The 288,358-nt window shown below is 47.6% G+C and overlaps 2 protein-coding genes and 1 long non-coding RNA gene across 7 annotated transcripts; 2 read left to right on the top strand and 1 right to left on the bottom strand.

The window, feature by feature from the left end:
* Positions 1–2,944: 2,944 nt before the first annotated feature.
* On the top strand, positions 2,945–65,364 carry LOC141094313 (gastrula zinc finger protein XlCGF66.1-like). Of its 5 annotated transcripts, none has more exons than XM_073580152.1 (9): positions 2,945–3,054; positions 32,804–32,953; positions 33,083–33,259; positions 33,343–33,466; positions 33,550–33,647; positions 33,846–33,936; positions 34,206–34,303; positions 34,502–34,592; positions 64,593–65,364. In XM_073580152.1, exons 1-9 carry the CDS (start codon positions 3,028–3,030, stop codon positions 65,162–65,164), a joined length of 1,428 nt encoding a protein of 475 aa, XP_073436253.1. In that variant the 5' UTR covers positions 2,945–3,027; the 3' UTR covers positions 65,165–65,364. The 5 variants fall into 5 exon arrangements, with proteins under 5 accessions (XP_073436253.1, XP_073436254.1, XP_073436250.1 ...); XM_073580149.1 differs by having other exon boundaries at positions 2,948–3,054; positions 64,590–65,364; XM_073580150.1 differs by lacking the exon at positions 2,945–3,054 and adding an exon at positions 11,659–11,714 and having other exon boundaries at positions 64,590–65,364.
* Positions 65,365–99,553: 34,189 nt separating this feature from the next.
* LOC141094386 (uncharacterized) lies at positions 99,554–103,534 on the top strand. Its single transcript, XR_012233055.1, has 2 exons — positions 99,554–99,679; positions 102,292–103,534. It is a non-coding gene; the product is annotated as an uncharacterized lncRNA (long non-coding RNA).
* A 20,579-nt stretch (positions 103,535–124,113) lies between these two features.
* LOC141093966 (uncharacterized) lies at positions 124,114–270,566 on the bottom strand. The gene is made up of 22 exons (XM_073579639.1): positions 270,375–270,566; positions 259,829–259,964; positions 259,520–259,699; positions 259,322–259,445; positions 259,154–259,251; positions 258,865–258,955; positions 257,036–258,098; positions 215,531–215,681; positions 215,222–215,401; positions 215,015–215,138; positions 214,834–214,931; positions 214,545–214,635; positions 205,673–206,916; positions 196,147–196,166; positions 195,867–195,998; positions 193,128–195,635; positions 190,431–193,044; positions 136,622–136,798; positions 136,415–136,538; positions 136,237–136,334; positions 130,637–130,727; positions 124,114–125,611 (listed from the first exon to the last, which is right to left on the bottom strand). The coding sequence occupies exons 1-22, from the start codon at positions 270,509–270,511 to the stop codon at positions 124,356–124,358; spliced, it is 10,737 nt and encodes a 3,578-aa protein (XP_073435740.1). The 5' UTR covers positions 270,512–270,566; the 3' UTR covers positions 124,114–124,355.
* Positions 270,567–288,358: the final 17,792 nt, after the last annotated feature.

Genomic DNA, 288,358 nt, shown 5'->3' with positions numbered 1-288,358 from the left:
TATTTCTGAAAGCAATGTATGTGGATTGGGCACAATGGGACTTTCTAATACAGTTGCTGCGTTAACAACCCGGAGATCTTGAACCATACAGTACTTTGGGGCTTCTCCTTTTAATGTCCTCTTCTTTACTGGAAACAAATGTGTGTTACAGAATTACATTTGACTAGTGCTCCATTTTCCAAGAGAGTTTTGATTTGAGTGCCCAAAGACTTCCTGGGCAGATTTGAGTGGGTATTGAGTCACCCTAGGAAGTTGAGCTCCTGGTTTAAGAGTGACTCATTCCGGAGGTACAGCAAGATGTCCAATATCTTCAGGGCCAGTAGACAATAGAGTGGATGGAACTTGTGACATCACTTCTGGCGGAACACTTGACACTGTGTTAGCAGCTTCGTCCATCATCATAAGCAGAGGTGCGGCTTGAAGTTGACACTCTTCGCTCGGATCGATCTGATCAGTGATCGTGAAGGTGAGACCATCTGATTAATAGGCGAAGGTCATTCTCAGTTTTTGGAGAAGGACTGCTCCCAGAAGGTTAGTAGGACAAGTGGGGGACACCACTAGATGCATAAACACATCTTCGTATGGTCCAACTTGTATTTTATGGGTGAGCTTGTTAGAAGTAGGCTTGCCATCCACTCCCACACATGTCACAGCTTCAGATGATATCAGATGGGGAAAAGGCAGGTCCTGTAGTCTGATAACACTTCTGGCTGTACCTGTATCCACAAGAAACGGTAAGTGTTTGCCTTGAACGTTGACAGTTACTTTGGCTATTGGACCAGACTTAGAAGTCAAAGTAGTGGACACGGGCTTGCCCTTGTCCTATCGGGTACTTAGATCCATCAAAGTAGCGGTGTGATTGACATCTGGATGCATCTGAGCTTGTGGTGGTCATCTTTAGTAATGGTCATTGTGACGAGGATAGTTGAATCTGTAATTATCCTCATTGTAGTTCCTGAATCTGCGTCCTGAAAGAGGGGCCCTACAATCCCATTGATGACCCGGGTTACCACAGTTGAAGCAGACATCTTTGGTACGAGATGATGGAACTTTCTGGTTTTGATGTTGCACATCAGTCCATAAAATATGGGTCTTTTTGTTTGAGGTTGTTGTAGATTTCTCAGGGAGTGTTTTTTCGAATCCGTCAGCTATCGTTAAAACATCCTTAGGATCCAATGTAGCATATTCAGGTCTGATTGCTTGAAATTGTTTCCTCAGGGCTTCCTGAAGGCCTTCAACAAAAGAGGAGACAAACAATATCCGTTGAACTTTTATTTGGTTACTGAAGCCAAGGTCATTAAACATTTGAGTTAGATGAGCATGATATCTCTCCACCGATTCCCCTGGTTCTTGTATGACATCCTTGAAAGATGTTGACTGATCAGCCAACTTATCCAAGGCCCATGTCTTAAGTTGTTGGCAGAATTCAACACCAGAGTCCCATGTGGTGTCAGCGGCAAGTGAGGCATCATTGAACGCGATTTCCATGACAGGCGAATATGCATCGCCTGCTTTAAGATTTGCTAGGAAAATTAGACCTTGTAACGTGGCTGAGTAATTCCTTTGGATGTGAAGCATGCTTCTGTAGAAAGGCATCGGCTGTTTTTCTGGATCTGGAAGTTGGTGCACTTCATACACACACGGCTGTGCTCTGTACACCTTGTACACAGGAGGTTCCGCTCTGTACAAAGGCGGCTCCGCTCCGTACACAGGTGACTCTGCTCCGTACACCTCATACACACACAACTCCGCTCCGTACACAGGTGACTCTGCTCCGTACACCTCGTACACACACAGCTCTGCTCCGTACACCTCATACACACACAACTCCGCTCCGTACACCTCGTACACACACGGCTCCGCTCCTTACACCTCGTACACACACGGCTCCGCTCCGTACACCTCGTACACACACGGCTCCGCTCCGTACACCTCGTACACACACGGCTCTGCTCCGTACACCTCGTACACACACGGCTCCGCTCCTTACACCTCGTACACACACGGCTCCGCTCCTTACATCTCGTACACACACGGCTCCGCTCCGTACACCTCGTACACACGCGGCTCCGCTCCGTACACCTCGTACACACACTGCTCCACTCCGTACACCTCGTACACACACGGCTCCGCTCCGTACACACACGGCTCCTCTCTGTACACCTCGTACACACACTGCTCCACTCCGTACACCTCGTACACACGCGGCTCCGCTCCGTACACCTCGCACACACGGCTCCGCTCCGTACACCTCGTACACACACGGCTCCGCTCCGTACACCTCGTACACACACTGCTCCACTCCGTACACCTCGTACACACGCGGCTCCGCTCCGTACACCTCGCACACACGGCTCCGCTCCGTACACCTCGTACACACACGGCTCCTCTCCGTACACCTCGTACACACACGGCTCCGCTCCCTACACCTCGTACACACGCGGCTCCGCTCCGTACACCTCGTACACACGCGGCTGCGCTCCGTACACCTCGTACACACGCGGCTCCGCTCCCTACACCTCGTACACACACGGCTCCTCTCCGTACACCTCGTACACACACGGCTCCGCTCCGTACACCTCGTACACACGCGGCTCCGCTCCGTACACCTCGTACACACGCGGCTGCGCTCCGTACACCTCGTACACACACGGCTCCGCTCCGTACACACACGGCTCCTCTCTGTACACCTTGTACACACACGGCTCCGCTCCTTACATCTCGTACACACACGGCTCCGCTCCGTACACACACGGCTCCTCTCTGTACACCTTGTACACACACGGCTCCGCTCCTTACATCTCGTACACACACAGCTCCGCTCCGTACACCTCGTACACACACGCGGCTCCGCTCCATCCACACTGTAAACCCCTCCTGACCCCACACATAAACTTCCCCTCATCCAGCACCATGACAACCAGCAAATCAGAGTGCTGCACACACTGAGGCCCCTGATCATGTGACCCCTGACTCCTCCCCTCCTGTGACCTCATCACAGGTCCTGTGCGCACAGAGCAGCCATATATGTGGAGTGTGGCTCTGCGGGTGGAGGTAGGTGCTGGAGGCTCCATTATTCTCTATGTGGAGTGCGGCTCTGCGGGTGGAGGTCGGTGCCGGAGGCTCCATTATTCTCTATGTGGAGTGCGGCTCTGCGGGTGGAGGTCGGTGCCGGAGGCTCCATTATTCTCTATGTGGAGTGCGGCTCTGCGGGTGGAGGTCGGTGCTGGAGGCTCCATTATTCTCTATGTGGAGTGCGGGTGGAGGTCGGTGCTGGAGGCTCCATTATTCTCTATGTGGAGTGCGGCTCTGCGGGTGGAGGTCGGTGCCGGAGGCTCCATTATTCTCTATGTGGAGTGCGGCTCTGCGGGTGGAGGTCGGTGCTGGAGGCTCCATTATTCTCTATGTGGAGTGCGGCTCTGCGGGTGGAGGTCGGTGCTGGAGGCTCCATTATTCTCTATGTGGAGTGCGGCTCTGCGGGTGGAGGTCGGTGCTGGAGGCTCCATTATTCTCTATGTGGAGTGCGGCTCTGCGGGTGGAGGTCGGTGCTGGAGGCTCCATTATTCTCTATGTGGAGTGCGGCTCTGCGGGTGGAGGTCGGTGCCGGAGGCTCCATTATTCTCTATGTGGAGTGCGGCTCTGCGGGTGGAGGTCAGTGCTGGAGGCTCCATTATTCTCTATGTGGAGTGCGGCTCTGCGGGTGGAGGTCGGTGCCGGAGGCTCCATTATTCTCTATGTGGAGTGCGGGTGGAGGTCGGTGCTGGAGGCTCCATTATTCTCTATGTGGAGTGTGGCTCTGCGGGTGGAGGTCGGTGCTGGAGGCTCCATTATTCTCTATGTGGAGTGCGGCTCTGCGGGTGGAGGTCGGTGCTGGAGGCTCCATTATTCTCTATGTGGAGTGCGGCTCTGCGGGTGGAGGTCGGTGCTGGAGGCTCCATTATTCTTTATGTGGAGTGCGGCTCTGCGGGTGGAGGTCGGTGCTGGAGGCTCCATTATTCTCTATGTGGAGTGCGGCTCTGCAGGTGGAGGTCGGTGCCGGAGGCTCCATTATTCTCTATGTGGAGTGCGGGTGGAGGTCGGTGCTGGAGGCTCCATTATTCTCTATGTGGAGTGCGGCTCTGCAGGTGGAGGTCGGTGCCGGAGGCTCCATTATTCTCTATGTGGAGTGCGGGTGGAGGTCGGTGCCGGAGGCTCCATTATTCTCTATGTGGAGTGCGGGTGGAGGTCGGTGCCGGAGGCTCCATTATTCTCTATGTGGAGTGCGGGTGGAGGTCGGTGTCGGAGGCTCCATTATTCTCTATGTGGAGTGCGGCTCTGCGGGTGGAGGTCGGTGCGGCTCTGCGGGTGGAGGTCGGTGCCGGAGGCTCCATTATTCTCTGTGGAGTGCGGCTCTGCGGGTGGAGGTCGGTGCCGGAGGCTCCATTATTCTTTATGTGGGGTGCGGCTCTGCGGGTGGAGGTAGGTGCCGGAGGCTCCATTATTCTCTATGTGGGGTGCGGCTCTGCGGGTGGAGGTCGGTGCTGGAGGCTCCATTATTCTCTATGTGGATTGCGGCTCTGCGGGTGGAGGTCGGTGCCGGAGGCTCCATTATTCTCTATGTGGAGTGCGGCTCTGCGGGTGGAGGTCGGTGCCGGAGGCTCCATTATTCTCTATGTGGAGTGCGGCTCTGCGGGTGGAGGTCGGTGCCGGAGGCTCCATTATTCTCTATGTGGAGTGCGGCTCTGCGGGTGGAGGTCGGTGCTGGAGGCTCCATTATTCTCTATGTGGAGTGCGGGTGGAGGTCGGTGCTGGAGGCTCCATTATTCTCTATGTGGAGTGCGGCTCTGCGGGTGGAGGTCGGTGCCGGAGGCTCCATTATTCTCTATGTGGAGTGCGGCTCTGCGGGTGGAGGTCGGTGCTGGAGGCTCCATTATTCTCTATGTGGAGTGCGGCTCTGCGGGTGGAGGTCGGTGCTGGAGGCTCCATTATTCTCTATGTGGAGTGCGGCTCTGCGGGTGGAGGTCGGTGCTGGAGGCTCCATTATTCTCTATGTGGAGTGCGGCTCTGCGGGTGGAGGTCGGTGCTGGAGGCTCCATTATTCTCTATGTGGAGTGCGGCTCTGCGGGTGGAGGTCGGTGCCGGAGGCTCCATTATTCTCTATGTGGAGTGCGGCTCTGCGGGTGGAGGTCAGTGCTGGAGGCTCCATTATTCTCTATGTGGAGTGCGGCTCTGCGGGTGGAGGTCGGTGCCGGAGGCTCCATTATTCTCTATGTGGAGTGCGGGTGGAGGTCGGTGCTGGAGGCTCCATTATTCTCTATGTGGAGTGTGGCTCTGCGGGTGGAGGTCGGTGCTGGAGGCTCCATTATTCTCTATGTGGAGTGCGGCTCTGCGGGTGGAGGTCGGTGCTGGAGGCTCCATTATTCTCTATGTGGAGTGCGGCTCTGCGGGTGGAGGTCGGTGCTGGAGGCTCCATTATTCTTTATGTGGAGTGCGGCTCTGCGGGTGGAGGTCGGTGCTGGAGGCTCCATTATTCTCTATGTGGAGTGCGGCTCTGCAGGTGGAGGTCGGTGCCGGAGGCTCCATTATTCTCTATGTGGAGTGCGGGTGGAGGTCGGTGCTGGAGGCTCCATTATTCTCTATGTGGAGTGCGGCTCTGCAGGTGGAGGTCGGTGCCGGAGGCTCCATTATTCTCTATGTGGAGTGCGGGTGGAGGTCGGTGCCGGAGGCTCCATTATTCTCTATGTGGAGTGCGGGTGGAGGTCGGTGCCGGAGGCTCCATTATTCTCTATGTGGAGTGCGGGTGGAGGTCGGTGTCGGAGGCTCCATTATTCTCTATGTGGAGTGCGGCTCTGCGGGTGGAGGTCGGTGCGGCTCTGCGGGTGGAGGTCGGTGCCGGAGGCTCCATTATTCTCTGTGGAGTGCGGCTCTGCGGGTGGAGGTCGGTGCCGGAGGCTCCATTATTCTTTATGTGGGGTGCGGCTCTGCGGGTGGAGGTAGGTGCCGGAGGCTCCATTATTCTCTATGTGGGGTGCGGCTCTGCGGGTGGAGGTCGGTGCTGGAGGCTCCATTATTCTCTATGTGGATTGCGGCTCTGCGGGTGGAGGTAGGTGCCGGAGGCTCCATTATTCTCTATGTGGAGTGTGGCTCTGCGGGTGGAGGTCGGTGCCGGAGGCTCCATTATTCTCTATGTGGAGTGCGGCTCTGCGGGTGGAGGTCGGTGCTGGAGGCTCCATTATTCTCTATGTGGAGTGCGGCTCTGTGGGTGGAGGTCGGTGCCGGAGGCTCCATTATTCTCTGTGGAGTGCGGCTCTGTGGGTGGAGGTCGGTGCCGGAGGCTCCATTATTCTCTATGTGGAGTGTGGCTCTGCGGGTGGAGATCGGTGCTGGAGGCTCCATTATTCTCTATGTGGAGTGCGGCTCTGCGGGTGGAGGTCGGTGCTGGAGGCTCCATTATTCTCTATGTGGAGTGCGGCTCTGTGGGTGGAGGTCGGTGCTGGAGGCTCCATTATTCTCTATGTGGAGTGCGGCTCTGTGGGTGGAGGTCGGTGCTGGAGGCTCCATTATTCTCTATGTGGAGTGCGGCTCTGTGGGTGGAGGTCGGTGCTGGAGGCTCCATTATTCTCTATGTGGAGTGCGGCTCTGCGGGTGGAGGTCGGTGCTGGAGGCTCCATTATTCTCTATGTGGAGTGCGGGTGGAGGTCGGTGCTGGAGGCTCCATTATTCTCTATGTGGAGTGCGGCTCTGCGGGTGGAGGTCGGTGCCGGAGGCTCCATTATTCTCTATGTGGAGTGCGGGTGGAGGTCGGTGCCGGAGGCTCCATTATTCTCTATGTGGAGTGCGGCTCTGCGGGTGGAGGTCGGTGCTGGAGGCTCCATTATTCTCTATGTGGGGTGCGGCTCTGCGGGTGGAGGTAGGTGCGGGAGGCTCCATTATTCTCTATGTGGAGTGCGGCTCTGCGGGTGGAGGTCGGTGCCGGAGGCTCCATTATTCTCTATGTGGGGTGCGGCTCTGCGGGTGGAGGTCGGTGCTGGAGGCTCCATTATTCTCTATGTGGAGTGCGGGTGGAGGTCGGTGCAGGACCCTCCATTATTCTCTATGTGGAGTGCGGGTGGAGGTCGGTGCTGGAGGCTCCATTATTCTCTATGAGGAGTGTGGCTCTGCGGGTGAAGGTAGGTGCGGGAGGCTCCATTATTCTCTATGTGGAGTGCGGCTCTGCGGGTGGAGGTCGGTGTCGGAGGCTCCATTATTCTCTATGTGGAGTGCGGCTCTGCGGGTGGAGGTCGGTGCCGGAGGCTCCATTATTCTCTCTGTGGAGTGCGGGTGGAGGTCGGTGCTGGAGGCTCCATTATTCTCTATGTGGAGTGTGGCTCTGCGGGTGGAGGTCGGTGCCGGAGGCTTCATTATTCTCTATGTGGAGTGCGGGTGGAGGTCGGTGCTGGAGGCTCCATTATTCTGTATGTGGAGTGCGGCTCTGCGGGTGGAGGTCGGTGCGGCTCTGCGGGTGGAGGTCGGTGCGGCTCTGCGGGTGGAGGTCGGTGCCGGAGGCTCCATTATTCTCTGTGGAGTGCGGCTCTGCGGGTGGAGGTCGGTGCCGGAGGCTCCATTATTCTTTATGTGGGGTGCGGCTCTGCGGGTGGAGGTAGGTGCCGGAGGCTCCATTATTCTCTATGTGGGGTGCGGCTCTGCGGGTGGAGGTCGGTGCTGGAGGCTCCATTATTCTCTATGTGGATTGCGGCTCTGCGGGTGGAGGTAGGTGCCGGAGGCTCCATTATTCTCTATGTGGAGTGTGGCTCTGCGGGTGGAGGTCGGTGCCGGAGGCTCCATTATTCTCTATGTGGAGTGCGGCTCTGCGGGTGGAGGTCGGTGCTGGAGGCTCCATTATTCTCTCTGTGGAGTGCGGCTCTGTGGGTGGAGGTCGGTGCCGGAGGCTTCATTATTCTCTATGTGGAGTGTGGCTCTGCGGGTGGAGGTCGGTGCTGGAGGCTCCATTATTCTCTATGTGGAGTGCGGCTCTGCGGGTGGAGGTCGGTGCTGGAGGCTCCATTATTCTCTATGTGGAGTGTGGCTCTGCGGGTGGAGGTCGGTGCCGGAGGCTCCATTATTCTCTATGTGGAGTGCGGGTGGAGGTCGGTGTCGGAGGCTCCATTATTCTCTATGTGGAGTGCGGCTCTGCGGGTGGAGGTCGGTGCGGCTCTGCGGGTGGAAGTCGGTGCCGGAGGCTCCATTATTCTCTGTGGAGTGCGGCTCTGCGGGTGGAGGTCGGTGCCGGAGGCTCCATTATTCTTTATGTGGGGTGCGGCTCTGCGGGTGGAGGTAGGTGCCGGAGGCTCCATTATTCTCTGTGGAGTGCGGCTCTGCGGGTGGAGGTCGGTGCTGGAGGCTCCATTATTCTCTATGTGGAGTGCGGCTCTGTGGGTGGAGGTCGGTGCCGGAGGCTCCATTATTCTCTGTGGAGTGCGGCTCTGTGGGTGGAGGTCGGTGCCGGAGGCTCCATTATTCTCTATGTGGAGTGTGGCTCTGCGGGTGGAGGTCGGTGCTGGAGGCTCCATTATTCTCTATGTGGAGTGCGGCTCTGCGGGTGGAGGTCGGTGCTGGAGGCTCCATTATTCTCTATGTGGAGTGTGGCTCTGTGGGTGGAGGTCGGTGCCGGAGGCTTCATTATTCTCTATGTGGAGTGTAGCTCTGCGGGTGGAAGTCGGTGCTGGAGGTTCCATTATTCTCTATGAGGAGTGCGGCTCTGCGGGTGGGGGTCGGTGCTGGAGGCTCCATTCTCTATGTGGAGTGTGGCTCTGCGGGTGGAGATCAGTGCTGGAGGCTCCATTATTCTCTATGGGGAGTGCGGCTCTGTGGGTGGAGGTCGGTGCTGGAGGCTCCATTATTCTCTATGTGGAGTGCGGCTCTGCGGGTGGAGGTCGGTGCTGGAGGCTCCATTATTCTCTATGTGGAGTGCGGGTGGAGGTCGGTGCTGGAGGCTCCATTATTCTCTATGTGGAGTGCGGCTCTGCGGGTGGAGGTCGGTGCCGGAGGCTCCATTATTCTCTATGTGGAGTGCGGGTGGAGGTCGGTGCCGGAGGCTCCATTATTCTCTATGTGGAGTGCGGCTCTGCGGGTGGAGGTCGGTGCTGGAGGCTCCATTATTCTCTATGTGGAGTGCGGGTGGAGGTCGGTGCAGGACCCTCCATTATTCTCTATGTGGAGTGCGGGTGGAGGTCGGTGCTGGAGGCTCCATTATTCTCTATGAGGAGTGTGGCTCTGCGGGTGGAGGTAGGTGCGGGAGGCTCCATTATTCTCTATGTGGAGTGCGGCTCTGCGGGTGGAGGTCGGTGTCGGAGGCTCCATTATTCTCTATGTGGAGTGCGGCTCTGCGGGTGGAGGTCGGTGCCGGAGGCTCCATTATTCTCTATGTGGAGTGCGGCTCTGCGGGTGGAGGTCGGTGCCGGAGGCTCCATTATTCTCTATGTGGAGTGTGGCTCAGCGGGTGGAGGTCAGTGCTGGAGGCTCCATTATTCTTTACGTGGAGTGCGGCTCTGCGGGTGGAGGTCGGTGCCGGAGGCTCCATTATTCTCTATGTGGAGTGCGGCTCTGCGGGTGGAGGTCGGTGCTGGAGGCTCCATTATTCTCTATGAGGAGTGTGGCTCTGCGGGTGGAGGTCGGTGCCGGAGGCTCCATTATTCTCTATGTGGTGTGGCTCTGCCGGTGGAGGTAGGTGCTGGAGGCTCCATTATTCTCTGTGGAGTGTGGCTCTGTGGGTGGAGGTCGGTGCTGGCGGCTCCATTATTCTCTATGTGGAGTGAGGCTCTGCGGATGGAGGTCGGTGCTGGAGGCTCCATTATTCTCTATGTGGAGTGCGGCTCTGCGGGTGGAGGTAGGTGCCGGAGGCTCCATTATTCTCTATGTGGAGTGCAGCTCTGCGGGTGGAGGTCGGTGCTGGAGGCTCCATTATTCTCTATGTGGAGTGCGGCTCTGCGGGTGGAGGTCGGTGCTGGAGGCTCCATTATTCTCTATGTGGAGTGCGGCTCTGCGGGTGGAGGTCGGTGCTGGAGGCTCCATTATTCTCTATGTGGGGTGCGGCTCTGCGGGTGGAGGTAGGTGCGGGAGGCTCCATTATTCTCTATGTGGAGTGCGGCTCTGCGGGTGGAGGTCGGTGCCGGAGGCTCCATTATTCTCTATGTGGGGTGCGGCTCTGCGGGTGGAGGTCGGTGCTGGAGGCTCCATTATTCTCTATGTGGAGTGCGGGTGGAGGTCGGTGCAGGACCCTCCATTATTCTCTATGTGGAGTGCGGGTGGAGGTCGGTGCTGGAGGCTCCATTATTCTCTATGAGGAGTGTGGCTCTGCGGGTGGAGGTAGGTGCGGGAGGCTCCATTATTCTCTATGTGGAGTGCGGCTCTGCGGGTGGAGGTCGGTGTCGGAGGCTCCATTATTCTCTATGTGGAGTGCGGCTCTGCGGGTGGAGGTCGGTGCCGGAGGCTCCATTATTCTCTCTGTGGAGTGCGGGTGGAGGTCGGTGCTGGAGGCTCCATTATTCTCTATGTGGAGTGTGGCTCTGTGGGTGGAGGTCGGTGCCGGAGGCTTCATTATTCTCTATGTGGAGTGCGGGTGGAGGTCGGTGCTGGAGGCTCCATTATTCTGTATGTGGAGTGCGGCTCTGCGGGTGGAGGTCGGTGCGGCTCTGCGGGTGGAGGTCGGTGCCGGAGGCTCCATTATTCTCTGTGGAGTGCGGCTCTGCGGGTGGAGGTCGGTGCCGGAGGCTCCATTATTCTTTATGTGGGGTGCGGCTCTGCGGGTGGAGGTAGGTGCCGGAGGCTCCATTATTCTCTATGTGGGGTGCGGCTCTGCGGGTGGAGGTCGGTGCTGGAGGCTCCATTATTCTCTATGTGGATTGCGGCTCTGCGGGTGGAGGTAGGTGCCGGAGGCTCCATTATTCTCTATGTGGAGTGTGGCTCTGCGGGTGGAGGTCGGTGCCGGAGGCTCCATTATTCTCTATGTGGAGTGCGGCTCTGCGGGTGGAGGTCGGTGCTGGAGGCTCCATTATTCTCTCTGTGGAGTGCGGCTCTGTGGGTGGAGGTCGGTGCCGGAGGCTTCATTATTCTCTATGTGGAGTGTGGCTCTGCGGGTGGAGGTCGGTGCTGGAGGCTCCATTATTCTCTATGTGGAGTGCGGCTCTGCGGGTGGAGGTCGGTGCTGGAGGCTCCATTATTCTCTATGTGGAGTGTGGCTCTGCGGGTGGAGGTCGGTGCCGGAGGCTCCATTATTCTCTATGTGGAGTGCGGGTGGAGGTCGGTGTCGGAGGCTCCATTATTCTCTATGTGGAGTGCGGCTCTGCGGGTGGAGGTCGGTGCGGCTCTGCGGGTGGAGGTCGGTGCCGGAGGCTCCATTATTCTCTGTGGAGTGCGGCTCTGCGGGTGGAGGTCGGTGCCGGAGGCTCCATTATTCTTTATGTGGGGTGCGGCTCTGCGGGTGGAGGTAGGTGCCGGAGGCTCCATTATTCTCTGTGGAGTGCGGCTCTGCGGGTGGAGGTCGGTGCTGGAGGCTCCATTATTCTCTATGTGGAGTGCGGCTCTGTGGGTGGAGGTCGGTGCCGGAGGCTCCATTATTCTCTGTGGAGTGCGGCTCTGTGGGTGGAGGTCGGTGCCGGAGGCTCCATTATTCTCTATGTGGAGTGTGGCTCTGCGGGTGGAGGTCGGTGCTGGAGGCTCCATTATTCTCTATGTGGAGTGCGGCTCTGCGGGTGGAGGTCGGTGCTGGAGGCTCCATTATTCTCTATGTGGAGTGTGGCTCTGTGGGTGGAGGTCGGTGCCGGAGGCTTCATTATTCTCTATGTGGAGTGTGGCTCTGCGGGTGGAAGTCGGTGCTGGAGGCTCCATTATTCTCTATGAGGAGTGCGGCTCTGCGGGTGGGGGTCGGTGCTGGAGGCTCCATTCTCTATGTGGAGTGTGGCTCTGCGGGTGGAGATCAGTGCTGGAGGCTCCATTATTCTCTATGTGGAGTGCGGCTCTGTGGGTGGAGGTCGGTGCTGGAGGCTCCATTATTCTCTATGTGGAGTGCGGCTCTGTGGGTGGAGGTCGGTGCTGGAGGCTCCATTATTCTCTATGTGGAGTGCGGCTCTGCGGGTGGAGGTCGGTGCTGGAGGCTCCATTATTCTCTATGTGGAGTGCGGGTGGAGGTCGGTGCTGGAGGCTCCATTATTCTCTATGTGGAGTGCGGCTCTGCGGGTGGAGGTCGGTGCCGGAGGCTCCATTATTCTCTATGTGGAGTGCGGGTGGAGGTCGGTGCCGGAGGCTCCATTATTCTCTATGTGGAGTGCGGCTCTGCGGGTGGAGGTCGGTGCTGGAGGTTCCATTATTCTCTATGTGGGGTGCGGCTCTGCGGGTGGAGGTAGGTGCGGGAGGCTCCATTATTCTCTATGTGGAGTGCGGCTCTGCGGGTGGAGGTCGGTGCCGGAGGCTCCATTATTCTCTATGTGGGGTGCGGCTCTGCGGGTGGAGGTCGGTGCTGGAGGCTCCATTATTCTCTATTTGGAGTGCGGGTGGAGGTCGGTGCAGGACCCTCCATTATTCTCTATGTGGAGTGCGGGTGGAGGTCGGTGCTGGAGGCTCCATTATTCTCTATGAGGAGTGTGGCTCTGCGGGTGGAGGTAGGTGCGGGAGGCTCCATTATTCTCTATGTGGAGTGCGGCTCTGCGGGTGGAGGTCGGTGTCGGAGGCTCCATTATTCTCTATGTGGAGTGCGGCTCTGCGGGTGGAGGTCGGTGCCGGAGGCTCCATTATTCTCTATGTGGAGTGCGGCTCTGCGGGTGGAGGTCGGTGCCGGAGGCTCCATTATTCTCTATGTGGAGTGTGGCTCAGCGGGTGGAGGTCAGTGCTGGAGGCTCCATTATTCTTTACGTGGAGTGCGGCTCTGCGGGTGGAGGTCGGTGCCGGAGGCTCCATTATTCTCTATGTGGAGTGCGGCTCTGCGGGTGGAGGTCGGTGCTGGAGGCTCCATTATTCTCTATGAGGAGTGTGGCTCTGCGGGTGGAGGTCGGTGCCGGAGGCTCCATTATTCTCTATGTGGTGTGGCTCTGCCGGTGGAGGTAGGTGCTGGAGGCTCCATTATTCTCTGTGGAGTGTGGCTCTGTGGGTGGAGGTCGGTGCTGGCGGCTCCATTATTCTCTATGTGGAGTGAGGCTCTGCGGATGGAGGTCGGTGCTGGAGGCTCCATTATTCTCTATGTGGAGTGCGGCTCTGCGGGTGGAGGTAGGTGCCGGAGGCTCCATTATTCTCTATGTGGAGTGCAGCTCTGCGGGTGGAGGTCGGTGCTGGAGGCTCCATTATTCTCTATGTGGAGTGCGGCTCTGCGGGTGGAGGTCGGTGCTGGAGGCTCCATTATTCTCTATGTGGAGTGCGGCTCTGCGGGTGGAGGTCGGTGCTGGAGGCTCCATTATTCTCTATGTGGAGTGTGGCTCTGCAGGTGGAGGTTGGTGCTGGAGGCTCCATTATTCTCTATGTGGAGTGCGGCTCTGCAGGTGGAGGTCAGTGCCGGAGGCCCCATTATTCTCTATGTGGAGTGCGGCTCTGCGGGTGGAGGTCGGTGCCGGAGGCTCCATTATTCTCTATGTGGAGTGCGGCTCTGCGGGTGGAGGTCTGTGCCGGAGGCTCCATTATTCTCTATGTGGAGTGCGGCTCTGCGGGTGGAGGTCGGTGCCGGAGGCCCCATTATTCTCTATGTGGAGTGCGGCTCTGCGGGTGGAGGTCGGTGCCGGAGGCTCCATTATTCTCTATGTGGAGTGCGGTGCCGGAGGCTCCATTATTCTCTATGTGGAGTGCGGCTCTGCGGGTGGAGGTCGGTGCTGGAGGCTCCATTATTCTCTATGTGGAGTGCTGCTCTGCGGGTGGAGGTCGGTGCTGGAGGCTCCATTATTCTCTATGTGGAGTGCGGCTCTGCGGGTGGAGGTCGGTGCCGGAGGCTCCATAATTCTCTATGTGGAGTGCGGCTCTGCGGGTGGAGGTCGGTGCCGGAGGCTCCATAATTCTCTATGTGGAGTGCGGCTCTGCGGGTGGAGGTCGGTGCAGCTCTGCGGGTGGAGGTCGGTGCCGGAGGCTCCATTATTCTCTCTGTGGAGTGCGGCTCTGCGGGTGGAGGTCGGTGCTGGAGGCTCCATTATTCTCTATGTGGAGTGCGGCTCTGCGGGTGGAGGTCGGTGCCGGAGGCTCCATTATTCTCTGTGGAGTGCGGCTCTGCGGGTGGAGGTCGGTGTCGGAGGCTCCATTATTCTCTATGTGGAGTGCGGCTCTGCGGGTGGAGGTCGGTGCGGCTCTGCGGGTGGAGGTCGGTGCCGGAGGCTCCATTATTCTCTCTGTGGAGTGCGGCTCTGCGGGTGGAGGTCGGTGCCGGAGGCTCCATTATTCTCTATGGAGTGCGGCTCTGTGGGTGGAGGTCGGTGCTGGAGGCTCCATTATTCTCTATGTGGAGTGCGGCTCTGCGGGTTGAGGTAGGTGCTGGAGGCTCCATTATTCTCTATGTGGAGTGTGGCTCTGCGGGTGGAGGTAGGTGCTGGAGGCTACATTATTCTCTATGTGGAGTGCGGCTCTGCGGGTTGAGGTAGGTGCTGGAGGCTCCATTATTCTCTATGTGGAGTGTGGCTCTGCGGGTGGAGGTAGGTGCTGGAGGCTCCATTATTCTCTATGTGGAGTGTGGCTCTGCGGGTGGAGGTAGGTGCTGGAGGCTACATTATTCTCTATGTGGAGTGCGGCTCTGCGGGTGGAGGTCGGTGCCGGAGGCTCCATTATTCTCTATGTGGAGTGCGGCTCTGCGGGTGGAGGTCGGTGCCGGAGGCTCCATTATTCTCTATGTCGAGTGCGGGTGTAGGTCGGTGCTGGAGGCTCCATTATTCTCTATGTGGAGTGCGGCTCTGCGGGTGGAGGTCGGTGCCGGAGGCTCCATTATTCTCTATGTGCAGTGCGGCTCTGCGGGTGGAGGTCAGTGCTGGAGGCTCCATTATTCTTTACGTGGAGTGTGGCTCTGCTGGTGGAGGTCGGTGCTGGAGGCTCCATTATTCTCTGTGGAGTGCGGCTCTGCGGGTGGAGGTCGGTGCCGGAGGCTCCTTTATTCTCTATGTGGAGTGCGGCTCTGCGGGTGGAGGTCGGTGCTGGAGGCTCCATTATTCTCTATGTGGAGTGCGGCTCTGCGGGTGGAGGTCGGTGCTGCAGGCTCCATTATTCTCTATGAGGAGTGTGGCTCTGCGGGTGGAGGTCGGTGCCGGAGGCTCCATTATTCTCTATGTGGTGTGGCTCTGCCGGTGGAGGTAGGTGCTGGAGGCTCCATTATTCTCTATGTGGAGTGTGGCTCTGTGGGTGGAGGTAGGTGCTGGAGGCTCCATTATTCTCTATGTGGAGTGTGGCTCTGTGGGTGGAGGTTGGTGCCGGAGGCTCCATTATTCTCTATGTGGAGTGCGGCTCTGCGGGTGGAGGTCGGTGCTGGAGGCTCCATTATTCTCTATGTGGAGTGCCGCTCTGCGGGTGGAGGTAGGTGCTGGAGGCTCCATTATTCTCTATGTGGAGTGCGGCTCTGCGGGTGGAGGTCGGTGCTGGAGGCTCCATTATTCTCTATGTGGAGTGCGGCTCTGCGGGTGGAGGTAGGTGCCGGAGGCTCCATTATTCTCTATGGAGTGCGGCTCTGTGGGTGGAGGTCGGTGCTGGAGGCTCCATTATTCTCTGTGGAGTGCGGCTCTGCGGGTGGAGGTAGGTGCTGGAGGCTCCATTATTCTCTATGTGGAGTGCGGCTCGGCGGGTGGAGGTAGGTGCTGGAGGCTCCATTATTCTCTATGAGGAGTGTGGCTCTGCGGGAGGAGGTAGGTGCGGGAGGCTCCATTATTCTCTATGTGGAGTGCGGCTCTGCGGGTGGAGGTCATTGCTGGAGGCTCCATTATTCTCTATGTGGAGTGTGGCTCTGCGGGTGGAGGTCGGTGCCGGAGGCTCCATTATTCTCTATGTGGAGTGCGGCTCTGCGGGTGGAGGTCGGTGCCGGAGGCTCCATTATTCTCTATGTGGTGTGTGGCTCTGTGGGTGGAGGTCGGTGCCGGAGGCCCCATTATTCTCTATGTGGAGTGCGGCTCTGCGGGTGGAGGTAGGTGCTGGAGGCTCCATTATTCTCTATGTGGAGTGTGGCTCTGCGGGTGGAGGTCGGTGCCGGAGGCTCCATTATTCTCTATGTGGAGTGCGGCTCTGCGGGGTGGAGGTCGGTGCCGGAGGCTCCATTATTCTCTATGTGGTGTGTGGCTCTGCGGGTGGTGGTCGGTGCCGGAGGCCCCATTATTCTCTATGTGGAGTGCGGCTCTGCAGGTGGAGGTCAGTGCTGGAGGCTCCATTATTCTCTATGTGGAGGGCGATTGTGTAGGTGGAGGTTGGTGCCGGAGGCTCCGTTAGGCCGGTATCACACATGCGAGGAATACGGCCGAGTCTCGCATGGGAATACCCGGCACTGCTGTCAGCACACGGGAGCAGAGCGTGCGGCTCCATTTATTTCTATGCAGCTGCACGCTCCGCTCCGGAGTGCTGGCGCCAGAGCTTGGTTTTAACCTGCGAGACTCGGCCGTATCTCGCTGTGTGTGTGATCCCGGCCTTATTCTCTATGTGGAGTGCGACTCTGCGGGTGGAGGCTCCACACCAGGACTGTAGCAGGTAAAGACCCCAATATCCACAGGTGTCCCTTCTAATTGGGGGGGAAACTATCACCTCTAATAATCCTCGGACAGTTCTGACAAACACGGTAAAGTGCCCCTTTATGGAGGTGACACTCTTTTTAGTCTCTTTAGCTTTTTTGTATCAGCTCTAATCCAATCGTGAGAGAGCGATTTACCATGAGGTGTCACATATTTTGGGGTTGTTATAAAATGTAATATTTAGGGGATTTTTGTGTTGCCTCAGATTTAGGGTCTGTGCACACTTTGCGGATTTACTCTTGTAAAAATCTGCACGGATTCTTCCTGACTTTGCAGAAAACACATTTGAAAATCTGCTCGTTTTTGATGCGGATTTTCATGCGGATTTGTATGCGTTTTTGTAAGCTAAATAAAGATCTATTTAGCAAAAAAAAAAATTGTGATGTCATTACCTTGTCCAGCCTTTTCTTCTCTTACATTCTACATTGAAGACCATAATATCATTACATACCATGTTCAAATATAATATCATTTTTTTCCTCTAACATTTGCAATACCACCATATCAGCATATAGTGCTCGCATACTGCCATAGTCTGATTGGACTACTACTCCCATCCGGCTATGTCTGCTACAGTGACAGCATGAGCCAATGATGGGACAGTGGTCCCATCATCTGGTGACTGTTAAATTGTGAAAAAAACAATAAATTCGCACTCACCAAACACCTAATACCCCGATGCCCTTGATCTCCTGTAGTAAAAATAATGAACTAACACAAATACTCCCTGGTCCGCTGTAGTCCCAAATAACGAGTGTCCCACGACGATCTCATGTGTAGAACAGTCTCATCGGGAGATGTGACCGCTCTACACGGCTTCGGTGATGCACTGCAGGAGGATACCAGCTGTCAGTGTATCACTGAGAGGTCACAGGAGTTTGTGCTCTCACTTTACTGCAGGACCACTGTGTAAGAATTTTCTCACGCAGCAGTGCTGCAGCTGACAGCATGAACTCTGGTGACCTCTGACGGCGGCACAGTGACTCAATGCGGAGGATACTGAGTCCTGTCAGTGTGTCAAGAGAGGGAGAAGAGGGTTGCATTGACAATCCAACATAATGGGCAGCACTTTGAGCACATTTTATAAGTGGTCGTAAACTTGAAATAACTCATGAAAGAATAAAGTTATGTTAAAACCAAGCACAACATTGTTTTTTCTTGTGAAATTCTCAATAAGTTTGATGTGTCACATGACCCTCTTCCCATTGGAAAAAATAAAGTTGGATCCAAAATGGCTGACTTCAAAATGGCCACCACGGTCACCACCCATCTTGAAAAGTCCCCCCCCTCATATACTAATGTGCCACAAACAGGAAGTTGATATCACCAACCGTTCCCATTTTATTTAGGTGTATCCATATAAATGGTCCTCCATGTAGTATAATGCACAGACCATGGCCCTCCATGTAGTATAATGCGTAGCTGATAGTCATGCTTGTAGTAGTATGGCCACGGGCACTGTGTACTGATTTAAAAAAAAAAAAAAAAAAAAATCCACGTAGCATCTTTTTCTGAATATGGTAGCTAACTTCAGCGTGCAAACGACGGGAGCACATGACATCAGTTCCATGAGCCCCTGGTCTCGTGCATGCCGACGTCAGTGCTGGTCTCTGAATGTCCGGTAGCGTGTATTGAAGCTCACGGATCCGATGTGCCATTGCGCTGCAATACACATCAGCTAAATGTGAGTCCGAGGACGCACATCCAGCTGAAGAAGGGGCTGGTGTTAGCGCGCCCATCACCTGCTGTGACCGTGTTCGTGATACCCCTCCAGTATAATGCTCCCACAGTACTGCCATCCCCGCACACTGTATAATGTTCCCACAGTCCCACCATACCCCATCATATAGTATAATGTTCCCCACAACCACCATCCATACACATACTGTCTCCACTTTCCTTCCATACCTCAATATACACTACCGTTCAAAAGTTTAGGGTCACTTAAAAATTTCCTTATTTTTGAAAGAAAAGCACAGTGTTTATCCAATGAAGCTAACATTAAATGATTCAGAAATACACTCTATACATTGTTAATGTGGTAAATGACTATTCTAGCTGCAAACGTCTGGTTTGTAATGCAATATCTTCATAAGTGTATAGAGGCCCATTTCCAGCAACCATCACTCCAGTGTTCTTATGGTACTTTGTGTTTGCTAACAATGTAAGAAGGATAATGGATGGTTAGAATGAAAACCCTTGTGCAAGTATGTTAGCACAGCTGAAAACAGTTTGGCTGATTAGAGAAGCTATAAACCTGACCTTCCTTTAAGGTAGTTAAGAATCTGGAGCATTACAATTGTTGGTTTCATTAAAGTCTCAAAATGGCCAGAAAAAAAAGAACTTTCATGTGAAACTCGACAGTCTAATAATAATAATAATAATAATCTTTATTTATATAGCGCCAACATATTCCGCAGCGCTTTACAGTTTAACAGTTTCAAAACACAAGTCATAAGTAACAACGTTAACAATACAATAATTAACCCCTTCATGACCCAGAATATTTTGACCTTAATGACCTGGCCATTTTTTGCAATTCTGACCAGTGTCCCTTTATGAGGTAATAACTCTGGAACGCTTCAACGCATCCTAGCGATTCTGAGATTGTTTTTTCGTGACATATTGGGCTTCATGTTAGTGGTAAATTTAGGTCGATAATTTTTGCATTTATTTGTGAAAAAATCAGAAATTTGGCGAAAATTTTGAAAATTTCGCAATTTTCAAATTTTGAATTTTTATTCTGTTAAACTAGAGAGTTATGTGACACAAAATAGTTACTAGATAACATTTCCCACATGTCTACTTGACATCAGCACAATTTTGGAAGCAAAATATTTTTTTGTTAGGAAGTTATAAGGGTTAAAAGTTGACCAGCGATTTCTCATTTTTACAACAAAATTTACAAAACCATTTTTTTTAGGGACCACCTCACATTTGAAGTCACTTTGAGGGGTCTATATGGCAGAAAATACCCAAAAGTGACACCATTCTAAAAACTGCACCCCTCAAGCTACTCAAAACCACATTCAAGAAGATTATTAACCCTTCAGGTGTTTCACAACAGCTAAGGCAATGTGGAAGGAAAAAATAGACATTTTAATTTTTCCAACACAAATTTCCTTTCAGCATCAATTTTTTCATTTTCACATGGGCAACAGGATAAAATGGATCCTAATATTTGTTGGGCAATTTCCCCTGAGTACACCGATACCTCATATGTGGTCATAAACCACTGTTTGGGCGGACGGCAGGGCTCAGAAGGGAAGGAGCACCATTTGACTTTTTGAATGGAAAATATGCTGGAATATTTAGCGCTTGCCATGTCGTGTTTGGAGAGTCGCTGTGTTACTAAACACTGGAGCTCCCCCACAAGTGACCCCATTTTGGAAACTAGACCCCCCAAGGAACTTATCTAGATGCATAGTGATCACTTTGAACCCCCAGGTGCTTCTCAAATTGATCTGTAAAAAAAAAAAAAAGTACTTTTTTTTCACAAAAATTATCTTTTAGCCTCAGTTTTTTCATTTTCACATGGGCAACAGGATAAAATGGATCCTAAAATTTGTTGGGCAATTTCTCCTGAGCACACCAATACCTCATATCTGGTCATAAACCACTGTTTGGGTGCACGGCAGGGCCCGGAAGGGAAGGAGCGCCATTTGACTTTTTGAATGGAAAATTAGCTCCAATCATTATCGGACACCATGTCGCGTTTGGAGAGCCCCTGTGTGCCTAAACATTGGAGCTCCCCCACAAGTGACACCATTTTGGTAACTAGAACCCTTAAGGAACTTATCTAGATGTGTAGTGAGCACTTTGAACCCCCAAGTGCCTCACAAAAGTTTATAACATAGAGCAGTGAAAATAAAAAATAATTTTTTTTTCCTCAAAAATGATTTTTTAGCACGCTATTTTTTATTTTCACAAGGGTAACAGATGAAATTGGACCACAAAAGTTGTTGTCCAGATTGTCCTGAGTACGCTGGTACCCCATATGTGGGGGGGGGCACTGTTTGGGTGCACGGCAGGGCGCAGAAGGGAATGAGCGCCATTTGACTTTTTGAAATGAAAATTAGCTCCAATCGTTAGCGGACACCATGTCGTGTTTGGAGATCCCCTGTGTGCCTAAACTTTGGAGCTCCCCCACAAATGACCCCATTTTGGAAACTAGACCCCCTAAGGAACTTATCTAGATGCATAGTGAGCACTTTGAATCCCCAGGTGATTCACAGAAGCTTATAATGCAGAGCAGTGAAAATAAAAAATCTTTTTTTTTCCTAAAAAAAAATTTTTTAGTCTGCAATTTTTTTATTTTCACAAGGGTACCAGGATAAATTGGACCCCAAAAGTTGTTTTCCAGTTTGTCCTGAGTACGCTGGTACCCCATATGTGGGGGGGGACCACTGTTTGGGCACACGTCGGGGCTCGGAAGGGAAGTAGTGACATTTTGAAATGCTGACTTTGATGGAATGGTCTGCGGGCGTCATGTTACATTTGCTGAGCCCCTGTGTGCCTAAACAGTAGAAACCCCCCACAAGGGACCCCATTTTGGAAACTAGACCCCCCAAGGAACTTATCTAGATGTGTGGTGAGCACCTTGAACCCCCAAGTGCTTCACAGAAGTTTATAACGCAGAGCCGTGAAAATAAAAAATCATTTTTTTTCCCTCAAAAAAAATGATTTTTAGCCAGCATTTTTTTTTTCACAAGGGTAACAGGAGAAATTGGACCCCAAAAGTTGTTGTCCAGTTTGTCCTGAGTACGCTGATACCCCATATGTGGGGGATGACCACTGTAAGGGCACACGTCAGGGCTCGGAAGGGAAGCAGTGACGTTTTGGTATGCTGACTTTGATGGAATGGTCTGCGGGCATCATGTTACATTTGCAGAGCCCTTGATGTTCCTAAACTGTGGAAACCCCCAACAAGTGACCCCATTTTGGAAACTAGACCCCATAAGGAACTTGCCTAGATGTGTGATGAGCACCTTGAACCCCGAAGTGCTTCACAGAAGATTGTAACGCAGAGCCATGAAAATAAAAAATCTTTTTTTTCCTCAAAAAATGAATTTTTAGCTCGCAATTTTTTATTTTCACAAGGGTAACAGGAGAAATTGGACCCCAAAAGTTGTTGTCCAGTTTGTCCTGAGTACGCTGGTACCCCATATGTGGGGGGAAACCACTGTTTGGGCACACGTTGGGTCTCAGCAGGGAAGTAGTGACATTTTGAAATGCTGACTTTGATGGTATGGTCTGCGGGCGTCATGTTACATTTGCTGAGACCCTGTGTGCCTAAACAGTAGAAAGCTCCCACAAGTGACCCCATTTTGGAAACTAGACCCCCCAGGGAACTTATCTAGATGTATGGTGAGCACCTTGAACCCCCAAGTGCTTCACAGAAGTTTATAACGCAGAGCCATGAAAATAAAAAATCATTTTTTTCCCTCAAAAAAAATGATTTTTAGCCCGCAATTTTTTTTTCACAAGGGTAACAGGATAAATTGGACCCCAAAAGTTGTTGTCCAGTTTGTCCTGAGTACGCTGATACCCCATATGTGTGGGGGAACCATTGTTTGGGCACACGTCAGGGCTCGGAATGGAAGTAGTGACGTTTTGAAATGCAGACTTTGATGGAATAGTCTGCAGTCGTCATTACGTTTGCAGAGCCCCTGATGTGCCTAAACAGTGGAAACCCCCCACAAGTGACCCCATTTTGGAAACTAGACCTTCCAAGGAACTTATGTAGATGTATGGTGAGCACTTTCAACCCCCAGAAGTTTGTAAAGCAGAGACATGAAAATGAAAAAAATAATTTTTTAGCCCCCAATTTTTTTATTTTCCCAAGGGTAACAGGAGAAATTAGACTCCAAAAGTTGTTGTGCAATTTTTCCTGAGTACGCTGATACCCCATATGTGGGGGTAAAACACTGTTTGGGCACACGTCGGGGCTTGGAAGGGAGTGAGCACCGTTTGACTTTTTGAACGCAAAATTGGCTGGAATCAAAGGTTGCACCATGTCGCGTTTGGAGACCCCCTGATGTGCCTAAACAGTGGAAACCCCACAATTCTAACTTCAACCCTAACCCCAACCCTAACCCTAATCCCAACCCTAACCCCAACACACCCCTAACCCCAACACTAACCATAACACTAACCACAAGCCTAACCCTAATTCTAACACTAACCCTAATTCTAACCCTAATTCTAACCCTAACCCTCTTTTCAACCCTAACCCTCTTTTCAACCCTAACCCTAATTCCAACCCTAACCCTCTTTCCAACCCTAACCCTAACCCTCTTTCCAACCCTAACCCTAACCCTCTTTCCAACCCTAACCCTGATGGAAAAATAAAAATAAAAATATTTTCTTTATTTTATTAGTTTTGCCTACCTATGGGGGTGATAATCGGGGGGTTCACTTACTTTTTATTTCATTTTGATCACTCTGAGAGTGATCAAAATGAAATAATGGAATCTGCAGCCGGCAGATTCGGGCGGGCACACTGCGCATGCGCCCGCCATTTTCCAAGATGGCGGCGCCCATGAACCGGACCCGCCGGACACCGGGAGCGACGGGGGGACTTGGAAGGTGCCGGGGGCGGTAAGAGTGGGTGAGGGGGGGATCGGAAGCTGGCGGGGAGTGAAGGGAATGGGAGGGGGGGCAGATGATGACAGCGGCGGCAGATCGCCGCTGTCATTCAGTGGCGGGTGGGCGATCGCCGGTGGGGGGGGTCAAATCGGTGTCTCCAGCCATGTCCGATGCTACTGCAGCATCGGCCATGGCTGGATTGTAATATTTCATCAATTTTCATTGATGAAATATTACTATCGCTCTGATTGGCTGTTTCACTTTTAACAGCCAATCAGAGCGATCGTAGCCACGTGGGGGCGAAGCCACGCCCCCTGTGGTGAATTACAAAGCCCCCTGTATCTGCGGGTCAGGTGACCTTTCCATGACCCCGGTCACCCGACCCGCAGGGGGGCTTTGAATTCATGACACAGGGTATGCGTCATAGGTCGGATTGGCACCGACTTTCATGACGCATACGCTGTGTCACAGGTCGGGAAGGGGTTAAAGCAAAATAAGACGACCCTGCTCGTGAGAGCTTACAATCTACAATGAGGTGAGGGAGATACAAAGTACAGGTGTGTATTTACAATGGTGGTCCAGCCATCTTGAGGGAGTGAGGGATGGATGGAGATAGTGAATGGGCTACAAATGCACACTTACACACATAGAATGACTTTGATTAGTGAACGTGATAGGCCACTCTGAACAAATGTGTTTTGAGGGAGTGACTGAAACTATGCAAATTGTGGATAGTCCTAATTTCTTTGGGTAGAGCATTCCAGAGGATTGGCGCAGAGCGGGAGAAGTCTTGGAGTCGGGAGTGGAAGGTACGGATTAGTGCAGAGGTTAGTCGAAAGTCTTTTGCAGAGCGTAGCGGACTGTTAAGCCGATAGACAGAAATGAGGGAGGAGATATAGGGGGGTGCTGCACTGTGGAGAGCTTTGTGGGTGAGAACAAGTACTTTGAATTGTTTCCTATGATGAATTGGCAACCAATGTAAGGACTGGCGAAGAGCGGACGTGTCCGAGTACCGATTAGCCAGATAGATGACCCTGGCTGCTGCATTAAGTATGGACTGGAGAGGGGATAGTCGAGTAACGGGGAGGCCGATTAATAGAGCGTTGCAGTAATCCAGGCGAGAGTGGATCAATGCTGCAATGAGGGTTTTTGTTGTTTCCATGGTGAGAAAAGGGCGGATTTTAGAGATGTTCTTTAGGTGTAAGTGGCAAGAGCGGGCAAAAGATTGTATATGGGATGTGAAGGAGATATTGGTGTCAAACATAACACCCAGACAGCGCGCCTGCTGCTGGGATGTTATTGTGGTGCCACCCACGGAAAGGGAAATGTCAGATTTAGGGAGGTTAGTAGACGGCGGGAGCAGAAGTTCAGTTTTGGAGAGGTTGAGTTTCAGATAGAGAGCAGACATGATGTTGGAGACTGTGGACAGACAGTCACTGGCGTTCTGTAGTACAGCGGGGGTAAGGTTGGGGAATGATGTATATAGTTGTGTGTCATCAGCATAAAGATGGTACTGAAAGCCAAATCTGCTGATGGTCTGTCCAATTGGGGCTATGTAGACAGAGAAGAGAAGGGGGCCAAGGACTGAGCCCTGAGGTACCCCGACAGCAAGAGGAAGAGGAGATGATGTGGAGCCAGAGAACAGAACACTGAAGGAGCGGTCAGAAAGATAGAAAGAGAACCAGGAGAGAGCAGTGTCCTTAATGCCTAGTGACTGGAGCCTAGAGAGTAAGAGGTGGTGGTCAACCGTGTCAAAAGCTGCAGATAGGTCGAGAAGAATGAGCAGAGAGTGGTCACCGTTACGTTTTGCTGTCAGAAGGTCATTGGTCACTTTGATGAGTGCGGTTTCAGTTGAATGTAGGGGGCAGAAGTCATACTGTGAAGGGTCTAGAAGGGAGTGGAGAGGTAACGGGTAAGGCGGGAGTAAACTAGGCACTCCAAAAGTTTAGAGATGTAGGGGAGATTGGAGACTGGTCTGTAGTTGTTTGTGCAGGATGGGTCGAGAGTGGGTTTCTTTAGTAATGGAAAATATGCAAATTGTCTCTTCAGAGAGGAAGAGAACTAGAACTCTAGTGCCACCTATTGGAAGTAGCAATCCTAAAAGCAATGTTGACCCTTTAACGAGCCTTGTTACATGACTTAGGATAAAAGCTAAGCCAGAATCTCAATTTGCAGACACTGTGTTTTGGAGTACTGCCCCTCGTCAGTGCAAAGTGTGAGATCTGGTTTGGCCGTGAGAGAGGCATCTGACCGATATCCAAGAAGTATCATTTCTCCTTGCGGAGAATGACATGCTAAGCATGTCAAGATGAGGAGACTTAAAGCCGCAATGCTCCTCTGGGAAATATGCTAATTATGCAAATTGTCTCCTCAGAGAGGAAGGGGACTAGTAATGGAGTAACGATGGCGTGTTTGAAGGAGGATTGGAAAATGCCCGAGGAGAGGGAGAGATTAAAGATTGCAGTTAGGTGAGTTGTGATGACTGGAGAGGGAGATTGGAGGAGATGTGAGGGAATGGGGTCGGTAGTGCATGTGGTCAGACGAGAGGAAGAGAGGATCTGGAGACTTCTTCTGTGATGGGATCAAATGTGGAAAGTGAGCCAGGGGAGATGCAGGAAGGGATGAGAGTCACAGCACTTGGCAGATGGGAGCAGATTTCCTGACAGATATTATCTATTTTTTCTGTAAAGTGGGAGGCTAGGTCATCAGCACAAATGTCTGTGATAGGGGCTTGTGCTTTCGGCCTGAGGAGGGAGTGAAAGGTGTCAAAAAGTTTCTTGGGCTTGTTGGCTAGTGAGGAGATCAGGGTGGTGAAGTAGGTCTTTTTGGTGAGGTGAATGGCAGCGTTATAGGTTCTTAACATAAATTTGAAGTGGATGAAGTCTTCTGGTGTGCGGGTTTTTCTCCATAGGCGTTCAGCACTCCTAGAGCATCGCTGGAGAAGTCGAGTTTGCGATGTGAGCCAGGGCTGTTTTACTTGGTGTTTGGAGGTTCTGAGGGTGAGGGGAGCTACTTGGTCAAGGGTGCTTCTAAGAGTGTCACTAAGGGATGAACAGCCAGATCATGACAGTAAAAAGAGGAGATTGGGAACAGTGATGAGTGTAGGGAGTCTGAAAGTGTCTGAGGGTTATTGGCTTGTAGATTTCTGACTGTGTGGTAGGTAGGAGTGAGCTGGGGTGGGCGAGGATTTGTGAGCGTGAAGGAGAGAATGTTGTGGTCAGAGAGTGGAAGCGGTGAGTTACTTAGGTGGGAGATTGAACAGAGCCGGACAAAGACCAGATCACGGGTGTTACCGTCCTTGTGTGTCTCAGAGGCTGAAAGCTGCGAGAGGCCTAGAGAGGTGGTTAGTGATAGAAGCTGGGATGCAGATGTGGAGGTAGGGCTTTTAATGGGGATGTTGAAGTCTCCCAGGATAAGAGTTGGTAGTCCTGAGGACATAAAGTGCAGCAGCCAGGCTGAAAAGTGGTCAAGGAAGTGGGTGGGTGAGCTTGGGGGCCGGTATATGACTGCTACTCTAAGGGAGAGGGGACGTAGGAGCCTGATGGTGTGGACCTCAAAAGAAGGGATTATGAGTGATGGAACTGGGGGAATGACCTGGAAAGTGCATTGTGGGGACAGGAGTATGCCAACTCCACCACCATTTCTGTTTGTGGGTCTCGAGGAATGAGAGAATTGTAAGCCACCAAAGGAAATGGCAGCAGGAGAGACAGTGTCAGAATCCTGAATCCAGGTTTCAGTGAGGGCCAACAGATTAAGAGAGTTGTTCAGAAAGTAGTTGTGCAGGAAAGGAAGCTTGTTACAAACAGGCCGTGGATTCCAGAGGGCACAATTAAAAGATGGAGATGAGGGAGTGCAAGTAATATTAATAAGATTATTATGGTTTCAATATGAGTAGGGTAGGGGTTGAGTTTGGGGGATGGTGGACCAGGGTTGGGGGAGATGTCCCCTGAAATCAGTAGGAGTAGAAAGATAAAGAGCAAATAGTTGTTGGAATTGTAAGTAGCTTTTTTTTCTGTGATGTGTTTGGGCAAGAGGGGCTGAGGTTTCTCAGGAAGGTGAGGAGTGCATGGGAGCTGTACATGGGAGAGGGAAGTATAGAGGGGTTGATGTGAATGAGTCGTGATAGGGTGGTGAATGTGGATGGCAAGGGAGCACAGGAGGATAGAAATAAAGCACATGGTTAAAACGGAAAGCAAAGTGTGTTACCTGACTCCTGCCCTGGATAACTGCCGCTTTCTTGATGCTTAGCTTATGGGATGCTTTGCTTATGGGATGCTTGCGTGCTGTACCCCACACTGCATCTGCACCCAACACTGCGTGCTTCCCCTTAGGAACTACTACATATATAGGCCACACTACAGGGTCAGGAAAGAGCGATTGTGGGAGCTGGTTTGGGATAATATGGCAGCTGGGGCCAGCACACCTGGGGTGGTTAGATGGTCAAAGGCACTAGACCAGGCTGCATCTATATGCTATAGCACCTTCAACCTGATGAGATCTAGAGAGGCCCCAGTCACGGATATTATTATTATGCATTTATATAGCGCCATTTATTCCATAGCGCTTTACATGTGAATGGGGAAATATGGATAAGTATAATAAACATTTTTAAGACAAGGGATACACAAGTACATAAGGAGAGGGGACCCTGCCTGTGAGGGCTCACAGTCTACAGGGATGGGTGAGGATACTGTAGGAGAGGATACAGCAGGTCGTGTGGTGGTTCAGTAGACCGAGGATCATTGCAGGCTGTAGGCTTGTTGGAACAGGTGGGTCTTCAGGTTCTTCTTGAAGGTTTCCAATGATGGTGAGAGTCTGATGTGTTGCGGCAGAGAGTTCCAGGGTATGGGGGAAGCATGGGAGAAGTCTTGTATGCGGTTGTGGGAGGAAGAGATAATGGGAGAGTAGAGAAGGAGATCTTGAGATGATCAAAGGTTGCGTGCGGGTAGGTACCTGAAGACCATGTCACAGATTTATGGAGGAGACAGGTTATGGATGGTTAGGGTTTTGAATTAGAGCCTCTGTGCAGTAGGAAGCCAGTGAAGGGCCTGGCATAGGGGGGAGGCTGGGGAATAGCGGGGAGACAGATGGATTAGTCGGGCAGCAGAGTGTAGGAAGGACTGGAGTGGTGCCAGTGTGCTAGAGGGGAGGCCAGAGAGTAGGAGGTTGCAGTTGTCGAGGATGGAGATGCCACAATAACACCGCGGCAGCAGGCGCGCTGTCTGGGTGTTATGTTTGACACCAATCTCTCCTTCACATCCCATATACAATCTTTTGCCCGCTCTTGCTGCTTACACCTAAAGAACATCTCTAGAATCCGCCCTTTTATCACCATGGAAACAACAAAAACCCTCACTGTAGCATTGATCCACTCCCGCCTGGATTACTGCAACGCTCTATTAATTGGCCTCCCCGTCACTCGACTGTCCCCTCTCCAGTCCATACTTAATGCAGCGGCCAGGTTCGTCCATCTGGCTAATCGGTACTCAGACGTGTCCGCTCTTCGTCACTCATTACACTGGCTGCCCATTCATTATAGGATCCAATTCAAAGTACTTGTTCTCACCCACAAAGCTCTCCACAGTGCGGCACCCCCTACATCTCCTCCCTCATTTCTGTCTATCTGCCTAGCCTATCGCTGTGCTCTGCAAACGACTTTCGACTAAACTCTGCACAAATCCGTACCTCCCACTCCAAGACTTCTCCCGTGCTGCTCCTATCCTCTGGAATGCTCTACCCCAAGAAATTAGGACTAACTACAATTTGCATAGTTTTAGGCGCTCCCTCAAAACACATTTGTTCAGAGCGGCCTATCACGTTCACTATTCAAAGTCATTCTATGTGTAAGTGTGCGTGTGTAGCCTATTCACTATCTCCATCCTTCTCTCCCTCAAGATGGCTGGACCTTCATTGTAAATACACACCTGTACTTTGTATCTCCCTCAACTCATTGTAGATTGTAAGCTCTCACGAGCAGGGTCGTCTTATTTCATCTTATTTTGCTTTAATTGTATTGTTAACGTTGTTACTTATGACTTGTGTTTTGAAACTGTTAAACTGTAAAGCGCTGCGGAATATGTTGGCGCTATATAAATAAAGATTATTATTATAAGAGCATGCACTAGTGTTTTTGTGGTTGAGGAATGAGCGGATCTGGGAAATATTTTTGAATTTGAGACGGCAGGAGGAGGCGAGGGCTTCGATATGTGGTTTGAAAGAGAGCGCAGAGTCGAGGAACACTCCGAGGCACCGAGCGTGCGGGACGGGGGATAGAGAGCAGACATTGATGGATAGGTCTGGTGGAGGGGTGGAGTGAGATGAGGGAAAGATGATAAATTCTGTTTTGTCCATGTTCAGTTTGAGAAAACGAGCAGAGAAGAAGGCTGAGCTAGCAGACAGACATTGTGGGATTTCAGTCAGTAAGGAGGTTGGGTCCAGATAGGTAGATCTGCGTGTCATCGGCGCAGAGGTGATACTGCAAACCTTGGGATTCTATGAGCTGTCCCAAGCCGAAGGTGTAGATGGAGAATAGTAGGGGTCCTAGGACAGAGCCTTGAGGAACACCGACAGACAGGGGGCGAGGTGAAGAGGTGTTGTGTGAGAGGGAGACACTAAATGATCAGTCTGTTAGGTATGATGAGATCCAGGTTAGGGCCAAGTCTGTGATGCCAAGAGATGACAGAGTCTGTAGCAGGAGAGAATGGTCTACGGTGTCGAAGGCAGAGGACAGATCCAGGAGAAGGACAGAGTAGTGTCGCTTGCTCTTGGCGGTTAGTAAGTCGTTAGTGACCTTAGTTAGGGCAGTTTCAGTTGAGTGATGCGTTCGGAAGCCAGATTGTAACCGGTCAAAGAGGGAACAGCAGGAGAGGTGGGAGGACAGTTCAAGATATACATGCTGTTCCAGTAGTTTTGAAGCGTAAGAGAGAAGAGATATCAGGCGATAGTTAGACACAGAGGATGGGTTAAGGGAGGGCTTTTTAAGGATGGGTATGATTGAGGGAAAGACACCATTTGTAAGTGAAAGGTTGAAGAGGTGTGTTAGTGATGGGATGAAGACTGTCGCCAAGTTAGGGATGAGGTGAGACGGGAGTGGGTCATGGGCACAAGTGGTGAGGTGTGATCTTGACAGAAGGGTGGAGAGCTGATCTTCTGTCATGGTGGAGAAGCTGGCTTTTGCAGAACAGGGCTCAGCGGCTATGAAGGGCATTGGGGGCTGCGGGCCAAAGTTTTGTCTGATTGTGTCGATCTGCTTAAAGAAGGAGGCAAAGTCTTCAGCAGAAATGAGAGGAGAGGGAGAAGGTGCTGTGGGACAGAGTAGAGAATTGAAAGTGTTGAAGAGCTGTTTAGGGTTGTGAGACAGGGAGGATATGAGAGATGCGAAGTAACTTTGTTTTGCGGCAGAGAGCGTGGACTTAAAGCAGTAAGTATTAAATACAGTGCAACAAATGAATTATACCAAAGCTTTAGCAGGCACATTAAAATATGTTGCAAAATGGTAAAGCAGCAGAAGACAGACAGCAAGCAGAAGTATGGACTTCTACCATTCAGGCTGCTTGCTAACAGTGAATGGAGTGAATCCATGCAGGGTGGATCAGTTGATTACCTTTTGGATATATTGCAGCAGAAATGACAGCCAACAGAGGTGGGGACTTGTATCATTCAGGCTGCTTGCTAACAGTGAATGGAGTGAATACATGCAGGGTGAATCAGTTGATCACCATTTGGATATATTCTTGTTCTTAGAAATCATGGCTATTCCATGTGAGAAATTGCCAAGAAACTGAAGATTTCTTACAACTGTGTGTACTACTCCCTTCAGAGGAGAGCACAAACAGGCTCTAACCAGAGTAGAAAGAGAAGTGGGAGGCCCTGCTGCACAACTGAGCAACAAGACAAGTACATTAGAGTCTGTAGTTTGAAAAATCAACTCCTCACTGGTCCTCAACTGGCAGCTTCATTAAATAGTACACGCAAAACGCCAGTGTCAACGTGTACAGTGAAGAGGCGTCTCCGGGATGCTGGCCTTCAGGGCAGAGTGGCAAAGAAAAAGCCATAATTGAGACTTGCTAATAAAAGGAAAAGATTAATATGGGCAAAAGAACAGACATTGGACTGGGGAAGATTGTAAAAAGTGTTCTGGACTGACAAATCCAAGTTTGAGGTGTTTGGATCACACAGAAGAACATTTGTAAGACGCAGAACAAATGAAAAGATGCTGGAAGAGTGCCTGACGCCATCTGTCTAGCATGGTGGAGGTAATGTGATGGTCTGGGGTTGCTTTGGTGCTGGTAAAGTGAGAGATTTGTACAAGGTAAAAGGGATTTTGAATAAGGAAGGTTATCACTCCATTTTGCAATGCCATGCCATACCCTGTGGACAGCGCTTGATTATGCAAGAACTATTTAGGGAAGAAGCAGGCAGCTGGTATTCTATCTGTAATGGAGTGGCCAGCGCAGTCACTAGATCTCAACCCCATTGAGCTGTTGTTGGAGCAGTTTCACCGTATGGTATGCAAAAAGTGCTCAACATGCCAAACCAACTTGTGGGAGGGGCTTCTGGAAGCATGGGGTGAAATTTCTCCAGATTACCTCAGCAAATTAACTGCTAGAATGCCAAAGGTCTGCAATGCTGGAATTGCTGCAAAGTGAGCATTCTTGGACGAAAGCAAAGTTTGAGGGAGAAAATTATTATTTCAAATATAAATCTTTTTTTTTTTTAACCTTGTCAATGTCTGGACGAGATTTTAAATTCATTTGGCAAGCCATTTGATTAATAAAAGTATGAGTTTTCATGGAAAACCCAAAATTGTCTGGGTGACCGCAAACTTTTGAACTGTAGTGTATAGCATGTTTCCACAGTAGCGCCATTCCCAGTTTTATTGTATAATGTGTTAACAACTCTATTTTATTTTTTTTTTTTTGTTTTTCATGTGATATATGGAAGCCTATAGGAAAATAGTAAAAAAAAAAACCTGTAAACGGAGACATTGGCATCAAATAACTCCTGTCTTGATGTTCTTACACAGAAGTTTGAGGCTTTTATAAAAGATTTTTTTGTGTGAATCAGACGTGAGATCTAACGTGATAGAAGATTCCAGTGCGGGGAAGACGGGAAACCTTCATATAGACGGCCGGTGGGGATGGAGGCAGTGACGGACTCTGGCCAAATGTGTTTCTAGAGCCGTAGTAGAAGATGAAGATGTCGTCCTCATCATGAAGTAGTTATTCCTCCTGTCACGTGTAATGAATATCTCCTGCAGTATTGCTAATGCCGATTCCAGTGTCGGTAAATGAGACGAGAATTAGCGTTATGGAAGATGAGTCTATGAGGAACGTATTCAGCTGCCGACTCCGAGGAGGAAACTGCTTGTTGTCTGTGGCCTAAATATATACTGTAGGTTTTATTAGTAGTTGTCAGGGAAGAAAACTAAATACTGTAAAATAATAAATCTCCTCATATGTTTCCCTTATTATCTCCAGTAATTGTATTATTACACAGGATTTTATGATGTTACATCGTCTCATCTTCTCATTCAGGTCTCTACAATATCGGATCCTCTCAGTGAAGATCTTCCACATAAGAGAATTTTCCTGATTTACCCATCAAGGATGGATATGGACAGAGACCAGAAGGCGGAGAGGATATTACACCTCACCCTAGAGATCCTCTTCCAGCTTACTGGAGAGGTGAGAGATCCTGATGACGTCACATTACATCATTCTTATCTATGGGAATAACAGATGGACAGAACTGGAGAGGTGAGGACTCTGGAAATGTCTGTAGTGAGATTTATTGATGTGTCTCTCCATAACCAGGATTACACAGTAGTGAAGAAGACCTCTAGTGAGCGCTGTCAGGACCCTGTGTCTGAGGGATGGGGAAGACCCCTGAGCCCAATCACAGGGCCTCCACCTCACCTGATCCATGAGGACATCAATGACCACAAGATCCTAGAACTCGCCTACAAGATGATTGAGCTGCTAACTGGAGAGGTGACACTGCTGGGAATGCTGGAACATTATACAGTAACATTATGAAGGGATTGGGGGTATGACCATATCATTGTATGTGTCAGGTTCCTATAAGGTGTCAGGATGTCGCTGTCTATTTCTCCATGGAGGAGTGGGAGTTTTTAGAAGGACACAAAGATCTGTACAAGGACATCATGATGGAGGTTCCCCAGCCCCTCACATCACCAGGTAATAGACAGGACTAAATACACACGGCCTATAATTATCTGTATGTAAAGAATGAATTCAGTCCCTGTATATGTTTCCTCCAGATCTATCCAGTAACAGGGCAACACCAGAGAGATGTCCCCGTCCTCTTCTTCCACAGGACTGTAAACAAGAATATCCCAATGTTCCTCAGGATCATCAGGTAGATGGAGAGAAGGTGTCATGAGATCTCCTCTATGATGTGTAGACGGCTGTGAAGGTCTTGTGCTCAGTCTTGTTTTATCCACCAGTATTATATGTTTTATACTTGTGTAATGAGAGCGGTGGAGATGGCAGGATTAGAGCTGATCATAGATGCGACTTCTCCATCTGTCTGTGACTTTTACAATATTTGTTTCAGGGTGAAGATCTGACCCATATTAATACTACAGAGACATATGTGAGGGGTGATGAGCGGTGTAAAGAGGAGATTCCTACATATGACTACCCAGGTGAGTAGTAACCACTAAATACAGAGAAGTCACATATTCTTCTCGGTCACTGGCTGTGGCTGCTTTATCGGTTGTGCAGTCCGGCCATATCACTTTACTGTGATTGCTGTTTTTCCTCCAGACCACATTCTCCTCCACCCAAAATTGTTCAAATGATTTTGGGCATTTAAAGCCCTTTTCTGTAGAACTTACAACCTGGAAGATTCACCTACCCCCTGGGTTATCTGTGTGTAAATAATGAATTCAGTCCCTGTATGTGTTTCCTCCAGATCTATCCGGTAAGAGGACAACACCAGAGAGATGTCCCCATCCTCTTCTTCCACAGGACTGTAAACAAGAAGATCCCAATGTTCCGCAGGATCATCAGGTAGATGGAGAGAAGGTGTCATGAGATCTCCCCTATGATGTGTAGACGGCTGTGAAGGTCTTGTGCTCAGTCTTGTTTTATCCACCAGTATTATATGTTTTATACTTGTGTAATGGGAGCGGTGGAGATGACAGGATTAGAGCTGATCATAGATGCGACTTCTCCATCTGTCTGTGACTTTTACAATATTTGTTTCAGGGTGAAGATCTGACCCATATTAATACTACAGAGACATATGTGAGGGGTGAGGAGCAGTGTAAAGAGGAGATTCCTACATATGACTACCCAGGTGAGTAGTAACCACTAAATGTAGAGGAGTCACAGATTCTTCTCAGTCACCGGCTGTGGCTGCTTTATCAGTGGTGTAGTCCAACCGTATCACAATCGTGTAATCACCATTTTGTCTCTAGAACACAACATGCTCCTCCACCCAAAACTATTCAAATTGTTTTGGGCATTGAAAACCCTTTTCTATAGAACTTTGGTGATTCACCTACCCCCTGGGATTAGAAGACACTAACTTTTCTCCTTCGCCTCATTGGGGGACACGGGACTGTGGGTGTATGCTACTGACGCCAGGAGGCTGACACTAAGTGAAAAAAAAAAAGGTAGCCCCTACTCCGCAGTATACGCCCTCACACTGGATCTAAGCAAACCAGTTCATGCTTAGTGTCCGTAGGAATACAAAAATGGTGGGGGGAACAAGAGGCGCAATAGTGCCCTATCACTAGTGACACTAGAAGTATGAGCGGTATAATACAGTTCCACTCACCTATTCCAGTTGTGTAACCCACAACTGGCTTGAGAGCATATCACAGAATCAGCTGCTGTCCGTAGGAGGCACACATGTCTGATTTTCTCTGACATTTTCCTTTCTTTTTTTCCCCTATTTTTACCACAAAGACGAGACAGGGGCGACGGACCCTATTGAAAGGGGCTGATCTCCCCAAACCAACAACAGGCGAGCACGTGGAGTGTCGCCTCCACGTATCCTCTCCTGCGACGTAAGGAAACTATGCCGGACTCAGCCCTGACCACCCTAAGGTATAGAAATCCTAGGTTGTACAGAGGCATGGGGAGAGTCCGTGCGGCCCCCACTGCTTCACCAATGCAAGACTGCGGTGATGGAAGGAGGCGGACGGTCCCTCTCCTCATCCCACATAGGGAAAGTTGGAGTTAGGGTGCCTGCACCGTCCTTTACACAAGCCCCCCCCCCTCTAACCTGGCAAAGCAGTTAGCTGAATTGCTACATGCATGCGTCAAGGAGCTGGGAGGGCTCCTGCCGAAGCGTTCCCTGGGCGGTCCAGCCAGCGAGGGCCCGGTATCCTCACCCTCAGTGCTGGGCAGCATCTACAAGCACTGGCGCACATCGGCGCATGATATACTCGGCATAACACCGCCTCTGTGTCTTACGGCCGACGCCGGAACTTTACTCCCCGACCTCGGACTGTGCTAGGCCACGGCCGGATGTCCTGCCCCAGTCGCGGTTACTTCCGAGCCTGCCCCCACTCGTGTCCTCGGGCCAGCGCCGGAACTGTAGTCCCCGGCTTTGGCCTGGGCTATTTCGCAGCCGGATGTCCCGCCCCAGGCACACTATTTCCGGCGGGCCCGCTCATACTGCGCTGCACGGCACTAATTTTGAAACCGCAGCAGCTACAGTTCCTTCTGCAGCCTTCCAGGACGCTAGGGGCACAGGACCGGGGTACATGCTCACCCCGTCTCTTGCAGCACCACCTCTTCTCAAAGGCTGCACTAACCCTTTTGAGGCGTCACTCTGCTTATAAACGCTCTGGCAGCTGTAGGTCATACCAGCTAGCAGGTCCAGCATGTCTAGAAGGAACAAGACACATACGACATTATTTGTCTCATGTACCTCCTGTCGGTCCGCCTTTCCGCAGGCACAGAACAAACAATTATGCGAAACCTGTGATTCCGAACGTGCCCAGGAGCCCTCTCCTGCGACCGAGCCCAGTGTACCAAGCCCCCCTGAATGGGCTCTGGCTCTGTCAATCTAAGACCTTGCTAACGAGAGCAGTCGAATCCCTTTAAAGATGGGGACAATGGCTCTCCTGTTTTGGAGGGATCCTCCACCTCTCAGGAGCCTCCGGCCTGCAGGGGCTGCTCTCACTCCAGGCAGACGCGGGGAAAACGAACCCACGTGGCATCTCCCGGCTTGTCCAGTGCCTCAGCATCCATAAGCTCTGCCTCTCATTCACCTTCTCCAGTGTACGATAGTGAGCAAAACTCTGATTACGATTCGGATGGGCCCCTCAATTTGGATACACCTGGTTACCAGGAGACAGTTGACAGCTTCATTGAGGCCATCAACCAAACCCTGGAGATTGATGATGAATCCACCTTGGCCTCAGGCCACAATGTGTCATTCAAATGGGCCAAACGGACGCATAGGGTATTTAGAACTCACCCAGAGTTTGAGGACATAGTGCAATGGCACAGGCAGCAGCCAGACAAATGTTTCTTTGAACAGAAGGTGCTCGAAGCAAGATGCCCGTTTGCTCCCGATCTCCGTAAAAAGTGGGCAGAATCCCCGACGGTAGATCCAATCGTGTCGCGCTTGGCTTCTAAAACCCTGTTATCCTTACTTAACGGTTGTCCTATTAAAGACCCCACTAAGCGTCTCATAAAGAGTCTGGCTTGTTCGGTCTTTGAAGCATCAGGATCAGCCCTGTGTCTTTCTTTTGCAGCAACTTGAGTAGCTAAGGCCATGGCTTCCTGGTCAGAGTCTTTAAATAGAGCCCTGCAGCGTAGGGACCTACCATCAGAGGTAGTTGAGGTTCCAAATCAAATCGCTTTGGCCAGAGATTATTTAATTAATGCATCCTTGGACCGGCCAACTGCGCGGCGCTTGCTGCCACGAATGCGATCTCCATTAGGAGAGCTCTGTGGTTGACATCATGGCAAGCAGATTCAACTTCAAAGAAATCTATAACCTCTTTGCCTTATCAGAGCGGCTGATTATTCGGTGAGAGATTAGATCAGCTCATCTGACACTACAGGAGGGAAAAGCAAACATTCCGTCACCAGCTGCAGGCACGTTTTCGGTTCTTTCGCAACCCCGGGTGGACAGCAGCGGCCAATTCCGCCAGTTAAGGGCGACCCACTCGGGACAAAGATCGTCCAGTCTCATACAGAGCCAATCCATTGGGGAAGATCCAATCCCACCAGCGCAAATCCAAGAGATCTAGGGCCCACAGATTTTCAGCCAAATGACTCGAGGCATCTTCAGGTTGACACCAGTAGGCTAGGCAGCCGTCTGCTCTGGTTCCACCATATCTGGCTCAGATGCATGGGTGAGAGAGCTGGTTTCTTCTGGGTACAAGATAGAATTGGCCTTATCCGTCCTATTCCAGCACAGGATCACGTCCAATATGTAGTTAAAGACTTTCATTCAGGGGGTCTCCCACATGGTACCTCCGTATAAAGCTCCTATAGACGCCTGGGACCTTAACCTGGTCCTAAGCGTTCTGCAGGAATCTGTTTGAACCACTACAGGATGTCTCATTGACATACCTTTCCTGGAAAGTTGTTTTTCATGTTGCTATAACGTCAATTAGGCGGGTCTCGGAACGGTGTAAACATCCCCCCCAAAAAAGAAATTCATTAAACGCTGGTTTTTGTTCATTCTGTGTCCCAAAAATCGGAATAAAAAGTGATTAAAAAAAAAAAAAGTCACGTGCCTGAAAATGGTACCAATAAAAAATGTCAACTCGTCCCACAAAAATAAGACCTCACATGACTCTGTGGGCCAAAATATGGAAAAATTATAGCTCTCAATATGTGGTGATGCATAAACTATTTTTACAATAAAAAAGCGTCTTTTAGCGTGTGACAGCAGCAAAACATAAAAAAAGCCATAAATAGTAAATCAACCCCCCCGTATCACCTCTTTAGTTAGGGAAAATAATACTTTTTTAATTTTATCTCTCCATTTTCCCATTAGGGTTAGGGCTGAGACTAGGGTTAGGGGTGTGTTGGGGTTAGGGTTGAAGTTAGAATTGTGGGGGATTCCACTGTTTGGGCACATCAGGGGCTCTCCAAACGTGACATGGCATCGGATCTGAATTCCAGACAATTTTGCATTGAAAAAATCAAACTGCGCTCCTTCCATTCTGAGCTCTGCCATGCGCCAAAACAGTGGTTTCCCCCCACATGTCAGGTATCAGCGTACTCAGGACAAATTGCACAATAACTTTTGCATCCAACTTCTCCTGTTACCCTTGGTAAAATAAAAAAAAAATTGGACCTGAAATAATTTTTTTGTGAAAAAAAGTTAAATGTTCATTTTTTTTTTTTTTTACATTCAAAAAATTCCTGTGAAGCACCTGAAGGGTTAATAAACTTCTAGAATGTGGTTTTGAGCACCTTGAGGGGTGCAGTTTTTAGAATGGTGTCACTTTTGGGTATTTTCTATCATATAGACCCCTCAAAGTGACTTCAAATGTGATGTGGTCCCTAAAAAAAAAATGGTGTTGTAAAAATGAGAAATCGCTGGTCAAATTTTAACCCTTATAACTTCCTAACCAAAATTGTGCTGATGTAAAGTAAACATGTGGGAAATATTATGAAGTTTTTTTTTGTGTGCCATTATCTCTGGGCATAAAAATTCAAAGTTGGAAAAATTGTGAAAATTTTCTCCAAATTTCCGTTTTTTTTTTTTTTTTTTTCCACAAATGCAAGATATATGAATGAAATTTTACCACTAACATGAAGTACAATATGTCATGAGAAAACAATGTCAGAATCACCGGGATCCATGGAAGCGTTCCAGAGTTATGACCTTATAAAGGGACAGTGGTCAGAATTGTAAAAATTGGCCCGGTCATTAACATGCAAACCACCCTTGGGGGTAAAGGGGTTAAAATAGTAAATGGCTTAAAAAAACTACAGTGATGACAAAGAATGACCAGAAAAAATGGCACCGCAAAAGAACATGGTAAAGAAAAATACATACATGATAGATTGCAGATCAGGAAATGAGTAAGTGGTTGGTATACTCATTTGTTGCATAGTAGTTATGTGAGGATAATGGTATATAACCTCGGAGCAGCCACTAACTAAAGTCCTGATTTATGTATGTCAAAGAGAAATCCAAACAGCCTTGCAAAAGTCATAAATGGAGATGCAATAACAAAAAATGACCTGGATAATGCGATGTCACAATCCTCAATGCACGTTTCGTCTGGCGTGCCTTCTTCTGGGAGAGTATTTAGGGTGTATAAAAAGAGAAAATCCCGCGTTCCCAATGTATTATTACCCCTTTATAAATCACTGTTGAGGCCACATCTAGAATATGAGCTCCAGTTTTGGGCTCCACATCTTAAAAAGGATATTCAGAAGTTAGTCAGTTCAAAGGCGGCAACTAGATTATTACAAGGGATGGAAGGCCCCTCCTATGAGGAGAGGTTGGAAAATTTGGGCTTGTTTAGCTTAGAAAAAAGACAACTCAGAGGAGATCTCATTTACATGTACCGTTGAAACCAGAAGTTTCCATACACTATGTACAAATACACATCTGCATGTTTTTCTTAATATCTGACATGAAATCAGAATAAACCTTTCCCATAATTATTAATATTTGACAAATGCCAGAATGAGAGAAAATGTTTTAAGGCATTTTTATTACTTACTGCAATGTCAAAAGTTTCCATGCATTTCATTAGTATTTGGTACCATGGCCCTTAAACTGAATGACTTGGGTAAATCGTTTGGGATCTTCTTCCACAAGCTTCTCACAATAGCTGGCCGGAATTTAGGCCCATTTCTCCTGACAAAACTGGTGTAACTGATCCAGGTTTGTAGGTCGCTTGCTCGCACTGCCCTTTTCAGCTTTACCCGTAAATTTTCAATAGGATTGAGATCAGGGCTTTGTGATGGCCGCTCCAAAAGTTGTCTTTGTTATCCTGAAGCCACTTTGTTACCATTTTGGCAGTATGCTTCAGGTTATTGTCCATTTGGAAGACCCATTTTCGCACAAGCTTTAACTTCTTGGCTGATGTCTTGAGATGTTGCTTCAGTATTGCCACATAATCTTCTTTTCTCATGATGCCATCTATTTTGTGAAGTGCGCCAGTCCCTCCTGCAGCAAAACAACCCCACAACATGATGCTGCCACCCCCTTCTTTCACAGTATGGATGGTGTTCTTAGGCTTCCAAGCTTCTCCCTTTTTCCTCCAAACGTAACGATGGTCATTATGCCCAAAAGGTTCAATTTTAGTTTCATCAGACCACAGGACATGTCTCCAAAATTAAGGTCTTTGTTCCTGAGTGCATTTGCAAACATTAATCTGGCTTTTTTATGTTTCTTTTGGAGTAATGGCTTCTTCCTGGCTGAGTGGCCTTTCAGCCCATGTTGATACAGTACTCGTTTCACTGTGGATATTGACACAATCTTACCAGCTTCCTCCATAATCTTCACAAGGTCTTTTTGCTTTTATCCTTGGGTTGATATGCACATGTCGGACCAAAGCACGTTCATCTCTGGGACACAGAACCCATCTCCTTCCTGAGCGGTATGATGGCTGGACATTCTCATCTTGTTTGTACTTACATATTTTTTGTACAGATGAATGAGGCACCTTCAGGTATCTTGAAATTGTACCCAAGGATGAGCCAGCCTTGTGCAAGTCCACAATTCTCTTCCTGATATCTTGGTTGATTTCTTTAGACTTTCCCATTATGCTACACAAAGAAGCAGTGTGTTTCAGTTGTGCATTAAAATACATCCACAGGTGTCTGTAATTAACTCAGATGTTGCCAAATAAACCTATCAGGAGCTTCCAAACACATGACCTCCATCATATGGGCAGTCTGGAATTATTTAAAGGCATAATAATCTTAGTGTATGTAAACTTTTGAGTTTGCAGTAAGTAATAAAAATGCCTTAAACATTCTCTCTCTCATTATTTTGGCATTTGGCAAATATTAATAACTACGGCAATCCTAATTGACCTAAAACGTTTATTCTGATTTCAGGTCAGATATTGAGAAAAACATGCATATTTATTTATTTTTACTCATTTATATAGCACCATTAATTCCACAGTGCTTTACAGACATTATTGGCACTGTCCCCAATGGAGCTCACAATCTAAATTCCCTATCAGTATGTCTTTGGAATGTGGGAGGAAACCGGAGAACCCGGAGGAAACCCATGCAAACACGGGGAGAACATACAAACTCCTTGCAGATGTTGTCCTTGGTGGGACTTGAACCCAGGATGCCAGCGCTGTAAGGCTGCAGTGCTAACCACTGAGTCACTGTGCCGTGCATGTGTTATTTTATATACAGGGTGGGCTATTTATATGGATACACCTAAATAAAATTGGAATGGTTGGTGATATCAACTTCCTGTCTGTGGCACATTAGTATATGGGAGGGGGAAAACTTCAAGATGGGTGGTGACCATGGCGGCCATTTTGAAGTCAGCCATTTTGGATCCAACTTTATTTCTCTAGTCACCTGCCATGGCAGCATAGGGAGGTTGCCTCTTTGCCCTGATGGGGGACAGGAAACAGAGAAGTTAAAAGGCCCTCCCATCTCCCACTTGCCAGTGGCTTTCCTGTTCCCCCGTGGGGCACGGAGAGGTCTCCGTGTGCTGTAGTGGCCGGCGACTGCAGTACATTCCTTTTGACAGGCAATGCCTGTATTGCCGGGCAGCTGTGGTCGTGTTCTGCCTCCTCCATGCTGCTCCCGTCGTCCCCTCTTGCAGCGCCCTTGGGACTCCTCCTGGCTCCGTGAGGGTAAAGCAGGCCAGGGATCCCAACCGGGGGCCGCCCGTAACTTCCCGGTCTTTATCGCCCTCCGCGGCGCGTTGCTCGGCTTCCCGGAAGTGACATCATTGGAACGTGCACGTCACTTCTGGGACTTGCGTTCCATGCTGGAACGCATCTGCACTTCCGGCCTGCTTGCTGGGGGCTGAGCGGCACGCGGTACACGCGGAGAGCGTTCTTGCCTGCACATGGACCAAGAGAGGGGGCCGGGGCTGGCTGCCATAAAACCTGCCTGAAGTCGCCACAGAGATAAGACTGATATCCTACCAGTATGGAAGGCACTTCATGCCCTGCATCTGCAGAGCCCAGCGCTACCCCTGCTACAGTAAGTTGTATGCTGGGAGGGGGTCCTTGGGAGGAATAGTCTTTAGGGGGTTCCTTCTGATACTACTCTCCCTCTCTTTTTAGGGAGACAAGTCTACCCCCAGAGCTACTAACAGAAATGTGCTATCTGTAACATAAAGCTACCCTCTCTATGAGACAAGAAGCTCTGCCAAACATGTATTGATAAAGTAGTTGGAGCAGAACAATCTTCCCTAATGGAAGAAATTCGCTCTCTGGTCAAACATGAGGTTCAGTCCTCCTTGGCAGCTTTTACTCCTCCACCCCACCACCTCCCTCTCCAGGGAAAAAGAGGAAAATACAAATTGAGGACTCAGTCTAAATCGGACCATTCCTGTCATGAACTCATTTTCTGCTCCACCAGCTGAGTTCCCCTTCCGTTCTCCCTCTGGTGGTGACAAGAGGTAGTGCGGTTGGTTTAAGTGGTAGTGATCTGCCACCTGATGAGGAAGATAACGATTGGATCTCTGGAGTATCAGACTGGATATAAGACAGCCGACGCCCTATCCGGGTGCTGGTGATTCAGTCTGCTTCTCAGGTCCTGGACTTCAGCTCTCTTCCAGTCTTCTCAAGTTAAGTTTGTTTTTTGCTATTGTTCACACTTGCGCTTGTTGGTCAATTCAGTTTTTTGTGTAATCAGCCTGCACCTGCTGGGGCTATACTGAAATTCCACTCCTATTAATCAGTATTTGCCAATCTGCTTTTTGTCCCTTATTAGATTGGCCTCTTTTTTGCTCTGTCTCAGAATATTTCAGAGTGCTGATATAGGTTTAGAAGTCTAGTGACTTCAGGGTTAATTTTGCTATCAGAAGTGTTGGACAATATTTTTGTAGGTTTTTTTGGCAGATTGCAGACAGTGTCTTTCCTTTTCTGTCCTTTTTAGTTAGCCGGGCCCCATCGTTTGCTCAGCCTATTTTCCTGCCTTTGTTTGTATTTTCATCTTGTTTCACCGTCAATACATGTGGGGGGCTGTCTTTCCTTTGGGGTCTGCTCTGGGGCAGTTAGTTTTCCTCTTTTCCTGCTTTAGGCTTGTGTAGTTCTCCGGTTGTGATGAGGCGTCTAGGACCAACGTAGGAACACTCCACGACTGCTGCTAGTTGTGCAGTTAAGATCAGGGATCTGCAATCTGCATAGTTACCAACTTCTCTGGTTTTCTGAGACTTAGCTTGTTTTTTTTTTTTCCTCCTCGGTTTCCCATTCATAACACATTCCTATGCATTATCCTTTGGTAAATGGGAAGAACCGGCATCACCTAAGGCCGCAGAAACAAGGAAATACCTTTTTTTTTCCCTTCACCCATGACAGCACCACATGAGAGAGGGATCCGCCCCGCCAGGACAGGAACCTACTGAAACATAAGGGGCGGCACCTCTCCCCCGCTTCAGTTGGGTTCCTGTCCTGGAAAGGAATCCCTCTGACAGCGGCGGTGCCTGTCAGGATGAAAGACCCAGGGCCGTCCCGGCGTGTAGAGTCCGCAGGGCTGTCTTACCTGCGATGCCGGCCGTCGGCAGCTGGTAGCGCAGTCCCTGGGTTTTTGCCTGATTCGGGCCCCGGGTTCGTGCGGGCACGTCCTGATAACCTCCCTTCGGAGGTTCCTCCACGTGCCGCCCTCCCCCTGCGCGCGCCCGTCCTTCGCCTGCATGCAGGGGAAGCCGGGGGCGGAGACCGGCGTCTGACGTCAGCGGCGCAGAGGATTCTGGGAGCGCGACCGCTGACGTCATCAGGACGCGACGGTCATGGCGCCGGGCGCGGCGCCGGCCAGGCGGCTGGCAGTCGCGGGGGGGAGGGGTAATGAGGGGCTCACTCACCGATAAAAGAGGGAGCAGAAGCGGCTGCAGGGGTGACAATGGCGTCTCAGGAGGATCGCTCACCGTCCCCATTGTCTCTGCCCCCATCGCAAGCTTCTGGTCGCAAGAGCCGCTCGAGCGGCAAAAGCAGCAGCCGTCCAAGTCACCGATCGAGGGATTCCTCGAGGTCAAAAGAGCGCAGAGCGCATGCTCCTTCGCAGCCTCAGAGCCCGGTACCGGTCTTTCCTGGGTGGTGAGTGATCTCCGTGAAAGTTAGACAACATTATAATAGGCCTTCCTATGTCTTTTTTTTTTTTTTTTTTTTTCTCTCCTTCCCTTTACTTAGAGAGGCAAAAAAGCTATAAGTAAAAAGAACAACAGAGAATGTGCAATATGCCGCAGCCCTTTAGCGAAAGATTGCCAAAAGGACTTATGTGTCAGCTGTATCCAGCGGACTATGGCTGAAGAGGTGCCGAGCCTGGCAACAAACCTCAGATCCATAATAAAATCTGAGGTACAGGGCTCGCTTAAAAAATTATTAAAAAAGAAGAGCAAGAGTAGGAAAGCCTCCCCGAGTTCCTCGTCAGGCTCCTCTTCTTCAGAGTATCAAGTGGAGCACAGGTCATCTTCATCCTCAGACAGTGATACGGGGGGCAGACCTTGCTTTCCAGTAGAAGATACGGACGCTCTCCTTAAAGCCATCAGGTCCACTATGGGCCTGCAGGAGGAGAAGATAGAGAGATCGCTGGAGGATGTAATGTTTGGCGGCCTGCAAGAAATGAAGAAGCGTACCTTTCCGGTCAATGACAAGGTTCAGGCCCTAATCGAGAGAGAGTGGAAGAAACCAGAGAGGTCAGGTAGCCTTCCCTCCTCTTCAAAGCGAAGATACCCCTTTGAGGCTAAGGACACGGACGTCTGGGACAAAGTCCCAAAGATTGACGCGGCAGTGTCTAGGTCTTCTAAGAAGTCGGCCCTGCCCCTGGAGGATTCAGGGGTTTTGAGAGACCCCTTGGATAAAAAAGCGGACTCATACCTAAGGCACACTTGGGAGGCAGCGGCAGGGGGTCTGAAACCAGCAATAGCCGGAACCTGTACAGCCCGGTCATTAATGGTCTGGTTGCAACAACTTGAAGAAAAATTAGTCTCCAAAGTACCAAGAGAAAAAATATTAGGAGAAATGTACCTGCTACACGGAGCTGCCGCCTTCTTGGCTGACACCTCTGCCGACTCAATGAGGTTAACGGCAAGAGCAGCGGGGCTATCGAACGCCGCAAGACGGGCGTTATGGCTCAAAGGCTGCCCTGGGGACATTCAATCTAAAGCAAAATTATGCTCGTTACCATGTGATGGGCAGTTCCTGTTTGGAAAAAACCTGGATGACATCCTGGAGAAAGCCGGTGATAAAAAGAAGGGCTTCCCCAGATTCATGGGTGATCAAAGAAGACCGCCCTTTCGGAGGGGAAGGTTCAATCGAGGCCGTCCCCCGGGAGAGCGAAAAAGGTGGGACGACAAGAGGAAAAAAGAACCAGGGTTCATGTTTGGGGGAACTTCCTCAACCGCCAAAAAATCCCCGCAATGACACCAGCCCTCCTGTGGGGGGAAGATTGAGGTTCTTTTCCCAAGAATGGGAGAAAATATCGGCCAACAATTGGATTCTGAACATTATAAAGAATGGCCTAAAAATCCCCTTCTTCCAGCATCCAAGAGCTTCATTTGTGGTAACCCCCATCAGGAAGGAACCAGGAGAGCAGTTAGCCATAGAGACAGAAATCTTAGGACTGTTGGAGAAACGAGTTCTGATAGAGGTCCCAAAAGATCAAGAGAGAAGGGGGTTCTATTCTCCCCTCTTCCTAATAAAAAAACCCGATCTTTCCTTCAGAACAATAATAAATCTCAGGCGCCTCAATCAATGGATCATGAACCAAACATTCAAAATGGAATCAGTGACTTCGGCCATAAAGCTGTTACACCACAACTGCTTCATGGCCGTAATAGATTTGAAGGATGCCTATTACCATATCCCGATGCACCAAGAATACCAGAAATACCTGAGGGTAGCCCTATACATCCAGGGCGACCTCAGGCATTTTCAATTTACAGCTCTTCCGTTCGGCATCTCCATAGCGCCAAGGATTTTTACAAAAGTAATAGCAGAGATGACAGCTTTCCTTCGAATCCACAATGTGATTATGGTGCCTTACTTGGACGATTTTCTGGTCATTGGCAATTCAGAACATCACTGCGCACATCAGGTAGACAAGATAACAGAGACCCTGCAAAAACTGGGTTGGATGGTAAACTTAAAAAAATCAAAACTTCAACCCCTAAGGAAACAAACATTTCTAGGTTTCGTCTTGGACTCCAACCGACAAGTTTGTCTCTTGCCAGAGAAAAAACTAGAGAAGGTGAGAGAAATGACTCTTACGGCAATACAGCATCCTCACATGACCCTAAGAAGGGCAATGTCCCTGTTGGGCACGCTAACAGCCTGTATCCCGGCGGTCAACTGGGCACAGTTTCATACCCGACAACTGCAGGTGGAAATCTTGTCAGCCCAGAAATGATTAAAAGGGTATTTAGAAGGGAAGCTGGAACTTTCCGAAAGGGGGAAAAACTCTCTCACTTGGTGGCTAGACGGCACAAATTTAGCAGGGGGGACTTTGTGGCACAGGCCCGTGTCCGATGTAATATTGACAGACGCAAGCTCCTCGGGATGGGGGGCACACCTGAGAGAACATATAGCCCAAGGGTCCTGGAGTCACATAGAGCAGAAGGCTTCCTCCAACTTAAGAGAGTTGAGAGCGATAAACAGAGCCCTAGATACATTCATTCCCATGTTACAGGGCCAAAACGTCCGAATTATGTCAGACAACAGGGTGGCAGTGGCGTATGTCAACCACCAGGGAGGGACAAGGTCAAACTCCCTAATGGACGAAGCCAAAAGAATCTTCCTCAAGGCAGAACAACATCTAACCTCCCTGAAGGCCCTACATATCAAAGGGACAGAAAATGTTCAAGCCGACTTTCTAAGCCGCAACAAGTTAAAACAGGGAGAGTGGGCCTTAAATCGGGTAATATTCCAGAGGATAGTACAGTTATGGGGGCAGCCGGTAATCGACCTCTTTGCCACCAAAAGCAACCGGCAAGTAAAGAGGTTCTGCTCATTGAACCCAGGGGAAAACCCGTGGGCAGTAGATGCTCTACAAATCCCGTGGTCGTTCAAACTGGGCTATGCCTTTCCCCCAGTAGCGTTAATCCCGGCAGTGATAAAAAAGATAAGAGATGAGCAAGCCAGAGTAATCCTCATAGCCCCGTTCTGGCCAAAAAGGCCGTGGTTTTCACTACTACAAATGATGTCTCTCTCGGACTCGTGGGTACTGCCAGAAATTCCAGATTTATTAGCTCAGGGGCCGATATTCCACAAACAAGTCAAGGGGCTCCATCTGACGGCGTGGAATTTGAGAGGGCACTTTTGAGAGATAAAGGGTTTTCCCCGGGATTGGTGACTACTCTAATGAAAAGTACAAAACCAATAACAACCAACATATATGGCAGGACGTGGAAGAAATTCCTACAATTCCTGGGAAAACCGTTAGGTCAAGAACCTCCAATCGAGTCCATCTTGGAGTTCTTGCAGGCAGGCCTAGAGCTAGGCCTGGCGGTAAATACCCTCAAAGTACAGGTTTCAGCGCTGGGGGCATTATACAATTGCAATATAGCGGCAAACAGATGGGTAGCCAGGTTTATAAAATCTTGCCACAGATCTAGGCCAATTTCCTTACCGAAAATAGCTCCATGGGATCTAAATCTGGTACTGGAATCCCTTACGAAGGAGCCATTTGAACCCATACAGCAGATTTCAACTAAAAATCTCACCCTAAAAACCATCATTCTTGTAGCTCTAACGTCGGCACGTAGGGTTAGTGACTTGCAGGCCCTTTCAGTCAACCCGCCATATACACAGATATACCAGGATAGGGTGGTTATGAGAACAGACCCTGCTTACTTGCCGAAAGTAGTAACTAACTTTCACCGAAACCAAGAAATTGTCCTCCCTTCCTTTTGCGAGAATCCGAAAAACCCAGGGGAGGAAAAGTTTCATAGCCTAGACGTTAAAAGAGCCTTAGTAGAGTATATGTCTATAACCAGCCAGTGGAGGAGGTCCCAGTCCCTATTTGTAGCCTTCCAGGGTGCTAGGAAAGGTTATGGAGTGTCAAAGGGGACTATTGCCCGATGGATTAGGGAGGCCATTAGTGTAGCCTATTCAGTTAGTGGCGTCCCGGTTTCTGACGGCATCAAGGCTCATTCCACCAGAGCCGTGGCGACCTCCTGGGCTGAGAAAGCAGAGGTATCAATAGAGCAAATTTGTAAGGCCGCTACCTGGGCCTCACCCTCAACTTTCTTTAGACACTATAGACTAAATCTATCCTCCTCGGCTGACTTGACCTTTGGTAGAAGGGTGCTGCAAGCGGTGGTCCCTCCATAAGGTGTTCGAAGTCTCCAGAATCTCTCATGTGGTGCTGTCATGGGTGAAGGGAAAACCACCGTGGTTACTTACCGGTAGCCGGTTTTTCCAGAACCCATGACAGCACCCGTATATTTCCCCCCCTTTTCACCGTTTGGGTGTGCACAATAGTCGGGTGTTTTTGTGTGATGTGGTGTTGGATAAATATGTAACTAACCGGGAAGTCCTCTCAAATGCTCTGTAATCCAACTGAAGCGGGGGAGAGGTGCCGCCCCTTATGTTTCAGTAGGTTCCTGTCCTGGCGGGGCGGATCCCTCTCTCATGTGGTGCTGTCATGGGTTCCGGAAAAACCGGCTACCGGTAAGTAACCATGGTGGTTTGTTTTTTTTTTCCCCTCTGATCATATAGAGGAGCTGGAGTCTGCTCTATGCAGCACTATGGGGTTGGAAGAGGAGTAAGTACCTCAGTCCATACAGAACCAAATGTTTGGTGGGCTGAAAACAGGGAAACGCATACGGTTTCCAGTACATGGTAATATCCTTGACATTATTTCACAGAAGTGGGAACTGCCAGAACTCTCTTGGTCCAATTAGAGAGAGTGCTCTTTGCCACCTTTTTCCCTTTATTCTGACTGGACTGATGGATAAACAGGTTCTGATCAATTCTCCAAGAGCTGGTTTGCTCTAAGTAATGTAAAGCGATGTGCTGGACGTCGATAGTGTGGAATTTCTCCTAATTTAGGTTTGCTGGATTTTGGGAAAAGAATGGGAGGACAATTTCTTGGGAACGGTGGAAATCAAAGACTACTTTCGGGAGGAAATGGGGCTACCAGGATAGTTAGGATTTGATCCTCTCAGATTTTCCGTAGAACTTTCGCTAGTATTGGAATTGGTGGGAACGCATAAGCTAAGCAAAAGTCCTATTTTTGGGCCAAGGCGTCAACTCCCCTGGAATTGGTAAAGTAGGCCTTGACCTGTGCGTTTTTTCATGACTCAAACAGATCTATCTCTGGTAGGCCCCACCTGTTTACCAGTATCTTGAAGCTTCGCCTGTTTAGGCTCCATTCCCCCGGCTGGATGTCCCACTCGTCAAGGTCTACATCAGTCTCCTGGGCAGAAAGAGCAGGTGCATCTGCCGAGCAGATCTGCAGGGCTGCGACATGGTCTTCGCTACATACTTTCCCCAAACACTAAAGATTGGACTTATTGTGCAATAGGGTTCTAGTCTTTGGCTGGAAAGCACTCCAGGCCGTTGTTCCACCGTAGCGCATGAGTTATTTACAAGTTTCTCTTTGTTTACAGCCATTGACACGTGAGGAGCGGATAGAAATTGTGTTGATGTCTGGTGAATGCAGTACCCTTGTCACTGCAGCAGATTTCAATGCAAGACACCCTACGCAAGAAAACTGGCACCATTCTCATTTTATTTAGGTGTCTCCATATAAATGGCCCACCCAAAAAAGTTTGCTTCATCACGGAATATAATGTTCTGTGTAAACTGAGGGTCCTGTTCCAATTTTTGTTTTGCCCATTCTGCAAATTCAGGGCACTGATCTGGGTCAACAACCATTCCCATTTTATTTAGGTGTATCCATAAAAATAGCCAACCCTGTAGTGTATGAATACTTCTGGTTTCAACTGTATAAATACATGTGTGGTCAGTACAAAACACTGGCACATGACTTATTCCTTCCAAAGACCATACTGAGGACTAGGGGGCACTCATTTCGGGTGGAAGAAAGGCGATTCAGGCAGTTAAACATTAAAGGGTTCTTTACAGTTAGAGCAGTCAGACTGTGCAATGCCGACCACAGGAGGTAGTAATGGCAGACACTATGACAACTTTAATACAAGTGCTAGATGATTTCCTCAGTACACATAACATTATGGGATCTAGATAATTTAGTGACCATTTACAATTGATGACCTAGGTCTTTTTTCAAACTATGTATTGATTAGCTGCTGTTTCTTGGCACAAGGTTAGAGGAGGCTGGGTTTTTATAAAGCTGGGAAATTTTGCATTTGTAATTTTTAAAATGTAAAAATTGACATTGATAGTACCCCCGCTTTGAGGGCTCCAGCGGTGAGCCTGCTTCAAAGCCGGGGACATGTCAGCTGTTTTGAATAGCTGAGATGTGTCTGCAATAGGCACAGGTGGAATCGGGATCTGCCTGTGCCTATTAACTAGTTAAATGCCGCTGTCAAACGCTGACAGCGGGCATTTAACCAGCGCCGCCGGGCCGGAAATACGCGACTCGCCGACCCCCCCCCGTCACGTGATCGGGGGTCAGCGATGCGTTGGCTTAACAGCCAGAGGTCTCAGAGACCTCTATGATTGTTGATGCCAGATTGCTATGAGCGCCACCTGGTGGTCGGCATTCATAGCGATGCTGCAATTCTGCTACATATAGGCGATCTGCTCATCGCCTATATGTAGCAGAGCCAATCAAGTTGTGGCAGCTAATTTTTTCCCATTGTCAGTGCACGACATGCTAAAACCAATGATGTCTTTCAAAAGTACAACTCATGCCGCAAAAAAATAAGCCCTCACATGGCCATATTAACGGAAAAATAAAAAAAGTTATGGCTCTGGGAAGAAGAGGAGCGAAAAACAAAAAAAGCTCTGGTCATTAAGGGGTTAAACTCATCTGTCAGAAAATTTTGCCCCTTACGATAGTTTAGATTGCTAAGAGCCACCGAGCACAATACTCTGATTCAGGGGTCCCCAACCTGTAGCTTGGCAGGCACATGCGGCTCGTCTGCCCGTAATGTGGGAATTGAAGCTGTCTGCCAGCTTGGTGTTTTAGTACCAGGTGGAGCAAACAGCTATTAAGAGTAGATCTCTAGATGATGACTGTTGTATGTAACCCTTCACACAAGAGCAGATCTGAATAGCGGTAAGATAGGAAACCTTGGCGCTTGGCATACTGCCTTGGTGTGATTTCAGTGAAAAAGCTTTGGCTGTAAATATACCAGTAGTAGGGGGCTCTGGGTGTCACTAGTGTGAGTTGGACCGGAGCTGAATGTGGCTTTAAAGGTCAGAAAGGTCTAACTACCCCACAGAGATTTCACCACTTGTTACTCATTCAATACTGATGAAGACTGATGAGTTTGCTCATTTCAGAAGATGTTCTTGTGCGTAGTCAGTTTTTTTTTTTTTTTTTACTACAGTATTTAGTGCCCAAAATACTCTGATTTAACCACTGCCCGCAGCCAGTTTTGTGTTCCTAACCAGGCCCCATTCTTCAAATTTGACTTGTGTGATAACTTTGAAATTCTTAACAAAGGAAACAAATGGACCTTAGAAATTATTTTCCAACTTCTCTTGTGTCTGACTATACCCTATATTTGGTTGTACACTACTGTCTGGGCACATGGCAGGGATAAGAAGGAAGGAGCGCCATTTGGCTATTTAAATACAGATCTTGCTGGAATGGCAGCTCAAAAGATGGCCACCACAAACAGTCTTGGCGCTATCCACTCTGTTTTCCAGATCCCAGGGGTTGTCTTGCTAATCACCCTTTAACCCCTCTATGTGAATCTGGACTTAAAAAGAGACCCCCCCCCCAGGCTTGAGCCACAGTGTTACCTGCTGTTCTGTGGAGTGATATGGCAAGAATAGTCAGGTAGCCAAGTCAGAACCAGGAGGGCCGAGAAAATAAAAAAATCACAAGACGCAAGGGTAGTCCGTAAACGGGTCGGGATCACAACAGGGAGCAAATACACTAGCCGGGAGCTAAGCATAGAGGACTGAACCACAAGAAATTAAGGCTGTATCTGGCAGCTTCCGGCAATATGCTTAAAGCTTTAGTAGGGTGTGGTGCTTTCTCATTGATTGAGGCAGGAAGCAGACTACTTCAGCTCTGCAGCACACACACTCCCATTCAGCCAGACTGGATGGTACTACTGGTCCCAGGCACCCTAATCTTAGTGGCTGGACAGAGCGTGCGCCACCCAGAGCTTCTGGTTTCAATGTCTCTTCCATCACCAGTGTCTCCTGCAGAATAAGGCCGTGCCTGGTGAAAGAAGCTGGCGTCGCAGGAGCAGATCCCAGAAGAGATGAGACAAAATGATAGAAAACTAAAGCAGTAGAAAACCTTATAAAATGACTCCATTTTGGAGATTATAACCCTCAATGAATTAAACTGTAGGAGTAGTGACTGTTTTGACTCCAAAGGTACTTTTCAGACATTTGTACGCAGTCAATGTTGGAGAGTTAAAACTGCAAATATTCCATTTACTTGCCCAACACATAGTGCCCAGATTGTGCTCCAGGAGACACACATGACATAAATTAAGTGGGTTCTTCTCATTATAGTAATGCCAAATACATGGATGCTAAATGTGGTTTGGGCACACTGCAAGACTCAGAAGCAAGGGGGAGATTTGACTTTGGAAGAGCAGATATTGCTGGACAGGTTTATGGAAGCCATGTTGCTCTTCAAGAACCTTTGAGCCACTAATAATGTGGAAACCTCTGTTCTTCCATTGACAGATGATGGACCTGAGTGGGTCACTTGGTTTTTGTGAGATGAGTAGAAGTTTTTATTGGTGGTATTTTCGCCTACATAACATTGTTTTGTGGCTTATAATTCCATATTTGGGAGGCAGAACGAAGAAATAGTTGAAAACCACGCTCTACTGGTTCATCCAATGAGGTTTTCTTTTCAAATAATATTTTATTAATTTTTAATTCATAAGGGAAAGAAGGGGTAACAAGGGGTAAGGGAAAGGAAATGAAATAAAAAAAATAGAGAACTCCACATTGATACAGAAATAGATACAATATACAGTCCAGACTTAATGCATAAAATAATACTGTTTCCAGAGTGAGAACAAGTTTACATAAAGATAGAATTCCAGACAGCCCATTTGAGATGGTATTTAGACAAGCCATTGTTATTGAGAGCAATTCTTTCCTCCATCTGGCTATGCAATCGTAAATTGTCAACAACGGTGGAAAAAGGTGGTGCATCAGGTTTCCTCCACCAAAGAGCTATTATGTTTTTAACCGTGATAAACAAGTGTAACAACACATACTTTATTGAAGCATCCACCTGTTCCATGTCCATTGATAACAGTACCATCTGGGGCGTAACAATAATGTTAACCGGTGATAGCTTTGCCACATGAGCTTTAACCTCTAACCATAACAATTTTAGCTTAGGACAAGTCCAAAAAATATGATAAAGGTTCCCTGGTAAATGGCAATCCCTCCAACATAAAGAAGAAGCATCCTGACGTATATGGGCTAATCTTGCTGGGGTATAGTACCATCTGACTAATAACTTGTAATAAGTTTCCATCAAGGCCATGGATGCAGTAGATCTATATGAGTGATCTATAGCATATTCCCATTGCTCTAGACTAAAAGTCATTCTTAAGTCCACCTCCCACCGTTCCATATAGGTATGTTTGGAGAAAGTAATGTCTCCATTGAGTCGAGAGTAAATGTTTCTAAGGGACCATTTAGTCCTAGAGTTAATGTTACCAAGCAAAGAGACTACGACATCTAGATTCAAAGACTTTTTGCGTAATAATTTATGGAGAATATCTTTTAAAATCTGATAAGACATAAACTCGTCAGAGGGTATATGAAACTTTACCTTTATCTCGGAAAATGAAATGACCTGAGAACCATCCCATATATCCCCTATTTTTGTTACTTTCCGATCAGACCAGACACTGGGCAGAGAGAATTGGCATATGTCAGCTAGCAATTTAAAAAGAAAATTTTTGAAGGAGGAAGTTCTATCTTTTTCTTTTTAATTTAGAGAATTTCATCCATATTCCTAAGATAGCATCCAGAATCGGGTGCGTATGATTTCTGTTCTTAGTCTCTAAAAGAAAACTAATGAAAGTATCCTGCAGAGGCTTATAATTATTACCTGCAAGCTCCAGATCTAACCACATAGGAGAAACCCCTTTTGTGAACCAATGCACACTATTTTTAACAAGAGTCGCCTGATAGTAAGCCTCAATGTTTGGCAACGCCAAACCTCCATGCTTCTTACCCCTATACAATATGTTATGAGAAACCCTAGGTTTCTTGTTTTTCCAAACAAACAATTTCACCAAAGTTTGTATTTTGTGCAAGAGCTTCGCATTAAATTTCAAAGGAATAGACCTGAATATATAGAGAATTTTGGGCAATATAATCGATTTTACAACTAGAACTCTGCCCATAAGTGTAAGATCTATGAGATCAAAGTGAAGAAAATCCCTAGATAAGGTATTTATAAGATTTTCAAAGTTAGCAGGGACAATGTGACTTAAAGTTTTGGTGATTTCAATACCAAGATATTTTAAACTTTTTGTTTCCAATTGGAACTTAGTCTGATCTAAAATCTGCTTGATATCACTTTTTGATAAATTGAAAGGGAAAACTTTAGATTTTTGCGTATTTATCTTGAAAAAGGAAATATTTGAGAAATGTCCCAAATCTTCCATTAAATTTACCACAGAATTGACAGGATTAGTTACTGAAACAAATAAATCATCAGCGAAAAGGCTCAATTTGTGTGAACGATTTTTAGTATGGAAACCTGAAATCGAAGGATTTGTTCTTATTTTTTCGGCTAATGGCTCTATAGCCAATGCAAAAAGAAGGGGAGACAGGGGACATCCCTGCCTAGTACCATTAGTAATGTTAAAGGATTTGGATAAATGATTGTTTATATAAATTTTGGGATTAGAATATAATGAAAGGGTGGAAGAGACAAATTTGTCGTCAAAGCCAAATTTAAACAGGACATTCTTGAGATACAACCAATTGATTCTATCGAATGCTTTCTCCGCATCTAATGTTGAAAAGAGAGAGGGAACATTAGTGGATTGGGCCAAATGAAATAGATTAAGAATGCGTCTGGTACCGTCAGACGCTTGCCTCCCAGTAATAAAACCCACCTGATCCTCTCTGATCAGGTGAGGCAAAATATGCTTAAGTCTTTCCGCTAAGATCTTTGAGTATATTTTTATGTCTCCATTGATCAGAGAAATAGGCCTATAATCCTTTACACACTCTGATTCTCCCTTCTCTTTAGGGATTAGTATTATAGTAGCCTCCAACATGTCTGCCGGAAATGAACCTAGATTCGCTACGTGATCGAATAAAATTTTTAACTGAGGAGAGAGAGTTTTAGAAAATATTTGATAGTATTCGTTAGCAAACCCGTCGGGACCAGGAGACTTCAACGATTTAAGTTTGTGAATGATATTATTGAGTTCTTCTATGGAAATGGGTTTATTTAATTGTTCCAAATCTAATTTATCTATTTGAGGAAGATTTAGGCCCGCTAAAAAGGAGTTGATTGCATTTTGATCTGAATCTGAATCCCCAAATTTTGCCCCCAACACCCCATCCCCACTACCCTAATCCACTCCCCTGCCACACTTCTTTTCTTGCTTTGGCAACACTAATTGTATTTTGGTCCTGCCAATAAAGCCAATTTGAATTTGAATCGTTGGATCTTTTTGTAAATTGTACAATATTTCAAAAAATGTAGCAAAGACATTCGCAATGTCCTGTGGATGCGAATGGAGACATCCTGTCGAACTTTTAATTCTATTTATTCTCCTGGTAAGTCTATCTCTTTTTAATTTTTTCATCATATAATGGGTAGGCTTATTTGCAGACGCATAATTAAATTTAGAAGCTCGTATGGCAGCATCATAGTCGGACATTAGTTGTGTTTTTAATTGTTGCCGTAATTCTAGAATTTCCATGTGAATATCATGCGATGGGATAGGTAACCTATTTTGCTGATCCTCCTTTGAGTTAATTAGGGATTTTAGATTCCTTATTTTGTCCCTTTTTTCTCGCTTAAACCGAGTGGACAACTGTATAATACAACCCCTACTGACCGCCTTGTGCGCTTTCCACAATATAAATGGGTCTGCATTTTCTGTAGCATTTTCTTTAAAATAATTATTCAATGACTCTTCTATGATGCCCCTATACTTTTGTGTTCTAAGAATCGTTAAATTGGTCTTCCATAAGAAAGTATTGTTGGACGGAGGGCCTAATGAAAACTTTGCCCTGATTGGCGAATGGTCTGAGAACGATTTATTCAAAATTTCAATGGATTTAAATTTAGATAATGAAAAAATATTAGCAAGAAATAGGTCTATTCTTGAAGAGGATTTGTGAACCGTAGAGTAATGAGAGTACTCTCTAGAAGAGGTATTGTGACACCGAAAAACATCATACAGTTCATTGGCAGAAATCCAGTTATCTAGGGATGGACATTTCAAACGAGCCTTGGATGATGAGTCCATACTAGTATTAGGCACTATATTAAAATCCCCCACCAGCAGCTACTCGCCCCGTTTAATCTTCTCAAGTTTTTTGATCAATTTATTGAAAAAGGGAAATTGTCGTGTATTTGGGGCATAAATATTAACAATCGTGAAAGGTTTGCCGTTAAGATTACAGATTAACCCCTTCCTGACATCAGACGTACTATCCCGTCCATGGGACCCGGGCCCCTATGCCCATGGACGGGATAGTACGTCTACCGCGATCAGCGGTGCCCACGTGGTGAGCGCCGCTGATCGCAGCCGGGTGTCAGCTGATTATCACAGCTGACACCCGGCACAATGTGTCAGGGGCGGTCACGGACCGCCCCCGACACGTTAACCCCTTGCACACCGCGATCAAACATGATCGCGGTGTACCGGGGGTTAAAGGGAAGCATCGGCAGGGAGGGGGCTCCCTCCGTGCTTCCCTGAGCCCCCCACGGCAACACAATGTGCAGCGCTGCTGCGGGGGACTCCTTTCCTGCAGGCCCCCGAATCCAAGATGGCGACGGGGGCCTGCAGGAAGCTGGCTTCCTCAGTACCTGCAAAGCACAGGCATGAGGAAGCCTTCTGCACTGCCTGTGACAGATCGCTGATCTGTCAGTGATCTGTGATGTGACAGATCAGCGATCTGTCACAGGACAGTGATGTCCCACCTGGGACTATTTAATAAAGTAAAAAAAAAAATAAAAAAGTGTTAAAATAAATTTTAAAAAATCGCCAAATAAATTAGAAAAAAAAAAAATATTCCCTCAAATAAATCCATTTTTTGGAAATAAAAAAAACAAAACAATAAAAGTACACATATTAGGTATCGCCGCGTCCGTAACGACCCGCCCTATAAAACTGTCCCATTAGTTAACCCCTTTAGCAAACCCCTTAAAAAATAAAAATAAAAAACAAAGCAAAAAATAATGATTTATTATCATACCGCCAAACAAAGAGTGTAATAACGCGCGATCAAAAAGACGCATATAAATATCCATGGTACCGCTGAAAACGTCATCTTGTCACCATACAGCATCATCAGCGAAAAAATAAAAAAGTTATAGCTCGCAGAATAAAGCGATGCAAAAATAATTTTTTATATAAAATAGTTTTCATTGCATAAAACCGACAAAACATAAAAAAAGACCTAAATGAGGTATCGCTGTAACCGTACTGACCCGAAGAATAAAACCGCTTTATCAATTTTATCGCACGCGGAGCGGTGTAAACGCACCCCCCAAAAGAAATTCATGAAACGCTGGTTTTTGTTCATTCTGCGTCCCAAAAATCGGAATAAAACGCGATAAAAAAAATGTCACGTGCCCGAAAATGATACCAATAAAAACGTCAACTTGTCCCGCAAAAAATAAGACCTCACATGACTCGGTGGGTCAAAATACGGAAAAATTATAGCTCTCAATATGTGGTGATGCAAAAACTATTTTTACAATAAAAAGCGTCTTTTAGCGTGCGACAGCTGCCAAACATAAAAACCGCCATAAATAGTAAATCAAACCCCCCGTTATCACCCCCTTAGTTAGGGAAAAATAATAAAATAAAAAAAATGTATTTATTTCCATTTTTCCGCTAGGGTTAGGGCTGAGATTAGGGTTAGGGGTGTGTTGGGGTTCGGGGTGGAGTTAGAATTGGGGGTTTCCACTGTTTGGGCACATCAGGGGCTCTCCAAATGCAACATGGCGTCTGATCTCAATTCCAGCCAATTCTGAGTTGAAAAAGTCAAATGGTGTTCCTTCCCTTCCAAGCTCTGCCATGCGCCCACATGTAGGGTATCAGCCTACTCAGGTCAAATTGCAAAACAATTTTTGGGGTCCAATTTCTCCTGTTACCCTTAGGAAAATAAAAAATTGGGGGGCAAAAATATCATTTTTGTGGAAAAAAAATGATTTTTTTATTTTCACGTCCGAGCGTTATAAACTTCTGTGAAGCACTTGGAGGTTCAAAGTGCTCACCACACATCTAGATAAGTTCCTTAGGGGGTCTAGTGTCCAAAATGGGGTCACTTGTGGGGAGTTTCAATAGTTTAGGTACATCAGGGGCTCTCCAAACGCACATGACACCCGCAGACCATTCCATCAGTCTGCATTCCAAAACGTCACTGCTTCCCTTCCGAGCCCCGACGTGTGTCCATACAGTAGTTTTCTCCCACATATGGGGTGTCAGCGTACTCATGACAAATTGGACAACAACTTTTGGGGTCCAATTTCTCCTGTTACCCTTGGGAAAATGAAAAAATTTTGGACTAATTGATCATGTTTGTGGAAAAAATACGATTTTTTTTATTTTCATGCCTGGGCATTATAAACTTCTGTGAAGCCTTTGGGGGTTGAAAGTGCTCACCTCACATCTAGATAAGTTCCTTAGGGGGTTTAGTTTTCAAAATGGGGTCATTTGTGGGGGGTTTCCACTGTTTAGGTACATTAGGGGCTCTCCAAACGCACATGACACCCGCAGACCATTCCATCAAAGTCTGCATTCCAAAACGTCACTTTTTCCCTTCCGAGCCCTGACGTGTGTCCATACAGTAGTTTTCTCCCACATATGGGGTGTCAGCGTACTCAGGACAAATTGGACAACAACTTTTGGGGTTCAATTTCTCCTGTTACCCTTGGGAAAATAAAAAAAATTGGGGACTAATTGATCATGTTTGTGGAAAAAATACGATTTTTTTATTTTCATGCCCTGGCATTATAAACTTCTGTGAAGCCTTTGGGGGTTCAAAGTTCTCACCACACATCTAGATAAGTTCCTTAGGGGGTCTAGTTTACAAAATGGTGTCATTTGTGGGGGGTTTCCACTGTTTAGGTACATCAGGGGTTTTCCAATCGCGACATGGTGTCCGATCTCAATTCCAGCCAAAAACGTCAAATGGCGCTGCTTCCCTTCCGAGCTCTGCCATGCGCCCAAATAGTGGTTTACCCCCACATGTGGGGTATCAGCGTACTCAGGACAAATTGCCCAATAACTTTTAGGGTCCTGTTACCATTGGAAAAATAAGAATTGAGGGTGAAAAGATCATTTTTGTGGAAAAAATGATTTTTTAATTGTACGTCTTTATGTTATAAACTTCTGTGAAGCCCTTGGAGGTTCAAAGTTCTCACCACACATCTAGATAAGTTCCTTGGGGGGTCTAGTTTCCAAAATGGGGTCACTTGTAGGGGGTTTCCACTGTTTAGGTACATCAGGGACTCTCCAAACGTGACATGGCGTCCGATCTGAATTCCAGCCAATTTTGCATTGAAAAAGTCAAACGGCGCTCCTTCCATTCTGAGCTCTGCCATGCGCAGAAACAGTCGTTCCCCCCCACATGTCAGGTATCAGCGTACTCAGGACAAATTGCACAATAACTTTTGCAGTCCAATTTCTCCTGTTACACTTGGTAAAATAAAAAAAATTGAACCTGAAGTATTTTTTTTGTGAAAAAAAGTTAGATGTTCATTTTTTTTTTTAAATATTCAAAAAAATTCCTGTGATGCACCTAAAGGGTTAATAAACTTCTTGAATGTGGTTTTGAGCACCTTAAGGGCTGCAGTTTTTAGAATGGTGTCACTTTGGGTATTTTCTATCATATAGACCTCTCAAAGTGGCTTCAAATGTGATGTGGTCCTAAAAATAAAATGGTGTTGTAAAAATGAGAAATCGCTGGTCAACTTTTAACCCTTATAACTTCCTAACAAAAAAAAATTTTGGTTCCAAAATTGTGCTGATGTAAAGTAAACATGTGGGAAATGTTAGCTATCAAGTTTTTTGTGTGCAGTATCTCTGAATTTTTATGCCCTGAAATCACAAAGTTGGAAAATTGCGAAATTTTCAAAATTTTCGCCAAATTTCCGTTTTTCTCACAAACGCAAGTTATTTGAATGAAATTTTACCACTAACATGAAGTACAATATGTCACGAGAAAACAATGTCAGAATCACCGGGATCCGTTGAAGCGTTCCAGAGTTATGACCTCATAAAGGGACAGTGGTCAGAATTGTAAAAATTGGCCCGGTCATGAATGTGCAAACCACCCTTGGGGGTGAAGGGGTTAATATATGGAATCTTCTTTCTGGGTCTATCTCTTCCTCAATCAATTGAAATGGGATTTTATTGCTAATAATAGTAATTACTCCCGCTTTCTTGTTCAATTTTAGTGACTTAAACATATTAATTTTTATGTTGAAAGGGAGGATGGTTATTTTTGGCCAGCTTCACTTCTTGCAAGCAAATTATGTCTGCCTGGTACATCCTGATGTCCTTCCATGTAATATACCTCTTATAGGGACTGTTAAGACCTCTAACGTTATATGAAAGGATGTTAATATCCATTAATACTCACTCCAGAAAGCAACTCTCTAAAAAGTCTGGAAATGTAAAGAAAGAACTAAACAGAAGAAACAAAAGAAAAAAGTAAATGCAACGAAACGGAGATCCCCTGGAGGAAACCACCTGTAGTGGCTATCTCCTGAAGTCGGGGGTAAAAAAAAAATGGCTAAGGTCCCACATGACCAACCACTGTTGAACCATGAAAATCAATAGCGCAGTAACAATAAGAGATAAAATGTCGAAAGAAGCCTCAATTGAACTGCAAAGAATCAGGTCAACCCTTTGTAGAAAGGCGAGAAATTCCCTCCCTTCCTCCACAGATAACAATGGAACATTCTTACCCTTGTGCCAGACTATGAGTTTGGTGGGAAACCCCCACCTGTAGACAATTTCCATGTCCCTCAACTTAGAGGTGATTTCCCTGAACGATTTTCTGGCATCTATTGTGTTTTTTGAAAAATCAGAATAGACTTTGATTCTGTCCAAAGGTGCCGGGAAAGTGTGCCTTTCTCTAGTATTTTAGAATTTTTTTCTTTTGTTTCAAAAAATAACAATCGTAAAATGGTGTCCCTAGGTTTGTCTGGTGAGATACCTTTCGGACGAGGAAGCCTGTGAATTCTATCTATTGTCAGTTGCTTGTCCGATAAAGAGGGGACAGCCTTTTTAAAGAGAGATTTAGCATAATCCGAAAGACCATCTTGTGAAACGTTCTCCAGGACCCCCTCTAAGTTTAAGAATGTTTCGACGGCTCCTATCTTCCAGGTCCGTCACTTTAGTTTTCAAATACTTAACTTCATCCCTCAAGTCTAAGTTCTGTTTAGTGAGAATTTCTGTCTTGTTTTCCAACTCTGAAATTTTACTTTCATTAACCTCGAACCTGTGAGTGAAATTGTCACTTATCTCCTGCAGAAGGGCTTTTTGCGATTCGAAACCCTGCACTATTGAGTCCTTTAATGCTTTACAAAAGTTAGCAAGAATCCCTTCAGATACCTGCTTATCTGATGTAAAAAAACCGCGATATCACAGAGCAACCTTTTTTTTTGGAGAGGCTTATTTGGACTGTCAGTAAAAGAGGAATCACCTGATGCACTATCTGAGTCTAAGGCAGAGGCATCTCTATTCTTGTCCCCCTCTCCTGATTTTTACGTTTGTTGCATAGAGACATATCCATTTTGTCTTCATGTATTTGATTTGCCGCCGCTTCAGCACCCCTATCCGTGGACCCATTAGATGTATGCGCAACATCATGAAACTCAGGAGACAAATCCCGCTGAGACACCTGTCCGCGTGACATTTTACCATGGCAGGCAGATGAGGATTTTACTGAAGATTTGTTTTTGTCATCTGTTTTATTCCTAATGGGAGATCTGGATTTAGTCGGACTACTTAAATTGGGTGAGTCATGAAACCGTCTGGATTTGGGAATATCCCAAGCGGTTTGATTTCTACGAGGTTGTCCCTTATATTTTATATTGCTTAACGCCATCTGAACAAAATATAATATGGAACAATCCCAACCCAGATCTCCGAAATCTATACAGAGAAAACCACAGTAGATTGATATCTCATAATCAGCAGCCGTCAGTTGGCTCTTTAGACACCCTGCAGATCACCTCACCCTTCGGCAATGTGATGACTTGAGATTTAAAACTAATGAATGTCCCTCAATCCAGCAGGACTATTATGTAAGAATGAGATAACCTCTCAAGCATTAAGCATTGAATGTTCACCCATGAATGAGTAAATTACAATATAAGTGTTAGTAGCAAACAGTATATCTTCAGTATTCTAAGGTAGCGTACTATACCCTATAGAATTAATAGTATATAAGACAGAAAATATGCTCCTCAAATATAAAAGTAAAACAGATAAATGAAAGTAATCCACTTTACCACGAAGGAACTATCTATAGTTCACTGGTATATCCTTTGATATAGTAAGGATTGTTAACCAAAACTTGAAACCAAGCTCCGTTGCTGTAGCTTGCAAGAGGCAGAGTTGTCCGCACCCCCGTCTGTAGAAGATTCTCTACCTTATAAAGTCAAAAGACAAGTAGGATCTTATGAAGCTTGAAAACAGTATCTGGTCCACTAATAAAAAAGAAGAAAAAAAAAAAATGTACACCTATAGTACTGCAGGAGCCAAAAAGAATGTGCAGTTATGTGCTGCCTGAAAAAGTAAGTACGTCTCAGAAAAAGAAATCCGCACACACAAATATTTCCTCTGCTAAGTTCCACACACTCGGCCCTGGAATAATGTATATAGCATAAATCAAGGCACCCTAGGATCCACCAAATGCACAGTCACCTTCTCCAAAATATAATAATTGGCAGCAGAACTGAACTATTATAGCAAAGAGATTAAAGCTGCTTTGCTGACCACAGCCCCAGCAGGGCTTTTATATTAGGTTAGAATAGCGTCTTTTGCTTCTCCCACTCACAGGAATGTCTTGTCACCTCTCCGCTGTAAGTCCTCGGTATCCTGTGGCATCGCCTGGTCCTCACCTCATCCAGCCGCTCTCTTCTCCGTCGGCTCTTCCTGCAGGATTAATGGACGCCCTGTAGTCTTCAGCAGCTTACCGATAACACCGCTCTGTTCTCCAGCCGCCTCTTATCTTTGTCTGTGCTCCAGCTATGATGTCGGCGCCTTCTTCCCGCCTTTTCTCCTCAGCCTGTCAGCCCTGCCTTCACCGCACAGCAATGGCGCCGCCTCACAGCTGTTTCCTGCGCTTGAATTACCTCAGCGCTGAGGCTCAGCTTCACTACAGTGACAGGCCTCACGGTCTTTACAGCTCCTCCAAGCGACGTTGTACAGTGATTCTTCCGTCCCTCCGACTTCAATAGAGAGCAGTCCCGGAGCAATATCGGCGGTGTAACAGTTAAGTGAAGGGACTCCTGGACTCTTTAGCAATTATGAATCAGCAGTTCCCGCCATTATGGCGGCCGCAGCCGTCGCTTGTCACAGACTAGTCGGACAGGGAAACTGAGGCACCAAATCTTGTGAAATGAGTAGAAATGAAGTCTTGGGAAGCCAATAATAGATTTTAGTAAGAAATATTAATAAAATAGCTGCTGTTAATTTGCGTTGTAGTCGCTTTTGTGGTTATTCATGCGGGAGCTCACAGCTCAGACTTCCATCATCGTCCTGAGCTCGGGCCACGCCCATCCTATGAGGTTTTCTATTTGTCTGTGAACTGTCATTTGTCTTGGTGAATAATTCATTATTTTAACATAACTTGCGATTTGTACTGACAGTTTGAGTAGAAATGTTCAAAAAAATTTTTTATTTTAGCAGGTGACTGTACCACGAGATCAGAGGGACAGCTGGCATCTTCAATTGTATCCTGTGGGATCTCAAGATCATCTGATTTAAAAATTGAAGTGAATGCCATTATACCAGACATACCATCATCCCTTCACAGCAAAGATCTGTCATCTGATCCTTTGAAACGGGTCCTGTCTTCTGATTCATTTTTGGCGACTAATCTTGTTAGTCACCAGAGAATTCATACAGGGGAGAAGCCATTTTCATGTTCAGAATGTGGGAAATGTTTTAATTGGAAAACAATGCTTGTTAGACACCAGAGCAGTCACAAAGGGAAAAAGCCTTTTTACTGTTCAGACTGTGGAAAATATTTTGCAAATCAATTATCTTTTGTTAACCACCAGAGAATCCACACAGGGGAGATGCCATTTTCCTGTTCAAAATGTGGGAAATGTTTTAACAGTAAATCGGCATGTGTTAGGCACCAGAGAATTCACACAGGGGAGAAGCCTTTTTACTGTTCAATATGTAGGACATATTTTAACCAGGAATGGAATCTTGTTCTGCATCAAAAAACTCACATAGGGGAGAAGTCTTTTTAATGTTTAGAATGTGGGAAATGTTTTAACCATAAAGCGCATTTTGATGTCCACCGGAGAACCCACACAGGGGAGAAGCCTTTTTCATGTTGGAAATCTGTTAACCAAAAATTGTGTCTTCTTAAAGCGAGCCTGTCATCAGGATTTTTCCAAGTTAGGTTTGTGCCGTTAAACTGATTAAAATGATACCTGGGTTGAAGAAAGCAGTCTTATGGTTGTTGTTTAATCTTTGTTTTCAGTTAATGAGATTCTTGTGCGTCGAGGCGGGACTGTGGACGGGTCTTTATTTGGTGCTCTCTGGCCTCATCTTCATTATTGTGGTTTAAATGACAGGTCACTGATCCATCAGTAAGTTATAATAAACTAGGCACTCAACTTAGAGATGAGTTTCAATGACTTTTTAATGCAGCCAAAATAAAATGTTTTGGCCACACACGGCCTTCATCAATTGCTACCAGGCTGAAAAGAAGGAAGTGGATTCATGCGAATCATTTGTGTGTTAATAGGACATGTATCCGCAATATGCAGACTGGAATCAAAAAGGTACTGACCGGTTAGAAGGGGACCCGGAGTTGAGGCTTATAGACGTGTCTGGCAGTGAAGCGGTATCCAACCGATTCCCACAAATCCACTTCATCAATTGCTACCAAGCTGACAAGAAGGAAGTGTATTTGTGGGAATCGTTTGTGCGTTAAGAAGGACACGTATCCTTGGAGTTGACAAGCGGTGGATACCGCTTCACTGCCAAACACGTCTAACTCTCATTAGTCCTGAAATATCTATATAGTGGCAGCAGGCAGGTCCCACCACCTGACAGAAACCTTGAGAGGCTGTGAAATAATTATATACTATGGAATGCTGATTAATTATAACTATAAGCTGTTTAATATAGACTGACTAAACATTTAGAGCTTCAAATAAATCAGTTATGCTGTCACCTAGTCAATGCATACCAACGCATTCATAGATCCTACCTTTGGAAGTTGTATTAAATCAAATTGAGGTAGCTGAAACAGGTACAATGGTCAGGCAGTACTTTTTTTTTTACACATTTTAGGCATACACAGATTATGCATCCCTGTATGAATTTAGCAGCAGCATAATGGAATTCCGGGGCTACCCAACTGGCTTTCACCTGACTTACCATTGAGTCCTTAGACTGATATGTCAGACCATGAGAAAGGGCACACAGAATGAAGAATGGTGCCTGTCAGGAGATAAGACATTCTTATTGTTCCAATTACACCTCCAGAACTTTCTGCATCTAATGGGACTGACATGCTGCCCTTCCACCATTAGCTTTGTACAGTATTCACACAAGCTGCAGCGTCCAACCCCCTCCCTCTTTTTCCCTGCTGGAATGAAACATAGCTGCAGTCTTCTCTGCCTGTGTGGGATTCCAGACCCCCCTCCCCTCTCTCTCCAGCTACACACGCTGGTGTAATGAGAGCTGCTGACCAGCTAAAACCTGCCATTGTTCAAAAGCACATGGTTCCTTTGTGTATCTCAGATCAAATATAATGGTGCAGGTTATTCCTAGAAGCAGGAAACTTATATTTCTGGAAACTGCAGGGTTAGAGCTATCCACAGGTGGGTTTTGAAGCTTTGGCGCCTATCCGGAGTCAAGAAAAATGTTCCCGCCATCCACTAGCCCTCAGGAAAGTTCATGTTTGGTATCGAAAGAACGTAATAAGAAAAATGATAGTCCTGCCATCACTCTGCGTGCCTCGCGGCCAGAGTTATGACACGGAGTTCTTAGTAACTTTTGAAAGGGGAGTACATTTCATAGCTTCACCCACCGGTAAGGTCACCCAGGGAAAAGGTATAAGGCTAGGAGGCTCATTCAGGCTATGGTTCAGACCTGGGGAGACAGCATATACCATCCCTGCTGTGGACTGAATCCTGGTCCTTGGGAGCTCCCCTTCCCCTCCTGGTGTGCCATTGACTAAGAACTGTAAGTTCATCTTTTAATCGCTTTTATTTTGTAATTGCCTGTATATATTGTAATTGTCTCATTTGTAGCATCTTTTTATATTTTGTAAACACTCCCCATCTTTTCTGGAGTAAAACTATAAAAATGTACTAGCTTTGTCTTCCTTGCTCTATAAAGTATTGCCATGTCCTCTGGACTAAATTTACACTACTGTTGAGTTGGCTCCTAACCCGATATTGATTATGTAGAACCAGGAGCTGGTGGCAGAAAAGTGTGTTCTGGGGTATTTGGGAGATTCTGGCAGGGACAGAACGGAGGTTTTACATGTGTATTTCCTGCCTGGAACTGGGGATATACATACCGCCCTCACTGCAGAGTGCCGAATAGCCAGTACACAGCAAGACAGCCTTTCTGGTGACTACTTATCCTAGTTGTTGTTCCCTGACAAACCTGAGGGTAAGGGGGCCACCAGAGAGCTGCAAGTTCCAAAACAGGAACTGAAGGTGGAAACATAAGTTGTGGTTGGTTATATGACCCACGACCACTAGTAAATAGTAATTTTGTGATGAACTGTGGGTAACTTCACACCCCCGGTTCATGACATATTGGTGGCAGCGGGGGTATCGTCAAATAGGATCTCTGATGTATTGGTGGCAGAACGGTGGAATAATAGAGCTTTAGTGATCTGGTTTGAGCAATCATTCCTCTCACTAAAGACTTGCACAGCCTTGCGAGGACCCTGCGCAAGAAGTTTTGGAGAATGAACTCTGTTTATTAGTGCTGAGACAATACTGTGTATAAAGCAGTTACCCCCTCCCTTTCTCTTGTTTTTTTCTGTCCTATCTTTTATTTGGCAACCATGGTTACGCTAGGAGAGGCCTGGTATAGGCAGCAGTCCAAGCACACTCTTAGTGCCCTTTTCACATTGAAGCAGATTAACCCCACGGGCAAAACCAAAGACCAAATGGTCACAGAACAGCAGCAGTTCTTTTTGTGGGTGGGGCGGTTGGGTGGGCCTGTGAAAATTTGCAGCACGTCACCATGGGGAGCTGTGTCGCTACAGGTCTCAAGGACACCGGGGCTGAACAAACACCCAACCTGATCTGGCAGCCCCTGAAGAGATTGTTCTGGGAAGAACCCTGACTGTCAGCGGGATTGGAGGCATCCGCTATCCCTTGCCGATGGCCCGGGTGTTTATAGGTTGGGGTGCTGGGAGCGGGGTGAAGAAAGTGGGGTTGTCTGAAAACGTGCCCACCGACGTTTTGTTGGGGACTGATTTGGGGAGGATGTTTGCGTATTATGTCCCTGACACACCTCCCCGATCTGACATTAAGGGTAATGCTAATGATGTGAATACGCATGCTTTACCTGACAGCGATTTACCTGATAATGCTTTATTTCGTAATGCTTATGTTTCTGAAGGCGCAGGAGTACTCAGCCACATCACGCTGCAGGGCAAGATGGCTGAGGAACCCCTAACAGGAGCAAGCGACAGTGTTAAGGGAAATGGGGAGAGGCGCGGGAACCATGAGGAAGGTGATGCTGTGTAACTGACCAGTGCCACAGATGAAGGTAACTGCCCCATATATAGCACTGCTCCTGAGGTAATGGGGTGGATGAGGAGGTAGTACCCATAGCAGCACCGGCTGATGGGTCTGTGGAAATCCCCGGGGAGACAGCCTACGTAGCTGCTGTCAACCGCAGTCAGAGAGCCCAGAATGTAGGTAACACCATGCCGCCTTGACCCAGTCAGAGGGATGCCTGAACCAGAGATGGACCCGAAGCAGGTCCCAGAGGGTTACCGTGAGGAAGGGACCCTGATGTCACTTCTGGCTGCCTCCAGCCAGGAGTTCCAGGCTGCTCTGCACTCAGATGCGGGCCTGGAGACCTTGACACCTCGCCGAGAAGCCCACATCTGTGACTTATAAGGAAAGGGTGTTCTGGGAACGAGGAGGTTGTACCTGGAGACAGTTCCAGGTAAATTCCAAAAGGAGTGAGGGAAAGTCAGCTGGTCTTCCCGTACCAATTTAGGGGTGAGTTGTTGCGGATTGCCCATGAGATTCCACTCGCTGGACGTGTCATGATCCAGGCTGGATCTGACAAGTTAAATGGACAAAGTGAACTTTTTTTCCTTTGGCTTGGTGCCAAAGTGGGTTGATTGCCCCCGGTGGCCATTAGAATTATTACACGTGGTGTCGTTCATTCTAAGTTGCCCCGGTGGTGGTGAGTGGTATCGCACCTTAGTTTTAGGGATAATGTGCATGCAATTACAAATCAGGTGTTAGGCTCTATAAAAGGGAGCCAGGTGGGTTCAATCACTGTTGGTGATATTGATTGTGTGTTAGTCATTCACAAGGAAGCCTGGGTGAATGAAGGAGCTGAACATGAGTCCTGCGCAGCCCAGCCAGAGGGGACGAGTGGCAGCTAGGTGGTCTGCAAGAAGGGCTGGCATGGCGTGGTGGAGTCACAGTTTATGGTATTGGCAGGAAGTGCTTGCATGGCTTGGTGGAGTGACTACTATGGAGAGAGTTGCACTCAGCATGCGGGACTTGGTTGCTGAGAGCTGGACTCAAGCATGCTTGACTTTTTGGGCAGGAACTGAACTCCTCTTTGGGACTCTGTTACTGGACAGCTGCAACTGGTGGTGGACTCTTCTCCAAGACTGCACTATGGTGAAGGATCCAGTTATGGTCATGGATCCGGGTGGAGAAGATGCACACAGGTGGTGGGCTCTGTTGCTAGGAGGGTACGCAACAGAGCAAAGCTAAGTGGTGTTTCCCCTGTTTTGTCATCTTTCCTCATTTGTGTTTTAGTGCAGTGGTGGGATTAGTTTCCGCATCGACCAATTCCCTAGTGAGGGTTTAGGTCAGGGCGAGCTAGGGTTTTTAGGTTCCTGTTGAGCGCCTGGTGCGGAACTGGCATTGCGAACGTTAGGAGTGCAAGGACACTGGCTCAGGGGAGCTAAGGAGGTCTCCACTTCCCTATTCCCTATTGCAGGACCCACCATTGTTAATGTTTCCCAGGTTCCCCCTTTATTTAAATTCACCTTACTGGAGGCGGGGTTTCCAGATTTACGTGTAATACCTAAATTCGCCTGTTGGAGGCGGCATATCCAGCTGCACGTCTTATTATTTAAATTCGCCCCACTGGAGACGGTGTATCCAGGGTCACGTGTGTCATATGGGTTCGCCCTGCGGTACTCGCTGCGTCCAGACACACGTGACCGTGACAGGATGCTTGCGGATCAGCAAAACTAAGGCCCAGCTGTCTCAACACCTCTGTTGGCCCAACTTGGGGACAGATGTAACAAACTACTTCAGTTCCTGTATCACCTGTCAAAGAATGGGGAAGTCAGGGCCTGTTCTCACGGCTCCCCTGATCTCTTTGCCAGTGATAGAGGAGCCTTTCCAAAGGATTGCTGTGGACATTGTGGGACCACTGGCCATCCCCAGCAGCTCTGGAAAGCAGTACTTCCTTACTGTGGTAGTGTTGTGAACTCATTTTCTTCTCCATCAGTTGAGTTCGTCCGTTATCCCTCTGGTGGTGACAGGAGGTAGTGAGGTTGGTTTAATTGGTAGTGATCTGCCACCTGATGAGGAGGATAACGATTGGATCTCTGGAGTATCAGACTATATAAGACAGCCGACGCCCTATCCTGGTGATTCAGTCTGCTTCTCAGTTCTTTGACTTCAGCTCTGTTCCAGTCTTCTCAAGCTAAGTTTGCTTTTGCTATTGTTCACACTTGCTCTTGTTGGTCAATTCAGTTTTTTGTGTTCAGCCAGCCCCTGCTGGGGTTGTGCTGAATTTCCACTCCTATTTATCTGTATTTGCCTTTTGGTCCCTTATTAGATTGGCCTCTTTTTGCTCTGTCTCAGAATATTTCAGATTGCTGATATAGTGGAAGAAGTCTAGTGACTTCAGTGTTAAGTTTGCTATCAGAAGTGTTGGACATTATTTTGGTAGGGTTTTTGGCAGATTGCAGACAGTGTCTTTCCTTTCCTGTCCTTTCTAGTTAGTCGGGCCACATCGTTTACTCAGCCTATTTTTCTGCCTTTGTGTTTTCATCTTGTTTCACCGTCAATACATCTGGGGGGCTGTCTTTCCTTTGGGGTCTGCTCTGGGGCAGTTAGTTTTCCTCTTTTCCTGCTTTAGGCTTATGTAGCTCTCCGGTTGTGATGAGGCATCTAGGATCATCGTAGGTACGCTCCACGACTGCTGCTAGTTGTGTGGTAAGATCAGGGATCTGCAATCTGCATAGTTACCAACCTCTCTGGTTTTCTGAGACTTAGCTTGTGTTGTTTTTTTCCTCCTCGGTGACCCATTCATAACAGAATCACCAGCCATACCGCACATTCTAGGGTACTCAAAAGCAGGAGAAAATTGTTTAAAAAGGAAAAAAAAGTCAGATTTTTTTAATTATATTTTTTACTCTTTTTCTCTGGGGCCGGAGGATTTTTTTTTTTTCCTCTCCTAATGGAGATTAAGCAACTGTCTGATCGTGTGGAGCAACTTGCTGCTGAAGTACAGGGAATTTCCACCTATCTCATTCAGACACATGCTGCTGAACCCTAGATTCCTACTCCTGATGTGTTTTCTGGAGATCGGTCTAAATTTCAGAATTTTAAGAATTGTAAATTATTTCTTGCCTTGAAGCCTAACTCATCGGGGAGCTCTGTGCAGCAGGTTAAAATTGTCATCTCCTTGCTGCGCTGCGATCCCCAGGATTGGGCTTTTTCTCTGACACCTGAAAATCCTATTCTGACTAATGTGGATGCATTTTTTTCTGGCCTTGGGGTTGTTGTATGATGAACCTAATGCCGTTGATCAAGCTGAGAGAACTCTGTTGGCATTAGACCTGGGTCAGGATCCTGCAGAGTTGTACTGTCAAATTCCGAAAGTGGGCGGTCCTTACTACATGGAATGATAGTGCATTGGCAGCTCTCTTTCGGAAGGGTTTATCAGAAACCGTAAAAGATACTATGGTGGGATTTCCTGTTCCCTCTGGTCTGGATAGCTGTCATTAGCCATTCAAGTTGATCGGCGTTTACGTGAAGGAAAAACTACATGGGAGGCGCTGCCACGTTTTGAACAAGCGTCTGAACCTATGCAATGTGATGGGGTTTTGTCTAGGGTGCAACGTCAGAAGTTTAAAAGGTGTAATAAGCTGTGTTTTTTTCTGTGGAGACGCCTCTCATACTATTTCTGTCTGCCCTAAACAAGAGAAACGTTTTGCACATGTATTTGCTGTGGGCCGTGTACAACCTAATTTCCTTTTGGCAATTACTCTGATCTGCTCCTTGTCCACATTTTCCACTAAGGCTTTTGTGGATTCAGGAGCAGCTCTGAATCTGATGGATTTGGACTTTGCTAAACGTTGTGGATTGTCCATGATGCCTCTGCAGACGCCTATTCCTTTGAGGGGTATTGATGCCACTCCTTTGGCGGAGAATAAACCTCAGTATTGGACCCAGGTGATAATGCGAGTTGCCCCAGACCACCAAGAAAATTGTAAATTTTTGGTGCTGCATAATTTGCATGATTCTATTGTTCTAGTTTTCCCCTGGTTGCAAACTCATAACCCAGTTTTGGATTGGAAATCTGTGTCTGTGGTGAGTTGGGGTTGTCAGTATGTTCTTAGGGATGCTCCGGTTTTCTCCACCTCTCCTCAGTCTCATGATATTCCTGATTATCTGGCTGATTTCTCTGATGTATTTATTGAGAGTAAGTCTGCGTCTTTGCCTCCTCATAGGAGGAGAGGGAAGAATAGGAAGCATTTAAGGAAACCAGGATGGATGAACACAGAACTTAAGCACATGCTAAAAAGGAAGAAAAAAATGTTTATAAAATGGAAAGAGGGAGGCATATCTAAAGAAGAATATAATGCTGTCTGCAGAACCTGCAGGGCACAAATCAGATTAGCTAAAGCTGAAAATGAACTGAGGCTTGCAAGAGATGTCAAAAGCAATAATAAAGGATTTTGGGGATATGTCAAAAGTAAAAGAAAAGTCAAAGATGCTATAGGATTTTTACAGGATGAAAATGATGAAATGGTAAGACAGGATGTTGAGAAGGCTGAACTTTTAAATTCCTATTTTGCATCTGTTTTCTCTCAGAAAGGAAATGCAACATCAACTGTTATTCACTGTCCTATTAAGGGAATAGAAGAATCCAGGATATCTATAAACAGAAAGATAGTGAGGAAACACTTAGCTAACCTAAATGAATTCAAGTCTCCAGGTCCAGATGAATTACACCCCAGAGTACTGAAGGAGATAGCAGAAGAAATTTTTGAACCCCTCTCCATAATCTTTGAAAATTCTTGGAGAACAGGAGAAGTGCCAGAAGACTGGAGAAGAGCAAATGTTGTTCCTATCTTCAAAAAGGGGAAGAAGGTGGACCCAGGCAACTATAGGCCAGTGAGTCTGACTTCTATACCAGGAAAGATCTTTGAACAAATTATTAAACAACATGTATGTCAATACCTGGATAAGAATGAAGTGATTAAACAGAGTCAGCATGGGTTTCTAACTAATAAGTCATGTCAGACTAACTTAATTTCCTTCTATGACGGTATCACTGATTGGGTGGATCAAGGAAATGCTGTAGATATAGTATATCTTGACTTCAGCAAAGCATTTGACAAAGTCTCTCATACAATCCTTATTGAAAAAATGACTAAGTATGGAATGGACAAGGCAACTGTTAGGTGGATTCATAACTGGCTTAGTGATCGGACCCAAAGAGTGGTCGTAAATGGCTGCACATCCAGTTGGAAGAATGTCTCAAGTGGGGTACCACAGGGCTCTGTCCTGGGCCCTGTATTGTTCAACATCTTTATCAACGATTTAGATGAAGGAATTGAGGGTAAACTGATTAAATTTGCTGATGACACAAAGCTAGGAGGGATAGCTAATACTAAAGAAGAGAGAGAGAGGATTCAAAAAGATTTAAATAAACTGGAGAAGTGGGCAGCAACTAACAGAATGGTTTTTAACAGGGAGAAATGCAAAGTACTACATCTGGGCAATAAAAATGAAAAAAGCATATATAGAATGGGAGGAATAGGGCTAAGTGACAGCACATGTGAAAAAGACTTGGGTATACTAATAGATCACAGACTGAATATGAGTCAACAGTGTGATGCAGCAGCAAAAAAGGCAAATGCAATTCTAGGATGTATTAACAGAAGCATACAGTCTAGATCACGTGAAGTCATTATTTCCCTCTACTCCTCTTTGGTCAGACCTCATCTGGAATATTGTGTCCAGTTTTGGGCACCACATTTTAAAAAAGACATCAACAAACTGGAGCAAGTTCAGAAAAGAGCGACCAGAATGGTGACCGGTCTGCAAACCCTGTCTTATGAGGAAAGGTTGCAGGATTTGGGAATGTTTAGTTTGCAAAAGAGAAGACTGAGAGGAGACTTAATAGCTGTCTACAAATATCTAAAGGGCTGTCACATTGTAGAAGGATCAACTTTATTCTCATTTGCACAAGGAAAGACTAGAAGCAATGGGATGAAACTGAATGGGAAGAGACACAGATTAGATATTAGAAAAAACTTTTTGACAGTTAGAGTGATCAATGAGTGGAACAGGCTGCCACGAGAAGTGGTGAGTTCTCCTTCAATGGAAGTCTTCAAACAGCGGCTGGACAGACATCTGACTGGGATGATTTAGCGAATCCTGCTTTGAGCAGGGGGTTGGACCAGATGGCCCAGGAGGTCCCTTCCAACTCTACGATTCTATGATTCTATGACTGTGCAATTGAGTTGATACCTGGGTGTAAATTTCCCAAGGGTCGGCTTTTCAACTTATCTGTACCCGAACATCATGCTATGCGATCCTACATTAAGGAGTCGTTGGAGAAGGGTCATATTAGACCATCCTCGTCATCTTTAGGCGCTGGGTTTTTTTTTTGTGGCCAAGAAAGATGGTTCATTAAGACCATGTATTGATTATCGTTCCCTTAACAAAATGACGGTTAAATATCAGTACCCGTTACCTCTGATGTCTGATTTACTCTCCATAGTTAAGAGTGCCTGATGGTTTACTAAGCTTGACCTCAGGGGGGCGTATAATCTTATTCGCATCATGCACGTGGGTGAATGGAAGACGGCGTTTAATACTCCGGAGGGACATTGAGTACCTGGTGATGCCTTTTGGGCTCACTAATGCCCCTTCTGTCTTCCAGTCCTTTATGAATGATATTTTCCGAGACTTTGTGGATAAATTTTTGATCATCTATCTGGATGATATTTTGATCTTTTCTAGTGATTGGGATTCCCATGTGGAACATGTCCGGACTGTGTTCCGGATTTTGAGGGAGAATTCCCTGTTTTGTTAAGGGATCGAAATGCCTCTTTGGTGTACAGAGGATTTCATTTTTGGAATTTATCTTATCTCCATGGACCTGGCCAAGGTACAGGCCATTTATGATTGGGTTCAGCCTACTTCTTTGAAGGCTCTCCAGAAGTTTTTGGGTTTTGCTAATTTCTATCGGAAATTTATAGGTAATTTTTCTAGTATTGTCAAACCACTGACTGATCTGACCAAGAAGGGAGCTAATGTGCTGAATTGGTCTCCTGAGGCTGTCTCAGCATTTCAGGAGCTTAAGCGGAGATTTACTTCAGCTCCAGTTTTACGGCAACCTGATGTCTCACTTCCATTTCAAGTGGATGTAGACGCGTCTGAGATTGGTGCAGGAGCTGTTTTGTCCCAAAGAGACCCTGTGACTTCTAAGATGAATCCCTGTGCCTTCTTTTCACGAAAGATTTCCCCTTCTGAACGCAACTATGACGTGGGGAATCGGGAATTGCTGGCCATGAAATGGGCATTTGATGAGTGGAGACATTGGTTGGAGGGAGCTAGACATCAATTTGTGGTCCTCACCGATCACAAGAATCTGATTTATCTGGAGTCGGCCAAACGCTTGAATCCTAGACAGGCTAGATGGTCCTTTGTTTTTCACGCGTTTTAATTTTGTGGTCTCTTTTCTTCCGGGCACTAAGAATGTTAAGGCGGACGCCCCTTCTAGGAATTTCTTTGCTGATTCCCTTAATGTGACCGAGCCTACTACTATCCTAGGTGAGGGGGTAGTTCTTTCTGCCATTTCGCCCAATTTGAGATGCGCCCTGGAGGAATTTCAGGAGGATAGGCCTGAGCGTTGCCCTATGGGAAGATTGTATGTTCCTGACCAGTGGAGAAAGAGAGTGATGTCTGAAGTCCATTGCTCCGCATTGGCTGGTCATCCAGGTATTTTTGGTACCAGAGATTTGGTGAGTCGGTCGTTTTGGTGGCCTGCCTTGTCTCGTGATGTCAGGAATTTTGTACAGTCCTGTGGAACTTGTTCTCGGTCTAAACCCTGTTCTCGTTCTAGTGGGTTGCTGATGCCCCTGCCAGTGCCCAAGAGGCCATGGACCCATATCTCAATGGATTTTATTTCTGATCTTCCTGTCTCTCAGAGAATGACTGTTATCTGGGTGATTTGTGATAGATTTTCGAAGATGGTCCATCTTGTACCACTCCCAAAGCTGCCATCTTCTGCTGAGTTGGTACCCTTGTTTTTACAACAGGTGGTTCGGTTACACGGGATTCCTGAGAACATTGTGTCCGATAGAGGGGTCCAGTTTGTTTCGAGATTCTGGAAAGCTTTTTGTTCCAATCTGGGAATTCAGTTATCCTTCTCCTCCGCATTTCATCCCCAGAGTAATGGGCAGACTGAGAGAACAAACCAGACCCTGGAGTCTTATTTAAGATGTTTTATATCTGCTGATCAAGATGATTGGTCTCATTTTTGCCCTTGGCCGAATTTGCGCTGAACAATAGAGCTAGTTCTGCCACTTTGATGTCACCCTTTTTCTGTAATTTTGGGTTTCATCCTCGATTCTCTTCAGGGCAAGTGGAATCTTCGTCCTGCCCAGGTGTGGACACTGTGGTTGTGAGAATGCAGCAGATATGGGACCAAGTGGTGGATAAGTTGTTACTCTCTCAGGAAAAGGCCCAGCGTTTTTCCAACCGGCATATGACCATTGGTCCCCGGTTTAAAGTGGGTGATATGGTTTGATTGTCGTCTAAGAATATTCCTATGAGGGTTGCATCTCCAAAATTTAAGCCAAGATTTATTGGACCTTATAAGATTTTGGAGATTCTTAATCCTGTTTCAGTTCGATTGGCTCTTCCAGTTACGTTCAAAATCCATAACGTATTTCACAAGTCACTGTTGAAGAGGTTTGTTGAGCCAGTAGTTCCTGTGGCGGCACCTCCTGACCCTGTATTGGTTAAAGGCAATGTGGAATATGAGGTAGAGAAAATATTGGATTCTCGTTTGGTTAGGCCGGTTTCACATTTGCGCTTTATAGCGCAGCGACGGCCTGCGCACGGCCGCCGCTAAGCCCCGCCCCCTGCCGTCTCCCTGCCCGCCCCATCCGGTCATCGCCGCCTACTAGCGCACATGGACGCTTGCGATCTGCGCATCCTATCTTTAGCATAGGGTGCGCAGATCGTGCGCTAGCAGGATTTTGCCGTGCGCTGCGCACTTTTGAAGGTACGCCATGCGCGCCGAAATACAACATGCTGCGTTCGGCGCACACGGGCGCACCTTCAAAAGTGCGCAGCGCACGGCAAAATCCTGCTAGCGCACGATCTGCGCACCCTATGCTAAAGATAGGGTGCGCAGATCGCAAGCGTCCATGTGCGCTAGTAGGCGGCGATGACCGGATGGGGCGGGCAGGGAGCCGGCAGGGTGCGGGGCTTAGCGGCGGCCGTGCGCAGGCCGTCGCTGCGCTATAAAGCGCAAATGTGAAACCGGCCTTAGACGGAGACTCCAGTATTTGGTCAAATGGAAGGGTTATGGCCAGGAGGATAATTCTTGGGTCTCTGCCTCTGATATTCATGCCAATAAATTGGTTCGTGCTTTTCACCAGGCCCATCCTTATCGGCCTGGTGGCATGGATGAGGGTTCGGTGACCCCTCCTCAAGGGGGGTACTGTTGTGAACTCCTTTTCTGCTCAACCAGTTGAAAGTTCTCCTTCCGTTCTCCCTCTGGTGCTGACAGGAGGTAGTGAGGTTGGTTTAATTGGTAGTGATCTGCCACCTGATGAGGAGGGTAACGATTGGATCTCTGGAGTATCAGACTGGATATAAGACAGCCGACGCCCTAACCTGGTGCTGGTGATTCAGTCTGCTTCTTAGGTCTTGAACTTCAGCTCTGTTCCAGTCTTCTCAAGTTAAGTTTGTTTTTGCCATTGTTCACACTTGCTCTTGTTGGTTAATTCAGTTTTTTGTGGTCAGCCAGCCCCTGCTGGGGTTGTGCTGAATTTCCACTCCTATTTATTTGTATTTGCCTTTTGATCCCTTATTAGATTGGCCTCTTTTTGTTCTGTCTCAGATTATTTCAGAGTGCTGATATAGTGGGAGAAGTCTAGTGACTTCAGGGTTAATTTTGCTATCAGAAGTGTTGGACATTATTTTGGTAGGGTTTTTGGCAGATTGCAGACAGTGTCTTTCCTTTCCTGTCCTTTCTACTTAGTCGGGCCCCATCGTTTGCTCAGCCTATTTTTCTGCCTTTGTTTGTGTTTTCATCTTGTTTCACCGTCAATACATCTGGGGGGCTGTCTTTCCTTTGGGGTCTGCTCTGCCCTGTATATACCCAGCACCTGTATATACATCACCACTAGCCCCAAGTCCCTGTATGTACAATACAGGGGCTTGGGGCCGGTGGTGGTGTATATACAGGTGCTGGGCTGTGTCTGGTGATGTATATACATCAGCCCCAGCACCTGTATACACATCAGTTATACTCACTTGATGCCTAATTCCACCAAAGCCCTCGTTCTCCTGTAATAAAACAAAAATAAAAAAATGACAGTATACCTCACCTGTCCATTGTTCTGTCATACGCCGTAATCCATGTTTGGGGGAGAAAGGCCTAGCAGACATCTTAATTGGGGTTTCCCCTTACCAAACTAAAAAATGTCAGTGGGGTCACAGCACATAGGCGCAGTCACAGAAGGCTGTATCTCCCAGATCTTAAAGGCAGGGAGAGGGACATGTATTGTAGCACTTACAAAGTCATTTTCCCCCATTGAACCACCTTAGTGTTCTCACCCACTACAATAACCCATTAATGGCCACCACAAAGTATGATACCAACCCATTTTTATCGGTCGTCCATGACAGCACCACCTGAGAGAGGGGATCCGCCCTTCAGGAACAGGAAACCTACAGATACAAAAGGGCGGTACCTCTCTCACGCATCAGTTGGTTTCCTGTTCCTAGAGGACGGGACTTCCTTCAGATCGTCCATCATGGAGTCGCCGAGGGATTCCCAGGCCAGCTGACCGACCCAGGTAGCGAGGGGGTCTCCTACCTCGGTCAAGCTCGGGTCCCTGGAAGCGCCACGGTGGGGCCGGGTAGGTCGACACGACGGTGGTAAGAGCAGGTGGAGCCAAGGGTCCAGTGGACAGCCGCCTCCATAATGCCGGCACCAGGAGGTATGTATGTCCCGGGGCCCTCCTGGTGCGCTCTTCCCATGGTCCGGTCTCTCTTCCCGTCCGGGCTGGCGGTGGCGCCCGGTCGGCGGGCGCAGGTCGGCGCGCGTGGGGGCTGTGGCCTTGCCTGAGCCGAGGGCGCCGTGCCGGTTCACTCTGTGCGCTCCCTGCAGGCCTCAGACGGGCGGCGGAAGTGACGCGGCGGAGGGAGCGGTGCCGGAGATGCCGAAACCGGAAGTCGGGTGCCGGCCGGCTTCCAGCGTGCGCCGCGTGTGCAAGGCGGTACTGGGCGGCGCGCGGTGCCCGGGGCGGGGGGGGATGACCGGAGCATGCGAGGGGGAGGTTGCGGGGGGTCCCGGGTGGGAGGTGCCACACCAGAACCCTGCTGACCCAGACAAGGAGGCCTTAAAAGGCAGGAGGTGACGCTGCTGGGGTGCTTCTGAAGGCCCAGCGATGGATACGACATAAGCCCCCATAGAGCAGCTGGACGAGGTGCAGGAGCACCCACAGAAACAGGCCACAGTGAAACCGCATGCGAGTGGCCAGCAGAAGAAACGGACGGGCGAACAAAGCCACAGAAGTTCCCCCAGGCTAAAGGACCCTCCTGCCTCCCTCCGTGATCCGGTACCTGCCTCATCTGCATGGTTAAAAGATCTCCGTGAATGTACCCTGATGCAGTGTTCCCTTGTTTTTTTCGCAGGGGAGGAAAGCTACGGGAAAACAGAAGCAGAAGGAATGTGCTCTCTGTAGTTGCCCCTTGCCGGACGGCCACCCTAAAAAGTTGTGTCAGCCATGCGTGAGACAAACGGTAGGGGTGGAAGGGGACGTTGGCCCAGGGGTAGATTGACAGGCCCTTACACTCTCCCCCGTCCATACAGGTAGCAGAAGAAACGCCGGACTTCACCACAAGCCTGAGGGAGATAATCAGGACAGAGATAAAGGCCCTATCTAAAAAGGATTCTTCTACGGGAAGAGAATTTAGTTTCTCAGGTTACACCGCCCTAAAGATCGATGACTCCTCAGATTCCCCGTCCTCCACTTCGTCTTCTTCGGAGGAAGACTCGAGTTGATTCTGCTTCCCCTTAGACCAGATGGATAAGCTAGTTAAAGCAATAAGGTCCACCATGGGGGTAGCAGACACAAAGCCGGAACTTTCAGCTCAGGACGTGATGTTCGGGGGTCTAGATCCCAGGAAGCGGAAGGCCTTTCCATTAAATGATAAGGTCCAGAGCCTAATAGATAGGGAATGGAAGAGACCTGAAAAAAGGGGCTCCTTACCTCCTGCCTTCAAGCGGAGGTACCCGTTTGATGACCCAGGGGTAAACAGATGGGATAAGGCCCCTAAGCTGGACGCGGCAGTAGCCAAAGCCTCCAAAAAATCCTCCATACCCTTCGACGACATGGCCTCCTTAAAAGACCCGCTAGATAAGAAAGCGGATTCTTTTTTGACGGGAACATGGGAGATGTCAGCAGGTGCTCTAAGACCAGCGATAGCTGCCACATGTATGGCCAGATCCATGATGGTCTGGCTAGACCAATTGCATTCCCAACTAAAGGACGGAGTCTCAAGAGCATCTATCCGGAAAACGCTGCCAATCATCCAAAGTGCGGCAGCTTTTTTGGCTGACGCTTCAGCGGACTCTGCGAGGATGGCAGCTAGAACTGCGAGTTTATCTAACGCAGCTCGAAGGGCCCTTTGGTTAAAATGCTGGCCGGGAGATATCCAGGCCAGATCGCGACTCTGCTCCATTCCATGTGAGGGTGAATATCTGTTTGGCCCCGTCTTGGATGAACTTTTAGAGAAAGCCGGGGATGATAAAAAGAAGTTCCCCAGTCTACCGAATCCTTCTTACAGACGTCCCTTTACCAGGAAAGGCTATTTCCGTAGAAGGCCGTCCAGAGATCAGGGCAGATGGGATGACAAAAGGAGAGGTACAGGTTTCATGTTCGGAGGAGGGGGGCACCAAGAAGGTCCAGCACGTGACACTAAAAAACCGCCCCAATGACTAGTTGCTCCGGTAGGGGGAGACTAGCTGCCTTCTACCCAGCCTGGTCCATGATTTCCAATAGTAAATGGATACTGGGGGTGATAGCTGCGGGTCTACGCCTAGAATTCGCCCAGGTTCCTCAAGATCGATTTAAGGTCACCCTGCTCAGGTCTTCCACATCAGAACAAGCTGCTCTGGAGGCCGAGGTGCAATATCTTTGCCGCAAGAGGGTCCTAACGGTGGTCCCAGAGGGAGAAACGGGGAAAGGGTTTTACTCCCCCCTGTTCCTGGTCCGTAAACCAGACGGGTCCTTTAGGACTATAATAAATCTTAAATCTCTCAACGAATTCCTGGTCATACGCCCGTCTAAGATGGAGCCAATTAAATCAACAATAAAATTGCTGTTTCAAAACTGTTTTATGGTGGTGTTAGATTTAAAGGACGCTTACTACCATATTCCCATTCATGCAGCTCATCAGCGGTTTCTCAGAGTGGCGGTTCAGCTGGATGGGTCAGTCCAACATTTCCAATATGCGGCCCTCCCCTTTGGGGTGGCAGTCGCTCCCCGTGTGTTTACCAAAGTAGTAGCGGAAGTTATGGCCCATCTACATGAATCAGACATTCTTGTGATCCCCTACTTAGATGACTTCCTGATCGTAGGGAAAACGGCAAAACATTGTTTGGAACAGCTACAAAGGGCAATGTCTGCCCTAGAGGGGTTAGGATGGCTGCTTAACATTAAAAAGTCTCGGTTACAGCCGGTGAGAGTCCAACAATTCTTGGGCCTGATCCTAGATTCTGAGAAGCAGGAATGCCGTCTGCCACCGGAGAAGCTTGTTCGCCTACACTATCAGGTCCTGAATGCTTGCAATAACCCCACCATGTCCCTCAGGAAAGCCATGTCCCTTCTGGGTTCCCTTTCGGCCTGTATCCCGGCGGTCCAGTGGGCCCAGTTTCATTCAAGAACACTACAGGGCGAGGTCTTAAGGCATCAAAGAATCCTTGAGGGTTACTTAGAGGGCCAGCTAACCTTGTCCTGAAACACAAGGGAGTCCCTAGAGTGGTGGCTAGACAAGGATAATTTATCCAAAGGTGTCCCCTGGGAGTATGACATCCCGCATAATCACCACGGATGCTAGCCCTACCGGTTGGGGGGCTCATATGGGGGAGATCCTAGTCCAGGGCCTATGGGAACATCATCAGATAGAAATGTCATCTAACCTGAAAGAGTTGACAGCAGTAGAGCAGGCAGCTAAGGAGCTACTTGTGTATCTACAGGGCCATCATGTGCGAGTGTTCTCCGAAAATCAGGTCACCGTGGCTGATATCAACCACCAAGGCGGGACTCGTTCCAAACCCCTGATGAATGTGGCAGAACGGTTGTTCCGGCTAGCAGAGCAGCATTTTCAATCTTTAACAGCTCTACATATAAAAGGGAAGGAAAATATCACAGCAGATTTCCTAAGCCGCAATACACTAAAACAAGGAGAATGGTCCCTAAGCACCTCCATCTTCGACCTGATTGTACAAAAATGGGGACAACTGGAGGTAGACCTCTTCGCTACCAGGGAAAACAGAAAATTAAAACAATTTTGCTCCCTAAATCCCAGAGAGAACCCCCTGGCGGTAGATGCCTTTCTGATAAAGTGGGACTTCAGACTAGCATACGCCTTCCCTCCCCTATCGCTACTACCCCTGGTGATGAAGAATATCAGGAGAGACAGAGCAAGGGTGATAGTTATCGCTCCATTTTGGCCCAGGAGGGCTTGGTTTTCTTGCCTCAGGACCATGTCGGTGTCCGACCCTTGGGTCCTTCCGGACATCCCGGATCTCCTATCCCAGGGCCCAGTGTTCCATCCTCAGGTGGCTGGCCTACATCTGACGGCGTGGAGTTTGAACGGACACTGCTGAGAGAAAAAGGCTTCCCCCCAGACCTGATTAACACCCTACTTAAAAGCAGAAAAGTCATCACTACCAAAATCTATGTCAGAATTTGGAAAAAATTCCTGCAGAACTCTGGAGTGGTCGCTGGCGGTTCGGCACCTGTAAACCAAATCTTAGAGTTTTTTCAGAAAGGTCTGGATATGGGGCTCTCCACTAGTACCCTTAAAGTACAAGTATCAGCCTTGGGGACCCTCTTTAGCTGCAACATCGCGGGTAATTACTGGATCAGTAGATTCATTAAGGCAGCAGGTAGATCCAGGCCAATAGCGAAAGATAGATTCATGCCGTGGGACTTGAACCAAGTCCTCACGGCTATGACAGAAGCCCCATTCGAACCTATCTCATCAGCCTCCATAAAAAACCTGTCCCTCAAAGTAGCCTTCCTGGTAGCTCTAACCTCAGCTCGTAGGGTAAGCGACATCCAGGCATTATCTAGACATCCTCCTTATATACAGTTCAAGGATGATAGGGTAATACTCAGACCTGATCCGGCGTATTTACCTAAGGTAGTTTCAAGCTTTCATAGGACACAGGAGATAGTCCTTCCATCTTTCCTCCCTAATCCAGCTAATGAGAAGGAAGAGAAACTTCACACCTTGGATGTTAGGAAATGCCTCATAGAATATCTGGCAGTTACCGATCCCTGGAAAAAAGATAATGCCCTGTTTGTCTCCCATCAAGGCCCTAGGAAAGGTTGTAGAGCATCAAAAAATACACTAGCCAGGTGGATTAGAGAAGCGATCTCAATAGCATACACCTCAAAAGGCAGGTCGCCACCCCGGAAGCTGAGGGCGCATTCCACCAGAGCCATGGCGACCTCGTGGGCCGAGAGAGCAGAAGTTTCCATTGACCAGATATGTAAGGCGGCTACTTGGTCCTCTCCGAGCACCTTTTATAGTCATTATAGGCTAGACTTGGGTGCCTCCACAGACCTCTCCTTTGGTATAAGGGTGCTGCAGGCTGTAGTCCCTCCCTAAATAGTTTTACTCTCTGTAATTCTCTCAGGTGGTGCTGTCATGGACGACCGATAAAGTCTTAGTTACTCACCGGTTAATGGTGTTTTTCGGAGTCCATGACAGCACCCGAATATTCCCTCCCTTTAGTTTGGGTGTGGACTTCTTCCTCTTGAATGTACACTGGTAAGGAATAGTTGTGTAAAAGTATTGTATATAAATTATACTATTAACCATTGTGGTCCTCTTGTGCTCTGTAATCCAACTGATGTGTGGCAGAGGTACCGCCCTTTTGTATCTGTAGGTTTCCTGTTCCTGAAGGGCGGATCCCCTCTCTCAGGTGGTGCTGTCATGGACTCCGAAAAACACCGTTAACCGGTGAGTAACTAAGACTTTCCCACAAGCATGATACCCTCACAGTTAATTCCTCAACAGTACCATCCACATACACACCATGATTCCCATTCAGTGCCCGCACCCAGTGATGTCCCTACCCATACACACACATTAAGATCTCAAGTGACCCCAACACTGTATGATAGCCCCTACACTGTTCCCCCAACACAGAATAATGGCACCCAAAGTAATCCCTTTCACATACAGTCTGGTGGTCCCTACAGCAAAAACCACAGTTTTATCACTCACAGTCCCCTTCCCACATAGATTTAATGACCCTGAAAGCACACACACCATATACCCACAAACTTATTAATAGCTGTAATAAAAAGGGCGTGCTGTTCTTAGATTTGGAGCTCAGACAAGGGGGAATGATTGCAGAGGATGCGGATGGTTCCCTGTTCACACACTGTTTTCAACCGTGCCTGCATCCACTCAGGATACAGATACAGTTGAAAGTTTGACGCCAGGGGTTGGATGGGTTGCTGGTTACAGGGCTCCCCTGACTCATGAGCCCCAGAGCAAATCACATGGTCTGACCCTATGACTGAAATATTAAGGGATAAGGACCTCTTAGGAATCAGTAACCAGGTTCAACGGATGCAAAATCTGTATGTCCTATAGCTTTCTACATGCCTTTCAGGTGTATTACCCGTTCTTTCCCAGCAGCATGAGTCAGTGCCCCAGTCTGAACTTATACCATTAAGGTATCACATGAGGCAATACTTAACCCCTAAGTGGCAGAGCCATTTTGCAGCTTAATGACCGGGGCAATTTTTTACAATTCTGACCACTGTCCCTTTATGAGGTTATAACTCTGGAACGCTTCCATGGATCCCGGTGATTCTGAGAATGTTTTTTGTGACATATTGCACGTCTGGTTAGTGGTAAAATTTCTTCAATATGACTTGTGTTTATTTATGGAAAAAAAAATGAAAATATGGCGAAAATTTTTAAAATTTTGCAATTGTCAAACTTTTAATTTTTATGCCCTTAAATCAGAGAGATACGTCACACAAAATACTTAATAAATAATACATTTCCCACATGTCTACTTTACATCAGCACAATTTTGGAAACAAATTTTTGTTGCTAGGAAGTTATAAGGGTTAAAAGTTGACCAGCGATTTCTCATTTTTACAACAGAATTTACAAAACCATTTCTTTTTTTTTTTTTTTTTGAAACATCATTTTTATTGATTTTGTAATGAAGTTGCTTATTACCAGTTATAAACGTTGCATTGAATTGTTACAAAGAACATATTAAACATGCTTACCACCTAAGCCTGAATAGAAGCAAAAAATAAACTTAACAAATATAAAATTATCAAACCCCCTTACGTCCACATTTTCATAGATCACATTGACTGAGATCAGACACCTTATCTCCAGCTCCACCTTATCCTCCATATAGCTCATATAACACATTTCAGTTTACCCAAATTACCACTCAACTCCTCTAATACACACCAATCCGAATCCACAAAGGCGCTCATTAAAGGGAATCTGTCACCCCTTTTTTGAGATATCATATAATGATATCATTCAATTGTGTGTCACATAAGGATTCTCTTACTACTTTTACTTCCCCCTGACCCCGCACCTTTCATGCATAAATATCTTTTTTATATCGGTTCAGATATATGTAAACTGCCACGGTCCGGTCCGATGGGCGGGGCTTATTCACCTGCTCCCCCCTTCCTGTCTTGCTCTACACAAGAAGAAATGCGTAGAGCAAGACAGGGAGGGGGGAGCAGTTGAATAAGCCCCGCCCAGCTGACCGGACTGCGGCGGTTTATATACATCTGAACCGATATAAAAAAGGTATTTATGCATGAAAGGTGCGGGGTCAGGGGGAAGTAAAAGTAGTAAGAGAATCCTTATGTGACACACAATTGAATGATATCATTATATCTCAAAAAAGGGGTGACAGGTTCCCTTTAAGTCCTGAATTTCTCTGGTGGTCAGTGACGTTTCTATAAACACTCTCCATTTTTTTTTTTTCTTAAATTTTATCTTTATTTCTTTCGGTTTCTCTTTTTTCCAAAAATAAGACTGATGTTAACCGCTTCCCGACCGCCCACAGTAGTTAAACGTCGGCGCTAGCTGGGCTTTGTGCAGTGCCGACGTTTGTCTACGGTGGGTGGTCTCGCAGCTCTCGGGACCCCCAGGAGGCTGCAAGTGCTGCGATTCCTGTACAGAGCCGTTTCTCTGACAGGTGACATCATCGGGACCTGATTAGATCAGGTCCTAATGGTGTTAACCCCTTGCTATCTTCTTTACAAGATAGCAGGAGGAGACCCCTGCTATTTTTACCTTTCAGACACCCCCCCCGCAGTCAGATCAGCGTTGCCTGGCAGCCGGAGGTCACGTGAAGTCCTCTGGCTCTGTCAGCTATGGTGGCTTGTTAGGCTCAGCCTGCAGCTGAGTCTAACAAGCGATCTCCCTCTGCAGCACTGACCGGTCCTCTTGCAATGCAATACATGTGTATTGCATTGTAAGAGACCAGTGATCTGACAAATGAAAATTGTAGTCTCATACAGGGACTAAGTAAAATAGTGTAAAAAAAAAAAAAAAAAAAAAGTTTAAAACTATTAAAAAAAAAAAATAAAAAATCACAAAATAAATAAAATATTAAAAATATTAAGCCAATAAATACATATATATATTTTTAAAAACAAAAAAAGTACACATATTTGGTATCGCCGTGTCCGGAAGGAGCCAACCTATAAAATGGTCACACTTGTTCATGCCTTCAGTGCACTTCATAAAAAGAAAAAAAAAAAAAAGGAGGAAAAACCTTTGCTTTTTCATCATGTCGCCACACAAAAAGTAGGATACGACGCGATCAAAAAGTCATATCAAAATAAAAATGGTAGCAATGAACACGTCATCTTGTCCTGCAATAAACAAGCCGCCATCCAGCTCCAACAGCGGAAAAATAAAAGTTATAGCTTTCAGAATAAAGCGATGCAAAAACAATTATTTTTTCTATAAAATTGCTTTTATTGTGCAAAAACAGCAAAACGTAAAAAGAAATATAAATGTGGTATCACTGCAATTGTACTGACCTGAAGAATAAAGCTGCCTTATTAATTTTACTACCCACAGAATGTCATTAAATAAAAAAAAAAATTTCCTGAATTCCTGGCGTTTGAGCATTCTGTCTCCCAAAAATCAGAATAGAAAGCAATCAAAAATTTTCATGTGCCCAAAAATGGTAACAATAAAAACGTCAGCTCATTCTGCAAAAAACAAGCCATCACATGACTCTGTGGGCCAAAATATGGAAAAAGTATAGTTCTCAAAATGTGGTGAGGCAAAAACTAGTTTTCGCAATAAAAAGCATTTTTTTAGTGTGTGACAGCTGCCAAACATAAAAACCCGGTATAAATCTCGTATCGCTGTAATCGCACCGACTCGAAAAATAAAGTCACCTAATCACTAATACTGCACAAGGAACGGCATAAAAAATAAAAAAACTACTTCTACACAGGCTATTGGTTTTTTCATTCTACCTCACCAAAGATTGCAGTAAGGCTTGGCGCACATTTATCCTGCGCTGAGCGCTTACGCCAAGGTTTCTGTGTAAATCTCTGATTAGGCACATCAGGGGCTCTCCAAACGCAACATGGCGTTCACTATCGATTCCAGCCAATTTTGCATTCCAAAAGTCAAATGCCGCTCCTTCCCTTTCAAGCCCTGCCATGCGCCCAAACAGTAGTATTCTCCCACATATGGGGTATCGGCATGCTCAGGAGAAATTGCAAAGCAAAATGTATGGAGCAATTTCTCCTGTTACCCTTGTGAAAGTAAAAAAAAAAAAGGTCTAAAGGAAAATTTTTGTGAAAGAAAAGGAAATGTTTCTTTTTTCCCCTCCACATTCCATTCATTCATGTGAAGCACCTGAAGGGTTAATAAACTTCTTGAATGTGGTTTTGAGTACCTTGAGGGGTGCAGTTTTTAGAATGGTGTCACTTTTGGGTATTTTCTGTCATATAGCCCCCCCAAACTCACTTCAAATGTGAGGTGGTCCCTAAAAAAAATGGTTTTGTAAATTTTGTTGTAAGAATGAGAAATCGCTGGTCAACTTTTAACCCTTATAACCTCCTAAAAAAAAAAAAAAAAAAAAAAAAAATTTTGGTTCCAAAATTGTGCTGATGTAATGTGAACATGTGGGAAATGTTACTTATTAAGTTTTTTGTGTGCCACATCTCGCTGATTTAAGGGCATAAAAATTCAAAGTTGGAAAATTGCAAAATTTTCTACATTTTCGCCAAATGTCCGTTTTTTTCACAAATAAACGCAAGTTATATGAAAGAAATGTTACCACTATCATGAAGTACAATATGTCGCGAGAAAACAATGTCAGAATCAGCAGGATCTGTTGAAGCGTTCTAGAGTTACGACCTCATAAAGTGACACTGGTCAGAATTGATAAAATTGGCACGGTCACGAAGGCAAAAACAGGCTCTGGTGTGAAAGGGTTAAACCATCCTTGATCTCTTTTATCCCTTGGAGTGTTTTAGCTAGCCAGTAGTGTTGAGCATTCCGATACCGCAAGTATCGGGTATCGGCCGATATTCACTGTATCGGAATTCCGATACTGAGTTCCGATACTTTTAGCATATCGAATACCGGAATCGGAAGTTCCCATAATGCTAGGAGCCAGTTTGATTTGATTCAGCCAATGACAATCCTCAGAAGTGTGGGCACATCCTGTTAGGCATGTAGGCATGTTAACTAATGGCATGGCTGTGACTGGCTGCTGAAATTATGTCATGATGCACTATAAAAGCCGCCGCCGCCATTTCGGGTTCACTCTGCTGTGAATTCAGTTAGGTACAGGCTGCTGTTCAAGACTGTGAGGGACAGTTAGAGATAGCGATTTTCACAATCATACTGTGCTTTACGCAGGCTACATAAACCACCACTGTAGCTTTCTTTTGCCTTGCACCAGTGTTCACAGCTGTCTGCAAGGTCTGTGTGAGTGCAGCTCACGCTGAGTAGTGTGTCCTGCAGCCATGTCTGGTTGTAGGCCACCAGCATGTGTCACTGCCTCATACATATTTTTCTTTTTTGCTGCTCATTTTTCATTCTCCTATTAGTGTGCATCCATCCATATTCGTTGGTTGCAAACACTATAGGAGTAGACAGCGGAGCCTCTCTGCAGCCTTTCAGTGCTAGTGCCCAGTTTGCTGCACTGTTCACGGCTGTCTGAGAGGTCTCTGTGTGTGAGTCCAGCTCACGCTGTAGTGTGTCCTACAGCTATGTCTGGTTGTAGGCTGCTCAGCGTGCGTCACTGCCTCACACATTTTTCTTTTATTGCAGCTCATTTTTCATTCTCCTATTAATGTACATCCATCCGGCTCCATCTACATTGGTTGGTTGCAAACACTATATAGGAGTAGATAGAGGAGCCTTTTTTCTGGCTTGTGCCCTTCAGCTGCAGCCAGATTAGTATTACCCTATTTTTTGGAGCCTCATCTTTTGCATTGTAGGTTACCTTCCTGCATTGTAATAGCTCCAAAAAGTTTGTGATACTATCGCTTTCAAATCTTTGGTCACCAAAATAAAGTTCACCAAACACTCCATTTGACAGTTGTGTAGGCCACATTAGCTCATATTAAAGTGTAGTCCACACACACACACTTTATAAAATTAGTGTTTCTTATACCTGTTAGCAGCTGTTCAGGAATAAGCACACTAAGCCCCCCTTTGTACTTTTCTGCCTATCTTTATCAGTCTACCAAGATGAAGAAGGCAGGGAGTAAGGCTCGTGGGCGTGGAGCTTCAGCAGGGAGAGGACGTGGGGATTCTGTGCCTGCTGCGGGCACCAGTGAGTAAGCATCCCCCAGTTTTAGCAGGCAACAGTCCTTTTATGTGCAGCTTTGTAGGACCTCGCTGTACCCCACTGCTGCGGGAGGAACAAATTGAAGCCGTTGTCAGATGGATGGCAGCTAACACATCGACTTCAATAACTTCCATGTCCTCTCAGAGCCAGAGCACTGAAGAGCAACCATCTGTCTCTTCACCACCTGCCAAAGTGCCCAGGCAGTCAGAGAGCCCTGGACAGGAGCCATCACAGTCTCTACTTCTGTTCTCTGAATCTGTTGGCTTAGAAAGAGGGGGCCAGCCAAGCAGCATTCAAGAATGTGAAGAGGGAGTATGCAGTGATGCACAACTTCTTTGTCCCTCTGAATCTGAAGAGGTGGGTGGGCCAGTGCCTATGGTCAGCACACCTCAGTAGGCATCAGATGATGACGAGACTCAGGTGCCACTTTCTGGTGCGTACGGTGCTGGCGAGACTACCCAGGAGAAGCAGGTGTTTGAAGAGGGGAGTGCAGATGATGAGGTCCTTGACCCATCATGGCGTGAGGAACAGGAACAGGCTCTGAATGCTGGCATTGTCAAACTACTGGCCCTTGAAATGCTCTCATTCAGGCTGGTGGAGACTGACACCTTCCGGAACTTCATGGCACTGGCAGTCCCACAATACACCGTGCCCAGCCGCTTTTATTTCAGCAGGCAAGTCGTCCCTGCCCTGCAAAAGCATGTGGAGGGAAAAATAAAACATGCGCTACTAAACGCCGTCAGTAGCAAGGTCCACCTGACCATCGATGAGTGGACCAGTAACCATGGACAGGGACGATACCGTTCCCTCACTGCCCATTGGGTCAATGTTGTGGAGCCGGGTACAAATCTGGAGAGTGGCGCTGTACGTGTTCTGCCAACTCCACGGATTGCAGGAATCCAGTCTGTACACATTGACTCCTCCTCCTACTCAAGTTCCTCAGAATCAGCGCTGCAGGAGCCTGTTCCGACCGATATGACCACAGCCGTGGCCAAACGTCAACAGGCCATACTGAAATTAATTTCTTTGGGGAATCGAAGCCACACAGCGCAGGAGCTCTGGCATGCCATCAAGCAGGAGAGCGACGTGTGGTTTCTGCCAGCGAATCTCCAGCCAGGCTTGGTAGTGTGTGACAATGGCCGAAATCTGGTGGCAGCTCTGGGCCTAGGCAACCTCACTCACATCCCATGTCTGGCACATGTGCTGAACTTGGTCGTGCAGAGCTTTCTGAGGGACTATCCGGATCTTGATGCACTGCTGCACAAGGTCCGCATAGAGTGCGCTCACTTGCAGCATTCCAGCACGGCAAGATCGCGCCTTGCAGCTCTGCAGCGCCGATTACGCCTTCCGGAACATCGCATCATATGTGACCTACCCACCAGGTAGAATTCAACGTTACATATGTTGGAGCGGTTGTGTGAGCAGCAGGCAGCAGTCATGGAGTACCAGCTGCATCAGGCGCAAACAAGTCGCACTGTGCGCCGGTCACACTTCAGCACCACTGAGTGGGCCTCTACGAAGGACATCTGCCTCGTTTTGCATGCCTTCGATGATTCCACGCGGATGGCGAGTGCAGATGATGCACTAGTCAGCATGACTGTCCCCCTTATCTGCCTGCTTCAAAAAACACTGCAAGCACTAAGGGAGAAGGTTTTGGAAGAGGTGGAGGTTGAGGAGTCCCAAATGCCATCTGCTTCTGGACAGTCAGCGCTACGTGGTTCCTCACAAAGGCCTAGGCAGGGGACACTTTGCGAGGAGGATGAGGAGGAGTCAATGGAGGAGAAAGACATCTCTCCAGAGGAGGGAGGTACACAATGTTCTAGTCAGTATGTACAGCGAGGGTGGGGTGATGCAGAGCAGGCAGAGATGACGCCTCAAGCAGGGGATAGCGTTTCTTTGGCAGCTGGGAGTCTGCAGCACATGGTTGATTTCATGCTGCAGTGCCTGAGAAACGACCGCCGCATCGCCCACATTCTCAACACAGCTGATTATTGAGTGTACACCCTCCTAGATCCTCGCTACCGGGACAACTTACAAAGCCTGATACCACCGTAGAATCGGGAGCGTAAAATGCGGGAGTACCAAGACACACTGGTGCAGTCCATCATGTTCTCCTTTCCACCCCAGAGCAGTGCTGCTAGTGCTTTACAAAGCAGCTCTGTGCGTCGAGGCAGTGGAGGAAGCTCTGCACAAAGAGGGAGCAGAGGCAGAGCCTCAGCACAAGGCAAGACCAGTATGGCCCAAATGTGGCAAAGTTTTGTGTGTCCGCCACAAATGTCTACACCATCACAGACGGCTCCAGTCAGCAGGAGGCAACGTTTCCATCAGATGGTGACAGACTTCATGTCTTGCCCTGTCAGTGTACTCCCAGACGGCTCTTCCCCCTTCAAGTTTTGGGTCTCTAAGCTGGATACATGGCCAGAGCTTAGCCAGTATGCATTGGAGGTGCTGGCTTGCCCTGCTGCCAGTGTATTATCGGAACGCGTCTTTAGTGCCGCAGGTGGTGTACTAACAGACCGTCGCACGCGACTATCCTCCGATAACGTTGACCGGCTTACTTTTCTGAAAATGAACAAGGCCTGGATCTCGCCAGAATTTGCCAGTCCTCTTCCAGAATAAATAATTGGTTGGCAACAGTATCCAGGTCTCCTGTTGCGTTCATGTTTCTACCACCTGAACTGTAATCCCTGGGCTTCAACACAGCCAGTTGTTGCTCAGAAGTGCCGTCTGCACAGAGAAAAACACTAGCTCCTGTGTTAGTGGGGTTCAGTAACGCCAGCTGCTCCCCTGCTGTGTGGACGGCAAAGTCTCCTGCTCCATCCACATTCAAACTACTACTGATTTTTAACAGTGTTCCACTTAGGCCTCTGGCTCCACTGTCTCTAGTATTTCCCCTGGCCTCCAACCCAGCCAGTTTCTGCTCAGAAGTGGCATCTGCACAATCCACACTTTTTCCTGTGTTACTGGGGCTCAGTCAAGTCAGTTGATCCCCTGATGTGTGTCCGGCAATGTCTCCTGCTCTGTCCACATTCCCATTACTAGTAAACTTGGGTTTACTGCTAATGATATGCAGATATCCTGACACTGCGAACTCCAGCGTATAACATCAGCCAGGTGCCAGTCAATTACAGGATTGTGATGGCGTAACCACGGCATTCCCAAAATAACCGCAGAAGATAAATTATCCATCACAAAAAAGGACATAAGCTCGGTATGTAATGCTCCCACAGACATAGCAATTTTGTCAGTAACAAATTTAACCCCCTCCTGAATAATGGATGTGCCATTAATAGCCGTGATTTTAATAGGGGCATTAAGTCTTAGTAGCGGTACACCCAGATTCCTAGCAGCCAAAGAATGCATAAAATTTCCTTCAGATCCACTATCCACATAAGCTTTTAAACCCAGAGATTTCTGACCAAATGAAATGGAGATAGGTAATAAAACTTTAGCTGCATCTGCGGGCAGTACCTGAGCCCCTGGGCAACCCTGGCCAGAGCTGTCCAGGGGCCGATGTCCCAGGAGTGTGGATCTCTGACGTTCAGCTTTCTCCCTGAAGTCTCTAGACTGCAGCATGTTTATGCAGGAAGATGAGAGTGATCCTCCAGACTGTGCACTGAAGCAAGTAACAGGTGTTCAGGCAAAAAATCAGCTCAACCAGGAGAAGGGAAAAAAAAAAGTTCAGGGAGACTGCTTTTGTATATGTAGGATATATACACAAGAAGAAGTTGTTTTTTTTTTTTTTGGGGGGCGGATATAATGTGATGTCCGTCCGCGGATCTGGACTGCAGTAGGGACAGCACCCCGAGAAACCCCGAGACCCTTAACCCCTATACAGGGATCTGGAATTGTAGCAAGGCCCAGGGGGTAGGGTGGCTGTCTGATGGAGCAGTACGCCAGAGCAGGACGGTCGCCAATAGGGAAGAAGGCGGGGAATCAAAAACATAGTCAGAAACCGGGAGAGCAGCGGAGGTACAGAAACGGCAGGCAGTGGCAGAGTCGACAGTCCAGGCCAAGGTAACAAAACGGGAGAGCGGCAAGGTACAAAAACGGCAGGCAGTAGCATAGTCGAATATCCAGGCCAAGGTCACAAACCGGGAGGGTGGCAAGGTACAAAATAGTCAGGCAGTAGAGGGGTCAGAAATCCAGGCTGAGGTCAGAGTCAAACAATAGCAAATCACACAGAGCATATAGGGGAACCAAGAATATATCCGGCGGCTTGCAAGACCCGTCCAAAGGTATTTGAGGGATCAGGTCATCCCTCACAGGCTCCCGGACTGATGATGTCATCAGGACCGCCCCCAGGACCAGGCCAGATGGTGATGCACCAACCCCTTCATGATTGATAGAGGAGTGGAGCCTGCGTCCATCAGATGTCTGCGCAGAAGCCCCTTCTCTGTCGCCATCACTCGGGGCGAACCACTACACCTCCCAGTGGCCGAGGCCGGGACAGCAGGCCCCGAGTCTGACGGCGACGTGACCGTCCGGCGCCTCCTAGTGGCCGAGGCCGGGAAAGCAGGCCCCGAGTCTGACGGCAACGTGACACAGAGAAGGTCAGGGGAAAAAAGAAGTAGAGTCTAGAAGCTGATGCACCAAAATGTGCAAAGTTATCAGACTTGTTCTCCCGCACAACTGTTCATGCCACACCTACAACAGCTAATATTCCTTAGACAGCGACAGAAGCCGAAATAACATCTGAATCGGTACCTGCATTTGACCCTTCTTCAAGTGATACTGAACCTGAGGTTGTTACATTAACTACTATTGTACCAGGAGATGCCTGTTCATCGCATACTCTGTCGGAGCCAGTCACATCTGTATCCAGTATTGTACCTGTGGCTTCGATTTCTCAATCTGTTCCACCATGTTCATCAGATAGTGCTTCTTTCAGTGTGGAAACCACCTCTGGAGAAAGCATCAACTATTTTGCACGCTCTTCATCTGCCCAACTGTCTTTATTTTTCAAAAATCACCCAAAACAAGATACCGAAGAAGATCCTAATTTCCAAAAAGTCTTCTTACGCAAAGATGGAACAAACCGAAGATGGCTGACATACAATACTAAAAACAAAATCATTTTGCACTGTCTCGCATTTTCAAAGCCTTCTACAACTGGTTCATTTATAAATGGGTTGAAAGATCGAAGGCACGTTTATTAAAGACTAGCTGAAGAGCCCGGCGCTGCCCGGGTATAGTAGCTAACTGTGGTTAGTTATAGCAAATTATAATTATCCTCCATCCCATAGTCCCGTGCCCATGTACCCATCATACATATCCACGATCCCATAGGCCCGTGCCCATATACCCATCATACATATCCTCCATCCCATAGTCGTGTGCATATACCCATCATACATATCCGCCATCCCAAAGTCCCGTGCCCATATACCCGTCATACATATTCTCCATCCATAGTCCAGTGCCCATATACCCATCACACATCCTCTATCCCATAGTCAACCATTATGACATCATAATGAGCGGCGGGGCTTGCAACCTATGATGACATCAGCGTTGCCATGGCAACCATTATGACATAATGAGGGGCGGGGCTTGATACACACACACTTTTTCCCAATTATGTAGATAGGGGCAAAATTGTTTGGTGAATTGGAAAGCGCGGGGTTAAAATTTCACCTCACAACATAGCCTAGGACGCTCTCGGGGTCCAGACGTGTGACTGTGCCAAATTTTGTGGCTGTAGCTGCGACGGTGCGGATGCCAATCCCGGACATACACACACATACATACACACACTTCAGCTTTATATATTAGATTAGAGGAACATGAGAAAAGTCTAAGTCTCAGAAGTTGTGCTGAAGCATATTTTCTACAGTCAAGCAGTGCAGATATTGGAAGACATCTTCTTCATAATCAAATGTCAATTCACCGAGAGCAAGTTCGAAAAAGAACACAAAGTACTTCATAGGATAATAGAAATAATAAAAGTGATTGGAAAATGTGGACTTAGCTACAGAGGGGACAAAGCTGAAGCAGCATATACGTTACAGGATGTGACTTTAGATCATGGGAATTTTTTGGAACTAATTCTACTGTTAAGCAAGTATGATGTTTGTGTCTGCAAGAACATGTAAGTGAATGCATTGCAAAAAGCCAACAGCAGCATTCCAAAGGTGCTAGAGGCAGAGGATCATTAATAACTTTACTGTCAAAAACACTGTGAATGGAATCCTTGATGCCATCAGGCAACTTATTCAAACTACTATTGAAGAAGTAAGGGACACTGGAATGTTCTCCATCCAGATTGACATCACAAGATATAACATCTCGACAACAGATGAGCGTTATAATCCGTTATGTCACTAACCAAATACATGAAAGGCTGCTTGCAGTAGTAGACTGCAAATTAACCACCGGCGACGCAATACACCAGCTTCTAATGAACGTTCTCACTCTATGCAACATAGCCGTGACAAAATGCATTGGCAATTCCACCGACGAGGTAGCTAATATGCAAGGGACTACAATGGCTTTTCAACTTGGTTAACAATGGTCTCTCCTGGCCAAATACATGTGTGGAGTTATTCGCATATCCTAAACCTAGTTTTGTCAGCGAGCACCAAGACAACTTTGCAAAGTGCATCATTTCTGCTTCTCAACGATGTAGCAACGTTCATTAAAGATTCGTATGTTCGAATGGCTTTGTGGGAGAATGTAAGCCAGGACCCACTCCATCGTAGGCTTTCAACAATAGCTGAAACACGTTGGTGGTCAAAAGATGTTGCTTTGAAAAAGGTTTTTGGATACTTTGACAAGCCAGATTCTGCTTTATATGTCAGTCTCATTGTCATACTTAGAATTTTCTATTCTTCAAGCAAGCATAACGCTGATGCTCGTGCTGCCAGCTTAGATACGAAACGATCATTACGGCCCAATTTTTTTTTTTTACGCATATTTGAACGCACCTCTCCATTATCGAAGTATTTGCAAACATCTGCCATGGATATTTTAACAGGCTATCGGATGGCGATGGACGTGCAGGAGAGTCTAAAAAGTTATGTTCGAGCATTTGATGAGGTCAAAGAAGCTGCAAATAATTTTGTAGAATGGGCAAATGACAAACTTCAAGAAAAATATGAAGAATTTAGCTTTGAAATTGAAAATTATTTGACCTGAAAAAAGAACTAGAAGAAAACGAATGGCAGGTGAAGTAGCCGAAGATGAGGTACATGCAAATGTAGAAATCACATACAAGGTGAAAGTCCATAATGTCATCTTGGATGTTGTCAAACAAAGCATGGAACAACGTTTAACCGTAAATGGGACAATATATGCAGACCTTGATCCGCGAAACTTTAATTCCATAAGAGAAAATGGATTAAATAGCCTTACTTTGGATGTGACAAGAAGACACTTTATTAAATTTGAAGAGTGGGCAACACCCGAGAATCTTTGCGGTAACCTGCACAGCATGGCTTAGCACTGGGAGAAATTGAAAAGATCGCCCTTAGAAGAATGTTAGAGTGGCAACAGACACAAGCCCAGAAGATGAGACCATTGACGACACAGAACTAGTGACTAAAAGCTGCTCATCATGCAAGAACTACAGCACTATAATCTACTTACACAATATAATTGGACAGGCATACAATTTTCTTCTAAGTCTCTCCATTACACAAGTTGCTTGCGAACGAAGCTTCTCTACATTAAAATTTATAAAAATAACCAGATTAAGAAACAGCATGAATCAGTCGCCTAGAACCTTTCATGTTAATGGCTACTGAAAAGGACATCCTGATGAAACTTGATGGAGATGATATTATTGACAAAGTGGCTGAAAAAAGTAACCTATTGTCAAGAAGCCTTAGGTAGATTTGAGCGACTTTGGTAGGATCGGGTTTCATGAAACAAAATTTGAGTCGGATGAAACTGGTCCGACTAGGGCAAAAAAAGTCGGAGTTTCGTCCAAAACCCGACCCCAATGCAAGTCAATGGGGAATAAAAGTCGGCATTGAGCGGATGACATTCACTGGGCACTGGACTATGGGATGGAGGATAACCATTATAATTTGTTATAACTAACCAGTTAGTTACTATGACCAGGCAACGCCGGGCTCTTCAGCTAGTATAATATAATATATGGTGGTGGAACAAATCTTTTTTTGGAACGCTACATTGCTAAAGGGCTTATCCCAAGAGGATTACGAGTGCAAGTATTTCCCTCATGGATAACGATGATTTTAAAAGCCAATGGGAAGAGACAGCTAATATATCCTCAAAAGGATTCATGCAGCTGCTCATTAAATCTAATGAGACAGCTATTAAGGATGTAGAAAATGAGATTGGAGGCATCTAGGAAATTTTAACTAAACAAATGACAGCTGAGGCCTTGGCAAAGTTGAATGATCAATTGGATGTTGACTTTCAGAAATGGGAGAAAGAGATCGTTCAGACCAAAAACAAAAAGTACCAAAGGGATTTAAATGATTATAAAGCCAACCATGTGTGTAGATGGTGCAGGATCCCTGAGAAAAAACAAAAGGGACAACATTTAAGAATAGATCTAATTCCTTTTCGTCCACTTCATCGGTGGATGATGACTATGATGGGAGCGAGTGGAGGTACGAAGTGGAGCGAGAGGTTTGCATTTACAAAATCAGCAAACGCCTCCAGGGGAAAAACTGGCAATAAGAGGAAAATGACTCCTCGTCAATCCTTGGAGAAGAAAAGTAAAAATAATTTAGAGGTAATAATTTGTCTTCACATGTTTTGTCTACAAGCCAATGTGAGGTTCTTAAATTGGGCCTAACTTTTGTTCCCAACAATAATTTAGATTTTTTCACTATAGTGAAAGATCTCTTTCTCTTTTCTAGAAAGTTGATTCTAAAAAAAACTTCACTCTAAGAATAACTCGGATATGGATCTTAATAGTAGGGCTGAGCAGGAGGCCTTACGGATTCTTGAAGAGTTGGCCAATGAAAATTTTGAAAGCCAAACAGGTAATTTTCCATCATCTATTTTGCCTAAGTCTACCACGTTCCCTCCCCTATCATTATGCCCTCAGGTAGAGATTTTTTGTAAACTGGTTATGCAAGATCGTAGAACTATTCCAGCAGAATAAATGACAACTTGACAGGGTCACAGAGAAGAGCCCTTATTGAACTGAGGTCATTTACTGATGTCGTTTTTAAACCTGCTGACAAGGGGGGGGGACTTGGTAGTATGGCCTATTAAAATGTACGAGCGTGAGTTATTCTCTCAGCTTAAAAACAAGGAAGCATATGAGACTTTATCTCATAATCCAATGTCATCATTTCAGAAAGAATTGTTTTTGATTTTGGATAAGGCACTTGCGCAAGGTGTGATCACCAAGAAAGTATTTGATGGCCTATTTATTCAATCTCCAGTGGTGCCAACACTATATTTACTTCCAAAGGTTCATAACGATCCGCTGGTACCTCCGGGGCGTCCTATTGTCTCTGACGTGGGAGGGTTGTGTGACACATTTGTAAATTTATTGAATTTTACCTGCACCCCCTTGGTGGAGACGCTTCCCTCCTACGTCAGAGACACTACCGACGTCCTCCGGAGGGTTGAAGGATTGACTTCGGAGCAGGATATGTGGCTGGTCACGGCTGACGCTGAATCTTTAAATACCTGTATTTCTCACCAGGATGGCCTGAGGGCAGCTGAATTCTATCTTGGCACAAGTAACCTGGATACCATTCTTCAATTGTTAATTTTGGAGTTATTGAGGTTCATTTTAACTCATTATAAAATGATACTCGCACTGTGAATCAATGGAGAATAAATATATATATTTACCTGTGGGATCAAGGCAATAAACTCATAAGCATTAGATGTTAGAAGATACTGAGTATTGATGGATCAGACTACAAAAAGACAAAGCAAAACATAAGTTCTAAATCTGAAAATGCAAAGTCATATCCAAAGAAAAAAAAAAAAAAAAAGTGTGAAGTGTCCGGGTTAGACTCTAGTGACTAAGAGCATGGTTGGTATTGAATTCTAATAGTTAATTAAAAACACCTACCATATAACTATGCAGACATAAATAAAAACAGAATTTATATGGTAGGAGTATCATTTTGTTTAAATTGTTTATTTTCACCCCTGGTGGTGTGGGGGTTTCTTACTCGCTGCTGAATCAAACCTGCACACTAGCGCCGTTGGTATATTATATATATTTCATTTTAACTCATAATTTCTTTACCTTTAAGGATCGTTTTTACCTTCAGAGGCGGGGCACCGCTATGGGCGCCGTCGTACCCTAACCTCTTTCTCGGATTTTGGGAGAGGGAGGTTTATGGGGACGGCGCGTGCGCCGGGACCCCGATGCAGGCATGGTACCGGTATATTGACGACCTTTTAATCATTTGGCAGGGATCCAGTGAGGACCTCTGCAATTTTATGAGTCATTTGAACTTTAATGATTACAACATCAAATTGACATATAAATTTGACAAGCGGAGGATGGATTTTTTAGATATCCAGGTTCTTGTGGGCACAGATGGGAGGGTACAAACTGACGTCTTCCGGAAGGAGAAGTCGGTGAATGCCTTCCTACATGCTACGTCTGCTCACACGCCATCCACGGTAAGGGCTGTCCCGACAGGCCAATTCTTGTGGATCAGACGTCTCTGTTCAACAGAGAGCAGCTTTGAGACGCAAGCGTCGGACCTGCGGGACAGATTTTATACCCGTGGATATAGTAAACGTTGTGTGAAAAAGGGCTACCTTCGAGCTAAGACGTCAAGCCGTGGCCAGCTCCTGTCTTGCTCACAAAGATCTAGAGGAGACTCCAATCAAATTTGGTTCATCTCTACCTATAATAATAGGTGGAATATGATTAGGGGTATCCTTAATAAACACTGGTCGATACTTAAAACAGAACCAATACTTGGCGAAGCTCTCCCTGCTAGACCACTAATGACTGCAAGGAGAAGCAGCAACCTGAGGGATATGTTGGTTAAGATCCACTATGTGGCCAGGCCCTCTTTTCCTTTTAATACTGGAAAACCTTGTCAGGGCTGCTTCCCTTGTGGGTCTTGCCTGGCGTGCCATAATGTGGTACGTGCTAAAGACTTTAGCACATCTGATGGCACTAGAACCTTTCAAATTAGGGAATATATTTCGTGTGGTAGCGATTTTGTGGTCTATTATGCAACATGTCCCTGCAAATTAATTTATGTGGGATTAACATCTAGGGAACAGCGCATTCGCGTGAGGAAACATGTTAGGGATAATAAGGCAGCCCTAACTGTGGTAGATGTTGCATCCTTAAAGACAATTCCCCGCCATTTCAGGCTGCGCCATGCCTGCAACGCTGATCTCCTCAAAATAAGGGGTATTGATCGATTACATGGTGGTATTATAGGGGGAGATCTGAAGCGCAGGTTGGCGCAGCTTGAATGTAAGTGGATTATAAGGCTCAATACCATGACTCCTTTGGGTCTTACCGAGAAATTGAGCTTTTCTTCATTTTTATTTTTTGGTGCTTGGCTCTCCTTTTTCAATATTGTTCGTCTGTTTCTGGGATCTTTTTTAATATTATTTTAATCATGTGTTTTTTGTGTTTTTATTCTTCTAATAGCGGATGTTATCACAGCATTAACCTGCACCTTTTGATTCTCCATATATGGCTATGGAGACATTGATGGATTTTGTGTCCTATGAATCCCTAAGAACTTGGGCTTATTAACCCTGTGGATGAACGACGCATGCATGCAATTAATCACGATATGGTTCCCCTGCTTTCTGACACCTATGGACGGTCTTCCCCTCAATTGAAGATCTGGGCCCTTTTATGATTGATATTCCATATGGATGTAAACATGCAACTTATAATACTTTTTTGATGTAATAAACTGTAATTGTTTATAAATAATGAAACCGTTTCAACTATATGCATATAATTGTATGTTACATGTATAATTATTGATTACTTTTTGTGCCCCTCTCTTGGCCCACAAACAAGATGGTGGTATGGGCTTATCCTCACTGCGGGTAGTGTGTGTCGACAGCCGTCCTGTAGTACGAGTCACTTTTTGGTATATGATGGATGGAATACTAATTCCTCCACTCACCGCCTCCTGACGCCGGATGTGACATCGCGCTCTGGATGTCCCGCCTCCACACACTCACAGGACGCGTTTTGTGATTTGTCTATCATACCGGACCAGTTGGTAGGGGATGTGATGTCGGGTCTTGGTCCCCGCCTCGTCTCATTGAGGTGAGACGTTGGAGGGTTACTTACTACATTGCACCTTATGGCGCCGGATATGACATCATATCATTATAATTATGCACGCCCCTATTTGTGGCCGCGGGCCACTAATCCATTGGATGGCTATAGCTTGAATGGAGTATTTAAAGATGGCGCAGTCAACACATGGTGCACTGCCCCCCGAGGAAGCCACAGCGAAACGCGCGTCGGGGCACCTGAGCTCGGGTTATACAACCATCATGGGTAAGCTCTGCCTTTAGGTGATCTTAGTGAACATTCATATCTTAACCCCGTAGTTCCTGGTTACTATTCGTGGACATAATATTGGGGATTTTCACATTTAATGTAATTTCATTGTGATTTGACCTTTCATATTTTACTTTTGGCATTGCTTCATGGACTATGTTTCATTATGGTATGATTGCTATTTATATGGCGTTGCACTATGCACTTTAATTATTTTCCTTAAAAATTAATGAACTGGTCCATTGTGATGGCGTTAACCTTGGCTTGTAAGGTTATATGGCTGCCCGCCTGTTCCTATATGTACTATATTTCTACTTAGTGTTTTTTTACTTGTACTATTTTTCAATAAAGACATTGCTTTTTACTTTTGTCTTGAATCACATTGATTAAGGTATTATTGGCTATTGGACTAAGATTAAGGCTCTCTAATAGTCCGTTTATGTATTAAATAGCATTTTCTGAGAGTATCCTTGAAATGAGGAATATGTATCCTATGATCCAATTCTCCCTATATACATTTATAATAACAGCCTGAACTCATCTCTGGTGTTGGCAACATTCAAAATTGGCAACATCGGCACTGGTTCTCCTGGGGCTTGCAACAAAATTTTATGTCACATGAGCCCTGCAACCAATCAGCAGCTGATAATGGGCAGATGAACGCTCACTTTCTTTGGATGTAATTGACATTCAGAGAGAGCAGCAGCAGTTCTCACTTCTTCTGGATATCAGATTTTACTCTAAAGCAAGTAAGTGGGAAGCAGCCCATTAGCAAGGCTCATGCTACATAATGTCATAGGATATATATGGAAAGAAAAATAGCGAACAAGGGGTCCAATACAAAATTTCAAATTTTATTGACAATAATTTATATTCAAGTATATCAGGATAGAAAAAAGGTGAAATGAGAGTCAATGACGATCACAGCAGGTACATGGGCAAAAAACAATAGCGCACACAAGGGTATATGGACATGGGAATGTGCATAGTTTTATAAATGTACAACACAAAATTTAAATATTCCACATACACCCATAATTCAAAAATTTACTAGTCACAGTATCCCAATAGAAGCCAGATAACACTGCCACAGGAGGTCCATATACCCTTGTGTGCGCTATTGTTTTTTGCCCATGTACCTGCTGTGATCATCATTGACTCTCATTTCACCTTTTTTCTATCCTGATATACTTGAATATAAATTGTCAATAAAATTTGAAATTTTGTATTGGACCCCTTGTTCGCTATTTTTCTTTCCCTATATATCCTATTAATTTTTTGTGATGGTCCCTTATGTCCATACATATATATACCCATTTTTGTAACACCATACATATGTGTATTTGTTTTACTACATATTAATGGGGTGGTTTTTCACGATAATATTATGGTCTATGTTTGCTGTGTTATGCACAGGTTTCTTTTATATCTTGGAGATGGACTTCAGAGCCAAAGACAAGGCCTGGCTTGGTCAAATTAATCAGGTACTTGGAACAGGTGGAAGTGAGTCTCAGCCGTTCGTGGATCAAAGACTTGATAGCCAGGCCCTAGAAATTGAAAGGCTATTATTGAAACGGACTAAAATATGGTGGAATCGGGCCTTTCTGGATAAGTACGTTTCCTCCAAAATGATTCCAAGAGGACTTAGAGTCCAGGTGACCCCGTCATTTCCCGTTGACGACAAGGACTTTATCAGCCGGTGGGAGGAGACATGTGGTAGTTGCTCTTCTTCTTTGATGCAGCTTTTGATTGAATATAATTCCAAGGCCATTGTGGATCTGGACAAATCCATAGATGAATTGGAAAACAATTTTAAATTAGCATGTCCAATTGATAAAATGGCAGGCTATGAGTCTAAATTTGAGAAGAATTTGGATGCATGTGTTAGTACAGTCATGGCCAAAAGTTTTGAGAATGACACAAATATTAATTTTTACAAAGTCTACTGCTTCATTTTTTCTAATGGCAATTTGCATATACTCCAGAATGTTATAAAGAGTGATCAACTTAACAGCAATTACTTGCAAAGTCAATATTTGCCTAGAAAATTAACTTTATCCCCCAAAACACATTTCAACATCATTGCAGCCCTGCCTTAAAAGGACCAGCTAACATTGTTTCAGGGATTGCTCCATTAACACAGGTGTGGGTGTTGATGAGGACAGGGCTGGAGATCAATCTGTCATGATTAAGTAAGAATGACACGACGGGACACTTTAAAAGGAGGCTGGTGCTTGGCATCATTGTTTCTCTTCTGTTAACCATGGTTATCTCTAAAGAAACACGTGCAGTCATCATTGCACTGCACAAAAATGGCCTAACAGGGAAGAGTATCGCAGCTAGAAAGATTGCACCTCAGTCAACAATCTATCGCATCATCAAGAACTTCAAGGAGAGAGGTTCCCTTGTTGCCAAAAAGGCTCCAGGGCGCCCAAGAAAGACCAGCAAGTGCCAGGACCGTCTCTTAAAAGTGTTTCAACTGCGGGATCGGGCTACCAGCAGTGCAGAGCTTGCTCAGGAATGGCAGCAGGCAGGTGTGAGTACATCTGCACGCACTGTGAGGCGGAGACTCTTGGAGCAAGGCCTGGTCTCAAGGAGGGCAGCAAAGAAGCCACTTCACTCCAGAAAAAACATCATGGACAGACAGATATTCTGCAAGAGGTACAGGGATTGGACTGCTGAGGACTGGGGTAAAGTCATTTTCTCTGATGAATCCCCTTTTCGATTGTTTGGGACATCTGGAAAACTGCTTATTCGGAGAAGACCAGGTGAGCGCTACCACCAGTCTTGTCTCATGCCAACTGTCAAGCATCCTGAAACCATTCATGTGTGGGGTTGCTTCTCAGCCAAGGGAATGGCCTCTCTCTCAGTCTTGCCTAAAAACACAGCCGTGAATAAAGAATGGTACCAGAATGTCCTCCAAGAGCAACTTCTCCCAACCGTCCAAGAGCAGTTTGGCGATCAACAATGCCTTTTTCAACATGATGGAGCACCTTGCCATAAAGCAAAGGTGATAACTAAATGGCTCAGGGAACAAAACATAGAGATTTTGGGACCATGGCCTGGAAACTCCCCAGATCTTAATCCCATTGAGAACTTGTGGTCAATTATCAAGAGACGGGTGGACAAACAAAAACCTTCAAATTCAGACAAAATAAAAGCATTGATTTTGCAAGAATGGACTGCTATCAGTCAGGATTTGATCCAGAAGTTGATTGAGAGCATGCCAGGGAGAATTGCTGAGGTCCTGAAGAAGGGTCCACACTGCAAATATTGACTTGCTGCATTAACTCATTCTAACTGTCAATATAACCTTTTGTTACTCATAATATGATTGCAATTATATTTCTGCATGTGATAAAAACATCTGACAAACACACATAAAAACCAGAGGGCAGCAGATCATGTGAAAATATAATATTTGTGTCATTCTCAAAACTTTTGGCCATGACTGTAAGATTCACAAAACACAATCTTCCAAGCTGCAGAGAGACAGCAAGGATTTTGCAAGTAAGAATGTGTATTTTTGGAGAAAACCTAATATCCATGCGACAAAATTACAGGAGGCACCTTCAATGAGTTCTCTTTCTTCGGTTAGTGACTCGTCTGATTGGTCTGCCTCACCAATGACGACAAGGTCTGGGCCTAGGCCCAAAAGAGTGAAGGATGTGAATTTTCACCCCTACAAGAGGATGCAATTTAAATCACCGGAGCGTAAGAAAAATAACCACAAGGTAATTAATTTGAGTTCCTATAAGCTAACTGACTCAGACTTGTCGTTATTGTATAAAGGTCTTACCTTTTCTCCTAAATCTAATTTTAATAGCTTTGTGGCAATTAAAGATTTACATCTGTTTGCCAGGTCTTTGATATTTAAAAAAACATTTTTTTGATCCTTACTTGCAAAGTTTATTTCCTACATAAGAGGAGCAACTAGCACTTCGAGACCTTGAGGACCTATCTGTAGAGCATGAATGTGAAGAGGGAGGTAAGATCCCCGCATCTATCCGAATTAAATCTAAGAAGTTTCCTCCACTTGCAACCTGCACGGCTGTTGATCTATTTGTGCAGGTGGTAACGAGGGATTTTGTGTCTATCCCAAAAGGATCTCAGTCGAGATGAACGAAAGAGGTTGGACGTCCTGAAGGGACTTCCTGATATCATTTTGAAGCCAGCGGACAAAGGGGGAAACGTTGTCATATGGCCATGGCCTAAATCCCTTTATGAACAGGAAGCTTTTAGGCAGTTGAATAATAAGGCTTGTTATAAGCGTTTGACATTCAATACCCTTTCCTCCTTTGTGGCACAGCTGACAAAAATCTTAAATTCAGCCGTACAAAATGGTACAATTACAAAAGATCTAGAATTGGCTTTACAGGTACAAGAACCTACTATTTCTACCCTTTACCTGTTACCCAAGGTACATAAGAACCTTGAGGCCCCTCCGGGACGTCCTATCATTTCAGGTACCGGTAATTTTTTGGAAAAAGTTAACAGTTGGATAGATTCTAAATTGCAGCCGTTAGTCGAAAGCCTACCCTCATTTATTTTAGATACAGGGGACTTTCTCAGACGAATTGATGACCTTCACATTGGCCAAGATATGATGCTGGTGACGGGTGACGTCGAATCCCTGTACACCAGCATCAGGCATTCAGATGGACTGGCTGCTACTAGATATTTCCTCAATATGTCTAATCTACCAGAAGAAATCAATTGCTTAATTCTTGAACTTCTTGAGTTCTCCCTGACGCACAACTTTTTCACTTTCATGGGGTCCTTCTACCTGCAGCTCCAGGGCACGGCTATGGGGGCATCTTTTGCCCCTGCGTATGCCAACCTGTTCCTGGGGCTGTGGGAGAGGGACCTCCCCCTGTCTGCTCAGTGTCTGTCGATGGACCGCATCCTCCTCTGGGTGCGGTACATCAACGACATTTTCCTGATCTAGCAGGGGAATTCTTCTCAGTTGTGTAGTTTCATGGCAGAGGTTAACTCTAATGATAAAAATATTTACATTACATATCAGCAGGATGTTGATAGGATTAGCTTTCTTGACGTCACAATTTGGAGGGATATGAATGATAATTTGCAAACTGGTATTTTTAGGAAAGAGACATCTTCAAATATGTTGTTGCATGCTACATCCGCCCATCCTAAAACAATGATAAATTCCATACCGGTGGGACAGTTCCTGCGGCTCCGCAGGATCTGTTCTACTGAAAGTGAGTTTGCTCTACAGTCCAAGTATCTCTCGGACAGATTCCGCCAGAGGGTACAGTGGGCGTGCGATAAAGAGAGCACTTAATCGTGCCAAACGGTCGACACGTCAGTCCTTCCTATTTAAGAAAAAGGAGGTTAAATCGGACAATAAAATAAGATTTATTACTAATTACCATGCACAATTTGCTCGTACGAAAGACTGCCTTAAACGTGCTTTGCCTATTCTTCAAACAGTTCCTGTCCTAAACCAGCTTCTCCCTCCAGTGCCTAGTATCACGATAAGGAGGTCAAGGAATCTTCGTGACCATCTTGTCCACAGTCATTACCAATCTGAATCGAAAACTACTTTTTTGGATGCTGGCCATCCTGGGTGTGGCTGTGCTCCTTGCGGCCGGTGTGTCGCCTGCCACAATGTTGATCGTACAAACGTGTTTTATAATTCTTCAGGCACAAGGACATATGACATTAGGAGTTACATCACTTGTACATCACGTTATGTGATATACTTTGCCGTATGTCCCTGCAATTTAATATATATTGGAATGACTACTCGCCAATTAAAAACACGTGTTCGTGAACACATATTGGGGATACAGGCGGCAGCCGGCGGCGGGGACCTGGCCACACTCAGGACATTACCAAGGCATTTCAAACTTAAACATAATTGTGATAGTTCACTTCTTCGAGTCAGAGGTATTGATATAATTAAACCTGGCATTAGAGGGGGTAACCTTACAAAAAGATTAGCACAATGCGAAACTCGCTGGATTTGGTCACTTGATACGGTCCAACCAAAAGGACTAAATGAGGCGATTAGCTTTGCTCCATTTCTCTAACCATCTTTAACGGCTTGAAAATGTTGACCCTTCATAGGTGCATGTGGATTGATTTTAATTTTCTTCTTTTGTTATTATTATTTTTAGACTCGTCCACTGATGGTTTTTGTGCTTTGTTCTATCAGGATTCTGGATACATTCTATAAAGAAATGCGGCCCTTTGGATCCTAGAGAGCAGATGAAGATTTTTACGTCTATTATAACAAGTTGTATGATATGCTATATGTCTTGATTATGTTTTGTTGTTATGTGCCTTTTAATGGGACATGTGATATATAGCTGCATCATTGTAATGATAATTATATCTGCTGTGACTAATATTTTGGTCTTTTTCCATTCTGTTTGGGTCCTTTGGGACTGATTATTTCATTTAGCATTTGTATTATGCTTTTTCTTTATATTTTGGCCACTGTACTTTGTATTTTATATTTTGTAATTTTCATTTTCCATGTTACTCATAAGCTTTTTCAGTCTTTCTATATACATTTTGCTGCAACTAATGTCTTGGTCTTTTTCATTATTTTGGGGATTTTGTTTGGGGCTTATCACTTTGCTTTTTATCGTTATTATGTTTATTAGATTTAGGCCTCTGTACTCCTCATTTATTCATTTCATATCTTATTCCCATTAAGCCTCTTTATATAAGGACTATTTTTCAAGTCTTGCATTCTCCCTGATTAGGTCCACAGAGCGTCTCATGCCCTCCCTGTACGCATGCGTGGCGCTGCTTCCTATGCGCTGGGCGGCTTTCGGCATCGGGTGTTGTCCGGTGGGCGGTCACTAACCAGTGATGCAGCCGGGCATGTGACGCCGACGCCGTTTGGCGTCGTGGTTGCCGCGGTTACGCATGCGTCACCTAAGGTGGATGTGATGTGCTCCGTGTTACTGGCTTCCCTCCTTCATGACGCCACTTCCTGGACGCCAGATGGCTGGTGTTGCTGGGGGGGGTGGCTGCAGGCCTGCGACACCATTGGTTGGGGCCTGTTGACGGCTGTCGTCAAAGGGGGTTGTCCGGTGGGCGGTTACTAACTAGTGACGCGGCCGGTCATGTGATGCTGACGCCGCTTGGCGTCGTGGTTGCTGCGGTTACGCATGCGTCACCAAAGGTGGATGTGACACGCTCCGTGATACTGGGTTTCCTCCTTCATGTACGCCACTTCCTGGACGCCTGATGGCTGTTGCTGGGGGAGTGGCTGCAGGCCTGTGATGCCACTGGTTGTGGCCTGTTGACGCTGATTTGCGTCTCTTTTGATCACGTCCACAGCTTACTTAGGGGTGGCGGTATATTCCCATGGTTTTGCAGGGGGCAGTGACCTGGTATAATAATAGAGTATGTGTGAAATCTTCTTTTATGTGAGCATGCGATTTTGTTTACTATGGCCACCCGGGATTATCTGGGTGAATGGATTAAATTTCTATGAGATTCAGGCTGATTGATTGTTGCAGATAACGATTTTCTCAGTAGTCTGTTTTTTACCTTTTGTATGGGTATGACATTTGATACGAATAGCTTTTGGGAATGTGTTGTCTCTTGATATCTCCATGACAACAGCGGCCATTTTATGGGAGGAAGTCAAAATATGTGATTCTATTGGTTTGCTTTATCATGTGTGCAGTTGCTACAATTCCATTGGTGGGCTTCTCTTTTAAATACTTCCTGTCTTTCACTCTCTATACCCCTTGATGAAGGCCATCTAGCCGAAACGTGCGTTGGGGAGGGCACACCTGGGTGGACTTATACTACATACCAGCCTAAAGGTAGTAATATGCAGTAATAATGTTTGTAATTAAATCTGGATTTAATACATACCACGAGTGGTGGCTGGTCCACCTCCTGTGGCAGTGTTATCTGGCTTCTATTGGGATACTGTGGCTGGTACATTTTTGAATTATGGGTGTATGTGGAATATTTAAATTTGGTGTTGTACATTTATAAAACTATGCACATTCCCATGTCCATATACCCTTGTGTGCGCTATTGTTTTTTGCCCATGTACCTGCTGTGATCATCATTGACTCTCATTTCACCTTTTTTCTATCCTGATATACTTGAATATAAATTGTCAATAAAATTTGAAATTTTGTATTGGACCCCTTGTTCGCTATTTTTCTTTCCCTATATATCCTATTAATTTTTTGCGATGGTCCCTTATGTCCATACATATATATACCCATTTTTGTAACACCATACGTATGTATATTTGTTTTACTACATATCAATGGGGTGGTTTTCCACGATAATATTATGGTACATAATGTCATGCAAGCCATGTTGTGAATTAATAACCTAAAATACCTCAGACAGCAGCAGCGGGAACTATTGATTGCAAAACACGCGTCAGGGTATGTGGCTTAGGTCCAGGCGGGACTGAACACATCTATGGGTAAATATTTCCCTTTTCATTTATACGATGTTTGAATTTATAATGGCTTAAAACACGGAGCACTATAGTGATGGTTACATTCAGTGTACTTTGTCTTATATAACTGTTGATGCACTATTTGGAAACTTACTATATTTAAAGGCAGATGCACTTAATATAGGGGTATACTTATATAAAGAGATTTTTTGTCTCCTCCCTCTTTTTCTCTCTGTTTTGCCATCATTAGATATATCCCCAGCCCTTGGCTGATGTTTACACTTTTGGATTGAGTGACATTTTTTACAACTATGTAACCCATGTAATATATTTACAATAAATTGAAAAATGATATTTTTTATGTAAAGGGTATTTTTTTATATTTAATAAAATTTTCAAAAAATTTTTATCCTTGGCATTTAAGGACAATATTTTTTTCCTTCTAAAATTAATTTGTACTGTTGAATTACTAGAACTTTAAAAAAAAAATTGTTATTATCATAACTTCTTGTTAAGTTAATTACACGTATTATGATGGAAAGTTCCAGCTACACTACTGAACTGTTATGTACATGTTATGTTTTCCAACACTTGTTTTTCCACAATCCTAATATAATTACAAATGGTAGCTTTGTGGTTGATTCAAGGAAGAGCAATCCAGCTTGATAGTACAGTAATATGAAGCAGAATTACCACACGCAAACCTGCAACCAAAAATGTGTTGTGAATTTATCCTGTGGGACCATACTTTAAGGCTATGTGCACACGTCTGGAATTCCCGCAGATTTTATGCGTTTTTGCTGCGTTTTTTCGCCGCAAAAATGCATAAAATAAGCAGCCCATTGTATTCAATGGCATTCCGCACATGCTGTGCTAATGCTGCGTATTTTTCCTCGGCAAAATAGCATCGCGGAAAAATATGCAGCTGGCTCATTCTTTGTGCGGAATCGCGGGAATTCCGCACACATAGGAATGCATTGTTCTGTATACATTCTGCATGTGGCTATGCCCACCATGCGCAAAGTAAGCGGAAAATGTGCGGACGGTACCCACGGTCTGGAGGAGGGGAGATTTAAAAGAATTAAAATAAAAAAAATGGTGATATTCTCACCTTCTGGCGTCCCGCGCAGCATCCCCAGGCCTCAGCGATGCTCCCGCCAAGTCCCGTTCCCAGTGATGCCTTGCAACAATGACCTGTGATGAAGTCGCGGTCTCGCGAGATGCTACGTATTGCAAGGCAATATGCAAGGCATTGCTGGGAACGGGAGTTGCCGGACGCTGCGTGGGATGCCGGAAGGTGATAAAAAAAATAATGGTGTTTTTAACTTTATATCTTTTTACTACTGATGCTGCATAGGCAGCCTCAATAGTAAAAAGTTGGTCACACTCGTCAAACACTATGTTTGACGAGTGTGACCAACCTGTCAATCAGTTTTACAAGTGATGCTACAGATCACTTGGAAAGTGCTAGCATTCTGCAAGCTAATTACGCTTGGAAAACGCTAGTTTATCACGGGAAATACGCGGGAATTACGCATGCGGAATTCTAGCGTATTTCCCGCGGCAGGGAGTTGCAGAATTCCCTGCGGAAATTTCCTCGGCAATTCTGCAACGTGTGCACATAGCCTAAAGACGTCTGTTTTACGGAAAATGTGTTTCTGTGGATCCTGTAGACTTCCCAGATATTTCTTATTTATCAAACTGTAGAGAAAAGGTTGTATTGAAAAGATCCCCTCCCATAAAAAAAAACAAAAAAAAAAAACCCTAAATTACAGGCGTACTGCTTTGATTGGTGTGCCAGGGCTGATTTTCAGTCCCAGTCCAGCCCTAGTTCTGGAGTATTTTGGAGATTCTGGCAGGGACGGAACGGATGTTTTACATGTGTATTTTCCCTTCCCCCATGACGGCACACATGAGAGAGGGGATCCGTTCGGTCAGGACAGGAACCATATTGAAATAAAAGGGCGGTACCTCTCCCTCGCTTCAGTTGGGTTTCCTGTCCTGACAGGGACCCATGCACTGAAGACGGCGGTCGCAATTTTTCATACCTGCCCACTCCCATGCCGGCATAGAACAGGTAGAGCCTGTTCACTGGGCTTTGGAGGTGGAAGCGCCGTCCATGCAGGTGTGGGTGCAACATGGCGGGGGTCCAGGGGCTCCTCCATGTCTACCGCCTGCCCTTCCCCCCCCCTCTGCTGGCGTCAAGGAGCTCCAGGAGGGGCGACCACTTCAGAGTCACGCGCGTTTGACGTCACGCGCAAGGCACGTTGGGGAGTGGGCATGAAGTTGGGGGCTGCGCCGGATCCAAGATGGCGGCGCCCATGAAGAAAACACCGGCCGGCAAATAACCATCCTGGCGGTGTGGCAGGAGGGGAGGGGCCATCGATGGGCACCTGAGGAGGCGGGGAGTGCAGTGGATCCCTCATAAAAGGATGACCACAGAAAACGCACTCGTGCCCAGAGCTTCACAATGGAAGTGAGGCAGGAAGAGCCACTGCAGCAGCAGCCTTTTGTGCAGGAGCTCTCACCAGATGCCTTGCCGAGCAGCCAGCATACGAGGAGTAGCCGCTCGAGTGGTAGGAACGGCAGTCGTCCTGACCGGCAATACCCTCCGATGTCCAGAAGTGACATCATACGTGCATCTGATCAGCCTCCGAAATCAGTACCCTTGATTGACAGCGGTGGGGAGCGATCTATGTGAATGTCACGCTTATGGTAACAGGGTCCATATTTCGGCTTGATCACTAGGGGTCGAGGATGTCTAGCGGCAAAACAAAGAATAGAGAATATGCCCTATGCAAAAACCCGCTGGCAGTTCAGTGGCAGAAAAAAATCTGTGCTGACTGTATCAATAAGACCATACGGGATGAGACCCCCGACTTTGTCACTAGCCTTAGGGCTATAATACAGGAGGAAGTAAAAGGCTCCTTAAAAAAAAAATGGGAAAGAGAAGACGCAAAGTGGATTCTGATTCCGAGGCCTCTCTAGTGCAGGAGGGTCGAGAAAAATCCCTGTCTCCCTCTGCCTCCTCCTTCTCTCCTCATTCCTCAGATTCCTCCTCGGACAGCAATATCGGGGGCCGACCATGTCTTCCAACTGAGGATGTAGAAAGACTGGTCAAAGCAGTCAGGTCTACAATGGGCCTTAAAGAGGGAAAAAACGCCTAGGTTATTAGAGGATGTTATGTTCGGAGGGTTGGAGGAGAAAAGGAAATGCACTTTCCCTGTCTTTAGTTGATAAAGAATGGAAAAAGCCAGAGAGGTCAAGTACCTTACCTTCTGCATCAAAGAGGAGGTACCTATTTGAGGAGAAAGACTCCGAAACTTGGGAAAAAAATCCCTAAAATTGATGGTGCCATGGCTAAGTCATAAAAAATAATTATCCCTACCATTAGAGGACTTGGGCGTGCTAAAGGACCCGCTCGATAAAAAAGCAGACACATCTGGGAAGCGTTGGCAGGGGGGTTAAAACCGGCAATAGGTGGCACATGTACCACCCGTGCCCTCATGGTCTGGCTACAGCAGATAGAAGGTCAGATAAGGGATAAAGTTCCAAGGGACAAATATGACACTATTCCATGGAGGAGCAGCAGCATTCTTAACAGATGCCTCGGCAGATTCTGCAAGATTAACAACCAGAGCGGCAGGCTTGTCCAATGCGGCAAGACGAGCCCTGTGGCATAAAGGGTGTCTGGGAGATTTGCCATCCAAACATAGACTGTGTTCCATCCCATGCGACGGTCAGTTCCTTTTAGGCAAAAAATTGGAGGAAATTTTGGAGCATGCAGGGGATAAAAAGAAGGGCTTTCCCCGGTTTCCTGGAGTCCAAAAAAACGTTCTTTTGGAGAAGATTTAATAGAGGTCGTCCCCCAGGGGACAGGAAAAATTGGGACATTAAGGAAAAAAGAGGAGCGGGATAAATGTTCAAAGGGCACTCTACTTCATCCAAAAAATCTACCCAATGACATCAGGTCGGAGGTAGGGGGAAGGCTGTCTCTCTTCCTCCCTGCCTGGGTAAGCATCTCCCCCAGTACATGGGTCTTAAACATAGTCAGAGACTGTTTAAAAATAAAAAATTCATCCGTCTACCAAGGCAAAATTTATAATAACACCCCAAATGAAGTCCCAGGAGGATCAACCGTCCCTATTGACATAGTGATAGGGACTAGTACAGAAACAAGTCCTACAGGAAGTCCCAACTCAGGAGGAAGGAAGAGGGTTTTACTCCCCTCTCTTTTTGATACAAAAACCAGATGGTTCTTGGAGAACCATAGTCAATCTAAAGAAGCTTAATCAGTGGGTAGACAATTGCTCCTTCAAGATGGAGTCAATCAATACGGCCATAAAGATTTTGTTCCACCACTGCCTCATGGCAGCAATAGACTTAAAAGATGCATATTACCACATCCCTATCCATCGGGAGTATCAGAAGTACCGGAGGGTAGCACTTTATGTCCAGGGACAGGTCAAACACTATCAGTACACAGCCCTTCCATTCGGCCTGTCTACGGCACCCAGGGTCTTCACCAAAGTGATGGCCGAAGTAATGTCATACCTTCGATCCTGGGATATAGTGATCGTCCCATAGCTGGACAACTTTCTTGTGGTAGGGAGATCGGAGGCCCACTGCTCTCAGCAAGTAAAAGATGTGACGTAAACTCTAATAGAGTTGGGATGGATAGTAAACATTCCCAAGTCAAGATTAATGCCAGTAAAAGTGCAATCCTTCCTAGGGTTAATACTGGACTCCGGCCAGAGAGCAAAGTGGTCAAGATAAGGGGCCTAGCTTGTACGGCAATACAACAGCCAGCAATGACACTGAGGAACGCAATGTCCCTACTAGGCTCATTAACATCATGTATACCGGCTGTAGGGTGGGCACAGTTCCACCTAAGACAGCTGCAGTGGGAAGTTCTGTCAGCACAGAGACAATTGAAAGGACGTTTAGAAGGAGAACTATATCTTTCCTTGACCATAAGGGATTCCCTAATCTGGTGGACTGTGGAGGAGCATCTGACAGCAGGTGTCCTGTGGCAAAAACCAGTCAAGGACATTATCACAACCGACGCAAGTGCTACAGGTTGGGGAGCACACCTGAGATCCCACTCAGTACAAGGAACCTGGTCCTCACTAGAGAGGAATCACGGGTCAAATGTGAAAGAACTATGGGCAGTACAAAAAGCCTTGAGACATTTTCTCCCCTTGCTTCGGGGCCGCCATACTCGAGTCATGTTGGACAATTGAGTAGTGGTAGCTTACATCAACCACCAGGGGGGAACAAGGTCCCGGGCCCTCATGGAGGTGTCAAATCTACTTTTCCAATTAGCAGAACAGCACCTATTATCCCTCACGGCACTACATATAAGGGGCGTAGAAAATATACAGGCAGACTTTCTGAGTCGCAGACACCCGAGACAGAGGGAATGGTCCTTAAACTCCCAGGTTTTTCAACAAATAGCACTAGCTCAGGGCAAACCAGAGATAGGTCTATTTGCCACCTCACACAACAGAAAAGTCAGAAAGTTCTGCTCCCTAAATCCAAAAGAACATCCATTTGCAGTAGATGCCCTACAAATACCCTGGAAGTTCTCACTGGCCTACACGTTCCCCCCTGATGACAAGGATTCCGATGGTTGTTCGGAAAATCAGGGAAGATCAGGCGAGAGTAATTCTCATAGCTCCGTTTTGGCCGAGGAGGCCACAGTTCTCTCTTCTGAGGCTCATGTCAGTTACAGATCCATGGATCTTACCAGAGGTTCCAGACCTGCTTACCCAGGGACCAGTGGTCCACTCTCAGTTGAAGGGCTTCCATCTGGCACCCTGGAAGTTGTGTGGGCGCTACTGAGTCACCAGGGATTCTCCCCAGGGTTAGTCTACACCTTGTTGAAGTGTAGGAAACCTATCACATCCAGAATCTACGGTAGGACGTGGAAAAAGTTACTAGACATGCTGGGGGGACCTTTAGGAGATGTTGCTCCGGTTGGACCTATCCTACAGTTTCTACAGGCGGGGCTGCAACTTGGGTTAGCAACTAGCATCCTCAAAGTCCAAGTGTCAGCTCTGGGGGCCCCATATAATTGCAACCTAGCGTCCAATAGGTGGGTGTCCCGGTACATAAAGTGCTATAGTAGATCTAGGTTGGTCATTATCCCCAAGATACCTCTCTGGGACCTGAATCTAGGCTTGGAGGGTTTAACAAGAGACCCCTTTGAGCCATTACAGGAGTTGTCACCAAAAATACTCACACTTAAAACAGTATTACTGGTATCCTTAACATCGGCCCATAGAGTGAGCGACCTACAGGCTCTATCTGTTTACCCTCCATATACTCAAATTTTTGATGACAGAGCAGTTCTAAGACCAGATCCGGCCTATCTCCCCCAAGGTAGTCCTTAAGTTCCGTAGGACTCTGGATATTACATTACCATCATTCTGCAATAATCCTAGGAACCTTGGGGAGCAAAAGTTCCACACGTTAGTCGTAAGGAGGGCCATACTACAATACATATCCGTGACTAGTCATTGGAGGAAAGATCAGTCCCCGTTTGTAGCCTTTCAGGGTAGTAGAAAAGAGTACTGGGTAGCCAAGAGTACCATTGCCAGATGGATCAGGGAGGCCATTATGTTATCCTACTCTGCGAGTGGCGCCCCGGTTCAGGAAGGCATCAAGGCTCACTCCACCAGAGCCGTGGCTACCTCCTGGGCAGAGAAGGCGGAGGCATCGATTGAGCAGATTTGTAAAGCCGCTACTTGGTCCTCACCTTCGATCTTTTTCAAGCACTACCAACTAGATCTACCGTATATACTCGAGTATAAGCCGACCCGAGTATAAGCCAACCCCCCTAATTTTGCCACAAAAAACTGGGAAAACTTATTGACTCGAGTATAAGCCTAGGGTGGGAAATGCTCCATAGATTATTCCCCCATATGCTGCCCCCATAAGAAGCTCCATAGATTATTCCCCCATATGCTTCCCCCATAAGAAGCTCCTTAGATTATTCCCCCTTATGCTGCCCCCATAAGAAGCTCCATAGATTATTCCCCCTTATGCTGCCCCCATAAGAAGCTCCTTAGATTATGCCCCCATATGCTGCCCCCATAAGAAATTCCATAGATGATTCCCCCATGTGCTGCCGCTGCTGCTGCATGTAAATATAAAAAAAAGACATACTCACCTCTCCGTCGCTGGGTGTCAGATTCTCACCTGTCCTGCGTCCATGGCTGCTCACCGCTATCTGCCACGTCATCGGTCAGTGACGTTCAGACTGCAGGGGGAGCGGCGCACACTAACCACGTCACCGCGCCCTCTGCTGTCTGAAGTCACTGACTGATGGCAGACAGCAGGAAGCAGCCATGGACGCAGGACAGGTGAGTATCGCTATACTTACCCGTCCTGATGCTGGCTCTTGAGCCCCCAGCTTCTCCGCGCTCTCTCTTCCTGCGTTCAGCGGTCACGTGATACCGCTCATTAAAACTCATGAATATGCGCATATTCATGAGTTTTAATGAGCAGCACATGACCGCTGAAGGCAGGAAGAGAGAGCACGGGGAGAAGCTGGGGGCTCAAGAGACAGCATCAGGACGGGTATGTATGACCTGACACCCCCGCTCCCCCTCTGACCCCCCGGTGTATATGACTCGAACATAAGCCGAGAGGGAGACTTTCAGCCCAAAAAATTGGGCTGAAAATCTCGGCTTATATTCGAGTATATACGGTATCTTCCTCTACTGACCTAACCTTTGGTAGAAGGGTGCTACAAGCGGTGATCCCTCCCTAAGGTGTTTTACTCTACAAAAATCTCTCATGTGTGCCGTCATGGGAGACGGGAAAACACCAAGGTTACTTACCGGTAGCCGCTTTTTCCGCAGCCCACGACGGCACCTGTATATTACCCCCCATTATCACTCCTTTGGCGTACGCTATAGTTTGGGTGCTTTTTTTTAGTTAGTATAATGTGGTGAGAGTTTTACCATGTGTACTAACCTGGGGGGGCTCTCTTGCTCTGTAAACCAACAGAAGCGAAGGAGAGGTACCGCCCTTTTATCTTCAGTAGGGTTCCTGTCCTGAACGGGCGGATCCCCTCACTCGTGTGTGCAGTCATGAGCTCCGGAAAAAATGGCTACCGTAAGTAACCTTGGTGTTTCAGGAGACTGCACCTGAGGGAATATTTCAATGATACAGAAGATTCAGAAAACACTCGGACAGAAGGAAAAGGGATCCTAACAACCATGAAGAGGTCAGATTGGACACCTCCACCTGGACGCAACCCTCATTTGGATGAATACATACTCATTCAGACTTTTGAAAAATCCATCATCATAGACACCAACAGGAGACAAGCATCCAACATCAGTGCCCAGGAGAGAAAGGCCATAGAGTCTCTGAAAACCAACAAAAAAATAATCATTAAACCTGCTGACCAGGGAGGTGCAATAGTCAAGATGACCACATCAGACTATATGAAGGAAGCAAACAAACAACTTATGGACACACGCTACTACAGAAAATTGGAGGCTACTATACGTTACTAACTGAAAATTTAATTGAATTGTTGCCTTTATATTATGGTGATATATTGCATGTTCTGATAATTTCCCCCCCCTCTTGTTTTAGTACACGTCCTTTACCACATTTTTATTTAGTTTTGACAAAGGTCCCTACCAGGACCGAAGACGTTTAACGAATTTGATGGATGCATAATAAAATGGAACTTTTTTCTCACATCAAATTGCTTTCTGAGTGACAAGTTTTTCTAATACTGTATGTCAAGACAGCTGTGGTGAAGTTGGAGAGTTCTGTGACCTGTGGCCTAAAACTGAAGATGCAGGTGGCGGACAAGTTCAAATGATGTTCATCATCATTATGGACAAGACAGTGAGCCAACTTTCAAAAGCTCAGCAAGACAGAGTGTACTTCTGACTAAGGAGAGGCTTTGAAATTCACACAGATCCGGCAGAGTGGTGTAGAGTCTTTAGTCAACTGAGCAGCAGAGTATAACAAAGTATGTAAAGGACTACAAGGCACGTCATTCAAGCCAAACAGCTACACTAGTGGAACTATCAACTGGATAACCTCCCTCGAGGATGAAAGTAGTTCTTTAAAATGTCATTGACCTGCTCTACAAAGTTAAGGACAACTTATAAAAATTTGGAGGAGAAATAGTCCGAATATCTGTACTGATTGGATAATCTGCTCAGTGGAACGCATAGCACAACTGTTCCAATGCCATAAATATAAGAAATGAGCTATCCCATTCACTCACTTTATTAGAGTGGCATGCAAGTGTAAGTCATAATAGATGCTCAAGAGAGGAAAGCAACAAAAGCCAAAGATTACGACTTTCAGTACTGATGCTTAGAAAAGTAGAAAAGATGTACTCTGGTACTATGGGCTAGAAAACCTTCTGGAGGAAACCCACCACCAAATTTTTTTTAGTGGCTGGAAAACACATTTCTACAATACAGTTGACATAGCACTCTTATGTGTGAAGAGTGCTATGTGGGCCTTTTTGTGGAGGTGGGAAGACCGGTGAATATTAATTTCTGATAGAGGTTCAGAGCTAGATTGCAATGTCTATTTTCCCATTATTGCCTCATTATAGTGAATGGATCCCTCAGGGGTTTCATTATGTCATTTGGAAAATTCGATGGAATCCCCAATGTAAGTGCTCAGAGTAGAGTACAGGATAAACGTGATCCAAAACGTTATATAACAACATTCCCAATAAAAACGTCAACTAAATCCACAAAAAAAAAAAACAAAAAAAAAAAAGGTCCCCACTCAGATCCGTCATTTGTTAACGAAAATATAGGGGTCTTCCATGTTATTGGTTACACAATGGTTCTGATAAAGCAAAATGGCTCCTCCCAAGAAAATCCAGCAGATTCTGCGCTCCCATATCCAATTGACCCCTCCTTCTAAGCCACACAATGTACCCAAACCACATTTAGTGTCCATATGTTTGGCATTACTGGAGTGAGGAGAGCTGGCTTAAATTTATGGGGTGTGTGTCTCCAGAAGCAAAAGCTGGGCACAATAATGTACTGTGCATATTTGGAATTTTCACAAAGCAACATCCATTGCTGCTTGTTTCTGGAAAACACTTAGTCAAAATTGTCACGACACCTGTCAAAAAATTGGCAGATGGGTGCAATTTCCAAAATAGGGTCACTTGAGGGGGAATTCTCCTGTTCCAGGACTTAGGCGCTCTGTATATGAGTTCACAAACTCTCCTAGGAAAATCTGTGCTCCAAGTGTCAAATAGTGCTCCGTCCCTCCTGAGACTCGCCATGTGGCCAAACAGTACTGTACAGGATAGAAATTGTGGGACACATTTTGGTGCCATTTTTACCAATTTCAAAGTGTGAAAATGTAAAATTTGGGGCTAAAACAAAATTTATGATAAAAAGGTTTTTTTTTTTCTTCCTATTCCAAATGGTATAAAGTTTATGTGACCTATGAAGTCAATATGATAACTGCACCAGTAGATGAATTCATTCAACAATAGATATTCAACAAGAATAAAACATGTCTATTGGAAATAGAGCAGTCCATATCGGTCTCCATGCTGTTGACATGGTACTATGCTTTTCAAATCCATAGGATTTTGTTGCCACATGATGCACTATATGGACAAAGGTATTGAGACTCTTACACATTACAAAAAGTTTTAGAACATCCCATTGTAAATCCATCGACTTTATGGAATTGGTCCTTCATCGAAGGGTTTTTAAAAAAAAATTATGAACGCGTCTGTGAAAATGTTTGCCCATTCATCCAGAAGAACATGTGTGAAGTGACAAACAGATGTTCTACGAATGTGCCTGGCCTGGAATGTCCATTCTAGTTCATCCAATGCGGCTGATGTCTGGGCTCTGTGTACCAAGTCAAGTTCTTAATACACCTTGATTGTTGAACTGTGGACAGTCATGGGAAACAAAAAAGAGGGCCCCAACTGCACCCATAAAGCTGGAAGCTACAATTGTCCACAATGTCTTGGTATGCTGAATAGTTAAGGTTTTCCTTCACTAGAATGACAACCAAAAAGTATTATTCTTCCTCCATCAAACCTTACAGCTGGCACAATGCAGTCACGTGGGTAATGTCCTGGCAGAGAAAATTGTAACCCGTTAGTCCATAGAACAAGTTTTCAAGTAGTCATGGCTTTACACCACTTCATCTGACCTTTGGCAATGTCTTTGGTGATGTGCTACTTTTCCATGCCTTGATGTTCTTGGTGCAATTTTTGTCTTCATTTGAAACGCCATAATTATTGAGTCAGCAGAGCTTTGGTGACATTAATGCACTATGCACCTCAGCACTTAGTAACTACTGTTCTCTGAGTGTTGTCCAACACTTGGTGTCCAAGTTATCGTGGTCACTAAAAACTTCCACTTTTCAAAAATACAACTAACAGATAATGATGGAATAAGTTTCCCAAATTTTTACAATGGTCACAACCTATTACAGGATGGTATACAAATTGGTTTCTTCAAATTCAACACAATGTGCCACTTTTATTGACAACTGCAGTCACAGAATTATTCAACCCCTTCATGACACTTGTGCATAGAAGAGCACCTTATTGCTGTTATGACCGTCTGCAAACGTGATGCATAGCCAGATAGCAGACATCTGGCAACATTCCTGAGGAGTCTTAGACCAGTTCTCATAGGCATTGACCTTCAGTTTTCAAAAACTCTTGGGTTCCTTAGTCACATAGTTTTAAGGTTGAAAGAAGACAAATCCATCGAATTAAACCTACAGACCTAGTGCTTACATGCAGCTCTGTTGATGTGACATCAGCTCTGCAGAATATAACGGACCAGGGAGCAATGTTAAAGATTCAGAGGTGGCCCCCTTCAAATAATGAGTTGAAGAACATAATTGAATGTTTGGAAGCGGTCTGTATTCTATGGGACACATAGTGGGTACAAAGGAACTATTATCGTTACATGGGTTGAAAAAAAGACCTAGGCCCGTCAAGTTCAACCTTTCTGAAAGGTAGCCCTGGTATTAGGGGCTGAAATAGATTTACCTCTTCCTTTTCCCCTCCCCTTATGTGTCAGTGTCTGGTCTTGTCATTGTGCAGGTATAATGTCCAGGATAAGGGTTCTTCAGTGTGGAGTTCATTTCCTGTTATTGATAGATTACCACGTCAAACTAAGATATAATGTTTCCGAATACTTTGTGAATTCTCTATGTTGTCTTTCAGTAACTTTATATTTGAAAAATTAAACACAATTATAAAAAATTTTTTAAAAAAAAGGATTCAGAGCCAGACCGGGAAAGGGCAAATAAAGCTGTTTGTTGGTTTTTAAAAACAAAGTGCCGCCAGATTACAGAGGTTTTCTGAAACATTTTAACCCCTTTTGCCTGATTTCCTGGCATAATACATAGCTGCATCGCAGGGATACTGTATAGGAGACAACAGAAGAGTAGAAATCCCATGTTGAAATTTGGCATCCTCTTAATCTCAAAAACCTGCGGAATAATGTTATTTTATCCCCAAACCAATGAGAACACGGTTTCTTTTTTCCCACCTTTTGCCTTTTATTTTACATTTGCACACCAAAGAACATTAATTCTTACCATCATCATTCACTGATCTAAAGAGCATTCCCTTACTTCTGATGACAAATGACTTTGATGGTAACATATATTTGGTATAATCCATCTATTAAATTTAAGTTTAAAAAACCCAGTGTGCGCTAATTGAGGTTTATAAAGTGGTGATGTGTTGGTAAAATATTTTGAACATAATTATGACTTAGCCTGTATGTGAATTTTTTTGATGTTCAAAAAGACTTGATCTCCTATTAAAACATTTCTCACATTCTGGGCATGAATATGGTTTCTCTCCTGTGTGACTTCTTTGATGTCTAACGAGATCTACTTTACCCCTGTAACATTTCCCACATTCTGAACATGAATACGGCTTCTCCCCTGTGTGGCTTCTCTGATGTATAACAAAGGCCGATTTATGGCTAAAGCACTTCCCACATTCTGAACATGAAAATGGTTTCTCCCCCGTGTGAATTCTCTGATGTATTGCAAGAGTTGATTTCTGTTTGAAACATTTTCCGCAATCCAAACATGAATGTGGCTTCTCCCCTGTGTGAGTTTTTTGATGTTCAACAAGATTTGATCTTCGATTAAAACATTTTCCACATTCTGGGCATGAAAATGGTTTCTCCCCTGTGTGACTTCTTTGATGCTTAATTACATCAAATTTAGCCTTAAAGCATTTCCCACATTCAGAGCATGAAAAGGGCTTCTCTTCTGTATGAGTTCTCTGATGTGTAACAAGATTGGATTTGTGGTTAAAACATTTCCCACACACAGGGCATAAAAATGGTTTCTCTCCTGTGTGAATTCTCTGATGTGTAACAAGATCTGATTTCCGTTTAAAAAATGCCCCACATTCTGAACATGAAACTGAAAAGGGTGTCTTCCTTGTGTGAATTCGATGATGTCTAATAAGATCTGATTTCTGGCTGAAAAGTTTTCCACATTCTGAGCATGAAAAAGGCTTCTCCCCAGTGTGAATTCTTTGATGTACAGCAAGAGTGGACTTCCACGTAAAACATTTTCCGCAGTCCAAACATGAATGTGGTTTCTCTCCTGTATGAGTTCTTTGGTGCTCAACCAGATTTGATTTCCGATTAAAACTTTTCCCACATTCTGAACATGAATATGGCTTCTCCCCTGTGTGAATTCTCTGATGTATAGCAAGATCTGATTTATAGTTAAAACATTTCCAGCATTGTGAACATGAAAAGGGCTTCTCCCCTGTGGAAGCTCTTTGCTCTTTACCACCACTTCTGTAACTTTTACTTTGCTTAACATTCTTTGATAGATCTGAAGATAGCAATTGTTGCCCAAATGATAGATCAATGCTGTGAAGGGTTGAAGGTATATCTGAAACAATGACATGCTCTTCATATATATCTGATGTGATAGCATGATCATCTGATTTATAATCTGAGGTTGTCAGATAGTCCTCCGAGTTCCTTGTAAAGAAGCCTGTCAAGAATAAAATAAATTTATTTATAATAAAATAAGTTATTTTATATTGTTAAGGTTATTGTCACATTTTATACTATTTCTATATAAAGTAGCAAAATTAAGCAATTGACTAAACCTGTAATGGTAAAAAAAATCTCAGTCTCTCAATTCAGCAAGAACGGGTAGATAATGATAATGATATTAGGACACCAGATGGTTTTCTTGCAGTTTTCCGCTTTCATTAGGGACACCTAAATACACTTTAGCACAGAGCTGACACAGGGGGGAAACAGAATAGTAAGAAACAAAGATACCTTGACATTAAAAGGGTAGTCTCAATTTGAAAAATGGGTAAAGCAAATAATGATGAACTGAGGGTGGGGTACAGCAAATGATAATGAACTGAGGGTGGGGGAGAGTTCAGCTGCTAATTAATTTATACATTTCTTAGGTGGGGAAAGTGCCTATTTATAATTGGTGGGGGCATAGTGAAGGATTACAATTTATATTTGGAATGGCGGGTTGTACAATAACTAATTATATATTAACTCCTTTCCAACATGTGATGTAATAATACGCACATGTCGGACTCGCCCCTTTCTGGGCACATGACAGCTGTCATAAGCCCGCAACAGCCGCAAGTGGAATCGCGATCCACCCGCAGCTGTTAACTAGTTAAATGCCGCTGTCAATCTCTGACAGCGGCATTTAACTCAAGCTTACAGGAAGCGCGTGGCTAAGCCTGCCCATCGGTGACAGCGTCACATGGTCACGGATCACCGGAGTAGCCATGATAACCAGAGGTCTGCAGCAAAAAAAATATGAAAGTTAAAATTGCCCTCCTTTCGCCCCATTCAAAATAAAAAATTAAATATGCACATAGTTGGTATCGCCGCTTTCAGAATCTCCCGATCAATATTATAAAAAAATAAATAAATAATGAGCCCGATAACTAAACAGCAAAACAAGAAAAAAAAAAATTCAAAAACGCCAAAATTAAAAGGTTTTTGGTCGCTGCTACATTGTAATAAAATGCAATAACAGGCGATCAAAACAACGTACCAACACCAAAATTATATCAATAAAAACGTCAGCTCAGCACGTAAAAAATTAGCCCTCACCAGCCCCAGATCACAAAAAAAAGGGAGATGCCACATGTCTCGGAAAACGGCGCAATTTTTTATTTATTTATTTTTTTTAAAAAAACCCTTTGGATTTTTTTTCACCACTTAAATAAAAAAAGAACCTAGACATGTTTGTTGTCTGTGAACTCAATCAAACAAATAAAGTAGCACTCTGTAGCGCTATAGCATGCAAACATGAAATATGAATTGCATTACTGCACTAGAAAATATGAAAAATTGAGAATACTTAGCGCATAAACTGGCAAAATCATGTGAACCCGCAGCCACGATAAGGCGACTCTCGTTTCCAGAACCTGCCTAATGTGAATCCTCTTTTAGACTAAAGTCTACATCTCTATAGGAAGGTAGGATCCTGCTGTAATTAAAAACGCCTGAGGTTGAGTGGCGGAGTGCTCAGTCAGAAATCCTATGTATACAAATATCAAAAGACTGACTGTCACATCCAAACATAGAGATGTAGACTTTAGTCTAAGACATGATTCACATTAGGTAGGTCCTGGCAACGACAATCGCCTTATCATGGCTGCCGGGTACACATGAATTGGCCAATTTATGCACTAAATATTCTCAATTTTTCATATTTTCCAGTGCAGTAATGCAATTTAATTTTCATATTTCATGTTAGCATGCTATAGCGCTACAGAGTGCTCCTTTATTTGTTTGGTTGCATAGGGAGATGGCTACTCTTAGTAAGCAGCTGTTCATACCCAATTTCTGTTTGGATGTGACGGTCAGTCTTCTGATGTTTGTGAACTTGCAATGACGTGGAGAATCATAATGGCAGGTCACTTTTAGCATGTAGTGAACATGGTAAAAAAAAAAAAAAAAAAAAAACGACCAGTGGAATTGCACTTATTTTGCAATGTCACCGCACTTAGAATTATTTCCCACTTCCCAGCACACAAAACGTTAAACCCAACAGTGTCGTTCAAAAGTACAACTTGTCCCACAAAAAATCAAGCCCTCACATGGCCATGTAGACTGAAAAATAAAAAAAAAAAGTTTTGGCTCTGGGAAGAAAGGGAGAAAAAAACGAAAACACAAAAATGGAAAAAGGCCCCGGGGCTAAAGGGTTAATGGTGGGTGCACGTCTGTATTTAGCTGCAAAGTTTAGAAGTTGAGGAAATAGTAGGGAATGTGCTCTGGAATAGGTGACCTAGATAACTGTGTGTTATTTTTTACAGAGACAAGTCCTGGCTGGAAGAAGTGATTGGCGGTCTGTGCTGGATGAAGAAAAGCAAAGATGAAAGACTTCAACTAGAGATGTCATCGGAGAGTCAGTGTGTATCTGTACACTGACAAGATATACTGTATACTGCGTACAGAGCCCATGTATAACATCACTGCTGATCACTGCATTACCTGTACACTGACACTGTATGCAAGACCCCACCGGAAAAGCCCCGAGTGCCGAGTCATTCCAAGAAACTTCGGATGCCCATCGCCTGTACTCAGAACAGTACCACTCAGCTGAGCACTTTCCCTGGGTAAGACTCATAATCGTGTGCTCTGCCAATCTCAACCGATCAGGTTCATCGTATATAAGACCCATGGCCTCGAAGAACTGATCCATAGACATTCTCTCAGGAGAGGTGGGGGATAGGGATAAAGCCCAGGATTGTGGCCTCTCACGTAACAGGAAAATAACTATCCCCACCGTTTGGCCCTCGTCACCCGCGGATCCAGAACGCAGAGAAAAAAGTAATTTACAATTCTCTTTAAATACCCGGAATTTTTTCTCATTCCCAGAAAAAGTATCTGGAAGTTTGACAGAGGTTTCAGGAGAGGATAAAAACATATCAGACATGGTACCCTCCCCATTGCCAGATGATGAATAGGCACCCAGAACAGCATTAACAGTATGCGCCATTTCCCTCTGTACTGGTTGGTGAGAAGCAACCAGCGCTCTTTGCTCAACAGATAGGTTCTGCATTACCTTGGTCAGGTTAGATACCTGATCTGACAGAGCGTGCAGTGGGTCCATAGAAAACACACACACACACACACACACACAGACACACACACAGACACACACACAGACACAGACACCAAAAAAAAAAAAAAAAACCCTGAAAAATTGAATGGGTTGCTGATAATGTGATGACACCTATGGTATCACTGGCGCTGCCTAGGGGGCGCTATCAGGGGGTATGTAAATGAGCGCAGGGAGTGCAGGAAGAAGGCACACAGTGCGTACAGACCTGAGACTAGTGTACTGAGCACAGGACCTGGCACTAAGCGATCACATGACCAGGGGCAGAGCCACCGTACGTGAGTGCAGGGAAGGACACTGAGCACACAGAGCACAGGGCAAAGACAGTAAATGTGGTCAAGGAGAGAAAAGAGTCAGAAGCCAGACAAAAGCGCAGTACCTAGGGACAAGACAAACAGTAAACAGGGACAAGCCAAGGGGGTCAGATAACCAGGAGAGACAAAGCAGTACAAGCAGAGGCAAAAAAGTCAGGGGACAAACCGAGTCATACACAGAAAAGCACACAAGCACACGTTTACGGACGAGTCACCTGGGTCAGCAACCACAAACCGAGTACATGGAAGTATCACCGAAACTAAATCCAGGAACTGCCAACATTAAATAGCCGCCCCAAAGCCAAAGAGAGGCGGACTGTTTATAACGTGTATAGTGGCACTTATGATAATATTAGTATTCTGTTTTTTTATTAGTCATCAGTATTGTAGTATTCAGTCACCATTTGGTGGTAATATGTGGAATTACGTGATGGCATTTATTCCTTGTATGTGGCATTGTTCGGTCACTATGTGATGGTAATATGCGATCTGGTGTTGGTGTGGCAGTATTTGTTCCTTGTATGTGTCATTGTCCAGTCACTATGTGATCTGGTGTTGGTGTGGGAGTATTTGTTCCTTGTATGTGGCATTATTCGCTCACTATGTGGTGGTAATATGTGATCTGGTCATGGTGTGGCAGTATTTGTTCCTTTTAAGTGGTATTATTCAGTCACTATGTGGTGGTAATATGTGGTACGACCATGGTGTGACAGTATTTGTCGCTTGTATGTGATATTATTAGTAATTTAAAAAAAAAAGTATATGACACATCCCCTTAAAGAAAAATGGATACAAATATACCTAAACAGAGTATTAGATAAATAGATGTTTAATAGGTTAGAGCAGGGTTCCGCCTCTCCAGTCCTCAAGGCCCACCAACAGATCATGTTTTCAGGATTTCCTTTGCATTGCTCAGGTAATAATTGCTTCACCTGAGCAATACAAAGGAAATCCAGAAAACATGATGTTGGTGGGCCTTGAGGACTGGAGTTGGGGAACCCTGGGTTAGAGTAAGGCCCGGACAAAAGAGTTTACCTTGTCGTGGTGGCGGCTTAAAAAAATCTTTTGGCCAAAAGATAAGCTACTAGCTATGTATGTGGTATGGTATTCGATGGGAACTGTTAATGTGTGATTGGCGAGTATGTGGTGGGGCCCCGAAATTCCTGGTGGCAGCTCTGAAAGACGGCCCAACCTAGTGTTCAGGAGATTCACAATGACAGGGACAGGGGTCTTTTGCAGACCTCTAGCCATCATGACAACCTATTGGCATCCCCTGAACATGTGACAGGGGTACTGATGGGCGGGATTTGTGACATGCTTCCGGCTGGCATATGCTAGGATTTAATTGGTTAACAGCTATGGGTGGAGCTCCGATAGGGGAAGATGTGGGTTCAGCACCGAAGCCCGCATCAAATTCAGAGACACGGCTGATGACGTAAATATACGTCATGTCACGATGGGGCTAAGGCCACCTAAATGGAAAACTGCTTTTGGAAACCATGAATATACAGCTACAAATGTAACACAAACTGTAGTAGCTTTTGACTGAGAATAATCTGTGACTTCTCTGCATTTAGTAGATACTACTCACCTGGGTAGTCATATGTAAGAATCTCCTCTTTACACCATTCATTACCACTCACATATGTCTCTATAGTATTAAAATCGGTCAGATCTTCACCCTGAAACAAATATTGTAAAAGTCACAGACAGATGGAGAAGTCCCATCTATGATCAGCTCTAATCAGGCCCGGATTGGCAATATAACCAACCGGGCATTTTCCCGCTGGGCCGCTGTCACGTGGGCCGCGGGCATCTGGCCACTTGCCAGCTGCTGCGGCCACTGTTACTCCTGCCGCCGGCCCTCTGCGGCACGGCGGTGATAGTTTCAAGTTCCTCCCGCACTGCAGGGAGATAAGCTGCCACGCCCCCCCATCCTCGCCGTAGCATGAGACCCCCTCCCCCCGCCCCCGCAGCCACTCACAGCGTCGCACTCGCTTGCCTGCTCGCTCTGTTCGCAGGACCTGTGATGAGGTCACAGGAGGGGAGGAGTCAAGGGGGGTCACATGATCAGGAGCCTTTGTCCAGACCCCCGTTCATGTCACCCCTGACTCCGCCCCTCCTGTGACCTCATAACAGGTCCTGTGCGCTCAGCCTTGCCTCTACCGTCTGCAAGACTCTGCTTTGCTGTTGTCATGGTGCTGGTTGAGGTAAGTATGTGTGGGGTCAGGATTTACAGTGTGGATGTAGCAGAGCTGTGTGTGTACGAGGTGTACGGAGCGGAGCCGTGTGTACGAGGTGTACGGAGCGGAGCCGCGTGTGTACGAGGTATACGGAGAGGAGCCGCACGTGTACGAGGTGTACGGAGCGGAGCCGCACGTGTACGAGGTGTACGGAGCGGAGCCGCACGTGTACGAGGTGTACGGAGCGGAGCCGCACGTGTACGAGGTGTACGGAGCGGAGCCGCACGTGTACGAGGTGTACGGAGCGGAGCCGCACGTGTACGAGGTGTACGGAGCGGAGCCGCACGTGTACGAGGTGTACGGAGCGGAGCCGCACGTGTACGAGGTGTACGGAGCGGAGCCGCACGTGTACGAGGTGTACGGAGCGGAGCCGCACGTGTACGCGGTGTACGGAGCGGAGCCGCACGTGTACGCGGTGTACGGAGCGGAGCCGTGTGTACGAGGTGTACGGAGCGGTGCCGTGAGTACGAGGTGTACGGAGCGGAGCCGTGAGTACGAGGTGTACGGAGCGGAGCCGCGTGTGTACGAGGTGTACGGAGCGGAGCCGTGAGTACGAGGTGTACGGAGCGGAGCCGTGAGTACGAGGTGTACGGAGCGGAGCCGCACGTGTACGAGGTGTACGGAGCGGAGCCGCACGTGTACGAGGTGTACGGAGCGGAGCCGCACGTGTACGAGGTGTACGGAGCGGAGCCGCACGTGTACGAGGTGTACGGAGCGGAGCCGCACGTGTACGAGGTGTACGGAGAGGAGCCGCACGTGTACGAGGTGTACGGAGAGGAGCGGCACGTGTACGAGGTGTACGGAGAGGAGCGGCACGTGTACGAGGTGTACGGAGCGGAGCCGTGTGTGTACGAGGTGTACGGAGCGGAGCCATGTGTGTACGAGGTGTACGGAGAGGAGCCGCGTGTGTACGAAGAGGAGCCACGCGTGTACGGAGAGGAGCCGTGTGTACGAGGTGTACGGAGCGGAGCCGTGTGTACGAGGTGTACGGAGAGGAGCCGCACGTGTACGAGGTGTACGGAGCGGAGCCGTGTGTACGAGGTGTACGGAGAGGAGCCGCATGTGTACGAGGTGTACGGAGAGGAGCCGCACGTGTACGAGGTGTACGGAGAGGAGCCGCACGTGTACGAAGAGGAGCCACGCGTGTACGGAGAGGAGCCGTGTGTACGAGGTGTACGGAGCGGAGCCGTGTGTACGAGGTGTACGGAGAGGAGCCGCACGTGTACGAGGTGTACGGAGAGGAGCCGCACGTGTACGAGGTGTACGGAGAGGAGCCGCACGTGTACGAGGTGTACGGAGAGGAGCCGCACGTGTACGAGGTGTACGGAGAGGAGCCGCACGTGTACGAGGTGTACGGAGAGGAGCCGCGTGTACGAGGTGTACGGAGAGGAGCCGCGTGTACGAGGTGTACGGAGAGGAGCCGCGTGTACGAGGTGTACGGAGCGGAGCCGTGTGTACGAGGTGTACGGAGAGGAGCCGCGTGTGTACGAGGTGTACGGAGAGGAGCCGCACGTGTACGAGGTGTACGGAGCGGAGCCGTGTGTATGAGGTGTACGGAGCGGAGCCACGTGTGTACGAGGTGTACGGAGAGGAGCCGCACGTGTACGAGGTGTACGGAGCGGAGCCGCACGTGTACGAGGTGTACGGAGCGGAGCCGCGCGTGTACGAGGTGTACGGAGCGGAGCCGCGCGTGTACGAGGTGTACGGAGAGGAGCCGCGCGTGTACGAGGTGTAAGGAGCGGAGCCGCGCGTGTACGAGGTGTAAGGAGCGGAGCCGCGCGTGTACGAGGTGTAAGGAGCGGAGCCATGTGTGTACGAAGTGTACGGAGAGGAGCTGCGTGTGTACGAAGAGGAGCCACGCGTGTACGGAGAGGAGCCGTGTGTACGAGGTGTACGGAGCGGAGCCGTGTGTACGAGGTGTACAGAGAGGAGCCGCACGTGTACGAGGTGTACGGAGAGGAGCCACGTGTACGAGGTGTACGGTGCGGAGCCGTGTGTACGAGGTGTACGGAGAGGAGCCGCGTGTGTACGTGGTGTACGGTGCGGAGCCGTGTGTACGTGGTGTACGGTGCGGAGCCGCACGTGTACGAGGTGTACGGAGAGGAGCCGCACGTGTACGAGGTGTACGGAGAGGAGCCGCGTGTGTACGTGGTGTACGGTGCGGAGCCGTGTGTACGTGGTGTACGGTGCGGAGCCGCGTGTGTACGAGGTGTACGGAGCGGAGCCGCACGTGTACGAGGTGTACGGAGAGGAGCCGCACGTGTACGAGGTGTACGGAGAGGAGCCGCACGTGTACGAGGTGTACGGAGAGGAGCCGCACGTGTACGAGGTGTACGGAGAGGAGCCGCACGTGTACGAGGTGTACGGAGAGGAGCCGCACGTGTACGAGGTGTACGGAGAGGAGCCGCACGTGTACGAGGTGTACGGAGAGGAGCCGCACGTGTACGAGGTGTACGGAGAGGAGCCGCACGTGTACGAGGTGTACGGAGAGGAGCCGTGTGTATGAGGTGTACGGAGCGGAGCCACGTGTGTACGAGGTGTACGGAGAGGAGCCGCACGTGTACGAGGTGTACGGAGCGGAGCCGCGTGTGTACGAGGTGTAAGGAGCGGAGCCGCGCGTGTACGGAGAGGAGCCGCGCGTGTACGAGGTGTAAGGAGCGGAGCCATGTGTGCACGAGGTGTACGGAGAGGAGCCGCGTGTGTACGAAGAGGAGCCACGCGTGTACGGAGAGGAGCCGTGTGTACGAAGTGTACGGAGAGAGCCGCGTGTGTACGAGGTGTACGGAGAGCAGCCACGCGTGTGTACGAGGTGTACGGAGAGGAGCCACGCGTGTACGAGGTGTACGGAGAGGAGCCACGCGTGTACAAGGTGTACGGAGAGGAGCCACGCGTGTACGGAGAGGAGCCACGCGTGTACGGAGAGGAGCCGTGTGTACGAGGTGTACGGAGAGGAGCCGCGTGTGTACGAGGTGTACGGAGAGCAGCCACGCGTGTACGAGGTGTACGGAGCGGAGCCGCACGTGTACGAGGTGTACGGAGAGGAGCCGCACGTGTACGAGGTGTACGGAGCGCAGCCGTGTGTATGAGGTGTACGGAGCGGAGCCACGTGTGTACGAGGTGTACGGAGCGGAGCCGCACGTGTACGAGGTGTACGGAGCGGAGCCGCGTGTGTACGAGGTGTACGGAGCGGAGCCGCGCGTGTACGAGGTGTACGGAGCGGAGCCGCGCGTGTACGAGGTGTAAGGAGCGGAGCCATGTGTGTACGAGGTGTACGGAGAGGAGCCGCGTGTGTACGAAGAGGAGCCACGCGTGTACGGAGAGGAGCCATGTGTACGAGGTGTATGGAGAGGAGCCGCGTGTGTACGAGGTGTACGGAGAGCAGCCACGCATGTACGAGGTGTACGGAGAGGAGCCACGCATGTACGAGGTGTACGGAGAGGAGCCACGCATGTACGAGGTGGACGGAGAGGAGCCACGCATGTACGAGGTGGACGGAGAGGAGCCACGCATGTACGAGGTGGACGGAGTGGAGCCGTGTGTGCGCGGAGTGGAGCCATATGTGTACGGGATGTACGGAGCGGAGCCAAGTGTGTACAAAACATACAAAGCGTGCTTTTCCCATGGACACAGGAGTATACGGCGGAGCCCCGAGGAGCATTTTAAAACACACACATGACATTCCACCGGAAGTGACGTGCTGGAAGCTGACCGGAAATGAGATAATTTCTTGAGGAGATTGTGACGGAACCAGGAATGCTTCAGATCCATCACCGTGTCCTCCTCCGACAGCGCAGACAGCAGGATCGCCTTGGAATCGGGGATGCCGGCCATGTGAGCGGATCATGATAGATCCTGCAGCGGGAGGCTCAGGTGGGCACTACAATGGGAGCCGGGCTGCTATAGTATCTTTATAGAATCTTTCTTTATTTCTTTCTCTCTTTTTCGTTCTCTGTTCTTTCATTCTCTGTTCTGTCTTTCCCTCATTTTCTTTCTCTCTCTTCTTTCTTTCTCTCTCTGTTCTTTCTTTCTCTCTCTAATCTTTCTTTTTTCTCTCTCTGTTCTTTCTTCCCCTCTTTCTTTTTCTTTCCTCTCTTTCTCGCTGTTCTTTCTTTCTTTTCTTTACTTCTTTCTTTCTCTCTCTGTTCTTTCTCTGTCTCTCTCTGTTCTTTCTTTCCCCTCTTTCTTTCTCTCTCTGTTCTTTCTCTGTCTCTCACTGTTCTTTCTTTGTCTCTCACTGTTCTTTCTTTCTTTCCCCTTTCTTTCTCGCTCTCTGTTTTCTTTTTTCTCTCTCTGTTTTCTCTCTTCCTTAGTGCCAGTCAGTGTGCCCATAATGCCAGCCACTGTGCCCTCAGTACCAGTCAGTGTGATCAGCATTGCTAAATGGGTGCGATTAGGTGTGGACATGGGTGTGACTAGTTGTGAAATGGGTGTGGCTGGGCGTTGCCAAATTTTGCAGCGGCAGTCTTTGTCCATCTTTCCCTTCTTCAAAAGTTGGGAGGTATGATAGGGGCGGCTATGACCAGGGGGGTCTGGTTGCCCAATAGAGAGTAGTTCTGCCAGGAATTCTGTAATCATGCATACAAAAGGGGACAGAGATTTGGGAGGAGTACTGTACCTAAAAGCAATAAATAGGACTGAGCTGAAATACTGGGCACAGCTGTGACTACATGTTATATAGTCGTGTTAATCTCCTCTCACTTCTTGTAAACTATAAGTGTACAAAGATATTATATAGTCACCATGTGACTAGTGGGCCTGTGTAACTTCAAATGCCAGGGCTGAATTTTAGTCCCAGTCCGGCCCTGGCTCTAATCCTGCCATCTCCACCGCTCTCATTACACAAGTATAAACCATATAATACTGGTGGATAAAACAAGACTGAGCACAAGACCTTCACAGTCGTCTACACATCATAGGGGAGATCTCATGACACCTTCTCTCCATCTACCTGATAATCTTGAGGAACATGGGGATCTTCTGGTTTACAGTCTTGTGGAAGAAGAGGACGGAGACATCTCTCTGTTGTTGTCCTCTCACTGCATAGATCTGTAAGAAACAATAGAGACCAAACTCATTCTATAAATACAGATAATTATAGGCCATGTGTATTTAGTCCTGTCTATTACCTGGTGATGTTAGGGGCTGGGGAACCTCCATCATGACGTCCTTGTACAGATTTTTGTGTCTTTCTAAATACTCCCACTCCTCCATGGAGAAATAGACGGCAACATCCTGACACCTTATAGGAACCTGACACATACAATGATACGGTCATCCCCCCGATCCCTTCATAGAGTTACTGTATAATGTCCCAGCATTCCCAGCAGTGTCACCTCTCCAGTCAGCAGCTCAATCATCTTGTAGGCGAGTTCTAGGATCTTCTGGTCATTGATGTCCTCATACATCAGGGACTGAGGTGGAGGCCTTGTGATTGGGCTCAGGGGTTTTCCCCATCCCTCAGACACAGGGTCCTGACAGCGCTCACTAGGGGTCTTCTTCACTACTGTGTAATCCTGGTTATGGAGAGACACATTAATAAATCTCACTACAGACATTTCCAGAGTCCTCACCTCTCCAGTTCTGTCCATCTGTTATCCCCATAGATAAGAATGATATAATGTGACGTCATCAGGATCTCTCACCTCTCCAGTAAGCCGGAAGAGGATCTCTAGGGTGAGGTGTAGTATCCTCTCCGCCATCTTGTCCCTGTCCCTATCCATACTTGAAGAGTCACTCGGGAAAACTGTGCAGCAGAAATCAACTTATCTTAGTAGGAACCTGAATGAATTGAAAGAATAATTAAAATGACTAGATTTATGATAACCAGTACAAAGCAAAAATCTGGTAGACGCTTACGAGAAACGCGCATCAGAGGGATCTTGTGTGCATCTGACCATTATTTTTGATGGCTGGTGGTAATCTTTAGATGGGGACTTATTTCAATATAGATTACATGCAGTATGTTTGCTTTATCTGGAATCACTTTATAGCAATGAATTTCATGGTATTTTAATAGAATTGGTTTGTTACTGGCGTATATTCAATTTTTTTTAAATAATTAATATGAAATACATTGCTATAAAGTTGTTCCACATTCCTTAACAAGCAGACATTCCACACATGTATTCAAGCGGTCTAGCAGTCACAAATTATGCAGCTGAGACGATGAAAACTAAATCTCCGAGCACGCCAAAATACTCGGAGGACACCCGAGCATGCTAAGGGTTCCTGCATTGGCAGGTAACATCAACCTGTACCTGGCTCTTATTTTATGGGCTCTAACAACACCAGTCAGACCCGACATGTGGGTTACCTGCCAATGCAGGAACCCTTAGCTTTCCCACATACTATTTTACTCCCCTGATGAATCCCCCAAAAGGGGGAGTAAACGCGTAGGGAGACCAAACCCAATCTGGTGGGTACATCTTAGTAGCCTTACTTGGTGACTGTCCTTGTAAGGGTAGGAGCAATACATGGGCACGACAGGGGATATTCGAAATTTTGCCCCCTCTGCCTACATGGTCATCTTCTATACTCCTGTATACCTGCAATCTGCAGTGAAGCTCTACAACAGTGGCGAGAGCCAACCATTTCTTACAGAGCACTGGTAACTTTTTCACACTTGCACTTTATCACTGGTTTTTTTTGTAGGATTTATCCAGTTATACATTATTAGATTAAAAGATAGAAATTTAAAACCTAACGTCTCTCCTTGCTAGTCGGGGAAAACATTTACGGCACATCCTGCACTGAACTACTGTACCCAATTTGTATGCATTTTATGTAGTCCAAGTAGGTCTATTTTATACTGACTCCATCAAAGTGGTCACCGACTTCACAGCCCTGCTATTATCCACATAATTACTTGTATCTTTATTTATCCTGTATGCAGCACTTTATATTGTTTTCATCCATTTATGTTGAAGGCAAATGCATGCTCCAATTGGAACTTTACTAATCAATATGTTGAAACCATGTCTCCTATTGACATTAGCTTTGTATATTGACATCAGTGGGGATTTATTTATACCCTCCACAAAAGGAGTAATCTGTGTATTTTTTTTCCCTCATAATATATACATGAACCACTGTGTGGCAGCATTTCGGTAGAATCTGATTGTCCTATACAAGTCCAGATGCTTTGTAAGGAATCATAATAATATTCACACTTGTCAAGGCTGACACCGGAGAGATCACGCAGATCCCACCGCTGCCACCAATTGTCAAAGGTCACAACCTGGGGAAAGAGGGGGGGGGGGGGTTCACGTGGGACCCACCATGCCATCATCTTTTTGTCTCGAACAGCCCTCTGCTGCCCTCTATTGTCGGAACAATTACACAACTGATGTCGATTAATGGAGGAGGCTGCAGCTGTTACTACTACTTGGCCAAGTATTGGAAACCTCACAGTGAGAGTATGGTATATATACAACTGATTCCAAACACATGGAATACTTATGTCTCTCGATACAGTCAGTGCTAACTCCACAATATCCCAAGAACTACTCGCTGCAACCACCAATCGTTTATACATGCTGACTGGACAGCTGGGTTCTGGTAGTGTATGACTTTGAAGAGTGTGGTTTACAGAACAAAAGGAATAGAATAAATGTTATATTTAATCCACAATGATAGGCAGTGTTTATAAAAAAAAAAAAAAAAAAAAAAAGATTTTACAACGGGGATAAAACAATGCAGCATATTCAGTTTCATAAAATAAAAGGATTTAACAAAAGAATTTACTAAACCCTGGTCTCAGAGATTAGCCAACGAGAGCACTTCGATTGTGAACATCGCTCATGCGTACACGGATTCGCATCTCTCTGCATGGAACACAGATTATAATTCGCCTTGTCCTTCTATCGGCACCTAAATCACACCCACACACCTCCCTTTGATGACTCATAACAGGGCTGGTCATGGGATACGTCTCCAGTTTCAGAAGATTATGATGTTCCCAACACTCACAATATCTTCACTCCTGACAATCATGAGAGTTCGATATCGTCATCGCATTTTAATGGGATTTCATCTTTCTATAGTTAGGAAACATGGCATGGCTGTTGTCAGCCATCTAGGCACTATTGATTTAGGGCTCATAGGCAGGGGTCACAGTTATGAAAAAATATGCATATCCTTCCCCGATTAGTCCTGAAGTTCAAAACGTACAGTATGTCCCATCAATATCTAATCTATACAAACCCTAATATTCATAACTGCACATTGGAGACACAATGTCTGGTGTGAGTTCTTTCATCATACCAGCTTATCCTGGAGAAGAGCCTTTAATCAAACAAACCCCAGATTCCATGTCTATTCCCACAGTATATATCCTGCCTAACTTAGTAGGGTCACCGTAGGCAGTCCCAGCCTCAAAGGGGAATTTAATTAGTTTTGTAATATTGCAGCTATACATAATTTTATTACTTCCCATATGTCAACTGTCCAATTCTACTTCAAGGAGGCTATTAGATTGCCAGCTCTTTCTCCTTGAGACATTCTGTGTGAGAGGAGGGGGGTGAATGCCCCTCCTTGGGAATGCGTTATTGACTTTAATGTTTTCCATGACAACACTCATATTTCTTTGCACTATGCACTCTATTATAAATTTCTGAGCATAGAGAACATATTTATATTGACCACAAAGCAATCAAATTCATTTTCCATATTGTCCTGCTTTTACAGCATATTGTATATGGCTATGTCACATGATCAATTGTTTTTTTATTGCACTACTTTATAGTCTTTATTTTAATTATATACTGTTAAGTGTTGATCTATAAAGTTTTTTAATTTCTAAGTAGAAGTCTCTATCTCTTTATAGGTTGTAAGATGGCCGCCAGACAGGTTCTTGAGAGGAGATATCGAAGTTGGAAGCTTTGATGATGTAAGCTCAGAAAGCATGCTCCAGCACATTTAGTGCTGAGAGCCTTATTAAGGCGTTCCAGGGCAAGTTTTATAAGCTGCCAAAAGAGATGAGTGGGAATGACTGCTTACTAGAGATGAGCGACTTTGCCTCATGAAACCCGGACTTTTGCAAAAGTCGGGTCGAACAAAATCAGCCGACTATAGGGAAAAGTCGGGAGGCCGACTGAAACACGAAACCCAATGCAAGTCAATGGGGAAGCAAAGTCGGCAGGGAGTGGAAGACAGTAAACACACCTACAGTGCCCATTTCAATGCCAACAACATCAATTCTTATTTCTTAAGCTTGTCAACCTTAATTTACTTCCTAATAATAGTTACGCATTGAAAACTGGGGGTTATTTGGCTATAGTTGTGGGGGTTTGGGCTGGCTCCAGGTTTTCGTGTGCCCTGGGCCAAAGAGTGTCAGTGCGCCCCTTTAACACATACCACAACTCATGATACTCCGATACGGCACAGAAATATAGGTATAGTACAATGACACATACTTCACTGCTTACATGACATGACTGATCTATTTTAAATTGTGCAATAGCTCAAAAACAGGACAGTATATTACTCCATACAGTGTTATGGCCACCACATTGTGCGCCATACAGACTAATGAGCCCCATATATTTCTCCATATTAGTCACATATAATGTTCCATACAGTGTCTGATGAGCTCCACATAATGCTCCATATATAATGGGCCCCATTTGTAATGCTCCAGTGTATAATAGGCCCCTTACATGCTGCTCCAGTGTCTGATCTGCCCCATTTACATTGCTCCAGTACATGATGGGCCCTATTTTTAATTAACCCAGGCATGGTATGTGAAAAGAGCTCCATGGAGTAATCTGAGGTGTGTGCTTCCACATCCTTCACTTTTGGTGTGGGTGAAGGACACAAGGAAAGGGGTTGCTCCTGACCAGAAGCCTGCAGTTACGACTCAGTGCTTGCATTTTTTACAACTTCAGAAGAGGAGGCGATAGAGCTGGAGGCTGTTTCAGCAATGTAAGCCACAAAGAGTTCCTGATACTCCGGCTTTAAAAGCAGTCTACCTACTCCCAGAAAAGGGAGCCTTACAGGCCTTCCAGAGCTACACAATGACGCTGGCTCAACAACTCCTGCCTTAGCTGCTATTGTGTTTTTGGCACTACCAGCAGATGCACCACCACCACCATCAGTACTTGGTGGCCCACCACACCCACATCCGCGTCCTCTTCCACCATACTTCCTCATGTTTTGGAAAATGGACCCAAAATACCAGTAGATATATGGTATTGTATCAGAAGCGTACAGCTCTATACAGTCTATGAATAACAGTAAATCTCCGTATATATTTCATGAGGCATACACAGACGCTCACAGGCTCAGTATGGATTACCCAATAAAATAAGTTGAAAAAGGGTACAGTATCACCAGATTCAAGGTATAAATAGTATAGTGTAAACATTCTGATTCTCCGTATACATTTCAGGAAGCAGACACAAACGCTCTCAGGCCAAGAATGGATTACACAATAATATGAAAAGCTGTAAATGGGTTATGTAACACAAGCCTAACTGTATACAGTGTTGGGGTAATCTTAAAGTTACAAATATATTGCCGGAGTAACAGACGTTTACAGGCTCATTATGGATTACACCAGAATCTAAATAGCCAAAAAGGTTACTGTATCAGAAGCGTTCTGCTGTATACAGTGTTGGCCAAATTGAAAATATCGGTATATATTTCTGTAGTCACCTTCAGAAGCTCACTCAGTTTGGTTTTGACCATAATAAAAAATGTTGTAAAAAAGGTCCTGGATAACAAGATAGCAAGTATATATTTTTAAGGGTACAATTGAAATCTCCGTATAAATAGTCCCGTAGTTACTCACAGACGCTTACACAGTATGGATTTGACCGTAATGCTAAATGTCGAACAAAGGTACTATATAACAAGATACAAGCTGTAGCGAGTATAGTGTAAACATTTGTTTCTCCGATTCACCGTATATATAGAAGGCGTAACCCACACACGCTCACTCACTATGGATGATGTAGGGAAGGTGGACTGACAGACAAACCAGCCTGTAGTGAGAAGCAGGGGTGTAGCGCAGTGTAGGTGTGAAATCGCTAAGATAAAGAGAAAGGTTGCAGTGTTTTAGCTTGCCCATTGGAGGGCAGTGGAGAGTGTAGGTGTGGGACTGAATAACTGCCATTGGTCAGAGAAACTGTTGTTAGGTGATGGTGGGCGGAGTTACCAGAACTGGAAGTATAAAAGGCTGAGGGAAGGTTCTGGAAGAGTCAGTCAGCGAAGGGAGCACAGTAAAGAGGAAGTTCTGCTGAGGAAATAGAGACAGTTTAAAGGCTCTAGAGAGGACTGACAGTTGAGGCGGTCACGGGGGGGTGGCCCAGAGGACAGTAGCCGCAGACGAAGACGGCATGGGGCTATCATAAGGATGGTGTGCTCAGACTGGTGCAGCGTTGTGGTGGTTGGGCCTAGGCCAGCCACAGTGGACGCGCCACAGAGGACGGCACGATTATAGTTAGAAAGGAAGTAAAGGTACCGGGGCCTGTGTACAGAGAAAAGTGAAACGGCTGTGTTGAATTGCTGTTGTTGACAGAAGGATGGGCACTAAAAACGGACCTGTTCAATACAAACTCTGTCTCAGTCTCGCGTTTGTCTGCGACAAGAAGAGGGTCCCCCTCCCACAGTTGGTTATCCTACAGATGATACCTTAATACAAATTTTTGAAACAAGGTACTGTATCAGCACATACCAGGTGTCCAGTATAGGGTTAAATTTCCGTCTATACTTGCGGAGTCAGACACAGACACTCACAGGCTCACTATGTATTACACCAGAATTAAAAAAGTAGAAAAAGGGAAAGGTATTCATAGCGTACACCAGTATACAGTGTTGTGGTACTTTTAAATCTTCGTATATATTTCAGTCTCAGTAAGCCAGTCCAGAATCTCCGCTACTGGAAACTACATGGATACAAGTATAGACGCAAAGTCGAGTGTTAGCAGAAATTTTGGAATTACTCATCGCGGGAAAACCTCCCGGTAGATGTTGCAGAGGCGATGCAGACCCTCAATTACTGTGTCTGTGGAGAAAGCGAAAAAGGTTCTTTGTGAAGAAAGGATTGCTTTATCGCAGTAGCGTGGATCACATCACCGTTACTTGTCTCCATCAAATTGTGATCACAGGGAGAGATGTACACATGGTCCTCACTGCCTATCATGATGTGTCTGGTCATTTTGGAGTGCAAAAGACAGAAGCCACAGGCCGTAGGAGATTCTATTGGATTGGCATGAGAGGAGACATTGAAAAATGGTGGCAGGAATGTCACACGTCTGTGACTATCACAACTGTGAAAGGTGATTATAAACCACCACTGCATCCGCTTGTAAGTTGACGTCCATTTCAAATGGTAGCCATTGATCATCTGAAGGTAGAGGCCAGCAGGACAGGCCATAGCTACATCTTAACCATCATTGATCAATACACCAAATTTCTAGTGGCCGTCCCTGTGAAGGATTTAACTGCCCAGACTACACAGCGGTGGAGCAGGGAGAGGTAAGTATTGCAACTTGCAAGTGCTGTGGCCATGACCAAGCAGGGGGGGCACAATTGTGGTTGACGGTACTGGCACAGGGCCCCTCATAGTACGCTGGTGTGTCTGACGGCGAGTGGGCCCTCCCACCGTCTGAGACACTGTATTGTACTATGAGGGGCCCTGTGCCATTGCCGTCGGCCATTAGTGGGCCCATCCACCTGTTCAGAGCAACGGCACTTGCCCGGGTGCGCCAGGTCTTGACCCCAGCCGTTGGGGGAGGGGTGGGCAGCCCAGTTAGGGAGGTTTAAAAATTGGCATCGGCTGATGTGTTGGCTGGACATTCAGCTGCTGCAAAGGGCGTAATTGGGCAAGTCCGAGGAAGAGGAAAAAACCGAGGCACTTTTCTGGTAACCTATGTGTCATCAGGGGAAGGTGGGACAAAATCCTTTGAAACCCATGCATGGTTCATTTTAATGAAGGTTAGTTCATCAACATTTTGGGTCGACAGACTGGTCCTTTATTCTGTTAGGATTGATCCCGTAGCAATGATGACTCTTTAAGATAACACACTAGCAGCAGGGCAAGCGAGCTCCTGTAAGGCATATTGTGCCAATTCAGGCCAGGTGTCCAGTTTAGAGGCCCAATACTCAAAGGGGAATGACCTGTGAGGGAGAACATCGATATGGGAGGAAAAGTAGTTTGTAATCATAGTTGACAACTGCTGCCTCCTGTCACTTTTAATCGATGCAGTATTAGCAGTCGTCTGAGCGGTACTTGAGAAATCATTCCACAACATGGTCATTAAACCCCTGTCTCCAACGCCACTTCTGATGTGTGCACGACGAACACCTCTTCCCAATTGTGCCCACTATGGCTCGTGGGAGAACCAGTACCGCTGCTGTGTGCTGGAAAAGCCTCAAACAAACGGTTTACCAGAGTTGCTTGTTTGTTTGCCAATATTATCTCTAGGTTCTCCTGTGGCATGATGTTGTGTAATTTGCCTTTGTAGCGTGGATCGAGGATGCTGGCCAGTCAGTAGTCATCATCCCTCATCATTTTTTCAATGCGGGGGTCCCTTTTTAGGATCCGCAAGGCATAATCGAACATGTGGGCCAATGTTCCAGGTGTCAATGATGCACTGCCAGTGGTGGGTGGAGGAACAGTTTCTGGCAAATCCACATCCCTACAGTCACGCACAAACACTGTACCTGACCTTGGAACGCCAACATTTTCTCTTGCCCCCTGAGAAACATCCTCCTGCCCAAAATAATCATCCCTATTATGAATGGGTCACCGAGGAGGAAAAAAACAAAAAAAAAAAAAAAAAAAAACACACTAGCTAAGCCTCCTAAAACCAGAGAAGTTGGTAACTATGCAGATTGCAGATCCCTGATCTTACCACACAACTAGCAGTAGCCGTGGAGCGTGCCTATGATGTTCCTAGATGCCTTGTCACGGCCGGAGGACTAAATAAGCCTAAAGCAAGAAAAGGGAAAACTAACTGCCCCAGAGCAGACCCCAAAGGAATAGATAGCCCCCACACATGTATTGATGGTGAAACAAGATGAAGGCACAAACACAGGCAGGAAAATAGGCTGAGCAAATGATGGGGCCCAAACTAACTAGACAGGAAAGGCAAGTCACTGTCTGCAACCTGCAAAAAACCCTACAAATATAATGTCCAACACTTCTGATAGAAAAATTAACCCTGAAGTCACTAGACTTCTCCCACTATATCAGCACTCTGGATTATTCTGAGACAGAGCAAAAAGAGACCGAACTAGTAAGGGACAAAAAGCCAATTGGCAAAATTGTTATGATTGAGTCACCGTAGGAGGCAGACACAAAAATAGAAGCTACGTCCAGAAAACCAGAGAAGTTGGCAACTATCAGATTGCAGACCCATGAAACTATCAACACAACTAGCAGTAGCCGTGGGGGGTTCCTACGGTGCCCTAGACCCCTCGATCACAGCCGGAGAGCTAAATAGCCTAAAGACAGAAAAGGAAATCTAAACTGCCCCAGAGCAGACCCCAAAGTAAAAGACAGCCCCCAACATATAATGACGGTGAAGCAAGATGAAAAAACACTCACACAGATAGAAAGATAGGCTGAGCAAACGATGGGGCCCAAGCTAACTAAACAGAACAGGAAAGGAAGGTTGCTGTCTGCAATCTGCCAAAACCCTATCAAAAACATAAGCCAACAAGCTGATATGGAAAAAGACCCTGAAGCAGCTAGGCTTCAAAAACTAAATCAGCACTCAGGTATTTTCAGAAGACAGAGCTAAAGGAATTCAGCTCACCCCAGCAGGGAATGGCAGAAATCCAGAAAAACAAAGCAAAACAAAGTCAAAGCACAAATGCAAAAAGCCGAGCAGAAAACTTAGCTTTAGAAGAGCAGGAATCCAGACTGGTCTCCAAGGATCCCACAGAGAAATCACCCGCAGGGCAGAAGGGCATCGGCGGCCTTATATCCAGTCAGTAACTCCACTCAGCCAGTCATCATCATTAGGCTCAGGTGATTGATAATCAGGCTCACTACCTTTCTTTACCAGAAGAGGGAGTTCATCGGGCCTCAGTAGTGAAGGGGAAAATGAACTCACAACACAAAATACTGATAAATAAGAGTGGAAATTCAGCTCAGCCCCCAGCCGGGGCTGGCAGACCACACAAAAAACTGAATAGACCAACAAAATCAAGTGTGAACATTAGCAGAAAAACTTAGCTTTAGATGACTGGAACAGAGCTGAAAACCAAGAGCTGACAAGCCAGAAGGAATCACCAGCAACTGAATAGGGCGTCGGCTGTCTTAAACCCAATCTGAGAATCCTGAGATCCAATCGTCATCCTCATTCTCAGGTGGCAGATCTCCACCGATCAAACCAGCCGCACCACCTCCCGAACCAGAGAATGAACTCGCAACACATCCCCCTCATCCTCCTCTTCCTCCACCTCGTCCAGGACAGTTCCCTGACCAGACAATGGCTGACTGTCATCAAGGCTTCCCTCCTCCTCCTCCGCTGCAGACGCCTGATCCTTAATGTGCATCAAACTTTGCATGAGTAGACGCATAAGTGGGAAGCTCATGCTTATGATGGCGTTGTCTGCATTTACCAGCCGTGTGCATTCCTCAAAACATTGAAGGACTTTACAGAGGTCTTTCAGCTTTGACCACTGCACACCTGACAATTCCATGTCTTCCCTAAAACTGCCTGCCCGTGTATCCTCCCACAAATGCATTACAGCCTCTCAACCATGTGCAGGGTGGAGTTCCACCTTGTTGCAACGTCTATGATTAGGCGGTGCTTGGGGAGGTGGAGCAATCGCTGCAGCTTCTGCATACGACTGGAGTGTACAGCCGAGCGACAGATATGCGAGCACAGTCTTCGCACCATATGGAGCAGGGATGTTAACTCCAGATAATTATTAAGGAAGCACTGCACCACCAGGTTCAAAGTGTGAGCCAGGCAAGGTATGTGTGCAAGTTTTGCACGGGCTATAGCTGCCACAAAATTACGGCCGTTATAACCGATTACCTTGCCTGCCTCAAGACGTAGACTGCCCAGCCATGACTGTTTGTCACTGCAAGTAGTCGGCCAGTACCTCCGCTGTGTGTCTGTTGTCGCCCAAAGACATCATCTTTAACACAGCCTCCTGACGCTTACCACTAGCTGTTCGATAGTGGGATACCTTGTGTGGAACACTGCCAGCTGCGGATGTAGTGCTTGTGCGACTGCGCTCTGTGGATGAGCTTTCGCTGATAGACGAGGAGGAGTGGCGAAAGCCTGCAGCCAACTGTTTCCTATACCGTGGGCTAGGCAGCACTGTTCCACCCCAGTGGAGCCTGCATCCACAATAACCCAGTGCGCAGTGATGGACACGTAACGGCCCTGGCCATGCCTACTGGTCCATGCATCTGTTGTGAGGTGCACCTTTCCACTCACTGACTGTTTTAGTGCATGGACAATGCGGTCTTTCACATGCTGGTGGAGGGCAGGGATGGCTTTTCGAGAAAAGAAGTGCCGACTGGGTAGGTCATAGCGTGGGACAGCATAAGCAATGAGGTCGCGGAAAGCTTCACTTTCAACCAAACGGTAGGGCATCATCTCTAATGAGATTAGTTTGGCAATGTAGGCATTCAAACACAGTGTACACGGATGAGAGGATGAGTTCTTTCTTGTCCTACTCAGAGTGTTTGGTAGAGTGAGCTGGACTGGAGAGCAGCATATGGGGGAAGTAGCGGTGGACCGTATGGAGTGAGAGGGGGTTGGTGATGGTATTGGTGGTGATGGCCTAGATTCAGTGTTGTGTTGCAAAACCTTTGTGATTCCCTGAGTGCTTTGGCCTTGCGATGACACCTCCACATTTAGTGCTGGTGGTGTGCTTAATGGTGGCGGTGGTCTTACAGTGGGGGTAGCGATGGAGCGTTGTTGGCTACATTCAGTCGGAGCAGGTGCACATGTGCTACCTGATGTTTTGTAGTCCATCCACGCTTGCAAGTGCATGTTGATTAAATGTCTAAGCATGCAACTGGTATTCAAATTTCTGAGTTGTTTACCTCGGCTAAAGGTCCTTCCGCACTTCTTACAGGTAACCTTTGCCTCATCAGTAGGATTTTGGACAAAGAAGTGCCACACTGCACTCTTCCTACTATGGTAAGCATTTTCTGGCCTTGCACGCTGTGCTAAGTTGACCGTCTGGTCAAGCTGTTCTGCAACTCTTTTAGCTTTTGTTCCACGTTTTAGGACAGCTACGGGCCTGCTAGATAACCGCTGCTGCGATGTCAATGCCTGCTGTGGATCCTTCTCCTTATCTGAACTATTGCCAGCGCCAACCTCCTCCCCCAATGGATGCCAATCCGGGTCATCCATCACCTCCTCTTCAAAGTCATCTGCACCTTCCTCTTTGTCACCGTGTAAGGTGGTATAGTATGCGGGAAGGGGCACCTGGGTTTCATCAGGGTCAGATTCTGGCTCAATAGACTGCGAGGGCAATGTAGTGCTGTGGGTCAATGTACCAGCATAATCATCTAGCAGTGGCTGTGCATCAGTGCACTCCAAGTAAGATTCATTTTGGACTGGGGAATTCAGGATTTGACTAGATAACCCAGGCATGGTATGTGAAAAGAGCTCCATAGAGTAATCTGAAGTGTGGGCTGCAGCATTCTTAACTTTTGGTGGGGGTGAAGGACACAAGAAAAGGGGTTGTTTATGACCAGAACCCTGCACTGACGACTCAGAGCTTGCAGGTTTCGACCGTTCAGAAGAGGAGGCAATAGAGCCGGTGGCTGTTTCGGCAATGTACGCCAAAACCTGCTCCTGATGCTCCGGTTTAAAAGCGGCTTTCCTACTCCAAGAAAATGCAACCTTACAGGCCTTCTTGGGCCAGAGGATGACGCAGGCTCAACACCTCCTGCCTCAGCTGCTATTGTGCTTTTGCCAGAACCAGCCGATGAACCACCAGCACCCTCAGTACCAGATGCGCCCCCGTGCCTACATCCGCGGCCTCTTCCACTATACTTCCTCATGTTTGGGAAGATGTACCAAAAATACCAACAGAGAGATGGTACTGTATGAGGAGCGTCCAGCTGTGTAAGGTGTATTAAACAAATTAAATCAACATATACACTCACTGGCCACTTTATTAGGTACACCATGCTAGTAACAGGTTGGACCCCCTTTTGCCTTCAGAACTGCCTCAATTCTTCGTGGCAGAGATTCAACAAGGTGCTGGAAGCATTCCTCAGAGATTTTGGACCATATTGACATGATGGCATCACACAGTTGGCGCAGATTTGTCAGCTGCATATCCCTGATGCGAATCTCCCGTTCCACCACATCCCAAAGATGCTCTATTGGATTGAGATCTGGTGACTGAGGAGGCCATTTGAGTACAGTGAACTCATTGTCATGTTCAAGAAACCAATCTGAGATGATTCGAGCTTTATGACATGGCGCATTATCCGGCTGAAAGTAGCCATCAGATGTTGGGTACATTGTGGTCATAAAGGGATGGACATGGTCAGCAACAATACTCAGGTAGGCTGTGGCGTTGCAACAATGCTCAATTGGTACCAAGGGGCCCAAAGAGTGCCAAGAAAAAATTCCCCACACCATGACACCACCACCACCAGCCTGAACCGTTGATACAAGGCAGGATGGATCCATGCTTTCATGTTGTTTACGCCAAATTCTGACCCTACCATCCGAATGTCGCAGCAGAAATCGAGACTCATCAGACCAGGCAACGTTTTTCCAATCTTCTACTGTCCAATTTCGATGAGCTTGTGCAAATTGTAGCCTCAGTTTCCTGTTCTTAGCTGAGAGGAGTGGTACCCGGTGTGGTCTTCTGCTGCTGTAGCCCATCTGCCTCAAAGTTCGACGCACTGTGCGTTCAGAGATGCTCTTCTGCCTACCTTGGTTGTAACGGGTGGCAATTTGAGTCACTGTTGCCTTTCTATCAGCTCGAACCAGTCTGCCCATTCTCCTCTGACCTCTGGCATCAACAAGGCATTTCCGGCCACAGAACTGCCGCTCACTGGATTTTTTTTCTTTTTCGGACCATTCTCTGTAAACCCTAGAGATGGTTGTGCGTGAAAATCCCAGTAGATCAGCAGTTTCTGAAATACTCAGACCAGCCCTTCTGGCACCAACAATCATGCCACGTTCAAAGGCACTCAAATCACCTTTCTTCCCCATACTGATGCTCGGTTTGAACTGCAGGAGATTGTCTTGACCATGTCTACATGCTTAAATGCACTGAGTTGCCGCCATGTGATTGGCTGATTAGAAATTAAGTCTTAACACACAGTTGGACAGGTGTACCTAATAAAGTGGCCAGTGAGTGTATATTATGTTAGTCACAGACGCTCTCACAGTATGTATTGGACCATAATCCAACAAGCAGATATACGGAACTGTATCAGAAGTGTACAGCTGTATACAATTTTTGTGCAACGAACAATCTCCGTATATGTATTTACGGAGTGTCACACACAGACGCTGACTAGGTATAAAAGTGACTGTAATGCGAACGGCAGATATACAATACTGTTGGAGAATCGGACAGCTCTATACGATGTGTGTACAGAAAATTGTCAAGCTCCATGTATTTGTATAGGGACTGACACACGCTGTCTATGTCTAGTTTTGACCGTTATCAAACAGCAAATAGACAAAACTGTTTGAAAAACGGACACAACTCTAAGGTGTAGGTCTGGAAAAACTCCTCGGCTTTTTCTTCCAGAGTCACACCCAGATAGCTTCTATTTGTCCGTGATACCAGCCGGTACACGGTAGTGTGTGAGGAGCGTACACCGCTAGACGGTGTGTGAAAAAATGAACGCTTAGTAACTCACCAGGGCAAAATAATAAAATTTGGAGTGCTTTGATAAAAGCAGTTTGAACAGCAGTGTGCACACAGCAATGCAGCTAGCAGGTAGCCTTAAAAGGAAGCCTAATCACCACCAGCGCTGCTGCACACAACAAAAATCCTCCCCTTTCACTGCACACTAACTGTACAGTGAAAAGCGCTATCAGCAGAAGCAGTTTTTTTTTTTTTCTTCTTCCCTACCTAACGCTCTCCCTGTTCAGAATCAGCAGCAGCACCTCTCCCTATTGTAAGATCGGCGGAAGTAAGATGGCGGTCGGCGTTCACAGCCTTTTATACCCACTGTGACGCCACACAAAGCCAGCCATCACTTCAATGCCCTTCTCTAAGATGGTGCTGGACGCTGCGCATGTCATCACATTGCCCACAGAGTGTGTCCTCCATCATTGGGTGAGAAAAGGCGAAACCCAACTTTGGCGAAAGTCGTCGATTTTTGGATCTGACTGACCTGTTTCGCTCAACTCTACTGCTCACACATAACCCACCTCAGTAGCTTGGTTTGGCAGATAAAATGGAGACTGCATTATCTATCTCAACCTGCACTCCACACCGAGAATAATGGAACCTCCAGCACCGACCTCCACCCACAGAATAATGGAGCCTCCAGCACCTACCTCCACCCACAAAGCCGCACTCCACATAGAGAATAATGGAGCCTCCAGCACCCACCTCCACCCGCAGAGCCGCACTCCACATAGAGAATAATGGAGCCTCCGGCACCGACCTCCACCCGCAGAGCCGCACTCCACAGAGAATAATGGAGCCTCCGGCACCGACCTCCACCCGCAGAGCCACACTCCACATAGAGAATAATGGAGCTTCCAGCACCGACCTCCACCCGCAGAGCCGCACTCCACATAGAGAATAATGGAGCCTCCAGCACCGACCTCCACCCGCAGAGCCGCACTCCACATAGAGAATAATGGAGCCTCCAGCACCGACCTGCACCCGCAGAGCCGCACTCCACATAGAGAATAATGGAGCCTCCAGCACCGACCTCCACCCGCAGAGCCGCACTCCACATAGAGAATAATGGAGCCTCCAGCACCGACCTCCACCTGCAGAGCTGCACTCCACATAGAGAATAATAGGGCCTCCAGCACCGACCTGCACCCCACATAGAGAATAATGGAGCCTCCGGCACCGACCTCCACCCGCAGAGCCACACTCCACATAGAGAATAATGGAGCCTCCAGCACCGACCTCCACCCGCAGAGCCGCACTCCACATAGAGAATAATGGAGCCTCCAGCACCGACCTGCACCCGCAGAGCCGCACTCCACATAGAGAATAATGGAGCCTCCAGCACCGACCTCCACCCGCAGAGCCGCACTCCACATAGAGAATAATGGAGCCTCCAGCACCGACCTCCACCTGCAGAGCTGCACTCCACATAGAGAATAATAGGGCCTCCAGCACCGACCTGCACCCCACATAGAGAATAATGGAGCCTCCGGCACCGACCTCCACCCGCAGAGCCACACTCCACATAGAGAATAATGGAGCCTCCAGCACTGACCTCCACCCGCAGAGCCACACTCCACATAGAGAATAATGGAGCCTCCGGCACCGACCTCCACCCGCAGAGCCGCACTCCACATAGAGAATAATGGAGCCTCCAGCACCGACCTCCACCCGCAGAGCCGCACTCCACATAGAGAATAATGGAGCCTCCAGCACCGACCTCCACCCGCAGAGCCACACTTCACATAGAGAATAATGGAGCCTCCGGCATCGACCTCCACCCGCAGAGCCGCACTCCACATAGAGAATAATGGAGCCTCCGGCATCGACCTCCACCCGCAGAGCCGCACTCCACATAGAGAATAATGGGGCCTCCAGCACCGACCTCCACCCGCAGAGCCTCACTCCACATAGAGAATAATGGAGCCTCCAGCACCGACCTCCACCCGCAGAGCCGCACTCCACATAGAGAATAATGGAGCCTCCGGCATCGACCTCCACCCGCAGAGCCGCTCTCCACATAGAGAATAATGGGGCCTCCAGCACCGACCTCCACCCGCAGAGCCGCACTCCACATATATGGCTGCTCTGTGCGCACAGGACCTGTGATGAGGTCACAGGAGGGGAGGAGTCAGGGGGTCACATGATCAGGGGCCTCAGTGTGTGCAGGACTCTGCTGTGCTGGTTGTCATGGTGCTGAATGAGGGAAAGTTTATGTGTGGGGTCAGGAGGGGTGTACAGTGTGGATGGAGTGTACGGAACGGAGCAGTGTGTGTACGAGGTGTACGGAGCGGAGCCGCGTGTGTACGAGGTGTACGGAGCGGAGCCGCGTGTGTATGAGGTGTACGGAGCAGAGCCGTGTGTGTACGAGGTGTACAGAGCGGAGCCGTGTGTGTACGAGGTGTACGGAGCGGAGCCGGGTGTGTACACGAGGTGTAGGGAGCGGAGCCGGGTGTGTACACGAGGTGTACGGAGCGAAGCCGTGTGTGCATGATGTGTACGGAGCGGAGCTGTGTGAGTACGAGGGGTACGGAGCGGAGCCGTGTGTGTACGGAGCGGAGCCGCGTGTGTACGAGGTGTACGGAGCGAAGCCGTGTGTGCATGAGGTGTACGGAGCGGAGCTGTGTGAGTACGAGGGGTACGGAGCGGAGCCGTGTGTGTATGAGGTGTACGGAGCGGAGCTGTGTGAGTACGAGGTGTACGGAGCGGAGCCGTGTGTGTATGGAGCGAAGCCGCGTGTGTACGAGGTGTACGGAGCGAAGCCGTGTGTGTACGAGGTGTACGGAGCGAAGCCGTGTGTGTACGAGGTGTATGGAGCGGAGCCGTGTGTGTATGAGGTGTACGGAGCGGAGCCGTGTGTGTACGAGGTGTACGGAGCGGAGCTGTGTGAGTACGGATGTTCTTTTCAAGTAACAAGTATAATAGGAGTCAATATGAAATCCGAGCATTTTCCCTACAAGAAGGTTTTGGTGGGCAGCAAAAATGTTGAAATAGATGGAAAAAGTACTGAATCGAAGAACAGCATGTGGAAGACCCCTGGAAGCATCTCTGACTCCCAGATCAGATTGATGCTGAGAACTACACTCACTGGCCACTTTATTAGGTACACCATGCTAGTAACGGGTTGGACCCCCTTTTGCCTTCAGAACTGCCTCAATTCTTCGTGGCAGAGATTCAACAAGGTGCTGGAAGCATTCCTCAGAGATTTTGGACCATATTGACATGATGGCATCACACAGTTGGCGCAGATTTGTCGGCTGCATATCCCTGATGCGAATCTCCCGTTCCACCACATCCCAAAGATGCTCTATTGGATTGAGATCTGGTGACTGAGGAGGCCATTTGAGTACAGTAAACTCATTGTCATGTTCAAGAAACCAATCTGAGATGATTCGAGCTTTATGACATGGCGCATTATCCGGCTGAAAGTAGCCATCAGATGTTGGGTACATTGTGGTCATAAAGGGATGGACATGGTCAGCAACAATACTCAGGTAGGCTGTGGCGTTGCAACGATGCTCAATTGGTACCAAGGGGCCCAAAGAGTGCCAAGAAAAAATTCCCCACACCATGACACCACCACCACCAGCCTGAACCGTTGATACAAGGCAGGATGGATCCATGCTTTCATGTTGTTTACGCCAAATTCTGACCCTACCATCCGAATGTCGCAGCAGAAATCGAGACTCATCAGACCAGGCAACGTTTTTCCAATCTTCTACTGTCCAATTTCGATGAGCTTGTGCAAATTGTAGCCTCAGTTTCCTGTTCTTAGCTGAGAGGAGTGGTACCCAGTGTGGTCTTCTGCTGCTGTAGCCCATCTGCCTCAAAGTTCGACGCACTGTGCGTTCAGAGATGCTCTTCTGCCTACCTTTTTTTGTAACGGGTGGCAATTTGAGTCACTGTTGCCTTTCTATCAGCTCGAACCAGTCTGCCCATTCTCCTCTGACCTCTGGCATCAACAAGGCATTTCCAGCCACAGAACTGCCGCTCACTGGATTTTTTTTCTTTTTCGGACCATTCTCTGTAAACCCTAGAGATGGTTGTGCGTGAAAATCCCAGTAGATCAGCAGTTTCTGAAATACTCAGACCAGCCCTTCTGGCACCAACAATCATGCCACGTTCAAAGGCACTCAAATCACCTTTCTTCCCCATACTGATGCTCGGTTTGAACTGCAGGAGATTGTCTTGACCATGTCTACATGCCTAAATGCACTGAGTTGCCGCCATGTGATTGGCTGATTAGAAATTAAGTCTTAACACACAGTTGGACAGGTGTACCTAATAAAGTGGCCAGTGAGTGTATATGGTGATACTTTTACTCCACTTTAAGAAGTGACAATTAAACATTCCTAACAGGTGACAAATTGCATTAATAATAATAAATTTTATTTCTATAGCGCCGACATATTCTGCAGCACTTGACAGAAAAGGAACATTTTTTCCTGTATAATGACTTGTATATAAGGCAAATTTTAAAAAGGATATCAAAATAGTTAAACAAATTATTATTATTAATTTATAACACTTTTTTTTATTAAAAAATTGTTAATTTCAGTTTAACTTATGAAGGAAACAAAAACTCAGATACACCCTGTATTAGGCATAAAAGGAGGGTAACCTCCCCGAGAACAATGACTCCTTGAGAAGTTCTGGAGCTCGACAGTCACCGCGGAATTCTGAGGACAATAGAGCAAGTGAGACCCCGTGAAAATGGATGATTCATCCCTGACTGATGTGGATCTTTTGATTCTAGTTAAGCCTTTTTAATTATGACGGAGGGTTAGAGGGACCCTTGTCTCACAGGGTCAGGTAGAAGTGTAGTCCATTTGTTAAATGTTTTCCATTTCTCCAGGTGGTGAATGCTATTTTATTCATCGCCTCTTGGATGAAATTTTTGTGGTGAGACTGCGAACTTATCTCATAGAACAGTTTGCTGTAATTCCTTGTCTAGTGTCTTTTCCACTGCAGCTAATGTTGTTGCCTATTGAATTTCACTCTGATATTCATTTTTTTTCCCCACTGTCCTTTCCCTTCTCCTGCCTCTACTCCCACCTGCCTCAATCTGTTTAAGTTACAAGCTTAATTCACAGACCTACATATTATACATTTAACATGAGAATAATTTGCTGGAATGTTAAAGGCCTGCGCTCCCCACAAAAACGAATGATGGTCCTTAGACATCTAAAACGACTTAAACCTGATGTAGCTCTCCTTCAGGAGACTCATTAGGCCTGAGGCTGACTTTATCAGAATGCGAAGGTTGTGGGTGGGGAGTGTATATGGGTCTCCATCGCTGCATAAAAGGGCTGGAGTGTTAACTCTTATTACCCACTTTACACACCACCTGATCTCTCACCAAACTGATGAAGAGGGAAGACTATCGCACTTAACTTTGTCGACGCAACTAGGTGACGTCTCGATTTTTAATCCCAACAGGGGATTTACCAGCTCAAGGACCCCTCAGGATTAATTTAATCTGACCCCCCAGGTGATAAACAAAATATTGGGAGCATAATATGGAGAACTATATAGTGAACCTATCACCCCAAAAACGACCCACCAGACCTTACTAAATGAGGTGACCATGCCAATGTTCATAGACAAACAAAAATTATTATTTTTGAACAAAACCAATCTGTTATGAATGGGTCACCGAGGAGGAGAGCACAATAGGCTATGCCACCAGAACACCAGAGAGGTTGGTCATTCAGCGGATTGCAAACCCCTGATCTTAACAACACAACTAGCAGTAGCTATGGAGCGTTCCTGCGTTGCCCTAGACGCTTCGTCACAGCCGGAAGACTAACTAAGCCTAAAGACAGGTGAAATCTAAACTGCCCTGGAGCAGATTCCCAAAAGAATAGACAGCCCCCAAACATATATTGTCAGTGAGACAAGATGAAGCACAAACACAGACAGAAAATAGACTGAGCAAAAGATGGGGCCCACACTGACTAGATAGAGCAGGACAGAAAAGGCACTGTCTGCAATCACGCAAAAACCCTAACAATTCCAACACGACTGATGTACAAAAATACTGAGGTTTACACAACCTCGTCCCCACTATATCAGCACTCAGGTGTGAACTGGCGGCTAGCAACAGGCTAATACAGCAGGGGACTGAACAAACACAAGGTACCAAAATACAGGGCAGGAGCCAGCAGCCCCAGGGGGAGCCAGCTGACTCCTGACAGCAAGGCAAAAACAGATGCAAAGGGTTTAGCAAATGACACTTCGCTAAAAAATGCAGGATCAGGCAACAGACAGAACTCCTCAATAAGCAAAGAAAGGAGTATCACCGGCAGCCACTGAGAGAAGTCTGCTCGCTTATGTAGTCCCAGTCACTACCCATACTCCTCCAATTATCCTCTGCAGCTGTTGGGTTAACATCATGTTGACCAGCTCCGCTACCAGCAGTATCCACCAGAGGGAGCCCTGCCACAAAAGTCAGACCAAGAGAGTTCACAACACCAATCTCTAAAGAGGAGATACTCTCAGCCATGAAAAATTCCAAAAATTGTAAGGCCCCTGGTCCGGACGGATATTCAGCTGAGTTTTTTTAAACTTCTCTCTCCAGAGGTTACACCAATACTGGAACAGTTTGCCAACAAAATCCTTAATGGAGATTCCCTATTCCCTTCAGCCACCAGGGCTTATATCAAGTTGATCTTAAAGCCAGGAAAGGACCCCACACTCCCATCCTCTTATAGACCCATATCATTAATCAATACAGATATCAAGTTAATCTCCAAAATAATGGTGGATAGGTTAGCCATGGTCCTTTCAGACATTATCTTCCACTCTCAGGCAGGCTTTACAAAAAGGTAGATCAGCAACCTTAATTGTACGAAAGGTTCTATTGGCACTCAATAGGGTCTACTCTGGTGAGAACCGCCCTGGTGGAAATGATGTCCCGGCACTGGTTACTATTGACGCGGAAAAAGCGTTTGATAACGTTAAGTGGGAATGGCGATTCAATGTCTTGACCAGAATGTCTTTGTTAAGCCCCTTCATTGAATATTTACTCGCTATATATTGATCCCCTAGTGCACAGGTTTATACCCCAGGGTGTCCGCTTTCCCCACTTTTGTTCAATCTGGCAATCGAGCCACTGGTTTGCACCTTATCGAATCCATCCACTTTTGAGGGTATACAGATTAATAAAAAGCTGCTACAGTCAGCTTTTTTTGCAGATGTTATTTTGTTTATGGCTAATCCAAAAGATCACTTATCTAATATTTTAACCCTACTTAATGAATTTGGCACATATTCGGGATCAGGATCAATGTAGACAAATGTGAGCTTTTGCCCCTAGCAAAGAAGGGGGAAACTATGCTACCAAAAATCCCCTTGGGAGGCATTACCGTTGCCTCATCTTACATCACCTATCTAGGTACCAAAATTGGCAGAACACCTTCGTCTTTATATAAATTTAAATTACCCCACTGCTGACCAAAATTTCAAACCAATTGAAAGCAAGGCAAAATCTCCCACTTTAGCCAATTCATATGGAAAAATAAGCACTCCATAATTAGCTTGTCGAAATTAATGACCTCCAAGGAAGATGGAGATATAAAATTTCCTTAGTATTAGGAACTATAACTTAGCTTGTAACATGCGCTATATTATTGATTGGCTGCACAACAGACACTCAAACGGATACCTCCCTGGAGGCAGATTTTGCGCACCCCCTAGATTTGTCGGGTATTTTGCATGCATGCCTCTCTTCTCTACCTCATACTTTAAAACAATCGGTTCTATTAAGGGTATGTGCACACGGTTTGAATTCTGCTGCGGATCCGCAGCATTTCTGCAGCTGCGGGTCCGCAGCAGATTTAGGTGCGTTGTACAGTACCATTGTTTTCAATGGTAAACTGTAAAACGCTGTGCACATGCTGCGGATTTTTCTGCGGTTTACAATCCGCAGCATGTCAATTCTTTAGTGTAGAAATGCTGCAGTTTCACACCTCATCCATTATGAGGTGTGAAACCGCAGGGCAAAACCGCAGATACAAAATCCGCAGAGGCAAAAACTCCGTGTGCACATAGCCTTAGGGGCACAATCTCAACATGGAAGGCGGTGAGGAGAAAGTACAGCCTCTCTTTTAGAATATCCAAATATCTACCATTATGGGCAAACCCCGAATTACCTCAGGGTACAGAAAATAGATTGTTTATTGCCTGGAGACAAAAAGATATTATTAACATCTTGCACCTCCTCCACCCAACAGAAGCTAGATGGTTACCGTGTTCTGAAGTACTTGAGAAATATCACCTGCCTCCATCTCACTCTTTCGAGTATGAACAAATCAAAACGTTCAATTATGTCTAATCTACACGATGTTACATTTGAATCAAACCATAATATGCTAGATGACTTGCTCCAACACCCTACTGGGACCCCTTCAACCTCCACAATCTACTCTATAATGAAACCACATTTATTGGACCCTCATCCAGGCTCTTTTTACAAATACTGGAGACAACAATTAGAGGATGTTGAAGCTCCCTCCTTGATTAGAAAAGGATGGTCTCTTTTCCGGAAACACATAAGTGAGTCCTGGAGAGTGACTCAATTCAAAATCATGCATGGAGCTATTTATGCTTTTAACATCCATAAATTGGATGCTAAGTCTGATAGACTTACAGCTTGCCATAGATGCCAGTGGCCCAGCTGTGATTTATTGCATGGATTGTGGTTGTGTAGTAACATAGTCTCATTCTGGGATTTAGTTTCTGAGCTGATTGGTAACTTCTGGAGTGACGAAAAGCAGCTGTCTATGTCAGTGGCGATCTTACACTATTGAGGGAATTGTGCAGAGAAGGGCCCTCCAATACTTGAACATGCCATATTGATTTTAGCCAAAAAATTAATTCTCAAGCATTGGCTCGATCCTCCTACCCCACAGCTGCCGGAATTGATAGCCCGACTGCATCACTATATGGCGGTTGAACAAGGAGATACGCTTACAAACAAAGAGGCACAAGCAGGCAAATTTTTAAAAATGGAGTCAATTTATTGGAAAACTTTGTAACATTGATGAAAGGCGAAAAATAATCAGTCCCTTTTCCTCCACTAGATGGTATCTTATGGAGAAACTTAAGAACAACCTAGGACCACTTCGGTTGCCAGATGAATATACTTAACAAGACTGATGTGAGGTTTATACTGGTTAGAGGGGAGGTGAGATAGGATGCTGGGTTGGCTGAGTGAGGCAGTTGGGAGAGATCCCTCCCCCCTTTCCTTCCCTATCCCGTTTCCTCTCTGTTTTTGTTGTGGTTTGATTTTGATACTGTTGTTAGTGCTGTTAACACTGTTACACAGGAAGCAAAGTATTACAAGGTCATTTTTTTCTACTTCTAGAGAGAGACATTCTTAATCTAGGCCTTCAGCCTATAAATACTGTGACAGTAGTAAATATAATACATGTTCATCATGAATAATGCTTTCTATGTTACCACCCTTTGTTTGTTATCGAAAATTTTTCAATAAAAAAGAAGGGCATCAGACACATTATGTTCAAATTGTAATGTAGTGGTACTCCTAGACTCATTAAGGCTATACACGAAGTGCAAAGCCTGCCACCATAAATTACAAGTAGGATCATCCATACACCCTTGAAGACACCAACTGTAGTGCCTCATTCAAATATTGTGAACAAAGTGTAGTTGTGGTAATCTTACACTCATAAAAACTCTGCACACAGTACAAAACCCGCTAATAATTACAAGCTTGGTCATCCACCCTTCAAGGCACCAAGTGGAGTACCTCATAAAAAAATTAAGTGTAGTTGTGTCCTTTCACACTCAAAGGTTTTCTACAGTGCAAAGCCAGAAAACATGTGTAGTTGTGGTCCTTGTGCTCTCATAAAGGTTTGCCACACAGTTCAAAGCCAGAAAACAATTATAAAGAAAGTCATCCATACACACTTGTAGGAACCAAGTGAAGTGCCTCATAAAAAAATTAAAGTGTAGTTGATGTGCTCCTATATTCAGGAAAAAATTATCAGGAGGGTCATCGAGTTATCCATAGACCCTTGAAGACAACAACTGGCAGGCCTCATTCAAACATTGAAGTTTAAAAACACTTTATATACTGCAGTCATCTGGTAGTGTGGAAAAGTTGGGACTAATCCAGGCTTTGTTCCTTGTTTTCAGAGAGCCTGTCAGCATTTTCTGTTGACAGCCGAAAGTGCCTGTTATTATACCCCCCACAGCAGCACTAGAAACAAGATAGATAAGACACTAGCAGCAGGGCAGCACACCACTTCCAAAGCATAAAGGGAGAGCTCATGCCAGGTGTCCAGCTTCGAGACCCAATAGTTGAAGGTCACAGAGGAATTAGTGAGTACGCTGGCCAGGTATTGTTTGACCATCTTTAAAAACTTTTGCCTCATTGTAAAAAATAGCCAATCATCAGGGCACGGACACTGAAAGTGTGTCATGAAATTGGCTCAGGCCGATGACAATGTACACCTGACTCTGCTGTTCCTGGTGTGTGTGTCTCACTCACCTCTCCTACTTGGTTGGGCAAGGAAGATTTCCCTCTGCCACTAGAGTTGTCTGATAGGAATTTTTTCAACATATTTTCCACAATGGCCTTCTGCTACAACTCAATTTAGAAGAGCTCTATGCCTCAGGAAGGAAAGATGCAAGATTTTCCTTGTAGCGAAGGTCTAGCAGGGTGAACAACCAGCATTCTTTTTTTTTATCAAGATGAATGTAACGTGAGGGTCACGGGAAAGGCAGCGGTACATCATAAAATCAGCCATATGTACCAAGCTCCCTACAGCCAACACTTCCTTGTCTCCACCATGATGACTACACTCTATTGCCTCCTCTTCCTCCTCCATCTCTTCTTTCTCAATCCCTTCCTAAGCCCATCCATGTAGGAGAGACGGGACAAAGCTTGTGTGGGTACTAGTGTCTGTTGCGCTAGCAACCAGCTCCTGTTCCTCCTCCTCAGCACTGAGCAGATGAGAAGCTGGCCGGTGTAGTAACACTTCCCTCTCTACCATGATGACGACTCTCCATCTCCTCCTCCCTCTCTTTCTCCCCATTCATCTCCTCAGCCCATCATCGTAGGAGAGACTGGATGAAGGTTGTGTAGGTGCTAGTCTCTGTTACGCTTCTCACCAACTCCTGTTACTCCTCCTCCTCAGTCTCCACCTCTTCCATCTCCACCTGGTCCATAAGCAAAGCTTCAGCTTTAGTTGTGATCAGCGACTGTTTAAGTAGGCATGGAAGCGGGATTATGACGTCATCACTGCTCACTATCTTTGTGGAGTCCTCAAAGTCATGGAAAAATGCACAAATATCAGACATTCATGCACACTCTTCATTTGTTATGTGTGGAGGCTGACCAGAATACCAATGGACGTGTTGCAGCTGGTGTTCCACAACTGGCCTCTGCTGCTCAGAAAGCCTTGCTAACATGTGCAGTGTGGAATTCTATATCTTGGCGATATGGCATACCAGTCAGTGAGCGGGCGCTTGTATGCACTGCTGCAGCACTGCCAGAGCAGTGGCACCTGTAGCAGACTTGTGTAAATGGGCGCACACGCGTCATACCTTGACCAGAAGCTTTGTCAAATCTGGGTAGGTTTTCAGAAACTGCTGAACCACCAAAATGAGCACATGGGCCAAGCATGGTACGTGTCTCAACTTGCCAAGCTTCACAGCCACCACCAGGTTACGGCCATTATCACACACAACCATTTTTGTTTGGAGGTTTAGCGGCAAGAGCCGCAGATCTGTCTAGTCTGTTATTCCTTTCCATCAATAGTGTATGCTCTGTGCCAAGGTGGGACTTGGCCCAGGCATCCACAATGTTCATCCAGTGTGCCATCAGGGAAATGTAGTGTCCCTGGCCACAAGCGCTTGTCCATGGGTCGGTCATTGAGTGTTCAATCCCAGTAATTGCGTTGGTGAGTGCACTGGTGATGTTCCCGGACATATGCTGGTACAAGGCGGAATTTTCTAGTCCACGTGGCTGGACAGCATAGGTCACATGACACGGGGGCTGGACAGCTTGCTGAGTCCTCGTGGCTGCAGACGCATCAATTGACTCATTGGCTATGGCGGTCTATATAAATTCACGTATGTTTAGGACTCCACCCCTGATGAACTTTAATTTGAAATGCGCATCAGGGCGAGCGTGCCACACACAAAATCCACCGGTCACCTGAGCCCAATGGATACGTTTGTGGAGGGTAAGGAATGGGACCCGCCGGTTGCCTGGCTCCATGGAGATGTTCAGAGAAGCCAGGTTATGACCCTCCGGTCAACTGGCCTTGTACCTCAATGGACTGTCATCTTCCTAAGCTTTTCGTTACCGCCTCTCTTTGCTTGCCACATGTGGAGTAGTCGGCCCTGGAAGTTCTGAAATCACAGCTGCCATTATCCTAGTGAGTCGGCGGAAGGGCAAGACTCACTAAAAGGAGAACGGGCATTCGGTGGGATGCTCCCTGGTACATGTGGTTTTGGCTAGCGGACTGGAGCACCTGATGACCCCCGTGTCTCCACAGTAACCAATCAGGAAACAGCTAATATGTTGAGGAAAGTCTTAGTTACTCACCGGTTAACGGTATTTTTCGGAGTCCATGACAGCACCACCTGAGAGAGGGGATCCGCCCTTCTTAGGAACAGGAAAACCTACAGATACAAAAGGGCGGCACCTCTCCCACGCATCAGTTGGATTACAGAGTATAAAAAGAGGACCTCCAAGGTTAATGCATAATTATATGTACAACAATATCAACACTTAAATCTTTATCACCCGTGGATATGTACAAAGGGAAGACGTGCACACCCAAATTAACTAAGGGAAGGGAATCTATAGGTGCTGTCATGGACTCCGAAAAATACCGTTAACCGGTGAGTAACTAAGACATTTTTTTCGGTCGTCCATGACAGCACCACCTGAGAGAATTACAGAGAGTAATCACTACTTTAGGGGGGGGGACTACAGCCTGCAGAACCCTGATACCGAAGGAGAGGTCTGCAGAGGCACCCAAGTCTAGTCTATAATGACTATAAAAAGTGCTCGGAGAGGACCAAGTGGCCGCCTTACAAATCTGGTCGATGGAGACTTCCGACCTCTCGGCCCACGAGGTTGCCACGGCTCTGGTGGAATGCGCCTTCAATTTCTCCGGAGCTACTCTACCTTTTGAGGCATAAGCTAACGAGATTGCTTCTCTAATCCACCTGGCTAGAGTACTTTTGGACACCCTAAGACCTTTCCTAGGGCCTTGGTAGGAGACAAAGAGAGCATTGTCTTTCTTCCAGGGATCGGTAGCTGCTAGATAATCCAAGAGGCATCTCCTAACATCTAAAGTGTGTAGCTTCTCCTCTTTCTCATTAGTTGGTTTAGGGAGGAAGGATGGAAGGACTATTTCCTGCGACCTATGAAAGCTGGAGGCTACTTTTGGTAAATACGCTGGGTCGGGTCTAAGTATTACCCTATCCTCCTTTACCTGAAGAAAAGGTGGGCGCCTAGACAATGCCTGAATGTCGCTTACCCTACGGGCTGACGTTATGGCTATTAGGAAAGCTATTTTGAGGGATAGGCTCCTAATAGAGGCCGACGAGATGGGTTCAAATGGCGCTTCTGTCATAGCTGTGAGGACTAAGTTCAAATCCCATGGCGTGAGTCTATTCTTTACTATTGGTCTGGATCTACTCGCTGCTTTGATAAATCTTTTGACCCAATAATTAGCCGCGATGTTGCAGCTAAAGAGGGCCCCTAAGGCGGATACCTGTACTTTAAGGGTACTGGTGGAGAGACCCAAGTCCAGACCTTTTTGTAAAAATTCCAAGATCTGGCCTATGGGGACGGAATCACCAGTATTTACATTTGAGCTTTCGAGGAACCTTTCCCAAATTCTGACGTAAATCTTAGTTGTTACTACTTTCCTACTTTTTAGTAGAGTGTCAATTAGGTCTGGAGAGAAGCCTTTATTTTCTAGGAGTGACCGCTCAAATTCCACGCCGTGAGATGTAGGCCAGCCACCTGAGGGTGGAAGACCGGGCCCTGGGACAGAAGGTCCGGGATGTCCGGGAGAACCCAAGGATCGTCTACCGACATGATCCTGAGGTTCGAAAACCATGCTCTTCTGGGCCAGAACGGGGCGATGACTATGACCCTTGCCCTGTCTTTCCTGATCTTCCTCAGCACTAGAGGAAGTAGAGATAGGGGAGGAAAGGCGTAGGCTAGCCTGAAGTCCCATTTTATCAGAAGCGCATCTACTGCCAGAGGAGTCTCCCTGGGGTTTAGGGAGCAAAACTGTGTCGTTTTCGAGTTCTCCTTGGTGGCGAATAGATCCACCTCTGGCTGACCCCATCTCTGGACAATCTGAACGAAAATGGAGGTGTTTAAGGCCCACTCTCCTTGTTTTAACAGATTGCGGCTTAGGAAATCTGCCGCGATGTTCTCTTTCCCTCTTATGTGAAGAGCCGTGAGATGAAAAAGGACGCTCTGCTAGCTGGAACAACTGTCCTGCCACCTTCATCAGAGTTCTGGATCGAGTTCCTCCTTGGTGGTTGATATAGGCCACGGCCACTCGATTGTCCGATAGAACTCGTACGTGATGGCCCTGTAGATACATAAGGAGCTCTTTAGCTGCGAGTACTACCGCTGTTAATTCTTTCAAATTAGAAGACATTTGTATCTGATCTCGTTCCCATAGGCCCTGGACCAGAATTTCTTCCATATGTGCCCCCCAACCGGAAGGACTTGCATCCGTGGTGACCACGCGGGTAATGTTATACTCCCAAGGGACCCCTCTAGACAAGTTATTTCTTTCTAGCCACCATTCCAGGGACTCTATTGTGTTTCTAGATAAGGTCAGTCGACCTTCTAAGTTACCCCCAAGAATCCTCTGATACCATAAAACTTCGCCCTGTAGAGTTCTCGTATGAACTTGGGCCCACTGGACTGCGGGAATGCAGGATGAGAGGGAACCCAACAGGGACATGGCTTTCCTGAGGGACATGGAGGGGTTGTTGGAGGCGTTCAGGACCCGGTCATGCAGGTGCAGCAGCTTCTCTGGGGGCGGGCGGCATTCCTGCTTTTTTGAATCTAGGGTTAGGCCTAGAAATTGTTGAATTTTTAATGGCTGCAAACGGGATTTTTTGATATTAAGTAGCCATCCCAACCGCTCTAGAGCCGCCGTTGTTTTCTGTAACTGTTCTAAACACTGTTCGGCTGAACTGCCTATTATAAGGAGGTCATCTAAATAGGGGACGACTAGAATGTTTAGCTCGCGCAGATGGGCCATCACTTCTGCCATCACCTTGGTGAATACTCGAGGCGCAACAGCCACCCCGAAGGGTAGGGCCGCGTACTGGAAGTGCTGGATTGACCCATCCAACTGAACCGCCAGTCTAAGGAAAGATTGGTGTGCTAGACCTATGGGTATATGATAGTAAGCGTCTTTCAGATCTAGGACCACCATGAAGCAGTTTTGAAACAGCATCTTTATTGCGGTGTTGATTGTTTCCATTTTAAATGGACGTACAACCAGAAATTTATTGAGGGCTTTGAGGTTAAATATAGCCCTAAATGAGTCGTCCGGTTTACGGACCAAGAACAGGGGGGAATAGAAGCCTTTCCCCCTCTCTTCCTCTGGAACTCTCGTCAGGACTTTTTTGTCCAGCAGCTCGAGGACCTCGGTCTCCAGGGCAGCTTGTTCTAGCGGGGAAGATTTGAGTGGAGTTACCTTGAACCGATCTTGGGGAACGCAGGCGAACTCTAGGTGCAGTCCTGTAGCTATCACCCCCAGTATCCAGCTACTATTCGAGATTTTGGCCCAGGCCGGGTAGAAGGCAGATAATCTTCCTCCTACCGGAGCCACTAGTCATTGGGGCGGCTTCTTATTATCCCGTGATGGACCTTCTTGGCGCCCCCCTCCTCCATACATGAAGCCCGCACCTCTGGTTTTTTTGTTGTCCCATCTGTTCTGATCTCTGGCCTGTCTCCTGCGGGAATACCCTTTCCTAGAAAAGGGACGTCTCCAGGATGTATTCGGCAGACTCGGAAATTTCTTTTTCTCATCCCCGGCCTTCTCTAACAGTTCGTCTAGGACGGGGCCGAACAAGTATTCACCCTCACAGGGGATAGAACAGAGACGGGACCTGGCTTGGATATCTCCCGGCCAGCATTTTAACCAGAGGGCTCTTCGGGCCGAATTAGACAAGCTTGCAGACCTAGCCGCCATTCTTACTGAGTCCGCTGAGGCATCTGCCAGAAAGGCAGCAGCATTCTGGATAATTGGTAGAGACTTACGGATGGAGGCTCGCAAGGTTCCATCCTTTAGTTGAGAGTCCAATTGATCCAGCCAGACCATCATGGATCTGGCTGCGCACGTGGCTGCTATTGCTGGCCTTAGGGCACCTGCTGACATCTCCCATGTGCCCTTTAAAAAGGAATCTGCCTTTTTATCTAGGGGGTCTTTAAGGGAGGCCATATCGTCGAAGGGTATAGATGACTTTTTTGAGGCTTTAGCTACCGCTGCATCCAGCTTGGGGGCCTTATCCCATCGACTTACTATTGGGTCCTCAAAGGGGTATCTACATTTGAAAGCGGGCGGCATAGAACCCCTTTTTTCCGTTTTTTTCCACTCCCTGTCAATTAGGCTCTGGACTTTTTCGTTTAGTGGAAAAGTCCTTTGTTTTCTGGGGTCTAGACCCCCGAACATAATGTCCTGAGCAGACAGTTCTGTCTTTTTTTCTTCTACCCCCATGGTTGACCTTATGGTTTTAATTAATTTATCCATTTGGTCCAAGGGAAAGCAGAACCGGCTGGAATCCTCTTCGGAAGAAGAAGAGGAGGCCGAGGACTCTGAGGAGATATCTTCCTTCCTAGGGCCGACTGAAGACTCTGAGCCTGAAACACTAGCTCGTCTTCTTTTAGAAGAACCTTCTTTTGATAGGGCCTTTATTTCAGTCCTGATTAATTGCCTCAGGTCTGTAGCGAAGCTTGGAGCTTCTTCCGCTACCTGTATAAATAGGAAAGAGTGTAAGAGTCTGATACTCCACTCACGTTCTACCTCTCATCTCCGTCCCTACCGTCTGTCTCACGCAAGACTGACACAATCTCTTGGGGTGGCCATCTGGTAAGGGGCAACTACAGAGGGCACATTCCTTGTGCTTCTGCTTCCCTGTGGCCTTTTTCCCCTGAGAATCAAACACATAAGGGGACACTGCATCAGGGTACATTCTCGCAGATCTCTTACCCTTGCAGATGAGGACAGGTACCGGATCATGGGGGGCTGCGGGAGGATCCTTTGACCTAGAGGAACTGCTGTGGCTCCGTCCACTTGAACGTCCCTCCTTCCTCTTAGGTTGGTCACTGGGGCGCTTTGCCACGGGCTGCACCTCCTGTGGGTCCATGGGGGCTTCTGTTGTGTCCATCGCTGGGCCTCCAGAAGCACCTCCGCAGCGATGCCTTCTGCCTTAAGAAGGCTCCCCCTCCAGGTTTAGCAGGACTCTGTCCAGTGTTCGGGCCCCCCATTGGACCGCTCCCCGCGATCCTCCCCCTCCCCTTCAGGTGCCCGGCCCCCTCAGGCGGCGGGCGCGCGTTCACCACAACCGGAAGTCGCCGGCATCCGACTTCCGGTTTCGGCGCTAGGCCCCGCCCCCTCCGCCGCGTCACTTCCCCGCGCGACAGAGGCCGCAGGAACGCGCGGCAAGGGGCTAGAACTGCGCCGCCGGCTCGGAACCGCCGCTCCCTTTGTGGGACACCGCCGGCGGCGCCCGCCCAAACGGACCGCACCCCCGGGGGAAGGAGACACAGGGGGACCCGCTTACCTCACCGGCCCGTGGAGAAGGCGACCGCCGGACCCTGTCTCCGCCTGCTCCTACCACTGCCGTGGAAATCCTACCCGGACCCACCGTGGCGCATCCAGGGCCCCAGCGAGACCGAGGTAGGAGAACCCCCCGCTACCTGAGTCGGTCCGCTGGCCTGGGATTCGGTTATCCATGACGGACGATCTGTAGGGAGTTCTGTCCTTGTTAGGAACAGGAAACCAACTGATGCGTGGGAGAGGTGCCGCCCTTTTGTATCTGTAGGTTTTCCTGTTCCTAAGAAGGGCGGATCCCCTCTCTCAGGTGGTGCTGTCATGGACGACCGAATAAAAAGCTAATATATTAAACACCTTCTCCACGGTGGAAAATGAAATGCTAGGTGAAATGCCGAGAGATAAAGAAAACCCTATATTAAGGGTTACCAATCTGATCCAAGAAGAGGTGCAAAACCGGCTAAATAAGATTAAAATAGATAAATCTCCGGGTCCTGATGGCATACACCCACGAGTACTAAGAGAACTAAGTAATGTAATAGACAAACCATTATTTCTTATATTTAGGGACTGTATAGCGGTGGGGTCTGTTCCACAGGACTTGCGCATAGCAAATATGGTACCAATAGTCAAAAAGGGCTCTAAACGTGAACCTGGAAATTATAGGCCAGTAAGTCTAACCTCTATTGTTGGTAAAATATTTGAAGGGTTTCTGAGGGATGTTATTCTGGATTATCTCAATGAGAATAATTATTTAACTTCATATCAGCATGGGTTTATGAGGAATCGCTCCTGTCATACCAATCTAATCAGTTTTTATGAAGAGGTAAACTATAGACTGGACCAAGGTGAGTCATTAGACGTGGCATATCTTGATTGTTCCAAAGCGTTTCATACCGTGCCACTCAAGAGGTTGGTATACAAAATGAGAATGCTGGGTGTGGGGGAAAATGTGTGTAAATGGGTAACTGGCTTAGTGATAGAAAGCAGAGGGTGGTTATAAATGGTATATTCTCTAACTGGGTGTGACCAGTGGGGTACCGCAGGAGTCGGTGTTGGGACCTATTCTCTTCAACATATTTATTAACGATCTGGTAGAAGGTTTACACCGTAAAATATTGATACTTGCAGATGACACAAAACTATGTAAAGCAGTCAATACAAGAGAAGATGGTATTCTACTACAGATGGATCTGAATAAGTTGGAAACTTGGGCTGAAAGGTGGCAGATGGGGTGTAAGAATGATAAATGTAAGGTTTTACACATGGGAAGATGGAATCAATATCACCATTACACCCTGAACAGGAAACCACTGGGTAAGGCTGGTTTCACATTAGCGTTTTTTTAGCGCAGTGCATCGTGCGCATCCATGTGCCCCTATGTTTAACATGGTGGACGCATGGTCTAGCGTTTGCATGCGCACGTATGCATTTTCGTGTGCATGTCGTGCGCCGTCCAACAGCGTAAAAAACGCATGCGCACGCTAGCGCACGGAATACACAAAAATAACACATTGCAGTCTATGGGAACGCGGGAGTGCGCATGGACTTGCACACGCCTGCATTTGAAATCGCATGCATTTTAAGAGTTAAAATGGCTACAAACTGGTTAAAACGCATGCGCCTAAAAAGCGCAAACGCATGCAAAACGCATTATGCGGTTTTTTTGCATGCGTTTCTATTGCGTACGAACTGCAGCGCTAAAAAACGCTAATGAGAAAATAGCCTAAATCTGACATGGAGAAGGACTTGGAAATCCTAGTTAATGCTAAACTTATCTGAAGCAGCCAGTGCCAGGCAGCAGCTGCCAAGGCAAACAGCATCATGGGGTGCATAAAAAGAGGTCTGGATACACATGAGAGCATGATACTGCCTCTGTACAAATTCCTGGTTAGACCGCACATGGAGTACTGTGGAAAGTTTTGGGTAGCGGTGCTCAGGAAGGATATAATGGAACTAGAGCGGGTACAAAGGAGGGCAACAAAATTAATAAAGGGGATGGGGAAACTACAATACCCAGAGAGATTAGCAACATTAGGATTATTTAGACTAGAAAAAAGACAACTGAGGGGAGATCTAATAACCAAGTATATAAGGAGACAATACAAATATCTCTCCGAGGATCTGTTTATACCAAGAAAGGTGACGTGTTATGAATGAGTCACCGGAGGACGAAAAAACAAAAACACAAGCTAAGTCCAGAAAACTGGAGAGGTTGGTAGCTAGCGGATTGCAGACCCCTGATCCTATTCACCACAACTAACAGTAGCTGTGGGGGGCTCCTACGGTGCCCCAGACCCCTCGTCACAGCCGGAGAGCTAAATAAGCCTAAAGAAAGAAAGGGGAAATCTAAACTGCCCCAGAGCAGACCCCAAAGCAATAGACAGCCCCCAACATGTATTGACGGTGAAAAACAGATGAAAACACAAACACAGACAGAAAGACAGGCTGAGCAAATGATGGGGCCCAACTAACTAGATAGGAAAGGACAGAAAAGATGCTGGCTGCAATCCGCAAAAAACCCTGCCAAAAATAATGTCCAACACGTCTGATAGGAAAGGCCCTGAAGTCACTAGACTTCAAAATCACTATATCAGCACTCAGGTATATTCTGAAGACAGAGCAAAGAGATCAACTGATCAGAGACAAAAATGGAGTTCAGCCCGTCCCAACCAGGGCAGGCTGAACACAAACACTAAGTAAACAGACAAAATCTCATGGAAAAATAGCAGAGCAAAAACTTAGCTTTTAGTAGACAGAAACTAAACTGGATGCCAGAGCTCAGAGCTGAAAGGATCACCAGCAACCCTGCAGGGCATCGGCTGCCTTATATCCACTCAGAAATTTCGGATGTCCAATCACACTCCACCTGTTCAGATGACAGGTTCTTCACATCCAGATCAATTCCACTACCTCCTTTCACCAGCAGAGGGAGTTCATCAGACATCAGAGGTGAAGGAGAATATGAACTCATAACAGTGACGATCACAAGGGGGCATTCTCTGCGTCTGGAGGAGAGAAGGTTTTTCCACCAATATAGAAGATGATTCTTTACTATTACGGCAATGAGAATCTGGAATTCCTTGCCTGAGGAGGTGGTGATGGCGAACTCAGTTGAGGTGTTCAAGAAATGCCTGGATGTCTTCCTGGAGCGTAGCAATATTGTATCTTACAGTTATTAGGTTCTTTAGAAGGACGTAGATCTGGGGATTTATTCTGATGGAATACAGGCTGAGCTGGATGGACAAATGTCTTTTTTTGGCCTTGCTAACTATGTTACTATGTTAGTAATTAGTGTTGGCCAAAATGTGTACAATGCAAGAGTTACTGGATAGGCAGCAGAACTTAAACTCAGCCATGTGTGCCACACTGTCAACAGCCAAGACTTCCCTGTCCCCACTATTCATCTTCTCCTCCTCATCCTCCCTCTCCTCATCTTCAGGCCATCGACTCTGAACAGATAGGATAAAGGTGAAGTGGGTAGTACCATCTGTAGTGCAGGCAACCAGTTCCTGTTTCTACTCCTCGTTATCACCCAATCTGCACTGAGACATTGAGATGAGGCTGGGCTGTGTAGCATCACCCTGTATAGTTTCTTGCTCCATCTCAGCTTGCTCCACCTGCAAAGCCTCCTCTTTAATTCTGAGCAGCGTTTCAGTAGACAGAGAAATGGGATGGTGTTGTCATCGCCACTCCCCCTATGTTGTCTGAGTAGCGTTATGTCCACGCGGAAAGGAGAACGGGCATCTTGGTCGAGTACTCAAAGTTTTGGAGAACAACACAGATGTCAGACATCCATGCCCACTCATCAGTTCTTATGTGCAGAGGCTGACAAAAATTCCAACTGGCATGTTGCAGCTGGTATTCAACTGCTGCCCTCAGCTGCTCACAAAGCCTTGCCAACATAAGTAATGTTTAGTTCCCACATGTGGTGACATCGCACACCAGTTGGTTAGTTGGAAGTTTCCATGGCGGTGGCAGCTGTAGCAGACTTGTGGAAATGGGCATACATGGGGCATACTTTCACAAGTAGCTCAGGCTCATCTGGGTATGTTTTGAGAAACTGAACCACTAAGTTGAGCACGTGGGCCAGGCATGGTATGTGCATGAGGTTGTCAAGCTTCAGCGTGGCCACCAGGTTACGGCCATTGTCAAACACGACCATGCCTGGTTGTAGATATAGGCGCGAGAGCCACAGATCAGTCTGGTCTGTTAGACCTCACAACTATGGGCGGACATACCACCTGTGCAGCTGCACCGGGGTCCGGAGGTGGAGCGGGGCGGCTGCAGGGCAGCTAATAATGAGGGCAATCTGGCCTGTTTCTCCGGGCCCGAGGCTCCGGGGGGTCCCTGGCCAGATTGTCCTCATGTGCATTGGGCAGGAAGCGATCCCAGCAGCTCTGCTGCCTACAAGAGAACATTGCAGCGAAGAGGAGCTGCAGGGATCCGTCCTGCTTACTGCCCGGTGCATGCACGTCCTGTCTCTGACATAGACAGCAGCGCCACTGGATGATGTCATCATTCAGCGGCCGGCTGTGCCAGAGAGAGAGAGCAGCTGGAGGCGGTGATTCTGCCGCTGCGGGAGAGCATGTGGACAAGTGAGAGGTGCTGTGTGTGTGTAGAGATGAGTGGTGGTGTGTGTGCATGCATACGTAGCGCTGTGGGGGAATGAGCAGAGCGGTGAATGGTGCTGTGTGTGTGTAGGTGGAGGAGAGGGCATTGATGGGGGAGGTGGCAATGATGGGGGGAGATGGGGAAGGCAATGATGGGGATGGTGGTGGAGGAGGAAATGATGAAATTGTTGGAATGGGCAAGGATGGGGATGTGGGGGAGGAGGAAGTGATGGAGATGGTGGAAAGGGCAATGATGAGGGTGAGAGAAGGCAATAATGGTGGTAGTGGAAAAGACAGTGATGGGAGTGGTGGGGAAAGAGGCAATGATCGGGGTAGTTGAGGAGAAGGCAATGATGGAGGTGGTGGAAAGGGCAATGATGGGGTGGTGGGGAAAAAGCAATGATGATGGAGATGGTGGGGGAGAATGCAATGATGGTGGTGGTGGAATGGGTAATGATGGGAGTGGTTGTGGAAGAGGAAATGATGGAGGTGGTGGAATGGGCAATTATGGGGTGGCAAGGGAGAAAATGATAGTGGTGGGGAAAAGACAATTATGGAGGTGGTGAAGAGGACTTGTAGTGTATGTACTTATGTATAACACAGTGCCTTAGTATATAGTGTACTCACTAATTCTGTATAACACCATCCTTAGTTACACAGTTTCCTTTTATTATGTATAACATATCCCTTATCACGTACCATACCTTATTATATAGCTTCCTCTGCTGTTATGGGCAGTGCTTTCTCTTACATAGTGTATTCTTATTAATTTTGTTATTAACAGTGCCCTCTTTTATTACATAGTCCCCTCTCTTTTTAGATATAAAATGACTGCTGATGGAGTAGCCAGTGACCAGACTATCAGTCCATCAGCTCTTCCATTACAAAGGAAGCATTGCCATACTCCATCAGCCATCATTGCATTATATATCTAACAAGAGAGGATGGTATGTAATAAAAAACAGGGCTCTATAAAAGCCAATATGTAAGGGATGGTACATAACAAGAGAGGGGACTGTATGAGGGACAGCAATATACATAATAAAGGAGACTATGTAATACATATGGTGGTGGCCCCAAGCCAAGCCCAAGCCCCAAGCTGTCATTGTCTGCCCCTGCTCACAACTCAGCGGTGTGCCGTTTGCCACCTAAGCAGATTGGCTTCAGCAGAACCTTTTGCCGCTTGGCCGAGGCAGTGCTTCCAGCTTGCGACTGATGTTGACATTTTGAAGATAAAAGGGTGAGGAGGAGGTGCATGAACTGCTGTAGAAGGTGCGGGAAACTCTGACTGAACCAGGGCCTGCAACCCTCAGTGTTGGTAGCACTTATTCTGTCCCAAGGTCTGACTGGATCCCAGTTTAGACAATTTGTTGTTTATATATGGATATGGCTACTCTTAGTAAGCACCTGTACACCAGCTTTCTGTTGACGAAGTGCCGGTCAGTCTTTTGATATTTGTATACATAGGCTTTCTGACTGAGCACTCCACCCCTCAGCCTCAGGTGTTTTTAATTACAGCAGGATCCTACCATTCCATATAAATGTAGGCTTTAGCCTAAGACAGGATTCACATAAGGCAGGTTCCCAGCAACAGGAATAGTCTTATCGTTGCTGTTGGGTACAAATGAATTGGCCAATTTATGTGCTAAGTATTCTCAATTTTTCCAATTTCCTATTTCAATTAAAATTTCACCCACAATGTTCAGCCAATGTGCCTTCAAGGAAATGTCACATCCCTGGCCACAAGCACTTGTTCATGTGTACATGGTTAAATGAACCTTCCCAATAACAGCGTTAGTAAGTGCACGGCTGATTGTTAAGGGACGCATGCAGAAATAGTGGCAGTTTGGAACCAAATACCGAGGGATGGATGCAGCCATGACGTTGCGGAAAGCTTTCTAAATGGCAACATTTCCAGGACAAGCAGTCTGGAAATGTGGCTGTTAAGTATTCTGTCATGTGGGCGAGTTTCTGCATATTTATGTTTGAGTTCCAAGGACTGGGGTAGGGACAATTGAATGCTGCACTGCGACAAGGACGCGGATGTGGTTACTGACAGTGGTTGCAAGTGTGCAACAACAGGTGAAGGGTGGGAGGCATCTTCGCCTGCGTCATGAACAGGGGATTGGTGAGCACTGTGTTTGGACCCTGGGGTTCAGCCCAGCTTGTCAGGTGTTTTGCTGTCATAGGCCTGAACACCAAACTTAGGAAAACCTAACCTTTGGCTTGGCAACTTCACCCGTGTTGGTGCTCTGGGGAACAGTTGCCTGCTTTGTAGGGATGAGCAAGTAGTGAAGTATTCAGATTCGCTATACTCGTACAGAGTATACCGTAATACTCGGGTATTCGGTATGATAGCGAGTCCAATGATAGTCAATGGAAAATGCGAGTAATTGTCTGCTGGACCCTACAAAGTGGTCTGGGGGCTGAGGAAAAGGCTAAAAAATGTGGAAATGTTAAAAAATGTATGCTGTAAACAAATGTATATAACAAGGGGGCACCTGGTCAGGGGCTGCACGAGTGGTTTTACACCACTGCTTCACTAGAATGTACAACCACTAGTTGAAGTCCTGTGTTTTTTTGCCAGAAGAGCGGGACTCGTACGCCACTTACGCAGTGCCAGTGATATATCAGAAGTGCCGTAAGAGCGAGTGATGATGGAGGCGATCTTCTGACAGCTAAGTGTGTAAGTGATGTAAGGAGAGCGATCTACTCTAGGGGCTGTGTGATGGTTAATGCAGGAAGAAGCCACCCATCATCACAAGGGATTCACAATAATAAAGCTTGGACTACTGTCCTTGTTGTTCCACTGCCACTGCCCAATGTGTAGGCATAGCCATAGTGTCTCCAAAAATTAGCCCAAGGGACTGTATCATAGTTGATGAAGGAAGCAAGACAGGTCTGAAGGGCCAAACAATTATGCACCACTTGCACCAGTGACCAAATTCCGTCACATCTCCTCCAGTCCCTTTCCCCTGCTGTCACCACCCACCTAACAAAAATATTTAACCTCTCTCTTCTGGTATTTTTCACTCCTCATTTAAGCATGCCATCATACATCCATTACTTAAAAAACCATCCCTTGACCAAAACTGTACTGCTAACTATAGACCTGTCTCTAATCTTCCCTTCATCTCTAAACTCCTGGAACGCCTGGTCCACTCCCTTCTTTTCCGCTATCTCGCTGACAACACTCTTCTCGATCCTCTACAATCCGGTTTCTGCTCTTTACACTCTACTGAAACTGCCCTTACTAAAGACTCTAATGATCTACTAACAGCTAAATCTAATGGTCACTACTTAATGCTAATTCTCCTGGATCTCTGCGCAACATTGCACACTGTGGATCATCAGCTCCTCCTCACTATGCTCCGCTCCATCGGCCTCAAGGACACCGTTCTCTCCTCAAGGTGTTGGTGAGAGCATGCTTTAGATTGTTTAAGACGTGCTGGTGTAACGCGGGGATGGCACACTGGGAAAAATAGTGCCGGCTGGGAACAGAGTATCGTGGGGCAGCCACACAAAAAGATCACGGAAAGACTGTCCCCACAAGCCTAAACGGCAACATGTCCACGGCTAGCAACTTGAAATGTGCGCATTCAGTATTTGTGCTTGTGGGTGTGTGGCTTGGTATTTACGCCTCCTTTCATACATCTGGGGAACGGACAATTGGATGCTTTCCTGGGACAAACAAGCGGATGAGCTTGTTGTGGCCTGTGTCTGTGGAACCGCAGCTTGTGAGCAAGAGGTATGATGAGCACCTGCTTCCTGCCCAGCAGATTGGAAAGGACGTATCACAGGCGACATGGCAGTGGTTTGACCCGCAGTGGCAGACACTGATTTGGTACCCTGTTGTTCAGCCCACCGACTAGGGTGCTTGGCTGCCATGTGTTTCCGCATACTGGTGGTGCTTTGGTTGCCTTTGCCCTGGCTTCTGCTCAGCTTCCTATGGCAGATGCTACAGATGACAATATTTGGTTCAGAAGGACTATTGGAAAAAAAATTTCCAGACAGCGGCTGAACGCACCATTGACTTGACTTGGGGCACAGAGAGATTGCTCTTGGCAACAGTTGACACACTTCGCACTCTGCTCAAACCAGTAGCCCTAGGTGCCTTTGTTGGTGCTACATATCCACCTTCTTCCTCTGTAATGCTGTGCTGGCTATGCGTGCCAACAGTCCAGGTCAGATCGGTGGTCTCATCATCGACCCCCTCGTCGTCCATGTCATCCTCCTTCCGTGTTGATATTGGCGACTGGCCAGATGGCAACTGTGTGTCATCACTATCAGCCTCCACCTCTTCACCCGGTATATCACGTGGATGAAAGGGACTTTCTTCTGGTCATGGGGTTTCTAATATCTGGCCATGATCAACAGACGATACCCCCTTACGTTCCTCTTCAATGTCGCGCGGTGAGAGGCCAGAGGCAATGAAAGGAAATGGATCAAACAGATCCTCGGAGTGACCAAGGTTGGGGTCAAATATTTCCTGTGACTCCTGACCGGGTGATGAACTAGGAACAGGTTGAGAATAGGATGACCCATCGTTTGTCATGGACGATTGGGTGCTGCTAGAACATTTCGTTGAGGCCTTATCAGCCATCCAAGACAGTATCTGCTCTTGTTCTTCTGGCTTCCAGACCCGTTTATGTTCCAGACCGGGAAATTTCACCAGGAACCTAGATGCATCAACCTTCTTTGGTCTCACAGACTCTGTGCCTTGTTGGGCAACAATGACCCCACGTCCACGTCCCTTCACAAGCCTTTTTAGGAATTTTGGATTTTTCTGCCATAGTTGCAATGTTCAGATGCAGATATGGGGGAACAAGGAGCAGTTAGTGCTTTGTGGAAGGTAGCACTACAGCCTAGTACTGCTATGTGTCTTACAAACATCTCGCAGCAGCACAAAAATATTGCCCTAAGGTTTAAGGTGAGATTATGCACCCCAGTCACCACACAAGACAGCGGTGCTGCCATTGAAAAATTGCCCTGAGGTTTAAGGTGAGATTACACACCCCAGTCACCACACAAGACAGCGGAGCTGGCTGCGTGTCAGTTGTGCTGTACCCTGCGTGCGTCCTATTCGCTGTGAACACAGCACCGCAACAGCACAAAAAAATTGCCCTGAGGTTAAAGGAGAGATTACGCACCCCAGTCACCACACAAGACAGCGGTGCTTGCTGCGTGTCAGTTGTGCAGTACCGTGCGTGCGTCCTATTCGCTGTGAACACAGCACCGCAACAGCACAAAAAAACTGCCCTGCAGGGGTAAATGAGACCCTCAAAATAGCTGGAAAAACTGTCTCTACTCAGTCCCTGACCTTATACTTTCAGCTCTGAAAAGAGCTTTTGGGTTTTACAGAGGATATCTGGATGATTTGCACCAAAAAACACAACTCTCCCTAGCAGCTGCTCACACTCTCCCTACACTAGCTGTGTTCTGCATGCAATGTGCAGAAAATGGTGGTAGGGCAGGGCTTAGATAGCCTGGCTCTATTATGACTCATAGCCTATGACCCTGGGTGGCCAGCCAATCATAGTAATGCCACCCACAACCAAGAAGGCTGCGGTATTACTGTGATTGGCAAATGCTCGGCGGGAGATCTGAGTAGTGCGAGTCGAGTAGTGAAATACTCGCTATGTTGCGAGTACTTCACTACTCGCCGAGTACGGAATACCCACGATAATGCTCGCTCATCCCTAGTCTCGGGCCATCCCACTGCCTTTTCCTGCCTGTTGTGGTGCGGGTCCTCCTCCTGACTTGCTGATTTAACAACATCAGTAGTTGGAAATAGTCTCATCATCATTCACCTCTTGCAACAGTAGTTGCATTTTCCCACCGTTGTCTTATTATGAGTGAGCTACTCAAATATTTGGGCATCGCTACATGGGTTCTCCTCATGTCCCGCTTGAAATGGGCAGGGTGAGAGGCCAGAATCTCTAAGTGGAAATGTGACCAGTTCTTCAGAGTGTCCAAGTGTGAGATCACTTGTCTCCATGCACTTGGCATGGTGGGAGGATGGAGGTTCAGGGTGAGGATTATGTGGTCTAGAATCACAGCTACTGAGACTGGACCAAGTGGAAGACAGGGTGGTGCTGTAAGCGATATCTATCAATGCAACAAACTTTTAAGAAAACAGGGGGGGAAGTCAGCACTGCTTAAGGTTAGAACGCATAAATTGAAGTGCATATGCACATGATATCCAGCTGTATTCAAAAATGAGATATTTGGCAAAAAAATTGATCAATTCAATTGAGCCACCCCACCGCGCCAAGGCAATCTCATGTGGGGGGTCCTACTCTACATTTATAATAAATACTGTGCCATTACGGCCTCCTAAGAGCATGACCACATCAAGTGCAATCTATACCTGAACATTGCTGAATCGCTCCCATGAAGCCAGATGAAACAAGTGCAGATGAAGGCCAACCAGGTCTGAACACAGACATATCAGGATTGACCTCCACACATTGCCCAACCAGCAAACATAGATGAAGGGCGATATTGGCCCAGACACAGGTGCACAATTAAATAAAGCTTGGGGCAGGGCGGGGCTGCCGTGTGTGTGCACAGCAGCCTAGATCCATCATAATGAACACAGAAAAATTATAGCGGACATAGCCAAGCGTGCACGGCAGCAGTGGTGGTGAGCCACAAACCAACAACAAACTTTTAAACACTGATTTGGCTTCAAGAGTGGTGTTCCATGCCCCCTACAAAGTGGGACAGAAAGCTAGGTCGACATGATGTGTATATGTATGTTGAGCTCCTGCAGCAGGCAGTTTCACCTTGCCCATGGCCTCGGCGCTCACCATCAGCATCACGCCCACTGCCATGTCCCTTACCACACGCCTTGCCCATTTGTGGCGTAGCGGCTACTGTGTGCGTTTGGGAATACTCGCTTGGCAGCAGATTAACTTAGGCTGGTTTCACATTAGCGCTTTTTAAGCGCACGCACGGCCGGGGGTAGCTCCATCCCCGAGCCGGCTCTCTGCCCGGCGTGCCCGCCCCTTGCTTGTAGCGCCGCCTCCTAGCGGACAGCGGCGCCTGCGATCGGCGCACCCTATCTTTAGCATAGGGTGCGCAGATCGTGCGCAGGCCGTGCGCTAGTTGCGCTTTGACCTGCGCTGCGCACTTTTGACGGTGCGCCGTGCGCGCCAAAATCCAAAAAGTTCCCCATGCCCGGGGTTACCTCTCAGGAGCTCCTGCTCCACCGGCTGACTCCTCATCAGTCCAAGGTCCTCAACAGGATGGCGTCTTTCTCAGTGTGGGGTCGTCCCAGGCTCTGCACACACATGTGGTCTGTCCGGGTGCTATTCAGGACACTTGTCCAACACTCAGTCCACCAGGTCCAAGGTTTCAACATATGCTCTAAGAATCGGATCCTACTTCCAGGACCTTGCAACACAGACCTTCCAGGACCTTGCACCTTGAACCATTCAGGTACACACACTCTGTCCATGTGACCAGACCTCACATTATATGGTTGTAACCACCCCCTTGGATGGGTGGTACATGTGTGATTAAGTCAATTCCGGCCCAGCTCTTTGACTAACCCTATAAGCCCCCCTTATAAGTAATACACAACAAACACTTGTGGAACTATAAGTCCCAGCATAACCACATCATTTTGGGCTTACAGCGCAGAGAATCTCTGCGACACATTACGGCCATTTACAATAATACCAGACCGTAAGTCACCATAATTATACCTCCAAGCATATCCTGAAGTGCACGCACAGCGCCCCATAGCTGTAACAGAGGTTACTGCATCATACCCTGTTGAGAAAACTTTCAGAATTAGTATCTCAGGAAAATTTGCCCACCTCAGATGGACTTGCTACACTGCAGTAGCAATAAAGCCATGCTGTAGAAACCAACCAAGTCTGGCTGTATGCTTTTGATGCACAACTGGTGCAATATAAATGCTGTATAATATTTCCCTGCTGAAAAAATTTGCCCACCTCAGATGGACTTGTTACCAGGGCTGGCTCCATTTTTTCATGGACATCTTCAACACATTCATGATGCACAGATAAGGCAGAGAAATATAGGTATAGTACAATGCCAAAGATTTTACTTACTTCTTATATTATACTAGCTGAAGAGCCCGGCGTTGCCTGGGCATAGTAATCAACTGTGGTTAGTTATCACAAATTATGATTATATTGCACATGAAAACATTACACATCATATATTCAACACTACAGATTTGCAACACAAATTAACTAAACGATTACCCAAGTATCCTCTCCTGTGTGATACTTTCTGCTGAGCTGTATCTAATCCTCTCCTGTGTGATACTGACTGCTGAGCCGTGTATCTAATCCTATCCTGTGTGATACCGTCTGCTGAGCTGTGTATCTAACCCTAACCTGTGTGATACTGACTGCAGAGCCGTGTATCTAATCCTATCCTGTGTGATACTGACTACTGAGCCGTGTATCTAATCCTATCGTGTGTTACTGACCGCTCAGCCGTGTAACTAATCCTCTCCTGTGTGATACTGACTGCTGAGCCGTGTATCTAATCCTATCCTGTGTGATACTGTCTGCTGAGCCGTGTATCTAATACTATTCTGTGTGATACTGACTGCTGAGCCATGTGTCTAATCCTCTCCTGTGTGATACTGACTGCAGAGCCATGTATCTAAGCCTATCGTGTGTTACTGACCGCTCAGCCGTGTATCTAATCCTCTCCTGTGTGATACTGACTGCTGAGCCGTGTATCTAATCCTCTCCTGTGTGATACTGACTGCTGAGCCGTGTATCTAATCCTCTCCTGTGTGATACTGACTGCTGAGCCATGTGTCTAATCCTCTCCTGTGTGATACTGACTGCTGAGCTGTGTATCTAATCCTCTCCTGTGTGATACTGACTGCTGAGCCGTGTATCTAATCCTCTCCTGTGTGATGCTGACTGCTGAGCTGTGTATCTAATCCTATCCTGTGTGATACTGGGCTCCTCCTGCAGTCTGTGTCAGAGGGTGGTCTGTGTTGGCACGGTAATAAATTGTGTTATTTCCAGCTTTACAGAAGGACGATAACACCATAGAAATGATAAGAATAATAAGCCTCAGTTACCACAACTGTCTACAAAGAAAACTGTTGCTGATAGCAACCAATCACAGCTCATTTTTCATCTTTTAAACAGCTCTGGGACAGCAAGGCGAGTTTTGAGTGGCGACTTTTGTGTTTCGACTTTTATGTGGCGAGGTTGGTGTATGTGTAGTGAAATGTATGCTGAGGGTGGTATATGTGGTGAAGCACGTGGTAGTGTGTGGCGCATTTTGTGTGTGTGTTCATATCCCCGTGTGTGGTGAGTATCCCATGTCAGGGCCGCACCTTAGCAACTGTACGGTATATACTGTTTGGCGCCATCGCTCTCATTCTTTAAGTCCCCCTTGTTCACATCTGGCAGCTGTCAATTTGCCTCCAACACTTTTCCTTTCACTTTTTCCCCCCCATTATGTAGATAGGGGCAAAATTGTTTTGTGAATTGGAAAGCGCGGGGTTAAAATTTCACCACAACATAGCCTATGACACTCTCGGGGTCCAGACGTGTGACTGTGCCAAATTTTTTTGCTGTAGCTGCGACGGTGCAGATACCAGTCCCAGACATAAACACACACACATACATACACACCCACATTGAGCTTTATATATTAGATGAGTGATAGCTATTGTAATTTCTACAATAGCTCAGAAACTGGTGAATCCTCGCAGCTCACAGTGCATGCCCTAGGGGGATTCAAAAGTTTTCATTTTAGACTGAATAGTATAGTCCTCCATACAGTATAAATGAACCCCATATACTGCTTCATGCAGAATAATGGGCCTCATATATTGCTCCATACAGTATGAGTGTCAGGAACACCACACTGCACTTGCTCACTGAGCCAGTGCGCATGTCCTGAATAAACAAACTGTGCCCAAAAGATACCTGGGGAGCAAGGCAGCGGTGGTGAAAGATGCGTGCTTCAGACAAACAGGACCTGAAGCACATGACTGCCAAGGGGCAGAGTCGGCCACAGGGCTCTCAAAGGAAGCAGGAACAGATAGAAAGTGCTTCAGGCACAGTAGGACTTGAATCACCTGACTGCTGGGGGCGTGGTCTAAGCTCCAGTATCTAGTAGGTGAAGGGAAAACTCCTAGCAGGGTAACTTCGGGACAAAGTTACCAAAGGGCATAGACAGAACGGATAGTCAGGACGTAGCCAAGGGGTCAAACACAGAGAGGGCAGCGCAGTACAAGAGAAGCAGACAGAGGGTAGTCAGGACGTAGCCAAGGGTTATACACAGAGAGGGCAAACAGTACAAAAGGGTCAGGCGAAACTCGTAACAGGGACACAGCAAAATCAGAACCAGACGAACTGTAGCACAGGCACAACAGGGTCAGACACACTCAGCCAAAGGTCAGAGTATAAACAACAAAAGATTGGCCTTACAGTGAGGCTATAAAAAGCCTCCCAGGACCCAGAACGAGGCCAATTGAGTTAACCCTGCAACTACCTGGTCCAAGAACCCAGTAAACCATGACAATGAGTCCCATACAGAATAATGGACCCCATATAATGCTCAATGCAGAATGAGCCCCATATAATGCTCCACACAAAAAAAAAAAAATCAAATACCTCTCCCCACTGGCTGCAGGTCCGAATTACTCAGTGTCGCCGTTTCCTGGCTCTCTGCAGTGTGACTGTTCAGAGCAGAGGGCGCGCAGTGACATCACCTGAAATGTCACAGGGTCAGGTGACGTGAAGGACACCCGAGTTGCGTAGGAACTGGGAGAAGAAAGTATTGCCAGTGCCAGGGCCTTGAGCAAACAGGGGGAGGGGGTTCACTCGCAGGCGCTGGTACCGGGCTCCCCCGATTGTGTGTTAATGTCCCTGATGGCGAGTGGGCCCCCCCGCTTGATCAGGGCCCTGGCACTTGCCCAGGTGTGCCAGGTGGTGAAGCTGGCCCTGCTTGTTACACTCCAGGAGCAATATAGTAATGCCATTGATAACCAGTCAAGTCTGGCTATGTGCTTTTGATGCACAACTGCCGCAGTATAAATGCTGTATAATACAAGTGCTTCTCATTCAATTAGAATATCATCTAAAGTTAATTTCAGTTCTTCAATACACAAAGTGAAACTCATTATATAGAGTCATTACAAACAGAGTGATCTATTTCACGTGTTTATTTCTGCTTATGTTGATGATTATGGCTTACAGCCAATGAAAACCCAAAAGTCATTATCATAGTAAATCAGAATTAACAAAAAATCACCTGCAAAGGCTTCCTAAGCGTTTACAAAGGTCCGTTAGTCTGTTTCAGTAGGCTCCACAATCATGGGGAAGACTTCTGACTTGTCAGATATCCAGAAGGAAGTCATTGACACTGCACAAGGAGGGTAAGCCACAAAAGGTCATTGCTAAAGAAGCTGGCTGTTCGCAGAGTGCTGCATCCAAGCATATTAATGGAGAGTTGAGTGGAAGGAAAAAGTGTGGTAGAAAAAGGTGCACAAGCAACTGGGATAGCCGCAGCCTTGAAAGGATTGTTAAGAAAAGGCCATTCAAAAATTTTGGGGAGATTCACAAGGAGTGGACAGCTGCTGGAGTCATTGCTTTAAGAGCCACCACACAGACATAACCAGAACATGGGCTACAAGTGTCACATTCCTTGTGTCAAGCCACTCACGATCAATAGAAAACGCCAGGAGCGTCTTACCTGGGCAAAGGAGAAAAATAACTGGACTGTTGCTCAGTGGTCCAAGGTGTTGTTTTCAGATGAAATTAAATTTTGCATTTCATTTGGAAATCAAGGTCCCAGAGTCTGGAGGAAGAGTGGAGAGGTCACAATCCAAGCTGCTGGAGGTCTAGTGTGAAGTTTCCACAATCAGTCATGGTTTCAGGAGCCATGTCATCTGCTGGTTTAGGTCCACTGTGTTTTATCAAGACCAAAGTCAGCGCAGCCACCTACTAGGAAATATTTGAGCACTTCATGCTTCCCTCTGCTGACAAGCTTTTTGGAGATGGAGATTTCATTCTCCAGAAGGACTTAGCCCCTGTCCACACTGCCAAAAGTACCAATACCTGGTTTACAAACAGTATCACTGTGCTTGATTGGCCAGCAAACTCGCCTGACCTTAACCCCATTGAGAATCTATAGGGTATTGTTAAGAGGAAGATGAGAGACACCAGACCCAACAATGCAAGACGAGCTGAAGGCTGCTTTCAAAGCAACCTGGGCTTCCATAGCACCTCAGCAGCGCCACAGGCTGATCGCCTCCATGCCACGCCGCATTGATGCAGTAATTGATGCAAAATGTGCCCCGACCAAGTATTGAGTGCATTTAATGATCATACTTTTCAGTAGGCCAACATTTTGGATTTTAAAATCATTTTTTAAGCTGGTGTTATAAAGTATTCTAATTTACTGAGATAATGACTTTTGGGTTTTCATTGGCTGCAAGCCATAATCATCAACATTACCAGAAATAAACACTTGAAATAGATCACTGAACTGAAATAAATTAACTTTTTGATGATCTTCTAATTTAGTGAGAAGCACTTGTATTTCCCTGTTCAGAATAATTTGCAGGAGTAAGAGCAAAAAATATAATTATCCATGAGAAGAGCTTTTGGCATCAGCTGCAGCACCAAGGACGTGCAATAAACCACATCGTATCCCATCAGCACAATCTCTCTCTAAGTGCTGCTAAGTATGAATGTTTATTATAAATTAGCCCTAAAAAGGATTGTTATTACAGTTAAAAGAAACCTTAACGATGTGTAATCTCTGGCTATACGCAACTAAAAACTTTGCCCCTAGTTCAGCAGCACCTCTCCCTGCTCTACCTGTTGCCATTGGTACACTGTGCCAAGTGCATGGCTTCCAGGGTCTTATATAGACCCAATGACGCTATGCGGCCAGCCAATCACAGCAATGCCACAACCAAGATGGCTACGGCGTTACAGTGACTGGCAAATAATTGTTTATTGGGGGAGTGGGGACTTGAGCATTCCAAAAGTGCTCACCGAGTAACACACACACACCAATTATTCGAGTGAGTTACGAGCAGTGATGAGCACACTCACTCATCACTAATCTTTATTTTACAATCTGAAGCTCGCAGGCCGCAGTCACTGCTTCCTAGCAGCTTAAGTTGATTTTGTGGGATTTTGGTGCCACTGGGGGAATAATAACTGATCGGCGCATTCACCTGTCAACTGAAAATGCTGACAGGCTGACTGTTATCAAAATGAACAAGACCTGGATTGGCCGAGACTTCTCATCCCCACTGGATTACAGCAGCGGAACATAAACGAATATTTGAATTGGGGTGTTTTTCTGATGTATTCCCATGAACCCCTTCCAACCCAAAAAAGGGTACATGGTTCATGGTTTCTTCTCCTTCTCCTCTAATCTAAACCCCTCCTATTTTGGAGTGCGCTATGGCCTTGGCGTCTTAGGCAGAGGTTCCGTGACACAAACATCTGGGGAGGGTTTTTCTATACTTGTATTACCATCTGGGATGTCACCTGAGCCCCTGCAGTTGGCCTAGACGTTACATTTGAGGAAAACTCCGATTCCACTCAAAAGGTGTGGCTTGCTTTTTTGTGATAAAATGGGACACTGTCAGTACCTCTCCCTTGGTGCTCAAAAGGGAGACAACAGCCAGAAAAATCCTAGACCCAGATTGTTCGGGGGATCTCAACCTGGGTCTACATATATAAGATATATGCCGTCGATTTGTCACCTCTGACCCAGGGGGCTTTTCGGAGTGGATAGCGGGGCAGGAACTCTGTATAGGGGTGTGAGGATCTGAGGTTGTGGTTTATAATAATCACCTAGGCAGGGAAGCGATGCAACTATTTTTTTTATCCCATACGTCCATGGCTTTACAACAAATCCAGGTAGATGACCAAAATACAAATCTCCCCAATCCACAAGGTACCCTCCCCGAGGCCGATAGTGAGCATCGCCTGATACGGGGGCAGTGGGACTGTCTTCCAACTTTTGGTTAGCTCACAGATTTCATATCTCCTGTGAGTTTAGTCTGTAGTCACAGTCCAGGCTCCACCAGACAACAAATAACACAACCGATGTCAATGAATCCAGGACGAACAATCCCTAAGAAAGTTTGTGAAATGCAGATGACAGATCTATCCAGGGCCGGACTGGAACAAAAAAGCAGCCCTGCCACACAAACCCCACATACTATAATACTCCCCCAACACACAATCAGTGGATTTTGCTATACTTTGTCGTGCCCTTCAACACTCCTCTTAAAGGTGCTATTTGATGTGTGAATGCCGCCGCAGTGCGCATGATCTACCTCTTCTTTAGAGTGTCGGTTCTCAGGATCATGGAGGTCCCAGCGGTCGGACTCCAGCGACTACATAGGTCTCAGGATAGGGGATTACTTGGCATAATTCATTTAAATGGGTTTTCCAATATATACACCGTATGTTTCGAACTATAAGATGCACCTAGATTTTAGAGGAGGAAATTAGGGGAAAAATAAAAACCTGAAGCAAAAAATGTGGTAAATTCTGTACTTAATATTCCCTATCCTGTAAAATATGGTCCCTTCATCTTGATACATATGGCTCCCTCATCCCCATCTTGGTATGCATGGCCCTCATCCCTATCATGGTATGCATGCCTCCTCATCCCTGACCTGATATGCATTGCCCCCTCATCCCTATCCTGGCAGGAATGAGCACCCTCATCCCTATACTGGTATGCAGGGTTCCCATCTTGTCCTAGCATGCAGAGCACCATCCCTATCCTGGTATGCAGGGCCCCATCCCTATCCTGGTAGGAATGGTCCACCTCATTCTTAATCTGGAAAGGAATTATCGCCCTGATCCCTGTACTGATATGCAGAGTCCTCATTTCATCCAAGTATGCATGGCCCCATCCCTATCCTGGTATGCAGGGCTCCATCCTTTACCTGTTATGATTGGCTCCCATCCCAGTCCAGGTGTGCATGGCCCCATCATTATCCTGATATGTTCTCGGCACTCCCTCGCAGCATCTTGTTCCGACCCCAGCAGCTGCTTTATGCTTGTAAGCAGCGCATGGCAGGGATGTCATGTGCTGCTTGCAAGACGAAAGGCAGCTACCGGAATACTCAGTGCTCTCTGCACGCCGGGACTGTTAATCGAGAGAGCAGCGAGTATTCATAGTCTCCCGTCCCCTCCCCCACTTCATCATGTGCAGTCCCCCTCCCCCCCACTTCATCATGTGCAGTCCCCTTTACTCCTTCCCCTGGGGGGACTGCACATGATGACGGGGAAGGAGTAAGTGTCCTGCATGTTAAGACTTCCGGGGCATAGACCGCGCTGGAAAATACCGGCGCTTGCGAAGTAGCGATTATATGCTTCGTCCACAGTCAGGCAAAGCATACTGAGCAGGCGCCGGGGGCCCTTACATTGCGCAAGCGCGGAAACCAACGGTGTCTGTGGTATTCACAGACGAAGATTACGTGAAGCAAGCCGAGGAGGTGGAGGGGAGAAAAGACTCCTAAGCCATGCCCATCGGACTGGACGGCGGCGATTTGCATGCATCCACAACAAGCTAACAAAGATATTTATGCCTCAAAGGTGCGAGTCGGGGGGAGTCAAAGGCCCGACTAGAATCCCTATGGGACGCACAATTTAGTGATATCTTTACATGATATCACTAAATATAGGCAACAAATTCCCTTTAAAGCATGAAGTTAGAGAAGGAGCTGCCATAGGAGATAGTAAGGAAAGAAAAATGTACCAAAGGGCTAAGATTGCAGTCATATCACCATTTAAGGCGGTCCACTACATGGCGTCAGGGGTGTACATGTCAAAAAAGCATTAGTCCCGGGACAAGGGTGATGTGGGTGGGTGAGGCTCCTTCAAACAACAAATAGCAAAACTGAGAAATCCCTCAACAGTAAACAGGGGGATCCAGCACAGCCAATAATCTCCAAAACTCTGTAAGTCGTCCATCCATCGCAACCAGAATCCTCTCCCCTCCAAGTCACTCTCCCTACTCCATAACTAAACATGTGGTTTCTCTACCCCCTTCCTGGGATCGGCCCACTGAATGGCAGAAGTGTACACAGAAGTGTACACATCCTCTCCCTTAAATATTAGCTTTTAGCTCAAAGAATGAAGAATATTCCAGTAACCCATGACCAGAGATTGCATGTCAGATCCCCCTGTAGTGAAGGTGTTCTGTCCTCTATGTGTAAGGTGTACATAAATCGACATAAAGCTAACTCCCTTCACGCAACTCATTGATTGGAGAAGTTTCCGTATTCAACTTTTATTGCAATGAAGCAGAGTGAAACTGTGAAACAACAACAGGAGCATTTAGTACATGGTACATACATAGTAAAGTAATACATGAACTGAAATCACCGATATGTACATAAGTAGTTCCTATTTGAACGGAAACGAGATCTAACTAATGCTGACTACAAAGGAGAAACACAGAAGCGCTGACGTATAGATAGTCCTAAGTCAAAACCTGAATCTCCTTACCGACGGTGCTTCTGTAAGCCGGGAGGCAGAGAGATGCTTCAGTACCACATGGAATGAAAAACTAAAATGGCTCCTGGAGAATAAGGTTATATGATGTCTCCCAGGGGTCAAAGGTAGAGACTACGGTGGCCGGATAGATCAAACAAGAGAAGTAGACTAGAATGAACTCCAAAGCTGTTTGTACAGACAGCCAGTAGGTGGCGCTGTTGCATTATAAATGACAAGCATAAGAAATCACAGAAGGACAATAAATAAACAATTATGAAGAAAGCTGTTAAAGGCTTCACACTCCCCGTCTGATGTCTTGAAGATATCACTTTAACACACTTTAGGGGAAACTAACAGGATCAATTCAGTAACGGGTCTCAAGAAAAGTTTTGAGTGACCTTGCTTCCAAACTCTCACTTCTACTTTCCTAACTTTTCCATCTTCGCTCGGGAACACTTTGGTGACCAGTCCTAGAGGCCATTGGTTTCTCTTTGATTGAGGGTCTTTGATTAAGACAACACTCTCAACCTGCATGTTAGGTTTGTCAACCTGCCATTTGTCTCGTGTCTGGAGAACAGAAATGTACTGTTTTTTCCATTTCTCCCAGAAGGTATTAGAAAGAGTTTGTACTTTCTTCCACTGGCACCTGTATAGGTCTTTTGAAGGAAACTCATCAGTAGGTGCAGCAACTGTACCAACCTTTTGGGTGAGCAGAGTAGCAGGAGTGAGCAAAAGAGGATCTTCTGGATCATTGGATATCAAGGTCAAGGGTCTGGCGTTCATAATAGCTACCACTTCAGCCATGAATGTTATGAGGGTATCGTGTGTGATAGTCAAAGTCCCTAATTGTAAGACCATTGAGTCTAAGATTCTTCTGGCTATGCCAATCATGCGTTCCCATGAGCCCCCCATATGAGAGGAGTGTGGCGGGTTGAACATCCACCTGCAACCTTGATCTGCGAGATATCTTCCTACACATTCATCGTCAATGTTTGAAGGGATCTTCAGTTCTCTGCAGGCTCCGACAAAATTGGTTCCTCTATCAGAACGGATAAGTTTTACTGGTCCCCGAATGGAAATAAAACGTCTAAGACAGTTTATGAAGCTAGAGGTGTCCAATGATTCAATCACCTCTATGTGCACGGCTCTAATGCTCATACAAGTAAATATAACCGCCCAGCGTTTGTTGGTGGCATGACCTCCTCTGGTGCGCCGTGCGATGACAGACCAAGGGCCAAACACATCTAGACCGACGTTTGTGAATGGAGGTTCTGTACTCAGTCGATCCCTTGGAAGAATAGCCATCTTCTGAGACTGGAATGTACCACGAAGCTTCCTGCAAGTGACACATTTGAAGATTACACTACTCACGAGTCTTTTTGCTCCCACTATCCAGAAGCCTGCAGTGCGTAAAGCTCCCTCGGTGAACAGACGACCTTGATGTTTAACTTGCTCGTGGTAGTGTTGCACAAGTAAGGACGCAATATGATTACTCGGGAGTATTAATGGGTAGCTTTGGTTGCTCTCTATCCTTGCATTTGAAATGCGACCTCCCACTCTAAGCGATCCGTTTTTATCCAAGAATGGGTCGAGTCTCCTAAGATGGCTGTCTTTGGAGACACATCTTTGGTTCATTAAACATTCAAACTCTTGCGCGTAAGCTTCTCGTTGAACACATTGTATAATAAAGTCCTGAGTTTGTGAGAGTTCATCTGAGGTACAAGGTCTGCGGTAGCAATGCCAACCTTTGCAATGTTCTGACTGTGGTGATTCAGCTTTAAAGGATCTAGCTATGTGACGTAGATGGGTTATAGCTCTACACAATGACCGCCAGGTAGAAAACTTGTTGAAACGTCCAATACCGAGTTGCTTGTCTGAAACAACTGTATTAAGTGTAGAGACTCGAGGACGAATCTCTATGTCAGATTCTGGTTCTAGCAACTCAAATGAATTTCTTTCCAGAGTTTCAGGTTTTGTCTCGTATAACGATACTGGTCCTGTGAGCCACATAGTGTCTCTGAGGCGAGACGCTGCTACACCTCTCGTGGCGCAGTCTGCTGGGTTTAGGTTAGTTGACACATAGTGCCACTGGGTAGGTTGTGTTGACTTTCTGATCCTCTGGACCCTATTACTTACGTAGACGTAAAACCTCCTGGTCTCATTGTGAATGTAGCCTAACACTACTTTACTGTCTGTATAAAACATTGTATCTTCGAGATCTACGTCTATTTCTGCTGCAATCAGTTCAGATAGTTCTACTGCAAGGACGGCAGCACAAAGCTCTAGTCTCGGTATCGTGAGTTCCAGACGTGGTGCCAACTTCGTCTTGCCCATTACAAAGCCGATATGAGCTCGATTTCCAATGTCTGTAGTTTTGAGGTAACCTACCGCAGCAATTGCTTTTTCGGAAGCATCGCAGAAGATGTGTAGTCTCTTAGACTGGACCTCATCAAGAGGGACAAGTGCGTATGGTATGGGTATGCGTAAGCTTGACAATACCTCTAGAGAATCTCTCCACACTGTCCACAACAGTTCCTTTTCAAGAGGGAGTGGAGTGTCCCAGTCACACGTATCTGTAATTAGCTCTCTGAGCAGAGCCTTACCTTGGATCGTCACTGGTGCTGCAAACCCAAGCGGATCGTATAAGCTGTTTATCATGGATAAGACGCCGCGTCTTGTGAATGGTTTTTGATCACGGACAACCTGAAAAATAAAGGTGTCAGTATTGAGGTCCCAATTGAGCCCCAGACTCCGTTGAACAGGGATGGAATCTGTAGGCAAGTCTAGATCTTTCAGATCGTTAGTGCGATCTTGCTTGGGGAAAGCTTGCACAACAATTTCGCTATTTGAAGCAATCTTATGTAGTCTGAGATTTGAATGGGCTAACACGTCCTGGGTCCTTTTGAGCAAATTGATAGCGGCTTCTGCTGATGGAAAAGACATTAGGGCATCGTCCACATAAAAGTCTCTTTCTACGAAGCGCCTGACGTCTTCCTCTCCTTTCTGTGCAGTTTGAGTCCATAAATAGCAACTGAAGGGGAAGGGCTGTTGCCGAAAACATGTAATTTCATACGATGCTCTATGACGTCTTTGGTAGGATCGTTCTCTCAGAACCAGAAGAATCTTAGGAAGTTCCGATGCTCTGATTTCACTAAGAAACAATGGAACATCTGCTGTATGTCGGCGACGACGGCAACTGCTTCTTTACGGAATCGGATGAGGACCCCAAGGAGGGTGTTGTTAAGATCTGGCCCCGTTAAGAGAACATTAAGGCAGACGCCTTCATAACTGGAACTAGAATCAAAGACTACCCGAATCTGTCCTGGTTTCTTAGGGTGGTAGACTCCGAAGATTGGTAGGTACCAGCATTCTTCCTTTTCCTTTAAAGGTGGAGCTACTTCTGCATGCCCTCTCTCAAATATATTTTTCATGAACAGTAAAAAATGTTCTTTCATGTCTGGTCTCCTCTGAAAGTTGTGTCTGAGAGAAGTAAAGCGTTTTAGTGCTTGACTCTTGTTGTCAGGGAGGCGACGCCTCTGTGTCTTGAAAGGGAGTGGTGCGACCCAGCTTCCTGTCTCATCCTGGAGAAACTCATGCTCCATTATCTTTAGGAAGGCTTTATCCTCGATTGAAGGGGCTATCTTGTTATCTTCCTTTGTTCTGTGGAAGACTGTACATCCTAGTTGGTCGTTGACTGTACCACCAGAGTAGTCTTCTCGCTTGTTAAAGGTAAGATGCACAGGGCCACTAAGATTCTCTTTAAATAGGAACTTGTTAGGGCAGGGTGGCAAAAAGGATGGGCGTCCACTCTCTAGCGAGTTTGTGTACAGAGAGCTCACGGTGGTTGGTTTGTGAAAATCCCTTAGGCAGACGTCGCCTATAATGACCCAGCCTAGGTCGAGCTTCTGCGCATATGGCGAATTATGAGGGCCGTTTACTTGCTGCCTCACCTTGTGTAATCTTATAATGTCTCTTCCTAGCAGAAGCATAATCTGAGCCTTTGGGTCTAGTGCAGGAATGTGGTCGGCTATGGCTCTCAGGTGTCTGTGATGTAATGCCGCCTCAGGAGTAGGGATCTCTTCTCTGTTGTTTGGGATTTGATTACACTCAATCAGCGTAGGCAGAGGTAGAGATAGTTCTCCATCTATAGATTCAATTTGATAGCCTGTTGCTCTTCTCCCCGCCGTCTCACTCACACCTGTGCAGGTCTTGAGCAGATACGTAAAGGTGTTTCCTTCAACTTTGAACATGTCGAAGAAAGCTGAGCTAGCAAGAGACCTGTTGCTCTGATCATCGAGGATGACGTATATTCTTACCGCTTTTTCTCTCTGTCCAACGGGATAGACTACAGCAAGACAGATCTTGGAGCATGATTTGTTACTGAGGCCTTCTCCACAAACCTGGGTACATTGGGGCGTCACTTCGGGAGATGCTGTGGCGTCTTCCTCCCCGCCGTGGTCCGTAGCCTGGTCTAGAGGAGTAAGGCACTTAGGAGCTGATCCTGGATGTAATACTGTGTTGCGCTCTCTGCTATCACATTCGGCACACTTGACTTCTGTTGTACAGTCCTTTGCCAAATGAGCAGTTGTTATACGGCACCTGAAGCAAATGCGGTTTTCTCTAAGAAATATCTTGCGGTCTTTCAGGGGTTTGCTCCTGAATCCTCGGCACTTTAGTAGTGAGTGGGGTTTGTTGTGTAGAGGGCACTCTTTGCTTAAGTCTCTTGCATGGGGCTTCTCTGGGTCCTCTAAGGGTAGAGGATTGTGTAAAGAGTCTGATGAGGATACACTAGTTTTGTGGACAGCTATTGGCATGCCTTTCCCGCTGCGAAGTAATGTGGGTTTACCTACTTTAAGACAAGCAGCGTCAAGCGGAGACAGATCAAAGCTAGGATCGTTTCGGGTTTTTGCCTGTTGATTCACAAACTCTACGAAGAAGGCGAAGGGGGGAAACAAAACACCATGTCGTTGTTTGTACTTTGAGCCTTGGGTGATCCACCTCTCCTGTAAATTATAAGGTAACTTTTGCACTAGGAGGTTGACCCCACGTGAAGTGTCTAACAGCGCGAGACCTGGTAGGTCACCTTCAGATTTGGCGACTTGGAGCTCCATTAACAGGTCCCCTAGTTCTCTCAGCTTCTGGTACCCTTTGTTAGAAATCTTAGGGAAGTCTTCAACCCTTTTGAAGAGAGTGTTCTCTATCACTTCTGGTGATCCAAAACATTCATCGAGTCTTTCCCATATAAGGGCTCGCCCTCTACTAGGGTGGTTGATGCAAATGTCTCTAATTCGCTTTGCGTGCTCTGCGGAGTCTTTACCTAGCCATTTGATTAGGAGATCAACTTCTTCACTTGCTGACAGCTCGAGATCTCTGATAGCATTCTTAAGTGAAGAACGCCAAGCTCTATAACCTTCTGGACGGTCGTCAAATTTTAGGAGGCTCTTGGTTATAAGCTCTCGTCGTGCGTAAAACTTAAGAAAGTCAGGCATACCTTGATCTCTACTCATTGAGTTGTCATTTGTCGGGGCTGGTCGACCGTAGTAATCTTTACATTCATCTGCATAGTAAACATCATCTTTCTCTTTCTCGAAACCTGTGCTCATGTTGTGGAAGTTTGTTGATCTAGGTGACATCCGCATTGCGGGTTCACGGTATACGGGATGATCATATTAGTCCATATAAGGAGTTTGAGTCATAAGGGTTGCGTTCAGTGCAATAGGTTTCTGTGTGAATTCATTGGCAGGAATTGGTGTAGTTCTTGGGTGCAAGTTGTTGTCTATCTTAACGTGTTGCGTTACATAGTCTAGAACGCGCTGTGAGTGACAGGATATGCTGTCACGTTCTTTCTCTGACGCATCTGCGGCCTCTTGTAAGGCCTCTGCTTCAGCAATGGCGGCTGCAACTTCTTTCTCGGCTGATCTATAGTACTGATTGGGTTCGGTGCACTGCGTAGCTTCTAGAAGCATCGTTTCACTGTTCTGTCCTCTTTATGTGTAAGGTGTACATAAATCGACATAAAGCTAACTCCCTTCACGCAACTCATTGATTGGAGAAGTTTCCGTATTCAACTTTTATTGCAATGAAGCAGAGTGAAACTGTGAAACAATAGGAGCATTTAGTACATGGTACATACATAGCAAAGTAATACATGAACTGAAATCACAGATATGTACATAAGTAGTTCCTATTTGAACGGAAACGAGATCTAACTAATGCTGACTACAAAGGAGAAACACAGAAGCGCTGACGTATAGATAGTCCTAAGTCAAAACCTGAATCTCCTTACCGACGGTGCTTCTGTAAGCCGGGAGGCAGAGAGATGCTTCAGTACCACATGGAATGAAAAACTAAAATGGCTCCTGGAGAATAAGGATATATGATGTCTCCCAGGGGTCAAAGGTAGAGACTACGGTGGCCGGATAGATCAAACAAGAGAAGTAGACTAGAATGAACTCCAAAGCAGTAGGTACAGACAGTACAGACAGTAGGTGGCGCTGTTGCATTATAAATGACAAGCATAAGAAATCACAGAAGGACAATAAATAAACAATTATGAAGAAAGCTGTTAAAGGCTTCACAGAAGGCTTCCTTGGGTCTACAATCTACATACATCTACACAATGGGAATAGTGACTATAAGAACAATGGAATGATAGAGTTCCTTAATTACTACTCTTGAGGTTGGCCTTATGTAGGCATAAGATCTATTGTAGCTTGCATGTCTTCCTCTGCTTACTGTCACTGAATGGAAACATTGATTCCTGAGTATCGACACAACCGGTGCTCCATTCCGGAAAGAGTCTACATCCCGTAGAGCAGTGAACTCCGCTCTATGGGCATTGGTCCAATAGTCTTTAGTCCCAGGCCAGTTCCTCACACCCGATATTAGAAGAAAAATAAAATCCTAACTATAAATATAGCAAACAGAGCTAGTTTCTCATATAAAAGTCTCATCATAGGTTCTTGTTCACATAACCTGTAATGTTACATTTTTTCTACTGCCTGCATCAAAGCCAAAGATATTCCATGAGGATCTAGTCAGACAACAGTGATTGCCACTACAGAACCTTCCTGGACTTCTTCTGACACCAAGTCTTGTTAGATATTGAATTATGTTTGGGATCGTGGTCTTGTTTGGAAGGCCCAAATCAAAATTCAGCTTGGTAGAGAAAGCACGGTTCGCACTGACTTAATATTAAAGGGGTTCTCTGATTTTGGAAAAGCCAAAAGCAGTTGGTTGTTTAAAAAAAAAACAAAAAAACTTATAGCTTACTCTTGCATCCTTGTTCCAGGGCTGAGTCTCTAACATTGCTCCCAGTATCAGTTAATGTCTGCAGCTCTGATGTCATATTGACAGTGCTGCTGTTAAGGGCATACCATGAAAGAGAGGGGCAAGAAGATTGCAGCGTGGATAGAACTGCTTCATCATCCTATTAAACAGTGCAGTTTTTCCTTTGCTCTGTTATTGCAAGGGTTAATAAGTTCAGTTGATCTCAGCTGTTCTGTGTTGGCATCTCCTCTCTGGTATATATGCTCACCACTGTCACTTGGGAGTTGCCAATGATAGTTCTACTTCCTGGTTAGGTGTTGGAAAAGTAATTCAGTGGTTGGAGGTGGTGGTTTGGAGAGTTGTTCATGATATTGCTGTGTGGAGTTGGGTTTACATATTCATCCTCATACTCTCCTTTTTGGTTTCTTGTTATGAACTGGTCACCGAGGAGGACAGCAGGAATAGGCTAGGCCACAAGGAAACCAGAAAGGTTGGTCACTTAGTGGATTGCAGACCCCTAATCCTAACAACATAACTAGCAGTAGCCGTGGAGCGTACCTTCGATGCCCTGGACGCCTCCACACAGCCGGAGAGCTAACTAAGCCTAAAGCAAGAAAGGTGAAATCTAAACTGCCCCGGAGCAGACCCCAAAGGAATAGATAGCCCCCAAACATATATTGTCGGTATTTGGTTATCATTTCCTAAATGATCAAATTCCAAAAATATTTCCCCCTCTTCTGTGGTTTATTAGCTTCTTTACTCATATCTGTACATATTTCCCCATCTTGTCTTAATTATGCATAGGTCACACATGCATATAACCGGCTTTGTGAGAATCAGTTTGATTGGTCACACCTGTCTTATCATATATGTTTGGAGGCCAGTGTTTTTCATGCTCTCCCCCTTCTCCTTATACTTCCATCTATACAGATTTGTACCCTTTATTATAATTTGTCCTGGGTCATGTCAGCTGGTTTGCCCCGTTCCCCTGAGTACACCAGCATCTTTGTGTTCTCTAAATCTACTGCTACTCTTATAAATGGGCTCTTTCCCTTCCCTGTGCGATCGCACATGCGCCTTTACTCGTGAGTCCACCTGGACACAACCTGTCTTGTCAGCACGTCAATAATAAAATAAAAAACAGCTAATACAAAACTAAGTATGCTGCAAAATTCTGCATAGATGGCTGAATCTGCCCTCTGTGTTTTGACCATCCTTAACAGAGGTGATATTAGGCTAGTTTCACACTAGCGTTTATTCCACGCAGCGCACAGCGCCGCTAAGCCCCGCCCCCTGCCGGCTCCCTGCCCGCCCCATTCGGTCATCCCCGCTTACTATCGCACATGGACGCTTGCGCACCGGGTGACGGATCAGAGTCTAGGGTAAGGGCGGCGCTGGCACATCCAGACACACAGGGCGAGGCGCGGGAGCGCCGCCCTTACCCTAGACTCTGATCTATCCCCCGGTAACCCCCCAGGTTTGCCGCCAGAGACGGCCAAAAAAACACTAACTCAGTCCCTGCTGAATATACAAGGTCTGCCGCCATCGACGGCCAGCAAAATCCTTGCTCTGTCCCTGCAAACTATACAAGGTCTAAAATACTATATGACTGCCACGACAACTTCTGCTTGATTCTGGAGGGAAATTCAAGGCTTAAATTATTATGCAGCAACAGGTGTAACCTGTCTACAGCCGCAATCATACACTACAGTACCTGGGACTACCTTAAGGGGGCCTACTTTTTCTTTCAAGTGCCATATACTGACACTCCTACTACTAAGTACCCCATGAGTAAGATCCGGGAGGATCGAGGGTAGCTAACTGGATAACCAATTCGTATATACTGCGATTGAAGTTTTGGCACTTTTTGTCTAGACTGGATGTTCTTGAATAAAAATTTACTTATTTTTGCAAAGTAGCAAGTCTCAGTGTGCGGTGGATTATATTCTTTACTTGTATTTGGGGCCTCCACGGTCCAATCCACCAGCACCTCTCCTCTGTAAATGACCCGAGTGCACACCATTTTCTATTATTACTGCAGTGATTATGTGTCATGGTCTTTTTGCATATGATCCCCCAGGTGAGACAAGATGAGACACAAACGCAGACAGAAAATAGACTGAGCAAATGATGGGGCCCAAACTGACTAGATAGGATAGGAAAGGAAACTGTCTGCAATCATGCAGAAACTCTAAAAAATCCAACACGTCTGATGTACAAAAAAAAAAACAAAACACTGAGGTCTCACGACCTCTCCCCCACTATATCAGCATTCTGGTATGAACTGGCAGCAAAGCAAAAGAGACTAATATAACAGGGGACTGAACAAACTGACACAAGCTGTAACATATGGAGCGAGGTCCAGCACTGTCCCCAGCAGGGAGCACGCTGAACCCTCACAACAAGCAGAAAGAGGCAAAACCAGATCAGATGCAAAAGGATGAGCAAATGAACAACTTAACCGAAAAATGCAGGCTCAGGCAGGAGATATCAGACCTCAGAATGCACAGGAAAACATAATCACCAGCAGGGATTGAAGGAAGCCTGCTGACTTAAATACTCCAATCAGTAACCCCAGATTTCCAATCATAATCAGGTCGCAGACCTCTGTCAATCCGGCCAGCTCCACTACCCACAGTAACCACCAGAGGGAGCTCCGACTAAGTAGTAAGAGAATTCACAACAGTTTCTCCTACCTATCCCTCCCATGTTCCACACTGTTGTTTTGTGAGTATTTTTGTATGATTGTGATTTTGTTTCAAAATAGTCTGTCTTCCCTTGTCTGTCCGTCTGGTTAGTGTTGTCCTATACATTTGAGCCTCACACCTTCCTGGGTGGGGGAGGAATCAGATAAGGTTAAAGATAGGAGCATAGTAAGGTATGTAACCCCGGCATCTCCATCTTTCCAGGGAAATCCGGGAGACAGGGATAGACTAGGGCACCCCTTAGTTCAAGGGATCAGGTAGGTACCCACGGTACCTTGTCAATATATAACAGCTACAGTCAACTGAGGTCAGTGGCTCTGCTTAAGTTGATGGCTTGAGAAGCGGACCTCACTGATTAGTTGCAGCTCTGTTAATGTGACATCAGCTCTGCAGATTATAACAGACACGAGGAGCAGTGTCAAAAATTCAGAGGTGGCTTCCTTCAATTAATGAGTTGGACACGAAACCAAGTATGGAATACACGGCTCTATTGAATGACACGATTGAATGTTTGGAAGCGGTCTTGACTAAGGGACATATAATGGAACTATTTAAACTATTAATGGATATGGTTATGACAGGTAGTCCTGGTATAAGAGGCTGAAATAGATTCCTTCTTCCCTCCCCTTATGTGTCAGGTGGCCTGCCTTGTCATTGTCTGCCGCAGGATAAGTGTTCTTCAGTGTTGAGTTCATTTCCTGTTACTGATAGATTACCAAGTCAAACTAAGATGTAATGTTTCCGAATACTTTGAGTATTCTCTATGTTGTCTTTAGGTAACTTTATATTTGAAAATTTCAATAAAATACAGTTATAGAAAAAAATTCAGAGGGGGACGGGGGAGGGTAACGCTCAAATTTGTTGGTTTTTAAAATGAAGTGCAGCAGGGGTACAAAGGATTTCTGAAACATTTTAACCCCCTATTCCTGAATTTCGGGCATAATACATAGTTTCATCGAAGATATATAAAAATATATATATACATACATACATATACACACACACACACACACACACACACATATACATACACACACACACACACACAGTAACAGAAGAATAGAAAGTCTTAGTTACTCACCGGTTAGCGGTATTTTTCTGAGTCCATTACAGCACCACCTGAGAGAGGGGATCCGCCCTTCAGGAACAGGAAACCTACAGATACAAAAGGGCGGCACCTCTCCCACGCATCAGTTGGATTACAGAGCATAAAGCGGGGGTCACACATAGCAATCTCGCTAACGATATCGCTGCTGAGTCACAACTTTTGTGACAACAGCGATCTCACCAGCGAGATTGCTGTGAAAGCGATCGGCCCCCTGCCGGTATTGCTGATCGCTGCAAGAAACCTCTGGACATATTTTTCGCCGCTGGTCTCCCGCTGGCCAGCACGCATCACTGGTTATTCTCTCAGGTTAGATGACATTTCTATCTGATGATGCTCCCTTTGGCCCTGGACCAGAATCTCACCCATATGAGCCCCCCAACCGGAAGGGCTAGCATCCATGGTGACTATGCGGGTTATGTTATACTCCCAGGGTACCCCTCTGGATAAATTATCATTCTCTAGCCACCACTCTAGGGACTCCCTTGTGTTTCGGGACAAGGTTAGCTGGCCCTCCAAGTAACCCCCAAGGACTCTTTGATGTAATAAAACCTCGCCCTGTAGTTTCCTTGTATGAAACTGTGCCCACTGGACTGCCGGGATACAGGACGAGAGGGAACCCAGAAGGGACATGGCTTTCCTGAGGGACATGGTGGGGTTATTGGAAGTGTTCAGGACCTGATAGTGTAGGCAAACAAGCTTCTCCGGAGGCAGACGGCATTCCTGTTTCCCAGAATCTAGGCTTAGGCCTAAGAATTGCTGGACTCTCATCGGCTGTAACCGAGATTTTTTGATGTTAAGCAACCATCCTAACCGCTCTAGGGCAGACATCGCCCTTTGAAGCTGTTCCAAACAATGTTCTGCCGTTTTCCCTACAATAAGGAAGTCATCCAGGTAGGGGACTACTAGAATGTCTGATTCACGTAGATGGGCCATAACTTCCGCTGTAACTTTAGTAAACACCCGGGAGCGACTGCCACCCCAAAGGGGAGGACCGCATATTGGAAATGTCGAACTGACCCATCTAACTGAACCGCCACTCTGAGGAAGCGCTGATGAGCTGCATGAATGGGTATATGGTAGTAGGCATCTTTTAAAATCTACCACCACCATAAAGCAATTTTGAAACAGCAATTTTATTGTGGAATTGATTGTTTCCATTTTGAACGGACGTATGACCAGAAACTCGTTGAGGGCCTTAAGATTTATTATAGTCCTAAAGGAGCTGTCTGGCTTACAGACCAGGAACAGAGGGGAGCAGAAACCTTTCCCCCTTTCTCCCTCTGGAACCTCAGTTAGGACCTTCTTGCGGCATAGATCATGAACCTCGGCCACCAGGGCAGCTTGTTCTGATGTGGAATACCTGAGTGGGGTGACTTTAAATCGATCTTGGGGAACCCAGGAGAATTCTAGTCGTAGTCCCGCAGCTATCACCCCCAGTATCCAGTTGCTACTAGAGATTAGCGACCAGGCTTGGTAGAAGGCAGCTAGTCTCCCTCCTACCGTAGCAACTAGTCATTGGGGCGGCTTTTTAGTGTCACATGCTGGACCTTCCTGGCCCCCCCCTCCTCCAAACATAAATCCTGTACCTTTCCTTCTTTTCTCATCCCATCTACCCTGATCTCTGGACGGCCTTCTACGGTAATATCCTTTCCTGGTAAAGGGACGTCTATAAGAAGGGTTCTTTTGGATAAATTATTGGGCTTATTGTGTGCTGCTGAGCCAAAGATAAAGTCACCACATGAAATACTTTAATGTATTTCATGTGGTGACTTTATCTTTGGCTCAGCAGCGCACAATAAGCCCAATAATTTATCCAAAAGGATCTTTATCTGTGGTCACGGACGTGAACCTCGGGCGTGCAGCAGACTGACATTGATCTACATGCTTTAAACTATCTTGGAAAAGGTGAGTAGATTCTCTGAATTTATTTAATCTGTTACCCAGATAAGACCCTATTGCGCTCTTTCTCTCCTCAGTTTTATCTTATAAGAAGGGTTCGGCAGACTGGGGAATTTCTTTTTATCATCCCCGGCTTTTTCTAATAGTTCGTCCAGGACGGGGCCAAAAAGATATTCCCCCTCACACGGAATGGAACAGAGTCAGGACCTGGCCTGGATATCTCCCGGCCAGCATTTTAACCAGAGCGCCCTTCGAGCTGCATCAGACAATCCCGCTGTTCTAGCCGCCATCCTTGCAGAGTCTGCCGAAGCATCAGCTAAAAAAGCAGCGGCATTTTGGATGATCAGCAGTTTTACGAATGGATGCTCTCGAGGCTCCGTCTTTCAGCTGAGAATCCAGTTGATCTAGCCAGACCATCATGGATCTGGCTGTACATGTGGCAGCTATCGCTGGTCTTAGGGCGCCCGCTGACATCTCCCATGTTCCCTTTAGAAAAGAATCCGCTTTTTTATCCAGTGGATCTTTTAAGGAGGCAATGTCATCAAAAGGTATGGAGGATTTTTTTGGAGGCTTTGGCTACTGCCGCGTCCAGCTTAGGGGCCTTATCCCATCTGCTTACCACTGGGTCATCAAAAGGGTACCTCCGCTTGAAGGCTAGTGGCAAGGTGCCCCTTTTTTAAGGCCTCCATTTTAAGGCCTTCCATTCTCTATCAGACTCTGGACTTTATCATTTAATGGAAAGGCCCTGCGCTTCCTGGGATCTAGACCCCGAACATCATGTCCTGTGCTGAGCGTTCCGGCTTTGTGTCTGCTACCCCCATGATGGACCTTATTGCTTTGACTAGCTTATACATTTGGTCTAAGGGGAAGCAGAACCGGCTAGTCTTCATCCGAAAAGGAGGACGGGGAATCTGAGGAGTCATCATCTTTCCTAGGGGCGACCGAGGACTCCGAGCCTGAAAAACTAGCCTCTCTTCTCCTAGAAGATTCCCCTTGGGATAGGGCTTTCATCTCTGTCCTGATTATCTCCCTCAGGCTTATAGTGAAGTCAGGCGTCTCTTCCGCTACCTGTATAAACGGGGGAGAGTGTAAGGGCCTGTCAATCCACCCCTGGACTATTGTTCCTTTTCAACCCCTACCGTCTGTCGCATGCATGGCTGACATAACTTTTTAGAGTGGCCATCTGGCAAGGGGCAACTACAGAGGGCACATTCCCTGTGCTTCTGCTTTCCCGTAGCTTTCCTCCCCTGCGAAAAAACATAAGGGAACACTGCATCAGGGTACATTCACGGAGATCTCTTACCCATGCAGTTGAAGCAGGTACCGGATCATGGAGGGAGGCAGGGGGATCCTTTAGTCTGGAGGAACTTCTGCGGATCTTCTTCTGATCGTTCGTCCCTGCTTCTTTTGCTGGCCACTCGTATGAGGCTTCACTGTGGCCTGTTTCTGCAGGTGCTCCTGCACCTCGTCCAGCTGGTCTATGGGGGCTTCAGTCATATCCATTGCTGGGCCTTCAGAAGCACCCCAGCAGCGTCCCCGCCTGCCTTATAAAGCCTCCTGATGTACGGGTCAGCAGGGTTCTGGCCGAGGCACCTTCCACCCGGGACCCCCCCCGCCCCGTGTTCCAGTCCCCCCACCCCGGCCACCGCACGCGACCCAGGACAGCCGCGCTTCCACGGCGCACATCGGAAAGCCGGCCGGCACCCAACTTCCGGATTCGGCGTTCCCGGCCCCGCCCCTTCCACCGCTCACCTGAGACCAAGGGAGCGCGCGGAAAGGAGCCGGCACGGCGCCCCCCGGCTCAGAAATGCCTCCAGCCCCCACGTGCGTCGCTCTGCGCCTGCCGACTGGGCGCCAACGTCGGCCCGGACGGGGAGAAGACCAGACTCCGGGGGAACGCACCAGGAGGGGCCCGGGGCATACATACCTCCTGGTGCTGGCACTATGGAGACGGCTGTCCACCGGACCCTTTGCTCCACCTGCTCCGTCCACTGCCGTGGAGACCTACCCGGCCCCACCGTGGCACTTCCAGGGACCCTGCGCTGACCGAGGTAGGAGACCCCCCCGCTACCTGGGTCGGTCAGCCGGAATGGAAAACCTCGACGATCCATGACGGACGATCTGTAGGGAGTCCTGTCCTCTAGGAACAGGAAACCAACTGATGCGTGGGAGAGGTGCCGCCCTTTTGTACCTGTAGGTTTCCTGTTCCTGAAGGGCGGATCCCATCTCTCAGGTGGTGCTGTCATGGACGACCGAATAAAAACATGTTAAAAGATTCTATAATTTGGCATCCTTGTAATCTAAACCACTTGTGCTATGTTACTTCATTATTATACCACATGGAACGCCATAAAAAAAAAAAAAAAAAAAGAAATTCCAAAACGAATGAAAACACTTTTTTTTCCACTTTTTGCCTTCTTTATAAATTTTTTTTTTTTTTTTTTTTTTTTACATTTGCACGCCATAGAACATGAATTCTTACCGTCATCATTCGCTGCTCTAAACAGCATTCCCTTACTTGATTTATGGCATATGACTTTGATGGTAACATATATTTAGTATGATTCATCCATTAAATTTAAGTTTTAAAAAAATTTCTACCATCCAACGTGCGCTCATAGATGTTTATGAAGTTGTAATGTGTTGGTAAAATATTTTGAACATACAGAGCATAATTATGACTTAATCTGTATGTGAGTTTTTTTATGTATTAAAAGACTTGATTTCCTATTAAAACATTTCTTACAGTCTGGGCATGAATATGGTTTCTCTCCTGTATGACTTCTTTGATGTCTAACGAGATCTACTTTACCCCTGTAACATTTCCCACATTCTGAACATAAATACGGCTTCTCCCCTGTGTGGCTTCTCTGATGTATTGCAAGACTTGATTTCTGCTTAAAACATTTTCCACATTCCAAACATGAATACGGCTTCTCTCCTGTGTGGTTTCTCTGATGTATAACAAAGGCTGATTTATGGCTAAAGCACTTCCCACATTCTGAACATGAAAACGGCTTCTCCCCTGTGTGTATTCTCCGATGTATTGCAAGAGTTGATTTCTCTTTAAAACATTTTCCGCATTCTAAACATGAATGTGGTTTCTCCCCTCTGTGGCTTCTTTGATGTAGAACAAAGGTTGATTTTTGTCTAAAGCACTTCCCACATTCTGAACATGAAAATGGCTTCTCCCCTGTGTGAATTCTCCAATGTATTGCAAGAGTTGATTTTTGTTTAAAACATTTTCCGCATTCCAAACATGAATGTGGCTTCTCCCCTGTGTGACTTCTCTGATGTACCACAAAGGTTGATTTATGGCTAAAGCACTTCCCACATTCTGAACATGAAAATGGCTTCTCCCCCGTGTGAATTCTCTGATGTCTGGTAAGAGTTGATTTCTGTTTAAAACATTTTCCACAATTCAAACATGAATGTGGTTTCTCCTCTGTGTGAATTTTTCGTTGCTCAACAAAATTTGATATTCGATTAAAACATTTTCCACATAAAAATGGTTTCTCCCCTGCTTGACTTCTTTGATGTTTAATTACATCACATTTAGCCTTAAAGCATTTCCCACATTCTGAACATGAATATGGTTTCTCCCCAGTGTGAATTCTGTGATGTATAACAAGATCTGATTTATAGTTAAATCTTTTGCAGCATTGTGAACATGAAAAAGGCTTCTCCCCTGTGGAAGCTCTTCGCTCTTTACCACCACTTCTGTAACTTTTACTTTGCTTAACATTCTTTGATAGATCTGAAGATAGCACCTGTTGCCCAAATGACAGATCAATGCTGTGAAGGGCTGAGGGTACATCTGGAACAATGACATGCTCTTCATATATATCTGATGTGATAGCATGATCATCTGATTTAAAATCTGAGGCTATTAGATGGTTCTCAGAGTTCCTAGTAAAGATACCTGCCAAGAATAAAACAAATTTATGTGAAATAAAATAAGTTATTTTATATTGTTAAGGTTATTGTCATATTTTGTAACATTTCCATATAAAATAGCAAAATTAAATAATGGAAAAAATTGAGCAAGAACGTGTACATAATGATATTAGGACACTAGATGGTTTTCTTGCACTTTTCGGCTTTCAGTAGAGACACCTAAATACACTTTAGCACAGAGCTGATCATAGTGAAGAAACAGAATGGTAAGAAATGGAGATGCCCTGGCATTAGAAGGGTAGTGTGGTGCAGTGACCACTGTGACAGCTAGGGGGCGCTGTATGGGTCATGCACACAGGTATATCCAATGTGGTAATGGAGGTAGGATGAACGCTAGGATGGTAAATGACCGTTATGTATCCCCAGGGTGGGTGGCCCTGGGATGGAAGCTTGAACGTGTGTTAATCAGCAGAGGTACTGCTGAAGTTATTTGTTACAGTGCATCAGGGAAAGCTTCCAGGTGACTTGGTGGGACGGGTGGGTTCAGTCACCTACAAACCCACCCAGGGGTGGCTACGGACCATATAAGGTGACCAGGGTAGGCCACATGAGAGAGTGCCTGGATCTGATTGGTCCGTGTGGAAGGTCCCGGAAGGCTGATGTGCTGGAAGAGGTGCTGCCTTCCTGAAGAGCACATGCGGAGGCCGCTGACCCGGGGAGGCCTGTGTATAATGGCCTGCACGTGTGTGTGTGACAGTTCCCAGGAGGGAATGGACATCCGGAGTGAGAAGCAACTAAGAGGTAACCCCGGACAGGGGGAAATAACTGAGGCTATAGAGCCTGGTTGCTGGAGAAAGCACACCCTGTGTGACCACAGGGCTGAGAGAGCGGAGCTCTATCATGAACATTCTGTTGTTGGATATAAGACTGTTGCAGTATATGGTTTATGCTGATTAATAAACCGAATGGTCTGATTCATGTGAAAAACCCGTGCTGGACCTGGTTAATCGGCTGCCAAGCGAGTGTCCCCAACATGAATAACAAGCGCTACTTTACAGTAGTCTCAACTTGATAAGTGGGTAAAATTGCAAAGTGCTTAATAAAGCAAGCAACTTTGCAATTTAACTCTTATTAAAAATCCTCTCTGTTCTCAAGAATAGAGGTACTTTTATTTTAGAGTTTTCGGTTTGCCAAGGTTACCAGTTACCTCCGCAGTTTATCAAGGGTGGACAGTTTTCTAGGGAGACTGTTTGTTTTACAGCTTGTAAGCACATAGGAGAGTGTACATATTAGGCCCACTGCATGTCCATCCAAGTGGTCTGTACTATCAATTTTCAGGAGCGTACCTCATAGTACAGTATTTTTCTTTACCATTTTAATTTTTATTCCCTTACAATATTTAGTTTATTAAAGAGTTTTGAATAAGATGCAATCCTTCAATTGGTTTGATAACACAGACCTACCAATTTTAGTGATTTATCATATATTTTGGACTATAAGAAGCACCTAGGTTTTAGAAGAGGGCATTAGAAAAAAATTGAAGTATAAAATGTAAAAAAATGTTTTCAATTCTGAACTAATATCCCCTATCCTGGTATATATTATCTCCTCACTCCAGGTAGACATAATCCCCTCATCCCCATCCTGATAGGCATCAGAAAAACATAAAAAAAAAACAAAAAAACATCTACTTACCTTCCCCTGTGCTCCCTCGCAGCATCTTGTTCCGATGCCAGCAGCTGATTTATGCTTGTAAGCTGTGCATGTCAGTGACGTCATGCAGTGCCTACAAGCAGAGGACAGCTGCCGGAATACTCACTGCTCCCAACGCCGGGAACATGGTCGTGTGGCGCAGAGAATATTCACTGATCTTTAATAGAGGGAACAGTGTTAGCCGAAGCCGCCGACTTCCTGCAGCTGCCGAGCGTTTCCGTGTGATTGCTACTAAAGGCAATGAATATTTACTGCTCTCTGCTTCCATAGGAGTGGAGAGCAGTGAATATTCATTCTCTTTAATAGTGGGCACACACGATCACCCAGCAGCTGCAGGAAGCCGGCGGCTGCTGCTATTGTGCCTGCTATTAAAGATCAGTGAATATTCACTGCTCTCCATGCAGCTGAAGTAAGCCGGCAGCTGCAGCTAACAGCGTGTCTCTATTTAAACCCTCACTGTAGCATTGATCCACTCCCCCCTGGATTACTATTAATTGGGCGCGCTGTCACTCGACTATCCCCTCTCCAGTCCATACTTAATGCAGCAGCCAGGGTCGTCCATCTGGCTAATCGGTACTCGGACGTGTCCGCTCTTCGTCAGTCATTACACTGGCTGCCCATTCATTATAGGATCCAATTCAAAGTACTTGTTCTCACCCACAAAGCTCTCCACAGTGCGGCACCCCCCCCTACATCTCCTCCCTCATTTCTGTCTATCGGCCTAGCCGATCGCTGCGCTCTGCAAACGAATTTCGACTAACCTCTGCACTAATCCGTACCTCCCACTCCCGACTCCAAGACTTCTCCCGTGCTGCTCCCATCCTCTGGAATGCTCTACCCCAAGAAATTAGGACTAACCACAATTTGCATAGTTTTCGGCGCTCCCTCAAAACACATTTGTTCAGAGCAGCTTATCACGTTCACTAATCAAAGTCATTCTATGTGTAAATGTGTGTGTGTAGCCCATTCAATATCTCCATCCATCCTTCTCTCCCTCAAGATGGCTGGACCTTCATTGTAAATACATCATTACAAAGTACAGGTGTGTATTTACATCTCCCTCACCTCATTGTAGATTGTAATCCCTCACGAGCAGGGTCGTCTTATTATTAATATTAATAAAGAGAAATGAATATTCACTGCTTTTGCACGGAGAGCAGTGAATATTCATTTCTCTTTAGCAGCGGGCAGAGGAGTTAGTCGCAGCAGCAGCAGGCTCCTGCCCCTTGTGACCCACTGCCGCTCCCCCACCTCCCAATCCACAGCAGGTACATCTGGACTATAAGAAGCACCCCACATTCTTGGAGGAAAAAGTGTGTCTTATAGTCTAAAAAATAGGGTAGTCTAAGGCACCTTATTATACCCGTCCTTTGGCAGTATCTATTAGGTAAGAATATATGCCAGACACAATCCTTTGCTTATCACTTTTTTATTTTTCCTTCAATATAGCCATATGAGGGCTTGGTTCTTGCGAGACGAGTTGTACTTTTGAATGACCCCATTGATTTTACCATATAGTGTACTAGAAAACAAAAAAAAAAGTCCAAATGAGGTGAAAATGGAAAAATAGGGCAACTCCAAAATGGTTTTTGCTTTTATTTATCCTGTCCACTACATGGTAAAACTTACCCAGTAATTTGATTCCCCAGGTCCATATGAGTACGCAGATACCAAACATGTATCGGTTCTTATTAAATTAAAGGTGGAGACAAAAAAAAATTTCAAGTTTAAAAGTTATTGCGTTTGGGGCCACTTCCGAGACGCGTTACATTTTTATTTTTCAAGATCTGGGGCTGAATGAAGGATTCTGTTTTGCGCGTCGAGCTGACGTTTTTATTGATACCATTTTTAGGTAGATCCGATGTTTAGATCTCCCATTATTGCATTTTTTGTGCTACGTCGTGGAGCCTAAAAATATGTAATTCTGGGTAGTCCTCATTGAATTTATCTTGGCTGGGTAGACTACATACACTAAAAATGGTATCTCTACCTCGATTCTTATACCTTTTTCGATCCCTACCAATAGCGATACCGACCAGGACATTTTCCAACTTACACTCCGATATTACTAGATTCACGTGGCAGGGAAAGAAAGCTAGGATTTCACAAAAAGTAATGTTTTTTTCATAGAAGACTAGGGGGTGTATCACTCCCAAATTTTGCCCTTTATTTTAAATCCGCCCAAATAGCACAATTGACAAATATCTGTTCTCAAAACAATAAACCAAGATGGGTCCGCTTAGAGTCACATCTTGTCAAACCATTTTCATTACCGGGCCTGCTGTGGTCCACGGGGAAAATTCCAAAAGGTATAATTTTAACGGCTCCCTTTACAGCCCATTCCCTTATTCTTTGGAGGAAAGCTAGATTCAAATATATGCTACAGTCTGAACCATCTCCCCTTTGACCTCCATCGTGTGCAACCCAATGTTCCTACCGGGCCTCAACCCAAATATGTTCGCATGGTGGATCTTACGAGGGATCACTACATTAAAGCATTTCAATATTCTACTAGACAGACCGGAATTTAGTCGAAAATACGAACCACCAGTTGGAGAGACCATGCGTATAATCCAGGTCCTCCACTTTGCCAATAGTCTTCTCCCAAACAAAAACCAACCCTATACGTGACGTGTGTCTAGTTTTGATCAAAAGTGCATTAATGATCCAATGGGAAAAGGAAACATATCCTTAATATACTCAATTCTTAACCCACCCCATGATGAGAAAAAACAAATTTATGATACAATGGGAAGAGGAGATGGGATTCGATCTGCCACTAGAGGATTGGAGATCCTGTTGTGATACATTGTCCAAGGGAAGCCATCAATCAACATTTTTTTTTATATATTTACTCTATTGTATGTAGACAAATATAACTGACAGCACCTAGAACAAGGTAGGTTTTGAAAAAACGATACAGATCATCTCAGAAAAAGAGGAGTATCAAATATAAGCCCTCTTGAATACAAATAAAAACAATATTTTTATTTGACAAAAATATATAAAAGTAGTTCTATTGCAATAGAGGGCTACAAAGTCGACATAATTAATAGTATATTACAAAAAACAAAACCAACCTATCACCACCCAACCACAAACCCAAAAAAACAGCTGAATAGCCAGTAGAGTTTATAGGTCTTTGAGGAAACGAGCACTTGCTCCTAAATTGAAGCAGCATGAACTATAGTATACCTCACTACACTTGGCGAAAACATGGTCTCAAAAAATGCCCATACAAAACTGACCCTCAATAAGAGGTATTCTTCGCCAGCTAGTCATCCCGTAGACTGGGCCATAGAAAGTACTAGATGGCCAAGAATTCCACTACCTGGATGTAATATGCCTAGTCTAGATGCTTTCCCTCAAGCAATAAAGAAAGTGGGCTCTTACAATGAAATGCACATAAGCTTGATGTACAAACATGCTATGTCTACTCAGCTAGTAAATATCTGGACATGCTTAATGATTAATAGTCCTTATCAAATACGGGAATCCTATATCACAGTTTTGGTCTTTGGTACAATCAATCCCAAGACCACAAAAAAAAAAAAAAGCATGCCCAGAAAGACCATAATAGGTTACTTCTATGAATCCAGTCCCAATAGCATCGTCCCTACGCGTTTCACCCCCTCCCAATGTCAGGGCTCATCAGGGGACCACAATTAAGGTGTAATCCATAATGGCATGGCTGTTTGAATGTGGGTGAAAAAAGCCAGCTCAGTATCTCTTTATAGGACAAATGCCATAATGACCCTAAATCTCCCTCTAGACTCAAATGAACTCCCACCAGAAACCAAGTAAAAGGAGGCTCATTTATTCTATGTAATGTGGCTTGTCTTCCATTCTGTGGGACGCACGCTAGGAATAGTAACCAAGCCTCACACTCATTCAGATACGTCAGTCTCAGGGTTTGGGGGTGGACATTACAATGAATTGGGGTGGAGGGATCAAGTAAATATAATGAATCGGGGGATCAGGAGGTACAGAGTAGGGGGGTGTTCAGGATGCAGGAGTGTGATTATTAATTAATTGGGGGAAAGAGTAGAGATGCTAATTTATATATTTATTGAGTGGGAAAAGTGGCTATTTATAGCTAGTGGGGGCACAGTGGTGGATTCCAATTTATATTTGGAATGGTGGATTGCATAATTACTAATTATATGGCAATGTTGGGTGCACATCTGTATTCAACGGTGTAGAAGTTGGGAAAAATGAGGAATGTGCTGTGGAAGCGGTGCTGTAGATAACTATTTGTTAGGAGTCAGGTTCCTGCATCTGCTCTGCAGGAATCCAGACCTTTGCATTCTGCGGTCTCTTGCTCTTTATTTACCGCAGAGGAGATTGCCTTGCAGCAAATCTCTCCAGGGGCTAAGTCCCTCTGTCCTCCTACTGAGCATGCTCATGAGACTGTTTCCCATTGGAGATCGGGAATTATGTGCTCAGGTCCTGCTCCAGATCTCACTGGTCCATCTCTGAGATCTGGAAGGTCCCGGCTGCTATAAAAAGCGCGCATGGCCGTTCCGCCATGCGCTAGTATAGACTGTACTGCTATGTGTGAATGGTGACAGATGTATGTTTCTGGTGACTGACTTCTTATGAAACCCCTTCCCTCTGATATTATGCATGTGGTTAGGGAATTAGTTCAGTAGTCTGCGCCAGTCTGTGGCAAGCCTTAGGCCACTGTGCACACCGCACCTCTGCGCTAGCGTCCGACATAGCGCCTGCTTTGTAGCTGTGTCGTACAGCGGCAGTGTCCTGCGCCGCGCTGCAGCCCTTCTTGGCGTTCGCAGTAGCGACGCCGCACACACCCATAGGTCTAGACGGACGCAGCCCCTCTGTCTTAGTTCCTGCTCCTGTGACCTTATACCGTGTGTGCATTTATCTGAGGCCTGTGACTAACAGGCTCAGCGTTTTTGTTGCGGCGCCTCTGTGTGTGAACAGAGCCCGCTCTGCGCACTTTGGGTGAAGTTGAACCCGTGCGCATTATATCTCCATATTGCTCGTCTGCCATTACTCAGCAGCGGTTGTAACACCTACTGCACGGTGGACCCTGAGCGGCGAATGCACTTTATTATTATTTTTAGGAACGGCGGAACGCACTAAATAACACTATTTTATGCAGAGACGAGTCCCGGCAGGAAGAAGTGATGGCCGTCTGTGCTGCATGAAGAGGAAAAGCAAAGATGAAGGTCTTCAACTAAAGAGGTCACTGGTGAGTCAGTGTGTTACCTGTACACAGACACTATATACTATATAAAGAGATGGTGTGTATAATGTCACTGTATTACCTGCACACTATATACAGAGCTCCTGTGTATATTGTCACTGGTGATCCCTGTATTACCTGTAGACTGACAATATATACAAAGCTCCTATGTATAATGTCACTGATAATCACTGTATTACCTGTACATTATAAACTATACTGTATACAGAACTCCTGTGTATAATGTCACTGGTGATCACTGTATTTCCTGTACACTATATACAGAGCTCCTGTGTATAATGGCACTTATGGTAATATTAGTATTGTGTTTTTATTACGGAGTATTGTAGTATGTGGCATTATTCGGTTACTATGTGGTGGTAATATGTGGTGTGGTGGCATCTGTCTTTTTTATGTGGTCTTATTGGTCATTTTAAAAATGTATTTGACACATTCCCTTCAAGAAAAAGAAAAATATACCTAAAAAGAGTATTGAAAATTAAGAAATGTTTACTAGGTTAGAGTAGAGTAGGACAGAGCACGCATCAAAGTCAGGGGCACAGCCGATGACGTAAATATAATTCATAAGTCATGAAGAGGTTAAAGCCACCTAAATGGAAAAATGCTTTAGAAAACCATAAATATACAGTGAATAAAAGACTAAAGAACACAGCTAAAAAATGAAACACAAAGCTGTAGTAACTGGTGACTGAGAAATGGTCACTACTCACCAGGGCAGTCATATGTAGGAATCTCCTCTTTACACCGCTCATCACCCCTCACATATGTCTCTGTAGTATTAATATGGGTCAGATCTTCACCCTGAAACAAATATTGTAAAAGTCACAGACAGATGGAGAAGTCCCATCTATGATCAGCTCTAATCCTGCCATCTCCACCGCTCTCATTACACAAGTATAAAACACATAATACTGGTGGATAAAACAAGACTGAGCACAAGACCTTTACAGCCGCCTACACATCATAGGGGAGATCTCATCACACCTTCTCTCCATCTACCTGATGATCCTGAGGAACATTGGGATCTTCTTGTTTACAGTCCTGTGGAAGAAGAGGACGGGGACATCTCTCTGGTGTTGTCCTCTTACTGGATAGATCTGGAGGAAACACATACAGGGACTGAATTCATTCTCTACATACAGATAATTATAGGCCGTGTGTATTTAGTCCTGTCTATTACCTGGTGATGTGAGGAGCTGGGGAACCTCCATTATGACGTCCTTGTACAGATCTTTGTGTCCTTCTAAATACTCCCACTCCTCCATGGAGAAATAGACAGCGACATCCTGACACCTTATAGGAACCTGACACATACAATGATACCGTCATCCCCCCGATCCCTTCATAGTGTTACTGTATAATGTCCCAGCATTCCCAGCAGTGTCACCTCTCCAGTCAGTAGCTCAATCATCTTGTAGGTGAGTTCTAGGATCTTCTGATCATTGATGTCCTCATGTATCAGGGGGTGAGGTGGAGGCCCAGTGATAGGGATGGGGAAGACCCCTAAGCCCACAGACACAGGCTCCTGACAGCGTTCACTAGAGGTCTTCTTCACTACTGTGTAATCCTGGTTATGGAGAGACACATTAATAAATCTCACTACAGACATTTCCAGATTCCTCACCTCTCCAGTTCTGTCCATCTGTTATTCCCATAGATAAGAATGATGTAATGTGACGTCATCAGGATCTCTCACCTCTCCAGTAAGCTGGAAGAGGATCTCTAGGGTGAGGTTTAATATCCTCTCCACCATCTTGTCATTGTCCCTATCAATCCTTGAAGAGCCAATCAGGAAAACGATGCAGTAGATATCAACTAAAATCTTAGCAAGAACCTGAATGGATTGAAAGAATAATCAAATTACTAGATTTGTGATACCAATATGAAGCAAAAATCTGGTAGAAGAAGCTTATGGGAAACGAGCGTCGTTTGTTAGGGTGGTTTCACATTAGCGCTTTTTAAGCGCACGCACGGCCGGGGGTAGCTCCGCCCCCGAGCCGGCTCTCTGCCCGGCGTGCCCGCCCCTTGCTTGTAGCGCCGCCTCCTAGCGCACAGCGGCGCCTGCGATCGGCGCACCCTATCTTTAGCATAGGGTGCGCAGATCGTGCGCAGGCCGTGCGCTAGTTGCGCTTTGACCTGCGCTGCGCACTTTTGACGGTGCGCCGTGCACGCCAAAATCAAACTTTTCGGATTTTGGCGCGCACGGCGCACCGTCAAAAGTGCGCAGCGCAGGTCAAAGCGCAACTAGCGCACGGCCTGCGCACGATCTGCGCACCCTATGCTAAAGATAGGGTGCGCCGATCGCAGGCGCCGCTGTGCGCTAGGAGGCGGCGCTACAAGCAAGGGGCGGGCACGCCGGGCAGAGAGCCGGCTCGGGGGCGGAGCTACCCCCGGCCGTGCGTGCGCTTAAAAAGCGCTAATGTGAAACCACCCTTACAGAGTATACTCATACACAAATTTTTTTAAAATAATTATGAAACATTGTTATAAAGTCATTCCAGATAAAGTAAAACAGACTGCATGTAAGCCATACTGAAATAAATCCACATATAAATATTACCAGCCATCAAAAATAATGGTCAGATGCACTCAAGATCCCTCTGACGCGCGTTTCATGCAAGCTTCTTCCTTGAGGGGTACCCAGTATGTTTTGCTTTATCTGGGATGACTTTATAGCAATATATTTCATATTTATTTAATATAAGTGGCTTGGTACTGTGTATATTTATACACAAAAAATCTTTCATGCACTTGTACTTTATATGTTAAAGTAACTATTGACCAGAGCTGTGGAGTCAGTAAGCCAAACTACCGACTCAGACTGCTCAATTTCCCTGACTTCCGACTGAGATTCCAACTCCTCCGCACTGGTCACTACTGAGCATGTACATAAAGTGAAGCACAGATTCATCTCAACTAAAAGCCGAGATCCTGAGATCAGAAACAGAACAGACATTTATAGGTTATTTCATAACTTTCCCAAATTCTTATGAAAATATTGACAGCATATCCTGAACTGAACTACTGAGCCCAATTTATGGCAATGACATTCATTTAATGATACACATCAATGAAAAATATTCTCCAGAGATGACTTTTCAAATCTTGGGCCATATCATGTTATTTGTTTAACTGTCTGTTATTGTTCTTATTTACCCTCTGAACATTTCTCCGTGTGGTCAAGTATTGGCAAAGGTGTTAGAGAAATTATTATGTCTGTAACTTCGGGGCTTCCAGGGACAACTATCCCAACCAATAGCAGAGAGGAGGTAGCTGCAAGCTTAGGAAGCTGACCGAGTACAGTGAGGTATGTGGCCAGGTGACATGATTGGGAAACCCAGGTTGGGACAAACGTCTTCATGGGTTCACTGATGGGCAGTGGAGCACATCTGTATTCCACCACTTGGAGCCATGGGTTCCTCTGCTGATGTCCCATAGAGTCCTTCTGGAAACAGAGGCAGATCCTGTTTTATATTTTACAGTTGTGATTCAGGGTATTCTTCCACAGGATTGGGGCAGATGAGGAGGTAATACCCCATTTTCTATTGTTCAATTAACCTGCATATTTGTCCTCCAAGGTTTGTAGACTATAAACTGCAGGGCCTGAAGAAAATGGCACTTCCCAACAAATATATATACCAAACAGATCAAGGAAGCATATTGCCATAAAATACACATAGCTTTATTGAAATACATACAAAAGACACAGAAAATTGTAAAAAAAGAGATGGATATCCAAATAGATATCACAGGTACATATATCTTCATAAAGTATTAAAAATACACCAAGGGGTACAGATCATGTATCAAGAAAGTCATAGTATAGTACACCTAATATAGGACATAAGGGGCACAAAAAACATATACATATGCAAGGTGTGCACTGCAACAAATATCACCAGCATGTGTGTCACCAGCATGGAGATATACAAGTAAATGAATCATAGGCAGAGAGGATATAATGCACTGCATTGGCAATGATGCTAGGCCAAAGTGCTCTAATGGTATCAAAAGTATAAAACAGTGTGTTTTAAGAGTTAAATTTGGACAGAGCAATAAACATTGAAATAAAGATAGGAAGACCCTCTGCAATCTACGTAAGCATGTCACTAAATTCAGTCTGTATAACTAAATAGATTATGAGCAGAGAGCATATAGTACAATACACTAGCAATTAATGCTAAGCCATAATGATCTAATGACACAGAAAGTGTCTAGCAGTGTGTGCTCAGAGTTAAATGCTGCCAGAACAATACACATAGAGATCAACATTGGTGCTCACATGGCATCAGTCCCCCTGTCCCAAGTGTGTTGCAGGCACCCCTAAGAAGAAACGAGCATATGACCTGTGATACCGCAGTCCTCGACGCGCGTTTCGCCTTAGCTTCGTCCTGGGACGTAAGTGATCATTAGATCATTATGGCTTAGCATTAATTGCTAGTGTATTGTACTATATGCTCTCTGCTCATAATCTATTTAGTTATACAGACTGAATTTAGTGACATGCTTACGTAGATTGCAGAGAGTCTTCCTATCTTTATTTCAATGTTTATTGCTCTGGCCAAATTTAACTCTTAAAACACACTGTTTTATACTTTTGATGCCATTAGAGCACTTTGGCCTAGCATCATTGCCAATGCAGTGTATTATATCCTCTCTACCTATGATTCATTTACTTATATATCTCCATGCTGGTGATACACATGCTTGTGATATTTGTTGCAGTGCACACCTTGCACAGGTTATATGTTTTTTGTGCCCCTTATGTCCTATATTAGGTGTACTATACTATGACTTCCTTGATACATGATCTGTACCCCTTGGTGTATTTTTAATACTTTATGAAGACATATGTACCTGTGATATCTATTTGGATATCCATCTCTTTTTACAATTGTCTGTGTCTTTTGTACGTATTTCAATAAAGCAAAGTGTATTTTATGGCAATATGCTTCCTTGATCTGTTTGGTACCTATAAACTGCAGGGGTTGATACAATAATCAGCAGGCATTCAGCAAATTAACAAACATCAAGAGTCAACATACAGGCTCTTATGAAAAATTACTCATGTCTTTACCTACGGAACAATATGTCTGACAGAATTGAGAATAAAAGCGGTGTTAGGTGCACCGAAGATCCTCGGAAGAAGTGAAGACTGACTGCCATACACTGGACTGAATGTCAGATCATGACAAGATGAATCAAATTATTCAACTGTAGTCAATATGTTGTTTTCATGACTCCTGCACCTTAATGTAACTATTAGTGATGAATGAACATGCTCGGATAAGCTGTTATCATGCTCAGGTGCTAACAGAGTCCCTGCGCCTTCATATCTTGCGGTGGTTTGACAAATGCAGCACGTGCAGGGATTGCAACAAACAGGCAATCCCTGCATGTGTTGCAGCTGTTGAACAGACATGTAACTCTAACATTTTTCGAGCACGACAAAATAACTTGGTTAGCACCCAAGCATTCTCGGATAACACCTTACAAGTGCCTGTTCAACTCATCACTGGTAACTATATAACATGGGCCCAAACTGTTATGTCACGTAGAGTACCTATGCCCTAAAACTACCTGGTAATGACTTACAACCAAAGCTTATTTTAGTTACAGCTGTGGCCAAAAGTATTGACACCCCTGCAATTCTGTCAGATAATACTCAGTTTCTTCCTGAAAATGATTGCAAACACAAATTCTTTGGTATTATTATCTTCATTTAATTTGTCTTAAATGAAAAAACACAAAAGAGAATGAAGCAAAAAGCAAAACATTGATCATTTCACACAAAACTCCAGAAATGGGCCAGACAAAAGTATTGGCACCCTCAGCCTAAAACTTGGTTGCACAACCTTTAGCCAAAATAACTGCGACCGGTAACCATCAATGAGTTTCTTACAATGCTCTGCTGGAATTTTAGACCATTCTTCTTTGGCAAACTGCTCCAAGTCCCTGATATTTGAAGGGTGCCTTCTCCAAACTGCCATTTTTAGATCTCTCCACAGGTGTCCTATGGGATTCAGGTCTGGACTCATTGCTGGCCACCTTAGGAGTCTCCAGTGCTTTCTCTCAAACCATTTTCTAGTGCTTTTTGAAGTGTGTTTTGGGTCATTGTCCTGCTGGAAGACCCATGACCTCTGAGGGAGACCCAGCTTTCTCACACTGGGCCCTACATTATGCTGCAAAATTTGTTGGTAGTCTTCAGACTTCATAATGCCATGCACATGGTCAAGCAGTCCAGTGCCGGAGGCTACAAAGCAACCCCAAAACATCAGGGAACCTCCACCATGTTTGACTGTAGGGACTGTGTACTTTTCTTTGAATGCCTCTTTTTTTCTCCTGTAAACTCCATGTTGATGCCTTTGCCCAAAAAGCTCTACTTTTGTCTCATCTGACCAGAGAACATTCTTCCAAAACATTTTAGGCTTTTTTCAGGTAAGTTTTGGCAAACTCCAGCCTGGCTTTTTTATGTCTCGGGGTAAGAAGTGGGGTCTTCCTGGGTCTCCTACCATACAGTCACATTTCATTCAGACGCTGACGGATAGTACGGGTTGACACTGTTGTACCCTCGGACTGCAGGGCAGCTTGAACTTGTTTGGATGTTAGTCGAGGTTCTTTATCCAACATCCGCACAATCTTGTGTTGAAATCTCTTGTCAATTTTTCTTTTCCATCCACATCTAGGGAGGTTAGCCACAGTGCCATGGGCTTTAAACTTCTTGATGACACTGCGTACGGTAAACAAAAGAACATTCAGGTCTTTGGAGATGGACTTGTAGCCTTGAGATTGCTCATGCTTCCTCACAATTTGGTCTCTCAAGTCCTCAGACAGTTCTTTGGTCTTCTTTCTTTTCTCCATGCTCAATGTGGTACACACAAGGACACAGGACAGAGGTTGAGTCAACTTTAATCCATGTCTACTGGCTGCAAGTGTGATTTAGTTATTGCCAACACCTGTTAGGTGCCACAGGTAAGTTACAGGTGCTGTTAATTACACAAATTAGAGAAGTATCACATGATTTTTCGAACAGTGCCAATACTTTTGTCCACCCTCTTTTTTTTTGTTTGGTGTGGAATTATATCCAATTTGGCTTTAGGACAATTCTTTTTGTGTTTTTTCATTTAAGACAAATTAAATGAAGATAATAATACCAAAGAATTTGTGTTTGCAATCATTTTCAGGAAGAAACTGAGTATTATCTGACAGAATTGCAGGGGTGTCAATACTTTTGGCCACAACTGTAGATATATAGAAGTTTACAAACTGATTTTAAACAACTTTGCCAATACTTTACCACATGTAGAAATGTTTAGAGGGCAAAAAAAAATAACAATGAACAGACAGTTAAACAAATCTTATATGGCCTAAGATTTGAAAAAAAGTCAACTCTGGAGAATATATATATCATTGATGTGCATTATAGAATGAATATCAGTGCCGGAACCACAATAAAGGAAAAGATAGAAAGAAAAAAAACATTGCCATTGTGTTTTATAACTGCACAATCCATAACCCTAGATCTAAGAGGTAACCCTTACTCCCTATCTAAATTGATCAGGTATGACGCAGTCAGGGAGTCAGGAGAAGTTGCCAATAACGGATATATGATGGGAAGGGCATGATGCAAAACCCTTGAACCTGTGCAGAGAGATTCAAATGGGGTTTCAGACCTCGAGTACTCTGAAGAGTGCTCTAAGGATGCATGAAAAGGAGTTTCAAGATTTGGGTGATGTGCCCGGTTATGAGGGGATGGAAGTCTTTCATAGATGTCAATTGTGAAGTGGACATCCAATCACCATTCAACGAGAAGTGTTGGACTTGGAAATTATGAGATATAAAGCAGTGTCTAAATGGACAGTCCTGGCCTAACGAAAGAGTTACCCAATATGAAAAATAAGGGCAAGAAGACTTGGGAGATATTAGGCTTTGAGAGGGCAATGGAGAACACTTCTAATCAGGGATGTGGAGTCGAAGACCATTTAGATGGAATCGGTATAAAATGGACCACAAGCTAAAATATAGAATACATTAGGTTCAGTAGTATAGTGCAGGATGTGCTGTAAAAGTTTCCATAAGAATTTGTGATAGTGATAATGTATCCTATAAATGTATGTTCTGTTAATGATCTCAAGATCCAAATTAAAAGTTCAAATGAATCTGTGCAGCACTTTATGTACATGCTCAGTAGTGACCGATGCTGTGGAGTCGGAGTCAGGGAAATCGAGGAATCGGAGGTTTGGCTTAGTTACTCCATGGCTACACTAATCAACGATCTGTAGAAGGTGAGAAGAATAAAGAAAGGAGATAAAGTCCAAAAAACCTTTCCACCTTTACTAGAAGACTCTGCCATTAGTGGCTTCATAAAATAGATAATGGCAGAATTTGTTATCTACACCCATTTATGGATGCAAAAAGGACACCCATGAGCAAAAAATGTCTAAGGAGCCGTTCACACTGCTTTATAAATTCCCGAAAAAAAACGAATTACATAAAACACATCCTAGTGATGGAGGGAAAAGATGTGAAAGCTGGATAAGAAAGAGGAAAAGAGTCCGCCGGCCACGTCATACATGGAGGCTCTGTCAGAAGGGGAGAAAAGCTCCGAGACCGGCCCCTAATCCAAATAGAGAATAATGGAGCCTCAAGCACCGACCTCCACACGCAGAGCCGCACTCCACATAGAGAATAATGGAGCCTCCGGCACCGACCTCCACCCGCAGAGCCGCACTCCACATAGAGAATAATGGAGCCTCCGGCACCGACCTCCACCCGCAGAGCCGCACTCCACATAGAGAATAATGGAGCCTCCAGCACCGACCTCCACCCGCAGAGCCACACTCCACATAGAGAATAATGGAGCCTCCGGCACCTACCTCCACCCTCAGAGCCGCACTCCACATAGAGAATAATGGAGCCTCCTGCACCGACCTCCACCCGCAGAGCCGCACTCCACATAGAGAATAATGGAGCCTCCAGCACCGACCTCCACCCGCAGAGCCACACTCCACATAGAGAATAATGGAGCCTCCAGCACCGACCTCCACCCGCAGAGCCACACTCCACATAGAGAATAATGGAGCCTCCAGCACCGACCTCCACCCGCAGAGCCACACTCCACATAGAGAATAATGGAGCCTCCAGCACCGACCTCCACCCGCAGAGCCACACTCCACATAGAGAATAATGGAGCCTCCAGCACCGACCTCCACCCTCAGAGCCGCACTCCACATAGAGAATAATGGAGCCTCCAGTACCGACCTCCAACCGCAGAGCCACACTCCACATAGAGAATAATGGAGCCTCCGGCACCGACCTCCACCCGCAGAGCCGCACTCCACATAGAGAATAATGGAGCCTCCGGCACCGACCTCCACCCGCAGAGCCGCACTCCACAGAGAGAATAATGGAGCCTCCAGCACTGACCTCCACCCGCAGAGCCGCACTCCACATAGAGAATAATGGAGCCTCCAGCACCGACCTCCACCCGCAGAGCCACACTCCACATAGAGAATAATGGAGCCTCCAGCACCGACCTCCACCCGCAGAGCCACACTCCACATAGAAAATAATGGAGCCTCCAGCACCGACCTCCACCCGCAGAGCCGCACTCTACATAGAGAATAATGGAGCCTTCGGCACCGACCTCCACGCGCGGAGCCGCACTCTACATAGAGAATAATGGAGTCTCCGGCACCGACCTCCACGCGCGGAGCCGCACTCTACATAGAGAATAATGGAGTCTCCGGCACCGACCTCCACCCGCAGAGCCGCACTCCACATAGAGATTAATGGAATCTCCAGCACCGACCTCCACCCGCAGAGCCCCACTCCACATAGAGATTAATGGAATCTCCAGCACCGACCTCCACCCGCAGAGCCCCACTCCACATAGAGATTAATGGAATCTCCAGCACCGACCTCCACCCGCAGAGCCCCACTCCACATAGAGATTAATGGAATCTCCAGCACCGACCTCCACCCGCAGAGCCGCACATAGAGAATGGAGCCTCCAGCACTGACCTCCACCCGCAGAGCCGCACTCCACATAAAGAATAATGGAGCCTCCAGCACCGACCTCCATCCGCACTCCACATAGAGAATAATGGAGCCTCCAGCACCTACCTCCACCCTCAGAGCCGCACTCCACATAAAGAATAATGGAGACTCCAGCACCGACCTCCGCCCGCAGAGCCCCACTCCACAGAGAGAATAATGGAGCCTCCGGCACCGACATCCACCCGCACTCCACATAGAGAATAATGGAGCCTCCAGCACCGACCTCCACCCGCAGAGCCCCACTCCACATAGAGAATAATGGAGCCTCCAGCACCGACCTCCACCCGCAGAGCAGCACTCCACATAGAGAATAATGGAGCCGCCAGCACCGACCTCCACCCGCAGAGCCGCACTCCACATAGAGATTAATGGAGCCTCCAGCACCGACCTCCACCCGCAGAGACCCACTCCACATAGAGATTAATGGAGCCTCCAGCACCGACCTCCACCCGCAGAGCCGCACTCCAAAGAGAATGGAGCCTCCAGTACCGACCTCCACATAGAGAATAATGGAGCCTCTGGCACCGACCTCCACATAGAGAATAATGGAGCTTCCAGCACCGACCTCCACCCGCAGAGCCCCACTCCACATAGAGAATAATGGAGCCTCCGGCAACGACTTCCACCCGCAGAGCCGCACTCCACATAGAGAATAATGGAGCCTCCAGCACCGACCTCCACCCGCAGAGCCGCACTCCACATAGAGAATAATGGAGCCTCCAGCACTGACCTCCACCCGCAGAGCCGCACTCCACATAGAGAATAATGGAGCCTCCAGTACCGACCTCCACATAGAGAATAAAGAAGCCTCTGGCACCGACCTCCACATAGAGAATAATGGAGCTTCCAGCACCGACCTCCACCCGCAGAGCCGCACTCCACATAGAGAATAATGGAGCCTCTGGCACCGACCTCCACCCGTAGAGTCACACTCCACATAGAGAATAATGGAGCCTCCAGCACCGACCTCCACCCACAGAGCCGCACTCCACAGAGAATAACGGAGCCTCCAGCACCGACCTCCACCCGCAGAGTCGCACTCCACATAGAGAATAATGGAGCCTCCAGCACCGACCTCCACCCGCAGAGCCCCACTCCACATAGAGAATAATGGAGCCTCCAGCACCGACCTCCACCCGCAGAGCAGCACTCCACATAGAGAATAATGGAGCCTCAAGCACCGACCTCCACCCGCAGAGCCACACTCCACATAGAGAATAATGGAGCCTCCAGCACCGACCTCCACCCGCAGAGTCACACTCCACATAGAGAATAATGGAGCCTCCAGCACCGACCTCCAACCGCAGAGCCACACTCCACATAGAGAATAATGGAGCCTCCGGCACCGACCTCCACCCACAGAGCCGCACTCCACATAGAGAATAATGGAGCCTCCGGCACCGACCTCCACCCGCAGAGCCGCAATCCACAGAGAATAATGGAGCCTCCGGCACCGACCTCCACCCGCAGAGCCACACTCCACATAGAGAATAATGGAGCCTCCGGCACCGTCCTCCACCCGCAGAGCCGCACTCCACATAGAGAATAATGGAGCCTCCAGCACCGACCTCCATCCGCACTCCACATAGAGAATAATGGAGCCTCCAGCACCGACCTCCACCCGCAGAGCCCCACTCCACAAAGAGAATAATAGAGCCTCAAGTACCGACCTCCACCCGCAGTGCCACACTCCACATAGAGAATAATGGAGCCTCCAGTACCGACCTCCACCCGCAGAGCCCCACTCCACATAGAGAATAATGGAGCCTCCGGCACCGACCTCCGCGCGCGGAGCCTCACTCCACATAGAGAATAATGGAGCCTCCGGCACCGACCTCCACCCGCAGAGCCGCACTCCACATAGAGAATAATGGAGCCTCCGGCACCGACCTCCACCCGCAGAGCCGCACTCCACATAGAGAATAATGGAGCCTCCAGCCCGACCTCCACTCCACATAGAGAATAATGGAGCCTCCAGCACCTCCACCTCCACCCGCAGAGCCGCACTCTACATAGAGAATAATGGAGCCTCCGGCACCGACCTCCACCCGCAGAGCCGCACTCCACATAGAGAATAATGGAGCCTCCAGCACCGATCTCCACCCGCAGAGCGGCACTCCACATAGAGAATAATGGAGCCTCCAGCACCGACCTCCACTCCACATAGAGAATAATGGAGCCTCCAGCACCTCCACCTCCACCCGCAGAGCCGCACTCTACATAGAGAATAATGGAGCCTCCAGCACCGACCTCCACCCGTAGAGCCGCACTCCACATAGAGAATAATGGAGCCTCCGGCACCGACCTCCACCCGCGGAGCCGCACTCCACATACAGAATAATGGAGCCTCCAGCAACGACCTCCACCCGCAGAGCCACACTCCACATAGAGAATAATGGAGCCTCCGGCACCGACCTCCACCCACAGAGCCGCACTCCACATAGAGAATAATGGAGCCTCCAGCAACGACCTCCACCCGCAGAGCCGCACTCCACATAGAGAATAATGGAGCCTCCAGCACCGACCTCCACCCGCAGAGCCGAACTCCACATAGAGAATAATGGAGCATCCGGCACCGACCTCCACCCGCAGAGCCACACTCCACATAGAGAATAATGGAGCCTCCAGCACCGACCTCCACCCGCAGAGCCCCACTCCACATAGAGAATAATGGAGCCTCCGGCACCGACCTCCACCCGCAGAGCAGCACCCCACAGAGAATAATGGAGCCTCCAGCACCGACCTCCATCCGCACTCCACATAGAGAATAATGGAGCCTCCAGCACCGACCTCCACCCGCAGAGCCACACTCCACAGAGAATAATGGAGCCTCCAGCACCGACCTCCACCCGCAGAGCCCCACTCCACATAGAGAATAATGGAGCCTCCAGCACCAACCTCCACCCGTAGAGCCATACTCCACATAGAGAATAATGGAGCCTCCAGCACCGACCTCCACCCGCACTCCACAGAGAATAATGGAGCCTCCAGCACCGACCTCCACCCGCAGAGCCGCACTCCACATAGAGAATAATGGAGCTTCCGGCACCGACCTCCACCCGCAGAGCCGCACTCCACATAGAGAATAATGGAGCCTCCGGCACCGATCTCCACCCGCAGAGCAGCACCCCACATAGAGAATAATGGAGCCTCCGGCACCGACCTCCACCCGCAGAGCAGCACCCCACATAGAGAATAATGGAGCCTCCGGCACCGACCTCCACCCGCAGAGCCGCACTCCACATAGAGGATAATGGAGCCTCCAGCACCAACCTCCACCCGCAGAGCAGCACCCCACATAGAGAATAATGGAGACTCCGGCACCGACCTCCACCCGCAGAGCAGCACTCCACATAGAGACTAATGGAGCCTCCAGCACCGACCTCCACCCGCAGAGCAGCACCCCACATAGAGAATAATGGAGCCTCAAGCACCGACCTCCACCCGCAGTGCCACACTCCACATAGAGAATAATGGAGCCTCCAGTACCGACCTCCACCCGCAGAGCCCCACTCCACATAGAGAATAATGGAGCCTCCGGCACCGACCTCCACGCGCGGAGCCTCACTCCACATAGAGAATAATGGAGCCTCCAGCACCGACCTCCACTCCACATAGAGAATAATGGAGCCTCCAGCACCTCCACCTCCACCCGCAGAGCCGCACTCTACATAGAGAATAATGAAGCCTCCGGCACCGACCTCCACCCGCAGAGCGGCACTCCACATAGAGAATAATGGAGCCTCCAGCACCGACCTCCACCCGCAGAGCGGCACTCCACATAGAGAATAATGGAGCCTCCAGCACCGATCTCCACCCGCAGAGCGGCACTCCACATAGAGAATAATGGAGCCTCCAGCACCGACCTCCACTCCACATAGAGAATAATGGAGCCTCCAGCACCTCCACCTCCACCCGCAGAGCCGCACTCTACATAGAGAATAATGGAGCCTCCGGCACCGACCTCCACCCGCGGAGCCGCACTCCACATAGAGAATAATGGAGCCTCCAGCAACGACCTCCACCCGCAGAGCCACACTCCACATAGAGAAGAATGGAGCCTCCGGCACCGACCTCCACCCACAGAGCCGCACTCCACATAGAGAATAATGGAGCCTCCAGCAACGACCTCCACCCGCAGAGCCGCACTCCAAATAGAGAATAATGGAGCCTCCAGCACCGACCTCCACCCGCAGAGCCGAACTCCACATAGAGAATAATGGAGCATCCGGCACCGACCTCCACCCGCAGAGCCACACTCCACATAGAGAATAATGGAGCCTCCAGCACCGACCTCCACCCGCAGAGCCCCACTCCACATAGAGAATAATGGAGCCTCCGGCACCGACCTCCACCCGCAGAGCAGCACCCCACAGAGAATAATGGAGCCTCCAGCACCGACCTCCATCCGCACTCCACATAGAGAATAATGGAGCCTCCAGCACCGACCTCCACCCGCAGAGCCACACTCCACATAGAGAATAATGGAGCCTCCAGCACCAACCTCCACCCGTAGAGCCATACTCCACATAGAGAATAATGGAGCCTCCAGCACCGACCTCCACCCGCACTCCACAGAGAATAATGGAGCCTCCAGCACCGACCTCCACCCGCAGAGCCGCACTCCACATAGAGAATAATGGAGCTTCCGGCACCGACCTCCACCCGCAGAGCCGCACTCCACATAGAGAATAATGGAGCCTCCGGCACCGATCTCCACCCGCAGAGCCGCACTCCACATAGAGGATAATGGAGCCTCCAGCACCGACCTCCACCCGCAGAGCAGCACCCCACATAGAGAATAATGGAGCCTCCAGCACCGACCTCCACCCGCAGAGCAGCACCCCACATAGAGAATAATGGAGCCTCCGGCACTGACCTCCACCCGCAGAGCAGCACCCCACAGAGAATAATGGAGCCTCCGGCACCGACCTCCACCTGCAGAGCCGCCGTCCACACAGAGAATAATGGAGCCTCTGGCACCGACCTCCACATAGAGAATAATAGAGCTTCCAGCACCGACCTCCACCCGCAGAGCCACACTCCACATAGAGAATAATGGAGCCTCCAGCACCGACCTCCACCCGCAGAGCCGCACTCCACAAAGAGAATAATGGAGCCTCTGGCACCGACCTCCACCCGCAGAGCCGCACTCCACAGAGAATAATGGAGCCTCCAGCACCGACCTCCAACCGCAGAGCCACACTCCACATAGAGAATAATGGAGCCTCCGGCACCGACCTCCACCCACAGAGCCGCACTCCACATAGAGAATAATGGAGCCTCCGGCACCGACCTCCACCCGCAGAGCCGCACTCCAAATAGAGAATAATGGAGCCTCCGGCACCGACCTCCACCCGCAGAGCCACACTCCACATAGAGAATAATGGAGCTTCCAGCACCGACCTCCACCCGCAGAGCCGCACTCCACATAGAGAATAATGGAGCCTCCAGCACCGACCTCCATCCGCACTCCACATAGAGAATAATGGAGCCTCCAGCACCGACCTCCACCCGCAGAGCCCCACTCCACATAGAGAATAATGGAATCTCCAGCACCGACCTCCACCCGCAAAGCCGCACTCCACATAGAGAATAATGGGGCCTCCAGCACCGACCTCCACCCGTAGAGCCATACTCCACATAGAGAATAATGGAGCCTCCAGCACCGACCTCCACCCGCTGAGCCATACTCCACATAGAGAATAATGGAGCCTCCAGCACCGACCTCCACCCGCACTCCACATAGAGAATAATGGAGCATCCAGCAACGACCTCCACCCGCAGAGCCATACTCCACATAGAGAATAATGGAGCCTCCAGCACCGACCTCCACCCGCACTCCACATAGAGAATAATGGAGCCTCCAGCACCGACCTCCACCCGCACTCCACATAGAGAATAATGGAGCCTCCAGCACCGACCTCCACCCGCAGAGCCCCACTCCACATAGAGAATAATGGAGCCTCCAGCACCGACCTCCACCCGCAGAGCCACACTCCACATAGAGAATAATGGAGCCTCCGGCACCGACCTCCACCCGCAGAGCCGCACTCCACATAGAGAATAATGGAGCCTCTGGCACCGACCTCCACCCGCAGAGCCGCACTCCACATAGAGAATAATGGAGCCTCCGGCACCGACCTCCACCCGCAGAGCCGCACTCCACATAGAGAATAATGGAGCCTCCGGCACCGACCTCCACCCGCAGAGCCGCACTCCACATAGAGAATAATGGAGCCTCCAGCACTGACCTCCACTCCACATAGAGAATAATGGAGCCTCCAGCACCGACTTCCACCCGCAGAGCCGCACTCCACATAGAGAATAATGGAACCTCCAGCACCGACCTCCACCCGCAGAGCCTCACTCCACATAGAGAATAATGCAGCCTCCAGCACCGACCTCCACCTGCAGAGCCGCACTCCACATAGAGAATAATGCAGCCTCCAGCACCGACCTCCACCCGCAGAGCCGCACTCCACATAGAGAATAATGGAGCCTCCAGCACCGACCTCCACCCGCAGAGCCGCACTCCACATAGAGAATAATGGAGCCTCCAGCACCGACCTCCACCCACAGAGCCGCACTCCACATAGAGAATAATGCAGCCTCCAGCACCGACCTCCACCTGCAGAGCCGCACTCCACATAGAGAATAATGGAGCCTCCAGCACCGACCTCCACCCGCAGAGCCGCACTCCACATAGAGAATAATGGAGCCTCCAGCACTGACCTCCACCCGCAGAGCCGCACTCCACATAGAGAATAATGGAGCCTCCGGCACCGACCTCCACCCGCAGAGCCGCACTCCACATAGAGAATAATGGAGCCTCCAGCACCGACCTCCACTCCACATAGAGAATAATGGAGCCTCCAGCACCTCCACCTCCACCCGCAGAGCCGCACTCTACATAGAGAATAATGGAGCCTCCGGCACCGACCTCCACCCGCAGAGCCGCACTCCACATAGAGAATAATGGAGCCTCCAGCACCGATCTCCACCCGCAGAGCGGCACTCCACATAGAGAATAATGGAGCCTCCAGCACCGACCTCCACTCCACATAGAGAATAATGGAGCCTCCAGCACCTCCACCGCCACCCGCAGAGCCGCACTCTACATAGAGAATAATGGAGCCTCCAGCACCGACCTCCACCCGCAGAGCCGCACTCCACATAGAGAATAATGGAGCCTCCGGCACCGACCTCCACCCGCGGAGCCGCACTCCACATAGAGAATAATGGAGCCTCCAGCAACGACCTCCACCCGCAGAGCCACACTCCACATAGAGAATAATGGAGCCTCCGGCACCGACCTCCACCCACAGAGCCGCAATCCACATAGAGAATAATGGAGCCTCCAGCACCGACCTTCACCCGCAGAGCCGAACTCCACATAGAGAATAATGGAGTATCCGGCACCGACCTCCACCCGCAGAGCCACACTCCACATAGAGAATAATGGAGCCTCCAGCACCGACCTCCACCCGCAGAGCCCCACTCCACATAGAGAATAATGGAGCCTCCGGCACCGACCTCCACCCGCAGAGCAGCACCCCACAGAGAATAATGGAGCCTCCAGCACCGACCTCCATCAGCACTCCACATAGAGAATAATGGAGCCTCCAGCACCGACCTCTACCCGTAGAGCCATACTCCACATAGAGAATAATGGAGCCTCCAGCACCGACCTCCACCCGCACTCCACAGAGAATAATGGAGCCTCCGGCACCGACCTCCACCCGCAGAGCAGCACCCCACATAGAGAATAATGGAGCCTCCGGCACCGACCTCCACCCGCAGAGCAGCACCCCACATAGAGAATAATGGAGCCTCCGGCACCGACCTCCACCCGCAGAGCCGCACTCCACATAGAGGATAATGGAGCCTCCAGCACCGACCTCCACCCGCAGAGCAGCACCCCACATAGAGAATAATGGAGCCTCCGGCACTGACCTCCACCCGCAGAGCAGCACCCCACAGAGAATAATGGAGCCTCCGGCACCGACCTCCACCCGCAGAGCCGCACTCCACATAGAGAATAATGGAGCCTCCGGCACCGACCTCCACCCGCAGAGCCGCACTCCACATAGAGAATAATGGAGCCTCTGGCACCGACCTCCACATAGAGAATAATGGAGTATCCGGCACCGACCTCCACCCGCAGAGCCACACTCCACATAGAGAATAATGGAGCCTCCAGCACCGACCTCCACCCGCAGAGCCGCACTCCACATAGAGAATAATGGAGCCTCCAGCACCGACCTCCATCCGCACTCCACATAGAGAATAATGGAGCCTCCAGCACCGACCTCCACCCGCAGAGCCCCACTCCACATAGAGAATAATGGAATCTCCAGCACCGACCTCCACCCGCAAAGCCGCACTCCACATAGAGAATAATGCAGCCTCCGGCACCGACCTCCACCCGTAGAGCTGCACTCCACATAGAGAATAATGGAGCCTCCGGCACCGACCTCCACCCGCAGAGCCGCACTCCACATAGAGAATAATGGAGCCTCCAGCACCGACCTCCACCCGCAGAGCCGCACTCCACATAGAGAATAAAGGAGCCTCCGGCACCGACCTCCACCCGCAGAGCCGCACTCCACATAGAGAATAATGGAGCCTCCGGCACCGACCTCCACCCGCAGAGCCGCACTCCACATAGAGAATAATGGAGCCTCCGGCACCGACCTCCACCCGCAGAGCCGCACTCCACATAGAGAATAATGGAGCCTCCGGCACCGACCTCCACCCGCAGAGCCGCACTCCACATAGAGAATAAAGGAGCCTCCGGCACCGACCTCCACCCGCAGAGCTGCACTCCACATAGAGAATAATGGAGCCTCCGGCACCGACCTCCACCCGCAGAGCCGCACTCCACATAGAGAATAAAGGAGCCTCCGGCACCGACCTCCACCCGCAGAGCCGCACTCCACATAGAGAATAATGGAGCCTCCGGCACCGACCTCCACCCGCAGAGCCGCACTCCACATAGAGAATAATGGAGCCTCCGGCACCGACCTCCACCCGCAGAGCCACACTCCTCATAGAGAATAATAGAGCCTCCAGCACCGACCTCCACCCGCAGAGCCGCACTCCACATAGAGAATAATGGAGCCTCCGGCACCGACCTCCACCCGCAGAGCCGCACTCCACATAGAGAATAATGGAGCCTCCAGCACCGACCTCCACCCGCAGAGCCGCACTCCACATAGAGAATAATGGAGCCACCAGCACCGACCTCCACCCACAGAGCCGCACTCCACATAGAGAATAATGCAGCCTCCAGCACCGACCTCCACCTGCAGAGCCGCACTCCACATAGAGAATAATGGAGCCTCCAGCACCGACCTCCACCCGCAGAGCCACACTCCACATAGAGAATAATGGAGCCTCCAGCACCGACCTCCACCCGCAGAGCCGCACTCCACATAGAGAATAATGGAGCCTCCAGCACTGACCTCCACCCGCAGAGCCGCACTCCACATAGAGAATAATGGAGCCTCCGGCACCGACCTCCACCCGCAGAGACGCACTCCACATAGAGAATAATGGAGCCTCCAGCACCGACCTCCACTCCACATAGAGAATAATGGAGCCTCCAGCACCTCCACCTCCACCCGCAGAGCCGCACTCTACATAGAGAATAATGGAGCCTCCGGCACCGACCTCCACCCGCAGAGCCGCACTCCACATAGAGAATAATGGAGCCTCCAGCACCGATCTCCACCCGCAGAGCGGCACTCCACATAGAGAATAATGGAGCCTCCAGCACCGACCTCCACTCCACATAGAGAATAATGGAGCCTCCAGCACCTCCACCGCCACCCGCAGAGCCGCACTCTACATAGAGAATAATGGAGCCTCCAGCACCGACCTCCACCCGCAGAGCCGCACTCCACATAGAGAATAATGGAGCCTCCGGCACCGACCTCCACCCGCGGAGCCGCACTCCACATAGAGAATAATGGAGCCTCCAGCAACGACCTCCACCCGCAGAGCCACACTCCACATAGAGAATAATGGAGCCTCCGGCACCAACCTCCACCCACAGAGCCGCAATCCACATAGAGAATAATGGAGCCTCCAGCACCGACCTTCACCCGCAGAGCCGAACTCCACATAGAGAATAATGGAGTATCCGGCACCGACCTCCACCCGCAGAGCCACACTCCACATAGAGAATAATGGAGCCTCCAGCACCGACCTCCACCCGCAGAGCCCCACTCCACATAGAGAATAATGGAGCCTCCGGCACCGACCTCCACCCGCAGAGCAGCACCCCACAGAGAATAATGGAGCCTCCAGCACCGACCTCCATCAGCACTCCACATAGAGAATAATGGAGCCTCCAGCACCGACCTCCACCCGTAGAGCCATACTCCACATAGAGAATAATGGAGCCTCCAGCACCGACCTCCACCCGCACTCCACAGAGAATAATGGAGCCTCCGGCACCGACCTCCACCCGCAGAGCAGCACCCCACATAGAGAATAATGGAGCCTCCGGCACCGACCTCCACCCGCAGAGCAGCACCCCACATAGAGAATAATGGAGCCTCCGGCACCGACCTCCACCCGCAGAGCCGCACTCCACATACAGAATAATGGAGCCTCCGGCACCGACCTCCACCCGCAGAGCCGCACTCCACATAGAGAATAATGGAGCCTCCGGCACCGACCTCCACCCGCAGAGCCACACTCCTCATAGAGAATAATAGAGCCTCCAGCACCGACCTCCACCCGCAGAGCCGCACTCCACATAGAGAATAATGGAGCCTCCGGCACCGACCTCCACCCGCAGAGCCGCACTCCACATAGAGAATAATGGAGCCTCCGGCACCGACCTCCACCCGCAGAGCCGCACTCCACATAGAGAATAATGGAGCCTCTGGCACCGACCTCCACATAGAGAATAATGGAGTATCCGGCACCGACCTCCACCCGCAGAGCCACACTCCACATAGAGAATAATGGAGCCTCCAGCACCGACCTCCACCCGCAGAGCCGCACTCCACATAGAGAATAATGGAGCCTCCAGCACCGACCTCCATCCGCACTCCACATAGAGAATAATGGAGCCTCCAGCACCGACCTCCACCCGCAGAGCCCCACTCCACATAGAGAATAATGGAATCTCCAGCACCGACCTCCACCCGCAAAGCCGCACTCCACATAGAGAATAATGCAGCCTCCGGCACCGACCTCCACCCGTAGAGCTGCACTCCACATAGAGAATAATGGAGCCTCCGGCACCGACCTCCACCCGCAGAGCCGCACTCCACATAGAGAATAATGGAGCCTCCGGCACCGACCTCCACCCGCAGAGCCGCACTCCACATAGAGAATAAAGGAGCCTCCGGCACCGACCTCCACCCGCAGAGCCGCACTCCACATAGAGAATAATGGAGCCTCCGGCACCGACCTCCACCCGCAGAGCCGCACTCCACATAGAGAATAATGGAGCCTCCGGCACCGACCTCCACCCGCAGAGCCGCACTCCACATAGAGAATAATGGAGCCTCCGGCACCGACCTCCACCCGCAGAGCCGCACTCCACATAGAGAATAAAGGAGCCTCCGGCACCGACCTCCACCCGCAGAGCTGCACTCCACATAGAGAATAATGGAGCCTCCGGCACCGACCTCCACCCGCAGAGCCGCACTCCACATAGAGAATAAAGGAGCCTCCGGCACCGACCTCCACCCGCAGAGCCGCACTCCACATAGAGAATAATGGAGCCTCCGGCACCGACCTCCACCCGCAGAGCCGCACTCCACATAGAGAATAATGGAGCCTCCGGCACCGACCTCCACCCGCAGAGCCACACTCCTCATAGAGAATAATAGAGCCTCCAGCACCGACCTCCACCCGCAGAGCCGCACTCCACATAGAGAATAATGGAGCCTCCGGCACCGACCTCCACCCGCAGAGCCGCACTCCACATAGAGAATAATGGAGCCTCCAGCACCGACCTCCACCCGCAGAGCCGCACTCCACATAGAGAATAATGGAGCCACCAGCACCGACCTCCACCCACAGAGCCGCACTCCACATAGAGAATAATGCAGCCTCCAGCACCGACCTCCACCTGCAGAGCCGCACTCCACATAGAGAATAATGGAGCCTCCAGCACCGACCTCCACCCGCAGAGCCACACTCCACATAGAGAATAATGGAGCCTCCAGCACCGACCTCCACCCGCAGAGCCGCACTCCACATAGAGAATAATGGAGCCTCCAGCACTGACCTCCACCCGCAGAGCCGCACTCCACATAGAGAATAATGGAGCCTCCGGCACCGACCTCCACCCGCAGAGACGCACTCCACATAGAGAATAATGGAGCCTCCAGCACCGACCTCCACTCCACATAGAGAATAATGGAGCCTCCAGCACCTCCACCTCCACCCGCAGAGCCGCACTCTACATAGAGAATAATGGAGCCTCCGGCACCGACCTCCACCCGCAGAGCCGCACTCCACATAGAGAATAATGGAGCCTCCAGCACCGATCTCCACCCGCAGAGCGGCACTCCACATAGAGAATAATGGAGCCTCCAGCACCGACCTCCACTCCACATAGAGAATAATGGAGCCTCCAGCACCTCCACCGCCACCCGCAGAGCCGCACTCTACATAGAGAATAATGGAGCCTCCAGCACCGACCTCCACCCGCAGAGCCGCACTCCACATAGAGAATAATGGAGCCTCCGGCACCGACCTCCACCCGCGGAGCCGCACTCCACATAGAGAATAATGGAGCCTCCAGCAACGACCTCCACCCGCAGAGCCACACTCCACATAGAGAATAATGGAGCCTCCGGCACCAACCTCCACCCACAGAGCCGCAATCCACATAGAGAATAATGGAGCCTCCAGCACCGACCTTCACCCGCAGAGCCGAACTCCACATAGAGAATAATGGAGTATCCGGCACCGACCTCCACCCGCAGAGCCACACTCCACATAGAGAATAATGGAGCCTCCAGCACCGACCTCCACCCGCAGAGCCCCACTCCACATAGAGAATAATGGAGCCTCCGGCACCGACCTCCACCCGCAGAGCAGCACCCCACAGAGAATAATGGAGCCTCCAGCACCGACCTCCATCAGCACTCCACATAGAGAATAATGGAGCCTCCAGCACCGACCTCCACCCGTAGAGCCATACTCCACATAGAGAATAATGGAGCCTCCAGCACCGACCTCCACCCGCACTCCACAGAGAATAATGGAGCCTCCGGCACCGACCTCCACCCGCAGAGCAGCACCCCACATAGAGAATAATGGAGCCTCCGGCACCGACCTCCACCCGCAGAGCAGCACCCCACATAGAGAATAATGGAGCCTCCGGCACCGACCTCCACCCGCAGAGCCGCACTCCACATACAGAATAATGGAGCCTCCGGCACCGACCTCCACCCGCAGAGCCGCACTCCACATAGAGAATAATGGAGCCTCCGGCACCGACCTCCACCCGCAGAGCCACACTCCTCATAGAGAATAATAGAGCCTCCAGCACCGACCTCCACCCGCAGAGCCGCACTCCACATAGAGAATAATGGAGCCTCCGGCACCGACCTCCACCCGCAGAGCCGCACTCCACATAGAGAATAATGGAGCCTCCAGCACCGACCTCCACCCGCAGAGCAGCACCCCACATAGAGAATAATGGAGCCTCCGGCACTGACCTCCACCCGCAGAGCAGCACCCCACAGAGAATAATGGAGCCTCCGGCACCGACATCCACCCGCAGAGCCGCACTCCACATAGAGAATAATGGAGCCTCCGGCACCGACCTCCACCCGCAGAGCCGCACTCCACATAGAGAATAATGGAGCCTCTGGCACCGACCTCCACATAGAGAATAATAGAGCTTCCAGCACCGACCTCCACCCGCAGAGCCACACTCCACATAGAGAATAATGGAGCCTCCAGCACCGACCTCCACCCGCAGAGCCGCACTCCACCTAGAGAATAATGGAGCCTCCAGCACCGACCTCCATCCGCACTCCACATAGAGAATAATGGAGCCTCCAGCACCGACCTCCACCCGCAGAGCCCCACTCCACATAGAGAATAATGGAGCCTCCGGCACCGACCTCCACCCGTAGAGCCGCACTCCACATAGAGAATAATGGAGCCTCCGGCACCGACCTCCACCCGCAGAGCCGCACTCCACATAGAGAATAATGGAGCCTCCGGCACCGACCTCCACCCGCAGAGCCGCACTCCACATAGAGAATAATGGAGCCTCCGGCACCGACCTCCACCCGCAGAGCCGCACTCCACATAGAGAATAAAGGAGCCTCCGGCACCGACCTCCACCCGCAGAGCCGCACTCCACATAGAGAATAATGGAGCCTCCGGCACCGACCTCCACCCGCAGAGCCGCACTCCACATAGAGAATAATGGAGCCTCCAGCACCTCCACCTCCACCCGCAGAGCCGCACTCTACATAGAGAATAATGGAGCCTCCGGCACCGACCTCCACCCGCAGAGCCGCACTCCACATAGAGAATAATGGAGCCTCCAGCACCGATCTCCACCCGCAGAGCGGCACTCCACATAGAGAATAATGGAGCCTCCAGCACCGACCTCCACTCCACATAGAGAATAATGGAGCCTCCAGCACCTCCACCGCCACCCGCAGAGCCGCACTCTACATAGAGAATAATGGAGCCTCCAGCACCGACCTCCACCCGCAGAGCCGCACTCCACATAGAGAATAATGGAGCCTCCGGCACCGACCTCCACCCGCGGAGCCGCACTCCACATAGAGAATAATGGAGCCTCCAGCAACGACCTCCACCCGCAGAGCCACACTCCACATAGAGAATAATGGAGCCTCCGGCACCAACCTCCACCCACAGAGCCGCAATCCACATAGAGAATAATGGAGCCTCCAGCACCGACCTTCACCCGCAGAGCCGAACTCCACATAGAGAATAATGGAGTATCCGGCACCGACCTCCACCCGCAGAGCCACACTCCACATAGAGAATAATGGAGCCTCCAGCACCGACCTCCACCCGCAGAGCCCCACTCCACATAGAGAATAATGGAGCCTCCGGCACCGACCTCCACCCGCAGAGCAGCACCCCACAGAGAATAATGGAGCCTCCAGCACCGACCTCCATCAGCACTCCACATAGAGAATAATGGAGCCTCCAGCACCGACCTCCACCCGTAGAGCCATACTCCACATAGAGAATAATGGAGCCTCCAGCACCGACCTCCACCCGCACTCCACAGAGAATAATGGAGCCTCCGGCACCGACCTCCACCCGCAGAGCAGCACCCCACATAGAGAATAATGGAGCCTCCGGCACCGACCTCCACCCGCAGAGCAGCACCCCACATAGAGAATAATGGAGCCTCCGGCACCGACCTCCACCCGCAGAGCCGCACTCCACATACAGAATAATGGAGCCTCCGGCACCGACCTCCACCCGCAGAGCCGCACTCCACATAGAGGATAATGGAGCCTCCAGCACCGACCTCCACCCGCAGAGCAGCACCCCACATAGAGAATAATGGAGCCTCCGGCACTGACCTCCACCCGCAGAGCAGCACCCCACAGAGAATAATGGAGCCTCCGGCACCGACCTCCACCCGCAGAGCCGCACTCCACATAGAGAATAATGGAGCCTCCGGCACCGACCTCCACCCGCAGAGCCGCACTCCACATAGAGAATAATGGAGCCTCTGGCACCGACCTCCACATAGAGAATAATAGAGCTTCCAGCACCGACCTCCACCCGCAGAGCCACACTCCACATAGAGAATAATGGAGCCTCCAGCACCGACCTCCACCCGCAGAGCCGCACTCCACATAGAGAATAATGGAGCCTCCAGCACCGACCTCCATCCGCACTCCACATAGAGAATAATGGAGCCTCCAGCACCGACCTCCACCCGCAGAGCCCCACTCCACATAGAGAATAATGGAATCTCCAGCACCGACCTCCACCCGCAAAGCCGCACTCCACATAGAGAATAATGCAGCCTCCGGCACCGACCTCCACCCGTAGAGCCGCACTCCACATAGAGAATAATGGAGCCTCCGGCACCGACCTCCACCCGCAGAGCCGCACTCCACATAGAGAATAATGGAGCCTCCGGCACCGACCTCCACCCGCAGAGCCGCACTCCACATAGAGAATAATGGAGCCTCCGGCACCGACCTCCACCCGCAGAGCCGCACTCCACATAGAGAATAAAGGAGCCTCCGGCACCGACCTCCACCCGCAGAGCCGCACTCCACATAGAGAATAATGGAGCCTCCGGCACCGACCTCCACCCGCAGAGCCGCACTCCACATAGAGAATAAAGGAGCCTCCGGCACCGACCTCCACCCGCAGAGCCGCACTCCACATAGAGAATAATGGGGCCTCCGGCACCGACCTCCACCCGCAGAGCCGCACTCCACATAGAGAATAATGGAGCCTCCGGCACCGACCTCCACCCGTAGAGCCGCACTCCACATAGAGAATAATGGAGCCTCCGGCACCGACCTCCACCCGCAGAGCCGCACTCCACATAGAGAATAATGGAGCCTCCGGCACCGACCTCCACCCGCAGAGCCGCACTCCACATAGAGAATAATGGAGCCTCCGGCACCGACCTCCACCCGCAGAGCCGCACTCCACATAGAGAATAAAGGAGCCTCCGGCACCGACCTCCACCCGCAGAGCCGCACTCCACATAGAGAATAATGGAGCCTCCGGCACCGACCTCCACCCGCAGAGCCGCACTCCACATAGAGAATAAAGGAGCCTCCGGCACCGACCTCCACCCGCAGAGCCGCACTCCACATAGAGAATAATGGGGCCTCCGGCACCGACCTCCACCCGCAGAGCCGCACTCCACATAGAGAATAATGCAGCCTCCGGCACCGACCTCCACCCGTAGAGCCGCACTCCACATAGAGAATAATGGAGCCTCCGGCACCGACCTCCACCCGCAGAGCCGCACTCCACATAGAGAATAATGGAGCCTCCGGCACCGACCTCCACCCGCAGAGCCGCACTCCACATAGAGAATAATGGAGCCTCCGGCACCGACCTCCACCCGCAGAGCCGCACTCCACATAGAGAATAAAGGAGCCTCCGGCACCGACCTCCACCCGCAGAGCCGCACTCCACATAGAGAATAATGGAGCCTCCGGCACCGACCTCCACCCGCAGAGCCGCACTCCACATAGAGAATAAAGGAGCCTCCGGCACCGACCTCCACCCGCAGAGCCGCACTCCACATAGAGAATAAAGGAGCCTCCGGCACCGACCTCCACCCGCAGAGCCGCACTCCACATAGAGAATAATGGGGCCTCCGGCACCGACCTCCACCCGCAGAGCCGCACTCCACATAGAGAATAATGGAGCCTCCGGCACCGACCTCCACCCGTAGAGCCGCACTCCACATAGAGAATAATGGAGCCTCCGGCACCGACCTCCACCCGCAGAGCCGCACTCCACATAGAGAATAATGGAGCCTCCGGCACCGACCTCCACCCGCAGAGCCGCACTCCACATAGAGAATAATGGAGCCTCCGGCACCGACCTCCACCCGCAGAGCCGCACTCCACATAGAGAATAAAGGAGCCTCCGGCACCGACCTCCACCCGCAGAGCCGCACTCCACATAGAGAATAATGGAGCCTCCGGCACCGACCTCCACCCGCAGAGCCGCACTCCACATAGAGAATAAAGGAGCCTCCGGCACCGACCTCCACCCGCAGAGCCGCACTCCACATAGAGAATAATGGGGCCTCCGGCACCGACCTCCACCCGCAGAGCCGCACTCCACATAGAGAATAATGCAGCCTCCGGCACCGACCTCCACCCGTAGAGCCGCACTCCACATAGAGAATAATGGAGCCTCCGGCACCGACCTCCACCCGCAGAGCCGCACTCCACATAGAGAATAATGGAGCCTCCGGCACCGACCTCCACCCGCAGAGCCGCACTCCACATAGAGAATAATGGAGCCTCCGGCACCGACCTCCACCCGCAGAGCCGCACTCCACATAGAGAATAAAGGAGCCTCCGGCACCGACCTCCACCCGCAGAGCCGCACTCCACATAGAGAATAATGGAGCCTCCGGCACCGACCTCCACCCGCAGAGCCGCACTCCACATAGAGAATAAAGGAGCCTCCGGCACCGACCTCCACCCGCACTCCACATAGAGAATAATGGAGCCTCCGGCACCGACCTCCACCCGCAGAGCCGCACTCCACATAGAGAATAATGGAGCCTCCGGCACCGACCTCCACCCGCAGAGCCGCACTCCACATAGAGAATAATGGAGCCTCCGGCACCGACCTCCACCCGCAGAGCCACACTCCACATAGAGAATAATGGATCCTCCAGCACCTACCTCCACCCGCAGAGCCGCACTCCACATATATGGCTGCTCTGTGCGCACAGGACCTGTGATGAGGTCACAGGAGGGGAGGAGTCAGGGGTCACATGATCTGGGGCCTCAGTGTATGCAGGACTTTGCTGTGCTGGTTGTCATGGTGCTGGATGAGGGGAAGTTTATGTGTGGGGTCAGGAGGGATTTACAGTGTGGATGTAGCAGAGCCATGTGTGTGGGAGGTGTATGGAGCGGAGCCGCGTGTGTACGAGGTGTACGGAGCGGAGCCGCGTGTGTACGAGGTGTACGGAGCGGAGCCGCGTGTGTACGAGGTGTACGGAGCGGAGCCGCGTGTGTACGAGGTGTACGGAGCAGAGCCGCGTGTGTACGAGGTGTACGGAGCGGAGCCGCGTGTGTACGAGGTGTACGGAGCAGAGCCGCGTGTGTACGAGGTGTACGTAGCGGAGCCGCGTGTGTACGAGGTGTACGGAGCAGAGCCGCGTGTGTACGAGGTGTACGGAGCGGAGCCGCGTGTGTACGAGGTGTACGGAGCGGAGCCGCGTGTGTACGAGGTGTACGGAGCGGAGCCGCGTGTGTACGAGGTGTACGGAGCGGAGCCGCGTGTGTACGAGGTGTACAGAGCGGAGCCGCGTGTGTACGAGGTGTAAGGAGCGGAGCCGCGTGTGTACGAGGTGTACGGAGCGGAGCCGCGTGTGTACGAGGTGTACGGAGCGGAGCCGCGTGTGTACGAGGTGTAAGGAGCGGAGCCGCGTGTGTACGAGGTGTAAGGAGCGGAGCCGCGTGTGTACGAGGTGTACAGAGCGGAGCCGTGTGTGTACGAGGTGTAAGGAGCGGAGCCGTGTGTGTACGAGGTGTAAGGAGCGGAGCCGCGTGTGTACGAGGTGTAAGGAGCGGAGCCGCGTGTGTACGAGGTGTAAGGAGCGGAGCCGTGTGTGTACGAGGTGTACAGAGCGGAGCCGTGTGTGTACGAGGTGTAAGGAGCGGAGCCGTGTGTGTACGAGGTGTAAGGAGCGGAGCCGTGTGTGTACGAGGTGTAAGGAGCGTAGCAGTATGTGTACATGTAAGGGGGTGGTGCTGTTATGGACAGTAAGAAACACGCTGTAACTTTAAGAGACAGCACCCCCTTGTCTGGTGTGATGGAATGATCTGCTCCCCCTATAAAGACTGTGTTAATGAACTGCCTGAGGCAGAGGAGGGGAGGAGCTGAGCCTATGAGAGCTTGTTAGGCCTCTTTCACACTTCAGTTTTTTTGCATCAGTTCAAATCTGCCAAAAAGTCATACAAGCGGATCCGTTGTTAACTGATGTGAACGGATGGCACAGGATCCGTTTTTAGACGGATCCTGAAAATGCGGAAATTTAAAGGAAATGCTGGCCGGGAGGGGAGAGAGAGAGAGAGAGAATTTTTGTTTTGTCCGGCACCCAGAAAGACGGACAGCAACTTTTGGCGGATCCTCAAAAAAAACGGATGCAACGGACAGCAATCCATCACAATCCGCCATTAATGGAAGTCAATGGGGGAAAAAACAGATCCTCAAAAAAAATTTGAGGATCCGTTTTTTTCAAAACCTGGCGGATTGTGACTGATTGTAAAAAACGGAAGTGTGAAAGAGGCCTTAGCTGGAAGCTGATGCAGAGAGCTGCTGTGCATAGAACTGTGTAAAAAGGTCGCACAGCCTGAAGGCTCATTCATACGTCAGTATTTGGTCAGTATTTTGCATCATTGTTTGTATGCCAATGCCAGGAATGGAACTTACCGTGAAAAAAATATAATTGAAAGATTGACTCCTGTTCCTTATTTTGGAGACATTCCTGGTTTTGGCATACAAATACTGATGAAATGCTGATCAAAAATACTGATGTGTGAAAGAGGCCTGAGACTTAGTGGACTTGTGAAATTGAACAGACTCTTCGGGTGTAGCAAAGGTGGCTGTCCTGTGCTATTTCGAGAAGCCACGAAAAAAACAGAAAGGGATTTGACAGTTTCCAGGAGCACCTCCAGGACTGTGAAGCAAGGAGAAGACCATGTTTCACAGATCTGCCAGACAGACGTGCGCACCACTGTTCAAGACTGTTGGGGGGCCCCCGGGACTGGACCTAAGTCCCCAATGTTACCGTGAGTTTGTTCCCGTTTGTGCACATGTCAGGGCCTTGTGTAGGCTTCAATAGACAGAACACGGCAGCCTTGTGGCCTGTTTAGTAGAGGCCAGGGAGGCTACACTTAGAGTAGCATCATTCTGTGTTCATTGTTTGGATTTGCCTGTTTGAAATATATTGATCCTGCAATAGTTGGAGCACTGTGCTATTTGACGGCCCAGCTAAAGAATACAGACTCTTGTAAATTATCTTTTGTCATTGCATACCCGTTTGCACCTTCCTTATCCACTTCATTCCTTACCTTCCAATAAATTTACCCTTTGTTGTTTGCACCACATCTTGTGTACCGTAATCTCCCTGCACCGTGGTGGTTCCCCGGCCATCGCTTCATACAGAAGACTGCCGTAAAAAACCACTAAATGTCAGATCCTGGCAACAGGAATCAAATTATTCATCTCTAGCCAATATGTGTTTTTATGACTAATGAACGTTATTCCACTATTTTAAGTTTGCAGCCAGTCAATTTTTGCTGGGGATTTCTTCTCAGAGTTGGAGTCCTCAGGCATTTATCAACAATCTTGATAAATTTCTATTGTGCGCAGCCCATTTCCTGCACCTTAATCCAGCTATTAGTGATGAATGAACGTGCTTGGATAAGGTTTTATCTGAGCATGCTCGGGTGCTAACCGAGTGACTTTAGCATGCTAGAAAAATACCATCTTGCGTGGTTCGACAGTTGCACTAAACAGGCACTCCCTGCATGTTTTTCAGTTGTCGAACAGACGTGAGACATGTAGGTAATAAAGCTTCCAGTATGTTTCCCAGCACCACCCAGTCTTCCATATAGTCCACTCTCACTAGCCAAAATTCTGGACAATATAATCCTCACCCCATGATCCTCCTTCCTCCCTCCATGGCGAATCCTAGGAAACACGTGATCCCACACACAGACATTTCGAGGAACTCTTTACATTTCTATTTATTGACTCTCGCCTTTCGCCCTGCACATTTCAAGAGGAATATGTGGAAAACGTATGTAGTGATGTCCAAATATTTGAGCAGCCATGGTCAGTAGAGGACTGACAGTGGGGAACCGCAATTAGTGCTTCAAGAAGTAAATAAATGTAAGGAGGTGGCGGGGACCCTCACGTCCCTCCTCTCCAATGGACATTGTTCACATGATTGCATGCGGCACCTCATTTTTTATTAATGTGTACTGTAATGTCATGTGTCTGTCAGGTACTGTGTAAAGACTTAGGGCTAGTATAGGATCTTAGATAGTATAGGACCATAGATGGATTAGAATGGGGGGGGCACATTAGAGATATAGACTAGAATAGACAGGATTAATAGTTAGATGCAGGCAGCATAGGGATTAAGCAAATGGGAGGGGTCACAGAGCAGGGAGGTATAGGACGGGTACTTACTGATTTGAGGCAGAAGCCTGGGCAGCCTTGCCCAGGGCAGGGTGCTGCAGTACTGAGTGCAGAAGGATTGCTGGCCTTGGGGATAAAGGTGCAACGACAGTGAGGGGCTCCAGGCGGAGAATAGTGCAGTCGGGCACCAGCTCAACAGGACAATCCCCAAAAAGGATCTGGGGTCTAAGCTGAGATGGCTTTCCCGAGACCTTTCCCAATTGAAACCAGACGAGGGGCTGAAAGGGAGCTGGTGACGTGGAAGGCACATATGGGACACGGACTGTCCAAAGAGACTGCTCAGATGGCAGGGAAAAGGAAGGCACGGACAGAACAGAATTTGATTAGAGGTATGGCAGCAAATGCTGGGAGGAAAGAGATAGAGATTACAGAAAGAATAGAGTCTGCCCGGAAGGCAGGGAAAGTGCAGAATAAGTGGCTCTGTGTGAATTGTGCTGCCTGTGTGATGAATATACTGCTGTCTAGTAAAGTTAAGCTGTTGTAAAAAAAAGACCTTGTCTCTGAAGTGATTTGTGGAGCTCAAGGACACGGAGCCGACATGACAGCAGCTGAGGGGAATCTGACAGAGCCTGTACATGTGCTGTGGCACATGCTGCACATGCAGTGGAAAGAACTTTGCATTTATAGAATCGTAGAGTTGGAAGGGACCTCCTGGGCCATCTGGTCCAACCCCCTGCTCAAAGCAGGATTCACTAAATCATCCCAGTCAGATGTCTGTCCAGCCTGTTTGAAGACAGCTATTAAGTCTCCTCTCAGTCTTCTCTTTTGCAAACTAAACTTTCTCAAATCCTGCAACCTTTCCTCATAAGACAGGGTTTGCAGACCGGTCACCATTCTGGTCGCTCTTTTCTGAACTTGCTCCAGTTTGTTGATGCCTTTTTTAAAATGTGGTGCCCAAAACTGGACACAATATTCCAGATGAGGTCTGACCAAAGAGGAGTAGAGGGCAATGACTTCACGTGATCTAGACTGTATGCTTCTGTTAATACATCCTAGAATTGCATTTGCCTTTTTTGCTGCTGCATCACACTGTTGACTCATATTCAGTCTGTGATCTATTAGTATACCCAAGTCTTTTTCACATGTGCTGTTGCTTTGTCCTATTCCTCCCATTCTGTATGTGCTTTTTTTATTTTTAGTGCCCGGATGTAGTACTTTGCATTTTTCCCTGTTAAAAACCATTCTGTTAGTTGCTGCCCACTGCTCCAGTTTATTTATATCTTTTTGAATCCTCTCTCTCTCTTCTCTAGTATTAGCTATCCCTCCTAGCTTTGTGTCATCAGCAAATTTAATCAGTTTACCCTCAATTCCTTCATCTAAATCGTTGATAAAGATGTTGAACAATACAGGGCCCAGGACAGAGCCCTGTGGTACCCCACTTGAGACATTCTTCCAACTGGATGTGCAGTCATTTATGACCACTCTTTGGGTCCGATCACTAAGCCAGTTATGAATCCACCTAACAGTTGCCTTGTCCATTCCATACTTAGTCATTTTTTCAATAAGGATTGTATGAGATACTTTGTCAAATGCTTTTCTGAAGTCAAGATATACTATATCTACAGCATTTCCTTGATCCACCCAATCAGTGATTCCGTCATAGAAGGAAATTAAGTTAGTCTGACATGACTTATTAGTTACAAACCCATGCTGACTCTGTTTAATCACTTCATTCTTATCCAGGTACTGACATACATGTTGTTTAATAATTTCATCCGTGGGGCACCAGGGTGTGGGAACATTACAGCTCATTGCCACGATTACCTCCCTGTCCGCCTTACAGAATGATGATACACAGTTGCCAACAAGTGATGTTACGTCAAAAAGTCAGGAGGACCAGAATGCAGAAGTACAAGATTAGGTGGTGAATGATGAAGTCACTGACACAGCCTGGAAAGGTGCAATGCAGAGCAAGCACAGCTGCACGGAGGTGGAAGAGATTGGCAGCACCTCGTAAGACAGGCAGAGGCAGTGAGGTGGCCAGAGGGAGAAGGCAGGCAGCGGTTTCCCGGAGTAACCACATGCAGCAAGTGCCTAAGCAAATGGTTACATGTTCCCTAGTCTGGTGCTTCTTTAAAGAAAGTGCGGACGATCACCACCACCAGCATGCACAGGCACGTACTCAAAGCAGATGACTGTGTGGGCCGAATGCGTTGGTCCACAGTGTCTGTGAGTGACACCACTGCCTCTTCCTGTGTTACCCTGTCCAGGACGCTGCCGTGATTCCTCCCGCCATGCACCTGTTGTTGCACATTTGCAAGCACTATCAGCAACAAAGTCCAATTCCTTTTCCTAGCACAGCTTTCAGCTGTTTCTACTCCAGGCCTTGAAATGCAAAACAATATACCCAGCCACCCACCCACAAGCAAAAACACTAAACTGTCACATTGTCAGACTGCTTGCATTGTAAATGTTGCCGTTTAGGCTTGTGGACACTGAGAGTTTCCGCAATCTCATGGCGCCGACCGTCCCCCCAATACTTGGTCATGAACTGCCACTTTTTTTTTTTTTAAAACATAAATGTCAGAACTTCAGAATTTATTTAGACATCATAAAACTTTAGCGGTTCCTCCAGTGGTCTCCAAGCAATGTATTTCGACTACGCCTTACTCATTAATCATCTGACTCTTCACTGGAGATTTGTTACATTTTTTTACCCATGTGCAGTCCTCGCCTTACAGCAGCTTGTGTCCCATATCCTCACCCATACCTTCACCAACGGTTGCTGGGAAGGTCCACTTCACGACTGACACATGAATAAGTGCTTGTGGCCAGGGATGCTACATTTCCCTGATGGCACAATGAATGAACCTTGTGGAGGTCGGGACAGAGTTGGACCCTGCAACGGCACATGAGGATTGCAGACCCTAGTTCCAACAGTATTTCCTCCACCTCCTACACCATCTACTGCATCCCCTCCTACTCCATCTTCGGATTGTCATCTGTGAGCACATCATCTATATTAATTGCAAGTAACCAGCATTGCCTCGGTGAAGCGGCAACAAGCTCTGCTAACTTCTCAGGAAGTAACAAAGAGCATACCGCCACAGAGTTGTGGAAAGATATGACAAACCAAACAGATTTGTGATGGTCACAGCTGAACCTACAACCAGGCATGGTCATGTGTGATAATGGGAGTAACCTGGTGGCAGCTCTGAAGCTTGGCAACCTTGCATACGTTCCATGCATGGCTCTCATGCTCAACGTCGTGGTTCAGCGGTTTCTGAAAACCTACACAGATTTGCCGGAGCTACTTGTGAAGGTACGCCGTGTGTGCACCCATTTCCGCATGTCTGCTACAGCTGCTGGCAATGCTGCAGCAGTGCTTGTAAGTGGCAGCTCACTGACTGGTGTGCGACAAGACAACACTCTGGAACCCCATATTACATATGCTGGCAAGACTTTGTGAGCAGCAAAGGTCAGTAGTTGAATATTAACTACAAAATGCCACAAACTATTCCAGTCTGCTTCTGCACATAAAAACTGGCAAGTGGGCATGGATATCTGACATCTGTGAGGTTTAACAAAATTTTGAGGAATCAACCAAGATGGGGAGCCAACATCTCTACGGCATTACTGTGATTGGCAGGCAATCTTTGCATGTTTAGTGGCTGAAAATCATCTGTGAAACATGAGGAGTATGGTGCCTTAGTGCCCGGATACTTGATACACCTTCCGGCGTCCTGTGCAGCCTTCCCGGCATCTTCCGGTCCAAGTAATCCTTTGCGAGAGACCGCGATGACGTCACGGTCTCGTGGTCATTCGCGATGACGTCGCGGGAGCGCGACATCTCAGTCATTCTCGCAAAGGATTACTGGGATCAGAAGATGCCGGGAGCGTGGAGAGGCGGGAAGGCTGCACGGGACGCCGGAAGGTGAGAATAACAATATTTTTTATTTTTTTATTATTTTTTACTGTGTTTGACGAGTGTGACCAACTTGTCAGTTTTCCAAGCGATGCTACAGATCGCTTGGAAAATGCTAGCATTCTGCAAGCTAATTACGTTTGCAAATCGCTAGTTTTTCCGTGGGAAAATCGCGGGAATTTAAAATGCGATTTTCCCGCGGAATGGAATTCTCGCAGTAACTTCCACGGGAATTCCACTACATGTGAACTTAGCCTAAAGAAAATGAATCCAATTCATTTTGTGCTTTTATTTATCTTTGCCACTTTTCAGCTGTTTTTCTCTTTCTTTTATTTAGCCACTGCGGACAGTTTTTTGGGTCTTCCTGATGTTTTTGGTTGATTCATCCTTTGTGACTCTTAAGAAAGTCTTTAATTTTGTTTCAAATTTACTCCAGTCCCTCCCACGTAGATGTTTTTTTGTACACATAAAAAAGGGGTGCACATTTTTGACATATTAGTGCACAAACATACAACATTTAGTGCTGAAAAGTTGAAAAAGTTGGCTCAAAACAAAGATGAAAAATTTAAAAAATTGATGAACCATGTGCGACATTTTGATAAATTTGGTGCAAACAAAAATAACTAATAGCCCAAATCAAAAAAAGAAAAAGGATTTAATTTGCAAATGATGCATTGGGCCCTTCATGTTTTAGAGAAATTTTATGCTTTACTTTATATGTAACAGTACTGTTAGTTCTGGCAAGCCTACCTTGGTGATTATGCTTAATAAAGCTTTGGGTATTATGACAAGAAAACATTATCCTGCATGAAGAACACTGGAAATGACAATGCCTAAATTGCTGTTTTTGTTAACTCACCACCGATTAAAAGATTAAAAAGTGATTAAAACGTATCTGTACCCCATTGTGGTGGCAATTAAAAGAGGTTCTGAAATACAACAAGACTTCACACAGATGTAAGGAGGAAGACTGGGCTGCGGGTACCTGTGTGATGCCAGGTAGTGTCAGGGTTGCATCCAGTGTTGCCGGGGGGGGGGATGGGGACCCGGACAGGACCGATGACCTGGAGAGGGGGGAGTGGTGAGCAGAGGGAGGAGAGAGTAGGAAGCGCAGGAAGAGTCAGAAGTTTCCCGCCAGCAGAGTGGAGACTGGTGTGCGCCGCACTCTGCAGACAGAGAAGGAGCACGGAGCTGAGACCCGGCAGAGGTTACGTAAGGGCCCCGTAGGAACAGAGAGAGTGCAGAGCGTCGGGCGCACCGCGAGTGTGAGGTGCTCGCAGTAAGAAACAGGTGCCAGATCGTAAGCTGTATTCCCCCCGTGTGGACAGGCATGCGGCGGAGCAGCACGCACCGGGTAGAGACATCCACAGTGTTACCCACTTCGGCTCTACAGATTAAAGGACTATGGGAACAACGGGCAAAACCGGAGACTGCCCATTGCTGCCAGAAGCTTGTTTGTGTCAGGGGTGCTTCAGCAGCACCGCCACGTCAAGTAACAAGGACACAGAGTGCCTGTGGAGGGCTCTTACCCGCAGCCACGGGAATCCTGGCATCTAACGTGGGTAGGAGCAGAGTAGCTTGAGGACCTGCGGGAGGTGGAGCAACGATGAAGAGCTAGGTGCGCACAGGACCTACGATCATGTGACCACAGGGGGTGGGGCTTAGCGTCCTACTACTGCAGATGATATAATATACTCGCTACAGGAATACTGAAGTAGAGGAGAGGGGAGGTCAGGCAGGCCAGGAGGTCATACACAGGGCGGGCAGCGAGGTACAGGAGGGATAATCACAGAAAGGTCAATACATAGCCAGGGGTCATACGCAGAGCGGGCATAGAGGTACAGGAGGGATAATCACAGAAAGGTCAATACGTAGCCAGGGGTCATACACAGAGCGGGCATAGAGGTACAGGAGGGATAATCACAGAAAGGTCAATGCGTAGCCAGGGGTCATACACAGAGCGGGCATAGAGGTACAGGAGGGATAATCACAGAAAGGTCAATACGTAGCCAGGGGTCATACACAGGGCGGGCATAGAGGTACAGGAGGGATAATCACAGAAAGGTCAATACGTAGCCAGGGGTCATACACAGGGCAGGCATAGAGGTACAGAGTCAGAATACAAGAGACGTTAACCAAGACAGGACCGAATCAAACACCAAGCAAGCATACGAAGACAGGCATGAAGCACAGACAGAACAGGGTCAGGCACACTCAGCTAGGAGTATAAACGACAGGGGACGGCTCCTCCATGAGGCTATAAGAACCCTCCCCAGATCCACAGAGAGGCTTCCCAGATTAACCCCTGCACCGCTTAACCTGGAGCCTCAGTAAACCATGACAGTTTGTATGTTGGCGGATGATGCCTGGGGACACCAGACCAGCCGTTGCTGGTACTACAACTCTCATCGGACTGCATGCGGCTGAGGAACATAGGAGTCATGATAAGTTTAATAACAAGACTGTTGTGTTATATTACAATCCCATTTGTTAATTATCTGTTGTCTCCCTGTGAGTTTCTCTATTGTTATAATTAAATTGCATTATTGTTAACCCTTGCTCTGCATTCCCTACGCTACTGCATCCCGGAATCTGCTTACATTTGGCGTAGTCGGCAGGATTCAGTCCATGAACACACAGGCAGCAGACCAATCGAGGTCCAGCTTACCACTGGGGGCCATGCTCAGCAACCTCTCGAAATTCACAGGGAGCAATATATTGCTGTGGGACTGGACTGAGCGGGTTAAAGGCATGTTGAGGATGCATCCTATGACCCCCACTATGCAAGCAGAGATTGCGGTGATGGCCCTGGATGGGGAGACTGGATGTTCTGTAATGTTTCGGCCCCCTCATGAACGGAACACTCTGATCAAGGTGTTGCTAATTTTGGAAGAGATGCATGGGGATCCCACCAATGTCAGGGAATTGTGGATGCGATTGTTTCACCGGGTTCAGAGGGAGGGGGAATCAGTGACTCAATACATGAATGCGATACAAGAGGTGCACGCGTCTATTGCCAAACAAGATGTGGGGGCAATAGGAGTGGGACCTCCTGATGTGATATTGAGGGACCAATTTGTGGTGGGCCTCAGGGACACGTTGCTTAAGCAAGCTTTGCGGGAGCGCCTGCGTACCAATCCATGCATGACCTTTCTAGAGATTGGGGCAGAAGCGCATGTGAGGGAGGAGACAGCAGCCTTGGCAGGGATGATCCAGAGCAATGAGGTACCCGCCTCGCCTGCTGCTGAGCCAGAATGGGCCAGGGAGATCCTAAAGGAAATATGAGAAATACAGGAAGAATGGTCCAGCCTCAGAAGAGCCCCCTCCGCAGCCCAAGATGCATACAGAGACAGGAGTGATTCAGAGTCCCGCTTATCCATCGAACCTCGCCAGGGAGTGGGACAACCACATACAGAATGGAATCAGACTTGTTTTAGATGCGGAACTACTGGACACTACGCCCGACGATGTGTGAGATGGGGATGGTCCCTACCTCAGCAGCTGTTAAAATAATGGGCTCCATGTCTGGTGGACATCACCCGGAGCCTGAGAGTCCAAGGAGGAGAGAAAGCAGTCCCAAAAGTTTAATTTCCACAAGCCCTACCGTCTGGGCTGAAGTGAATGGGCGAGCTGTCCATTCCTTGATCGATGCTGGATCACAAGTGACTACCATGCCAGGAGCGTATTTTAGACGTCATATATATATTTTCGTGGGATATGTAAACCCACACAACTTTTGTTTCCACTTTCAGTTCCGGTTAGGAACTTGCAGCTCTCTGGTGCTCCCCTTACCCTCAGGTCAGTCAGGGAATTACACCTAGGATAAGTAGTCGCCAGAAAGGCTGCCTTGCCGTGTACTGGCTATTGGCCACTCTGCAGTGAGGGGCAGGTAATACACACATAAACCTTGGTTCTGTCACTGCCAGGGTCTCCTAAATCCCCCAGAACACTTTGCTGCCCCAGTTCATGTTTGATACTAAAGCTTATATCAGGTCAAGAACCAACCCAGAAGATAGCGTAATTTAGCACGGAGGACGTGGCAGTTCGTTCATAGAGCAAGGAAAACGAATCTAGTAAATGTTATAGATTTACTCCAGAAAATATAGGCAGTGTTTACAAAAAATACAAAAGATATTAAAAAAGGAGACAAAGTATACAATATACAAACAGTTATAAATAAGAGAGGATTAATAATAATAATATTTATATAGCACCAACATATTCCACAGCGCTTTACAATTTAAGCTATAATCCGCATATCTCCACTATAACGTCACTTTTCCAACTTAGGGTATGTGCACATGTTGCGGATTGCTGTGCGGAATTTTCTGCGCGGAATCTGCAGGTCAAAATCCACATTTTTTATGCGGATTTCTTGCGGATTTTGTTTTTACAGCTGCGGATTCCTATAATGGAATGGGTGTAAAAACGCTGCGGAATCCGCACAAAGAATTGGCATCCTGCGGAAAAAAAAAGTTGCTTTTCAGGACTGATTTTTCCACAGCATGTGCACAGCAGGTTTTTTTCCCATTGAATAACATTGTACTGTAAATCACTAGTGAATCTGCAGCGGATCCGCAGGGGCAAATCCGCTGTGGATCCGCCGCAAATCCGCAACGTTTGCACTTACCCTTAGCATACAGTTTATTATCCTGTAGAACCTGTAACACCTAGCTGACAAGTGTGTTGGTGGCTGTTTTTATCAGTAGTTTGCACCTGTGCTGCCTCTGCATCCTCCTAGTGCATTTGTCATTGGACAGGCTGTGAGAAGGCTGTATCCTTATGGTATGTGTTTTCATGTACCTGATGAGACTTGAGATCAGTCAAGTAGATCAAAATATAGTAAAGATACACCACTACAACTCTACCAATGGCAGGAACATTACTCAAACCAAAAGGTATGACAAGATTTTCATAATGCCCTTCAGGAGTGTTAAAAGCAGTCTTCCACTCCTCTCTTTAATCCTAATCAAATTATAGGTTCCCCAGAGATCCAACTTGGAGAACTGTTTTGCCCTAATAATCTGATTGAACACATCAAGAAAGAGTGGGAGGGGATATAGGTCCCGGATAGTAATCAGATTTAACTTTATCAAAGAAATTCCCTGCTGCTACAGGCGAAGAGGAAGGTCTAATATGTCACTTGGCAAGACTCTCAGAGACATTGTCTTTCATGGCCTGTCTCTCTTTCTCAGGACGTGACAGATTATATACTCTGGTCTTGGGCAAACCCCAATAAAATGACCCTTTTTGCCACAGTAAAAGCACACCTGTCTTTGGTCGAACTGCAAGAGACCTATAATGGGGAGACGTCCCCCCCTAACTGCATAGATTATTCATAGCACACGGGGAGAAATTCAGTCCTGGGAAGTACAATGGGGGTGGGGTCACGATCCCAGAGGCATCTGTATATACATATGGCAAGAGCCATGGCTTTCTTCAACGACACTGGCATTTCGTACAGCACCGATGAGTCTTTTACCCTTTCAGACAGGCCCTGACAAAACTGACTCCTAAGGCGGGAGTCATTCCACAACATGTCAGTGGCTCATCTATTGAATTCGGAACAAAGTTTCTCTGCCAGTTGGTGTCCCTGCTAGATCTTACATAAATTTAGATTCCGCAAGAGAGACCTGTTCCAGGTCATCATAAATGAGGCCAAGAGCCCCGAAAAATCCATCCACTGACTGCAGTGACAATGAGTCGGATGGGAGTGAGAAGTTCCAGGATTGAGGGTCTCCTTGAAGGAGGGAAGACAATCTCCACCTTCTGTTCCTCATTTCCAGATGACCACGGACGAAGCCTGAAATAGAGCTTCCCGGAACATGACAAATTTGACCAAACCCGCTAAAAACCTATCAGGAAGTGCCACTTTAGGTTCCAGTCTAGCTGTCTGATATGAAGAAACCTTACACTGTAGGTCTGATAGCTGCAGGTTTTTGCCTTGTGAGCTGTCTGGCAAGACTAGTGACAGGATCAATGTCCGGATCAAAAAAAAAATGTGGGGCCTGTGAAAATGTCATGCTACGACGGTCTTCAATAAGGTGGGGGGGCTCAAACTTTCAATGGAACTGGAACCCTAACCATCCCTGTAACTGGGGCTACTCTAAAAGGTAGAGAGGCCTGAGTCTATGACCTTACTATGCTCCTGTTATTGTGCTAAGCTGTCACCTCCACCAGGAGGCCTAAGACAGATATGTTAGTGTATACACACGCAAGACAAACAGGGATAACAAAAAGCAACTTACATACAAAAACACTCACCAAGGTAGAGAGGACTAAAGGGAAGGATAGGAAGGTACAAACCAAATGGGGAAAGAGATAATGGAGAATGCATACACCCAAAAACAGCAGCAACTATGAACTCAAACTACAGCCCACCAACTCCCGCAAGCAAAGAAGTAAAACTTTCACAGGTAGGGATGAGAAGGTCTGGCCAGGTTTTATATAGAGAGAAAACATGATCTGGTCAGGAACAGCTGTGAGATGGTGCTGCATGTCTCTAATCAGCTCTCTTCAGCATCAAAGGAAACAAATTCCATTTTATATGAGGAACAAAACACACAGGCTAAATGGAGGATCTGCGATTCACAGTACATAAAGATTGCCTAATCCCATATCAACCAGGAGTACATGACACACTTGTGACAGTTTGTTGAAAGCACGGTTCCACTTTACGTTCTTAACCAACTTATGTTCTTTAGCTCCATTGGACCTATGACTTTATGATGACTATGACAGTTATATTGTTATCATGCCCTTTGTTCTTGTTTAAATAAGATTTTTTTTATTAACCATTTGCAACATTTTTAAGATTTCCATAAATATACAGAAACAAAATAAAAGAAGCCCTCATCCCTTACAATCCTTCAACAACAAAAAAAAAAGGAAAGCGTCCAGAAGACTTGTGGCATATGCATTGTCCTGCTTCACTAAGCATGAGCAATCAGGGGTGAGATCGAATCCGTATGTTATTAAAAAAGTTGATCATCTTATATTTCTCATGTATAAGGAAAAGCTGTGATAATCCCTATGCAAAGCGCAGGGACTATTTCGGTCAGTAATTCTAAGATTGTGCTCCACTGACCATCCATAATATGATCTAAATCCTCCTCTCATTTTATCTTAATTAGGTATTATTGAAGGTGCGTTATATTGAATATCTGATTTTTTGGATGTATAAAGTACCAGGAACCAAGTAAATAAAAGTATTCTCAACCATTAAAAAGTGTCTTTTTTGCCTTTCAAATTTGCACGTTTTTTAGAGAAGTGGCTATCTGGTAAGCTAACGTCTTCTTAGTGTTGTTGAAAACCTTTTGTACTTTTTGCTAGTTCAAGAGTAGAAGAAAAAAAAGATGCTATCTCCCTGTGTGAGTACTTTCATGTCTAAGAAGTTGTGATTTGTGCATAAAACATTTCAAACATACTGGACATGAAAATGGTTTCACCCCTGTGTGAATTCTTTGATGTTTGACAAGATCTGAATTCTGGCTAAAACATTTCCCACATTCCGAACATGAAAACGGCCTCACCCCTGTGTGAATTCTCTGATGTGTAACAAGACCCCACTTCTGTTTAAAACATTTTCCACATTCTGAACACAAAAATGGCTTCTCTCCTGTGTGAATATTTTGATGTGTAATAAGAGATGACTTAGCTGTAAAAAGTTTCCCACATTCTGAACATGAAAAGGGCTTCTCCCCTGTGTGTATTCTCTGATGTCTAAAAAAATCGGATTTCTCGTTAAAACTTTTCCCACATTCTTCACAACAATATGGCTTTTCCCCTTTGTGAGTTTTCCTATGTTTAATAAGACTTGAATTCCGGTTAAAACATTTTTTACATTCTGAACATGAAAATGGTTTCACTCCAGTGTGAATAGTTTGATGTTTAACAAGAGATGATTTAGTGGTAAACCGTTTCCCACATTCTGAACATGAATACGGCTTTGCTCCGGTGTGACTTCTCTTATGAATGACAAGGCCCCACCTCTGCTTGAAACATTTTCCACATTCTGAACACGAATACGGCTTTGCACCCGTGTGAATTCTCTGATGTCGAATAAGATCTGATTTATCTCTGCAACACTTCCCACATTCTGGACAAGAGTATGACTTCTCCCCTTTGTGAATGCTCTTATGTTGAGCAAGATTTGATTTCCAATTAAAACATTTTCCACATTCAGAGCATGAAAATGGCTTCTTCCCTGTGCGACGTCTTCTATGACGGTTATCTTTCTTAATATTATGTGATGAATCAGAAGACAAGACCTGTTCAAAAGGATCAAGTAATAGATCTTTGCTATGAAATGCTATATTTTGAATTAAGACATGTTCTTCAATCTCCTGTTGTGTGATACCACGATCATCTACTTTACAATCTAAAGATATCCAGTGTCCCTCAGAGCTCCTGATCCAGGCATCTAACAAAAATAAAGATGAATGTATTATCCTTTATAAAAGGTGTCCACACCAATTACAAGTCATGTCGCAAAATTAACTTTTTAACTAACACAGTGATGCAAAGTAGATCACAATCTAAGGCCACGTTCACACATTTAGTATTTGGTTAGCATTTTACATTGGTACTTGTGAGCCAAAACAAGTAGTGGAACAATTAAAGAAAAATCAAATGCAGTAATAAATTGGGCCCAAAATTACTTGGGCTGGAGGACAAGTGATCTCCACCTTTTTTCCTTGAAGACGGACAATACCGTCAAAAGGTGAGAAAAGAAAGGTAACATCTTCAAATGCTTTTTTGTGTGTGTGCTCGCCTTTCTTTTTATCCCTTTAAGGACTAGGTGATTTTTTATTTTTACATTTTCGTGATTTCCTCCCCTTATTCCAACAGTAATAACTTTTTGTATTTTTCCTTCAACATAGCCATGTGAGGGCTTGTTTTTTTGCAGGATACCATCCATTTTATAATGTGATGTACCAGAAAGTGGGGAAAAAACCCTGGCTCTCCGCCCCGATGAGTGCATAGAATGAAGAGCCCCCCCCCCTTTAGGCGCACTGTAAATGCCACTGTCACAGATGGACAGCTGCATTTCACAGGCTAACCGTGGGTGGAACTAAAATCCACTTGTGGCTGTTAGAAAGTGTTGTGTCACCCAAGCTTTTCTCTATTAGTAAAAAATTAGTTACAACAGCACATAAACATCTGTGATTTTAGTAGTTACTACTCACCTGGACGGAGATCTGTAGGAATCTCCTCTTTACACCGCTCATCACCCCTCACATATGTCTCTGTAGTAGTAATATGGGTCAGATCTTCACTCTGAAACAAATATTGTAAAAGTCACAGACAGATGGAGAAGTCCCATCTATGATCAGCTCTAATCCTGCCATCTCCACCGCTCTCATTACACAAGTATAAAACATATAATACTGGTGGATAAAACAAGACTGAGCACAAGAACTTCACAGCCGTCTACACATCATAGGGGAGATCTCATGACACCTTCTCTCCATCTACCTGATGATCCTGAGGAACATTGGGATCTTCTTGGTTACAGTCCTGTGGAAGAAGAGGACGGGGACATCTCTCTGGTGTTGTCCTCTTACTGGATAGATCTGCAGGAAACACATACATTCTTTACATACAGATAATTATAGGCCGTGTGTATTTAGTCCTGTCTATTACCTGGTGATGTGAGGGGCTGGGGAACCTCCATCATAACGTCCTTATACACATCTTTGTGTCCTTCTAAATACTCCCACTCCTCCATGGAGAAATAGACGGAAACATCCTGACACCGTATAGGAACCTGACACATACAATGATACCGTCATCCCCCCGATCCCTTCATAGTGTTACTGTATAATGTCCCAGCAGTGTCACCTCTCCAGTCAGCAGCTCAATCATCTTGTAGGTGAGTTCTAGAATCTTCTGGTCATTGATGTCCTCAGGTATCAGGGGGTGAGGTGGAGGCTCTGTGATTGGGCTCAGGGGTCTTCCCCATCCCTCAGACACAGGGTCCTGACAGCGCTCACTAAAGGTTTTCTTCACTACCGTGTAATCCTGGTTATGGAGAGACACATTAATAAATCTCACTACAGACATTTCCAGAGTCCTCACCTCTCCAGTTCTGTCCATCTGTTATTCCCATAGATAAGAATGATGTAATGTGACGTCATCAGAATCTCTCACCTCTCCAGTAAGCCGGAAGAGGATCTCTAGGGTGAGGTGTAACATTCTCTCCACGATCATGTCACTGTCTCTATCCATCTTCAGTGGGTCAGAAAAATTATATAGATCAATTATTATTATCTGATATTGAAGGAACCTAAATGGGGAAAAAAAGATGATCCAGTGTAAAAAAAAAAAAATAGGGAAAAAAATACAATAACTAGATTTGTGATACTGGTATAATGCAATAATGTCGTAAAGCACATCATATGTCGAGAGGTTAGAAAGTGGTTAGAAAGTGAGTTATAAATACATTCAGATAATTGTGGAGATATTTAACTATAAAAATAACTATGTGCAGCACAAGAGTCTTCATACAGTCAATAACATATGGTAACGTTATTTTTGTATACATCTCATCCCTCTACAATAAGTTCTGGAAAGAAAAGGTCTTATAAATCCATCTGCTATATTTCGAAATGTCCAGGAAAAACCCTTTTTCCTGTAAGCCATGGGTGGATTTCATATATAACCCCTGACAAAGCTAGAGAGTGAAACCACTTGGACATTATCCTAAAACTTGTATCAACAGTGATTCTGGTAGTCTATTAAGCAAGTTATAATCTCCAAATTCTGTTAATATATGCATTTTGGGGGCTACGAATGAACTTTGTTCTTCAGTTTGCATTTAATAGTGCTGTGAAACAAACCCTGCACAGTTGTATCCCACAAGCCTGGTGTGAGTGCTCAAGTGTCTCATGTCTGGTGGGACAAAAAATAAATAAATTACTGAGCGAATTTGCATTCTGAGGACTATAAGATGTTTGGTATTAAAGGCGTTATCAGGTCTAAATTGATAAGTCTGTAGTCACTCTGTGTGACTGGACACTGATGAATCCCTCCAGTGAACGTACTGTGCATTGCGGGGATTCGCCAGTTGCTGAGTCGGGACCGGAGGGTATGTATGAGTTATATATACTCCCAGAAACTGGCCATTGGGAGTGGCCTACCTCTAGTGAGCCATGACAACTGGACGGCCGCGTCACTAGTCCGGATGTGGCCTCAGCTCCGTAGACGTGTATGGATCAAGGCCGCACCCACTGACTAGGAGTATGTGTTATGCACACATACCTTCCGTTCCCAGCTCAGAAATCGTCAAAACCCTGCAGCTCACAGTGCATGTGCTGGGGGGGGGGGGGGAATTCATAAGTTTCATAAGTCTGCAGTCACACAGATTGACTACAGACTTGTCGATTTGGACCGGACAACCCCTTTAACTGGTCCCCAAATATTTCGGAAAATAGGAGAAGCAGTATTACAAAAGCTTCCCTTCCCAGCGCGGAGATGTATACATACAAATAGATCAAACATTTCTGATGACCGTAAAGACTATTGATGTTTGTACTTTCCATAGCTCATATGTGATGCCTGTACGTATGGCACAAAACTCCTGTAGGCTTTTATTTCTTAGCGGTTAATAAAAATTCTAAACTTTTGCGTCACCATATTATTACTCTTTAATTTTTCACTGATGGGCCTGCTTGCACCTTATTTGTGTGTGAAACTAAGACAACCCCTTCGTGATCTAAAGGTTTGGCGGCGATAAAATAATAAAGCCTATACTCACCTTCCGCGAGGACACCATTCCAATAGCTCTCGTGCAGTTGTTCTGACACAAGCCTGGCACCCACTCAGCCCTGGCGCCACTGTCCCCTTCGTCGTACAGTTAATAGGCAGCTGCAGCTCTCACTTCCTGTTAAATACTTAACCGTACGAAGGTGGGGACAGTGGCGCCAGGGCTGAGTGGGCACAAGGCTCACGTGTCAGAACAATCCACAAGAGACTTTCGAAATCCAAGTGTTGACACCGCGGGAACGACGTTGGCACTGAAGGTTAGTATAAGTTTTTCTATTTTATCATGCCAAGAGTGAGGCATTAGAAGGGTTTGTTGAGGTAGTTGGTGTGACGTCTGTCTGCAAGTCTGGGCTGCAGAAAAACAGCGCCCCGAGAAACCCCGATACCCTTTACCCCTATACAGGGATCTGGATTTATAGCAGAGCCCAGGAGGCGCTGTCTGAATAGGAGCAGCAACCAGCGCAGGACGGTAGCCAGAAAAGGGGTTAAAAACAGGACCAAAAACATAGGCCAGAATCAAAGTCGAAACCAAGCGGGCAGCAACGGTACAAAAACGGCAGACAGTAGCAGAGTCAAATCCAGGCCAAGTCAAAGTCATAAACCAGGAGGGCAACCAAACTACAAAATCAGCAGGCAGAAGAGAGGTCAGGAATCCAAGCCAAGGTCAGCGTCAGAAGTCAGGAGAAAGGCAAAGGTACGAAATCGGCAGGCAATAGAATGGTCAGAAATCCAGGGAGAGGTCAGAGTAAACTATAGTAAATCAGAAAGTAGCACGCAGGGGAACCAAGAATATATCCGGCGGCTTGCACGACCAGTCCTAAGGTATTTGAGGGATCAGGTCATCCCTCACAGGTTCCCATCCTGATGATGTCATCAGGACCGCCCCCAGGACCAGGCCAGATGGTGATGCACCAGCCCCTTCATGACTGACCGAGGAGCGGAGTCTGCGTCCAGCAGATGCCTGCGCAGGAGCCTCATCTCTATTGCCGCCATCACTCGGGGGTGAACCACTGCGCCTCCCAGTGACCGAGGCAGGAACAGCAGGCCGTGAGTCAGACGGTGATAGGACAGTCCGGCGCCTCCTAGTGGCCGAGGCCGGGACAGCAGGCCCTGAGTCTGATGGCGACGTGACAGTTGGCTGCCTTTTGAGAAATGATGCTGATGCGGAAAACTAGTGTTTTTCTGCGCTGCTGGTGACGTTCTACAGAAAGGACCCAGGACACACATGATGAAAGGTTTTTTTGTTTTAATATCTACACGTTTCTAAGTTATCCAATTTCTCCTGAGGAAGAAGTATCCTGGTTGTAGCCTGAGGAAGATGATGGATAACTTTAAAACGCATAGATATTAAAACAGCAACATCTTTCATCCTGTGTGCCCTGGGTCCGTTCTGTCGAACTTCACCAGCAGCGCACAAAAACCACTCATTTTCCACAACAGCATGTCTCTTGGTCTTGTGACCTTTGGACTTGCAGTAGATAGTATTGATGCCTTGAGATAGCTGTGTATCCACAACCTCATCAGGTGAGCAAGTTCTCTGTACTAAAACATTTGCACCACAGGATAAAACCCTATTGTGCTATTTTTTGCTCCCTAGCTCCTTGGTACATTTCAAAAAACAATGGCTTGCATCCAGCCTAGCTGGAAGATACCCAGTCACCATTATTTCCCTAAGAAAGGGGTGCCCACTCTGTGTTCATGTTTAAAAGCTCAAAAAGGTTTCAATACAGTCCTAGAAGACCTCAGAGTGTTACACACGTCTTTTTCGGACAATTAGAGGTTAACAGTATTGAGCAGGGCTGTGGAGTCGGTAAGCCAAACTTCCCACTCCAATTGCTCAATTCCCCTGACTCCGTCTCCCTCATAAATGGTTCATGTTTAAGTGATAAATTTACTGTAGTAAAATGGTAACAGGAGGCTTTCCGTCACCACTATGATACAATAATCAAGCAGTTCTGAGATGAGTGCAAGGACTGTAGGCATTCCTTCCAAGTGTCCTTTTCCTCTGCTCTGCAGAGGATGAGCTTCACTACTGAGCATGTACATAAACTGTGTTCCAAATTATTATGCAAAAAGAGTTTAGGAGTGATAAGGTTAGAATTTTTTTGTTGTCATTTAAACTCATTGATGGTGATGTGTGTCAGGGCTCTTTATATCACTGAAAGCAATTGCAGATACCTGTGCACATTAGTTTGGCAGGTGTGTCCAAATAAAGGCAAGACTACTTAAGAAGGCTGTTCCACATTATTAAGCAGCCTACATTTTTTGCCAAAATGGGAAAGAAAAAGGATGTGTCGGCTGCTGAGAAGCAACAAATTGTGGAGTATTTAGGTCAAGGCATGACTACAATCAACATTGCCAAGACACTTCATCGTGATCATCGCACAATCAAGAAGTATGTAGCTGATTCCCAGCACACACGTGTGCATGCTGAAAAGGAAAAATTAAGGACTCTTTCCAACAGGCAATTGCGTCAGGTTAAAAGAGCAGTTGCAAAAATGCCTTGTCATAGCAGCAGACAAGTTTTTGAAGCTGCTGGTGCCTCCAACGTCCCCCGAACAACAAGATGCAGGGTCCTTCAGAGGTTTGCAGCTGTGCGTAAGCCATCCTGTCGACCACCTCTATCCACTGCACAAGCAGAAACGGCTCCAGTGGGCCAAACGATACATGAAGACTGACTTCCAAACTGTTTTGTTCACCGATGAGTGCCGTGCAACGCTCGATGGTCCAGATGGATGGAGTGGAGGATGGCTGGTTGATGGACACCCCATGAAAACACGGCTAAGGCGCCAACAAGGAGGAGGTGGAGTAATGTTTTGGGCTGGAATCATGGGGAGAAAGATTGTCGGCCCCTTTAGGATCCCTGAAGGGGTAAATCTATGTGGAGTTTCTTAAACAGCACTTCCTGCCATGGTTCAAGAGGAAGAACTGTACTTTCCGCAGCAAGATCATTTTCATGCATGATAATGCACCGTCTCATGCTGCAAATAACACATCTGCATCTCTGGCTGCTATGGGCATAAAAGAGGACAAACTTATGGTGTGGCCACCATCTTCCCCTGACCTCAACCCCATTGAGAACCTCGAGCATCATCAAAAGGAGTGTCTATGATTGGCGGGAGGCAGTTCACATCTAAGCAACAGCTCTGGGAGGGTATTCTGTCCACATGCAAAACAATTGAAGCACAAACCATCCAAAAACTGACAAATTCAATGGACGAGAGCATTCAGTAGCTTCTTTCGAACAAGGGGTCCTATGTGAAAATGTAACATCACCTAGAATAAAGTTTTGACTTGAAAACTGTTTGATTTCATTTTGTAATAAGCTGATAATGCTTATAATTTCACAAATGGCCCTATCTATTACCATTGTGGATGTGATGTAGATTGTGCTGCTTTCACAAATACAGGATCACTGCTGTGTTCTTTCCAATGCTGGAATGATGATAAAGATGAGTGCTGGTGCAGTTTACTGACAGCCAATGAATAGGCAGAGGGTGGTGCTAGTCACTAGAGCTTGGTGGAGCTTCACACATACGCTGCACCAAATCTGCTGCTGTTTGAAGACATCAGTGACACAGAGCTGTCTCATTCACACAGCAGAGGCTTTGTCACAGAACAGATTACATCAGTGACTGCCATCCCGTGTGCAGATTAGAAGCTGCAGACCCCCATCACTGGCCATCACACAGTCTGTTCTCACTGCTGCCAGCAGCCGAGCCCCATCACTGCCAGCAGCCTGGGACACTGAGGAAAGGAATCACTGATAATGAGTGACTTATGTATTGTAATCATGGAGTGGCCCAGAATACAGGACGATTTTCCCTCCTCACTAGAGTTTCACTTTCCATAGAACACTGTTCAGTGTGTGTCTGGGGGAGGAGCAGCTAGATGGTTCTGCTCTCTGCATTGAGGCTGCTAGAGCGGGAGGATTTGTTACTGTGTGAGGAGGGCTTTTTCATGTGGACGGGGAGGGCCTGATGCTATGGAGGGTGGGGTTGTTGCTATAGAGGGCAGGTTTTTAGTAGAGTAGGAGGAAACGACCAGATCTCATTTCACTGCCAGAACACCCCCCCCCTTGGACGTTCTGATCAGAAGCAAGAGAGTGATATCTAGAAAACCCTGCAAACTGGTGACAGAAGGTAAATTACTTATCGTCACCATTCTGCAGCCCAGATATGCACTGAGATTATGTGAAAAGCCCAGACAACCCCTTTAAGAGGGAAGATGTGCCTATGGGATGGAGGATGTGTGATGGGTATATGGGCACAGGAGGGGGGATTAATTTCTGTCATGTGCTCTCTGCTCCTTTCTGGGGGCAGACAATGGCTGGGAGCTTATGTTTCCAGGGTTGCTAGATTTCTCCCACATGGTCAGTGTCTGCTAAAGTGTTGTCGAATGGGAAAACTGTTGCTCATAGCAACCAATCACAGCTCAGCTTCTTTTAAACAGCTCTGGTGAAATGAAAGATGCTTCGTGATTGGTTGGTGATACACACATTCAGTTTTATATACAGTCATATGTTAAAGTTTGGGCACCCCTATTAATGTTAACCTTCTTTATAACAATTTTGGTTTTTGCAACAGCTATTTCAGTCTCATATATCTAATAACTGATGGACTCACTTATATTTCTGGACTCAAATGAGGTTTATTGTACTAAAAGAAAATATGCAATCTGCATTTAAACAAAATTTGACCGGTGCAAAAGTATGGGCACCTCAACATAAACATGACATTAATATTTCGTAGATCCTTCTTTTGCAAAAATAACAGCCTCTAGTCGCTTCCTGTAGCTATTAATGAGTTCCTGGATGAAGGTATTTGTGACCATTCCTGTTTACAAAACAATTCCAGTTCAGTTTGATGGTCGCCGAGCATGGACAGCCCGCTTCAAATCATCCCACAGTTGTTCAATGATATTCAGGTCTGGGGACTGGGATGGCCATTCCAGAACATTGTAATTGTTCCTCTGCATGAATGCCTGAGTAGATTTGGAGCGGTGTGTTGGATCATTGTCTTGCTGAAATATCCATCCCCTGCGTAACTTCAACTTCGTCACTGATTCTTGCACATTATTGTCAAGAATCTGCTGATACTGAGTTGAATCCATGTGACCCTCAACTTTAACAAGATTCCCGGTGCCGGCATTGGCCACACAGCCCCAAAGCATGATGGAACCTCCACCAAATTTTACTGTGGGTAGCAAGTGTTTTTCTTGGAATACTGTGTTTTTTAGCCTCCATGCATAATGCCTTTTTGTATGACCAAACAACTCAATCTTTGTTTCATCAGTCCACAGGACCTTCTTCCAAAATGTAACTGGCTTGTCCAAATGTGCTTTTGCATACCTCAGGCGACTCTGTTTGTGGCGTGCTTGCAGAAACGGCTTCTTTCGCATCACTCTCCCATACAGCTTCTCCTTGTGCAAAGTGCGCTGTATTGTTGACCGATGCACAGTGACACCATCTGCAGCAAGATGATGCTGCTGGTCTTTGGAGGTGGTCTGTGGATTGTCCTTGACTGTTCTCACCATTCTTCTTCTCTGCCTTTCTGATATTTTTCTTGGCCTGCCACTTCTGGGCTTAACAAGAACTGTACCTGTGTTCTTCCATTTCCTTACTATGTTCCTCACAGTGGAAACTGACAGGTTAAATCTCTGAGACAACTTTTTGTATCCTTCCCCTGAAAAGCTATGTTGAATAATCTTTGTTTTCAGATCATTTGAGAGTTGTTTTGAGGAGCCCATGATGCCACTCTTCATAGGAGAATCAAATAGAACTACTTGCAAGTGGCCACCTTAAATACCTTTTCTCATGATTTGATACACCTGGCTATGAAGTTCAAAGCTCAATGAGGTTACAAAACCAATTTAGTGCTTCAGAAAGTCAGTAAAAAGTAGTTAGGAGTGTTCAAATCAAGAAAATGATAAGGGTGCCCATACTTTTGCACCGGTCAAATTTTGTTTAAATGCAGATTGCACATTTTCTGTTAGTACAATAAACCTCATTTTAATCCAGAAATATAACTGAGTCCATCAGTTATTAGATATATGAAACTGAAATACCTGTTGCAAAAACCAAAATTGTTATAAAGAAAAAAGGTTAACATTAATAGGGGTGCCCAAACTTTAACATATGACTGTATAGAGATATTTTAGTGTACATGAAAGAATGGATGGGGCCATGTATCATGCAAATCTCCTTCCACCAACAAGGGCATTGAAGATGAAACGTGGATGGGTCTTTCAGCATGATAATGATCCAAATCACACCGCCAGGGCAGCGAAGGAGTGGTTTCATAAGAACTACATGAAGGTCCTGGAGTGACCTAGCCAGTCTCCAGATCTCAACCCCATAGAAAACCTTTGGAGGGATTTGAAAGTCCGTGTTGCCCAGCGACAGGCCCAAAACATCACTGCTCTAGAGGAGATCTGCATGGAGGAAAGGGCCAACATTGTGTGTCAACCTTGAAGACTTACAGAAAACGCTTGACCTCTGTCATTGCCAACAAAGGATATATAACAAAATATTGAGATGAACTTTTGTTAATGACCAAATACTTATTTTCCACCATAATTTGCAAAATAAATCTTGCCAAGTCAGACAAGGCGATTTTCTGGATTTGTTTTCTCATTTTGACTCTCATAGTTGTGGTCTACCTATGATGTCAATTACAGGCCTCTCTCATCTTTTCAAGTGGGAGAACTTGCACAATTGGTGGCTGACTAAATACCTTTTACCCCACTGTACCTCCACCCGCAGAGCCGCACTCCACATAGAGAATAATGGGGCCTCCAGCACCGACCTCCACCCGCAGAGCCGCACTCCACATAGAGAATAATGGAGCCTCCAGCACCGACCTCCACCCGCAGAGCCGCACTCCACATAGAGAATAATGGAGCCTCCAGCACCTACCTCCACCCGCAGAGAATAATGGAGCCTCCAGCACTTACCTCCACCCACACTCCACATAGAGAATAATGGAGCCTCCAGCACCGACCTCCACCCGCAGAGAATAATGGAGCCTCCAGCACTTACCTCCACCCACACTCCACATAGAGAATAATGGAGCCTCCAGCACCGACCTCCACCCGCAGAGCCGCACATAGAGAATAATGGAGCCTCCGGCACCGACCTCCACCCGCAGAGCCGCACTCCACATAGAGAATAATGGAGCCTCCAGCACCGACCTCCACCCGCAGAGCCGCACTCCACATAGAGAACAATGGAGCCTCCAGCACCGACCTCCACTCGCAGAGCCACACTCCACATAGAGAATAATGGAGCCTCCAGCACCGACCTCCACCCGCAGAGCCGCACTCCACATAGAGAATAATGGAGCCTCCAGCACCGACCTCCACCCGCACTCCACATAGAGAATAATGGAGCCTCCAGCACCTACCTCCACCCGCAGAGAATAATGGAGCCTCCAGCACTTACCTCTACCCACACTCCACATAGAGAATAATGGAGCCTCCAGCACCGACCTCCACCCACAGAGAATAATGGAGCCTCCAGCACTTACCTCCACCCACACTCCACATAGAGAATAATGGAGCCTCCAGCACCGACCTCCACCCGCAGAGCCACACATAGAGAATAATGGAGCCTCCGGCACCGACCTCCACCCGCAGAGCCGCACTCCACATAGAGAATAATGGAGCCTCCAGCACCGACCTCCACCCGCAGAGCCGCACTCCACATAGAGAATAATGGAGCCTCCAGCACCGACCTCCACCCGCAGAGCCGCACTCCACATAGAGAATAATGGAGCCTCCAGCACCGACCTCCACCCGCAGAGCCACACTCCACATAGAGAATAATGGAGCCTCCAGCACCGACCTCCACCCGCAGAGCCGCACTCCACATAAAGAATAATGGAGCCTCCGGCACCGACCTCCACCCGCAGAGAATAATGGAGCCTCCAGCACTTACCTCCACCCACACTCCACATAGAGAATAATGGAGCCTCCAGCACCTACCTCCACCCGCAGAGAATAATGGAGCCTCCAGCACCGACCTCCACCCGCAGAGCCGCACTCCACATAGAGAATAATGGAGCCTCCAGCACCGACCTCCACCCGCAGAGCCGCACTCCACATAGAGAATAATGGAGCCTCCAGCACCGACCTCCACCCGCAGAGCCGCACTCCACATAGAGAATAATGGAGCCTCCAGCACCGACCTCCACCCGCAGAGCCGCACTCCACATAGAGAATAATGGAGCCTCCGGCACCGACCTCCACCCGCAGAGCCGCACTCCACATAGAGAATAATGGAGCCTCCGGTACCGACCTCCACCCGCACTCCACATAGAGAATAATGGAGCCTCCAGCACCTACCTCCACCCGCAGAGAATGGAGCCTCCAGCACTTACCTCCACCCACACTCCACATAGAGAATAATGGAGCCTCCAGCACCGACCTCCACCCGCAGAGCCGCACATAGAGAATAATGGAGCCTCCGGCACCGACCTCCACCCGCAGAGCCGCACTCCACATAGAGAATAATGGAGCCTCCAGCACCGACCTCCACCCGCACTCCACATAGAGAATAATGGAGCCTCCAGCACCTACCTCCACCCGCAGAGAATGGAGCCTCCAGCACTTACCTCCACCCACACTCCACATAGAGAATAATGGAGGCTCCAGCACCGACCTCCACCCGCAGAGCCGCACTCCACATAGAGAATAATGGAGGCTCCAGCACCGACCTCCACCCGCAGAGCCGCACTCCACAGAGAATAATGGAGCCTCCGGCACCGACCTCCACCCGCAGAGCCGCACTCCACATAGAGAATAATGGAGCCTCCAGCACCGACCTCCACCCGCAGAGCCGCAGTCCACAGAGGGAATAATGGAGCCTCCAGCACCGACCTCCACCCGCAGAGCCGCACTCCACATAGAGAATAATGGAGCCTCCAGCACTGACCTCCACCCGCAGAGCCACACTCCACATAGAGAATAATGGAGCCTCCAGCACTGACCTCCACCCGCAGAGCCGCACTCCACATAGAGAATAATGGAGCCTCCAGCACCGACCTCCACCCGCAGAGCCGCACTCCACATAGAGAATAATGGAGCCTCCAGCACCGACCTCCACCCGCACTCCACATAGAGAATAATGGAGCCTCCAGCACCTACCTCCACCCGCAGAGAATGGAGCCTCCAGCACTTACCTCCACCCACACTCCACATAGAGAATAATGGAGCCTCCAGCACCGACCTCCACCCGCAGAGCCGCACATAGAGAATAATGGAGCCTCCGGCACCGACCTCCACCCGCAGAGCCGCACTCCACATAGAGAATAATGGAGCCTCCGGCACCGACCTCCACCCGCAGAGCCACACTCCACATAGAGAATAATGGGGCCTCCAGCACCGACCTCCACCCGCAGAGCCGCACTCCACATAGAGAATAATGGAGCCTCCGGCACCGACCTCCACCCGCAGAGCCGCACTCCACATAGAGAATAATGGAGCCTCCAGCACCGACCTCCACCCGCAGAGCCGCACTCCACATAGAGAATAATGGAGCCTCCAGCACCGACCTCCACCCGCAGAGCCACACTCCACATAGAGAATAATGGGGCCTCCAGCACCGACCTCCACCCGCAGAGCCGCACTCCACATAGAGAATAATGGAGCCTCCGGCACCGACCTCCACCCGCAGAGCCGCACTCCACATAGAGAATAATGGAGCCTCCAGCACCGACCTCCACCCGCAGAGCCGCAGTCCACAGAGGGAATAATGGAGCCTCCAGCACTGACCTCCACCCGCAGAGCCGCACTCCACATAGAGAATAATGGAGCCTCCAGCACTGACCTCCAGCCGCAGAGCCACACTCCACATAGAGAATAATGGAGCCTCCAGCACTGACCTCCACCCGCAGAGCCGCACTCCACATAGAGAATAATGGAGCCTCCAGCACCGACCTCCACCCGCAGAGCCGCACTCCACATAGAGAATAATGGAGCCTCCAGCACCGACCTCCACCCGCACTCCACATAGAGAATAATGGAGCCTCCAGCACCTACCTCCACCCGCAGAGAATGGAGCCTCCAGCACTTACCACCACCCACACTCCACATAGAGAATAATGGAGCCTCCAGCACCGACCTCCACCCGCAGAGCCGCACATAGAGAATAATGGAGCCTCCGGCACCGACCTCCACCCGCAGAGCCGCACTCCACATAGAGAATAATGGAGCCTCCGGCACCGACCTCCACCCGCAGAGCCACACTCCACATAGAGAATAATGGGGCCTCCAGCACCGACCTCCACCCGCAGAGCCGCACTCCACATAGAGAATAATGGAGCCTCCGGCACCGACCTCCACCCGCAGAGCCGCACTCCACATAGAGAATAATGGAGCCTCCAGCACCGACCTCCACCCGCAGAGCCGCACTCCACATAGAGAATAATGGAGCCTCCAGCACCGACCTCCACCCGCAGAGCCACACTCCACATAGAGAATAATGGGGCCTCCAGCACCGACCTCCACCCGCAGAGCCGCACTCCACATAGAGAATAATGGAGCCTCCGGCACCGACCTCCACCCGCAGAGCCGCACTCCACATAGAGAATAATGGAGCCTCCAGCACCGACCTCCACCCGCAGAGCCGCACTCCACAGAGGGAATAATGGAGCCTCCGGCACCGACCTCCACCCGCAGAGCCGCACTCCACATAGAGAATAATGGAGCCTCCGGCACCGACCTCCACCCGCAGAGCCACACTCCACAGAGGGAATAATGGAGCCTCCAGCACCGACCTCCACCCGCAGAGCCGCACTCCACATAGAGAATAATGGAGCCTCCAGCACTGACCTCTACCCGCAGAGCCACACTCCACATAGAGAATAATGGAGCCTCCAGCACCGACCTCCACCCGCAGAGCCACACTCCACATAGAGAATAATGGAGCCTCCAGCACCGACCTCCACCCGCACTCCACATAGAGAATAATGGAGCCTCCAGCACCTACCTCCACCCGCAGAGAATGGAGCCTCCAGCACTTACCTCCACCCACACTCCACATAGAGAATAATGGAGGCTCCAGCATCGACCTCCACCCGCAGAGCCGCACTCCACATAGAGAATAATGGAGGCTCCAGCACCGACCTCCACCCGCAGAGCCGCACTCCACAGAGAATAATGGAGCCTCCGGCACCGACCTCCACCCGCAGAGCCGCACTCCACATAGAGAATAATGGAGCCTCCAGCACCGACCTCCACCCGCAGAGCCGCAGTCCACAGAGGGAATAATGGAGCCTCCAGCACCGACCTCCACCCGCAGAGCCGCACTCCACATAGAGAATAATGGAGCCTCCAGCACTGACCTCCACCCGCAGAGCCACACTCCACATAGAGAATAATGGAGCCTCCAGCACTGACCTCCACCCGCAGAGCCGCACTCCACATAGAGAATAATGGAGCCTCCAGCACCGACCTCCACCCGCAGAGCCGCACTCCACATAGAGAATAATGGAGCCTCCAGCACCGACCTCCACCCGCACTCCACATAGAGAATAATGGAGCCTCCAGCACCTACCTCCACCCGCAGAGAATGGAGCCTCCAGCACTTACCTCCACCCACACTCCACATAGAGAATAATGGAGCCTCCAGCACCGACCTCCACCCGCAGAGCCGCACATAGAGAATAATGGAGCCTCCGGCACCGACCTCCACCCGCAGAGCCGCACTCCACATAGAGAATAATGGAGCCTCCGGCACCGACCTCCACCCGCAGAGCCACACTCCACATAGAGAATAATGGGGCCTCCAGCACCGACCTCCACCCGCAGAGCCGCACTCCACATAGAGAATAATGGAGCCTCCGGCACCGACCTCCACCCGCAGAGCCGCACTCCACATAGAGAATAATGGAGCCTCCAGCACCGACCTCCACCCGCAGAGCCGCACTCCACATAGAGAATAATGGAGCCTCCAGCACCGACCTCCACCCGCAGAGCCACACTCCACATAGAGAATAATGGGGCCTCCAGCACCGACCTCCACCCGCAGAGCCGCACTCCACATAGAGAATAATGGAGCCTCCGGCACCGACCTCCACCCGCAGAGCCGCACTCCACATAGAGAATAATGGAGCCTCCAGCACCGACCTCCACCCGCAGAGCCGCAGTCCACAGAGGGAATAATGGAGCCTCCAGCACTGACCTCCACCCGCAGAGCCGCACTCCACATAGAGAATAATGGAGCCTCCAGCACTGACCTCCAGCCGCAGAGCCACACTCCACATAGAGAATAATGGAGCCTCCAGCACTGACCTCCACCCGCAGAGCCGCACTCCACATAGAGAATAATGGAGCCTCCAGCACCGACCTCCACCCGCAGAGCCGCACTCCACATAGAGAATAATGGAGCCTCCAGCACCGACCTCCACCCGCACTCCACATAGAGAATAATGGAGCCTCCAGCACCTACCTCCACCCGCAGAGAATGGAGCCTCCAGCACTTACCACCACCCACACTCCACATAGAGAATAATGGAGCCTCCAGCACCGACCTCCACCCGCAGAGCCGCACATAGAGAATAATGGAGCCTCCGGCACCGACCTCCACCCGCAGAGCCGCACTCCACATAGAGAATAATGGAGCCTCCGGCACCGACCTCCACCCGCAGAGCCACACTCCACATAGAGAATAATGGGGCCTCCAGCACCGACCTCCACCCGCAGAGCCGCACTCCACATAGAGAATAATGGAGCCTCCGGCACCGACCTCCACCCGCAGAGCCACACTCCACATAGAGAATAATGGAGCCTCCAGCACCGACCTCCACCCGCAGAGCCGCACTCCACATAGAGAATAATGGGGCCTCCAGCACCGACCTCCACCCGCAGAGCCGCACTCCACATAGAGAATAATGGAGCCTCCAGCACCGACCTCCACCCGCAGAGCCGCACTCCACATAGAGAATAATGGAGCCTCCAGCACCGACCTCCACCCGCAGAGCCACACTCCACATAGAGAATAATGGGGCCTCCAGCACCGACCTCCACCCGCAGAGCCGCACTCCACATAGAGAATAATGGAGCCTCCGGCACCGACCTCCACCCGCAGAGCCGCACTCCACATAGAGAATAATGGAGCCTCCAGCACCGACCTCCACCAGCAGAGCCGCACTCCACAGAGGGAATAATGGAGCCTCCGGCACCGACCTCCACCCGCAGAGCCGCACTCCACATAGAGAATAATGGAGCCTCCGGCACCGACCTCCACCCGCAGAGCCACACTCCACAGAGGGAATAATGGAGCCTCCAGCACCGACCTCCACCCGCAGAGCCGCACTCCACATAGAGAATAATGGAGCCTCCAGCACTGACCTCTACCCGCAGAGCCACACTCCACATAGAGAATAATGGAGCCTCCAGCACCGACCTCCACCCGCAGAGCCGCACTCCACATATGCGGCTGCTCTGTGCGCACAGGACCTGTGATGAGGTCACAGGAGGGGAGGAGTCAGGGGTCACATGATCAGGGGCCTCAGTGTATGCAGGACTCTGCTGTGCTGGTTGTCATGGTGCTGGATGAGGGGAAGTTTCTGTGTGGAGTCAGGAGGGTGGATGTAGCAGAGCCGTGTGTGTACAAGGTGTACAGAATTAAGAGACCATTGCAAAATGTTCAGTTTGTCTGATTTTTCTCTCTATATTTTGAGTAAAATGTACATTGCTCTTTTATTCTATAAACTACTGACACATATCTCCGAATATCCAAACACTAAATTTTGTATTTATTTTCAGAAAATGAGAAATGGTCAAAATAGCAAAATAAAATGCAGACCTCAAATAATGGTAAGAAAACAAGTTCAGAATCCTTTAGAGGGGGTCGTGGCTTGGGCGCAGGTGATGCAGGTCGCAAACGTGCGAGCTCCTGAGGTAACCCTCTAACTCGACGTGACTTTTTTGCACATTTTTTGCTTCCATTTATACTGAATTTGATTGCAGAAGCTTTTTTGATTCATTCTGAGACATTTCCCGTCCTAATTGGATTTTCCTAGGATTATTTATCCTGTCTTTCAAGATGACAGACTGCTAAAATGGCGGCTTTTATCAGCTTGTCCCTGTGAGGGTCTGCTTTGCTGAGGTAAAATAATTTACAGGAATACAGTTTTTCTTTTTCTTTTTTTTAAAAAAAAAAAAAAGGTTTTTATTGTTATTAAATACATTTCTGTGGATTTGTGAACCTTTTTTAATCCTTTTTTCTCTCAGTGGACGTTTTACCTGCTTTATCTGGCCTCCCTGAGGTAAACGGCTTGTTCTTGTGAGAGACTAATTTTTCTGTGGTAATATAACCTCCAGGACTACAATTTGTCCATTTGAACATACATTTGTGTGGATTTATGACATTTTTAAACTAATTGTTGCTTTTGGTGGCTTTTTTCTGGTTTACCTGTTTTGCCTGGCACCTATGAGGTTGCTATGGTTACCTCAAACTGTATTGCTCTACTGCGGGCATTGTGATAATTTCTATTGAAAACACCACTTGGGGTACTTTTTGGGGTTGCCCCTGGGTAACTGGGGGATTTTTGCCCTTTTTTGCTTAAGATTGCACCTGGCACACCATCTGTGAAGATCCTTTCACAGCCCGTCGCAAGCACTGGAGATCCGGCTTTTTTCCTTTCAGTGACGTCACCGCTAAGGCCTGTTTTCACACATCCGTTTTTTAGCTCAGTTGAAATACGTCAAAATGGCGGAAAACGGATCCGTTGGCGGATTGAAACAAACGGGTGTCACCGGACCCGGATAAGGCAGAAATTTAAAGGAAACCGTGCCTGGAAAAAGAGAGAGATTTTTTTCAGCCGCCAGAACCGAGTTTAGGGTTAAATTCCCGGCTGAGTCAATTCTTCCGGGCATGCACACTGTAAAATGCGGATCCGGCCAAAAAAAATTGCATTGTCCGTCCGGGCAAGTCGGCGGACGCCAAAATTTTGGCGGATCCGTGAAAAAACGGATCCAACGGATGACCATCCGCCGATAATGCAAGTCAATGGGAAAAAAACGGATCTGCCAAGAAAAATGGCAGATCCGTTTTTTTTTCTTCAAAACGGCGGATTTTGACTGATGGTGACAGACGGATGTGTGAAAGAGGCCTAATCGGGCGGTGTTAGAGATTACTTCAGAACACCACCCTTGACTTTCTTTGAGGTTGCCCCTACCTAGCCGGGGGTTTTTCACCCCCTTTTAGCTCCGTTTGGACCGGGCACATCAAGGGTGAAGCTTCCATCAGGGACCGATCCAGGCGCCATCTTCCTTCCTTTTAGTGACGTCACCGCTATCTGCAGTTTTCTCGTAAGTGTTTAAAATACATTGGAATCTCTTCAGGCCCCTTCTCTAGGGTTGCCCCTTGTGTACCAGGGGGTCTGGGATCCCTTTTGTACCTGTTTTCAGTGGACAGACTGCTCGGGAAGCTCCTGTCACGGTGTTAAATATTAATAATCAGTTAATTTCTTATAAGACTCAGTTCTGTACATTGCTTTAGCTTACACGACATAGGCTATTTTTAAGCTTGGCTCATGGTAGAAAGACAGCTCCATATATGTAGAGACCACGTGCTTTAGGAGACGTATATAATTCATGGCTAACTGTAGAGGTCGCTCTTCTTCCCTCACCATCATGAGAGACAGACACGAAGATGTCTTCTGTGCTGGGCCATGACATGACATAACAGCTGGTATGTTACTTTAGTACGAAGAAGCCTAAGAGAGACAGACGCCATTTGCCATGTGAGATCCCGGAGAGAAAGAAGAATACATGTTGCTTTTGCCATGTGGGATCTCAGAGTATGAACTATGGACAATTTCTCTTTCACCTATTTTTATTCACCTGTTTTTCTGTAATAACCTTTCTTTGATGGAAGAAACCAAATAAACCACTATATTTTTATCTGGTAACTAGTCCTGAGTATTTTACAGGATAAGCATTATTTTACACACGGACAGCTGTTTTCAACTGTTCTCCGGCTTCTCCTCTGCCAGTGACATCATCGTTGCCGCGGCCATCTTCTGGATGATGTGGAAATTTACAGCTGCACTGTCATAGCGTGGTTGGATGTGGCTGTATTGAGGGTCATTTTAAAGGACTGCATACTTTTATAATTAAATTCATCAATAAGGGGCTAGTTCTGGTTCATATAATAACTATATAATAAATATAAAAAATAAAAAAAATATAAAAATTAAAATGAATAATTAATAGTTATATATACACTGTAGCATATAACAAGTTTCTATAGTTTATATACATACAGTATATATATATATATATATATATATAAATTTTTTTATCTAACAGGTCACTTTTGTTTCTTCCTATTAAAAATATAAAATATATTAAAAAATATAAAATAAAACTATTGCATAAAAAATAATAAAAATAATTAATAACATTTAACATATCAGAAGCTCATATAAAATAACTATTACAACATAGGGGGGAGGGTGAAGGGGGGAGGTGATTGGCTTCATTTCCAGAGGGTCTTTCTTTAAATATAACTTTTAATAGTTTGGTAAATTTATTTCCATTAATATATTGCTGCCTTTTAGGGTTTGATTTTGTACCTATATTGTCTTGTTTTGGTTGCTATTTCCTCCGTCTGCCCTATTTTTGGGGGTAAGCCTGTAACTACCTAGCCAATTGGTATTCATCCGGGCGCATTTTAAAAGGGATTTTGTCTTACATATTCACAGCTTCATATCTTCACTTCACTAAATCTAATATATAAAGCTCAAAGTGTGTATGTATGTACGTGTGTGTGTGTCAGAGGCGTAGCTAGAGCTTTTGCCGCCCGGGGCTGTTCCCGAATTTGGCGCCCCCCCCCCTGCAGCGCCCCCTGTGTGACGGCCGGGACCTGCCCCCCTCACTATTAACCCCTGCCCCCCTGGCCGGGCCCCGCTCACCTCATCCCACTTGATGAACTTGCTGCCCCGCTGCAGGGTCTCCGGCACCCGGACTGGCTCCAGCTGGAGGGCATGGACCCCGGGCCGGGCCCCCAGCATGGCTGCAGGGGAGGACGGAGGAAAAGTACGAGGAGACAGCGGCCAGCGAAGAGCAGAGACTGAGGGAGGGAGAGGAGAGGGGAGGAGAGGAAGAAGGAGGAGGGAGAGAGGCAGAGCGTCCTCCTCCCAAATGGTGAGTGACCCACCTGCGCTAGCTAGCCGCTGCCAAAATCTCCTGCTATACACACACAGTCTGTCTTCTCCCTGTCACTGTGCCTCGGCCGGCCGCCTCCACGCTTCTCTTCCACAGCACAGAGAGTAGGAATTTCTGCTCCTGCCATGCTGCGCCGCCCCCACACACGTGCCGCCTAGGGTGGCCCGCACCCCCCTTCCTACGCCACTGGGGTGTGTGTGTGTGTATGTTTGTATGTCCGGGATAGGCATCCGCACCGTCGCAGCTACAGCCACAAAATTTGGCACAGTCACACGTCTGGACCCCGAGAGCGTCCTAAGCTATGCTGTGAGGCGAAATTTTAACCCCGCGCGTTCCAATTCACCAAACAATTTTGCCCCTATCTACATACTGGGGGAAAAAGTGTGTGCGCGTCAAGCCCCACCCCTCATTGTGATGTCACAATGCCCCTATTTGCATACTGGGGAAGCAGTGTGTGCGTATCAAGCCCCGCCCCTCATTATGATGTCACAATGGTTGCCATGGTGACGCTGATGTCATCAAAGGTTGCAAGCCCTGCCGCCGCTCATTATGATGTCATAATGGTTGACTATGGAATGGAGGATGTGTGATGGGTATATGGGCACCGGACTATGGGATGGAGGATATGTATGATGGGTATATGGGAAAGGGACTATGGGATGGATAATGTGTGATGGGTATATGGGCACTGGACTATGGGATGGAGGATATGTATGATGGGTATATGGGCACGGGACTATGGGATGGCGGATATGTATATGGGCACGGGACTATGGGATGGAGGATGTGTGATGGGTATATGGGCACTGGACTATGGGATAGAGGATATGTTTGACGGGTATATGGGCATGGGACTATGGGATGGCGGATATGTATATGGGCACGGGACTATGGGATGGAGGATGTGTGATGGGTATATGGGCACTGGACTATAGGATGGAGGATATGTATGATGGGTATATGGGCACGGGACTATGAGATGGAGGATATGTATGATGGGTATATGGGCATGGGACTATGAGATGAAGGATGTGTGATGGGTATATGGGCACTCGACTATGGGATGGCGAATATGTATGATGGTTATATGGGCATGGGACTATGGGATGGAGAATATGTATGATGGGTATATGGGCATGGGACTATGGGATGGAGAATATATATGACGGGTATATGGGCACGGGACTTTGAGATGGTGGATATGTATGATGGGTATATGGGCACGGGTGTTACTCACTGTTACTCGGGACACCGTACTAGGCAGAGCGAAGTTCTCCGGAGTGGACCCTCTGGACCGTGGCACCGAGGGACCCCGAACGAGCGACCAGGTGTGGCCGACCCCTATACAGGGACCGTTAGGCGCAGGTCCGGGGGTTCGAATGCCACGGTAGCCGGAACCAAGAGGGGCGGCTCGGAATAGATCCGGTAGACTGGACTGGAGCTGGACCGCGAGCTGGAACCCGGGTTGGTGCGGCTTGTGATGGACAGCAGGTACGGAGTCGGGTAGGCAGTGCTGGAGCAGGTACGGAGACTGGGCCGGAACAGGTACAGACCCAGGACTGGAGCTGGTACGGACCCAGGACTAGGACAGGTACGATCCCGGAACTGGAGCAGGTGTGGACTTAGGGCTGGAACCGGTACGACCACAGGACTGGAGCAGGTGCGGACACAGGGCTGGAACAGGAACGGACACAGGACTGGAACAGGTGCGGACACAGGACTAGAACAGGAACGGACACAGGACTGGAACAGGAACGGACACAGGAATGGAACTGGAACGGACACAGGACTGGAACAGGAACGGACACAGGACTGGAACAGGAACGGACACAGGACTGGAACAGGAACGGACACAGGAATGGAACTGGAACGGACACAGGACTGGAACAGGAACGGACACAGGACTGGAACAGGAACGGACACAGGACTGGAACAGGAACGGACACAGGACTGGAACAGGAACGGACACAGGACTGGAACAGGAACGGACACAGGACTGGAACAGGAATGGACACAGTTCTGGAACAGGAACGGACGCAGGACTGGAACTGGAAAGGACACAGGACTGGAACTGGAACAGACACAGGACTGGAACTGGAACGGACAAGATAGATTAGCATAAGGAGCCTGATGACAGGCGAGCATGCGGACCCAAAGGTGCTGAATGAACAACAGCGGTCAGGCGCCTCCATTAAGGGAGGACGACCTGATATAGCAGCCGCTGTGCTCCCATTGGCCCGGCGGTGCCATCAGGGCGGGGCGCCGCCGGAGGCCGGGTCAGATGGGGAGAGCTGACCGCGGCCTACGGCGCATGCGCGAGACCCGCGATGACGTCACCAGCTGCGGCCGCACAGAGAAGGAAGCCGGCGTCGGGGCTGGGAGGAGCGCGGCTGCCGGACGCGGTAAGTATGGCTGCGCGCGCTGGGAGACCTGACGGGGAGCGTGGCAGGGGGCCCGGGGGCCGAAACGGCAGGGCCAGGGGCCGTGACAGTACCCTCCCCCTCACGCCGCCCCCTACTGCGGTTGGCAAAAAATCTCCTGAGAATGCGGGGAGCGTTGATGTTCTCCCGGGGTTCCCAGGATCTCTCCTCAGGACCAAAACCCTCCCAGTCAACAAGGAAAAAGGTTCTCCCTCTAACTCTCCTCATGGCAAGAATATCCCTTACCTCGAAGGTGTCATCCGAACCCACCGGGAGAGGAGCTGGAGCAGGAGCCGGATGAAACCGATTTAGGACCACAGGTTTCAGGAGAGAGACGTGGAAGGTGTTCGGGATACGGAGCGAAGCAGGCAACCTCAACCTGTAGGCGACTTCGTTGACTCGTTCCAGGATCTCAAAAGGACCAATGTACCGGGGGCCCAGCTTGTAAGAGGGTAGTTTCAGTCGGATGTACTTGGACGATAGCCAGACCTTATCCCCAATGTGAAACGGTGGGGGGTCCAGCCTTCTCTTGTCTGCGTGTTTCTTCATTCGCTCGCTGGCTCTCTTGAGGGCTGCGTTGGTCTCGGACCAGATCTCAGAGAATTCCTGGAACTGGGAATTGGCTGCCGGTACCTCGGAGGCTGGGGTGACAGGAAGAGGTATGTTAGGATGTTTTCCAAATACTAGGAAAAAAGGTGATTTGGTAGAGGATTCGCCAGCATGATTATTATAGGCGAGCTCCGCCCATGGAAGCAACTCAACCCAGTCATCTTGATGGGCGTTGGAGAAATGCCGAAGGTATGTAGTCAGCGTCTGGTTAGTTCGTTCCACTTGCCCATTGGTCTGCGGATGATAGGCAGATGAGAAATCCAAGGATATGTCCAGAAGCTTGCAAAGCGCCCTCCAAAATTTAGCCGTAAACTGTACTCCACGATCTGACACAATTCGTTGAGGAAGGCCATGTAACCTAAAAATCTGATGAACGAAGATCTTGGCTAAAGCAGGTGCGGCAGGAAGGCCACTTAATGGAAGGAAATGCGCCATCTTAGAAAAGCGGTTCACGACCACAAGGATCACCGTACAGCCAGACGAGTGGGGCAGATCCGTGATAAAATCCATGGCGATACTTTCCCAAGGAGACTTCGGTATCGGTAACGGAAGCAGCAGGCCAAAAGGAGAACGACGAGGTGTCTTATTCCTTGCACAAGAAGAACAGGAGGCGACGAAGTCGCCACATCCTGACGAAGAGTGGACCACCAGTAATACCGTGTTATGAGGGCCAGGGTTTTCCTGATTCCGGCATGGCCAGCCACCTTGAAGGAATGACCCCATAGAAGAACTCTCCTCCTGACGTTCTCTGGCACAAGAGTTTTGCCCGGGGGTGGAGACAGCAGCGTCAGCGGAGCCACTGTGATTATCTTCGAGGGCTCGATAACATGGGAAGGTTCCTCCCCAGATTCACACGGCTGAAAGACCCTGGATAGGGCATCGGCTTTAGTGTTCCTGTCTCCGGGGCGAAAGTGCAGCTCGAAATCAAATCGAGCAAAAAACAGGGACCATCTAGCCTGTCGAGGATTGAGTCTCTGGGCGGACTGGAGGTAGGCTAGATTCTTGTGGTCAGAATAAACAACAAATGGGTGGACAGCTCCTTCCAGAAGGTGACGCCACTCCTCCAATGCCAGTTTGATGGCCAATAACTCGCGGTCGCCAATCGAGTAATTACACTCAGCTGGGGAGAAGGCTCTGGAGAAGAAAACACAGGGACGTAGGCGGCCCGAATCAGTTCTCTGGGATAAGACAGCCCCGGCGCCAGTCGAGGACGCGTCCACTTCCAGCACAAAAGGTTTGTCGCTCTCTGGACGGATCAAAACGGGAGCCGTGGAAAACGCTTGTTTTAGCGACTGGAAGGCCTCTTCGGCTTCGGGTGTCCAAGAATTACTAGGGGTCCCCTTACGGGTAAGGGCAGAGATCGGCTTGGAGAGTGAGGAAAAATGCGGAATGAATTGCTGATAGTAGTTGGCGAACCCCAAAAAACGTTGGATGGCTCTTAAGCCAACTGGACGAGGCCACTTGAGAATGGCGGAGAGTTTTTCAGGATCCATCTGCAGTCCGGCATCAGAGACGATGTAACCCAGAAAAGGTAGTGAGGTCTGCTCGAACAGGCACTTCTCCATTTTGGCATATAAATGATTCTCCCGAAGACGCTGAAGAACAAGGCGGACGGTCCTCCTGTGAGACGGAAGATCTGGGGAGAAGACCAGGATGTCATCCAGGTATACTACGACACAGGAGTACAGGAGGTCCCGAAAGATTTCATTGACGAACTCCTGGAACACCGCCGGGGCATTGCACAGACCGAAGGGCATCACCAAGTACTCGTAATGGCCGTCACGGGTGTTAAAGGCGGTCTTCCATTCATCGCCGGCACGGATGTGGATGAGGTTGTACGCCCCCCTGAGGTCCAATTTGGAGAAGATGCGGGCCCCTCTGAGACGGTCAAACAACTCCGGGATAAGAGGGAGCGGGTACCGGTTCTTGATAGTAATGCTGTTCAATCCTCTATAGTCGATACAAGGGCGCAGAGAACCGTCCTTCTTTTTGACAAAGAAGAACCCGGCGCCCGCAGGAGACGAAGACTTCCGAATGAATCCCTTGGCGAGGTTCTCCGCGACGTATTCAGACATGGCTGCGGATTCCGCAGGAGACAGGGGATATATCCTGCCCCTAGGAGGAGTAGAACCAGGGATTAACTCGATCGGGCAATCGAAGGACCGATGTGGCGGGAGAACCTCCGACTCCTTCTTGTCGAACACGTCGGCATAAGCCCAATAGGCTGAGGGGAGTCCCGAGAGCTCCTGAGGTGGGCGGGTGGGAACGACCGGATGAATGAGGTTCAGATAGCGACCATGACAAGGATCTCCCCAGCGCAAGACCTCCCCGGTCGACCAGTTGAGTACCGGCTGGTGTGTCCGTAGCCACGAGAGGCCAAGAAGGATGGCATGAGACAGGTCGGGCAACACGTAGAAGGCCACTTTTTCTCGGTGGAGAGCGCCGACTTGTAAGACAACTTCCTCCGTGACCGCGGTGATGGATTCCTGTAGCGGTCTGCCGTCTACGGAAGCGAGCAGCCGGGGGTTCTTCAGAGTGACCACGGGAATGCGATACTTATCCACCACTTCACGCCGGATGAAGTTGCCTGCTGAGCCCGAATCCACATAGGCCACCTCGGACCCACGCTTCTCCCCTGAAAGTAAAAGAACAGAAAGTGTAAGGGGCTGAGAGGCTTCATAATCACCTAGGACGACCTCTCTTACCTGGCCTAGGTGGAGGAGTTTCCCGGTTTCACAGGACAAGAGCGGATGAAGTGGGAAGCGTTTCAGCAATATAGACAGAGACCCTGCTCCCGTCTCTCCCTCTGACGTCTCTCAGTTATCCGGACCCGATCTACCTGCATAGGCTCGGGAGGCGGAGTATGTACAGGACCGGGCGAGCGTGGGCTAAAGGGCTGACTAGTGGTCGGAGCAGGCCGAATGGGTCTCCTGTCCCTCGCTGATTCCCGGGCGCGCTCCTAAAACCGGAAGTCAATTCGAGTGGCCAGGGAGATGAGGTCCTCGAGGGTGGTAGGAGTATCCCGCCCCGCTAACTCATCCTTAATTCTGCCCGACAACCCCCGCCAAAAGGCCCCGACCAATGCCGCGTTATTCCATCCTAACTCTGAGGACATGGTGCGGAACCGAATGGCGTACTGACCGACAGTAAGGGAACCCTGGTGGAGGTTGAAGAGTGATTCCGTAAGCGAGGCTATTCGTCCAGGCTCATCGAACACCTTACGAAAGGTGTCCAGAAAAACCGGAATACTAGAGACTATGGGATCGTCCCTCTCCCAGAGCGGATTTAGCCAGGACAAAGCCTCTCCCTCCAGATGGGACATGATAAAGGCCACCTTGGCTCTATCGGAGGGATACTGGTGAGGCTGGAGCTCGAAATGCAAGCCACACTGGTTTAGGAACCCCCTACACTGTTTGGGGTCCCCACTGTACCGGGGTGGTTTAGCCAAGCGAGGAGAGGGAAACGGAGCGGGATTAGGGAGGGCGGCTGAGGCTGCGGCGGCGGACTGGAGATCTCCCAGGCGACTGTCTACTGAGGCCATATAGGACAAAATATGGGACTGAGCGTCCCGCTGCTGGCTCAACTCCTGCTGGAGACTAGCCAGCTGAGCGGCATTCCCGGGATCGGCTGCCTGAAGGGCGGACAGACGGGACTCCATGGACTTCATGACCGACATGATGCGCCCCTGGTTCTCCCGTAAAAAGAGCAACTCCTTTTGACCGGGAGCAGAAATTCCGGCGGGATCCATGGCCTGACCGCACTGTTACTCACTGTTACTCGGGACACCGTACTAGGCAGAGCAAAGTTCTCCGGAGTGGACCCTCTGGACCGTGGCACCGAGGGACCCCGAACGAGCGACCAAGTGTGGCCGACCCCTATACAGGGATCGTTAGGCGCAGGTCCGGGGGTTCGAATGCCACGGTAGCCGGAACCAAGAGGGGCGGCTCGGAATAGATCCGGTAGACTGGACTGGAGCTGGACCGCGAGCTGGAACCCGGGTTGGTGCGGCTTGTGATGGACAGCAGGTACGGAGTCGGGTAGGCAGTGCTGGAGCAGGTACGGAGACTGGGCCGGAACAGGTACAGACCCAGGACTGGAACTGGTACGGACCCAGGACTAGGACAGGTATGATCCCGGAACTGGAGCAGGTGTGTACTTAGGGCTGGAACAGGAACGGAGACAGGACTGGAGCAGGTGCGGACACAGGACTGGAACAGGAACGGACACAGGACTGGAACAGGAACGGACGCAGGACTGGAACAGGAACGGACGCAGGACTGGAACTGGAACGGACGCAGGACTGGAACTGGAACGGACACAGGACTGGAACTGGAACGGACACAGGACTGGAACTGGAACGGACACAGGACTGGAACGGACACAGGACTGGAACTGGAACGGACACAGGACTGGAACTGGAACGGACAAGATAGATTAGCACAAGGAGCCTGATGACAGGCGAGCGTGCGGACCCAAAGGTGCTGAATGAACAACAGCGGTCAGGCGCCTCCATTAAGGGAGGACGACCTGATATAGCAGCCGCTGTGCTCCCATTGGCCCGGCGGCGCCATCAGGGCAGGGCGCCGCCGGAGGCCGGGTCAGATGGGGAGAGCTGACCGCGGCCTACAGCGCATGTGCGAGACCCGCGATGACGTCACCAGCTGCGGCCGCACAGAGATGGAAGCCGGCGTCGGGGCTGGGAGGAGCGCAGCTGCCGGACGCGGTAAGTATGGCTGCGCGCGCTGGGAGACCTGACGGGGAGCGTGGCAGGGGGCTCGGGGGCCGAAACGGCAGGGCCAGGGGCCGTGACAACGGGACTATGGGATGGAGGATGTGTGATGGGAATATGGTCACAGGACTATGGAATGGAGGATATGTGATGGGTATATGGGCACTCGACTATGGGATGGAGGATATGTATGATGGGTATATGGGCATGGGCCTATGGGATCGTGGATATGTATGATGGGTATATGGGCATGTGACTATGGGATGGAGGATAATTATAATTTTCTATAACTAACTACAGTTACTATGCCCGGGCAGCGCCGGGCTCTTCAGCTAGTCTAATATATAAAGCTCAAAGTGTGTATGTATGTGTGTGTGTGTGTATGTTTGTATGTCCGGGATAGGCATCCGCACCGTCGCAGCTACAGCCACAAAATTTGGCACAGTCACACGTCTGGACCCCGAGAGCGTCCTTAGCTATGTTGTGAGGTGAAATTTTAACCCCACACGTTCCAATTCACCAAACAATTTTGCCCCTATCTACATACTGGGGGAAAAGTGTGCGCGCGTTAAGCCCCGCCCCTCATTATGATGTCATAATGCCCCTATTTGCATACTGGGGAAGCAGTGTGTGCGTATCAAGCCCCGCCCCTAATTATAATGTCACAATGGTCGCCATGGCGACGCTGATGTCATCAAAGGTTGCAAGCCCTGCCGCCGCTCATTATGATGTCATAATGATTGACTATGGAATGAGGATGTGTGATGAGTATATGGGCACCGGACTATGGGATGGAGGATATGTATGACAGGTATATGGGCACGGGACTATGGGATGGAGGATATGTATATGGGCACGGGACTATGGGATGGAGGATATGTATCATGGGTATATGGGAACGGGACTATGGGATGGAGGATGTGTGATGGGTATATGGGCACGGGACTATGGGATGGCGGATATGTATATGGGCACGGGACTATGGGATGGAGGATGTGTGATGGGTATATGGGCACTGGACTATAGGATGGAGGATATGTATGATGGGTATATGGGCACGGGACTATGGGATGGAGGATATGTATGATGGGTATATGGGCACGGGACTATGGGATGAGGATATGTATGATGGGTATATGGGCATGGGACTATGAGATGAAGGATGTGTGATGGGTATATGGGCACGGGACTATGAGATGGCAGATATGTATGATGGGTATATGGGCACGGGACTATGGGATGGAGGATATGTATGATGGGTATATCGGCATGGGACTATGAGATGAAGGATGTGTGATGGGTATATGGGCATGGGACTATGGGATGGAGAATATGTATGATGGGTATATGGGCATGGGACTATGGGATGGAGGATGTGTGATGGGTATATGGGCACTCGACTATGGGATGGAGGATATGTATGATGGGTATATGGGCACGGGCCTATGGGATCGTGGATATGTAAGATGGGTATATGGGCACGGGACTATGGGATGGAGGATGTGTGATGGGTATATGGGCACTCGACTATGGGATGGAGGATATGTATGATGGGTATATGGGCACGGGACTATGGGATGGACGATAAATATAATTTTCTATAACTAACCACAGTTAGTTACTATGCCCGGGCAGCGCCGGGCTCTTCAGCTAGTTCTTTATAATATCGCTCGAAACAATGAGTGATCTCAACTCTAAATTGCCTATGGCTAAATCTTCTGGTGCTTCTAGAGCTCAGAAACAAAATAAGGAGCTGAGGGCTAATCGTGGTTCTTCAAGGGACTTGGTCAATTTATTGAGTCCAGTCAAGTCTTGTTCTCCTATTGAGAGAGAGCTCTCGAAATCTTCTATCAAGGCCCTCACTCCTTCCTTGTCCACGCATAAAGCTTGCTTAGCAGAGATCGGTGTGGAGCATCCTTCTTCACTCATTCCTACTGAGACCATGGATCTCTCTTCCTCTTCCAAGAGGAAGGGTCCCTCGGG

Source organism: Dendrobates tinctorius, unplaced genomic scaffold (genome assembly GCF_039654945.1).
Source record: "Dendrobates tinctorius isolate UK_male_01 unplaced genomic scaffold, ASM3965494v1 ptg000063l, whole genome shotgun sequence".
NCBI classification, from domain to species: domain Eukaryota; kingdom Metazoa; phylum Chordata; class Amphibia; order Anura; family Dendrobatidae; genus Dendrobates; species Dendrobates tinctorius.
Note: the sequence above shows the minus strand (reverse complement) of the source record. Positions and strands in the feature narration are given on the sequence as shown.

Coding starts and splice junctions, on each gene's coding strand:
- LOC141094313 (XM_073580149.1), top strand. CDS start 3,028: ATGTGGAGTGTGGCTCTGCGGGTGGAG. Junction 32,954..33,082: donor TCTTCCAGCTTACTGGAGAG/GTGAGAGATCCT, acceptor CTCCATAACCAG/GATTACACAGTAGTGAAGAA. Junction 33,260..33,342: donor TTGAGCTGCTAACTGGAGAG/GTGACACTGCTG, acceptor TGTATGTGTCAG/GTTCCTATAAGGTGTCAGGA.
- LOC141093966 (XM_073579639.1), bottom strand. CDS start 270,511: ATGTGGAGTGCGGCTCTGCGGGTGGAGGTCGGTGCTGGAGGCTCCATT. Junction 214,932..215,014: donor CCAGCTCCTCACATCACCAG/GTAATAGACAGG, acceptor TGTTTCCTCCAG/ATCTATCCAGTAAGAGGACA. Junction 206,917..214,544: donor TCCTACATATGACTGCCCTG/GTGAGTAGTGAC, acceptor TATTCTTGGCAG/GTATCTTTACTAGGAACTCT.